This window comes from Paramormyrops kingsleyae, chromosome 1 (assembly GCF_048594095.1).
Source record: "Paramormyrops kingsleyae isolate MSU_618 chromosome 1, PKINGS_0.4, whole genome shotgun sequence".
Classification (NCBI taxonomy): domain Eukaryota; kingdom Metazoa; phylum Chordata; class Actinopteri; order Osteoglossiformes; family Mormyridae; genus Paramormyrops; species Paramormyrops kingsleyae.
The window spans coordinates 4,782,751-5,070,289 of NC_132797.1; the positions used below are offsets into that span (position 1 = coordinate 4,782,751).

General features: G+C 46.1%; 8 protein-coding genes and 2 long non-coding RNA genes across 34 annotated transcripts; 5 read left to right on the plus strand and 5 right to left on the minus strand.

The window, feature by feature from the left end:
• Positions 1 to 14,572: 14,572 nt before the first annotated feature.
• On the minus strand, positions 14,573 to 32,414 carry LOC111833306 (transcriptional enhancer factor TEF-3-like). Of its 2 annotated transcripts, XM_072698510.1 has the most exons (12): positions 32,282 to 32,414; positions 23,751 to 23,815; positions 22,927 to 22,989; positions 22,466 to 22,477; positions 21,809 to 21,940; positions 21,614 to 21,654; positions 21,059 to 21,120; positions 20,490 to 20,620; positions 20,227 to 20,400; positions 17,830 to 17,970; positions 17,152 to 17,304; positions 14,573 to 15,320 (listed from the first exon to the last, which is right to left on the minus strand). In XM_072698510.1, exons 1-12 carry the CDS (start codon positions 32,286 to 32,288, stop codon positions 15,207 to 15,209), a joined length of 1,095 nt encoding a protein of 364 aa, XP_072554611.1. In that variant the 5' UTR covers positions 32,289 to 32,414; the 3' UTR covers positions 14,573 to 15,206. The 2 variants fall into 2 exon arrangements, with proteins under 2 accessions (XP_072554611.1, XP_072554654.1); XM_072698553.1 differs by lacking the exon at positions 22,466 to 22,477.
• LOC140578235 (uncharacterized) lies at positions 16,259 to 17,164 on the plus strand. The gene is made up of 3 exons (XR_011982334.1): positions 16,259 to 16,420; positions 16,679 to 16,766; positions 17,087 to 17,164. It is a non-coding gene; the product is annotated as an uncharacterized lncRNA (long non-coding RNA).
• A 4,253-nt stretch (positions 32,415 to 36,667) lies between the features above and the next one.
• Positions 36,668 to 39,564, plus strand: LOC111833287 (uncharacterized). Its single transcript, XR_002835720.2, has 2 exons — positions 36,668 to 36,886; positions 38,786 to 39,564. It is a non-coding gene; the product is annotated as an uncharacterized lncRNA (long non-coding RNA).
• LOC111833286 (DENN domain-containing protein 2A-like) lies at positions 39,068 to 66,189 on the minus strand. Of its 3 annotated transcripts, XM_072698476.1 has the most exons (20): positions 65,785 to 66,189; positions 54,191 to 54,289; positions 50,432 to 51,409; positions 49,244 to 49,371; positions 47,872 to 47,987; positions 47,467 to 47,664; positions 47,107 to 47,200; positions 46,751 to 46,801; positions 46,346 to 46,533; positions 45,390 to 45,499; positions 44,925 to 44,994; positions 44,764 to 44,841; positions 44,428 to 44,568; positions 43,411 to 43,559; positions 42,318 to 42,495; positions 42,036 to 42,077; positions 41,836 to 41,941; positions 41,226 to 41,495; positions 40,157 to 40,243; positions 39,068 to 40,018 (listed from the first exon to the last, which is right to left on the minus strand). In XM_072698476.1, exons 2-20 carry the CDS (start codon positions 54,274 to 54,276, stop codon positions 39,987 to 39,989), a joined length of 3,102 nt encoding a protein of 1,033 aa, XP_072554577.1. In that variant the 5' UTR covers positions 54,277 to 54,289; positions 65,785 to 66,189; the 3' UTR covers positions 39,068 to 39,986. The 3 variants fall into 3 exon arrangements, 2 of the variants coding, with proteins under 2 accessions (XP_072554577.1, XP_072554540.1); XR_002835718.2 differs by having other exon boundaries at positions 40,157 to 41,495; XM_072698439.1 differs by lacking the exon at positions 39,068 to 40,018 and having other exon boundaries at positions 40,155 to 41,495.
• A 2,526-nt stretch (positions 66,190 to 68,715) lies between these two features.
• LOC111833271 (SRSF protein kinase 2-like) lies at positions 68,716 to 112,581 on the minus strand. Of its 7 annotated transcripts, none has more exons than XM_023791375.2 (16): positions 112,472 to 112,581; positions 112,193 to 112,259; positions 82,770 to 82,924; positions 80,862 to 80,970; positions 78,740 to 78,827; positions 78,561 to 78,648; positions 78,316 to 78,422; positions 77,703 to 77,868; positions 77,063 to 77,088; positions 76,276 to 76,570; positions 75,313 to 75,975; positions 75,099 to 75,199; positions 74,707 to 74,814; positions 74,525 to 74,594; positions 73,101 to 73,193; positions 68,716 to 71,963 (listed from the first exon to the last, which is right to left on the minus strand). In XM_023791375.2, exons 1-16 carry the CDS (start codon positions 112,485 to 112,487, stop codon positions 71,779 to 71,781), a joined length of 2,337 nt encoding a protein of 778 aa, XP_023647143.1. In that variant the 5' UTR covers positions 112,488 to 112,581; the 3' UTR covers positions 68,716 to 71,778. The 7 variants fall into 7 exon arrangements, with proteins under 7 accessions (XP_023647143.1, XP_072554928.1, XP_023647147.1 ...); XM_072698827.1 differs by lacking the exon at positions 73,101 to 73,193 and adding an exon at positions 73,586 to 73,678; XM_023791379.2 differs by lacking the exons at positions 73,101 to 73,193; positions 112,193 to 112,259; positions 112,472 to 112,581 and adding exons at positions 73,586 to 73,678; positions 90,218 to 90,849.
• A 1,801-nt stretch (positions 112,582 to 114,382) lies between these two features.
• On the minus strand, positions 114,383 to 144,309 carry cfap54 (cilia and flagella associated 54). 4 transcript variants are annotated; one of them, XM_072698682.1, is made up of 69 exons: positions 144,021 to 144,304; positions 143,815 to 143,920; positions 143,525 to 143,668; positions 142,936 to 143,104; positions 142,502 to 142,560; positions 141,451 to 141,594; positions 140,630 to 140,743; positions 140,433 to 140,534; positions 139,978 to 140,170; positions 139,715 to 139,819; positions 139,455 to 139,567; positions 138,433 to 138,559; positions 138,273 to 138,361; positions 138,040 to 138,162; positions 136,643 to 136,793; positions 136,445 to 136,515; positions 136,157 to 136,285; positions 135,886 to 136,051; positions 135,737 to 135,802; positions 135,534 to 135,655; positions 135,240 to 135,422; positions 135,000 to 135,092; positions 134,735 to 134,920; positions 134,347 to 134,480; positions 134,102 to 134,249; positions 133,794 to 133,949; positions 133,586 to 133,708; positions 133,351 to 133,458; positions 132,935 to 133,070; positions 132,718 to 132,804; positions 132,338 to 132,464; positions 131,870 to 131,954; positions 131,330 to 131,415; positions 131,039 to 131,236; positions 130,094 to 130,251; positions 129,729 to 129,883; positions 128,719 to 128,928; positions 128,351 to 128,544; positions 128,119 to 128,254; positions 127,520 to 127,598; positions 127,249 to 127,404; positions 126,984 to 127,178; positions 126,728 to 126,815; positions 126,475 to 126,645; positions 126,320 to 126,386; positions 125,748 to 125,933; positions 125,536 to 125,622; positions 124,842 to 124,961; positions 124,695 to 124,745; positions 124,466 to 124,616; positions 123,439 to 123,578; positions 123,166 to 123,317; positions 122,975 to 123,077; positions 122,634 to 122,775; positions 122,383 to 122,543; positions 121,952 to 122,098; positions 121,680 to 121,806; positions 121,441 to 121,593; positions 121,256 to 121,364; positions 120,555 to 120,675; positions 118,897 to 118,995; positions 118,698 to 118,815; positions 118,488 to 118,601; positions 118,230 to 118,396; positions 117,356 to 117,496; positions 117,146 to 117,252; positions 115,568 to 115,727; positions 115,281 to 115,364; positions 114,383 to 114,982 (listed from the first exon to the last, which is right to left on the minus strand). In XM_072698682.1, exons 1-69 carry the CDS (start codon positions 144,167 to 144,169, stop codon positions 114,866 to 114,868), a joined length of 8,958 nt encoding a protein of 2,985 aa, XP_072554783.1. In that variant the 5' UTR covers positions 144,170 to 144,304; the 3' UTR covers positions 114,383 to 114,865. The 4 variants fall into 4 exon arrangements, with proteins under 4 accessions (XP_072554783.1, XP_072554756.1, XP_072554805.1 ...); XM_072698655.1 differs by having other exon boundaries at positions 132,935 to 133,081; positions 133,350 to 133,458; XM_072698704.1 differs by lacking the exons at positions 143,525 to 143,668; positions 143,815 to 143,920; positions 144,021 to 144,304 and having other exon boundaries at positions 132,935 to 133,081; positions 133,350 to 133,458; positions 142,869 to 143,097.
• hdac10 (histone deacetylase 10) lies at positions 143,826 to 151,667 on the plus strand. 8 transcript variants are annotated; one of them, XM_023791382.2, is made up of 21 exons: positions 143,826 to 143,961; positions 144,719 to 144,802; positions 144,904 to 145,038; positions 145,119 to 145,215; positions 145,368 to 145,465; positions 145,579 to 145,683; positions 146,143 to 146,211; positions 146,299 to 146,425; positions 146,510 to 146,575; positions 147,099 to 147,158; positions 147,440 to 147,529; positions 147,607 to 147,713; positions 147,935 to 148,002; positions 148,602 to 148,854; positions 148,972 to 149,062; positions 149,594 to 149,679; positions 149,929 to 149,982; positions 150,194 to 150,272; positions 150,358 to 150,546; positions 150,633 to 150,830; positions 150,932 to 151,667. In XM_023791382.2, the coding sequence occupies exons 2-21, from the start codon at positions 144,738 to 144,740 to the stop codon at positions 150,956 to 150,958; spliced, it is 2,064 nt and encodes a 687-aa protein (XP_023647150.1). In that variant the 5' UTR covers positions 143,826 to 143,961; positions 144,719 to 144,737; the 3' UTR covers positions 150,959 to 151,667. The 8 variants fall into 8 exon arrangements, with proteins under 8 accessions (XP_023647150.1, XP_072555139.1, XP_023647149.1 ...); XM_072699038.1 differs by lacking the exon at positions 143,826 to 143,961 and adding an exon at positions 144,411 to 144,619 and having other exon boundaries at positions 144,696 to 144,802; XM_023791381.2 differs by lacking the exon at positions 143,826 to 143,961 and adding an exon at positions 144,411 to 144,619 and having other exon boundaries at positions 144,714 to 144,802.
• A 140-nt stretch (positions 151,668 to 151,807) lies between these two features.
• Positions 151,808 to 163,144, plus strand: parvb (parvin, beta). 3 transcript variants are annotated; one of them, XM_023791388.2, is made up of 13 exons: positions 151,808 to 152,519; positions 157,435 to 157,524; positions 157,940 to 158,010; positions 158,217 to 158,319; positions 158,747 to 158,887; positions 159,921 to 160,036; positions 160,575 to 160,633; positions 160,857 to 160,876; positions 161,035 to 161,096; positions 161,184 to 161,252; positions 161,636 to 161,737; positions 161,829 to 161,901; positions 162,600 to 163,144. In XM_023791388.2, exons 1-13 carry the CDS (start codon positions 152,405 to 152,407, stop codon positions 162,674 to 162,676), a joined length of 1,098 nt encoding a protein of 365 aa, XP_023647156.1. In that variant the 5' UTR covers positions 151,808 to 152,404; the 3' UTR covers positions 162,677 to 163,144. The 3 variants fall into 3 exon arrangements, with proteins under 3 accessions (XP_023647156.1, XP_023647158.1, XP_023647157.1); XM_023791390.2 differs by lacking the exon at positions 151,808 to 152,519 and adding an exon at positions 153,566 to 153,977; XM_023791389.2 differs by lacking the exon at positions 151,808 to 152,519 and adding an exon at positions 156,603 to 156,703.
• A 707-nt stretch (positions 163,145 to 163,851) lies between these two features.
• parvg (parvin, gamma) lies at positions 163,852 to 174,149 on the plus strand. 2 transcript variants are annotated; one of them, XM_023791391.2, is made up of 13 exons: positions 163,852 to 164,040; positions 164,831 to 164,892; positions 165,184 to 165,248; positions 165,702 to 165,804; positions 166,318 to 166,461; positions 166,994 to 167,109; positions 167,438 to 167,493; positions 168,768 to 168,802; positions 168,890 to 168,951; positions 169,226 to 169,294; positions 169,965 to 170,066; positions 170,415 to 170,487; positions 173,119 to 174,149. In XM_023791391.2, exons 2-13 carry the CDS (start codon positions 164,838 to 164,840, stop codon positions 173,190 to 173,192), a joined length of 954 nt encoding a protein of 317 aa, XP_023647159.1. In that variant the 5' UTR covers positions 163,852 to 164,040; positions 164,831 to 164,837; the 3' UTR covers positions 173,193 to 174,149. The 2 variants fall into 2 exon arrangements, with proteins under 2 accessions (XP_023647159.1, XP_072555272.1); XM_072699171.1 differs by lacking the exon at positions 163,852 to 164,040 and having other exon boundaries at positions 164,593 to 164,892.
• Positions 174,150 to 179,549: 5,400 nt separating this feature from the next.
• On the minus strand, positions 179,550 to 213,811 carry LOC111833236 (protein shisa-like-1a). 3 transcript variants are annotated; one of them, XM_023791286.2, is made up of 5 exons: positions 213,514 to 213,811; positions 202,241 to 202,434; positions 194,975 to 195,188; positions 189,436 to 189,729; positions 179,550 to 182,606 (listed from the first exon to the last, which is right to left on the minus strand). In XM_023791286.2, coding segments are annotated over exons 2-5 (576 nt in total). In that variant the 5' UTR covers positions 202,308 to 202,434; positions 213,514 to 213,811; the 3' UTR covers positions 179,550 to 182,605. The 3 variants fall into 3 exon arrangements, with proteins under 3 accessions (XP_023647054.1, XP_023647053.1, XP_072555428.1); XM_023791285.2 differs by lacking the exon at positions 179,550 to 182,606 and having other exon boundaries at positions 189,432 to 189,729; XM_072699327.1 differs by lacking the exons at positions 179,550 to 182,606; positions 213,514 to 213,811 and adding an exon at positions 213,000 to 213,041 and having other exon boundaries at positions 189,432 to 189,729.
• Between the last annotated feature and the right edge of the window lie 73,728 nt (positions 213,812 to 287,539).

Here is a 287,539-nt window from a genome sequence, read left to right on the forward strand (position 1 = left end):
GTAATTGCTGTAGTGTACACAGCCTGAAGAAAGATTAAAGTTTGAAAGATTTGTAAAAGTCAAATGGCAGGAGAATATAAGCAGATTAAAAATATGGACTTAGATGAAGGTTAAGGTGATTAATATTTTAATTTTTAAATAAACAATAAGCAGATTTCAGCTGCATTAACCAAGGTTGGTCTTAGACATATTATGACAGTGGCTGTAGTGCCCCCGTTTGACTGATTGCCACCAAACTTGGAAGGTCTTTTGCAGCTTGGCTGAGGCAGTCTAGTAACACAGCCGTGCATCAAATTTTGTGAGGATTGGATGAAGCATGCCAGAGATATAGCTATTTGAATGAAATAGGCATGGAAACAGTGTGGCCAGCAGGTGGAGTCAGCGCTCCATTTTAGAAATTGTATTCAATACTTTCAGGCCTTCTTATGTGTAAATTAAGTCTGATAATGTTCTATGAGGCAAATTGGTGAAAAATGAAAGTGAATAAAAAATATGGACTCAGGTGAAGGGAAAGGTAACAATTCTTTCAAGGTTTTATGAGAAATAAGGACATTTCAGCTGAATTTGCTAAGGTGGGTCTTAGACATATATGGACAGTGGCTGTAGCGCCCCTGTTTGACCGATTGGCACCAATATTGGAGGGTCTGTCTGAGGTCCCTTACTACATTAGGCCGTCAAATTTGATGAGGATTGGCTGAAGCACGGCTGAGATTCAGATGGTTGATTGAAATGAGCATGGATATGGTGCAGGTTTGTTGTAGCTGGTGGCCATAGCATACAGGTCAAGATATTTTTATGAATTATCCATAAGGGCAATGTCCTGATTGATGTACTACCAGAATGACCTACTTGGGCTGGATATTGTAGAAGTTACAGTAATATGTTATTTATTAAGTTATTAAACATCACAAGGGAATGAAAATGACTATCATTGGGCATTGCATATGTCTTGATTTGGCATGACTCACAGAACTGGCAGTACAAAATATTTTAACCAGTAATATGTCACTAGAACAGAAATGAGATAAATGTAAGTTGAACTGATTTTCAAGGTTTATACAGACATGTTATATTGTTGTAGCGCCCCCGTTTGACCGATCGGCACCAAATTTGGAGGGCCCTTCCGGACTACTATTCTACAGGATATATTAAAGTTTGGTGATGATTGGCTGAGGCAGGCCTGAGATATAGCTGTCTGATTGAATTGGGCATGGCACCTGTATGGTTTGTGTGTGGCTGGTGACTATACCTCATGGAAAGTTTATGATTTTTTTATGAATTATTTATTATGACTGTCTCCTGATTTAAATGATACCAGATTTGTGTAGGTTTGGTGAAAATCCTAGGAGGTTAACGAAATGTCTTGTTTTCAGACCAATATGAATTATGCAAAAACGCAAAGATGCAGAAGCAAGTTCTACATGTTGTTTGATTTGGCATGTCGTACTTAATTGACCGGGCAACAATTAGACTGCCATAACAGGATGGAGATTTAGCGTAGCTCTAATGTGACAGGAGATGTAGGGCAAACCGTAGAGGAGGATACTAAAAAGTCAGACAGAACTACAGGTCAGCAGATGTCAGACAGAACAGAACTTGTTTAGGTCAGATGGTTTGAGTAGAAGGTAGAAATCATGATGTAGATTGTTGAGTGTCGGTCTAACAGGTCAGGAAATGTAGGACAGAATGTAGAACCCTGTGGTGTAGTGCCTGAACCTGACTGAATGCATTGTTTTGGTCAGATGGTCTCAGTAGTAGGTAGAAATCAGGATATAGATTAGTTAGTATCGGTCTAACAGGTCAGCAAATGTAGGACAGAATGTAGAACCCTGTGGTGGAGTGCCTTAGCCTGACTGAATGCATGGTTTGGGTCAGATGGCCTGACTAGTTGGTAGATTTAGGGACCTTCATACCTGGTCTGGTAAGTCTAGATATTACAGAGTTTTCTTTTTTATACTGCCTGTGTAAACATAGGCTGTGTTGCATATTCTTAACAAAGTGCTGAGTTGCGTATTGTGACATGTAACAGCAGTAATATCATGCTGTATCATATTCTAGGTTATACATTTAGACAGGAGAAAGGCTAAAAGTATTGAAGGCATTATTGAAATGGAGCGCTGACTCCACCTGCTGGCCAATTTATTATAAAATTGTAATTGCTGCAGTGTACACAGCCTGAAGAAAGATTGAAGTTTGAAAGATTTGTAAAAGTCAAATGGCAGGAAAATATAAGCAGATTAAAAATATGGACTTAGATGAAGGGAAAGGTGATTAATTTTTTAATTTTTAAATAAACGATAAGCAGATTTCAGCTGCATTAACCAAGGTTGGTCTTAGACATATTAGGACAGTGGCTGTAGTGCCCCCGTTTGACCGATTGCCACCAAACTTGGAAGGTCTTTCTGAAGTCTAGTAACACAGATGTGCGTCAAATTTTGTGAGGATTGGATGAAGCATGCCAGAGATATAGCTATTTTAATGAAATGGGCATGGAAACAGTGTGGCCAGCAGGTGGAGTCAGCGCTCCATTTTAGAAATTGTATTCAATACTTTCAGGCCTTCTTATGTGTAAATTAAGTCTGATAATGTTCTATGAGGCAAATCGGTGAAAAATGAAAGTGAATAAGAAATATGGACTCAGGTGAAGGGAAAGGTAACAATTCTTTCAAGGTTTTATGAGAAATAAGGACATTTCAGCTGAATTTGCTAAGGTGGGTCTTAGAAATATATGGACAGTGGCTGTAGCGCCCCCATTTGACCGATTGGAACCAAAATTGGAGGGTCTGTCTGAGGTCCCTTACTACATTAGGCCGTCAAATTTGATGAGGATTGGCTGAAGCACAGCTGAGCTTTAGATGGTTGATTGAAATGAGCATGGATATGGTGCAGGTTTGTTGTAGCTGGTGGCCATAGCGTACAGGTTAAGATATTTTTATGAATTATCCATAATGGCAATGTCCTGATTGATGTACTACCAGAATGACCTACTTGGGCTGAACATTGTAGAAGTTACAGTAATATGTTATTTATTAAGTTTTTAAACATCACAAGGGAATGAAAATGACTATCATTGGGCATTGCATATGTCTTGATTTGGCATGACTCACAGAACTGGCAGTACAAAATATTTTAACCAGTAACATGTCACTAGAACAGAAATGAGATAAATGTAAGTTGAACTGATTTTCAAGGTTTATACAGACATGTTATGTTGTTGTAGCGCCCCCGTTTGACCGATCGGCACCAAATTTGGAGGGCCCTTCCGGACTACTATTCTACAGGATATATTAAAGTTTGGTGATGATTGGCTGAGGCAGGCCTGAGATATAGCTGTCTGATTGAATTGGGCATGGCACCTGTATGGTTTGTGTGTGGCTGGTGACTATACCTCATGGAAAGTTTATGATTTTTTTTATGAATTATTTATTATGACTGTCTCCTGATTTAAATGATACCAGATTTGTGTAGGTTTGGTGAAAATCCTAGGAGGTTAACGAAATGTCTTGTTTTCAGACCAATATGAATTATGCAAAAACGCAAAGATGCAGAAGCAAGTTCTACATGTTGTTTGATTTGGCATGTCGTACTGAATTGACCTGGCAAGAAATGTCGATTGTAGGCTTCACCGTTCTCGAGAAATAGGCAGAAATGCAAAAGTTGTCACTGTTGCGCCCCCATCTGGCCGAGTGAGGTGTCCTTTACAGTTTAGGCAGAGGGTCAGAGCACAAATGTATCACCCAAATTTGATTTAGATTGGTCATTGAGAAGCCTGTGAAATGCCTGCTTGATTTTGATTGGCTGATGGCGGCCACTCTTTAAGGAATAATTACTGCCATTGTAGGTGACTGACCACAGGCTGCTTCCTAGTACATATCTACCAAATTTCAGTTAGATTGGCAAAGGCAGTCAGGAGATATTGCCAGTTTTTAGTTGTAGCGCCCCCTATTGACGAAATGCGGCCCGCCTCGGACCGTGTCCCCAGAATGGTGTAGGGAGGTAGCATTTCAAATTTGGTCAAGGTAGGCCAAGGCACGGCCAAGTTATAGCCGTCAGACCAAAACGGGCCAAATTTGGACATTGTTTGGGCGTGGCTAATGGCCGTAGGATATAAAAATGTCTGAATTTTGTGGATAATTCTTGATCAGCAGAGAATTCTGATTCGTCTGACACCTCATTTGTCTGATTTGGTAGGACAAGCCAGGACTTTAAGGAAAAAGTAGGATTGGCAAATTATGCAAATTAGCAAAAAATCTAAGTAGGCGGAGCTTCATAGTCCAAATGGCAAGTTGGTAGGGCTTTGCTGTCTGTATATGTAGAACAAAGAATTTCGATTGTAGGTCTAACAGGACAGGAGATATCGACCGAAACGTGTTGGGGGGCGCTAAGGCGCCCCCATCTGGCTGGCAGGACTGGGTAGGACAACCTGAGTAGTGGGTAGGAATTGACATCATCTGACCAAGTTTGGTTGGTCTAGCTCTTACAGTTTAGGCTGTACATTCAGTTTTAGGGCAGAAAAATAATAATAATAATAATAACAAGCAGTGACAATCGGGTCCAAAGCAAATGGGCAGAAGCAATGAATAGTAATGAAGTGAATGGCATAAAATTAGAAGTTCACTAATTATTGTAAATGAAGTACAGACTGTAATTGATTAGCAATGCATTTAAATTGGCAGAAAATAGGAAATGCTTCTATGAGATGATACCTAACATTTAAACATTACCATGGAAATGTTTATCAAGGTACGATGAAGGGAAAATGGTAGATGAGAAACCGAAGGGAAATGTGGTGACTAGCTGTTTGAGAAATATTGCAATTGCTGCAGTGTACACAGGATGAAGTAATATTGAAGTTTGATAGATTTCTAAAAGTGAAATGGCAGTAATATATAAGCAGATAAATAATATGGACTTAGATGAAGGGAAAGGTGATTCATATTTAAATGTTTAAATAAACAATAAGGAGATGTCAGCTGCATTAACCAAGGTTGTTAGACATATTACGACAGTGGCTAAATTGTAAATGAAGTATAGACTGTAACTGATGGCCAATGCATAGAAATCGTCAGAAATAAGGAACATGGTAGATGAGAAAGAACGGACATGTGGTGACCAGCTTTTGGGAAAAATTGAAATTGCTGTAGTGTACATCACTGAAGTTTGATAGATTTCTAAAAGTCAAATGGCAGGAAAATGAAAGTAATTTTATAATATTGACTGAGATGAAGGGAAAGTTGATTAATATTTAAATATTTGATGACAGATAAATAATTTTCAGCTGCATTAACTAAGGTTGATCTTAGACATATTATGACAGTAGCTAAATTGTAAATGAAGTACAGACTGTAACTGATGGCCAATTAATTTAAATAGTCAGAGAATAGGAAATGATACTATGAGATGATGATACGTAACATTTTAACATTACCGTAGAAATGTTCATCAAGGTACGATAAAGGGAAAATGGTAGATGAGAAACAGAAGGGAAATGTGGTGACTAGCTGTTCAAAGAAATGGCAATTGCTGCAGTGTACATCACTGAAGTTTGATAGATTTCTAAAAGGTAAATGCCAGGAATATATAAGCAAATTAAAAACATAGACTTAGATGAAGGGAAAGTTGATTAATATTTTAATGTTTAAATAAACAATAAGGAGATGTCAGCTGCATTAACACAGTTTTAGACATATTTCGACAGTGGCAGTAGCGCCCCCGTTTAACCGAATGTCAGCAAAGTTTGATGGTCTATTCGTAGTCCAGTGCTATAGAAGTCAGTCAAATTTTATGAGAATTAGATGAAGTATGAATGAGATTTAGCAGACTAAACAAATTCGGAATGGAAATAGTGTTGCTAGCAGGTGCAGTTAGCACATTTGATAAATGGTAGCATGCAGTCCCTGGTGTGGCAGCTTGACTACTGCCATTAGCAGAAGCAGCCTTAGTACAACAATATATGATATAATAAAGAACCTTTTGGTGAAGTGCCTCAGCCCAAAAGAATGTGTGGTTTGTGTCAGATGATCTAAGTAGACAGTAAAAATAGGCACCTGCATACCTAATATTTTAAGTCTAGATCATACAAGTTAAGCTTACTTTATAGTACCTCAGTGAACAAATGCTGTCTTGTATATTTAAAAAACAACAGTGGCTTACTACATTTGTAAAGTATTCTTCTAGACATGAGAAGCCCTGAAATAATTTAATGGCATTAATGAAATAGAGGACGAACTCCACCTGCTGGCGAATCTATAAAAAAAAATCTAAAAATGTGCAATATAAATAGAGCACCATCTCCACCTACTGGCCAATTTAATACAAAAAAGCGAAAAGTCTGCAATATATAATGCCTGGCTTATAAATAAAATCTGATAATTTTCTATAAGTCAAATAGCAGAAAAATGAAAGGAGCTTAAAAATATGGACTGAGGTGAAGGGAAAGTTAATTACTTGAAACTATTATGAAGGATATTTCAGCTGAATTACCCAAGGTAGGTATTAGACATACTAGGACAGTGGCTGTACTGCTCCAGATTGACTGATCGCCACCAAACTTGGAAGATCTGTCTGTAGTCCAGACTTACAGAAGTGAATCAAATTTTGGAAGGATCGGATGAAGCATGCCTGAGATTTAGCTGTTTGAATGAAATGGGAATGGAAATGTTGTGGCCAGCAGGTGGAGTCAGCGCTCCATTTTAGAAAAGATATTAAATGCTTTCTGACCTTCTCATTTGTAAATGAAGTCTGATAATGTTGTATAAGGCAAATTGGTGAAAAATTAAAGGAAATTAAAAATATGGACTCAGCTGAAGGGAAAGGTAACAACTATTTGAAGATTTCATGAGGAATAAGGACATTTCAGCTGAATCTGCTAAGGTGGGTCTTACACATATATGGACAGTGGCTGTCACGCCCCCATTTGACCGATCGGCACCAAATTTGCAGGGTCTGTCTGAGGTGCAGTGCTACATTAGTGGGTCAAATTTGGTGATGATCAGATGAAGTATGCCTCTGATTTAGCTGTTTCATTGAAATGATCATGGAAATGCTGTAGGTTCAGTGTGGCTGGTGGCTATACTGTACAGGCAAGTGAAGTTATCTTTATAAATTATACATATGGGCAGTGTCCTGATTTTTCTACTACCAGATTGACCTACTTAGGCTGGACATTGCAGTAGTTACAGTAATATGTTATTAATTAAGTTTTTAAATATGACAAGGGAATGCAAATGACTATCATGGGACATTGCATATTTCTTGATTTGACATGACTCACAGAACTTGCAGGGCAAAAGATTTTAACCAGTAATATGTCACTGGATCAAAAATGAGATAAATGTAAGTTGAGCTGATTTTGCAGTTTATACAGTGATGTTATATTGCTGTAGCGCCCCCGTTTGACTGATCGGCACCAAATTTGGAGGGCCCTTCTCCAGTAATATCCTACATTATATATTTAAGTTTGATGATGATTGGTTGAGGCAGGCCTGAGATATAGCTGTCTGATTGAAATGGGTGTGGCACCACTATGGTTTGGGTGTGGCTGGTGGCCATACCTCATGGAAAGTTTATGATTTTTTTAATAATTTCATATAGGGACTGTCTCCTGATTTAAATGATACCAGATTTGTGTAGGTTTGGTGAAAATCCTAGGAGGATAAGAAAAAGTACTGTTTTAAGACTTTTACAAAATAGGCAAAAATGGCAAGAGATATGATGAAGTTCTTTATAACATTAAATTTGTCATGAGCTAGTGGATAGCTTAAGCAACAATTGTCAATTTTATAATTAACAGTCCAGGAGAAATAGGCAGAAATGTGCTGTAGCGCCCCCATATGGCAGACTGACATGTCCTTTACAGGGTGGGCTCAGGGTCAGAATACAAATGTATAAGCCAAATTTGGTTTGGATTGCTCATTGTTTAGCTGGTCAAATGGCTGCTTGATTTTGATTGGCTAATGGTGGCCAGGATTTTACAACTAATGACTGCCATTTTACTTCTCTGACCTCAGGCTTGTACATAGTACATATCTGCCAAATTTCAATTAGATTGGTTAAGGCAGTCAGGAGATATTGGCAGTTATTAGTTGTAGCGCCCCCTATTGACGAAATGTGGGCCGCATTGTATGTTGACCTCATAATAGAGCAGGGAGGTTGGATTGTAAGTTTGGTTCAGGTAGGCTAAGGTATGGAGAAGTTATAGCATTCAGACTGAAATAGGCCAAATTTAGGTGGGATTTGGGCATGGCTAGTGGCCATAAAATAGACAAATGTCAGACTTTCTTGAATCTATTTTGATCAGCTAAGTGGACTGATCGGTTTGACACCTCATTTGTCTGATTTGGTCCAATATTGTAGGACTTGAAGGCAGAAGTCAGTTTCACAAATTATGCAAATTAGCAAAAAATCTAAGTAGGCGGAGCTTCATAGTCCAAATAGCCAGTTGGTAGAGCAAAGCTGTCTGTATCAGCAGAAAAAATAATTTCAATTATAGGACTAATAGGACAGGAGCTATGGACTGAAACGCGTTGGGGGGCGCTAGAGCGCCCCCATCTGGCTGACAGGCCTGGGTCAGAGAATCTGAGTAGCGGGTAGGAATTGACATCATATTACCAAGTTTGGTTGGTCTAGCACTTACGGTTTAGGCTGTGCATTCAGTTTTAGGGCGCGAAAAATAATAATAATAATAATAATAAAAGAGAAAAATCCTAAGAAAAACAATAATGGTCCATAAGGACTTCGTCCTTTGGACCCTTAATAATAATAATCCTAAGAAAAACAATAATGGTCCATAAGGACTTCGTCCTTTGGACCCTTAATAAAAGAGAAAAATCCTAAGAAAAACAATAATGGTCCATAAGGACTTCGTCCTTTGGACCCTTAATAATGGGTGTTTTTCCATGGAGAGAAATAACTCCCAGTCAGCAATAAGTGTTTTATAAACCACTCCTTTTCTCCAGGCTTTTGTTCAACAACCTGGTCTTCAGGCAGAAAAAGCAAAAACAGTCAGGTTTGGCTCCTAACTGGAAGCTGAATAAAACCTGCTGCTTCCAACAGTTACATTTGTGGAAAACCATTAAACAAAGTCTTTCATCTGGCATTCAACCTAAATAAAGCCCTAGAAGAGGAAGGCTGTACTGGAATATACAGGATTAACGAATTTCCATGGCGTGGTAGCATGGAGAAATGATTTATTCATACACGCACTCGGCGCTAACCACGTAACAACCTGCCGATGTTTCTTGCCTGCCGCATGCACCATAATCAGGCTACGATGTTTATAGTAATGTATTAGTTATTTGCACTGTGGGATACTCCAAAAACAACATACAGTGCTGCAGCTGCCACGGCCATGTCATCCTCTCGAGCAAATCATAATAAAGTCCTTTTCTTGTTTGGCAAGATGTCCAGCAGAAACTGCCAAGGTGAACTACAGTCGCCCTCATGTGGATTCCTGCAGTATTGCAGTGATGATCATCGCAGACAATGTTCCTTATTTTTAAAGCCTTGTCACAACATAAAGGATCATGCTGTTAACTAAATCCAGAAACTGCTTTTAATGGGAAGGTGGGGTGCCCTTTTGAAATGATTGTGGTGGGAACTGCACCATGCCATCCTACTATCCCCTACCCAAAACAAAGGTGCCCATGGGCAAATCCGTGTATTCGACGGTGGACAATGTGCGTTGTGAGAGTGATTTATTTCATAGATCAAAAAGACTAAGGATTAATCTGCATTGAGCGTAGTCAGCTATGTATTCTCACCTGATTGGCTGATGCCAAATTACTAGCCTTTGTGTTTCTGTATACGTCTGAGGATCCCCTATACCCCCAGTACTCTGCCTCATGCACTGCACCTCTTAACCCTGATTTTCATTCATTACTGAAAACCGGTATCCAAAAAAAATAAAAGATGACAAACACCCTCAAACGTTTCTGGCGTGCCAGAGCTGAAAGGCAGATTGAATTGGTGGCCCTTTGAGTCATTTCTCAAAAAATAAAAAGAAGCAAAGGAGCGAATTCACAGCATTGAGCAACCAAGTGAAATATGTTCTGCCAGCTACAAGTCAGGTCCAACAGGAGACATGATTTCCAGACTTTTGGACTCGGAGCAGGATGGATGGGCAGGCGGATTTTTCCACTACAAGGATTAAGCTCAGCCAGCAAAACACAGAGGCCCCGGCGATGGAAACGTTGCATGCACGTTTCCATAGGGAGAGTCAAAGACCGCGCCGCACGAAAGCCCCGCCACGTCAGCCACAGATGCTTCGACTTGTTGCCGCACCCACACCGAGGGACCTGCAGGAGGGTCCGGTTCCTATCATCTGCTGCTTGGCCTATTCCCGTAAAGACACTGGTCACTGTGCCAAGACTGAGCATTTTTTTCCATCCCTGTGAAGCATCGACACCCGGGAGGCAGAAACTTCACACTCAGGCTAATCTTGCCAACTGCACGCACACGAAACTGTGTACACAGCAAAACTTGATTTCCTAAAAAACGAAAAATGACAATTTTAAAACTGATGAGATTATGTTCAAGCTGCACTGCATCAAACAGACCATGTGTAAGAAATAACCAGATTTGGTACCTCACCCCCAGGTAACTGCAAGGCATGCTGGGATACACTGAAGGGGGACTGACTGGTGAGGATGCAGGGCAGCAAAGTTTAAAAAAAATCACGAACGAGGAGGTGCACAGAGGGCTGTGACGCCTTTATATGGCGTCATCAGAAGGTATGAAAACGGCTCGTGACACATACAGTACGTGTTGCCATGAACCACATCTGGATGGGGGAGTGACCATAGAAACCATCACTGAAACGGACGTATATTAACGTGCCTATAATTATGGATTTTATTTACAAAGTTTAATCCATTTGCATAGAATTAATTTGCATTAGAGTTAGTCTGCAATAAACACGGGTAAAAACCTTAGCTCTTTAAATAAATACCTCACAATTTCTTATATTCTGTATACATTTCTTCTACAGTATGCGAGTATAGTACTTTTCATGGTCTGTTTCCCCATTATCGTCCTACAAAGTGTTGAAATTAATGGTCAAACGCACAGATTTTATTACTTATACACTAATAAAAACCGATTAGATTTACGGGCATACACTTTACATTCATTAAAAAACATAAGGTTACAAAAGATGTAAGAAACACTGTAGATTTTAGAGAAGCTGGTCTCAGCGTTGCCCTCTCATCCTAACCCTGTTTACTAGCCAAACAGAGGAGTATTTGGGTGATAACGTCAAAGTAACGTTACATGACACAAACAAATAAAAATACCAATAAATCCTAAATGAAATACGTCATTTGAGTCATTAATTTCATGGTTATAATGCGACGACAGCGCTCATGCAAAATACAGGTTCACAAAACACAATACCAATAAAGCCAATAACTTGAATAAATAAATAAATACACCTTTTTAGTATTTCGTTGGATTATAATGCTACTACACCGCTCACGGAAAACACAGATCTAGAGTTCATTCATCCAATAATTTTTAATAACCATACCTGATTTTTAAATCCATATCGCTGCTTTACTCAGTGTCTCGGACCTGGTCTGATTCCCTCAGTAGCTTGTAAATGAAAGCGACGGTATAATCCCTTCAGTTTCCTCCATTTTCCTCACACACTCATCGCATATTAACTTTGCCACCCAAACCAGCGAACTGCCCACAGCGACCGCGGTAGCGGAAGCCTGAATGTCGAACGCGAGGCTTAAGTTAACCAAAAACTCGAAACCGACGAGACACCGATTTGAAGACATGACAGGTTAAAAGGTCAAAGATCATGACCCCTACCCCTAAATATAACACACGCGTGTGTGTTAGTTTTAAAGATGCTCAAAATAACACCACGTGATCTTCAAAATACTTGCCTTGTGACTATAATATATACAGATTACTTACTATTGCCCCCGTGGACATGTTTGAGGAAAATTATATAATCATTTCAGTTTTAAAAGCGTGTGTGTGTGTGTGTGTGTGTGTGTGTGTGTGTGTGTGTGTGTGTGTATATATATATATATATATATATATATATATATATATATATATATATATATATATATATATATATGTGTATATGTGTATATATATATATATATATGTATATATATATATATATATATAAATGTAGCTAAGCATATGGTTAAAACACTTTGCATGCTGTCTACCTTACAAACTGTGTGTGTCTCAGCCTGTGATGAAACGAGCAAGTGTTGTGGCGCGAGCCATAGCGACGGCCTAAGGAAGAAACATGCCGGGGATGCGAAGAATGCTCTTATTAATATTTAAGAGGACAGTTAGCCGATTACCCCTCTATTTCCCCGCCGCCTCACTGACTGGCTAAGCCCTTCACACCTTTCATACCTCGCTCACGGCCGGGCACTTATCAGCTGGGCGGTCACCGCATGGGATGATGGGAAGGGGAGCAAATCCCCTGGCGCCATGAGAGTTGTCAGGGCCGCGGTTTTCCCGCCAAATGTGGTCTGTTTTGATAGTACAATTGCCAGTAAATATTAGGAGGTCACGGGTTGCGGATTTTTGGGCTGCTTTCATAAAGTACCGCGGCAGCGGACTGTAAGGAGAAAAAGATATTGATTATTATGAATGGTGGCTCCTCATGCTGAGTAATACTGAACCACTAGCCACCGAATCTCAGAGACAGACGCACTTGGGATGCGGGGCTGCCGATTATCACGCATCTGGCGTGACACTCACGCTTGTGTAGAATTTCTGACTAAAGTTGGCAACTGTAGGGAAAACCAGACCTTCACAAACACAGGATCAAATGTTAAGCGCTTGGTCAAAGTTACCCTGCAAGTAATAACTGATATCGAACGAAGTTGGCAACCCTGGGAAAGGAGATTCCGTTCGTCATTGTATTTAGCTGTGGTTTTAAAATGTCGATTTTTAAAATGTGTTCGGCATGCAAAATACTGATTCATTTCTTTGAGATGCAGTATACTGGGATTTCAGATATTGGGCTAGTTTCTGCTTCTGATGGGCGGATTTTAAGCAGAGCTTGGGCTGGAGAATTTTGCTGGACCTGGCAATACTGTACGAGCCCGTAATGTTCAAGAAACCTAAATTAATGGAGACTTAAATTCGGCGCCTGTTAAATGGACTGGTGTTAAGTCTGTTTTCCGCTCGAAGGTGCTTCTTCCTTCAAAGAAGTCGGACTTTACACGTGTCCACGCGCTTTCAACAGTGCTTTCAAGGCGGTTCAACAGAAATAAAATAACCTTCTTACGTCGGTAGACTCCTTTTCCTGTACGGAAAGGGACATTACAAAAGCTGAATTGGTCAGCATTAGGTGTTTAGTCTACGAAACACTGTAATGAAAATGTCCGGAAGGGGGACTGATGACTGCTGGCAGAACAACAAACTACAAGCGGTATTCATCTGTAAAAACGCGCTACCCCATCCAGCAGCAGGAGGATGGTGAGCAGATAACCTACATTTATTCCTGCTATTATACCCTTAAGTGCGTTTCGGATTTACGCACGTAGAAGACTGTAGATTGGACCCCAGCCGCCATGCCCGTAACCCATATCAGAGCTCAGAAAATCTTGCTTCTGTAACATAATTGCAAATAAGCGTGTCCCATATATTAATCTGATTGACTGGAGTTTTTCAGTTCCGCATTCATGTAATAGCATAGTTTTAACAAAGTATAAATAACAGTTTAGTGTAGTGGTTAAGGTTGAAATGTGTTCGAAGAAAATACAAACTGAATTGTTCTAGTAAAATATTCAGTATATAAATGTGAAAAACTGTGAAATTTATAGATAGAGCTAAACACAAACTAGGATGCTGCACTGTCTGGGAATCATCTGCAAATATACTGCTCTACACTTCGTCCTTGCTTGCAAGTTCCACAAGATGGCGCTGAAAACCCACTTTAGTCCGTATAGGCCTCTTATGAAGACAACTTCACAGTTATATAATCACTAATCAGATAACGCTCCCGCACATATGCTACACTGGTATATCTGTTTATTGTTTTCACACATAGGGGCTTGGGTAATTTTAAACAAAGTGGGTATTTCCTGACTTGGTTTTCCTCTGGTTGTCGACGAAAGACCTACCTGTCGTCCAGACTGTCTTATCAAAGTCCCAAGGTGGCACCACAGGGCTCAGACACCAGCACAGAGAGCTGGCCACACTTCGTCCTCCAAAGGCCATGCCAAACCACTTCACCCTGTGGGGGATGTGACCCCACCCCCCACACCAGAACGGAAATTCAAAGACAAACTGTAACCTGAATCAGAATCTGGCTAAAAGGCATACGGCCAGGATGCACCTACTGACCAGAGATGCTAAAAAATGTCGAAGGCAACATCCTTCCACAACATGCCGGCAAACTGCATGTAGCTTGCTAAACACGTAAAGTCATTATTTCTTTATACAAGAGTCAAAAGGCTAGTAAATGTTTATGCATCGATTATAGGTATGATTCAGTCACTTTGTTATCCAGTCAGTACGTCCATTTCCCGCATTTTTCCCAAAATGAGAAATGGACTGAAATTTATTGACAACACTCATCCATGGCAGCTGAATTAAAATGATTTAATTTACGTTTATTTTTCATTCAATGGTACTAACGTTATATATTATTTTACATCTTTAAAACAACCAAAATAAGGTTATACATTTTCTTCATCATCCAAAGATTCCTTTTTGGCAGACGTAAAAGACGGGCATGTTCTGGGATGCCAGGTTGGGAGCGGACGTAGTAGCGAAATCGGTGGGGAGGCCTCCTATCATAATATCCGCTGTAGTGCTGTAGTTGCAAATGATCACCACTAGGTGGGACCTTTTCATCAGCTCCCTTCAATGTATTGCTGCAATGCAACTGGGTAAAAAGACACTAGCTAAAACAAACAAGCACTAAGCAAATTAGATGAAAGATAACAGTCCATGCAATGTCTTGCAGTTGTCTTCTGCGGTAAAAAAAAAAAATATGAAGACCTGTTCCTCTTTTTCATCCAGGCATAATTCTCACTTTTCTTGACAAAATGTTCCCAATTTTCTGGCTTCCTTTGACTTTCCGGTAAAATCGCACCCAATGCCATGTGTCTGAGCCCTGTAAGAGAGTGAGGTTTTGCGTGCACTGATAGGGGCTAGGTTTGCTTGCTGTCCAGGGAGGGGAGGGGGGGGGGGTGGGGGGTCACTCTTCCCACAATGCCTCAGTCTTTCACGAGTCTGTAGATGTGGTGCTGAGCGCCGTGCTCGCTAGCCGAAACCTCAAAGACGTAGGCGACGCACAGCAGGGTCTCGAGGGTGTCCCGGTCCGTCACCACCTGCCGGGAGAGACAGTGTCTGGTGAGCAGCTCTGCTTGGGTGATCGACGGCAGCGTTAACGAAAACAACGAAAACCACTCGCGCATCAGATCGCCCCACAGCTACCCACCAGCCCCGAGCACAGAAAAACAGGAACGCCACCTGCGTGTCACACTTCCTCCCTGGAGAGGAAAGGGCAGAGAGCACAGAGAGAAAACACCGCACTCATACTGACTTGGCCGCACCCCTGACCATAAAACCATCAATTTATTCCGCCCAACTTCCCCCGCTGACGGCATCCTGTAACATTCACACGCACAGATGATAACACAACATTAAAATTAATTTTACATACGTGTAATTAAGTATTTGCGAAAATGATAACTTAACAGGAACTGAGGATAAGGATCTCAAAGTCAAGTAGGTCTTTATTGTCATATTATCTACAGTATATACAACCCACAGCATACAGTGGCACAGAATAACGAAACTGTGGTGCAGTATATATTCATGAAGTGCAGAGAACGTAAACAACACAAGTGTAACACATAAGGGAGGAAAAGGAGAATAATAGCTAATAAATAAAATAGAGAATATATATATACACTGGCACACAGGGGAGCTAGGGGTACTCACACAGTATAACAGATATAGTCGCTACTGAAGAAATAACAAATACAACAGGCGTAACAATACGACAGATGCGACACAGATGTAGGACAGGGTGCAGTGTTGGGCAAAGTCCACCAGGTTTATAACGGGCCTGGTAAAAAGTTCAGAATTCTAACAGCAGCACTTACAGCAGTTACTGAAAACAAGATGAGCTTATAAATGGTCATTATGGTACTTACTTGTGCATGCTGTATGTACATATATCAATGAAGCACATGATATTTTCTCTGTTTCTGTAAGCGAGGGGAGTCATGACACAGCCATCCCTGTCTCCTCCATCGCAGAATGAAGCCCTTGTATCAGGCCTTACAGGCCCAGCCTGACAGAAGACGCCAGGCAGAGATGCTGTCTGTCATGCGGAGTTAATGGATACCGATTAAGAACACGGGGGGGGTCATCTGCTCCCATCGCCATTGTCTGTCATGAGGCCTAAGCTCACCACAACTAGGTTGGTGATTAGGAAGGAAACAGAGGGCAGAGATGCTAGACACTCAGCTAATAACAGTCTATTCAGTGATGATTATGTTTGCGACATTCCGGCTTAGCCTCTTAGCCTGTAGCTCATGAGGTTATGATAAGGAGTCACTGTGCCGCTAATTGATAACCGCCATTAAAGGGACATTTTTAACAAATGTCAATCGGCCTCTCGTGGCTTGGGGTCAGCTGACGGCACCGTGTTCAGCGGCTTATAATCCATTGTTCGCAGTGTGCTGGGAATTCGCCCCACTGGGCCTCGGACGAGTACCTTGGGAGACTAATTCCGGAATTCCTCGTATGGGATGACAAAGAAGCAGGTATTTACCAATCAGAACAAGTGGTTTCTCATCAGCAGAATTCCCAGTTCTCCATCTTACCCAGTTAGTTTGGAAATTAGATTAAATAAGGTGGTACTGGGGGGTGGTGGGTCAGCGGGTTAGGATACTGTTAGTCTGATATCAGGAGATTATGGGTTTGAATCCCATAATCAAAGGAGTGATTTAGTATTGGGGCCTTAGCCACCAATTGCTCCAGGGACTGACTGACCCTGCTTTCTCAAAAAAATGCATGTTACTTTGGGTAACAGTACAAATATAAATAAAATGCCCCTATCCCATATCTGTGTATGCACACACAGATCCAAGATGAGAGCTCACCAGAGACCGGCATAGCAGACCCTGGCCAGGCTTGGGACACCCTCACCTGCAGAATGGTGAAGTTCTCCAGCACACTGTTCATCATGTACTTCTCCGGCAGGTGCTTCAGCTTGTGGATGAAGTTGATCATGTACTCGCACAGCGGTGAGCGGTGGATGCGGAAGATGTAGCGGCCATTCTCAAAGCGGGCGTACTCCGTCTGCGTGATGGGGGACACGGCTGTGACTGCCACGGAGGTTCCGAATGAAGCAAAACCAGCATTTATTCTACAAATGAGGAGGCATCATTCATCACACTGGATCATGTTAAGCTTTCAAGCTGAGAATGTCATGAGGAAGTCGAGGGTGAAAGCCAGAGTGCGGGGAAAGAGACCTCAAAGACAAACCTCATGAATTTAAAGTAAATGATTCATACTCAAAAAAACACATCAGCTCAGAGCGAGACTGACAGGCTAACGGTGACAATTCTGCACGAATGGGAGGCATGAAGATGGATTATTGTGTGAACCAACCAGTTTAGTGGCGTTAAGCATCGTGTTGCAGATCGTGGAGAGCTGTCACCGGCTAGTAGTGGCCGGGATTATTCAGGAATGTGATCCGAATCCTGAGTATGACCTGTGTCCTCATCTACTGCATGGAAAAGTCCATCAAGCCTCCCAAACATGAAGCACGCTGGGATCTTGCGTCCCAGGCGTCTCCCTGGCCGTCCACCCGTTTCCCCTCACCTCCACCTTCTCCACCACCTGCTTGCCGAAGGAGCACACTTTGGTGGATGAGGTGATGATCATGTTCTCAGAGCTCTCGTACTGGCTGGAGACACCATAGAAGGAGCTGCTGTCATCCTGAAGGTTGGTGCTTAGGTCTGCCTGCAGGGACACACAGATTTTGGTTATTTTTGTTACATGGTGATGTGCTTGATGTGACCTACCCAGAAGATCCAAACTGAGAGGATGAAGTGATGTTTTTCAACACAGTGACCCAGTCCTGCGTAATTATAACAGAAGATGGATGAATGGATGGATGGATTCGTTCACAGCCTCCAGGGAGGAGATCAGAAGGTTCTTTTACGTTGCTCTTGCCCAATGACAGACTACTGCTTGCAAGTTGCGATGCAAGTTTTACACAATTTCCACATAAAGCATTTCGGTTAATTGCATGCATCCCATTCATCATTTATTTTATCAAAACGCTGCATAATAAGTATAATATTATGCATGCTTTTAAATGAATTTATATGGTAAAATAGTCAAATATTAAGTTATACTTGAATTACAACAAAACAAGCACAAAGTATGTAATATTATGAAAACAATATTTTTCTTTGGTAACATTCGTGGTTAGGATCCTTTGTCCAGTTTCCTACTGGGACATGGGTCATGTCCAAGGCTAGCTGAGGTATCCAGAATGACCAGTAGGATTTTGGTTAAGCTGAGATTGTGCCAGTGATAGCAGTTCTGGTGCTCGGGTTCCTGTTTCTGACACGGCGCCCCCTACCTGAGAAGCCAAGGACCTTGCAGAATGCCTGACCAGTGCTGACCTAAGCCATCAAAGCTGCCCTTGTCTGATTGGACCCCTCCCCACCACCCAGCAGGCAGGTGCAGGTGGTGTGTTGGCCATGCGATGGCACTAAAATGCCCCACCCCCCCCACAACGATCCCTGCTCCTTAATGTCCCATTAATGCAGCCAGTCGGCTTCACTTATTTCCCAGTCATCCTAACCCCCTCCCCGCCTAATACCCCCATCCGTCTTCATCTCCTCATCCCCTTAACCTTCCCCGACCCCGCCCCCCCCGGCCTTTAATGGCCTGCAAGGGAATTCATCCAATTACAATCAAGATCCTGCAATTTCCAAATCGAATCACAGAGCCAGGGCGGCTGTGTAACAATTTACAGCGCGCCGCTCAAATTAGATTCTCCCGGCAGTTCCGAGGCGCGAGACAATCTGTTAGGACAGGGCCTGCGGGCAGGGCCGCTATCGGAGGCGGCGAGGCCTACCAGGAAATTCAATCCAGAACGCCATCGCTTTGGAGCTCCGCCAAGCAGTCTGACACCGTTGTCATGCCAACCTGGGCCTCAGGATCCCCGAAGGGCAGACCTGCCTCACACACGCATTCTACACTGTAGCTTTTAGCCGCGCCAGTGCATTGGAGCAAAATCCACAGCACAGGCCAATGGAGAACACCTTCCAAAGAGTGCTTCCCGCCCTGCTGTGGTACCTCTTCGGTTTATTTTAAATTCTGATATTGTGTGTCACAAGATTTTCTACACCTTGGCCTTATAAGAAATGATTTCAGCACAGTGGAAAGGCTAATGCCTGAGCTTAGCTATGTGTGGTCATCTTATTCATTTAGGTGCCATTAGCCTCAGTGACATCCTGACACTTACTGAAGCAATTCAGCTGAATTATCTGCCTCATTTGAAGCAGGGACCCTTCTGGCCAGCAATCCGGCTCGCTAAGGCGCACCGAGTCGGGGCCACACCGGCTCAACTTAGCCTGACACACGTTCCGTCTCCTCTTTTCAGACTGAGGTGACCTATCCTGTGGACACATGTCACCGGCCACCACAACACCACCACTGCAGACGAAAGATTTGCGACGCGGACGAGGGTTTGCCTTAGACTGACGTGGGCACGCGCATTAAATGCAGAAATATCAGCAGGTGCCAGCAGGGGCTCCAGCCTGCAATGCTGGACTCAACACCATGTGGCCCCGAGCGTCCCCCCCCAAGACAAGTGGTGGGAGTGAGATCTATAAATAAGTGTGCATGTGGGATGGGTTCAGCCTGAGAGCGGGGGGGACAGGTGCCTGGGTTCGGATTTCCCCCCCGAAAGAGCAGCCCTGCCACTCTCCAGTCCAAGGACTAAACCAGTTCGCAGTGCCCCCTGCATAACTGAGGCCTCCCCCAGTACCCATTGCACCCCCCACACCAGCAAATATCCCAAGAATGACCAGCACCCTTCCCCTAGCACAACAGGGCTGGTAGCATCCACGGGATCCTTTGACAAGGGCCCAACAGAGAGATCACTCTACTGAACCGGAGATGTGAATCAGCAACCTTCTGATCACAACCATAGCATCCTAACTTATAGAACCACACACCACCCCCACCCCACTCACTCACCCAGAACTTGACCAGGAAGAAGGCCTCCGCAGGACCCTTCTCAAACAGCTCCTTGAGTCCACCCTTCTTCTCGGGGAACTTGTCGTAGATCTGTCTGATATCCACCGCCTCCAGGTATGGGTCGCTGAAAGTGGGGTTCGACTGGCCGATGTGCACAAACAGGTGCTTATTGTACTGGGTGGAGAGAGGGGGCACTGTAGTTACTGGGGGTACTATTCCAGTCCTGCTAGGACATTGTGTGGATGGACTGCGGGGAACCTTACGGTCTCAGGGTCCTGCTGATGCTCCAAGAAGGCGGAGAACTCCAGCATACGGAGCTTGGAGCTTGCGATGCTGCGGCCCTGCCAGGGTGGGGCGCTGGCTGACGTGGAGAGGCCGGCTGTGCTCTCGTAACCTTGTGCAGTACAAAGGGGTCAGGGAGACACAGTTTGGTGAGGGGAAGTCATTTAGCGAAGGCGTGGTTTGGGATCTGCTTTCCAAGGACTCTTCTGGACTGCTACAGAAGGACAGCTGAGGACAAGGCTGCATCTGCAGATAAGGGGGTGGTCTGTTTTTGGTTTGGCCCAGGCTGAATTCATTTCACTCTGTGGCCTAATAAACCACCAACGAATGGAGGAATTGCTTATGTACACATGGCGTGCGTTGAAGTTTGACAAAGCTGAAGGAAAACCGAATCAGATGGGATCTAATGGCACGTAACTCCCTGATCGTTCCTGGTCCTGTGTTTTGGCACTTTAAGTGCCTTCAACACCACCGAGGAAAGTGCCAGAATGAAAGCCGGGAGCACCTCTGAGTCCGAGCGGGATAAGAGGCTAGACGAGGCTAGACGCACCTGTTATGGGGGCCGGGCCGGGGGCCGGGATGGCGTAGCTCTGTTGGGAAAAGGGCTTGACGCTGGTAAGGCAAGGAAGACGCGGGTTGGCGTTAGTAGACTTCGGACATGGCTCTACCTCAGGATTGCCAAGATAAGTCAACAAAGGACATTCACCATTTACATTGCAGAGAAACCTTGCTTGTCTGAAGTAGTCCTCAAACTCATTATGCTGTTCTAGGACATATGTATCTTTCTGTATTCTTTATATGCTTTCTGTCTTTTAGTGAATTCTGTATTCATCCTCTTTTAATGCAAGGTTGTACAGTCACTTATGAGCTAACACAATGGATCTGTGTCTTTCATGGCCGCCAGCTTGTCCAACACTGTTACTTAGTACATTTTGTGCTGGATTTTGGGCTCAGCCTTTTTGGCTTTCTTATCCAGCTACTCCTTAGAAAGGAGACCCCCAACACTCATTTAGCCAGTGAAACAATTTGAGAGAAACAGGCTAGAACTCCGGCTCGATTCCATCATATCAGCGACAGCCGGATACAGACGCACTGCACGACTTACTCTTCAGGACCGGGCTGCCCTGGAAGAGGTCCGTGCCAGAACTGCAGGACGGGAAGACACATCATTGGTCATTAGCATGAAAGCATTCCCGCACATCCCTCTGCAGAGAATACCCACATCCGCTAGAAGAGAACTTAAGTAACTACACGAGTCACACCGCGAAACATGGGGGTGTATGTGCCCGCGGCTCCTCACCCCAGCCGTGGGGTAGGCGGGCCTTGACAGCCCCTGCAGTGCCATCTTGTTCTGGAAGGCAGTGGCAGAGATGATCTGGGCAGAGGACATGGTGGCCATGCTCTGGAGGGCCTTGTCCTTGGCCACCTGGTCCTATAGGATGAGAATGAGCAGGTACTTAGGGCTCGTGGGGGTGTCCCACTGCTCCGAGCCGAGTCCCGACACTGGGCAAGACATTAGAGCCCAAGCAGAGGGGCAGGCCTGGGGTAATACAGAGGGACGATGTCAGGACATAGGAAGGTTTCTGGGTTGAGCGTAAGAGGTTTCGTGGGGCTGTGTCTTTGCAAAGAGTGGCAGTGTGGGGGAGGGCGACTATAAATCTGCCCACTTTGCCTCCTGCTTGTGTTCATTATCGTTACTCCTTATAGTATTCCGATTGGTTATTCCAAGAGCGTCTCAGTGGCCGGACCCTTTGGAAAATGGTGTAGAAACATTATTTGAGTAACAACCCCTGCAAAGACCCGGGAATGGCAGCCGGCCCACATGGAACCTCACGGGCAGCAGAGAGATGAGGCAAAGGGGGCGCTGTTGTCATCATGCTACGAAACTACATTACAGACTCAACAACTACTGCTCACGCCTGGGAAATAGCATGTGTCCTCTAATCAGGATACTTACCAAATGCAAAGCCTGGAAGGAACAACACAACAGTTAATATGATTCTGATTTCACATACATGATGCGCAATACAATACAAAAATTGTTTACCTGTCATTGAATGAAATAATGATGAGAGAACAATTGGTGGGTGGGGTTATCATGCCTGACCAATCACAGACTGATTATGTCATTGATTGCAATCCCATTGTACTGAACCAGCAATCGACACTGCAATCCCACTTATTGTGGGGTTTCTAAGATCCAGACTCCTAGTCCTGGGCTCCTCCCAGTCCTTGCCTGTGCCTTCATAGGACCTGCTTATGACCGTGTAGTTCCATCGAGATTTGCCAGAACCTCAGGGACCTCAGTTCACGCGACGTGGGCCCGTGACTGGGGGAGGGTCAGTTCTGGGTGAAGGCTGTAATTAGGGTTATTCCTCAGTGTCTTGGTGACCCAGTGAGGATGGGAGAGCGTCGTACCTTTAGCTTCACCTGGATCTCCCTGGCCTTGCGCCGTGCGAGAACCTGGATGTGACTGGAGACCTGGAGGAGGTCAGACATGTGAGACACGACAACGCTGATATATAATCTACAAAAAAGACTCACTTCCCCTCTCTGCACTGGAGTCTAAATACTGAAACCAGCATCTACATATTGGACATTCCTGTTTATTCAATTACATATTTTTTAAGCTGTATTTTAACCTGCACTTTTCTTGTTTTGTCTTATGTCCACGTCTCAGTATGTCATGTTTACATGTCTCATAGATATATATCATATTTATTACTGCTGCACCATGAACAACGAGATTAAACTTCACCTCGATGTATGACCCATGCATCATATAGATGACAATAAAGCCACTTTAACTTTTGACTTTGATTACTCTTACAGATAAATGTTTTTAATTATCTTGAAGAATACAAATTCACCTCATTGTTCCCTTCACTATCCGACAGTTTTCAGGGATTGACTGCTGGCCTAGAGATATTTTAAGACAAACGATTCGATGGCATGAAGTCACAGTGCGCTGTATTAAATTCCATGGTCATATTAAATTCCACATGGCAGTGAGTTTTTATCCATTCAATACGTCCATCTCATTCTAACAAGCCAGACTGCATGAGGTGAAAGACAGCCACCCTGACATCCTATCCTATAGCATGTGCACTTTGGGGTTTAGACTTTAAATCATCCAGTAACTGCGGACATCAACATGGGGGGACATAAAACGGAGAAACCGACGTCACGCGCCTGACTATAGGGGGTTCTGATTGGCCGACTCGAAACCTCTGCTGCCTCACCTGCTTCCTGGTGCGGGTCTTCCCCGTTCGTAGTTTGATGTATCGGGCAATGAGCTCGTTCCTTCCTGAAATGGGAGAATGGAAACTGGTTTCCCTTGCAGCTCAGTAGAAAGCCTTGTGCTGGACAGCCTTAACATCTGATCATCAAATTCCTACTTCAGTCATTTACCTCATACTATTAGTCAAAGTGACTTATAGTACAGAAAAGGGTTATAATTTATGTGCACTTAATGGGATTCGAACCCACAACCTTTGTGTTGGCACTTCAACACTCTACATCCCTATTATTCAAATCACAGTCCTTGAGGTCTGAGCACTGCTGGTTTTCCAGTCTTCCTTTACCTGTGAGCCAGGTGTGAAGCCTCTGACCAATCAGAATCAGTAATTATTAAACTAAGTACCTGGGAGAACTGAAAACACGGCCTGGATTTGGAATCAAGGTCCAGATTTGAAGAGCCCTGCTCTACATGGTGAGTGATAGTCACTCGTGGCATTAAATACTTAAGCCTGTTTTGTTTGTGAAGTTTTGTCATCCACCTCGCTTATCCAGTAAATACTTGTCGTGAGCCTATCCTAGAATACACAGGGCACAAAGCAGGGGACACCCTGCACCATCACAGGGCACAAAGCAGGGGACACCCTGCGCCATCACAGGGCACAAAGCAGGGGACACCCGGCGCCATCACAGGACACGAAGCAGGGGACACCCTGCGCCATCACAGGGCACGAAGCAGGGGACACCCTGCGCCATCACAGGGCACGAAGCAGGGGACACCCTGCGCCATCACCGGGCACGAAGCAGGGGACACCCTGCGCCATCACAGGGCACGAAGCAGGGGACACCCTGCACCATCACAGGGCACAAAGCAGGGGACACCCTGCACCATCACAGGGCACAAAGCAGGGGACACCCTGCGCCATCACAGGGCACAAAGCAGGGGACACCCGGCGCCATCACAGGACACGAAGCAGGGGACACCCTGCGCCATCACAGGGCACGAAGCAGGGGACACCCTGCGCCATCACAGGGCACGAAGCAGGGGACACCCTGCGCCATCACCGGGCACGAAGCAGGGGACACCCTGCGCCATCACAGGGCACGAAGCAGGGGACACCCTGCACCATCACCAGGCACGCACTACCACAATCAACAACAAACGTGTCACCCCTGCTTCGTCAGCACTTTTCAGGATGCTTTTCTGAAGACCTGTTTCATTTTAATAAAGACCATACAGGCACATGAGAGGTGACAGGGGGATTGTGCGGGATCTGGTTCTTAGAGCTGTGAGGAATTACAATGTTTACCAAGGCTAAACTGCCAGCAAGCAAGCTGTGCATGCCTGCACTGGGGAACAGGCGGCCGCAGGGGTGTTTTTGTGTGCATGTGTGTGTGACAGACAGGCAGGTCACATTGACAGAGCGGGTGAACAGGGTTGCGGCAGTGAGCGTCCGGTGAGGAGCCCCTGGCTGGACAGACCCCGGCAGCAGCTGCACTGAGTGTCAATGTTTATAGAATATGCCTTTACGCCGGCAGTAAATCTCCGACTCGTTCCTCTGTCAAGGCTCAACTTACAGGGCAGGAGCCGCCGTGTGATGGTCATGTGGTCGCCCTCCCCCGCTAGCCCTCCCTCGCCAGCTGCACCTCCATGCTGTTCACATCTAACCCCCCCCCCCCCCTCCGCCCCCGCAAATCACCTGCCCTCAAGTTAAAGGGACGGCAGATTTAACCAAGAAAGGGGGTTGGTTTGGCGGTAGGGGGAGACGGCGCAGAGAATCTCCTAGTGGCGAGGTTTGGTAGTGCATACACAAGGTCAAGGAGACAAATCCCCCACCACCCCCAGCCCCGGTGGAACAAACGGCGTAAGAGTCGGAGAACGCGGCCTCGCCCTGGCAGCCAATCAGGGGCGGCGGGCCACGCAAAGGCGAAAGCGATCCGGTTCAGTCTCGGGTGGGTTTTCGAGACCACGCCTCCAGCCTTATGCTTGACGGTGTTTGTTTAAACGCCGATGTTCAAGAAACAAACAAAAAAAATGACGATGACGAGCAGATACTTTTATCCAAAGCGATTCAGACTGTCCCTGGAGCCGTTGGGAGTTAAGGGCATCGCTCAGGGGCCGAACAGTCTCAGTCTACCGACCCGGGGATTTACACCAGCAGCCTTCCAGTCACAAGCACTGCACCTTATCCCACTGAGCCGCACGCTTCTCCCCAAACTACTAAGTTGGAGAACTAGACAGAAAACTGTTCCTATCCTGCCCAAGCTTACACTGCCCAAGCTCACACTGCCCAAGCTCACACTGCACCCAGCTGTAATGACCAGCCCACATAATCCCGCACACACTCTCATCTTCTCAGTGGTTAATATCCCACGGCGAGGTCTTATTATCTTCCTGACCCCTGACACTATGCGACCTGTTCCACCTGTGAAGCTCAGGATTGAATGGCTCTCGATCACCTCTCTTATCTTTCACCCCCCATTGCCCCACACGCGGCCAGATCTATCACTGTCTTTCATATATGAAATGTCATCTGTGTAGGCCAAGCTGTCAGCGGTCTCTCGTTCCCACAAACAAGCTGCCTGTGGAGGTTGCTGTTGGCAAATGAGGCAGGGCTACGCAAGTGTCACCCACAAACCGCCCCATGTCTGAATACTCTGTGTGGAATATCATGCATAATGAGACTGAGTGGAAGGCAAATAAAAAGCTTGAGCAGCTAAAGGAAGAACTGAATAAAAAATAAACACCACTAAAGCAAACAAACATGCTGCTAGAGCAAATGAAAAAGAAATGCCACTACAGAAAACAAAAGGATACAGGAAAAGAAACACAGAGCTTCAGCGAACAAAACACTGCTGCAGAAAAACACGCCACAACAAACAAACAAAATACTCATACACTGATACAGCAGAGCACACTGCTACCACAAACAAAACACGGTTACAGTAAATGAAACACACTGCTACAGCAAAACACTACTACGCCAAACAAAATTTTCCTACAGTAAACAAAAAACTGCTACAACAAACGAAACACTGCTACAGTAAACAACACCACTACAGCAAACAAAAACACTGCCAGCAAACAAAACACCGTCACAGCAAAATAAATGCCACTACAACACACAAAACACTACTACAGCTGCATGACAGAAAAGTCAGTGGTGCACATGAACACTTAGCAGACTCCTTCATGTCCTGCTAAGAGGCGGCACTTTGCATGTGTTGCATGTGCCATCTCATCATTCTTAATAGCAGTGCTCAGTACAAATGAAAATGCTCCTAGATATGCAGGGGGGGAGGAAATGAGGTCATCATGTCCACAGGAAGACATCCTGGCATGACTCTGGACAGCTTCCTCCAGCTCAGGATCCTGGGAAAGCGTCCACTGATGGCCATCTGGAAGCCTCGTCCCCCTAAAACCACCCCTTTCCCCCCAAAAAGCCTTAGTATCCCCTTGCCAGGGTCATAAAAAGGTCTGAAGCCGTGCAGCTCAGGTGGCGTGATGCTGCGATACGAGCCTCCCAGGCCCGGCCTGCAGTAAATCAGCTCCTCCCAGCATGCTCTGCTCTCTCCCCCAGGCCCTTAGAGGCCGTCCTCCCTGTACATTCCTTGCATATCTGTGCGATGACTGCTCCGGCTGTGCACCAGCAATGGTGGGGGTTTGGGGGGGGCCTCCTACAGCTGGGTAAAGCCCAATGCAATGCACTGCCAGTGCAGTTCACGGCGGCAGTCAGGAACAGCGGCCCAAAGGTAAGGGTGACATGGCGTCACCTCAGAGGCGCCACCATGTCATCAAATGGACAGTTTTTGGTGTAACACCTTGGCTCAGTCCAGTTTTTAACCCCAGAAAGTACAACGGGGAGCCCCAACACAACTGAACGTGGCCCCAGCGCCATCCTCACCACTCCCCCCCTACACACACTCCTCTACGCTCCACTCTGCCGGGGAGACAACAAAGGTCACTTTTACAGCAAAGGAATCTGTTGCCCTAGTGAGATTTCCACTCAGATCCCAGGCCAACAAGCCAGGCAGCCAGCGTGCTCTCTATTGCCCTCCGGAGGGACACTGCACTCTCTAACTTACATTCTAGAACAATCCAATGTTTGGTCAGAATGTTTGGTGTCCTAATGCAGAATAATGGTGAGCAGGTCACAAAAGACCCTTAATCAGAGTTTGTGTAAATCTCAGTGACTGAGGGATGATGACAATTATAAAAAATCTGCATGAAAGAAGGGGAGAAGTGACCGAGCACCTAGGGTGCGGGGGGGGTGTTGAGGGGCTTGGGGGGGGGGGGGGTGTGAGGTCATCGGCTGAAAAGCTCTCACGCTTCCTCGAAGTCTCCGAGCCGAGGGAGTGAAGGTCAGCGTTAAGGGTTGGGTTCCAGAGCAAGGCTGGGGTTACAGCCCCTCACATGTGAGCGCAGACATCACAGCTGGGGAGGAATTCACATGAACTCCTCCAGCAGTCAGCCACTCATGACTTTATCCAGCGTGGGTGTCTCTCATTAAGGAGAAGGCCACTGGTCAGGAGTGAAAAACAATCAGGCGCACGGCGTGCCAGAAGATGAAATCATTCAACTCCGAGCTGAGGATTTGGTGGCTTTCCAGCAAAAGCAGTCAATGTTCCGTCATTAACTATCATGCTAAATATCAATTATTTTTCACTGGTTCTGTGTCTCAGATGTTTCTCAATTGAAGAGGGAAACAAAATTATGCTGCAGGTGTTTGAAGTCAAAATGAATTTCAAAATCACAAATTCCTAACAATATCAACACAGCTCATTGAGTTTTATCACTACAGACTCTAGTCTTTCCTTTTTTCTGGTTTTTAGCAAGATTTAATTTTATGTTTCACGCAGAATTTGTTTGAAAAAGGTCTTTAATACTCCACTGAGAATGTGACCATGGTCGGTCCTTTTGTTCCGGAGACACGCATAAGAACATTCGGAGTAATGTCTGCTCTTTGAAGCAACCTCACCATCCTTGAAACAGACCAAGAAGAATGAGACCTTTGGTAAAATGACTGATATTTAGGGAGGTTTGTGTGATCCAGGCCCCAGCCTTACAATACTACGAAATCACGAGCCGTCGATGATTCAATATTCCCTTGCCATTATGAATATTAATATGCAAAATATAAATTATGATTAAGAATATAAATAAGCAAAATATCTATACATTCCAGCTACACTATATTCTGTTGTTCTTTTACAAATTAAATTATGAAACGGATCAAACACACGACTGTGTTTCATGTTTTTTCTGGACAGCTGACAGCCCCTACAGTGATTACCCAGAAGTCCGTGGGGGCCTCTCTCTGTCCCTATAAATCCCTATGAGGAGCTGGGCTGGGTGAGTAAACCACGGGGGGAGCTGAAACAAGACAGACCCACTGACAGATTGACAGACGGTGGCGTTGAGTGGAGGGGGGGCGCCCCACCCCCCGGCTACAGTTTTGGCTTTAACACCACTGGGTGTCAGGATGGGTAAACGGGGGGAGTTCTGATAAATCACAGAAATAGCAGGGAACAGACTGGGGGGGTATAACCATACACAACATGGACAGGTGCAGAGGCCAGCCGCCCCCCCCACCCGAGCACAGTGCAAGACACCCCCAGTACCTTGGTGTTTATTTGTTACCCGGCTCCCAAGCACTCAAAGGGTAAACGTCTATTCTCGTATCGAGTTACGGCCTTGAACTCGGGTGCAAGCGCATGCTGTTCCTGACGAGTCGTGACAGTCACTGTTGTCACTCCCCCCCCCCCCCCCCATTTCACCCCCACCAGGGAGGGGCAGATCAGCAGCCCACTGTCCCACACCTGCTCTTCTTCCTCCCCCCCCCCCCCACTCTGATACTATGGACTTTAGCAACCTGTTGGTGCCCCCCCCCCCCCACCCCCGACTATAAACTGAACCCCACCCTAATAATCAGCGCACGCCTAAATTAACTAACAGTACTGACTGTGTGTTAGGAAGGGGATTAGATTGGATTAGACCAGATTACATTAGGTTAGGTTAGATTAGGTTAGACTCATTTGCCACATTCTGTACAGTCATACAATTTAACAAACAGTGAAATTAAAATTTTGCCCACTCCTAGACTGCACAAAAAAAGAAAAGATGACGTACAGGGATCTAGGCATGGAAAGATATGACGATATTCAAACAGAACTACTAACATACAACAATACTCAAAACTGGAACTGCAATATAACAGTATTCAAATCGAAATACAAAGATATCACAATATTCAGATAGTATTACTATAACTGGACAAATTTAGAATGTCTATAGAATTATAAACATATATAATTAGCATACTGTGCAGAAGTGCACAAAATTGTAAAAATGAGATTGACTGCTGTGCTCTCTGTGTCACGCTGCCAGGACATTGTGTAACGGAGTAATTAAGAACTAGAATTTATAAATGTGAGGGTATGAGTGTTGGGAGGGGGGTTCGGGTGTGTGAGTTAGGGATTACAGTGTGTAGAGAGGAGGATGAGAGTGTAGGTTAGGCATTACAGTGTGTAGAGAAAGGGATGGGGTTAGGGTTAGGGATTACAGTGTGCAGAGAGGAGGGTGAGTGTGTGGATTAAGGATTACAGTGTGTAGAGAGGAGGATGAGAGTGTGTGGGTTAGGAATTACAGTGTGCAGAGAGGAGGGTGAGTGTGTGGATTAAGGATTACAGTGTGCAGACAGGAGGATGAGAGTGTGTGGGTTAGGAATTACAGTGTGTAGAGAGGAGGATGATGATGTGTGGGTTAGGGATTACAGTGTGTAGAGAGGGGGGTGAGAGTGTGTAGGTTAGGCATTACAGTGTGTAGAGAAAGGGATGGGGTGTGTGGATTAGGGATTACAGTGTGTAGAGAGGGGGGTGAGAGTGTGTGGGTTAGGCATTACAGTGTGTAGAGAGGAGGGTGAGTGTGTGGATTAGGGATTACAGTGTGTAGAGAGGAGGATGAGAGTGTGTGGGTTAGGGATTGCAGTGTGTAGGGAGAGGGTGAGGGTGTGTGGGTTAGGGATTACAGTGTGTTGGGAGAGGGTGAGGGTGTGTGGGTTAGGGATTACAGTGTGTTGGGAGAGGGTGAGGGTGTGTGGGTTAGGGATTGCAGTGTGTTGGGAGAGGGTGAGGGTGTGTGGGTTAGGGATTACAGTGTGTTGGGAGAGGGTGTGTGGGTTAGGGATTGCAGTGTGTTGGGAGAGGGTGAGGGTGTGTGGGTTAGGGATTGCAGTGTGTTGGGAGAGGGTGAGGGTGTGTGGGTTAGGGATTGCAGTGTGTTGGGAGAGGGTGAGGGTGTGTGGGTTAGGGATTACAGTGTGTTGGGAGAGGGTGAGGGTGTGTGGGTTAGGGATTACAGTGTGTTGGGAGAGGGTGAGGGTGTGTGCGTTAGGGATTACAGTGTGTTGGGAGAGGGTGAGGGTGTGTGGGTTAGGGATTACAGTGTGTTGGGAGAGGGTGAGGGTGTGTGGGTTAGGGATTACAGTGTGTTGGGAGAGGGTGAGGGTGTGTGGGTTAGGGATTGCAGTGTGTTGGGAGAGGGTGAGGGTGTGTGGGTTAGGGATTGCAGTGTGTTGGGAGAGGGTGAGGGTGTGTGGGTTAGGGATTACAGTGTGTTGGGAGAGAGTGAGGGTGTGTGGGTTAGGGATTACAGTGTGTTGGGAGAGAGTGAGGGTGTGTGGGTTAGGGATTGCAGTGTGTTGGGAGAGGGTGAGGGTATGTGGGTTAGGGATTACAGTGTGTTGGGAGGGTGAGGGTGTGTGGGTTAGGGATTACAGTGTGTTGGGAGAGGGTGAGGGTGTGTGGGTTAGGGATTACAGTGTGTTAGGAGAGGGTGAGGGTGTGTGGGTTAGGGATTGCAGTGTGTTGGGAGAGGGTGAGGGTGTGTGGGTTAGGGATTACAGTGTGTTGGGAGAGGGTGTGTGGGTTAGGGATTGCAGTGTGTTGGGAGAGGGTGAGGGTGTGTGGGTTAGGGATTGCAGTGTGTTGGGAGAGGGTGAGGGTGTGTGGGTTAGGGATTACAGTGTGTTGGGAGAGGGTGTGTGGGTTAGGGATTGCAGTGTGTTGGGAGAGGGTGAGGGTGTGTGGGTTAGGGATTGCAGTGTGTTGGGAGAGGGTGAGGGTGTGTGGGTTAGGGATTACAATGTGTTGGGAGAGGGTGTGTGGGTTAGGGATTGCAGTGTGTTGGGAGAGGGTGAGGGTGTGTGGGTTAGGGATTGCAGTGTGTTGGGAGAGGGTGAGGGTGTGTGGGTTAGGGATTACAGTGTGTTGGGAGAGGGTGTGTGGGTTAGGGATTGCAGTGTGTTGGGAGAGGGTGAGGGTGTGTGGGTTAGGGATTGCAGTGTGTTGGGAGAGGGTGAGGGTGTGTGGGTTAGGGATTACAGTGTGTTGGGAGAGGGTGTGTGGGTTAGGGATTGCAGTGTGTTGGGAGGGTGAGGGTGTGTGGGTTAGGGATTACAGTGTGTTGGGAGAGGGTGAGGGTGTGTGGGTTAGGGATTACAGTGTGTTGGGAGGGTGAGGGTGTGTGGCAGCGTACCGTACATCTTGCCCTCATCGGAGAGAATGATCTTGCGCCTCCCGCAGGGCGGATAGATGGCCAGCGCCTCCTGGAAGCTCTGCTCGATGTCAGGGCTCCACACGCCCTCTGCATCGTTCTCCAGCGGCTTCTCCAGCGGCTCGCCCAGCTCCTCGTTGGCGCCCCCGGGGGAGGGCGCTGGCACCCACTCTGCAGACGTGGTGGAGGCCGGGGCACGGGGGGGGACGTGAAGGGCTCCGTTGGGGGAGGGGGGGCCTCCGGCGAGGGAGGAACAACAATGCAGGTCACCCCTGGGGAAAAAAGACACTGATGGAATTCAGCCCCGGGGGGGTGGTATTCCAGGGGTTCACATCTGCATTTGCAGCTGTTTTACTGGATCGGGGGAGGCGGAGATGAAGCTGATCCGACGCGATCAGTGCAGTTTGTCGGATGTTATATCAGCAAGAGAAAATGGGAAGCACCATGGCACGCTGCTGGTTACCGAGGAAAGGAATCGATAAACTAATTCAAAGTGACATCACATCCTGTGTCGGACTCCTCTGAGTGAATGAAGTGGGTTTCTAGTCACAGCTGCATGGTGCCTAAGAGCTGTGGTGGGGTTGTTTTGGGGGGGGGGGGGGGTTCTGTGATGACTCATAGTGTGTCACGTCTGTGAGAGCGCAAGGAACAATCTCCGATCGCTCAACCCCCCCTTCCTCTGACGCAGCACAGGGCTTCCCATAAAACCCGCCCCCAACCCACACACACACACGGATACTGAACAATAGCTCCATTCAAGGCCTGGGGAAGGCCATCAAAGTGCACCCCCTCCCCCCCAGGTGAGGCCACCTGCCAGCCTCGTCACGGCGCCATCTTAAGACAGGCTGAGCTTCATCAGAGAATCATATTTCCCAAAAATACACGAGGAATAAATCTCATGAAGAGGAACACGGCTGATTGGGACAGAGATTAAACTCAGTCAGTTCAGGAAGCACACAGCCCTCATATGAAAGCAGGTCTTTTCCATCCAAGCTCAAGTTCAAACCAGCAACCTTCTGATGATGGACACAGAGGTCTAAGCCACTGAGCCACAAACCACCCCTGCAGCAGCTATCTCGGGTTCCTGCCACTAACTCTGAAGGTGGACACTGCCTGGCTCTCACATCGGCCCTCTTCGTGAGACCAGGACCTCACCCCCAGCTCCTACACGCCATATTTAATGTGGATCATACGAAGGCCGTCACACGGCATTTCCGCAGGTAGGCCTTCTTGATGCAGGGGCTAAGCTCATATAGCAAGACGCAGCGGCGGATAGGACCGGCTAGTCCTGCAGCGAGATCTCCAGCAGAAAGGGGAGCAAACTGCTAAATTTAACTAACGCCGATGTTCCGGTCTGGACGGTAAGGATCACGCTGAAAACAATTTAATAAACCAAGAAGGATCTCGGTCACTAAAAAAGAATTTAGTAATTTAATATTCAGATTAATTATTCATATGCTAATTTATTATTTTTATTACGTTTTCAGGATATTCTGTTGATGAACTGGCTACTTTTTAAATATGTGTGCACTACGCTGCTTTCTTTGCACTTTGTGTACAATGTGAATTCTTTGCACTTTCAATATGTATGTTCATCTGAACACTATCGTCCTTGCTGCTATATACACCAGAAATTCTCACTGGGTTCAATGAAGTCCATTTGAACCCGTCTTAACCTTAAATGAAGGATAATTAATAATTAATTGAGTTTTGAATGATTCTATGGTTGTTGTTGAAATAATACGTTATGATAGATTAATAAAATGCAATTAAAATTTAAAATAATTTATTGTCAATTAGTTATTACTATAAATTATTATTTATAATATTGGCATGTGTCTGTTACTAATCTATCAAAATAAACCTTATGATTCTCCTACCTGGAGGATGCTGTGAGAGGGAACGACACTCACACATATGCAGACACACAAACACACACAATGACGACCTTAACCCCCACCCAGCCCTAACCTTAACCCCCACCCAGCCCTAACTTTAACCCCCACCCAGCCCTAAACTTAATCACAAGCAACGAAACAAAATACCAGACTTTTGGCATTTTTAGTTTTTTGATTGTAATCACAGATTTTTATAAAATTGAATTTCCCCTTGTGGGAGCTGGAAAGGTCCCCACAACACAGACACAGACACACAGAGACAGACACACAGACAGACACAGACAGACACACAGACACACACAGAGACAGAGACACAGACAGACACACAGAGACAGACACACAGAAACACACACAGAGACAGACACACAGACACACACACAGACAGACACACAGACAGACACAGACAGACAGACACACAGACACACACAGACAGACAGACAGACAGACACACAGACACACACAGACACACACAGAGACAGAGACACAGACAGACACACAGACAGACACACACACCTTTAGTGAATGGAGCAGTTTGCTGGGAGGCCACCAGCCTCATCACTATGATGTCATTTGGGACGTGATCCCTGAAGAATTACACCCCTAGCTCCTATAGCTGGTGTCCGATGGGCTTCACTGATTTAAGCTCTTAATTCCAGGGCTCCCCTCCCAAACCCTCTTGGCATGGCCAGGTCTCCCTGCCCACCCCCCAGACTTGCCCACAGAGTTAGATAATCCACCCAGCTGCTGCTATGGTTGGGGCCCCCAAGAGACACCCAGCTGGCCCTTTTTGGAAAATAGCAACTGCATCGCCCTGCCCTTTTCCCAGAAGCCCCGGGGGCCCAGGCTCGGGGGACAGGGGCCCCAGTGGTGGCGCGTGAGCAGAGCCGTGGTGGGGGCTGCCGTGGTGGGGGCTGCCCTGGCTTACTGATCCCCGAGGCACAATCTCCGCTAATCGGCCGTGGAATTCAAAGCTCGGAAAATTTTAAGACCAACGGTCCGCAAGTCGGGGCCTCTGTGGGAAAATCTTCAGGCTTAAAAATCCCATATCCGGAATTCTGCCCGAAATGCAGGAGCATGCAGATCCGGATACGGTAAATATGGACCACGGGTCCCTCTCTGTTTCGCTCCGTGACCCCCTCCCCCCCTCCACGAGTGGGATGCCGAGGCATGCAGTGTGTACAGTGGGTTTCCTCTGCCCCCACAGCAGCCTGACATGGTGCCCTCCCTGCCCACTGGGCACCCCACCCCATCAGTGGGTACCATATGCGCCTATGGACCCATCGGGACAATCTCTGAAGCTGACACAATGATACGCGACACTATCAGAAAAAACAGTCCAGCCCAAATACAACTTTTGTTCCCCAAGATACAAACAGCATTCATGTACTTCCAATGGTACTTACCTACATGTGACTAAGGGTACAACTGGCGGATCCTTGAGGGTACAGCCCCAGTATCAAGCAATTGTACCTTCAAAGGGTACAATAATATTTTCTGACAGTGCAACCCGGCCTGTTCGCTCGCCTCGCCACGCGTGCACACACACAGGAATGTTCTAGAAACAAAGAGAGGAACAATAAAAGCAGTAGCAGCCATTGGCGAGGAGTCCAGGGGGTGACATTGGGAGAAGGACACTCACACGGCCTCCTTTGTCACTGACAGAAACTATCTGAGAAGCGGCGGAACGTAGGGATGAGCGAAGCAGATTCCCGTCCGTGGACTGGGGGCCGAACCCAGGTCTGTTCAGGCTTTGAGCACAAACCACAGTGCTAAGGAGCCTCTGGTACATAGACGGACAAAGGACAGGCCTCCGATTTCCAAAAAGAAAATCAGTATTTGAGCATGTGGCTGTGGACACACTAAGAATTTATAACCAGAGCCCCATCGCTCTTTGTATATATTTGTGTGTGTATATGCGTGTTTGTGTGTATGTGTATGTTTGTGTGTGTATGTGTGTGTGTTTTGCACTCATGCCACCTTTTTTGTAATTGTGTTTGTTTAGAGAGGGAGGTAAGTAATTCTTTTGTTTTTTTTTTTGCTTTCTTTCCTCATGTGGCTGCGGGTCTTCTCCGTGTTGCTGTGGTGCAGGTCTTTCCCCAGTCTCTCCCAAATGCACACTTCGCTCTTCCCTTTGTACACCCCGGGCTCTCCTTTCCTTGGAACGAAGCGCGCCCCCGTCCCGCGCACGCGCAGCTCACCGCACCATTCTGTACGACCGAACCCTAGACGCGCTCGTAACACCGTATTCACAATGTATTCTCAGAACTGTCTTCATTGAGACATACTGTTACAGGATATAATTTGGAGTAAAAGATGGAGGTAAAAAATAAGATGAGAAAATACTGTTTTGTTGCCTGCAGTCCAAGCTCAGCGGGCTCGTAATATCCCTACCCATTCCACCTGCTCCACCTCAGACACAAAACCACCACCCACCCCCGCCCCCGCCCTATCCAGAGCGGCTCAGGGAGCCCCACCGCCGGCCCTGACCAGCAAGCAGCCCGGTCAGTGCAGGCAAAGGGCTTAAACCCGCAGTTACCCTTTAAAGCTCAGGCTCATTGAGAAAAGGCAGCCGCGGGCGCTCCGCTCCCCGTCGGGGCGTGATGTCAGCGGGAGGCGCTCAGAAGCGGAGCCCGATTGACCCGCATGGACGGTGCCTGACATCCGAATCACCCGCCATGTGAAACCAAGGGTAACTTTTCACTACAGTTAAACGGGACCAGAGGAGGCCACTGATTTATTAAGTCTTAAGCCTCAGAACCCGGTGACTTTAAGGGAAGAATTATTTCTTTATGCCGACCTCTTGGGAAATTCGACTTATGCTTCAGAGGAATGACAAATCATTGTAAATTATTTATTTTCATATTTAATCACGTTTGGCATAAAACAGTATAATTACTCATGGGCAAGCACAGCAGTAGTAGTATAATAATAACAATAATCATTATTATTATTATTTCTATTATTAATATAATAATTATTATTACTATTATCCCGCGACTCAACTCGGCATGAGTTAATGTTAGATGGATAATCATTACACTAAACACACGTTAAATAATCATGAAATAATAATAATAATTATAGTATAAAAAAAAACTTCTATTAATATGGAGAGGGTCATGAATTATTATATTAGCCTACTTTGAAACATGCGTAAATAATGTATTGCTAATAATCAAACACATATTCTCTGTTACGCAAACCGCGCTTATAGGCCCACGTAAGAGCACGTTTGGATGATATAGGCTAATAAACTATTTACGATATTCATTATTGCGTGGTTGTTTTCCCAAATAAAAAAAGCCAGAAGCACGATTAGACCTGGCTCACTGCACCCACCTGTGGCGCTCGAATATGACAGAAAAGGGAACATGCAGCTACTTTATAAGATGTTAAATTCTTTGGCGCCGCAGTAAGAAATCCTGCTTTTATACAGGTACAGTGCGGCAGCCTGGCGCGCGCAGCGCCCGCGGGACTCGGGGCTCCGCTCGCGCCTCCCGAAAAGTTCCGGCACAGCGTGGGAAGTACAGTACGGCGCACAGATCACAGGAATTCACATTAAAATGCCAAAATTGCTTAATATCTTCCGTTTTTTTACGGCGATCTCTGAATCCCGACAAGAAAATCAATCTATGCTGAAGCAACAGGATGCACCGTCCTTACATGCTCAAAAAGTTAGAGCTGGACGGAGTATGTCTCAGGAACTGCATTACAAACAATACAGAGATTAAATAATATGGATAAATAAAATCGAAGGACCAACAAAAAAATATGCATTGGCAACACTTACCTGTGCAAAGTTAAATACCACAGCAAACAATATATGAGCTGACAGGAAATGTGGATTTTTGAAACGTCGGATTTTATGAAGAATAGCGCAGTATTTGTTGCCGGTCAGTAAAGTCGCTTGGAGCGTCAGGAAGCTGGAATTTCAGGAATTAGCTGTGGTATGACATGAAGGCTGGGAGGGAGAAAGAGACGAGAGGAAAGAGGGAGCACGTAATGAAGGAGGGGGGTGCGAGGGGAGGGCCGCGGCTCGGGAAAGGAAAAGAAACGCCGCCTCAGTTGGGGAAAAAAGGAAATCAGACGGAGAAAAACATGGGCCGGGGATTGTCATTGCTGGTTATGGGGGTGTGTGCTGGGGGGGTGGGAGAGAGCGACGCCGGAGGGGAGAAGGACACCGTTGCGAAACATTTCCGTGGTAGTAAAGCGACTTAAAATCGGTGATTAAAATAATCCCCCTTGACAGAGTTTTGCACTGATCTGTCTATTAAAAATGATACCAATCGCATACATCCAGGATTAACATTTCGGTAAAATAAAAGTATATTAAACCGAAAGAATACTTATAAAAGCACCAAATCCCGTTTGCTTAGTATCGTTTCCCCGGGGTGAAATCAAAACTTAGATCTGATAGTTTATGGACGTATTTATCGCAATCACGCATTAGTTTTTGACTATTTTAAACAGAATAAAACCACTAACCTCCAACATTACTGGAATAAAAATAAACTAAAAATGATTTTTAAAAAACAGAACACGTAAATGTCATAAACTATATACTAAAATACATATCCTGTTTCCTCAGACTGACGACAGAAGTAAAAGCGGAGAACAATGAAATGAGGAGACTCATCCTGCCCATTGAAGCTGGAGAGGAGCAGGATGCGCTGACCCGTGTCGCCCTCTAGTGGCCACCATTTTAAACATTTAAAATTTACTATTGATATTACAGTGGCGCCATGTGATCTTTCCGTTTCTCTGAACATACAGCAATTGTTACACGAGGGCGTCCAATGACCGGCCTAGAAGCCGAGGCAGATGTCGCACAATGTCGACAGTTGCATATACAATAATTACAGCAGACTCATTTCTTTCTGTAAATCATTTTATTAATGCGATTTCATTGCTTCCCAAAAGGAGTGTATGACAGACTTAGTGGTCTTCGGAAACATTAATAACGAGCAATAACCGCTTCTTGAAAATGGAATCACACTCCATCAAAGTATCTTTGGATCAATAACGTAAAGTTTATCAAAGAAGGCATGAATAAGGTCCGTCCAAAAATAACTGGACTATTTTCCTGTCTTTGAAGAGACTCGGCCATCGTTTTTTTCTGCATGATACGTTGATCGTGACAGAGATTTGCAGAACAGGCCCATAAATAAGTAATAAGGTAAACCGTTTTTTTTTCTTCAATTCTGTTTTGGCAAAGATAGTTATTCTAAAAAGATATAAATTAAACCATAGCCTCCCGTTTTCGTAGAAGTTGTACTGTTTTAAGACGTAAAACCTTTTCTTATTAAAATAGGTATTTTAAAAATGCTGAATATAAAATCGTCCTTGACAAAAACCCGATTTGAACAAGTTTTTGCTCGCGGAGATAGTGCCGAGTTGACATAGGGAGAACAGCTACACTTCTGCGTCCATTTCCGACGGAATGCTGACAGCGGGGTGATTCGTCCACAGGGCGTGATTCTGTCCCGGCTGCAGCGAGTCTCTCAGTCTATTTTCTTTCCTTAATGTGGTCGGAAGAATCTGCAATTTTTGCACAATATGGTAGTTCAGCCGAGTCATAACAATCCACCGTCGTTTGTGTTCCGGTTGTTCCAAATGCAGCTTGCATGCGTCTGCGCAGACATGCTCGCCGTCCCCACTGACTGCGCAGCCCAGCTGAATATGTTCATCATTTCCTTGCTGGTCAGTGAGTTTCACGGATCTGACGTCCACGAGCGAGTAGTGTTGAATTTTCTCTTAGCTTATTGGCTCTTTGGCTCCGATTCCAGCCATCATTTTTTGGACAGGAATTTCATTTTATTACCTGAAAATACAAAAGAAGTGTGTGAGAAAAGCCGGTGCTGTTGAAGCTTAACAGTGAAATACTGCTTTAGTGCCTCTCAGATCATAAAGACTTGTGAGGCTGGACCAGCTCACTTAATATGGAGATGGTGAATCTCACCTAGACCTTTGAAGAACTTGTTGACCCCACGATGTTCACTTCCAGGCAGAGAATCCAGGTAATCCTGGGCTCGGACTTCAAACAGACCTGGAGCAGGAGAAACACAGCTGTCAGTACTGCAAAAGTTGTTTGTTTCAGTCCTAAGACAGGAAGAGACAGTGACTTAAGACAGTCTAAGAACTTGTTATTAAAAGTTGTTTCTAAGTGTATAGCAAAGGAGTAGTTTGGGTATGGATGACAGCGACTGTGAGAGTACTGTGAGAGTACTGCATGTGTCTAGGGGTTGATTTGGTCGCTACCAGTGTTGAGACCAAAGTTGTGGCCTTGGCGTCAACAACAGCTCAGAAGTTCCAGCTGTGAAGTTCCAAGTGAGCAACATGCTGCACACACATTTAATGGGGCAGCGGGACACCACAGACCCCCTCAGAACAGCTTCACTAAATCATGGCACAGATTCTACAAGTTTCTGAAACTACTGGGTAGACGTAGCACCATTCTTCCATGGGAAATCCCATAATTTGCTGGTCCGTTAATGATGGCAGAACACGCTGTCCCAGTCAGAACTCCAGAATGTGTTCCCTGTAGACTGCGGCATTGAGTTTGTCTTTATTCGTTTTTCCGTCCATCCATCTCCTAACCACTTCTCCTGGTCAGCGTCATGGAAGTCTATCTTAGGCATAGGGAGCAAGGCTGGTGTCCGTCCTGGACAGGGATGCCAGTCCATCCCAGCGCACATACACATATACAGTCACATCTTAGGGGCAAGTTGGGAGAGCAAACTGCACACACAGAGGGCAGGGGGCTGCAAACCCCCCAGCCCCTGAAGGCGTTAGAAGTCAGTGCTACATACTGAGCCTTGGTGCCACACTCGCCGGAAACGCCTACCAACTATTCTCCAGTAATCAATTACAAATGGCCCTCAGTCTTAGGAGAACTTTACTCTTTACTTAACTGAGGAGCTGGACGTTAGTAGAGGCATCTGCTAGAAAGAAACACCCAAACACACCCAAGATCTCAGCTGGCAGTACAAACACACATAACATCACAGTTGGGCGGCGGAATATGGGACCTTTCAGGCCTTGTCGCCTCAGTTCTCTCTCCTGGATGAAGCCTGTAAACATCTGGGTCTCCATGAAGACCTCGAGGAAGTGGCGCAGACTCTTGGAGCCGATGGCCTTGCGGAAGGCCTCACGCTGGAACGAGCAGGGCGTGGGGGATGAGGAAGCTGAGGACTCGTCGTCCCGCTCCACGGCGCTCATGAAGAGCGGGTAGTGGCCCACCATCTCCACAAAGAAGCGCACAAAGGCTTCGGAGACCACGGTGCTCAGGGAGCAGGAGTCTGGGGGAGGAGCGACACAGGATGGTCAGTTACCGTCGGCAACCCAAGGAAATGGACACATATCATAATTTACTGATCTAAAAAGCAGATCATGTTTTCATTTTTATTAGAACAAAGTTTAAAGCTTGATTTCGTAGTTAGTGGGTTCAGTAGCAGGTCTCCAAATAGGAAATGAACCTTGAATACTTTGAATATAGTTCGAGTACTGTTAGAGTATAGTTCGAGTACTGTTAGAGTATAGTTCGAGTACTGTTTTAACCCTCGTGACCATCCACTGGAAACTCATGCTGTTCTGGGTGGTATTTCTGAAGAGTCACCAAAGTGCATCAGGGTGTCTCACCGCTGGGGTGCTCAGCTTTCTCGCAGGCTAATTCTTTCCTCCTGTCCAAGACGTGCTCCAGAGCAGCCTGCAGTTTGTGGGGCAGGATGGAGTCCTCGTCATCCAGCTGTGGAGGACAGCTAGCGCTTAACTGGGCGTCACACGAGAGCCTCTGCTGCACATACACGCATCACCATGGAAACAGATTCAGCTGGCATTACCTGTTTAAGGAAGCGACTGTTGCCGAGGTCAACCACCAGGACCTGAAGGGAGAACAAAGGAAGAGTGATGTCATTTCCTGCCAGAGAGTCAAGTCAGCGTTTTCCTGACTGGGCATAGGACAGTCTGCCGTGACCATTGTTCTGTGGGGGAAAAGGGTCGGTTTGTAAGGGTGACCAAGCAGCAAACGAACAACAAGCACATGCGTAGAAACCCAAAGACACCCAGACAGGAGCCCATGATACACACAGACATTAAGAGTCATAGCACTGCGGGAGACTCGCCTCTTCAATGGGCAGCTCTTTGAGCCGCGGCAGAGAGCTGGACAGCAGTCCCACGATAAACGGGGTGGGGGTGCAGACAATGTCCATCATGGAGGGGGGCAACACTGGGATATAGGTGTGCTGCCAGGCGAAGGGGTAGAGCAGAGCCACCATAGCGTGGCAACACTTAGACAAGGTGCTGAGGGAGAAGGAGACGCCCATTAATGCTTTGCTGGGCGCAGCGAGAAAAATGCATCACGTATTACCACCAGGTGGCGCTGTCGTGTCAGTAATCCACACACCTGGCAGAGTACACTGTAACTCAGGTTTCCTTAAATGAGGAATGAAAAGCATATACACTGTTTTAATTTTTGATATTTAAATAAAACTTCAAAAAAGATACAGGTTCTAATTAGTGGCCTCAAAATATACAGATAATGTTTGTCTTTTGTAAACTTAATGGTAGGTCTAAAGGCCTGCAACCGGGTGTGTTACAATGACAAAATGACAAAACACAAGTCATCTACATTTTTTTTCATACAACATGTATGAAAATATATTGAAAGAGGGTGATTGCAACTTTTTAAAATTGCAGTCCGATGCCATTGTTTGGGTAAATTTCTTGCAGTACCAATCACTGCCAGAGGGAGGCCACAGTGAGTCACTGTGGCAGCATACCAAACAGATTTCAGCATCTCAGCACAACAGAAATCCCGCCGTTGGCTTCTCCCAGGTTTTTTCCAAAAAGGAGATTGTTCCTATGGTGACTATATAACACAACAGCATTCTTTCCATCACATTCCCCTCCGCTTGCAGAGAAAGGAACACTTTGTTATATTAATCTATTTATCACGTCTCAACATTGTCGCATATTCCTATTATACCTGTTCCTATTTCTCACAGCCTTGCATGGCGTATAAACAATACTTCCAGAATATTCTGCACCCTCTTATTGTTACTGTCAAGGAGCCAGGTTGTTAGGAGGTCATTTTAAAGTTACCAAACCTTTCAAAAAAGCCACAAAGTTGGAGGTTTCCTGTAACAGCCAACAATAATAGGTGGTAACACAAGAGTGACACTGACACACCCTCAGCTGCGCGGGGGGGGGGCCCACCTCAGTTTCTCGGCGGTGAAGATGACCCTGCGCTCCAGCAGCAGGGAGGCGAAGACCCTCAGGAGGAGACGCACGCTTAGTGAGGAGAACAGGCACTCAAAGTCCACATGCTCCAGCCGGGAATCTGAGGGCCGGCACAACTCGATCACCTGACACGGGGGGAGAGACAGGATTGGTCGAGCTGAGAACCAGCACAACTCGATCACCTGACACGGGGGGAGAGACAGGATTGGTCGAGCTGAGAACCAGCACAACTCGATCACCTGACACGGGGGGAGAGACAGGATTGGTCGAGCTGAGAACCAGCACAACTCGATCACCTGACACGGGGGGAGAGACAGGATTGGTCGAGCTGAGAACCAGCACAACTCGATCACCTGACACGGGGGGAGCGACAGGATTGGTCGAGCTGAGAACCAGCACAACTCGATCACCTGACACGGGGGGAGAGACAGGATTGGTCGAGCTGAGAACCAGCACAGCTCGATCACCTGACACGGGGGGAGAGACAGGATTGGTCGAGCTGAGAACCAGCACAGCTCGATCACCTGACACGGGGGGAGTGACAGGATTGGTCGAGCTGAGAGTCAGCACAGCTCGATCACCTGACACGGGGGGAGAGACAGGATTGGTTGAGCTGAGGGCCGGGCTGCCCGCCAGATGGAGGGGGGCAGGCTGAGGGCCAAGTTGTAAGCTAAGCAGTGGAGCAAGCCAGGGGCCAGGTTGGGGGGGGACAGACTGACAACTCAGACCTGGTGCCTAATCACTGGACTTGCGCTCTCCTCACGTCTGGTACAAGCATGCAAACCTCAGCTGGGGACACCCTCCAGAATGCTTGGAACACATGAGAGACCAAAGAAGAACTCTTTCATGATTATATTTTTTGTTAGGAAGTGACAGACATGACAAGAAAAGCAACAGATTTTTAAATGTTATTCTTTTGAGGCTGCATGTATCCCTCGTAAAATGAGCAGTGCAGCAAAGTAGGTCAGTCCGGTCTGAGGACACATGGCTGACCTCGGTCCCAGAGCCCGGCAGAAAGTTCTTGACGGTGATGGTGCGGCCTGGGGCGGGAAACGGTGCCTCCAAGACGCCTCTCATGAAGGGCTGCACCAGGGCAGGGGAGAGAGACCGCCTCTTCTCCACCTCATCCAGGATCTGTGGGGTGGTCTTGTGATTAATGTCTATGTCTAGGTCTGTGTGCCCAGGCATTGTGGGGTCTGTATACCCAGGCAGTGTGGGGGTCTGTATACCCAGGCAGTGGGGAGGGGGGGTCTGTATGCCCAGGGAGTGTGAGGGTCTGTATACCCAGGCAGTATGGGAGGTCTGTTTACCCAGGCCGTACAGCCATACCTTGGAGAAGAGGTCGAAGCAGCCCAGCCGGCTCACAATGCAGTAGACCTCAGGCAGCCGTCGCCCCTTCCCACTAGGCTGTAAGCACACAACAGGCCATGGAGAGCATCAGCAAACAACGGGCTCCCATGGCAAACGAACGGCGACGTCCAGCTGTTTACCAGCAAACGGCGGCAGTATCCGAATCTCCGGCTGCCGTCCTCCCCGGTCAGCACAAAGGAGAATGTCTCACTGAAACACAGGGAGGGGGGACAGTCACTAACCGGTCAGCTGATCGGAGGAGTAAGAGTGCATCACAAATGTGAACGTCATGGCAACAGGAACATCGCTCTGAGGTGCACGCTCGTGCTCCGCATGGAAAATGTGCCACCCAAGGTGACGCAATAAACGCTGCATGTGCCTCCTGCATTAACGGGGTGCAGGATGCAGCCCCAGGAGCCTCACCTACCACTTTATGGGATCGTCAAACTCCATGCTAACTGCTAATAACCAAACTACACAGAACTCCAACACTGCGACACTGACGCAGCTTTATTTCTGTAACTGATTCTTTGGACCTGTTTTTTTGGGGGGGGGGGGGTGTTATGTGTTCTGTGAGGGGGGCGGGGGGCAGGGGGCGGGCGAACCTGGCAAAGTTGTCGACAGGCATCCAGTCCTTGGCATCGGGGAAGCAGAACTGGGGAATGACCTTCAGCTGGTCCTCCGCCTCCCGCATGAACTTGAAGCTGCGCTCCAGCTGTCGGGCAAGAGGCGTGGCGTTTAGCCGAGAGCTCAGACGTGTAGACACACACACACACGCATGCACACACACACGCATGCACACACACACACACAGTAGTATAATCATATTTTTTTGGGGACCGGTCATTAATTTGTATGGGAAAAATGCTAGTACTAACTATGACAACCTTAACCCCTACCCAGCCTTAACCATAACCATAAAGATAACCAGGAAACTGGTCCCCATAAGGTAAGGTATACCTGGACCACACGCATGCACATGCACATGCACACACAAGCACATGCAAACATATGCATGCATTTGCACATGCACGCACACACATACACACGCACGCACACAAATACATGCACAGCACATGCACACACAAGCATGCTTGAAAAATCTGAGAATTTGAGAAAACAGATACACATCCAAAACAAATATATAGATCAATTAGACAAAATGTAAACGTTTTATGTAAAAAAAAAAAAAAAAAAAAAGTCAGAAATCTTTGTGTGCAGTTTTGCGGTGGCTTTCAAATGAGCTCCAGGCTTATGAGCAAACTGAGGTGTCTTTCTATCATGAAAGGGTCATTCAGTGAAACAGGAACAACGTCATGATTGGTTTACTCTGTACCTAGTTACAAACGCACTCACCAATAAACATAGATATGCATAAATTTACAGACACATAAACACACACACATGTAACCATACATGTATAGACACAAGAAGGTTGACATACAAATAAAAAGATATAGAAAAGTGACTTTAAAAATCACACAGAGGGCATTCCCGCCCCCTGCCAAAGCCCCGCCCCCCTGCCAAAGCCCCGCCCCCTGCCAAAGCCACACCCCCTCACCTTGAGGGGGAACTGCTGAGTGACCTCCGGCAGGTACGGCACCCCCGCCTTGGCCTTGTGCAGCGCTACCACCAGGAAGTACTCAAAGAGCTTGCGCTCGGTCAGGTCCATCAGGTCGCGCTCCAGCGTACGGTACCGGCACGTCTGCTTGATCATGGACTGGACCGACACCAGCCGCTGGCTGTGAGCTGCACCGGGGCGACACGGCATGGCTGACCTCCGCTGAAATCTGACTTGTTCAGCATTAGGTTTCGGGTCCTAAGCTTGCATTTCATTGTGTTACGTTATTCACTATAGTCTGTAACACCTCAGTTTTCTAGCAGTTCCAAAAATTTATTACGACACGTAAAAATGGGCCGGAACCCAAACCCGAGGAGAAAGCGACCGTGAAACAGCAAACCTCACCTTTCAGCTTCTCCTCGGTGTCGCTCTCAGACTCGCTGTTTTCGTCCGTCACTGTAAAAGAAAAAGCACAGAAAAAGCTAACTGAGATGCCGCGTGTGCGCCGGAGCGCGACCTCACACCGAGCCGGTGATGTCATCGTGGCGGGCTGCACGCGCTCTGGCACCAGGCGGCCCACATGTGTCTTTGATAAAGCGGCATCACATTCCCGCTCTGCAAGGGAAAGGGGGGCAGCCGCATAAATGTTAGCTAACGGGCTCAAGCGCTAATGTTGGCTAGCTGGAATCGGCCCCCGGGGCCGTGGGCCCCTTACTGGGGCCCCAGGGTGTTTATAGACAGAGCATCTCCCACGCACAGACCTCTCCCCGAGCTGGACTCCGCAGACTGGGACACCCGCTTCATACGTCTCTTTCCCCTCCGCGCCTCGAAGATGCCGTTAATCTTCATCACCAGCTGGGGGGGGCGGGCCAGAAAAAAAACAAAAAACAAAGAAAGCTAAGGGGACAGCGCCGGCCAATTGGGGGCTTCCGTGTGCGTCCGAGGAGCCCGACAGGAAGAATTCACGAATGATAAAAGTCATGCACTATTTGTCTTCCAGGATACATTCCCAGATGACGGGATTTTTAAAAAGACGCGGCGGCGGTATTCCCGGGATGTAAGTCACCGGCTGCGCATCTCTGAGTTATCCGCCCCATCTGCGTTCCCGGTTGGCTCTTTACCTTGGGGATTTTCCTGCGCCGACGGTTATAGGGGTCCCCCGAGAGTGAGGGGGTGTCGTCGGGGCTGCTGGGCGTGGATGGGGGGCTAATCCTGGGGGGCGAGGCGATACCCCCTTCCCGGTGTCCTTTGCGCAGGTCCAGCAGCTTAAAGCTCCGTCGCTCAGAATTCTGACGGAAGAAACTGGGCTTGGACGACAACTGACCCAGACACACAGACAGGGGGCGTCAGCGAGCGCGGGGTCATTACCGGCATATCCTGACACGCCACAGTCTTTCATTTAATCCCTAAACTGTTCATTATCCTTTGATGAAAAGACAAACTCTGCGTTTAACGTTCCCGCAACGTGACGGCAAATGATGGTTTATTATCCCACATAAACGGTACCGTCCGCGTCTGGCGCGTACCTTGGTTGGGGTGTCGGGGATGGGAGACGAGGGCGACAGAGCAAGGGGGGACTTGTTTCCAAGGCAACGACTTTCCAGGTCTATGTCTTCGTATGGGTTCTCCTTGGATGGAGGGTCTGGAAGAATGGAGAAGGTAGGATACTGAGGGTGGGGGGGGGCATGATTTCCAGCCCGACGCCGCATTGTGGCCCAAACAGTCGGTCTGTCCGCTTTTTTTTTCTCTCCAGATGTGTACAGGTTCTGCCAGAACCGTGAGCGTCATTTATGGCTCTCGCTATCATGGCGTGTCCCAGATCTGGAGGGGGTGGACGTCAAATTTATGGAGCTCTGAAGCAATGGCAGCATGGGCAGGGGAAAACAGCGGGGGGGGGGGGGGTGGGATGGGGGGGTGCCCCACGAGGATGGTCATGGAGCTCGGCGTGAGTCAGATGCTGGCGGCACGAGGCGGGACGTCAGCAGCAGAGCAGGATCTGACCTGTCATGCAGTTTGGCCTCCTCAGTAACTGGGGAGGTGTGAGGCTCAGTGGGTTATGAGGGGTGTGCCCATAATTGGAAGGTCATTGGTTCAAATCCCGCGGGCGGTAGAGTGATTTTACTGTGGGGCCCGTGAGCAAGAGGGGGGGTTGCCTCAGGAACCGTCTGATCCTGCTTACTCAAAATCTGTGTCGCAAAAGCATCTGCTAAATAAATACAATTATGGACTGGAGCTTATTATGGGCTGTCAGTGGGGTTTAACCCTGGGTGCCCAAACAGCACTATTTTCCTGAAGCGTTTCTACGGTGGACTGTGATGTTATGCTTTCCTCTGAGAGACAATGTCTATAACCTGTAATTACACCATCTTGTGCTTATAATTGCACAGGCAGCCATCATCTCCACCCTTGGATCTCTGTTTACCGGCTTTTCCTCTGAAAGCTGCAATTTCTGCTCATCCTAGAACCAGAGGAGTGAAGACTGGGAGCCTCGTAAACCATGTTCTATACCTCAGCCACCTGCCCGAAAAAAACGCCGCGCAAACATTACAACTGCCGCTGTCAAGTGACAAGTGCGGATCACGCTTAGCGGTGAGCGGAAAGCACGCCACCTGGTGGAGCGTCCAGCTTCCAGCACACAGCTCCGGTCAGCAAGGCCTGCTGGGCCCATTTACCGTGACCAACGAGATGAGAGAGCAGGAAAACGATGATGAAACCCAAACACGTGCGGAGAACTTCAAAACATGGAAAATTCATGCAAAAAAACACCTCTCATGACTGCAGAGGAACTTAAACAACTGGCTATTCTCTTTATAGTTGGATGAGAGTGGACTGTGCTTTGTTTTTCTGTTTAGAGAAAAGCAAGACGTTCCCGTGCCCCGCAGACTCGCGGCGGCTTACCGAGGATGTCCTCGTAGATGTTCTCCTCAGATAAAGTGCGTGAAAGGGACAGCCTGGCCTGCGCGTACCAGTCCACCTGGCTTCCGTCTGTAGACGACTGCAGCAGATCCTCGAACTCATAGGACTTCCTGAGGAGTGTAAGCAGACAGAACGTGTGGAGCGGTTCCGGGGAGACGTTCCAGAAACGCGCCACATAGCAGCAGCGTGGGCGGAGCTTCAAAGGATGCAAAATGACCATCAGTCTGCACAGCTGATTGGTTTTATTGCATCTGCTGTCATGGGGGGGGGGGGGGGCAAACGGGGAAGATGTTCCCGGCCTGTGCCAGGATATGAGACTATGAGTAGCTGTTATGGGGGCACGCGTGAAGTCATTTTACCCCGGGACCAGAAATTATGCGCAGTGTGCACCCAAGTAATCCGAATTGAGAGTCTACTTCAGACGGACTTGAACCTATTCCCTACTGTTGCACCTCTGGGTTTTTAACCACTTTACTACCAGCTACCAGCTGAAAATCAAGTCAGAGCCCAGAAAAGGTACTTAAATAATGCATCACTAGACAAACTGAATGCTAACGAAAATGTATAATGCCTCAAAAGTCCAAATTAGCTGGAGACAGCACAGCCCCTGCGTGAAGCCAACCGCAGTAGGACAGACCAGTACCTAATGAGGAAACACATATTTACTTCATTAAAGTGGCAATAATGGGACTGGAGATTACTGCCCTCTCTGTATTTCTTCTGCAGTCTGTCTCTTTTGGGATGGCATCACATCAGCTGGCTGAAGCCGTCATGACCTGCTTCTCAGCGTTCAGCCCATTAACAGTGCCAGATAAGGGATGGTATGCGTTTGGCTCCTGGGCAGCTTAACCGTGGCGATCAGGTAGCTGCTGGGCCGCGCTCACAGTCCCGCGGAAGATCCCGGCGCAAAAACATTTTTTTCATCCTGAAAACATTAAAGCCCAAGGAGGTTTGGAGCTTCGAGGACACTGCCAAGAAGCAGATGCAACTGCAAATGCGAAGAACAGAAAACTAGATCACTCGTTAAAAAAAAGGCAAGAAATACTATTAATTCCAAACAAAGGATTAAGAAAAGCACTGTTTCTGTAAGCCAAGTCAAAATCGAAATCGACTGACTGATATATTTCTTTTCACTTAAGAAAGTTTCACTCTGGTATTTATTCACTGTACCTGTTGCTGCTGTTTCTGGTTCTGTCTGCCCAGGGCCTCCTATTGACCCCAGGTGGGGGGCAGGTGGGCAGAGGGGGGGGGGGAATGGAGGGCAAAGGTGGCAGATTTCTGCGTCCCTTCCCCGACACCAGGGGCGAGCCGGGGGTGCCAGGCCGGGTGTGGTGCTGGAATGTGCGCTGAGGCTTGGGGAGGGGGTTAACGGAAGGCTCCCCGGGTTCGGTGTACACGTTCTCCAGGTGCCGCTCCCTACGGGCCTCGCCGGGCCGCACGATGTCCAGCGTCCCGAAGATGGGCTCCGCCGCCTTCCTGTCGGCCTCCTCCTGCTCCTCCTTGGCGGGGGGGCTGAAATAGTTCCCAGGGAACACCAGGGCGGGTTTGCTAGGCCCTTCCTTCATGGCCTGCTCCAGCTTTTTGATGTGAGTCAAAACCAGTCGCTTGTCCCGGTCAGCTTCGCTCGATTTGCCCCGGCTGCCCTTCTCCAAAATGCCCTCCCTGTCCTTCACGGGCCCTTCAGGAGATTTAGGCCGCAAATCCCCCACCTTTCCTGCATTCTCCTTCCCAGAGTCCTGCCTCTCCCAGCTGACAAACTTCTTACTGTCCCCCCTGTGAAGTTCAGCAGGTTTGGTGTCCCTCCTTGTGATATCCGGCTCCTTCCCTGGAGGTATAAGCAGGCAAGGAGATGAGGGGGGGGGCGTGGTGTCCTTCTTGCCCTCCCACTGGGAGATTTTATCCCGAATGCTGGGACTGCTTTTCAGAGCCACTGGTGCCTTTGAGAGCTTGATGCCACCGGTCAGGCCGTTCTCGTTGGCCCGGGGGTCCGAGGCCCTCTTGTGGGCAAGCATGGCAGCGCACCTCAGGTTGTCACTTGGGTCGTCCAAGGGGCCAAAGTGGGGCTTGGCTTCTCCGTCGCCGCACAGGTTCGGCCACTGAGAGGCAGTATAGTGACCCTCCCTGAGCTTCCAACCACAGCAGTGGAGTCTAACATGCGAAACACAGGAAACACAGATGGTCAAAGGATAACAAGCTAACCCTAAGCGGGGAAGAAAGTGGCAACTGTAAGCTAGCCATGCGGAGTACACACTGTAAACACCAGGTTTAATGTGTTTCCCTGCCTTCGCTGGCTGTCTGTGTGGCGCTTGTGTGCTCTGTCCATGTTTGAGTGGCCGCTTTCCTCCCGTAGGCCAAAAATACGTTTTAGGTGAACCGGTGACTCTAATTTGTCCATAATTTGTGCACGTGTCCACCCTGCGATAGACTGGAATCTTCTACAGGATGGTCCCCTGCCCTGTGCCCTGTATTCTTTTGGTTGGGCTCTCGACTGACTGCAACCCAGGACTGGATAAGCAGTTATGAACATACGGATGAATTTCAATAATGATCAACATCCCATAAAATGACAGTGGAATGAAAAAACATATGAGGTAATCTGAGTACAGTTGGGGCGGGGTGGGGTGGGGGGTTGACTTGGGAATCTATAACTGAGAGGGAAGCTAATAACTATTTTGCAGTGTATGGGCCTGATAATCAGAGGTGAGTGTTTTTCCATCTCCTGGACCAACCGGTGTGTTGCCACATGCAGAGTTATTGGGCTCTGGCCCCCTGGGCCGGTTTGAGGTCTCAGACTGGGCCCAAACCCTGCTACCCTCTGCAATATCACATGTCAACAGGACATATAAGCGAAAACCTATAAACGAAAGGAATCACATGGTCACGGCGGTGTTCATCTTTTTATACGACTTAAACACGGCAGTAAATAGATATCCATCTGGATCGGGGCCAGTCGTCGGATAGCTTTGTTCCAGCAAACAAAAAGGGGTAAAGTCAAGGTCCTGAGCCCTGCCAGAACCGCTCCTTAAGTCGTCCGACCCGCGCGAAGCCAAGCAGCACGAGAAAAGCCGCCCAGTCTGCCCCTGTAGCTTGGGGCTCCCGTCCAAGGTGTCACTCTATCCAGTGTAAATAACAAAAGGGGCTGTTTTTGGTGGCACACGTGGATATCTGAGCAGGAGACGGAGGAGGAACCGGTTCAGTCAGGGTCAATAGTGGGAAGGAGAATGGTGCAGAGGAAGGGTACAGTGAAGGAGGGGGGGTGGATGGGTGGATGTTTGATAGGGACAAAGAAACCACATGTCATGGGAAGACCCCTATCTCCACGGCGACTGGGGCAGAGAGAATCGACCAAGGACAGCTGAACCAACACTTGGGCCCAGAAGACCAGAGATAAAGGGTCTGCATGGAGAGGCTGAAGGTTAAACGTCCACGGAGATGCTCCCCCCTGCAGCTTTCTCTCTCTCTCTCTCTCCCTCTTATCATGTAACTTTCTGCTCCAACCCCCCCCCCCCCCCCCCCCATTAAAAAAATCTAGCAAATTGCACTCACAGCAACATAAAGTTATGCAATTAATCTAATTATAGAGAGGCTGGACAGAATTTTAATTAGCCGACTCCCAAGGATTTTATAGCTTTTCCGTAAAAAAAAAAAAAAAAAACTATTAAATCAACGATCCTTCTGAGGCGGCTGTTTGGAGCTGCACATTCTTCCAAGCTGGGGCCCTGACCCGTAAAAAGATCACGGCGAGTGTGTAAGTCGAGCCCCAGGCTAATGAACGGAAAGGTTTGGGGGAACGAACAGTGACTGCAAATACAATGATGGCTCCAAGCAGAACAATTAGCAGAGAGGCAAAACAAAAGTGAAGCTTTTGCCCTGAAGCAAAATAGCAGGGATCTCTGAGTGACCAGATTGCTGGACTGGTGAAAGAATTGTATAAGGTGTGAATTTGGGGGGGTGGGGGCACATATTGAGAAGCGGGCGTCAAACCTCGGCTACAGAACTTCCCTCCAACAATAGCACAGAGAAACTCGAAAATGATAGCAGAGACCCTTCTTACTGTAGGGTGGGGGAGCTTTTGATGCATGACGAGCAGCGTTTACGGCTAAGCTGACATTCCTGTCGTGCGGTTGGCTGCGGTGGGGGCTGCCCGGCGGGGGCTGCCCGGCGTCAGCGGCCACTTCAAAGGAGTCAGCCGAGAGTTATGCAGATAATGAGCGCAGCGGGCACAGCTAATAGCGAGCTGTCAAAGAGCAGCAGCTTGATGTCGCAGATGTGATCACTCAGAGATGTGATCACAGAGATGTGATCACTCAGAGATGTGATCACAGAGATGTGATCACAGAGATGTGATCACTCAGATGTGATCACTCAGATGTGATCACACAGAGATGTGGCTCAGCATCAGAAGTGGCCTTGGCAGCTCTGCGTTATGATATTACACGTCAGTCAGTTTTGTTTAAATATGAGGTTTTCTGGCAGGGCTGCTTGGACAATAATTAATGTGATGCTGGGCTTTTTCATTTCGGAATGATCCCTTAAAAGCAGGCTGCAGAACGCTGGTGGACGTGTAAGAAACAGGCACTGCTGAGGGCTGCGAGGTACCTGCTGTCTTAAACCTCATGCTGCCCTTTCACCTGGTGGACTGTGAGATGAAAAAGAAAGGGGACCATTTCTAATGGATCATGATGTGTCATTTTAAACAAACAAACTAGCAAACAAACAAACAAATAAAAAAATAATAAACAGTGCCCCCCCCCCCACACACACACACACACACACACACACACACAAATACCTTGATCGTCAACTTTTATCATCAGTCTAGGTCATGATTTACTGGCCAGGGATTGGTTGGTCCTCGAGGCCCAGTTGAGAAGCACTACTTTAAAGATTTATTTTGAGGAAAGAGGCCCCGCCCCCTAGAACACTTACCCGTTGACCGATTGGTAGATACAGTTGTCAGCGTTTGTGCAGAACAGAAGTGCCCGCCCACCAGTCATGGTGTCAGCAGCCGGCATCCTCAAAAAACGCCTGCGGAGAGAGACAGCCAGCCAAGGAAGACAGTGAGGTGGGGGGGGGGAGACGGCGGGTCAGCATGCAGGCACAGACAGGCACGTACACAGCAGCAGCACAGGCTGACTGACAGCCCCGTTTACAGTAGAGGTCACATGTCATGGGAAAGAGCTATGCATGTTTAAGCTCGAGACACAGACATGCTGTCGTCTGATTGGCCACTGTTCACATGACTCTAATCAGCGAATAACCATTAATCAGCTTTGTCGTAATGAGTCGTGGAATTTCATGGTCACGGTGACGACAAAAGTGGAGGGACACATTTTACAAAGAAATTTCTTAATTTAAACGCGACTGAAGAACGAATCAAAAGCCATCCCATCTGAACAGGGGGGCATTCGGCTCAGCTCCAGCCCTCACGAGTTAAACTGCCGCGTCAGTCGTTTTTAAAATATTTGAAAAATTCTGTATCTGGTTTGAAATCACATCCGCCAGAAAGCAGGAGACTGTGAAATACGGGCAGCTCATTTTGCGGAAAAATGTCTGTTACTTATTTGTACTGTGCACAGATTCCAGAGAGAAGTCAGTTTACTGCCACGGATCTTTCCGGATACAAGTCACCCGGGTTCCCTAGCGCAAGGAAGCCAAACACTTTGCATCAAGTGTGAGACAGACAGTAATGACCGTCCCAGGCCAAGGGTGAGGGACAGGGGGCAGGATGGGCCTCCTGTCACTGAGTCTGCAAGGAATGGAAGAATAAGAACAGGGGTGCAGACGGATGGGGGGGCACAGGACTAATGACCAGAGGTAAAAGCTGATTGGCCCCCGGAGTTGCCCCTCCTCTGTCGCTCACTGATTCTAAACATTTCATTGGCTCTTAAGGTTGGCCACATTGTATGAATTATGGCTCCTGTTATGCCCCCCACCTTAAAAAAATGTCCTAGAATCGCCCATGAATAAGAGACACATTTTAAATGGTCATGGAAAACCACAAACCTGCAGACTCTCCTACTGCAGAACGGCGTGTGTTAAAGCACTGCAGAACGGCGTGTGTTAAAGCACTGCAGAACGGCGTGTCTTAAAGCACTGCAGAACGGCGTATGTTAAAGCACTGCAGATCTAGGCGTTGTGGTGAAGCCACATGCCCTGTGGTGGCTCTGCATTAGGTCCACTAAAAGTTTCAAAACAAGATCTGACAAACCTCGAGGCTGAGTGGGAGACCGTCCCTCACACATGAGCTTTGTTCCTGGGACAGTGCGAATCGGCCTGGGGGGACATTAATGCTGAGTACGCATTGTCCCAGATCTGTCTCCACCCCCCCCCCACACACCTCAGGCTCTCCCCCAGTGGGTCACACCCAGGGTGACCCTTTCCCCCTGCCGTCCAGGCCTGTTCCTGACTGGCCAAGGCCCCCCCCCCCCCCCCCGGCAAGGTGCTGGCGTGCATTACATCAGCACAGCATTGGGCCTGTAGGTTGAAATGACTTTCAGCTGGAATGGGTCATATGACGGAGGAAAAAAAGAAAAAAAAAAAACTCTCGTTCTACTTCATCTGCTTTTCTTTTCCTTAAGAAACCAGCGAAAAAGAGACTTAGGAAGCGGAGTACTGCTGAAAAAGTCGAACTAACATGAGCGCTAGATGCAGAGCTACTCAGAGACACTTATACGTCTCTTTTTTAGGTCAGGACTGTGCTTTTGGGGGTGGATCTGATTGCAGGAGGAAAAGAGTGAGCACAGAGTTTCATAGCAAAAGCGTGGCAGCAATGATGGCCGGGGCTCCTCGCGGGGGCTGTGTGCGGCAAACAGCTGCAACGTGACCGTCTCACTATGGGGGGGGACGGTCAATGGACCTGTGGTCAATAACCCGGTTGAAGACATGCAGCTGGACCGACTCATGCTTGCGGGCCATCGCCCCGCCCCCAAAAACGCACCCATCATTCAGCCAGCCCTCCTTTCAGCCAGTTTGGGCTCATCTAAGGGACGGAGTCAAGGATCAGCCCAGCGTGAGGCCACAGAGTCCATAAATGCCCCGGCTGGCCATCGCTGTGCCGTAAAAGTGACAAGGGCTGCCATTTTTACTGCCACCATTACCATGGTAACATTGTTGGCAAATATGCTTTATTGCGCAGTTTTTGTCCCAGTCTGCTATTGTTAAATCCAAAAACCAAAAGGAGGGCAGATAAACCGACAATGATTTAGCACACAGGGGCCATCTGCTCCAGCCACTAAAAGATAATGGGACACCCTGCCCCGCATGTCCCGCCCCCTTCTCACCAAGCCCTACTCTGATTGGCCCTACAGCACAGAGACCTGTGCTGAGCGAAGCTCCGAAGCCCCAGAGCTATGCAGACAGAGGGGACAACGACCAGGAATCCCAGCCCCCGATTCGCCCTCAGAGGGACTGTCACACTTTCATTAATATCCATGTCTGTGATTGGTGGTCGACACATTTTTCTTATTCAGGAGGTTTATCCAAAGTGATTTTTGTTTATCCAAAGTGATTTTTGTTTATCCAAAGTGCATTTTTGAAAAAGCGGCGTCAGTCAGTCCCTGGAGCAACTGGGAGTTAAGGGCCTCACTCAGGGGCCCAGCACTGACCTTCATAAATCCATAAGCTCATCACCTCTATCTGCTACCTGCATGATGCACCAGGAGTGTTACCACCCCACTGTGGTGTCACCAACCCCCATCCGAGAGTATTGTGTAATAGTTATCTTAGGAAGAGGGCCAGGCCTAGTTTAGGAAGTGAAAAGTGCCATCCCGTGTTCTCAAACGAAAAACCATGCAGGCCAGGTGCAAGCACCACAAAGGACTCGACGCAGTGACTGGACGCCGTAGATCACGCTGAGAGGAGCTCGCGCTGCTGGGGGTCAGGGCCAGACAATGGCAGCCCAGTGCAGATGACCCGGAATGTGAGGAGGTCTTCCTCTTCAAAGGCCGGCAAGGCCCGTGTGGTTTTTCAACCGGGCTCTGTTGTCAAGCAGTGGCCGTGTTGGAGGCTGCACCAATCGGCACCCGAGCTGAGGGGCCCGTCCGCACGCCGTGGGCCGTTCCTGCAGTGAGGGCCCCCGCTTTCAGAGCCGTCCTCCTTGCTCACAGCTGCTTCGCATAAAGATTCCATTCCTCCGTCGGCTCATCCCGAGAGAAAGGGGGTGGAGAGGTGACAGCACAGGCATCCTGGACACGGCCAGTGATCTCCTGCACTGTGGCCAGTGGTCTCCTGCACTGTGGCCAGTGGTCTCCTGCACTGTGGCCAGTGATCTCCTGTACTGTGGCCAGTGGTTTCCTGCACTGTGGCCAGACGCCTCCACCACGCGACACATCCTGAAGCTGCGAGAGGCCGGTTCCTGAAGGCGGGGGCCCATCTTTTGCAAGCCCTCTCTCCAGTGTCTCTTCTCCTTGGCTGCAAATCAGCCCCCTCCCCTGCCATGACAATGCAACAATTGAAGATCAGCACTGCAGCTGAAGCCGTGCCGGTGAGGGATATTAGCACATCACATGGCATCAGCGCGTGGCCCCTCGTCCCATCCTGCATGCACGCGCAGTCGCATCGCTCAACCTCTTTCGGTACGCCCGGGAACCTGGACGAACTTCTGGAAACTGCCAAGAGGAAGGTTGACTACTACCCCCCCCCCCCAGCAGCCAATGTGGCCCCAGAGCCCTTGCAACTTGTCCGGGGGCCTCCAAATTCCCAGGCAGATTTCATAGCTGAGTCTGGAGAGGAGCTAGAGGGTCACTGAATGTGGAGAGAGCCCCCCCCCACCCCCCACCCAAAGATCTCTCCCTGCTTCCTCATTCGAGAGAAAACACCGCTATCAGTCAGGGTGCCATGGGAAGCCTGTACACACACACACACACACTCACAAACACACACACACACATACACATACACAAACACAGACACACACAAACACACACACACACAACCACACACACAAACGCACGCACACACACACAAACAAACACACACACTCACAAACACACACAAACACACACACACACACACAAACATATACACAAACACACACACAAACGCACACACACACAAACACACACAAACACACACACACACACACACACACACAAACACACACACAAACACACAGCATGGACCCAGAATATGCCTCTACCACAGTGTTTCTCAATCCGATCCTCAGGGGCCCGCAGACCGTCCGCGTTTTTATTCCCTCCTAGCTCCCTGCCAGACAGTCTGCGTCTTTGCAATAACGTAGACTGTCTGCGGGTCCCTGAGGACCAGGTTGGGAAAGACCGCTCTACCGTTGCAGTCAGGATCTGGGGTGGGTCAGACGGAAACAAAACTGGGTTATCGGTCAAACGGAAATTACAATGACAGGAAGCTAGATGTACGACCACAATACAATCACATTGTTTTTTTTTTCACTTATCAATCGCAGTTAAATATAGCAGGTATTGTGATGACATTTTTCATGCAAGTGCTGGTTATTTTTGGTTTGGTATTTTTGCGAGGCTCCCTGGGTGTAATTATCTACCTGACAGTGGGCTGTAACAACGCAAGAATTATCACCTTGGGGAGGAATGAGCAGCAGTACATTGTAATTTGGTAGCACTGTGACATTAAGCAAAGCCAGCAGTGGCAATGAATGTGACCAGCGCGACTAACCACCAAAGAACGAGCCGTCGTCATTCTTCACAGAAAACACCGGGAAAAAAATGACCAATTAACAGCCGCTCCTTGCCTCTGGCAAAAGGGGAGGCCGACAAGAACGAAGAGGTGGCAGGGTGTGGGCACAGAGGGCACCTCCTGTGCCAACTGCCCCCCCCCCCCCCCCCCCACACACACACACAGCAGAGGACAGATGGGAAGGCCACAGACATCCATCTTAATTACAGAGAAGACAACTTTCAGTAGAACGGAAGCCAAAGTAGACTACCCATTGTGGTGAGAAGAGAAGCTCAACCCTTCGTGGGTCACAACAAATGGTGCGACCCCATTGTTTTCGAATACATCACAAATAAGAGCTCGGCATCCGGTTGGGGACAGATGTGAAGGATGGACAATCCCCTTCGAAACCAAAAAACACTCAAAACATCTGGCAGATGGCCGAACTTCCTCTGCAAATGTCAGAATCGACGTGGTGCAGAAATGTGTCACGTTTTAGGAAAGATTAAGGAATTTTACACTGTTCGTTTCATATTACTGAGTATGTTTTATAGAGAATGGAGATTAAAGAGGCCCCTTCAAATGGCCACAGAGCCATCTGCAACTCACAAAGCGAATGGAGATAAACGAATAAAGCTGCTTGGCTGTGTTTTGGTGTGATAGCCCCCAAAAAAACGTCCGATTCAAAGTGAAGGTAGAGGATTGATCAAGCTTATTCCCAGAACGCCAACGGAGGTACCTCATAATGAAGACCTCGTGATTCTCTGTTCCACACAACATGCAACACAGATCCTTCCCACCGAAGATTAGGAAAATGTGTGGAACCTCCTTCCCAGAGACAGCCAGAAGAAATGTGGAGAACTCACAAGTCCCGCCCTGGAATGGAAAGCTTTTCTCCATGTCAGAGAATGTGGGATAAGAAGGATGTGGTCCAAGGAAAGGGGCCGGCAAAACAAGCCCGTCTTCCCATCTGGAGCAAGGAATCATATTTCAACTAAGTGTGGGGGCGGGGTAGCATACTTACCCCATCCACCCTGCCCCCCACCCCAGTGCATCCAGAGATTCCCTAGCATGTCCCATCCCCCCGGCCAGAGAGCTCCAAACTCTGCTTTCTGTCCCTCAGTCTTCCTGGAAGAACAATCTGCAACCAATTAATCTATTGGCTGGAGCGACTGGAGCTCAAGTCAGCTGATCCAGAACATGCTGATGGTGGCAGCCAATGGCACGCTCAACTTTGGGGGTGATCTGAAGTCGAACTAAAAACCCTGATTCAATGCTTTGGAAGCTTGACCAGGTCAGAATGTCATTTCTGAAGCATGAGTCACCCAAACATCTGTGGCCATCCTCAGAGCTCAGAAACATCCTCACGGCTTCCTGTACGGTCAGGGAAACCGGAAAATGTGCTGCGCAAGGTCTTTTAGCCAGGAACCTGGACCCTAAGTGTCTGCAATATACTTAGGGAATCTCAGAGCGGATGTAGTAAAGAGCTTCGCTAAAGACCAAAACAATAAATATGTCGTCAGTTAAATATTTACACTGTAACAGGCGTAACTGAAAAGGGAATCGCTGGGAAGGGCAGCATGGCCAAAGAGCCTACGATACAGGGATGGTGGGTTTCCTGCGGGACGTTTCACAGGAGATGGAAGGTTTTCGCAGCTGAGGCCTTCACTTAGAGGAGCTATGACCTGGGGTGACCACACTCCAGCATCTCGCTGCAGGGTTGCCTTCTCCACATGGTCATCCAGACCTGTTCCAAGTTCCAGGGTAAGGGGTTCACCTGTCCTTCAGTCCCGCCTTGACAACTCCACCCTGGTGTGCCCTTAATACTTCATGTTAAAGCTGTTACATGCTAGATAATTGATACTGTGAATCAATCCATTTGTTAGCAGGAACCATCTAAGTAAAAATGATCCTGGGTCCATTCCCAGGATGTCCAGAGCACACAGTGGGATTCTACAATCCATCATACACAACCCAACCTCACGATCCAAAAAAATCACATAAAAGCCTTGATGAAAGAAGTTGATCTGCTGGCCCCATTTGATCACATGACCACACACATCCAGAAATGAATGTGATCACAGGCTCTCTGTGCACTGATATGAAGGCTACACATCATTACTGTGCCTGAGGCAGACTGTCACTCCGTTGACTCAACTCAGTAAATGGTGGCAGGTCAGGGAGAGTCAAACGCTGACGGAGAAATGCTCTGAAGACTTGTGCGTTGATCCTAATGTTGCGTGGTTATCTGGCTAGGGCTGGATCCCAGGCCCTTACACCAGGAGAAGGTGTCGCGCCATCAGAACCCCAAGAGAAACAGGAGAGGTGCCACGTCCACATTGCACATCCCTGGCAGGATCTCAGGTGAGACCGGTGCATGCAGATGATCGTGCATTCCTATTGAGCAGACCAGCAGAATTTAACCACTTACGGTCAAACGACTAAGCTTTCATAATGGACAGCTAATCATCGCTAAGAAAGAGAGAGGACATCTCCAGCAACTAATCCGAGAACCTTTGTAATTCGATATTCAGAAGATCTCCTTTCTGACAAAGATGTCAAGGAGGAGATGGCTGCTTTTACCGTGTCTGCCACACGTGGAAGATACTGCAGGAGCGGAATCCGACAGAGAAAAGCTGCATCACAAATCGTCAGGCCAAGATGCAGTGAGGGGGAAGGCGACTGAACCACACATCCACTGATGCTCACAGACACAACAATCCACAGTCGGTCTGTCACTGTTACTCTCGCCATTGTAAGTCATCCCTCATTATTATGTTACACACAATTTCGGTTTATCTATGGTTATTTGAAACTCGGTCCGAATCTGGACAAACACTCTGTATCTATGACAGATCTTTTCAAAGATAATATGCTTTAACTGGGACTATTTAACTGCCCATCCTGTGGTACATAAACAACCGAGGAAAGGTCTATTATTTCTGAGTTCCTAAAATTGTTCCTGTGGGCAAGAGAAGCCTGAACTCTCCTTGTTTTAATGACTGTTTTCCTGGGATTTCGTCACAGAATTCCCACCACTGTTCTTCCGTGGCCTTTTCCCAAAGGATTGTTATAATTCCCCAGTATTCCCCTGGGAGTTGCACACTCCGGGAGCTTGGGAAAACCATCTTCCGGACACGATAATCAACAATGCTACTGATGTTTTTTTATTTTTTTTGTCCCCTGCTATAAAAACATCCATAAAGCGTTGCATCCAGAACACTCATAACAGATAATTGCAGTTGTTTCTTGAGCCATGTGTTTTTTTTATTGGACTAAACACTATTACTGTGCAATTAAGAGTCTAAAGTTTTTTGAATTGTAACCCTAAAGTCTCAATCGTAAATCTAGACCATTTAAGTTGTTCTGGATGAGGATACAGGGTAAACGACCAAGAAATGGTCGGCGAAGAGAGGAGGCCAGGGTCTGGATAGCCCAACAACTCCAAGTATTTTATTTCACACCTGTATCCAAACAGCTTCTTGGGTGTTACGATCATCTTCTGGACCACACCATGATTCTAACTATCGACACGGTGATTAATCTTTAAAGGAGTGAAATTCAGAAACATTTTTGAGCCTGGTATTTTCGCAGCTGTGATAATTGAGACTGGGGGGAATAACCGCGAAGAAGGACAGGGGCACAGGGCAGAGTGGGAGGACAGGGAGGACAAGGAAGGAGGAGAGACAGTGAGGAAAACAGGGAAAGAGGAGAGGCGGACATCTTGATAATGAAGGCTTGCGGCCTGATCTCCTTGTGCATAATTCCGCAGAAGTCGCAGAATTCCCACCGGCCAGCAGGAGCTCCCCCAGCCATGAGGCAGGACAGCATTCCACCCCCTCACCATGGGAACCTCTGGGCCTTCCTCTCTGGGTGCCTAAGTTACCAGGCAACTCTGGGAATACCCCCCCCCCACCGACAACTCTAAAGTACTGGATAACTATGTGCATTTGGGGCACAAGAGCTTATAAAGGCTGTGACCTCTGCCACAATCTCCATCCTGAGCTGGTCATTGCCATGTACATCACAGCATTATGGAAGATCGGGATTATAGCCAGATTGACGCACAAACCATAGTCCAAGCAGAAAGTCAAAGACACAAGCCACTCAGTGCATCCTCTTCTTGATGGCTTTGGGAGTGTGCGAACAAATCACCAGTAAATAACACGTACAAAAGTCAAAGAGGTAACTCAGACCTCGAGTCTGATCACAGGAGAAAACAGTCCAAAATCTCAACAACTGCTGACAAAAATACTGTATGGTAGCTAAATCACCTTTGGAGACCATTCAGTGGAAGCACAGAGCTCTTGGGCGGTTCTCTACCCTCTGACTGCTTATATCTAAAGTAGACCAGACTGTCGTTCTAAAATGGCCTGTTTCCCTGTCTAAGGATCACGCCAGCTTTACAGGCTGTCCTTCCAGGGACAGGCTCTAAATCACAGATTAGTGGATAATAAACTGGAGTTTCCAGCCTTGGTCTCGGAGTCAGCATTGGCTGAGGGTTATGGGAATGTAAATGTCATATAGTGTCAAATGACCACGCAAGCTGCTAAAAAATCTGTGGAGATCACATGACAAGCAACTAACCAGTTAAGAGTCACCCATGTCAGAAACAGGATGACATGATGAATCATAAACATTAAGGCAAAAAAGCCTGTGCAGCAGTAATCCCCAGTCTAGTCCTTGGGGACCCACAGTCCACATTTTTGCTCCGTCTGAGCTCCCTGTCAGACAGTCCACATTTTTGCTCCGTCTGAGCTCCCTGCCAGACAGTCCACATTTTTGCTCCGTCTGAACTCCGTCAGACAGTCCACATTTTTGCTCCGTCTGAGCTCCCTGCCAGACAGTCCACATTTTTGCTCCGTCTGAACTCCGTCAGACAGTCCACATTTTTGCTCCGTCTGAGCTCCGTCAGACAGTCCACATTTTTGCTCCCTCTCAGCTCCCTGCCAGACAGTCCACATTTTTGCTCCCTCCCAGCTCCCACCATAGACTGTCTGTGACTGGACTGGGAAACACTGCTGTACAGCAATGTATAGGCCTCAATGTAGGAAATTAAATCACTGCAATCTCTCAATCAGAAAGAGCAGACAATCATTGTGTATGTTGAAATATATGATCAGTTAGGTGCAACTAACATAAGCAGTAATGGAAAAAATAACTTCGGCAAACTCTTTGCTTTACATAGTAATTTAAGCTTTAAGACTAAGCATAAAATGGAATTTCAGATCCATAACCTTAATAGAATGGCCTTTTGTCTGGCATGGACTGAAATCTCGCTGCGTGGTTTTCTCTTCCTGTAGCTCTACATTTAACGTACATGCCACATTTTTCACATTAAAACACAATAATCAAATCAAACCGCACTGCAGGCTCTATCGGATAAACTGAGTTAAATGTGGAAAAACTAGTGTTTCCTCTGAAGGCTGCCCTGTTCAGAAATAATCCTTCCAGAGGGTATTTGTAAACACCGCTCCTATCTACTGTCAAACAGACCAGCCTTTGTCTGCTATTCCCTGTCCAATTATTTAGCATCTCAAATCTTCCTTTCAGTGTCTGGCTTGTGCATTATGAAGCACTTCCATGTGCGACAGAGCAAAGTGACCAGCAAAGCGGAATGGATCCTCTCCCTACAGTTGCTGCCAAAGTCTGGCATTGGGAGCCATAACGGCACGAACCCTATGTCCCGAACAGGCCATGCCACGGCCACAAGGTTACTGGAACGTTCTCCTGGTCGGTGTGGCCGCTGTACCAGCACCACAGATTCAGTCTGTGGAGAATTAAGAGCAGGCGTGAAGACACTGAGGTTTTGATTGGGAAGTGACACTGGGGGCTTTATTCCCTACGCTCTTAAAGGGCTGGGGCCTGTTTAGCTCATTCACCCTCCTCTGCTAAACTATGCAGCTCCGAGTTCAGAGCAAGAGCGAGGACCCCTCTGGGAGGCAGGGAGGAACCGCCATTGTACTGATATGGGAAATAGATCCTGTTGCATATCCACTTAGTTGGCTCTCTGACTACAAAGAAAGCCTGTGATGTTAAGTTTGGCTTCGTCACCTACACAGGAATCTGACAAACAACCCCCACCTCCCACCTGTACATTTCTCAGGACCTACGTTGGTGTCCATCTGATCCCTTCAGCACCCCCCCCCCCCCCCAAGCCAACAGCAGTCACATATACATTCTTTGGCTTGTTTTGATTTTTAAATGAACCCTGAGACAAAGGACTAGATGGGGCAAGGGGACAATGGAAAGTCAGGAAGAGCTGCAAACTGAGGCTGGGAAACGCGAGAGGCGATAAAGGCAGGGCGTTCAAATTAGCGTGTGAATAAAGTCACATGTCTCACAGGATGAACACACACACATACACACACACAGACCCCAGATTCTTCACATAAATGCATACACAAAAAACATACTCAAGCACATGCTCTGATACACATATAAACACACATGCATGCACACGTTGCATAGGATGCCCAAAAAGATAAATGTTCATGCGCACGCACACACACACACACACACACACACACACATACACACACACAAACAAACTTCTAAGAACTTGAACTTCTATAAACACATTCAGACAAACAAATACACACATACACACATCTGGGATTTCTCACCCATACAAATACACACACACATTTTGTTGAACACTGTCACACACACTTTCATCGACGACATGTGATAATATGCAGTGATGCAGTGGCCGCGACTTGCTGCCTCGCAGTGACGGACGGCCCCAAACTCCCGCTCAGGCTCACACTGACGGCCGCTTCATATAAAGTCCATATCACCGTCACGACTAAGGGCTAAGGAAGTCATCACTGCCGTCCCTCAGCACACGCAGACGCCTGGCTCGTCCGTACCTCGCTCAGCCGGAGGGACCTTGCAGGAATGCCGCTGCAGTGGGCTCTCATTTTCTGAAACCTGATACTGCGTCCGGCAGCAGCATCCACTGGCACGATCTCCCCCCGGAGCCAGCTGCCGTCTCTCCTCTTTTTCGCTCTGCCTGGCTTTTTCACTCTTCTAGCTCTGCTCCGGTCAGAAACTCAGTGTGGCCCCCCGGTTTCTCCTCCCACACGGCCAGACCACTCGCTGGGGTTTTTTTCCAGCAAAGTTAATTTGGAAACGCAGGAAAAGCTGGACCTTCTGCGGAGGGGAACCCGTGTCTCCTAGTGCTGGTGCTAAAGTGTCTGCACCTTCTCCCTCGCTTACATACCCTTCTCCTCCTCCTGCACTCTGCCGCTCTCTCTCTCTCTCTCTCTCCTTCACTCTGTGATTATGTGGCTCTCTCTCTTTCCCTCTGGACTTTTCCCACCCCTCCCTCCCATGACCCCCCCACACTCCCTCTCTCCTTCTCTCTCTGACTCCCCCCATCTCCTTCCCTTTCACCCTACCCGTCATCAACACTGCGCCCCCACCCCCTCCGCAAGCTCATCTGCAGCTGGATGAGTGACTGGAGTCCGGGTTGCCATGGGAACAGAGTGTCCTGCTCAAAAGGGTGAGGAGCAGGAAGGGGGCGAGAGCACAGCAGCTCCATCCTCGAGGGAGATAAATTACATGCCACTCTGCCCCCCCCCCCACTCCCTGCCTTCCCAGAGATATCTGAAAGATGGTCATCCCAGGAAACTTCTACATTTCTGCAGTTATGTTTTTCCCCAACCTTTTGAGACAATCCCCCATGGCATTGTGGGCCGCGAGCTGCGTGTACAACCCCTGATAAGGTTAGCCACACGTCACAGCTAATTGCTGGCTATGAGCTGCAGGCTGGGACTCTACACCCCTGGACACTGCTGCTGTTTTACCTGTGGTGGGAAGGTACCATTATGTACATTTTGTTATAGGCCAGAGGGATATTAGTGGATATTAGTGGCCAGTGGGTTAAGGCTGATTGGCATCGGGGAATGAAACTCAACCAGGCTCAAGACTGAAATATGAGGTGCTTATTGCGTAAATTAGTGAAAAAGACGTGAGTAAATCTCATCTACATCTTCAATAGCTACTCATCCAGCACAGGGTCATGGTGACATTGCTCAGCAATGGGTATATGGCAGTCTGAGTACAGAATGCTTCAACTTTACCACACCACATGCTGCCAAGCTCAGGGAATACATCCCATAATTAGCAAACAGCATACCCATCACAACCAAAACCTAGAAGCCATCAGTATCTGCATGAGCGATCAGCCTGAAAGGTGATTAGCAGCCCAGCATCAGTGATGCATTTACTGCCCTCCCACCTTTGAACTGCTTGCAAGACACAAAGGCTGCACCTTGGGGGGGGGCTTGCTGGCTGCCATCTGCTTGGTTCTTTGCCCCATCTGCATCGGTGTCCGCAGCACAGCAGACTCTGCTCAGCCAAACACAGTGTGGGATCGAAGTCAGAAACATCCAGGGCTGCGCCACAGACTCTGTCACATCACTCAAAATAACGTCGATATTGAGATTATACAGTTCATAGGAACTAAATAGTGTTGAAATACACCTAGTTTTAAATAACTCACGTTACCTCTTATTTTTATGGCTAGTAAAACCCAACCCAAACCCATTAATGCGGTACAATAAACAGCTTTTGCCCAGGAGTCCATTGTTAGATTTCTGTTCTTAAGTGTCACAGATAACAGCACATATGCTAATTAGTTAAGGACAAACTAAATATACAATTTATGACGGTCATTCGAAAGAACAGTTGATTAAAGGGAAAATGCATTACTTTTTTAATCGATGATACAATACAATGTTTTAAATATTTCTGGGGGGGAAAAAAACGTTAAAACGTGATTTTAAATGAATACGTACTTTAAGTATTACGAGTCGCCTCTTTTTTTTACGGTGTTTGTTTATACTGGCGATCGGAATCGTTCGGCCCACCAAAGCCGCAGACATCAGGATTAGGCACAAGCTCTGCAAAAATACCGAAAATACGAAAGTGCGCTGCGGCACCGCGATGAACGTTGAAGCCCCAGCACTGCGTACCGCCGCTCGTTCATATAACCAGGAAATCATCACACGCTCAAAAGCACTTCATTATTGACTCATAAACTTTGCTATATTTTTGTCGCCCTCTGGTGGACATAAAGCGGACCAGGCGTTTTCGTAAGATGTTACCTATTTTACAATGTTATAAATTTTATAAAGAGTCACAGTACTGCACAGGATTTTCAGACTTTCACCCATCACCTATTGAAGCACCTTTTTAAATTAAGGGTTAATTATACGCATCTTAATGAAGATATTTTGGTTGTATAAATTAACATAATATGTTAAAGGATCACACTATTTATAGGAGCAATTGTCAAAGGTCAAACTACAGGCAATTTAAGGAAAACATTTTCTCTTTGCACGACTGCATATTACTGGGACATGAATAATTATAACAATGTATCACTTCAGAAAAGTCATGCCAGTTTGTGAAATCACAATTAATGATGGCAGCTGGGGGACACCCTGGATGGGATGCCAGACCATCGCACACTGTCATGTGCTACCTGCACTTTGGCTTATATGCATGTCTTTGGACTGCGAGAGGAAAGCAATGCAGCGTATTGCGACCATGCGAACTATACACACACAATCCACTGCTAAGAAGAATCTGGAAGAAAATAAGAAAAAAAAATAGCATGTTAAGGCTGAAAAACACTAGATATTTTATACATCTGAAAGGAAACTGACATCAGGCTTTATAAACCAACAATGCATGTAACCCATGGAGTTTTTACCTAAACGGACAATATCTGTGCCAAAAAACAGAAGGGGGATATTAAAAAATATCTTCCCTCTTTTTGTAGAATACAAGGATATAGATCCATAGTCTTTATTATACCACTACTTTTATATTTACATTATGTACAAGAGGGAAGCAATACAGTGGATGAGACACAACAGCACGAACAGCCGGCGGAAATGGATCAAAGGCTGCCCCTGGGGATTCAGTTTAATTTACAACTTTATTAAATCTGTCAACGAAAAACACAGAAGAAACCAATTCTGTCAGAAGAACAGTCGGCATGGCTGAGAGGGAAATCAAGAGCATTTGGTGCAAAATTCATTTCATCGTGATTACCATTATTGCAAAAATGTTTGAGTATTATCGTAAACTCCAAAAGAGCAGCACTGTTCATGAGAGAAGAGGGAGAGGTGATGCCCAAGTAAAAAAAGAAACTAATAATAATAATAATTAAAGAAATAAAAACATCTCTAACAGACAAGCACAATCACCTCAGCACGGACATAATTCGGTCACTGTCACAATATCAGAGAAATTCTCTTCTTTTTAAATTAAAGTTTCTTTTAAAAATATTTTACTATCTACTTATATTGATTTATTGCGAAAATAGGCAACTGCACTAATCATGATGCGTGACAGATGGAATGGAGTGGAAGAGTTCTTGGCACCGAAGGCTGCAGTCTGAGAGACCGCAGTTCCCTTGCTGGCCACAGGGAGGCACGCTTGGTGGTTCCACTCGCTCTCTATACCACTGCAGCCCCAGTCCACCCCAGAAAAGCATGGGGGGGGAGGGGTTGATCTGGGTGTCCGTGGAAATCCTTTGATGACTAAACTGGGCCTCCTCCAAAACGATGCGAGCATCACGTCTTCATTCTGATCAGCATACCAGTATCTCAGTATTATGTACAAAGTTAATCCCTGAACAAGACAAGTGCAACCTCCTTTTGGAAAATACATGTGGAAAAGTCAATCAGGAATCCAAGATTTGGAGAAGAGTCAACCGGGCAGGATGGGAGAAAGGTGTGTTGGGGCAGCCTATCTGGATCAGAAAACAGGTCACTGAAAAGGTTATCATGCCATTCCATCAGGAAAAAAGTACAATAATGTCACAGGATCTGGAATTCAAAATGTAAATGGAAGGGCGAGGGGCCTTGGAATGGTGGGGGTGGCCTGGTGGTCGGGGGGCGGAGCTTGTGAGGTCTGGGGGCAGGCTAGATGTCCTTACTCTTTGATTCCACAGACACTGTGGCTACTTCCTGTTAAAAATATATATGTATATATATAACAAACAGACCAAAACAACTGGTGCAACACACTGAATTGTTCACTCGAGCATCCTTTCTCAACTTTCATATCAGTCTTTTTCACAGAAAAGCCACAAATATGACTAAATTGAACTTTTTGCACATCTTTGCCTAAGCAGTGTCCTTTTAGGGCGCCCCCTAGTGGGCGGGGGTTGTTTTCCTCTGTGGCAGCCTGAAACGGGATGCACAGTTCTCAAGAAATGTAAGGACTCTGGAGTGTAAACAGTTAGACAGTACTGCGGCCATCCTGATGGAAGGACCACAGCCTTCTGGCGCGGGAGACGGGGGCGTGGGCGTGGGCGGGGCTGGAGACATCCTGACAGAGCGCTCGTGTTCCACAGGAAATGAGGAAGGGGGGCTGTGCTGACCCTCAGGGGCAAATCTCATTTTCCAACCATGGCAGTGCTGCTTACGGTTAAAACAGGAAAGAGTAAACAGTCTGGTCGTTTTCCTGCTAGGATGTTACCATTTCTGAAAGAGGTATGGGCCATCTTCTATACTTATATCTGGCAGCAATGGTCTGAAATGGAGAGGCAGCCATTCTGTAGGACAGGAACGTTATATTTGGTTGGCCAGTGTCTCTTACAGACCTCTGTGATAGCGGAGGCTGTGACTGAAATCCGTCAGGCGCTGTCCTCCATGCCTGAAGCTTCGCCACACACCCCGTCATGCCTGTTTCTGCTCCACCCTCCATGTGAGTGAAGACGTACCAAGAGCACCCAATGCAGCCTTAGTCGCTCCCCCTGCATCGTTGTTTCCTGTCTAACTCTGGGACTCTTATGCACTAGCTGTCTGTGGCATAAACGACCAGCTAACCGAGAGAGAGAGAGAGAGAAGAGTAGGAAGGCTGAGGGGTAGGTGCCATACTAATCTGCCTTGTGGTAGGAAGAGAAGGGCAAATGCTGAGCTGTGTCATGCTGATACGACAGACAGATAGACAGACAGACAGGTAAAATGGCCGTCTGTTACTCATAGACAGACAGGTCAAGAGGGCATCTGTTACTCATTGGTATGATAAACAGGTCAAGAAGCTGTTTGTTATTCACAGATATGATAAACAGACAGGTCAAGAGGCTGTTACTCATAGATATGACAGACAGGTCAAGGAGCTGCCTATAATACAGATAAGACAGACAGGTTGAGTCTACTATGACAGACAGACCTGCAGGCAGAAAGACTGTCTGTTACTCATAGATAGACAGACAGGATGAGAGGCCATTTGTTACTCGGATAAGACAGACAGGTCGATTGCCTGTCTAACACAGATGACAGACTGATAGGTTGTGAAGCTGTCTCTTACTCAGATATGACAGACAGGTCAAAAGGCTGTCTAACACCGATATACAAACAGACTGACAGAGAAGTCAAGAGGCTGTCTGTTATTCATAAATATGAAAGGTCAAAGGGGCTGTTTGTAACACAGACATGATAGACAGACAGACAGACAGGTCGAGAAGCTTCTGTTACTCCTAGATATGACAGGTTGAGGGGTTGTCTGTAACACAGATAGACAGACAGGAAGGTTGAGGGGCTGTCTGTAACATTCATATGACAGACAGGTTGAGAAACTGTCTATCACACATAGAAATGACAGGTCGACGGGAGACACTGATAACTTATTTGCTGGAGTTTGCAGAAACACCAGGCAAAGCTGCAGTTGTCTGTTGTGCGTGTCTGTCAGCATGTGTGTCGCTTTATTCTAATGGTGGCAGATCAGGAACTGATCAGATCCAGAAACAAACCACCCCCCTATTAGCTCTTCCACCCCTTTCCTTCTTTCTAGTCTATGTGAAGTGTAGCCGTTCCAGAAGCTGCCACAGGGGGGCGCTGCTATGAAGTCAGCCAGGGGTGCCTGAGGCATTCCCCGGCAGAGGCCCTCTTCTCTGGCACCATCTCCAGCATGGGCAACAGGAAATGAGTGAAGTGACCCGCATCCTCTGGAGTCCAGCCGTACTTCTCCACTAGCACGTCAAACAGTGACCAGGGCTTTAGCTTGGTGATGTGCCGTAGCTCTCCTAAAGGGGGCAGCAGAGTATAAGAGACAAACGCAATGCCGGAGACTGACAGAGCAGTGCAGAGAGACACGGTACACACAGGCACAGAGAATGTAACATTTTAAAATAACAATAGAAAATCTGACATTGAGATGGCAACCAGCTGGAAATGAACATACAGGGAAGCTAACAGATATCCAACACGAGAAGCACTTGTGTTAGAAAACTGCCTCAAAGGGAGGGGGGAGGGGATGGTATCACCCTGTGAAAAACAAACAGTGAAAACTGACCCTGAACACACGGCCAAAAGAAACATATCCTAGTAGTACAACTCAAGCAGTAATCACTTTTGGAATCTTTAGATTCTTTCGAAAAGGACAATAGAGGTGCCTATTAATGTGTGCGAACAGGCCCTAAAATCTCACAGCACTGTGGCCAGCAGATCAGAAATGCTGGAAGAAACTCAGTACTGAACTGAAGAAGAGGTCGAGGAGGAAAAAAAACAGCTGCATTTTATTAGGGTGTTTTACCCCCTAATAATAATACAACTGGAACAGATGTTTGACAGTTACACTTAAACTGTACCATTTATTATAAGAGGATAGGCTTGGGCGGTACCCGTCTTTTCATACTGTTTGACCTCCTAGACATTTCACCCCGGTAAACGGTATACAGTAGTATTTGGGGGAAAAAAAACATAAATCACACAGCCTACTGTAAACTGGAATCAGAGACAGTCTAAACAGGCTCGATCAAGTTGAGTAACAGGAAGACAAGGAGACAACTTGTTTAAGAGATAAAAAGCTCATGCTTCATTATTGACAGCACAGTGACTGCGGCCACATGCACAACAGGTTCCACTTATGATGTGCGCTCTAACAGTTTACTGTGCATTCAGGGCATAATTTCTTCTTGTGGCATTAACCTATGCATGAGAGTTATTCGTTTTTTTTTTTTTTAACTAAAGTGAGGTTAAAAACAATACCTTTGGGATTTCTAAATACCGGGGAATGCCGTCATACCGCCCAAGCCTATAGCAGGACATGACTAAGTTATTTATCACATGGTACATTTGACCAAACGCAAGGTATAAAGCAGAATAAGTTTATTCCAAGTGAGCTGTTACTCCTCCTCTCCTGCAGGGGCAGTGCTCTTTACCTTTCTTGGTGAAGAACTCACGACTGTACCTCCCGCCGACGGCCACTTTGCGTGGCACCTTCCCCAGCAGCTCCATGATCAGAGCAATGTGGTCTGGACACCACACGGCCCAGCAGGAACACGGCACAGCACAAGACGATGGACAGAACAGGTATGCTGACGTCAGTTAGGACATGCACGCGAGCTGCGGGACTGACGGACACGCCGCTGCTGAGGCGGGCTGCTCACTCAGAGAAACACACAGAAATGGCACAATAGTGTACTGAGCATTTAACATAATGGTTGAAGGCCCCTGTTTTTTTTTTTTTTTCTTTAAAGCCCCCAACCTACGATCTTGCTCAAACAGTCCAGTACATGTTGAAATAAAAGTTTTATCGCACTGCAAATTCCAAAAAAAGTATAAAGATCTTTGTGGTCCAGGTATCTGTGTGAGCGCCCCCTGCAGGCCACGTGCCCCTCAGTCCTGCCAGCTTTCCCACATCTACCTCTGCGGTTGAAGAATTCCCGGGAGTACTTTCCGGAGAGTGCAAAGTGTCGTGGGATACAACCCAGCAGTTCAATGATGTGGGCTATGTGGTCTGGGGGGTGGGGGGAGAAAAGGAGGCAGGAGAACGGGGGACAGGAAGGAGAGAGGAAGGGAAGACGGAGGAGTGTTAATGACCACAGGCCAGCAGAGAGCCCAAGCAGAGAGACGGCAAGAGAGGAGGCCTCTAAGTGCAGGTGTTACTCAGCCCTACTCTGTGCAAACAGCTGCGTTAGGGTTAAGCTGCCAGTCCACACAACCATTAACTGCGTGACTGTGAAGGGTCGCTTAAAGTCAGAAACAGAAGATGACGCGTTCTGTGCCTCAGAGTATTACAGCTACAGAGTTATCTCTGGGCCGCCAGACGGGAGAAGACACGCAAAGCAGACCTTATTAGAGATCGGCAGACAAAGGAGGCAGAGAAGGGGGAGACTGCAGGGGGCACCGCGTGAAGCAGGGCCCACTGACACAACAGAACACGGGGGCGGGGGGGGGGGGGTAGATCAGGGAACGAGTGGGGAGACAGGCTATTTATGCAGCCCTATAGGCTGCAGTGACTAGCTTTATAGACAGATGGTAAAAATGATTGTTATTTCACAGTACGACTGGATCTTGAGCACAGAAGCTGATTCTGTTAAGAATCATTATCCACGTGCAAGGTGCTGTACATATAACCTACACACTATCACATTCATATCCTGCACAAATTCATATCCTTCCTCAGTCAGTGTTTCCTTTTCCTGAATGCATAATGTCAGCTCATATGTATCTATATAAATTGTACTTTTATAACAGCATTAACAGCAGTGAGAGCCATTCGATCTATAGCCTTAATTGGGCTCACAGGTTAGTGCAAGTATGTGTGTGCATGTGTACTTACACAAAAGATAAGATGACTCACCTTCATCCCTGGAATAATCCTCTCCAGAGTGAGGCTCAAACAAGTAGTCTCCAGTTGCTAATTCAAATGCCTGGATGAAATTTTTTAAAATGATATTACAAAAAGAGCCAACCAATAAGGTTAAACGATGCAACGTGACGGTATCTGTCACTGAGAGCGTGGGGGAGGGGCCACCGGCTCACCATGCAGGCTGTGCTCCAGATGTCAGCGGGGGTGCTGTAGCCGGCACCGATCAGGACCTCGATGGAGCGGTACTGCCGTGTCTGGATGTCCTCGGTGAAGTGCTTGTGCTGAGGAAAACAAAAAAGCCTGCAGTTCAGCAAAACCAATCCATCCATCCATCCATCCAAGGAAGTGCTATATCAGACAGGTCTCTGGAATCACTCACATTGATCCCAAACCATTAGGGCAGAACTACCAAATCACCTAAACAGCAGGACTAGATCATAGGAGGAAACTGCGGGAAAGACGCAGGGGGAACGAGCAGAGTCTTTACAGACAGGCTGAGCGACGAGTCCTCCTCTCCTCCCCGGGAAAGCCCCCCCCCCCGCCCGGATCCCAGCTTCTCACTCACCACCCAGCAGGCGTTCCCCAGGTCCGCTATCTTGACCCTCAGGTTGTCTGCATTGCAGGGATCCAGGGGGTTTATTAGCAGGTCTGCGGCCCGAGCCTTCACTAGTGAATATCACGAAACAAAGACGGTGGTCATTTTTATGACGGTGATAGGCTGATTCCTTCCCTTCACTACAGATGTTACTGTGTGAGTCAGAGACACACGGCCCACTCACCTTTAGGTGCGTCCCCCGTACTGGAAAAGGAGACGGTGCGACTGCGATCGGCCGGAGGGCTGTGCAGCGCTGGTCCAGCTGTGCAGGGCTCAGGGTCCAGGGGCAGCTCGGGGTAACAGGGTGCTGTGGCTCTGTGGCGGCCCCCGTTGGCCATTACCGGGGCTTCGCCGTTGAAGAGCTCGCAGGAAGAGCTGACAGAGGCGTCACGGTCTGTGATGCTAAGCTCAGAGTCCACCAGGGGGCAGAGCAGAGTCCTGCCCCCGCGGTCCACCTGCTCCTCCACCAGCAGCATGTGACCATTGGTTTTGGGAGCATCCTTCTGTGTCTCACCGGCATCCTCATCCTCTTCCTCCTCATCATCCTCTTCCTCCTCGTCCTCCTCCTCTTCCCTGGCTCCATCCTCTTCCTTTTCTTCTGCCAGTACTTTCTTTGGGTCAGCTTCTTCCACCTTTGGATTGATGGCTGCAATTTTCTCTTCCCCACCCTTCTCCTTCTCCACCTCCTGCACCTCCTCCTCCTCCTCCTCTTCTTCCTCCTCTTCCTCCTCTTTTTGTCTGCAGCCATCCTCTTTCCCTGTGGCTATAGGGCTGTCTCTCTTTGTCTCCCCTTCCTCAGGCCTCGGCACGTCGGCTGGACCATCTGGTTTCTGCACTTCTGAAGAGCCTGGACACACAGACAAGTGGTATGTCTCACTTTCCAGGTTCACACAGTGGAGTACAAGAGACGAGGCAGGAACTCATTCGTTTCATGGTAATTTATTGACGCAACCGATCCCTTCAAATTTGGCTGTTAAATTTGGAAAATGGGTGAAAGATATACCTGGTCAATGTTACCTTTAAAAGAATCAGCATTATTCAGAAATACAGAAATATTTCGCGAGTTTGTATCCCCAAACATCTGAGGCAGGAATTAGACCTGGAACTGCATGCTGGGACTCGTTTCTGTCCAAATGGGACGACTCACAGTTGTGATTGGTGAGTCTTGCTGCCCTTCCTCTTTCCCTGTTTCCCTCTCCTTCCTCCTGCTCTACATCATCGTCCTCATCCTCGTCCTCGTCACTCTCTGCAGCGGCGACCCCTGGCTGTGGCGGCAGGTGGGGGGGCTCTGCGTTGTCCTCCCCCTGGCTTTCGCTGGCCCGCTGCCTCTCCGCCTCGCGCTCCAGAGCCTCGATCTCCAGCAGGCGCCGCTCCAGCAGCTCGGCCTGCCGCTTCTGCTTCTTCTTCAGCTTCTTCTTCTTGTTCTTGGAGATCTTGCCCACCTGGAAGAGAGCAGCGTGTCTCTCACACAACATGGCCTTCTTGACGGTGCCTAATTAAGTGGGGAGCGTAGCCTGTCCTTATCTGGCCTTCCCACGACTGTATGGGACCGACATGTTCCGAATATGTATGATGCTAAGACGGTCCTAACAAACGATGTCTGTGTGCATGCAGGTGTGTGTTTGTAATTATTACATTGTGGGGACCAGACTTCCCCACAATGTGATAAAAACTTGTAACATTGTGGGGACATTTTTCAGGTTCCTACAATATAATCTTAAATTTTTATAAAAATCAGTGACTGCAATCAAAAAACTAAAAATGCCAGAAGTCTTGTATTTCGTTTGGTTACTTATGGTTAAGGTTCGGGCTGGATATGGGGATCATTGCTGGGATTAGGGTTACGCCCATAGAAATGAAAGTACGGTCCTCACAAGAATATGAATACAAACGTGTGTGTGTGTGTGTGCAAAGACCCTGCAGTACATACTCACCGGCTTGACCTGGGGGGCCGTGCTTACTGTAGGAGGGGGGAGGGGCAGTTGGAGAAACAATAAATACAGTCAGCATTTCTGATCGTAACCCAGTTGTTATGACATTTAAAAATGAATACAACCACTTTCAATTGAAATACATATCAATTTACATTTTTCAGTAATTTCCTGTCCTTCTGCTACCATACTCAGTGGAGATTATGCAATGATGCATAATCATACAACCCATTGCTACATAAATGTATATATTGCTTATAAACTGCATTCTGTATCCATATCGAATGCCACATTGCATGCTATTTAACAAATGCTGAGATTCACATACAAGCCGTTATCACAGGTTCCTTGTTAAAAGTATAAAACCCATTTCACCCATTTTGAAAAATCCTACTTTTAGGAACAAAATTACAGCACAGTATGACAGTTTAAGATCAAGATCAGGGTGAAATTCCCGAAGGACTCTAACATTCCTGTGGCTATAAATGATCTTACATTAGATAAAATACTTCCATCAGAACTGCATAGACGCAGTTGTGAGGATATATTGCGTAAACTAACACACTCAGCTTAACTGTGGAGCCTCAGGGTGTTGGAGGGGTACAGGTGGAGGATGGGTGGGTGAGGGGGAGAGAACGCATACCTGCAGAGCCAGACGGGGGAGGGGCCCCCGACCTTTGCCACTCTGTGGCCTCCACGGCCATCCTGCGCACGAACGCATCATCCACGCACATGAGGATGTTTTCAGGCTTGATGTCCGTGTGGATGATCTTACACTTGCTGTGGAGGTAGTCCAGCCCCTGCAGCACCTGGGGGGGCGGGGGGGGGGGGGGGGGGTGCACCGTCCCACGGGAACAAACAGGACGCTCTCAGTTCAGAAGATCCTTGCACATGGCCTCCTCATTAGGCAAGAACTTAGGACTTTTGTAGATGGGTGCTCAGGGTGATTCACTTTAGCACATGTGATTAGCGACGGTAGCCTCTGAAACTTGTTCAAAATGGTGCCTGCAGAAGGCACAAGACGTCGCTTCTGAAAGCTACTGTCAGCAGAAGGATCAGTAAAGCCTAAGAATGTTCTGGAGGATGTTTATGATGCCCACGGGGCACTGCGGCATAACTGGCCTGGTGAAGTACAGTCAGCTTCCATCTGCATTGGATTTCTTGCCCCCCCCCCCGCCGCATTTTTAATGCAGATATCTTACTTCTCCCCCTATCCGGCCTGCCGCGGTGCCACAGGGTGTCAGGGCATACAGTACCTGTCGGATGATGCTCTTCACACAAGGCAGGGGGAGACCCTGGTAGTTGGACTTGATGATCCACTTTAACAAGTGGTGCCCCAGAACTTCAAAAACCATGCACACATCTGCAGGCGTCAAGGGTCAAGGGTCAGCGACAGTGTTACTCTCCACTGCTGTCATATTATAACCTATAACCACTTGCAGAGTCAGGCTGCCCCAAATCCCTGCATCCCATCTTCCATTCTCTCTCCTAAGAAGGATACGAATCCCGTTGACTCCAGAGATCTTGAAGTCATCAATCAGTTGGACCACCATATCCTTGTTGGGGTCGCCGGGGTCACTCTCCCGTACCTAGTGATATAATGACAGAGAAAAGGCCTCCTCAGATGAGGAAGACGGAGCCAGAGCAGTGAGGGAGATGCAGGGCACAGGAAACACTCACACATCGCAGTAGCTTGATCTCGTCCAGGGCCGTCTCAGTGTAGTGCTGAGCGCTCTTCACCACCTTCATGGCCACGAAGCGCTTCCCCCTGAGGGAGTGAGAACGGGCTATATGAAGCACACTGTACCACACACACTGTACCACACACACACTGTACCACACACACACACTGTACCACACACACACACTGTACCACACAAACACACTGTACCACAAACACACTGTACCACACACACACAGTACCACAAACACACAGTACCACAAACACACTGTACCACACACACACTGTACCACACACACACTGTACCACACACACACTGTACCACACACACACTGTACCACACACACACACACACACACTGTACCACACACACACACTGTACCACACACATGCACGCACCAAGGTTAATAATTACATCTTTGTGGGGACTCTCCATTTTATTTCTATGGGGAAAACATGATGACCTTAACCACTACCCAGCCCTAACCATAACCATAAGTAACCAAACAAAAGACTTTCGGCATTTTTAGTTTTTTGATTGCATTCACAGATCTTTGTAGGGACCTGAAAAATGGTCTGTGTCACGTACAAAGAAACACAATTGAGTGTCTATACTCGGTTACTTTTTAGGTATACCTGTTGAACTGCTGATTGAAGCAAATATATAATCAGCCAATCAGATGTCAGCAGCAAAATGTATAAAATCATGCAGATACAGGTCAGGAGCTTCAGTTAATGTTCACATCAAACACCAGAATAGGGAGGAAAGGTGATTTAAGTGACTTTGAATATGGCATAAGAAACTGCTGATCTACTGGAATTTCATGCAGAACCATCTCTAGGGTTTACAGAGAATGGGCCGAAAAAGAAAAACATCCAGTGAGCAGCGGCTCTCTGGGTGAAAATGGCTTGTTGTTGGCAGAGGTCAGAGAAGAATGGGCAGACTGGTTCAAGCAGACAGAAAGGCAACAGGAACGCAAATAACCCCTCATTACAAGCAAGGTATGCAGAAGAGCATCACTGGACGCACAACATGGCGAACCTGGAAGCAGATTGGCTACAGCAGCAGAAGACGACACCGGGTGCCACTCCTGTCAGCTACAAACAGGAAACTGAGGCTACAGTGGGCACGGGTTCATCAAAACTGGACAATGGAAGACTGGAAACACATTGGCTGGTCAGATAAGTCTAGATTACTGCTGTGACATTCAGATGGTAGGGTCAGAATTTGGCGTAAACGACATGAATGCATGGATCCATCCTGCCTTGTATTGACAATTCAGGTTTATGGTGGTAGTGTAATGGTGCAAAGGGCTTTCTGAACATATTATCATGGCACAGTTTGGGCTCCTTAGTGCCAGGTTTACATTCCACAGCGCTTAAATGCCACATCCTATCGCTGCTGAGCATCTCCATCCCTTTATGACCACATTGTATCCAACTTCTAATGGCTACTTCCAGCAGGATATCAGGCCATGTCACAAAGCTCATATCATCTCAGACTGGTTCCTTGAATGTGACAATGGGTTCATTGTACTCAAATGGCCTCCACAGGCACCAGATCTCAATCCAACAGAGCACCTACGGGATTTTTGCATCATGAACGTGCAGCCAACAAATCTGCAGTGATTGCGTGATGCAATCATGTCAACATGGACCAAAGTCTCTGGGGAATGTTTTAAACACCTTGATCAATCTATGCCATGAAGAACTAAGGCAATTCTGAAGGCAAAAGGTGGTCCAACTCGGTATTAGCAAGGTGTACCTAATGAAGTAGCCAGTGAGTGTATATCACTCTCTCTCTCTCTCTCTCTCTCACACACACACACACACACACACACACACACACACAATTTAAGAGCTGCAGCTGAAGATGCATGCAGAGGAAGGTAGACAGACTGTGTGCGCATGCGTGCGGGGGTGTGTCTGCCTGAATGACATCGTGTCTGTCTAATAGCCTCTGCCACAGAGGAGATGCTATCTCAGTGTGTTTAAAGCACATTTACATGGCGGACGCCTCATTTGCTTCTCAGATTTGCCGTGTGGGTTGCGCCGCCGCCACACTGGGTGCTCCTCGTCCCCTGCGGGGATGTGGCTGCTCTGATGAGCCATCGTACTCACTGGATGTCCCAGCACAGCCACACCGTGGAGAAGTGGCCCCAGCCAAGCTTGCGGATCACATGGTAGCGTCCATTGAACAGGTCCCCGATCTTTACTGGGTGGTACCCTCCTGCCGAGGGGACAAGGGGGATAGAAGAGAGGCTGATGGGTAATAAGGTTAGCAGCTGACGTGTGAGACAGCTACCGGCACCATGAATGTTTCTGGGGCCCCTTTCAAAAAGTCACTCCCCAGATGTTTCAGAAAATAACTACAGTGATACCTCAGAACTCGAACTTAATCTGTTCAGAACTCCAGATCAAATCTTAAAAAGTTCGAGTTCTGATTGAATTTTCCCCATAAAAAACAATGGAAAACCAATTAATTGGTTCCCAGCCCCAAAAAATGACACCTAAACATGATTTCTTTTTAGCATTTAAAACACAAAGTGAACTGGATAAAACAAGAGTATATACTGTACTAAACACATCTAAGCACATTTATCAAAACAGTAATTTGTAAAGTAAGATTATAAAAGTATCCAAACAATGTGTAAAGTTAACAATGTGTCCTGCCCCGATCATCCGCTCCTTCCTTGTGCCACGCCCCCTCGTTAACCTCGTGTGGAATCTCTGTGTGATCAGCTGTTTCTGGCTGTTGTCATTAGTCCTCTGTATTTCGTCCATGTTTCAGTTTGTTTCCCCAGTCCGGTCATTGTATTGTCCGTCTGCGTTTTGCATGCCTTACCAGTAATTAAACCCCATATTCCCCGATACCCTGATGTCTGCGACTTTGTCTCCGTTCCGTCCCCGCTCGGCACGACAATATCATTATAATTAAATGTATTAATGGTTTATTATTAATATTAAAATAATGAATAAGAAATCTTTATTTCAAAATGTATTTTATTATATAATAATTACTGTTACTGTCTATCATTGTCTAAATGTATTTTTACTGTCTAAAAATACCCCACATATGTATTCAGCTAGTGTAAACATGCACGGTGCTATCACAGCGAATGTGAGGCTGAGACTGAAGCTTTACCCTTTGTTTCCGCTGAGAGACGTGCCGCGTGACTCATTTCCCCGCGCGTACAAGTTATCTTAGGTCGGCGTTCACGGTTTGACTTCTGAGATTCAGATCGAGCTCTAGGTAATTTTTTTTTTGAACTGGTTGGTTCGACTTTTAAGAAATTCGAGTTCTAATGAGTTTGAGAACTGAGGTACCACTGTAAATATCTACTGAGTAGAATCAGAAGCTTGTAGCTAGCTGGTTATCAGAACATGCTGCTTTGGCATTTCCTAAATAACAGACATGTTTATTTAATAATGAGTGTAATGACCGTTTGTGGCCAGTGGGGGAAGCCACGTAAATGTGTAGTTTGAGAGGTGGTAAACATTGCTACTGCCTGCAATATACACACAGACACCTGCAGCTAGATAATGTATAAATATGTAATAGTTATATAGCACCAAACAATCTAGCTTTCACTTAGCAAAGGCTCACTCTGACGGAATGAACCCCCCCCCCCAACCCACCAAAGGAAGCAGCTTCTTCACCCATCTGTCCTGACATCAGCTGGACCTTCAGCATTTATACCTGCACTACACACAATTTTACTTTATAAACTGGGACTTTGCTATTTTGGATTTCCTTTGCTAACCACAGCAGGATGGGCTCCCCCTTTAAGTCTGGTTCCTCCCAAGGTTTCTTCCTTCTAGGGAGTTTTTCCTTGCCACTGTCACCTCTGGCTTACTCTCTGGAGGCTTTGGGCGAGGACAGTGTAAAGCGCTTTGATACAATGTAATATTGTGAAAATGCACTATAGAAGTAAACTTGAATTGAACTGAATAAATCGAGCTGGTGCCTCTGCACCTCCCCACCACATGCATGGCGTGCTGTGGTGGCTGGGGTTCCCCCCCCCTCACCTTTACAGTAGTCCGCAGGGTCCTCCTGCTCCTCATCATCGGAGCCCAGGATTTCTTCCTCTGGCTCTGGTGGGGCAGCCGGCTCTGGGGGCGGGGGTGGTGGCGGAGGCGGAGGGGGAAGAGGCGCCGAGGGGGCTTTCTGCTGGTTCTCAGGCCTGTGTGTGGGGGGGGGGGGCGCACATTAGCTTACTGCGGCATTACCTCAGACCCAGCCTGGGAGCGTGGAGAAGCCGTGGAACATGGGGACTTCCAGCACCTACCGGGGTGCAGTGTTTCCCTCAGGACACTGGGACGCGACCAGAAAAGGTCACCCATATAGAGCAGGGCGAGACTGCCATTCCAGCAGAAAAGAACATACGTACGTACGTTGTTTGACAATAAAGCTCAATCGATCGGATTACAGTTGGAAATCGCAGAAATATTCGGTGTGCAGAGAGTTGTGGCGTCGCTGTCACATCTCGTTCTCCGCTTTGAGCGCAGGAAGCCTGGGAAACAGTTTCTATGGCAACAGGCACACAGGATTCAGTGCGTGCCTACCTTCATGAGTGAGTGCGTTGCACTGCGCGTGTGAAGAGCGTATGCACTGCAAAGGAGAATATGCGTGTTGTGTCCACTAGCACATGTGTGTGCCAGCTCTCCCCTGCATCCTCTAACGTGTCCACTTTAAAGATGGTGGATGTAGAAGGGAATTACTGGCATATTCCTCATTCCCATCATTCTTTACTGCACTGGATCTCTGCATAACTGCACTCAGGGCTGCGTGCTCACAGACAGCCAGCAGCAAATGTACCTTCATGTCAGGCCTTGTTAAAGCTGCACCCAACATTCTGTGATGCAAATGCTCAGCCAAGCTGGCATGGCCAAAAACACAGTCATTTTAATAAATAAATAAAAACCTGTAATTTTGACGTTGTGGGGACCATTGTTTTGGTCCCCACAAGGGGAAATTTTATAATATATATATGTGTGCGTGTGTGTGTGTGTGTGTGTGTGCTGGAGCTCTGGCTATGAATAAGCAGACCTCCATGTCTCCACAGTATGTGTGTGCTGAGACTATGTGCTGTTCTCTGAGCTTAGCACTGGTGTGTGTGCACGTGTGTATACACTGTCACTGTGAACCCACCTGTCTGTGGAACGCTGGGCATGTCCAGACCTCTAGGGTTCACACAGTACAGGCTTTTTTATGGGTGGATAGGTACACTTACACTCTAATGGCAGGCTCCTGTCTGGACTTGCTGCTGTATACACAAACACCCAAGCACAACAAACAGCTTGTTCAGCATTCCGAGAGCACAGTTTAATTTATAACAGGTAAAACTGTAAATGGTCCTCGGTCAGCTGAAAACCAGGATGACTAACCTGTTAAGCACTGCATCAATTAGCCTTATCTCTGCAATACTAATCAGCTGCATTTCACCGTCAATTATCGCCCAATTAAAATGTAAGGATTGGGACACCATGATGATTTATCAAGAGGGAAAGATTAAATGATGCTGCCGACAGGGGGATGGAGACAGTGCCGACTCACCTCTGCTCAATGCAGGCTGCGCTATTTAAAAAAATAAAAATAAAATAAAATATATAGTGTTTTAAATTGTACAAATTACCCAGAATGCCCCCTAGGAAGCCCTACTGAGATAACAGCAAAGAGCCTACGCAGCAGCCAAGCGTATCAGAGCCGCTCAGAGCGGAGGATTAACACTCCTCCACATAGAGGGCAGGCTAATATCAGGCCTTAATCGTTTATTTGCTTCTTTCTGCTCTAATCACCTGTACTGACCATACAGTGATCACTGTTCAGTGGACGTCCTTTCATTTCAACGGTCCTTCATTATTATTGCAACCGTGTCCCCCCCCCCCCCTGCTCGGCTCATCATTTACCGTCATGGTAAACGCGACCTGGCTTTCAGTGCGAGTTCAGAGGCTCTACGACGGTGCCCATAAACAACGGCCCTGTGTGCTGGAAGACGGCGAAGGGGTGCGGCATTCCACACCCGGGCTCCACATTGCCTCCCACCTCCCGCTCGCCCTCCGCACATCTCTGCGGTATGTCCTACGCGGCGCCATCTTGTGATTCGTCGACGAGCGGGCCACCCGGCATGCCTGCGCTAACCTGCACGGGCAAATTCACAGGAGCTGGTATCCACACAGACTTGGGTGTGACCTTCACTAACTGTCGACCGGCTGAAACAAGCTCACCACAGGCTGACCCGACACGCTACAGGCTAACTTTCAATTAGCACGAACTGCTACAATAGTTCATTAGCCTAGCAAAGCAGAGAATTTAATGATTGTTTTCCATTTGTTCTGAAATCTGTTCGCAGAAATGCTATGCTCTCCTAAGAGAATGTTACCGCAATCTTCTGCATGTCTCTGTGCGTCAACTGTATATTTATTTTTATATAAAGAATAAGAATAAGAATAAAACATGGATGACACCGTAGAGTGTGTGCGCCGCTGTGTGGAAGGTGGTGTACACAGGCCGCCCCCCCCCCGAGCCTCACACCTGATATCTTGGCTGAGCCCATTTAGTGGCACTGAAGAGACAGCCCATGACACGAGGGCGCGGCGTGATGGGGACATCACACAGGAGAAGCACGGCCTGTGAATCTTGCAGAGACAAAGCCATGTTTGTAAGCCTGTTTCTTTCACCATGAATGCCACCATACTGACTCGGCTGCCATATCAGCTTTTCCAAGTACTGGTCCAATGCTGTGCGACATATTTTAAGGGTGATTTTCATGCCTGGTGGCGTAGCACTGCATGGTCCAGAACAGGCAGTCTTGTAAAGACATGTTCACTAACCTCATGCAAAAAAAAAAAAAAAGACATCCGGACTTTCCAATTCAATATCAAGCTGCGTCCATGGGTGAGAACTGCGACTTTAGATAAAAGCATCAGATGTGAGCTATGAAGCTGGATTAAAGCAAGGCCATTAGTCACAGGAGTATGCAGCAGTAACAAGTCAGCGGGCTCCGAGAGCCTCCCTGCCTCCCAGCTCTGCTCCCTCTCCACAGCCTGGTAGGCTGCTGGCTCACACAATCCACCCCCCCCCCCTGCCAGAGTCTGCATGGAGAAGTGAGATCTCACTGCTATTCCAGTCCTGCTTACGTCACTGTGCAAAGCCCGCACGCTGGCAGCCCTGCCTCATGTTACCACACATGCACACTGATTATGACACACGGATTATCGTCGCGGTCACTTCCCATTGATTCTGCAGTGAACGATTCCACCTAATTCAGCCCCAACAAAACTCATACACAGTGTCCAGACCTGTCAATTTCTCTGAAACAGGTGAGTTTCCAAACACTAGATGCTGCCATAGCGGAGGGGGGGGGGGCTCCTCTTCCACCCCCATCAGTTTTGATACATGTAAATCATAATAAGAAACTATAGCTATATCTCTCCTCAGGTCCTGAATAAAAACAGTTTACGTTTGTCATATATTAGGTATCCTCTATCACCTGCATTTGCCAAACCCCTCATACCCACATATCCCACATACCCTGGAAGCTCTTTACCCAGAAACCCCCCTACCTGCTGCACTGCTCCCTCAGGGCTCTGTGCCTCCAAAGTCGGAGTGCTCTAAGTGCGAGCCCCAGCGCTACCTCAGAGCGAGACACACTGCGATCCATGTGGACAGGAGCAGACGGCCGATGCCTCTAGAATCTAACCTCACTAATAGGGTGGGGCAGGTCTCAAAAATGGTCACATGGCTCCCTCACACCCAGGTGTGAAACCCAGCTGATGACACACAACCAAATGCAGTCATGCAGATGAGACTGTATGGCACACACATATGCAGACACACGTGGAAAAAACACGGACACAAACATTACAAACGAGCACAGTGACAGCACAAAAAAGCAGAGAGAGATAAACAAACTGAGATGAAGTCTCGGATGATTTTCAGACACGTCGCTGCACTTGTTTGATTCGAAACTGGGACGACGTGAAGGCCGGTGTGTTTTCCTTCAGCTCAGAGGCTGCTGGAGGGATTGCACCAGACTCTGCAGATGAGTTTGCTGATCCCACCAAAAGGAAAAAAAAAAACTAAGGTTGGAAATAGATTTGAGCAGATCAAGGGACTGTTGAGTTACTGTGCTAGGCCAGGAATCTTCACTTGAGATTGGCAATTTGAGTTGATGCTAGAGCAACAAACATCATTATCATTCCTGGGCCAAAAAAACAAAAAAAACAAAATGCGATTTTAGAACAGATTATAGCTCTAACGAGCAGCTGGGACCCAATGCTTACTGTCTTCCCAAAATTAGAATGAAGAACTGAGTTGGCCCTCAATCTTTCCGCTTCTCAGTGAAACTCCACTGGGACGACTTCCTCCCAAGACTACCATCAACCCATAACCCATCCGCCCTTCCGACTTACTGCCTATTCCGGGCTATTCTAGACTTCATCATCCCCGCGAACTGCCCCGAGAAGCAGGCTGAGGAACGGGAGTGGCAGTAACGGCCGATGAGCGGTAAGCTAGATGGTGTGCAAGATGGAGGCCTGACCCAGATGGGGGGGGGGGGCACCAGAGACAAGTGTGTCACATCTACATCAGCCCTGCCCTCCATTCTTCTGGCTCATAAATCACTGTAGACCACCAGACGTACATGTGGAAAAACAGCTTCCTGGCGACTGTGGGTCCAGGGGCGTTGGGTGGAGGGATGGGAACGATTCCTTGGGCCTCTTAAGCCCATGCTGGTCTTGCTGCCTGAGTAGGAAGGTTTCCTCAATTGCAGAAAGTTGCGCCAACAGAAACAGGCAATTAAACTCGGAGCAGGATGAAATGCAAACAGGGAATGGAGAGAAAGTTCTTGGTTGTTATGTGGGAAAAAGGAAGTCCCAGAGGAGAGCATGTTTAAACATCAGCGACCACATGCAGTAAACGGCCTCTTCTACTTTACTCCTTCTTTGGGAGCCATTTCGACGTAAGGGCAACAGCCATTCTTTGGAATGAAGGCTGACAGCTGATTGGCTGTCACTTATGAGAGAATGTTTCAGTAACAGGCTGCTGCTGTTACTGAAAGTCATCCACCTTGTAAGCCTCACCATCTCATTTCCTACATGCAGTATCAGGTAGAGGAACAGGGTCACATGACTACCGGTGATACCAGTGCGTGGATTCCATTACAGGCCATAGGGTCAGCTTCCCAGAGTCTGATCGTCTTCAGCAACGTACCAAATCACCAAAGTTTCCATCTTACGGCAGGGTTACAACATGCAAATTATAGAGCCACGTGGTGAAACTTGATGTGAGATGTTACTAGACACAAGGATTCATGCTCATTCATCCTCTCATTTGTACTGCCGGGTTCCGAAAGCAGCATAACTGTGAATGGCGAATGGAGGGATAGAGACTCTAACCAACATACATTTAAGTCACAGTCTGCCCATTGATGGAATGGAGTAGGTCAAAGCTTGGATGGCTGTTACAGTCTGGCACATGGGGGATGTTAGCAGGCACTCCGCCGCTGACCCCAGGACATGCTCTTGGTTAGCAGATAGAGGCAGTCTGGAACCAGCCAGTTTGCCTGCAAACCTGACCTAGACTCCCAGGCATGAGTGTTTTTGATGAGCTTTACTTCCAGGCCTCATTAACTAGCAATTCATCATGTCTTATCCCAGAGACAGTGTGAATAACCAAGGCAGCCGTCTGGAAGATGGAAGGTGACATCCCTCCGATCACAATTAGACACGCCTGGCTCTGTTGGAAGCCCTGTTCTGATTGCTCATCGTTTAGGGGTGGGAACTGAACTAGACAACGGGGGCTGGGCAGGGGGGGGGGGGGGGTTTGGAAAGACAGTTTGGTACATCAGCTGATGAATCCCCCCTCCCCAAATTACAACCTCCCCCTCTCAGATGCCCGTTCGAGTGGCAGCTCTGGTAATCGCAGTAAAAACACAGTGAGTCATTCTGGCTCACCTGCAGGCTTTGGCATTTCACCAGCCAGACCGACACACATGCATACATGTGTGTATATCCCTTTGCGTGCATGCAGTCTCACACTCTCACTCACACACTCAGACATGTTGGTCTTCCTATCTTAATGGGGACACTTTGGGGACAATTTGGTCCTCAAATGTGATCTATGCAAACATTTTTTGACATTTGACATGACATTTTTAGTTTTTTGATTGCATTCAGATTTTTACAAATAACCAAAAAATGTCCCCTCAATGTGGTAAACACAAAACGACACATGCATGCGCACACACACGCCACAGACCTGTACTCAAACCATTGTGGGGACCATCCACACATGTCCAGGGACAAAACCCTAATCCCAGCAATGACAAATCTTAACCCCTATCCAACCCTAAGTCTAACCATAAGTAACCAAACAAAATACAAGACTTTTGGCATTTTCAGTTTTTTGATTGCAGTGACAGAATTATTATTATTTTTTTTAACTGAATTTCCTCTTGTGGGGAACCGAAAAAATGGGCCCCACAATGGGAAAATAGCAGGTGTTTATCAAACTCTGGGGACATTTGGTCCCCATAATGTAATAAAAACTGACCCCCCCCCTCCCCCCCGAGACACACACACAGAAAATAAGCAATCAGAAACATGCATGCCTGAATATGTAGATACAAAAAGACATAACAGAAAAAGTCGCTAATACAGCAGAAACAGTCTAAACTGCAGACTATGGTTAATGTCAGCTTCTGCTGTCAGCCCACTCTGAACCTCCTGCGCAGGTGTCCTGGGAGACAGACACACACACACACACATGGAGCTCCAGAGTGCAGCCCTTCATTTAAATAACCTTCATGTAAATAAACCTCTGTCCCTGTGCCCTGCCTGCCCATCCCTATATATCCCTCAGTGCCAGGATAAATCCCCTGGTTCTGCCTATTCATACTTGGCAAACGGTCAGGTGCTTGGCATGTGTAGCCTCTCCCAGCACTGCATGTGCCATAGTGACATGCATCACTATGATTACCTCGATCGAACGGGCAGTGTTACTTCAGAATATCGGGGGGGTGGGCGGGCACAGCCCAGGATTTGCAGCGTCCAATTCAGACTGGGGCTGCATGCAAGTCGCTGGCTCAGTGCCCATTAACCTGTCTGCAATACTGGGACCAGCAGGGCAGCACATTTCCATGTTATACTGCTGCTCATTGGTTTAGCGTATTTATTATGGATGCTGATTGGTCCACAGCTCGCCTCTACAGGATTATCTGAGAGCCTGGATGCTGGTCGTCCTGTGAAGGGGCACACGCACGTAGGCCATGTTTTGGCATCATGCGAAACTACAGTATGTCAGACACACCTTGTGTGACGTACTCAACATGGTAATGCTCGAAACAAACAGAAGATTAGATCATGCCAAGGGTAGAAATAAGCAAAGAGTGGTGTTTCGGAGGGGGGGGGGGGCGGGACACAAGAATGACAAACGCAGGCAAGCAGACGGATGCAAAGGAGACAGGCACAGTTACCTTTCGGAGGATGAGGATTTCTCAGAGTTCAGGGACATCAGAAGTCAGGGGACCTCTCGCCCGCCGCCGAACGACAGAGCGACAACCAATGGACGGAAAAATGAGGACCCCCCCCCCACTTTCTCTCTGGCGTCACCCCCCTTCGACGAGTCCACACCGTGTGTGTGTCAGAGGGGGCCGCTGCCCACACCCCCTGCTTCAGCCCTTGGCTTGCTGAAGAGGATGGACGACAGCGCTCGGAGAATAAAAAAGCAACAACAATAAACAATGGAGCTGCGTGCGAGTCAAAGCGACGCGACAGCACCCTCCGAAGGCCTTCTTCCTTCCTCACTTCCTTTTCACCCTCTCTGTATTTTCACTCTGCTGTTCGCTTTCTTTCTCTCTCTCTCTCTACTGCTGCTGCTGGTTTCTGAGCGGCGGCAGAATGCACAGACAATTGCTGGCGCTCCGTCCTGAATATTCTCCCTCCCTCTCTCTCACTCGCTCGCTCCGTCTCTCACTGTTGCTCACTCTCTCCCTCTCCCTTTCTCCCTCCCTGTCTCAGCACGGTAGCTGCAGCTCTGCACAACAACAGAGCTGCAAGCACGTAGGACAGAACCACTGCCTGTTCGCAGTGCGGGGAAAAACAGGGGCTGGCTGCAGCGAAGAGGAGGAGAAGGAGGAGGAGCCGAGCACTGAGAAACTGAAAGCACCTCCGTCTAAAGGGCCAGTACCCTGCAAGCTCCTCCCTCTCTCCTTACCACATCCTGTCGCTCAGGGTAACACCAAATGGCCCCCTATTTCCTTGTCTGCCCACCCCCCCGCAACCTCCTACTTCCTCGGCCCCTGCCTCTACCCGTCTCTTTCCCATCTGAGGATATTTTTTCTTGGATTTTCCTCTTAATTTGTCAGTCCATCTTCCAGCAGACAGGCAGTTTCACAGACTAGGTGTTAGATAGGTGTGGTTATAAGGCTCAGTGAAATCCCTCCCGCAGCCATAATACTGGGAGGGTGCTCTTCCCTTTACTTCAGCTATGATGTGGGTGGGGGCTCTCTGCCCCTACTGCTGCTATGATAGAGGGGGGGGGGGGGCTCTCTCCCCTTATTCTGACCATGATACGTGGGGTGAGGGGGGGTCTCTCCCCCTACTATGGTCATGATACTGGGGGGATCTCTCCCCTTATTGTAGCCATGGTACAGGGGGGAGGGGTCTCTCCCCTTACTGCCCCTAGGACACTGGGGGGGCTGTCTCTCCACACTGCTGCTATGATAGAGGGGGGGGGGGGGGGCTCTCTCCCCTTATTGTGGCCATGATACGGGGTGGGGGGGCTCTCACTTTACGGTGGCCACGATACTAGGGGGGGCACACTCCCCTTACTGCCACCATGATACTGGGGGGCTCTCTCCCTCTACTGCTGCTCTGATACTGGGGGGCTCTCTCTCCTTACTGGCACCATGATACTGGGGGGTGGGGCTGGCTCTCTCCCCCTTCTGCTGCTCTGATACTGCGGGGGCTCTCTCCCCTTACCGCTGCTATGATATTGGGTGGTGGGGGCTCTATCCCCTTACTGTGGGCATTATATGGGGGGGTGGGTCTCTCCCCTTATTGTTGCCATGATACTGGGGGGGTTCTCTCGCTTTACGGTGGCCATGATACTGGGGGCTGTCCACTAGGGCTGCACGATTTGGGGGAAATATCGAATCGCGATTTTTCTGACAGAAATTGCGATTACGATTTGATTTGCGATTTAATTTTTTTATGTCAAGCTTCAGTTCAATATTCAGTGTGTAGTAATTTTAAAACATATGACGCAGCATGAGATACCATCAGTATTAACTGGTCTATATTCTAATGCAAGGATGAGAATTTAAAGATGTGATGTATCAAGTTAAATAAAGTAATAATGAAAACAATTGCAGGTAACGCTTATTTCCCTCCTAATAAAACTAGAACCGCATTTTCCCACACCAATGAACAAGTAAGAACTACTTCGGTGTATGCAGCCCTTTTGTTTGTGCTATTGTGTTGTTAGCTGCTGTTATTAACACTAATAACACTCAAAAACCCGTAATGTTCATAACAAAGTGGCTGTTGTTTCCTGAAACCGTAAAGCTGGAAATTTTTAAACATAGTATGCATTTTATAAAATGTTGAATAAATAGAAGTCGTTTATTGGTGATTTCATGTTGGTCGAAGTTTCCGCTTTTTAACAACTGTATACGGTTATTTTCTATACAAATCAATTCAGGTGAAACAAAAAATGTACGTGTTCATGGTTGCAAACTCCTTCAGACTCTCAAGCAAGAAATCTTATGGCAAATCTATATTCCATTCTGAACTTAAAATTAGCTGCATGAAATACGTTACGGCAGTTTGCAAACCCTACAGACTATTTACAAGGTAATAAAACTTACATACATATAAATGTGTGTAGAACAGAGAACAGAAAATCTCACCCCATGCAGCTGACCAAAGTTGCCAACCCTGCATTTTATTTTAAATGAGAAGTAAAATGCAGTTTTCGACTGAAGCAGCTTAATTATCATTGCTTTGCTTTGTTACTCGGACAAATACAAAACGAATGATTAAACATTATATGCCTCTCTTTTTGTATGTTTTCTAAATAAGACCGCATGCCCATACCCAACTGTAATAGCGATTAAAGCGATCTATTCTTTTAGTATTTATGTTAAAGCAAGACTTTTATTTTATTACTGTTGTGTTGGAAACACTTAAATTTAATAAGCACAAAAACATATGATATAAACACGACTGTATTGTGGGTTTTATGGCTTTTTTGGAGGTCACCGACTCCGCTGCTGTGAGAATCGGTCTTTGTCAGTCACGTGTCTGCACTGTCTGACACGCCCCCATTCGCCATTTTGAAGGTATTCGCGGACGCAAACACTAGGAAGAATGGAGAAGAAAAAGCAGAACGAGAAAATTCCTTACAGAGAAAAACTTACGAAGGACACCAGGGATCAGTATTTGGCTAAATTGTCAACAATCAGCAATATAGATCCGTATGATCTCACATAAAAAAATGGAATTCCGACGCGACATTGTTGCCTCTAACTTCATCTCTGGATATAACAAACTACCTTGTTTATGGTATCAGCGCTTACACATATGAACAGTTCAAGAACTATAAATCTCTTGAAGCCCACGGACATTTCATCAATGGCTGGGTGTAGGATCTGTTCACATTTCGAACGCAGGACTGCGACAACACAATCGTCACTGCAAAGGTACGCTAACTTGTAATCAAGTTGCAAACAAATCTGTACAGCCTCGAACAAATTAGACTAAGAGGGGACATGGTCCAGGCATATTAGATTCTAACAGGTCTGGATGCAGCCAAATGGCTACTTCAATAAATTTCTTATGTTCAAGTTAAGTTATTAGGAATTATATGATGAAGTTAACTGTAATCATGTAGACAGCCTTACAAATGCATAATAAATAATAATACATGGAATAATTTAACATCTCCTCTACCTGCCGTCCATATCCTTTTTTCCAAGTGGGAATCCGAAAAAATCTTATGTTGTGGTCCACCTTTCTGCCTTGTGATTTAATATGACAGCCTTTCACACAGCACGAGTATCCCATCTTTCGAAGGATAAAGGCGCATGCAAACGCTTGCTCTTGAGTTATATACCTGCAAAATGGCGATTCGACCCAGAATACACTGCGACTTTAGCGAGTGTGACATCAACTGTCAAAGACCGATTACTGACTGTCTCGTTGTTTTGATGGGTTAGTGGTATACTAATGCTATTGCCTATTAACAAAAACCAAAGGTATGATACGCTGAAGAATATTGCAGCTGGTGTTTAAAAGGAGCTCGCCGATTCTATTGATGATAGGACCTTCCTGAAACAATCTCGGACCATGAAATAGGAAGACAATTCACTTATAGCTCAGTAGCGTAATCAGTGTTTTTCCGCACCGTGAATGTAACATTTTCCTTGGGTTTCACGTGTTTGCTGTTTGTGGGCCTATACGCCTTCTTGGGCCACTTCTGATTGGTGAGCATGACTGGCACGCGAGAAGCACGGCGCTTGTGATTGGTGAGAATGACTGTCACACAGGGAGCACGGCATGAATTTGTAAAATTATTCTCACAGCAGTTTTAAACCGTGGGTCCGACGTGCTGTATAATGTATATCCTAAATCGCGACTTGCTAATCGTGTTGTTTCAAATCGCGATTTCGATTTGAAATCGATAAATCATGCAGCCCTACTGTCCACCCCTTACTGCCGCCGTGATACTGGGGGGGGCTCTCTCCCTTTACGGTGGCCATGATACTGGGTGCTTAGACAAACGTACTGTATGTCTAACTGGAAGACCTAACAGGAAGCTCACACACAGTTTACAGTCAAAGCATGACTGGATTCCATTTTCCCACATGGAAGTGGGTTGCCTGTCTCAGAGCTGCAGAACTGCTCTTTACGCAGTGTGTGTTCTCGACGGCTCATGGTGGGAACAGGTAGGCAGTGTGCTGGTGAAAACACAGCCCGGAAAGGGCCCTGCGGAGCCACTTCGGCTCCACATCCAACATCCGTCACCAGGGAAGAGTCCCTCTAATTAAAAGTGTCAACACAGCAACTAAATGCTGACACAGTGTTTCCTGCTGAATGTGAGTATGAATGCATGTGCGTGTCCAGAGCAGCACAAGGCACGTGTGTGGGATTTTGGATGCACTAAGCTGACAGGGTTCTAGGAAACCAGAACATACTGGGGGAACAAAAGTCAGTAATTTCACAGTCACACAATTCTGCATCGGCTCGCTTTATAGTGCTTGACACATCAGATTACTTCCTCTAACCCACAACACGTCATGGTTACACAACAACAGAACAGCAACATTTGATACAAAAATGAATAACGAAGACTTCAAGTCCAGGAACCCTCCTTTACAGTGGAGCAGGTGGTATAGTCCAAATGACACAGGCACATGACAAATTGTGGTCTCTCCAGCCAGCATCCCTGCCTCTGAGCCCACAAAGCTCCCCAGACTCCCCTCCCCTGCCACTCAGTACTGCCCCATGTGTCTGCTCTCTCTGCCCACCCAGCTCTGACACTCTGCATAACTCTCTGTGATGGGAACTTGGTACCAGCAACTGCCAGCTACACAATGGTGTTAGAGCAAGAAAGGTTTACTATAAACCATGCCGTATACAGACCACTGGGGGGCAGCATTACAGAACACAGACACATGAGTGGGGCCTCATTAGTGGATACAGAGAGCGTAGTTACACCAACTCCATATCCCACCTTCAATCTTTCATTTCATTCAGACCATCACTATCCCCTATGTCATATCTTTTCATTCATTTCATTTCATTCATCACCTGGTCTCAGGGTGAAGGCGGTGGGGCGAGGCCCAGGTACATGATACCCCATTAATGCTCAGCGAAGCATCTGTGGTGATGAATAAGCAATGATGCTCTGTGTGAGTGTGGCTGCCTTTTGTGAAGAGGGAACAAGAAAAAAACAAGCAGAGCCGCACTTTGGCCATAGGAAGGGAACAAAGCAAAGAGGACCAACAAACAGCGGATCACAGTGCTGACCTACAGATGGCCTGGATACGCATGCTGTCAGTGAGACTCCACAAGAGAGAGATACAGAGAGCATTTCATGGACCACAAGAGATTAACAGGAAGAAAGGCAATGTAACATTAATCAAACATCATCTCCACTTGAGACGTGACAGGTTCCCAGGTGAGAAGGCTGCACTTAGTAAATAATGAAGGAGACTCACCCTGGAGCTAAACGCATTCTTCTGTTTCCTCCATTAGCTTGAGACTGTGTACCACACTGGGTTTGGGGGGGAATGTATGACTCTGTCATAATTTCAGGGCTCCTTTCCTGTCCAGCACTCAGACCCTATCACTCTGCATAATGACCACAGATGTGTGAGTTTCGGTCCCACATGAAAGCTGGCAGAAGCCACAGCAGAGGAGCACGGCCTGTCCATTCCAGGACCAGTTAACTTCTTTCAGCACCTGTGTTTGAGTCCTAGTCTATGTGTCTAGAACATGTGGAAGTAAACAAGCTCCTAAACAGTACTCTGCATCTGTGGATACAGGCTCCCCAACCCCTTTATCAGCCATTCTGAATGGCTACTCACTCTGCACACATAGAACAGCAGAATAACCAGATAGGGTACGTTAGGATTTCATGGGCTTCACTTGAGTGAGCTGCAGATTTTGAGCTAGGGATGTCCGATCATCGCATCGTGAAGGAGCAGGGAGGGTCTGCAGCGTCTCACTCCATGACTCAGTGGATTTATTATAGTAATCACTGGAAAAACAAAAGCCACATCTGGCTTATGCAGGTGGGAGTGATTTACTGATCGGGCCACTTTGCTGAAAAGCCCAAATGATGTTCTACTAAAGCAGTGAGTCCATGAAACACACTGGCTTTAATTCTTTTATTCTGAATTTGCAGGATTTAAAATAATTACACAGTTCATTATACATGCATTACTACTACTAGTAAGATGTTTGCCCTTCTGGATGCTTGCGTCCAGTCGGACTTCGTCTGCGAGCGATGTGGGTTAGTTGACTCACTCATGGTCCAGGTTCGTGACCTAGAGGAGCGACTGGCTCTCATCCAGCATAGCAATGAGTTAAAGGAGAGAGTTAATACGCCTTCTAGGGAGACTATGTGTACGTCACAAGCGGGGAGGGGGGAGAATGATGAACAGGTAGGTCGAGAGAGCTGGGTGAACGTAGGTCGTAGACGTAGAAAAGGGCGTACACAGTTCACAGAGGCGGCATCACCTGAAGTAACGGTTTCTAACCGCTTTCAGGTGCTTCCAGCTTTAGAGCCGGAAGAGACTGGGGAGGCAGGTGGGCCCTTGGGCACCAAGGAGCCACCTAACCCCAGTAGGAGGGAGGTTGTGGTAGTAGGGGATTCAATTATAAGAGGTGTAGATAGTTATGTGTGCACCCGTGATAGAGGGTCCCGTACGGTGTCTTGCCTGCCTGGTGCCCAGGTAGGGGACCTTCCAGATCGAGTGGACAGGCTTTTGGCCCCAGCCGGGGTGGATCCAGTGGTCGTGGTGCATGTTGGCACCAATGACATAGGAAAGGGCAGAAGGGCTGTTCTGCAAGATAAATTTATAGAAGTCGCGGATAAGCTTAGAAGCAGAACATCCACGGTGGTATTCTCTGGAATACTTCCCGTGCCACGTGCAAGTCAGGCAAAATTAGCTGAGATAAGGGGATTAAATGCGTGGCTAAAATGGTGGTGTAGGAAAGAGGGGTTCAGGTTTATGGGGCACTGGAAGACCTTCTGGAACAGGTGGGACCTGTTCAAGCCGGACGGGTTGCATCTGAACCATAGGGGAACCAGTGTATTGGGGAGGCGTATGTGCAGAATAGTTGAGGAATGTTTAAACTAGGGACTGGGGGGGCAGGGAGGTCAGTTATGAATTTATGTGGGGAGAGACGGAAAGCCCAAATAAATATTAAAAGTAGACAATGTAAAAGGCCTACCATTAGTGGTCTGTATTTGAATGCTAGGAGTATTAGAAACAAAATTAATGACTTAGAGGCTTTAATTTCTTCAGACAATTACGACATTATAGGAATAACTGAAACATGGATGAGTGACAATGATGGTGATGAATATAATATGGATGGTTATACGTTGTTCCGTAGAGATCGGATAGGCAAGAAGGGAGGTGGTGTTGCAGTATACGTAAAAGAAAACTTGCAGGCAAGGGAACTCACTGATAAAAATAAAAATTCAGAAGCTGTATGGATCAAACTTGATGCTAAAGATTCAAATGGCCTAATTGTCGGGGTTTGTTATAGGGCACCTAATGTAGCTGTAGAGGAAAGCAGAATATTATATGATGATATCAGGATTATGAGTAATAAAAATGATGTGGTGGTTATGGGTGATTTTAATTTACCTGGGATACAGTGGGACACAGTCTCTGGCTCTTCTGTAAATGAACTTGAGATGGTGGAATTAGTACAGGATTGTTTTTTTACTCAGTTTGTTAATACTCCTACCAGGGGAGAAGCCCTTCTTGATCTCGTTTTTTGTAATAACCAGGATAGGATTGGAAAATTAGAGGTTTTAGACCCATTGTACGGTAGTGATCATAACATGGTTAAATTCGAGGTTAATTTTAGTGTCCGAAGAGCAAAGTCTAAATTAAAAGTATACAATGTTAGGAAGGCTAACTTTAATGGTATGAGACGGAAATTAGAAACTGTAAACTGGACAGAGTTAAATAGCAAAACAGTTGAAGAGGCATGGGAATTTTTCAAAAGCACATTGTTGCAAGTGCAAGAGGACTTCATACCTGTTTCCAGCAAAACTAAATCTAGGAAACGACAACCAAGGTGGTTTACTAAGGAAATTAAGAATAAAGTCAGGAGGAAAAGGGCTCTGTTCCACAACTGGAAAATAACTAATGATTTCAAAATCAAGCAGGAGTATCTAAGTCTACAGGCAGAGTTAAAAAATGACATTAGGCTATCAAAGAGGGATGTAGAAAGAAAAATTGCATTGGAGGCTAAGCATGACAGTAAAGGTTTCTTCCAATATTTTAACTCTAAGAGAGCACTAAAAGCTGAAATCACTAATTTGCAGGATAGTAAGGGCCTTATAATTGATAACGAAATTGATATGGTAAACGAGTTTAATGATTATTTTTCAAGGGTGTTCACAATAGAGAACACAAGTAATTTACCACCAATTAATACGAATACAGCATCGTCTATGACCAATATATGTATAACTGAGGTTGATGTGATACTAAGCCTAGCTAAACTCAAAATAAATAAATCGCAGGGGCCTGATGGCATCTTACCTTTAGTCTTGAAAGAGATGAGGGATATTATTAGCCAACCTTTGACTTTAATATTCCAGAAATCGTTATCTGCGGGTGTGGTACCATCAGATTGGAAGCATGCTAATATAACACCCATATTCAAAAAAGGGGATAGAAGTAATCCAGCAAACTATAGGCCAATCAGTTTAACTAGCATTACTGGAAAAATAATGGAAGCTATAATTCAAGTGAAAATGGTAGATTACCTAGATGCAAATAACATTATAAAGGATAGCCAACATGGATTTAGGAGAGGTAGATCCTGCTTAACGAATCTGCTTGAGTTCTTTGAGGAAGCTACAAGTGAAATTGATCACAAAAAGGCCTATGATGTGATTTACTTAGATTTCCAGAAAGCCTTTGATGTTGTCCCCCACAAACGGCTCTTGTTAAAGCTTAAAGCTGCAGGAATTTTAGGAACTGTGGCAGCTTGGATCAAAAACTGGCTAACTGATAGGAAGCAGCGAGTAGTTATTAGAGGCACTATGTCACAGTGGGCCTCCGTTTATAGTGGGGTACCGCAGGGTTCAATTTTAGGACCACTATTGTTCCTAATTTACATTAATGATATTGACACGAATACATACAGTAAACTGGTTAAATTTGCAGACGACACTAAGGTGGGCGGGGTAGCAGATACTAATCAAGCAGCAGAGAGGCTTCAACGGGATCTGGATTTAATTAGCGAATGGGCTGATACTTGGCAGATGAAATTTAACACAGATAAATGTAAGGTAATCCATGCAGGGAGCAGAAATATACAGTACAGATATTTTATGGGTTCCACTGAAATAAAGGTAGCTGATTACGAGAAAGATCTCGGTATGTATGTTGATGCTTCCATGTCCCACTCTCGCCAATGTGGGGAAGCAATAAAAAAGGCGAACAGAATGTTGGGTTATATCTCTAGATGTGTGGAGTTTAAGTCAAGGGAGGTGATGTTACACTTATATAATTCCTTGGTAAGACCCCACCTAGAATACTGTGTGCAGGTTTGGTCACCATACCTCAAGAAGGACATTGCTGCCTTAGAAAAGGTGCAACGAAGAGCTACGAGAATGATTCCTGGTCTTAGAGGAATGTCTTACGAGGAGAGGTTAGCGGAACTGAATCTGTTCAGCCTTGAGCAAAGGAGACTAAGGGGGGATATGATTCAGGTCTATAAGATTCTAACGGGTCTGGATGCTGTTCAGCCAAATGACTATTTCAATATTAGTCTAAATACTAGAACTCGTGGCCATAAGTGGAAATTAGCGGGAGAACATTTTAAAACAAATTTGAGGAAGCACTTCTTTACACAGCGTGTAGTCAGAGTATGGAATAGTCTTCCTGCTATTGTAGTGGAAGCTAAAACCATGGGTTCCTTTAAATCAGAGCTAGATAAGATTTTAACAACTCTGAGATATTAGCTAAGTTCTCCCCAAACGAGCTTGATGGGCCGAATGGCCTCCTCTCGTTTGTAAATTTCTTATGTTCTTATGTTCTTACTACTGATGAAAACAACAACAACAATTTATACATCACATTCCCTCTAGGAATATGAATTGGCAACCTTTAGGTTACAAATTATTGTTCTTAATCTTAAAATCTTCATTCCAATTAAAAATAACTAGTATTCATACAAATTATACACTTAAAGACAATTATTACGTACACCTTGCTTGTACTGGGTAGGATCCATTTTTGGCTCAAGAACCACTTCAGGGGTAGACAAGTTATGCTTTCAGAGAAGCCTTTCTGCACACCACTGTTGTACTGAGCTGATAAACTTAGCAGGAAGAGCAAAGCTAACGAGTCCAGCCATACTTCTCTGCCCACTCTCATTAAAAAGATGGTTTAGACAAAGAACTGTACCTGAGTGGATATTTTCCATGCCCTGAGGGACATTTATCTCACCATTCTCTGTAAACTTTAGACAATGTAGTGTCTGAATATCCCAGGAAATTTCTTAGATGCTGAAAGAACCATGTCTGGCACCACAATCACACCACATTAGAATTGCTTAGATCAGGCATTTTAGCCATTCTGATGGTTAGCCGCACACTGACTGTTGATCCTGTCTGTATACTGTAGGTATTGAGTTACAGCTAAATGATCTGCTGTTGGGGAGAAACAGACTGTGTGTGTTAACAGGCAGGTGTGTCTAATAAACTGGCAGATGAGGGCAAATTAGAGTTTCAGCATGTGAGACACCATTTGAAGGTGTTTTAGGGACAGGACAGAAACTGTAAAAAGCGTGTATTTTACAGCAAATTTTGCGCTCGTTGAACAGTGAAATAGTATAGGCTCAGATTAGACAGAGGCCTCTCAGTCATACTGTACATCTGTATCTGGCTCTCGAGGCCCCCAGCACAGAGGCCTTTGGATTAGATTGGATTAGGTGTTTCCAACCTTTTGTTGTCCATGAGCCTCTACATTAGACAACAGTATGTTTTATTTGAGAATCACTTCTGTAAGTCTGCTAGGGTTATCCAATTAAGAAGACACCTGAAAGGTATATCAAGATTGATCCTGCCCTTTGATTGCCATGTCACCTGCTGACAATTCTGGTCTGGTTCTCAACCTTTCTGCACCTTGACCCAATTTTTACCATCATGACCCTATATCAATAACTCAGTCATTACCCTATATCAAGTATAGGTTTATATTAACATTATGATCAAGCGCGCAATGAACTCAATTTACACCAATCGATATCTACTGCACAAATCTGATTGGATGTGCCAGTGAATTTTAAATTAAGTATCTGTAGTTTGGCCTCTTGGATTGGTTGAGTGTTCAGTAGTTTTGCGCTAAGCAGTTGCAGACCCAAGACCCATTTATATAGGTTCATTTTAGGACTGGGTCTGGGAAATCTGATCGTGGATCAGCGTAGGAGCTTGCTGGTTTTAAAATGCTTACATTTTCAACTCTACCTCATTATTATTATCAGTTTGCTGTGACCCAAACTGAAATTCGCTGACCTAGAGCAAATATTATGCACACTGTTACGCTGTATTCTTTGTCCAGCCTTTCCACACACAAGCCTGTCAGTTCTCCATTGAAGGCCATAACAATAGGGTGCACACTGGAAAACCTACCTCCTTATTGGTCAATTACCCTGAGTCAAGAGCCTGAACATTCCACCATCTCTGATGCTTATACTTTTTCTGTAACTGCTGGATCACCCTAAAGTGGATTTTTGTTTTATTTCTAATTACGCATCCCTCGATCCTGCGGATATTTCAGACGACAAAACCTTTTTCTCCTTTGACGCCCACAAGAACCTTCACACAAAAACCTAAGGCTCACAGCATGTTAGACAAGAAGTTGCAAGGCCTCAGAAACAGAAACAAACACATAATTTGATCAGCAACTAGAGAATTTCCCAGCCCATCGCTGCAGCTGCCTCAACAGCACAAGTTGTCTTGAGGAACAAGAGTTTCACTTAGATGAAAGACAAAGCACACTCCCCATTACAAGACCAGCGGGTTGTTTTGGTTCTCTATACTCAAAAAAACAGATATGGTGCCTGAGTTATTCCCTGCCTTGTGCCCGTAGCTTCCAGCCCCCAGGACCACAATTTGGAAAGTTATAGTTACGATGTGAACGAACCTTGCTGATTTATTCCTTGAGGCGTTACTCCACTGTGCATTCCTGTAAAATGTCCCTAGACAGAATCAGTCTCTCACTTATGGAGCATAACCTGGACATTTTCCTGCTGGAGACCAGCGAGACAGACGAGCGTCGGCTCACCTAGCCCACGTATCTTGGGAAAAGTATCGCTTCCAGAGTTGGGAAGCTGCCCGTGGTGACGAATGGACCAGTGCGGAAAAAAGGCACATGCGAAGTGACACCCATGTACCCCAGCTAGACGCTGGATAGTGAGCGATGGAAGCGGAGTGGACTGATGAACGGAGTAGGATGCCAAAAGTGCACCAGCTTGTGCAGCAACCACTGGCTGAGATGAAATGATCAGTCACATCATTGCAAAACCAGCCTGTAATGAGAGAATAGCCTAAAGTCACCCCCCCCCCCTCAAAATTCCCCAGTAAGCGACTCTGTACCTGGCTGTGCGCTGAGACAGATGTAGAAACACAGAAGCTGTATGACACATCCAGCTGGATACCATAGATGTCCGTGTGTATGCGTGGCCGTGTGTGTGCGTGGCTGTGTGTATGCGTGGCCGTGTGTGTGTGCGTGTGTGCGTTAGGTGAGGGGGGTCAGTCCAGCATCTGGATTCCCCACTGGACTCTCTTTGGCAGCAAAAAAAAGAAAAAAGTTGTTCCACAGATGAGCTCAGCTCCGAAAAAACAAACAGACTGACCGAGGCAGAGCGAGTGATGCGGGGTGAGAGAGAGCGGCACAGTGGAGCACTTCAGCAAAGCGACGACACCCTGTAACAGCGGGGAATGAGAACGAGGGAGGGAGGGCGAGAACATGGCAGTGCTGATGATGCAGCAGGGAGTCAGGAAAGCAGGCAGAGGTGGGGCTGGAGGCAGATGAAAAGGGAGAGCCTACAGGAAAGCTAAGAACCAGCAGAGTAAGAAAATGAATAAGAAAAATTAATGATTAAAGAAAAGGCCATCTATGTCTCTTTCTCACAATTAAGGGCATGGTGTTACCACGTCATATATTACATTACCACAGTGAATGGATCGAGTTGCCAAAAGGGAAAGAGCGTATTCCAAGCACACATTTGCGAGTGTGCTCACACGCATGCACAAAGATGCACGCAGACACACGCAGACACACGCAGACGATGGCCCATTACTTTGCCTCATCACTTCCACAGCACACATAGCACACTTCAGTGACACTGCGCCCTCTTTTGTCTGCCTAGGGAACTGCACACGAAACGCAGCATTTACAATACACCTTTTCAAAACAAGAAGTACCCTCTGCTTGGCAAACCAAATCCATTTTTAAACTCAGAAAATAACAGCCATATTCCCTACAAATGTGGGCACCTTCAACATTAAGGAACTAGCTTACACTAGTATCACCTGCAAGTGTGTGACTCATGCCAGCCAACTCATGCTTAGGACGAAGTGTCTAAACCAGGCTCCCAGTGGTGTGGCCCCTCAGGCCTGCAAAAAGCACACCTCTCTCTGGTGCCGTCCTGATGAAACCTAACCCTAAACCTAACCCTAGCCCTAACCCTAAACCTAACCCCCATAACGGTCGATGCTTTACATTAAGCCACTATAACAACATGTAAGAATGTGACATACTTCTGTCTATGTGTCTGCTGCCACCAGGTGGCAAGAATAAATATGTAAAAACAGTTTCTCCCAGGTCAGTCTGAAGCTGTGTGGTACTGGGCCTCACCCGGTCCAAATCTAAATACCCGTATACAATTAACGGGAATGACATAAGTATCAGAAAGTCATAAACCTCCAGACAGAAATGATTTTACACAGAAAATAAAATGGTGTGTACAGCACAAAACAAGGGCTGCGAGTGAGAGTCAGAGCAGCGCACCTACAGAGTGGTATAGCATAGGTACAGTGTTCATCTTGAGAGCAGCAGCAGCATGTTGGCAGCAGGATTAGGATCAGTACACATGAATCATCCCTCCACTTCACAGACAGCCAGCAGGATTAACTCACTTTATAGAGGAGCAAGACAACCGCCATGCACAAGAACACAAGCAGGGACGGAGGCCCTGCAGATCATTCCAGCTTCATTCATTCCACAGCATTTTCCCTCTGAAAAGTGAAGCTGCAGATATGAATCAACTCAGTGTTAGCCTGTTGCAGGAAGTGATGTAATGGAAAAGGAAACTCCTTAACTGTCGCTCAAAGAGGCAGGTGTGCGGCTTGCCCGATACTATGGGAACATTCCAGTGTGTTTAAGGCTTTGCATCATAAATCACAAAGCTCTGAATGAATAATGTGCGCGCACTCGGCCGAACACAAACACAAAGATGCAGATATACCTATACACATGTAAACACAGACACACCCACACACAGCAACAACGTTAATACATAAATCTATCCCTGCACTCATCCCTTCCAGCCACCATGTCCACACCCACACAGAATTATGAGATTGATAGGACAGGAAACTAACCAAAAATCTGATCCCATTAGTGTGAGTGTGTGTGCGCGCGTGTCAGTGTCACAGTTGTTCAGCTGCTTGCCATAAGCCACAGGGGGTACAGAAATACACACAAAGACGTGCAGGCGGAGGTCGGTGTGAAGGCGTTACGGCACACTAACCCAACCCTGACTGGGTCAAACCAGGCCACATGCATCTAATCAGCACTGAAAAGGCATGAGTGTTCAACTGACACTCTACACAAAGCTTCTTGTTCCACTAAGCAGAAACCCAGATGGTGTTTACTAGCCTTCACTATTTTCAGGTTTTTTTTATTGTTACATTTTTTATATTAAAAAAATTAAATTAAATTAAAAAGCATGAGTGGAACATAGAAAGACCACAGATGGGGTTTTGTGTGGTTAGATAGGGTTAGAAAAATGAAAGAGCTGTAGGTAGCTGAAAGAGAGGCAGACTGATCTACTTCTCATATGCTTTTCATATCTTTTTTTGTATACAGTATTCTGCCATAACAAATAATGCAGGTTGACTAGCAAATGGGAGGAGAAGAAAGAGATGGCATTTATTTTTACTTGCTCATACCCCAATTGTGTCGTCGTGTTTGGCTACAAAAACTGTACAGAGATGAGCACCAACAAATATATTCTTATTCGAGAGAGATACTACACTTCAAGAAAGGTTGGGTAAATTTATGAGGCAGAAGTAGTATAAAATAATGAGTAATTTTTCCTGAAAATGTTGGTTTTGCTGGTCATATGCAGGGCTTTACAAAAAAAAGCAGAGATAAAAACCTGTCCAGACATGCCAACTCACACAACCGAAAGCTGATGTGTGAAAGTCAGCTCCATTAAACAACACTTCAATAAACTGCAGGAACATTGCCCCTTCCTTAATTTCAAACACAATAAAGCCATTTGAATCTGGGCCTTACATCTAGATGCATTTATTTTAGACTAACTGTGAGTTTCCCCTTGGCATTCGCACCTTGTGCTACTTGATAGGAACACCGGAAAATATATCCAGTGCCTGATATTGGCTGCATTTTGAGTTCACTTTTTTGAATATCACACCAATGCACATCCAGTTAAAGTCCATGCCAGGGAGACAAGGGGCAATGTAGTGGTGTCTTTCTACTTTTAAATAAAGCTCAGTACTTTCTCAGTCTGGCCATCATGTCATACGAGGCAGCGTGGGGATTCTGGGAGGGCAAATATTAATGAAGACTGGATTATTTACAGCTATGGGACACTGACCAGAAGACTGAGCTGTGCTTCTCAGATCTGGGAGGACATGGAAAGACAAATATATGCGTTAGACAAAAGTCAGATAGACAAAGAAAGCAAGAAAGAACAAGAGAGACCGTGATAAAGGTATGGCCGGAACACAGACTTCAAATAAGTTATTGTTTAATTATTGTCATGACGTTTTTTAACCGATATAAAGAAAACACTATAACTGTATCAGTGCCCTGTTTTGGCATCACAGAGACTTAGGGAAGTACTTCTCACTCTCAGAATAGAGAGCTCAGTTCTACTTTGTTGATTTAGCTGCAGTCTGAACCTTCTTAAAAGAATGACTGACGTAATTAAGAGAGTTTCATTTCGGTTTTTTTTTTTAACTGCTTCAAGGCAGCAGATATCTCACACAAAAAGCACCATTTACTATTGCAAATAAGGACTGCTATATAAGTGAAACAGTGGATAAAATTGCATAGCTTGTTAAGATAGAGCTATCTGGAGCTTGTTAATTTAGCAGACACTTTTCACCAAAGTGACGTACATTTGAGAAAGCAGGGTCATCCAGTCCCTGGAGCAATTAGGGTTAATGGCCCTGCTCAAGGGCCCAACTGTGACATCACAATGGCGACCACTGGGGATGAACTGGCGACCTTCCTGTCACGGGCACAGTGTTCTAACCTACCGAGACACACACTGTATTTACTGTATTTAGAAATTTACAGGCATATCACACATTTGCATTGGATGGTGTCTATGTGTGCTGTTCTGATACAGATTCATTAAGTCCACAATGCTCATTTTAGCAGTACAAAACTTAACTAACTCCTTCAGCATCTGTAACGGATAATAGATGACAAAGGGTCCAGAAAATTACTGCGGTAGGAAAGCTAAACTCAACACTCATGAAACTATTTTAACTAGTTTTATCTACCAGCGACTGTCAATTAGTTATCTACATATGTTACCATAAATTAAGTCTCACACCCTCAACCAACTCCCTTTATACTGAAAGCAGAATACAGACATTACAGAATACAAGATATAATTTAAGTTTTCCATCACCCTATGAAATGGGTGTATAATACAGAATAACATCAAAACACTTTAATAAACAGCTAAAGACAAAATCTTTATTAATGAAAAATGCCCTTAGACATTAAAGCTATATATACACACACACACACACACACAATACGTATTCAATGCATTGCATTATAATATATTTAACTGTGATTTAAAAGTAATTTCTTGAATGACTTGGGCAAGAAATCATGCTGTTGTTAACAGGAGACACTAACTACTAATGTATTTCAGCAACATTTATTGGTACCACATTACAATAAGGTTCCCTTTGCCACTTACAAATGGTAGTAACTCATTAATAAGAAAACTGGTATAACTGGTTTATAATTGCCCAGTAAGGATTTACAAAGTGTTACAACCTAATTAATAACCTGCTTATAACCCATTCATAATCTCTTTATAAGGGTAGCCTTATTGTAAAGTGACACCCATTTAGTCTTTTCAATTGCTTTTATAGGTAAGGAAAAACAAAATATAATGCTTAATCATGATCTATATAAAACTTTTAACCTCTCCACCCCTTGGAACATAGCATATGACATCAACATGGGCTAACAAAAACCCTTTTGCGTACATTGGCTGAGGTTTACCACATGCCATCAGGAGTGAGTCTCCATCACTGTCAGTCTGTGTAAACAAACCCATGTCACTGTCCCTACTGAAAAAGAATGGAGCAATTTGTCCACATATCATCCCTGGCCTATCTAAATGCAGGGCCTGCAGTCACCCTACTGGGACTGTCCCCATCCTGCCATCTTTTTTTGTCTCTCCCCAAGCAACAGTGTTAACAGACAGAAGCAGCATTCCTGGAAATATATTATGTGGAAAAACTGAAGGAATGTTTACACAAAAGCTGACTTACAATGCATGTTACCACAACAAGGCAACACCCTAGAATAAGAAGCAACTCTAATGCCAGAACGGAGCTAAACAGCCTCCCTCTAAATTAAATAATTAAAAAATCAATACGGGCCACGAGAAGAGGGCTTCAAATTACAGAGGGGCTAACAGTCCTGCCAGAGACAGAGTGCAGTGATACAGATAGAACATGCCGATGAGAGGCGGCTGAAGAGAAATCCCAGGGGGTTAGTAAATGCTCCTCCCCTCCACCCCCATCCTACTGTCTGAGCTGAGCACTGGCAGCATGCAGGGTGGGGATGTGCACAGGAGAACCATCAGAACCAAACATACACAAACATGCATGCCCCCCCCACACAGAGGCAAACGGGAAAGTCTACCTGTCGGTTGGGTTCATCTGACGAATCGCAAGTGAAAGGGTGCAGAGGTCAAAATAAACACAGACGAATGAAAATACAGGTTTTGTATCGAGTCACAGGGCAGTTAAGGTGCAACTTAAATACACAAAGAGACAGCCGAGCGGGACTGTGCCAAATATATGGATGTTTCTTCATAAGATAGGTGAGGATCCTTAAATAAGTAAGATGGTTAAAATCATCACACGCCCACGCGAAGCTGGAGCCACCTGAAGGAGAGGACGCACTGCACAGGATACCCCTTGTCAGGGCAGTTTCATCATCAAACAAACCAGACCAAATAGACTTTTAAAATATTACTGGAGGGCATCAATAGAGCTCTACTGTCTAATGTGTCACCCCTTGGCCACCCCAAACAATGGTTGATTCTAATCAGCAGTTTCTATGGCACAAAGGCCAAACAACAGTGAGTAGCCTTAATTCAGGTAAGCCAACAGCATCACTATCATCAATATGATGCAATGAAGGACATGGGTATCACACAAACATACGCTATAGACACAAGCATCACAAATGTGGAATTAAACTCAAGCAGTCACGACAGTTCCACTCCAAGAACGCCACTGTTTCACATGCTTCAGGTTTCAGCTTGATCAAATGATGGTTCTTCTAAAGCAGCTGCAAATGAACACATATGATATAACCAACACATACAAACAAGGGTCTACAGAGGACAACACTCCTTTGGTCTGTGTCATACCCCAACACAACCCAGGCCAGTCTCTGCAAATGGAGCCCCCCCCCCCCTCCCTGTCCCCACCCACTGATGGGGAATGCTGAAAGAGCTCCATTGTTCCCCACCTCATTTGATCTCTTGTCTTTTGAAGTGTGCTGTCCCATACAATGTGACTCCCTTCGATTCTAGGACACATCACTGACGTACGAGTTCACAAACCTTGGCCATAAGATCATCCCAGATGGACTTTTTTCGGTTCATGTTATGCCAGAATTTATTACATTCCCCTTTATAAGTATGCAATATGCCCCACCTTTCTTCTGTGTACTGGGAAAATAAACTAAGATTTCCTATAGTTCACATGGCTGTATTTCACTAAGTGGAGAATAAAAATGTGAAGCTGTTTAGCCATAAATACTCTCACAACGTAGTTTCAAAATATGTTTTCAAAGTATTTGCAAAACGTGGTCCTGTCACACAAATACAGATCTACCGCTGGCATTGCCCAGCTTCAGGGCTGTCTCCTAGCCACCTGCATATAGCCCATCACTACTCAGAGCCGTCTCCCAGCCACCTGCATATAGCCCATCACTACTCAGGGCCGTCTCCCAGCCACCTGCATATAGCCCATCACTACTCAGGGCCGTCTCCCAGCCACCTGCATATAGCCCATCACTACTCAGGGCCGTCTCCTAGCCACCTGCATATAGCCCATCACTACTCGGGGCCGTCTCCCAGCCACCTGCATATAGCCCATCACTACTCAGGGCCGTCTCCTAGCCACCTGCATATAGCCCATCACTACTCAGGGCCGTCTCCCAGCCACCTGCATATAGCCCATCACTACTGTGCTTGCTGCATTTCATTCATGTCCCAAGGAGAGTCTCCTCAGAGACCCATCCAGCCTGTGTGTCTCTATATAAATTAGGAGCCTGAGTCTGGGTCAATCCAATACAGAGGCAATCCATCATTCGGAGAGCAAGTGAGCGAGGGAAGACTTTATGACATATGATATTTAATTAAATTAAAAGGACATGGATTGACACTGTTCTATGACCAGAAGAGGTGAGGACAGAAGCCAACAGGTCTATGCAATTTAATTAGGGCACCAACTACACCCTTCCATTGCATATATGTGCACAAAAAAGAAAGTCAGACCTATTAATGTACCCTGGTTAAAACAAGTCGTTTTCTGCTGAAAAAATAACCATGAGTTATTGATGAGTGATAGGTAAAGCATCAACTTCCATTGTCACACTACTGATGTCTGTCTAAACAATTTGTTTTCTGGGACATATGCCAGAAGATCTCTTTTTTTCCAGTATATGACATTGGGCAACACTTATTCCAGTGAAGTACAAGTGCTGGAACAGAATACCATGACAGCCAATTCTTAGGCAACAAAGATCATTTCACTATATTCCATGACCAACATGCTACTATAAGCCTCACTGAAGGAAGTGCCTTTGTGTCATTAAAATTACTCTTACTGGCTTTTATATGACATCAGGCCAAAATTATCCTGTGATGGAATACGATCTGTTCTCCACAGAACATCAATTGTCTGAACATCAGCTACAGGAAGACGGTGTGACGTGTAGCCAAAGCACTCAATTGTTACACCCCTTAACTGAAATACTGAGCAATGCAACCCGGTAGAGCTGTTTACGCCCCAAACACACATGCATCTGCTGCAGTTCACCAATTCAGTTTGAACAGGCAACTTTTCAAAGCCCACCCACCCATCTCTTGGTCTAGCAATACAGTCATCATGCTAGCAGACTTGTCACATAAGCCTGCTATGATAGGGAAAACCCCTCCCCTAACAGACACTGTATAGGCCCAGCCCCAGACAGCAGTACTCTTCTTTAGACTTTAAGAGAGACAGACACTGCCTCTGACGATCACCCAGTCCTTAATTTGTATTGGCACGCAAAACTCTAAAAGAAAATAAAAAAGAACGCTAATCCCAATATGACGACCTTAACCCCTACCCAGCCCTAACCTTAACCATAACCATAAGTAATCAAACAAAAAACATATCTTTTGGCATTTTTAGTTATTTGACTGAATTCTCAGATCTTTGTGGGGACCTGAAAAATAATAGGTTTTTATCACATTGTGGGGGCCATTTGGTCCCTACAATATAATATAAACATAATCCACACACACACACATACTTGTATTCATGTCTTTGTCAGGACCTACCCAGCCCTAACTTAAGTAACCAAAACCATAAGTAACCAAGCTGAATACTAGTCTTTTGACATTTTAGTTTTTTATTACAATCACAGATTTTTATAAAATTGAATTTCCCCCTATAGAGGCCAAAAAATGGTCCCCACAACGTTATGACAGGTTTTTATCACATTGTGGGGACATTTGGTTATCAAAACGTAATGTACAAACACACAAATACCGACAGGCACAAACATTAATACACACAGAAATATACGAACAAATCATAGAGAATGAGACATCCACAGACGTACACATGCAAACACAATCAGATAGACACACACGCGTTACATCAGCACAACAGGCAGCACGTCCGGGTTGCGGGACGTTGCCAATAGCAACTTCCAACTCGGCACATTTCGGCCATCCTGAAGACCAGGGTGTGATGGTCAAACAGAACCTTAGAGCAGCCAACCAGAGCTCACTTTTATTCATACATATCCACTTAAATTTACATTTATCTCCAGAGCGGCTCTGACAGGACAGTGACCATGTCCTCAGCGAAATCTTTTTTTCAGGAATAAGCACGGAAACAAAACACCGTGACAGCCGCAGTCCGTCCGGACCCCCGCCCCGCTTACCTTCGCTGTTGGGCTGCCTTGTCTTTTTTCCCCTTCGGCCTCCTCTTTCGTGCCTGAATGGCCATCACTGATAAGATTATGATACACGGAGCAAGTCCGACAGCAGAACGAGGGCCAGATAGAGAGAGAATGCATCAGTTAGCCTGTTAGCCTCCGATCGGAGCACTGCTTTCCCGAAGATAAAATGCAACAACACGAGCTTCACATGCCCATGGCAGTCCCCTAAAGTAAAGAGTTTCTGGGCAGGCGGCAACACGCGTGACAATAGGAGTTTGTTACCTTTGCGGGAGCTCATATCGTCGTCCTCCTTCCCCAAGCGGCGCCCGGTCTTCTCTCTCCAGCCTCACTCGGGAGCGCGTGCGTGCGCGAGCAGCCGCACACTTGCATGGACTCCTGGGCACGCGCAGCTGTCAGTGAGGCGCGGAGCGCGAGCCTTCAGCCCTCGTTAATTGGCGGGAATATCCGGCTCGGACCCGCGCGCACTGAAAGCAACTGCACTTCATTTCATTTTAGTGTCACAGAAACAATGCTTAAGAAGTTATGTTCACTACATCGCTGGCTACCTTTTTAATAACAAATAATTTGGAATATTACTAGTTTTAGCTAAGTTGAGCGAAGAATTGGATATAACCAACAAATGTCAAATGATGACTGAACCATGTAACAAATTGAAAAACGACCCTTCTGCTGTTACACTATCTGCAGGTTTGTCAACTTCGGTCAGCTGGCTGACGCGAAATTTTCAGCTCGAGACAAGTCTGCACACATGCACGCGCATTTACATTTTATCACCTTGTTAATTACCCCAACGCTTTTGATGTAGCTAATTTTAGGTTAATAATGCCGTAAGATTTCTTGTGTCAGAGTCAGAAAGCGTGAGTGTCACGCCATATGCGTGACAGTTGGCAGCCCTGTATCTACTTAGATAAGCAGACACAACATTTTCTGACAACTTTAAGCAGTAGTTTGGTGGAGTATAATAATAAAACAGAGACACATAAGATAATTATTTGCATTAAACTGTAATCATACTTTTTTTCTCCAGAGCAATTCACAGGTTCATTCGATTGTAAAGCAGGATTTTTGCACCGCACTCTCCTAGAGCGAAATCCTGTAACCTCCAGGTCACTTAAACCACCATGCATCCGGATCTCTCAAACAAGACGGTCACATGCAAATAGTAAATCTATTAAACACAATAAATTTAACCACAGGTTCCTCCGTCAATGTCTAAACTATTATGGCGTAGGTTCTCTTGAGAATGACTGCTGTGTTAGTAATCTTGTGCGCTTCCCCAAAGCACACAACTCCTTGATACGTTTTTAATGTGCCATTTTGGTGCTTATTGAGGTCGTTTGTTCGCACCATCTGCAGTTTGTCCACTGAAGTCACCACTTGGTGGCGCCATTTCTTTGTTGTTTATTCACGCTCTGATTGATAATGATCAAATCCGTTACGACAATATTGCTTTTTCATGATGGAAATACAATGAAACACAATAATCAGATGGCTTACATAAAGCACGAGATTCACGTGAAAAGATGACCATTCAGTAGCAAAGCCTGTGATAAAACTTGAAATATGTCCAGTGTGAAATATATGTGAACAGAATAATACAGACAAATAAAGATCACTGGGATATTTTCTTATCTACCACTGATCCAAATATCTGTGGTTTTTCAAAGACGGATGCAGAAGACCATAGATATGCAAGTCAAGTCGTTTTTGTTCAAAATCAATAATTCATCTGACTCATTTATAAATGTAATCCTATAGCTGTCTTAATGTGAGCAAAAATTGATCTTTGTTGTTGTGCAGGGCAGAAATCCAATACATAGTGTTGTCAGTACAGATCTAAATTACAAAAATGCACTCCTGTGTAATGTTTGTAATGTAATCCTGGTGCCCAGACAATGTTCTTGATAAGCAGTATATCTGTGAATATAGGCAAACTTTCTAACTTTTTTAAGACAATGGGGATTGGTGAACAGTGTTCAGTGCTTTGATCAGATGCACCAGTTCCAATGTTCTGATCGATGCCTAGCAGCAATGTGTGAGGTTATTATCAGTGAGTGTGGGATCACATCAGTTTATGGTTATGTGCTTATATAGCCAAAGCAAGTCTGAAAGGAAAGGTAGGAAGGACAGAACCCTCATCAATGGCTTTCCTAATCACAATGCTTCATTAGATGCTAATCAAACTGGTTTTATTAGAGATGAAATTTCAGCATCCCCCCAGACACACCATCTGTGGTTCAGTCTTGTCTAAGTAACAGATCGGGGGGGGCGGCTGCTGGAGCCAGCTTGCTAGGGAATTCCCAGGAACCGCAAGCCGGGATGTGGCATTATGCCTACAGTCTGGCACAGCGGGGGGTTGTTCTGCTCGTCACTCAGCATTTTTCTGGCCACTTACGGGACGGCACATTATCACTAACCAATAACCTTCCTCTTACTCAGAGGTGGAAATTTCAGATCCAGAAAGTAAAAATCTAGGCCAACATTTTGTTTTAACCATTCAGTTGTGTACTCTGTGGCTGGTCTGCATTTTTATTTTCTGGACCTGAAATTTCCACCTCTGCTCTTACTGTCATGTCAGCACTAATAATTCAGGCAATGGACTACAGCTCACTCTTGCATCCCTACAGTACTAAACAAGACATTACATTAAACAGCTCAGAGCAGAAGGGAGGCCAGCCATGATGCCACCTCTGATGACACCACAGCACCCCCTCTGGGGTTGAAGCAGCGTTCCAGGTCTCCAAGGCTCTGCCGACTGGGTTCGAATGGGACCTGGGACAAGGCGGTAGGATGATCAGGGATAAATCCGGGGAATAGAAACAGTTCAAGCAATGTTCAAGCAGATGTACAGCCATCCGTCCTTCCCCTGGTTTTGATATACATGAGGGAGCATTCATTTAAAACATTTAAATTTATGCTTTGAGTACTAATGCCTGTCAAACCAGTCACAGGCTCGAAGTGTTTTTAAATATATGCATATTATTTTAAAATGAGCATATAACTGTGCTTTTCCCAGTGCATTTGCGGCTTCGAGTTGAGCAGTGGATTATGGGAAACGCATGGCACCCACCACTGTGATGACAGCCGGATCTGAGCTGGGCTTCAGCAGGGATTGGATCTGAAGAAGGCAGCCTGTGATCTCCTCTTGCAGCTCCTAACCACAGAGATCACACTCTGCCTGACATCCTGCACTTCATAAATCAGATGCACTGATACTGACATTGTAAAGCCGCGGTATTGGAGCCTCACTGCAGCTCTTATTAATATGACTTAGAAGGTTGTTCTGGTGCTCTCATGAGTTATTTCTATATTTTATGCAGTGGCAGCAGCAGGGAATCCTACATTATGACTGCTTACCAACATGTGGGAATCCGGGGCTGCCCTCTTGTCCTGGGTCCTGGCCTTATGCTCCCTCTCTAGCTTTGGGGTAGGGGTTACCAGGCTGCTGAGGGGTGCGGAGGGGGACATGTTCACCGTGGCACAGAGGGAGCGAAGCCGGGTGTGTATGGCCTCCAGCCTGGTAAAGGGGAAGCAGTGTGGAGGGCTTTAGGGTGAGAGGCAGGGGACAGTCAGAAGGACACGAGGGACACATCCAAAACAAGCGAAAGGCGGAGTAAGGAGCGCAGGGTTAGCCTCAAGAGTGCAGGAGAGAGCACACAACAGCAGACAGGCACACTGCCACAAGAGGCGGGCACGAACAGAGAGACATGGACAGAGAGATAGACACAGATGGAGAGAGAGGCACGGATGAAGAGACAAATAAAGAGACAGACACAGGTGAAGAGGCACGGATGAAGAGTCAGACATGATCGGAGAGGCACGGAAGGAGAGAGAGGCATGGACAGAGAGGCACGGAAGGAGAGAGAGGCATGGACAGAGAGGCACGGAAGGAGAGAGAGGCATGGAAGGAGAGAGAGGCATGGAAGGAGAGAGAGGCATGGACGGAGAGGCACGGAAGGAGAGAGAGGTATGGACAGAGAGGCACGGAAGGAGAGAGAGGCATGGACGGAGAGGCATGGAAGGAGAGAGAGGTATGGACAGAGAGGCACGGAAGGAGAGAGAGGCATGGAAGGAGAGAGAGGTATGGACAGAGAGGCACGGAAGGAGAGAGAGGTATGGACAGAAAGGCACGGAAGGAGAGAGAGGCATGGACGGAGAGGCACGGAAGGAGAGAGAGGTATGGACAGAGAGGCACGGAAGGAGAGAGAGGCATGGACGGAGAGGCACGGAAGGAGAGAGAGGTATGGACAGAGAGGCACGGAAGGAGAGAGAGGCATGGACGGAGAGGCACGGAAGGAGAGAGAGGTATGGACAGAGAGGCACGGAAGGAGAGAGAGGCATGGAAGGAGAGAGAGGCACGGAAGGAGAGAGAGGCACGGAAGGAGAGAGAGGCACAGAAGGAGAGAGAGGCATGGACGGAGAGGCACGGAAGGAGAGAGAGGTATGGACAGAGAGGCATGGAAGGAGAGAGAGGCACGGAAGGAGAGAGAGGCATGGACGGAGAGGCACGGAAGGAGAGAGAGGCATGGAAGGAGAGGCACGGAAGGAGAGAGAGGCATGGAAGGAGAGGCACGGAAGGAGAGAGAGGCATGGAAGGAGAGGCACGGAAGCAGAGAGAGGCATGGAAGGAGAGAGAGGCATGGAAGGAGAGAGAGGTATGGACGGAGAGGCACGGAAGGAGAGAGAGGCATGGAAGGAGAGGCACGGAAGGAGAGAGAGGCATGGAAGGAGAGAGAGGCATGGAAGGAGAGAGAGGTATGGACGGAGAGGCATGGAAGGAGAGAGAGGCATGGAAGGAGAGAGAGGTATGGACGGAGAGGCACGGAAGGAGAGAGAGGCATGGCCGGAGAGGCATAGAAGGAGAGAGGGAGAGAGACACAGACAAAGAGACACAGATGGAGAGGCATGGCATTCTGGGTGACTTGTGGCCCTCACCCATCTTGGCAGACACGTAACTGGCCACATCGCAGCCCTGACACAACACTGGCTGCTGGAGCTGGGGCAGAGATTGGGGCCATGCTGAAGGCAAAGATGAGCAGAGTCTGGAGAAAGAGCGCAGGACTCAGGGATACGAATGTCTGTGAGAGCCCAGTACAATGTTTACACAAAAAAACAGGGTTTTCTCATTCCCTGCATGGAAATTACCAAGTTCTGGTTCTGCAGAGACCAATCTAGTGCTGGTTGGACCCACTGCATACAGAGCTGCTTGTCCTCAGCACCAGCCCAGCAGGGTAGCTGCACGGGCCCCAGGGCAACGTCCTCTAGGGGAGCCAACTGTGGCTTAGCCTGAGACGTGGACAGGACCAGGGCCGGAAACAGGAAACAGGGAGAGGGCCGGGAATAGGGACAGGGATGGGGACAGAGACGGGGACAGGACCAGGGCCAGAAACAGGAAACAGGGAGAGGGCCGGGAATAGGGACAGGGATGGGGACAGGGACGGAGACAGGACCAGGGCCGGAAACAGGAAACAGGGAGAGGGCCGGGAATAGGGACAGGGATGGGGACAGGGACGGAGACAGGACCAGGGCCGGAAACAGGAAACAGGGAGAGGGCCGGGAATAGGGACAGGGATGGGGACAGGGACGGAGACAGGACCAGGGCCGGAAACAGGAAACAGGGAGAGGGCCGGGAATAGGGACAGGGATGGGGACAGAGACGGGGACAGGACCAGGGCCGGAAACGGGAAACAGGGATAGGGCCGGGAATAGGGACAGGGATGGGGACAGAGACCGAGATAGGACCAGGGCCAGGAATAGGGACAGGGATGGGGACAGAGACAGGGACAAGACCAGGGCCGGAAACGGGAAACAGACGGGGATAGGGAGAGGGCCAAGCACATGACCAGGTATAGACATAGGGATAGGGACGGTAACAGGGCCAGGGTCGAAGATAGGGACAGGGAGGACAGGGACAGGAAGGTGAGGATGACGGGGTTCAGAAGTGCTGGATTAAATGACTCAGCAGTCAAAGGACACGACACAGAGATCCTGCTGGGGGCCCCTGGGAGAATATACTCACATGGGCAGCACTGGACATTAGAAGGGCTGTGGGGGCTTCGGGGGCACAACACTGCCCCCTGTAGGACAGTAAGAATATACTTAAGAAACTGTGCAGCTGGGCCAGTTTCAGGGCCAGACTGGTGTCCATGGCTATTGAACATAGGTCCTCCAAATACTCCGACGTCACTGTGAAACACAATTATGTAACAGATACTCCCTCAAGTTCACCATGCGCAGCTCCCAAGGAACAGGCCAATGTGTGAGAGCACATCTGTACCTGGGTGGGCAGCGGTGTGGTGTAGGTTGGCAAGGCGGGCGTGGTAGTGAGCCAAGTGCACCCAGGTCAGCGGCAAGGGGCCAGGACTGGTTCCAGCTGGTTCACCAAACCCCCCTTAACATTTAAAATAAAACACCACCATCTACTTCTGGTTCCAGAAAGAAAAAGGTGGCTCACACAGCCTCGCCACAAGGGGGCATGAGAGGTTACCACAGGGGCAGAGCAGGTCGTCAGACACAAAGGCAGGTAGCAGCTTCAGTGCGGTGGCCTGCAGGTGGCCACTGGTGACCCCGTGGAGCTGGACTGGGCAGGCGAGGGATTTGCTGACCTGGGAGAGACAGCGAGAAGCCTGTGAGGCGACATGGCGGCGGGATTTAGGCTGTGGTCTCTGACATGCATGCCGGCTGACCTGGCAGGCTGCTCTCACACAGGTCCAGCAGCAAAGGCCCTGGAGATCCTCTGGTGTCTGGGCTGTGGGCAGGGGAGGCGGACCAGTGCTTTGGGGAGCCTGGAGAGGAAGAGGCACACGGACACACACACGGACACACAGGGCACACAGACAGACAGACACACGCACAGGGGCACGCGCACATGCACGCACACATACACACGGTGGGTGTCAACACTCTCCAACTAGACAGGAAGCCAGTCAGGAAAAACACGATCAGGCTTCAACTTGTAAACTCGTGACATCATCAGGGGACGAATGATCAACTCACATTTGAAGAGCAAATTTCCAAAACAGCATATTTTGGTTGTATTAGAGATGAGGCCGTCAATGACCTAAAGTTTGGCTTCCTCATCATATCTTATGGCATTGGGAGATAATACTCACTCAGTCCTCATGTACTCCAACAAAGAACTTTCATTAAATTTCTGCATCAAAGTCCACAGAGATGTTCTGGAAAAGGTATCCTGTGGACTGAGTGACTTTCAGCAAGGCAGTAAGCATCTAACTGCAGCACTGTCCTCCTGACAAACCTCAGGTGGTGACTGCACCTCCTTATAGAGCTTACTCCCTGCCTCCTGCCTGCCTTGCTGGATGGAGCTGCCCTAAGGGCCGCCGCATGCTGCATGCCTTGTGCATGCATGCATTTACGTATGTTGTCACTGCAATAGTGGTGCTGATGCTCATACATGCTCGTGTAGATTATGTCAATCTGGGGGATTAAAACCGGGGCCAGTGCAAGAAAACCATAGTGGTTAAAAAGTTTTAAAAAATCTATTTCTCACAAACACGTCTATGAGTCATTTAAACAGCAAATATAAAAATGTTTATGATTGACTAGGAAAGTGCATGCAGAGCTCATACAAAAGTAGGGTGGTAAATTTTAAACTAATTAATCTTGAAAAGGAACGATAATTAAACTTGCAAAGCTTGCAAGATATTTTTCCCTATAACAGAATATAAATGTTCTAGTGCAGGGGTCTCCAACTCCGGTCCTGGAGAGCTACTATCCAGTAGGTTTTCTGTCCCACTTGTCTTCTGATGAGCCACACCTGCTCCTGGTATTTACCTGAGAACAGGTGTGGCTCATCAGAAGCCAGGAAGGATAGAAAACCTACTGCATAGTAGCCCTCCAGGACCGGAGTTGGAGAACCCTGCTCTCAGTGAATTTTATCACCAAGGTTTCTAAATATTGGAACTACACTGGAAAATAACGAAAATACTTTATACCGCTATATAATGTTACAGTATGAAGCTATGCAAAAGCTTGATCTCAGCTCAGCTGTGATGTGAGAATTTCATGTTATGTTCATGTTAATATCGCATATCACCCAGCCCTACTTAGTATTTTTCACGTTACCTGTCTCTAGTCCATGAAGAGGGCATTCAGGTAAGAATTTAATTTGTCTTTGTACACTGTACTTTGTACATATAATTATGGTTTCGTAGCTCAGGCTGAATTTGGAAGCAGAAGAAACAAAGTCCCATTACATTTTGAAGACGTTGCACACAGAAGTACACAATTTTCAGAATATTTTTTCTCTTGTCTCTGAAAATATTTAATGTTATGAGTGTCGAGTATCAACAGGTCCATTCAACACAGGGACCCGCAGAGGTACCTCCTGCTGCTTCTCTCTGGCTGTAGGCGCAGTATCTGAGTCCGGTTCTTCCTGCGGAGGCGTGACCTGCCACTGCCACAGGTACAGCAAGGCCATCTCCAGGTAACACCGGCGCGTTAACCTGGGACACACAGGGCATAACTCTAATCCTGACAATGACGACCTTAACCCCTATCCAGCCCTGACCTTAACTGTAAGTAACCAAACAAAATACAGGACTTTCGGCATTTTTAGTCCCCACATCAAGATAACAGGTTATCACGTTATGTGGAAGTAATACATACATAATCCCCAGCCCACACGCGCACACACACACACACACACACACAGATACAGAACCTGTTTGGTGGCAGTGTGAGGGGTCCCCAATGATAAAACTTGCCGAGCATTTTGGGGGGAGGGGGTGACAAAAAAGTTAATGGAGAAGAGGGGGGCACGGGGGTTGGGAGAGCAATTACACGGTCTGAATTAAATTGTGTTTTGATCCAGATGCGGACCGGCGTCGGTCCTCCAGTTGAGTAGCCCTGATATAGTCAGTAGATTTACTTTACGTCAGTGACCATCACACAGAATACTTTAGTGGGGAGGCGGCGAGGGCAGGTTTATGTCATTTTTCTCCTACAGGAGGGCTGGGACCCACGTGCATCCCATGACGAGTCGAGTCCTGCTCCCCAGCACTTTACAGAGACACACTCGCTCACCGTAGGCTGTGGCCGCGAGCCTGTGTAATGGCGATGGCCTCTAGGAAGGTGTCCACTGCGCCCTGGGGCTGACGCTGGCCGAGCACAGCCAGCCGGGACTCTGCCAGCCCTGTAAACACACACACCCTCAGCGCCGCGTAGACAGCATAAGCCCGTCCTGTAAATCAGTCATCCCCAGGACCCACCCCTGCTGTAAAGGCTGTTGGCTTCCAGCTCTCTGTCCCTGCTTGCAGACACTCGGGAAAGAACCACTGCAGAGTCTAAAAGGTTCTGGGCTGACTCCCACTGGCTATGGTCGGCACTGGCTGAGTTTGCTACCTCCAGCAGCAGGCTTTGTCCTGGGGACCAGAGGAAACAGTTAAAGAGGCATCTCACTGACCCCCCTGCCTGCTGATACAGAGGTTGTTGTATGTAGTCATCTTACCCAGGCGCATGGTAGCCTTAGCCAGCAGGGGGAGCTGTGGCAGATAGATGTTTCTCATTCCCAGCTTGCTGGGCAGGAGAACTTGGCCCCCCTCTCTAAGAGAAATGGACTCTCCCAGGGCAGAGAGCTGAAGAAGGTGAGGGAAACAGGACAGATATACAGTATACTGCTGGGGGTGTCTTAATAGGAGGGGGAAATGGGACAGGAGGCAGGGGTGATAAAACAGAAGGAAGGGAAGGCAGGAGAGGATGGACGACAGGAGGGGTAAGGACCTGCTTCTGGAGCAGCTTCTGGACGAGCAGGTAGAGGGTACGGCTCCCCACGCCCCTAAGGTCACCGAGCTGCAGGGAGGCGCCGGCCAGCGTGAGCGAGGAGCGGAGAGACAGGCTGCTGCGTCCCGACAGGAGGCGGACTGCTTCCTAGGAGACACACACGCATGCATGCTTGTGGCCATGTGTGTGCGTGTGCCACAGATCATCATTAAATCTGTACTTCTCAGAGGGTCAACACTGCAATCTTTAACTCATAAAATTTAATTCAAAGCCAAGGAAAGGGTTGACCATATACTCCTTCATAAAAAGAATTTATTATGGGTGTAAATATTAAAGTTAGTTTTCCTGTGCAAATATGATCAGCAGGTGGCGCTGTTCATACAGGTCTGACTATGGCTGGGTATAACAGTTTCAGCGGCCATTCTGCTTACCTGCAGCAGCGACAGGCTGTCCTCCTTGGCTCTCCCTCTGTGCGTGTCCAACAGTGCCCCCTGGAGGAGAAGGACAGCTCTGCTGTCAGGGTCTCCCCAGGCCTTGGCTTCCTGAATCCCCTCTTCCAGGAGACGGGCTGCTTCCGCACTGCTGTCCACACCTGCGCACAGGGAGCATCACTGAGCACAGCTCTCGTGGCCCTTCCTCTGAACAGGCCGCACCGTTCCCCTCATCTGGTGTGGGCCGGCACCTGGGTGAATAGCAGCTCCGGGGATATGTGCAGCCAGGGCCCGGACAGCGGCCAGCCGACAGTGCTGCCACAGCACCCCCATTCTCTCACGGGCTTCCACAGCCTCGGGAACATCGTAAGGATCTGGCAGCCAGCGACTGTCCTGGGGACGAACACACGGCAGCCATCTTGCAATTGCATGCAGGATATACAGAGGAAGACATTTCCCTGCGTTAGATGTGCATCCCCATTCTCACACCTTATGGACATGCACACACAAATGTAGTGAACTCACAGACCCTGACACACCCGCTCTCATAACACTGAAGACCTCTGGGGTGACTCTGGGATGTGGAAAGTACCTGCTGGACAGAAGAGCGTGGTCTGTGAGTGGTCGCAGGGCTCTTTTCCTCCAGCAGGGGGGAGTCCTGGAGCAGGCGAAGTGCTGACACAGCCCAGTCTGCACTGCAGGAGGCACAGAGCTAAGTAAGCTGACAGGCTTGCTTCACAGCGCCACCTTGTGGCCGCTGGGAAGAGCGGTTTGATTCCACACCTGAGCGAAGCTCTGCCTTGCTGAAGGGAGAGGGCAGACAGCAGCAGCCTTGTCTCTATGGCCATCTCCAGCTCCTGCACATCTACCATTAGCATATCCTCGTTGGCTGGTAGGGAGGTCAGGATGCCTTTAGCCTCTCTCAGAAGCAAGGCCTGCAAAGTCACAGGACAAAGCCATGGATCTGGACATTCCTGTGTGATGCTCACCTCTGACATCCCTTTCATTGCATGAGCCAGGCCCCACGTGATACGATCATGATCAGGGATTTGTTACCTTGACGATTCCAGGGGTCAGTTTCTCGCCCTCTTGGTCCAGCTGGAGGCCATGAGGCTCCTTGGCAGAGGTGTCCTCCTGGCCACTGTTGTCCTGGTCACTGACCGGTGAAGTCCTGAGCCCACAGGTGCTGACGTCTCCTTCATAACAATAACAAACCCATTAATATCCGTAACCAACTGTCCACAACCTCTATGACTCACCTCCTCGTAACCTCTGCAGAAGCAACACAAACTACCCCATATATACTTCAGTAACTAACCCTGATCATCCACTAATTTTTTATCATTCTTCTCATGACTGGTTTAGGGAAATTTGGAAATGGCAATCAATTAAGAGGATTTTTGAATGTAATTTGGCTTTAAGTAGCAAAAAGGCTCAAATTATATCGCCATATGATCAAGGTTCAAGGATGTACTTTGAGGGAGCATGTAAAGCAAGCTACAGAGGTTCTCCAAACTAAATGAGTGCCTGCTGGGTTAGCATGTTAGCGTACCTTCTTCCAGGACCAGGTAAAGGAAGGCCAGCTCCTGCTGGGTTAGCATGTCAGCATACCTTCTCCCAGGACCAGGTAAAGGAAGGCCAGCTCCTGCTGGGTTAGCATGTTAGCATACCTCCTCCCAGGACCAGGTAAAGGAAGGCCAGCTCCTGCTGTGTTAGCCTGTTAGCGTACCTTCTTCCAGGACCAGGTGAAGGAAGGCCAGCTCTTGCTGGGTTAGCATGTTAGCGTACCTTCTTCCAGGACCAGGTGAAGGAAGGCCAGCTCCTGCTGGGTTAGCATGTTAGCATACCTTCTTCCAGGACCAGGTAAAGGAAAGCCAGCTCCTGCTGGGTTAGCATGTTAGCATACCTTCTTCCAGGACCAGGTAAAGGAAGGCCAGCTCCTGCTGGGTTAGCATGTTAGCATACCTTCTCCCAGGACCAGGTAAAGTAAGGCCAGCTCCTGCTGGGTTAGCATGTTAGCATACCTTCTCCCAGGACCAGGTAAAGGAAGGCCAGCTCCTGCTGGGTTAGCATGTTAGCATACCTTCTCCCAGGACCTCAGGCAGGCTGTGAATGGAGCTGCAGAGGGCAAGGATAAGCTGGGCCTTGGCCAGGCAGAGTCTCCTGGTCAGCTTGGGGCCAAACAGCAGGGAAATGTCTGAGCTCATGCCTCTGTTCACCAGCTCCTCCACAGCCTGGAGAGGATGACACCACGTGTAAACAAGCACAGACACACACGCAGTGAGGACACCTTGGAAATGCCACACACCCACCTGCAGGTTACATGGCTCCAGGAGGGGCTTGCTGTCATCAAAATTCATAACCTTAGAAAAAGAAAAAGTGTGTGTACCACTGTCTGCCAGTAGGGGACACTAGTGCATGCTGCAGTGGAACGGTAGATGGTGGAGCCCATGAGTTACCTCCTGTTTCTCCACTGCAATGAAACTGCCGTGAGGCTGTGGGATGTTCTCTCCCCGAACCAGGCCGACCAGCTCCTTCACGGCAGCACTGAACATGCTCAGCTCAGTCAGCACCTGGACCTGAGAGCCAAAACTCTACTGCTACAGGCTTTGCTCCACAAGCGATATCCAACCAAAGCAAACTCACTGCACCCTGCACTTCCATGATGCTCAGCAGCTACAGCTCGCGAGGGACCACGGATGATAAACGACAGGCGACAGACCCAGTTCCTGGTGGTTTGATAGCGATTCCAATCAATCAGCTCAGGGTTACCTGACTAATTCACAATGAAATTATTTATAAGTATTGATGCATTTCTCACAGTCGTGAAATATGGTTTTTCCTAAATATACGGAAAGATAGCTTGAAGATAAAAAAAAATATAATAATAATTTAAGTGATAAACGTAAAAACCTGTATGAACGCTGCTTTTTATGCAGTTATCTAATGCTTTTATCCAAAGCAACAGTACAAGGAAAGCTAACAATTTACATATGCTGCCTGGGATCTGAACCCACAACCTTTGCATTGCTAGCACAATACTGTTATATTGTTATATCTGTTGAGCTACAGGAGCTCAGCTTGCCTAGGGCTGTGTTTGCCTCCAGTGATGAGAAGCCAAGCCCTGCCTCCCTGTTTGCCAGTAGGACTCACCTTCAGTACTCGACCACTAACTGTGCGGCGCGAGTCCCGACACACCGATCCAACCAAGTGCAGGAAGAGACACAGTATGGGCAGAGCCTGCAACGGCACAACAGGCCATGACAAGGTCCGAATCAATACCCTTACAGTGCTGTGAATGATGCTGTCCCACCTCACAAAAGCCAAAGCGCTGAGTGACACCGATGACTGTAAGGGGTAACTACCGCAAGGAAGTGCCCACAGCCGTATAACCAGTGGCTGAGGAAGGCCAAGCTGGCCACAGCCGTGCTCAGGTGGGCCCGGCCTGGCTCGGAGAACAGCTCCAGGCCTGGTATCAGCTCCTGGCCCGGTACGTAGGTAGAGTACTGCCAGTCATGCTGGGGGTGAGGCAGTGAGGCTCCTAGCAGCCTCTAGGGGGAGACACACAAACGTAGATACAGATCACAAACCCTGTCAAATAATATTATCCCTGATTTCCACCATCCTACGCTGGCTATAACAGGTTAGCTATATAAGGGTTATTTAATGGTCAGGTTAGGGTTAATACATCGCTTACTCATATAACCTGTAACTCTGCTCCATAAGGCCAACGCATGACCTAAATATCTAGGTGTTTCAGCAGCTCTGAGGCAAATTTGATGACTAATGTTTTTTAGATATATTTATTCAACTATTTTTTATTTTTCTATACCCTTCTTGTGATATTTTCTATTTATTGCGATATCGTATTTGTAAATTATTATGGCATTGTTCGGTCTGAAAAAATGGCAATAATAATCTGATCTGAAGTGTGTACCTTGAAGAGCAGGACGGAGAGCAGACAGCAGTGTGTGCGCTGACTGAGGTCAGAGGTCATGAGATACCTGTGTGAGAATATGCGTTAAGGAAAGCGTAGAAAAGCAGAATGAGTGTGTGTATGAGTGCATGGGATTGGGTGGATAATGGACTCACTGAGAGATCTTAGCAGACAGTATCGCTCCCTGCAGGCAGCCCCAAACCCCAGCCTGACGCAGGACATCCTGGGGACTGACGCCGCTCCAGGAGACCCCGTCCCAAGAGCCCAGGACCCCTGAGGACTGCAGGGCCCCGTCCAAAGCTTTGCTCCAGCAAGCCAGCGCGGCACTTTGGGATAAATAATCACCCTCATGGTAAAATAAACAGAGGCCTAAAGCAGAGTATGTTCTATATCCATTTAATGTGCTACCGTTTGTTTCCTCTGAAGAACTGCAGATCGCCCAGGTCATGCAGGGCCAGGACGCTGAGGGAGTTCAGCCGATTGGCCTGGAGGTATTCTGTAGCCAAAAACAGGGGAATCTCAACAGCAGGGACTCTAACTTCCTCCAGCAGGCATAGTAGGAAAAATGTAGCTAAGACTGGTCTAAGCCTTCTGCAGATCAAGGATGTGGAAAGAGAAGCGCAGGGAGGTGCATTCTGGGACAGTGGAGGAATCTGCTTCTTACTGATGGAGCTGTTGTAGGAAGAGATGATGGTGTGGAGCTCAGCGGGGCCGAGGGGGCAGCTGCAGACAGAAGCCAGGGTACTGAAGTCCTCACTGGAGACGTCAGGAGGGCCCGCGGTCGCGGTGGCATCGGCAGCCGCTCTGAACTCCACCCTGCCTTGCGACTGACCTTTCCCGCAGAATGGAGCGTCCATGTCTGGGTCGGAAGACGGCATGCGTCAAACCAGGACCGTAGATGCGTGGCGTAAACGCCGGCCGGGACTCACCGGGCTGTGTGCCGGCCAGCGCCAGCAGCAGCAGTTCTCGACTGTGCCGGAAGCTTCTCAGCGCGTAGCTGGTGAGCCCCACCATCTCCCGGAAACAGCACAGGGAGTTTTCCACGTCCAGGGGCACGGAGACCAGCATGAGGGCCCGATGCAGCTCTACGGCACAGGCATCATTAGCGTGTAAGACTGGAGTTTACAGGCGGGCTACAGGCGGGACGCACGTTTGACAGCCAGGGTTCAGTCGGAGCAGCACCACGAGTCTCACCCGTACCTGAGGTGCTGGGCGTCGCCTTTGCCACGGCGGTCCCTCCCGATAGTAGCTGCTTCCATGTATAATTCCTGCAGGTGACCTGGAACATGGGTTCCACATGGAACTTTATTGCCAGTATGTACAAACATACCAGAATTATTTGTGGTCCAGTGCCAAAGATGATGAACAGGACACACAGGAGAAAGACCTCACAGAACAATATGTGTAAAGCTAAGAATACAACAGAAATTGCAAAACAACAGAAGACAAATTTACAAAAGACACGGTACAAGACGTCTTAAGGTAATAAATTAACATCAAATAACTGCAAAAGTAGCTGCAAGTGGAAAGGAAAACATTATTCGAGCATCAATGTGCACGTTTCATCGATGCAGCACAGAATGATAACTGCACTAGGGCAAAAACTGATAAACAGTCATACACAGTTGTAGTCCAAATTAAACCGATACTGCAAGTAGACCGTTGAAGGAAAATGTCCCGCTAGGGAGGGAAGAGAATTCGCCTGTAAGAGTGCTGTCCTCAGAACGGTCCCCTCTGGTTCCTGTGCATCGCTAGTCTCTGTCACACCATGAGGTCCTGTTCCTTCCTTGTAGACTGACCTTCTCGCCTGTGATCCTTTCTGTTCTTGTGAAGTGTGGCTGGGGAGCTGATGGCCCCCCGAACTGCTCCACCCTCTCCAACAGCTGCCACTGGGCGTGGACCAGCAGGGGCGTAACTATGTGGGTGTAACGCTCCCTATGGAAGACGCATGATCATCCATACACAGTGAGAGTCATGCTAAGCGATCGGCTGTGAGACACACACACACACAGACCCCTGGTCCATACCCACCGTGTCACACTGCTGAACAGGAGAGCCAGGTGGGCCAGGGTCTCCCACTTCCCCCGAAAGAAAAGGAGCTGCAGGGTGTGCAGAGTGAGCGTCTTCATCCAGTGGAAGTCCACCAGTGTGCCATCATCCACTGGGGAGGAAAAATGCAGGCTGGTCTCCATCTCATCCTCCTCCTCCTCAAAGGCCTTCCACAGCTGAAGATAGTAATGGGTACTTAGTGCCGTGATGGACGCCACAGAGCAGAGATCATGTACAAGGCAGCAGGATGGTGCCGATTAAGGACAGACTTTCTGGTTTAAGTCCTGGGATGAATCTCTGCTGTTGTACCTTTGTGCAAGGCACTCAGTTTACAATGGATTCAGGTGTACCTGCAGCTTGACCATCATGTCCAGGAGCAAATCGGTAGCCAGAACTAGTAAAGGGCTGAGAACACTGTACAGCTGGTCCAAGGACAGGGGGGCTGGCTGGTCCTGGGAGGGCCCCCGCTCCACCAACTGGGTGACGATGACAGCCTGGTCCCACAGCACCTGACAGGTCCACTGCAATGATGTCCAGAGCCCCCCGCGGTGGGCCAGCACCTGCAAATGCACACGCACACGGAGACGTAGACGGGATTTAACCAAAGGGAAAGTCCCTTCGTATTTGGATAGCAGAGACAGTGCGTGTACAGAGTGATAATGCGGCCAAAAACTTAGCAACACCTGAAAAAGAACAGAGGGGCACGTCCATTATTGACAGAAAATCATATCGTTCAGGTGCTCATGTTAAAGGGGCTGTATTGTGCTTTCCCAGTATCTCCCTTTCCAGTGGTGTAGGGTACAGCTTTATGTGCATGTAAACGGTCTGCAAAGTCTTAAGGCCCAAAGAGCATGTCAAAGGGAATAACTCTCACTACAAACACCTCTCTTTGCTAATCTGCCTCGTCGGAATTCCATCCATCCACTTCCATGACATGGTGAGATCATCTCGTAACACAATCCTTATTGGCCTCCTATCTACAAGGATTTGTCTGCACACTACAAGATGAGAACAGGCAAGCTGACTAGCTGACCAATCAGAGCACGCTGGGGTGTGACTTATAGCTCTAACAGCATTTTAGACAGAGTGAATAGAGATGTACAGTATGAGAAAAATTACATTGAAGCATATACATCTATTCTTGTAGACCCTAAAAATAATGTACAGTAAAAATGAGCATGATAAGGCCCCTTTAAATTTTATTTTCCCTCCAAAACATGTACTGGCATCAGACTTTTTCCAATCTGTTTTCCGTCTATTTTTAAGTTAAAGACATGAATTGGTTTGATGTAGAGATTGTGGAGCCTGACTCTACGCTCAATGCCATTCACAAAGGTGTGTGCGTGATTCTGACAGCTACCATGGCCCTCCTGAAGTGCATGGCAGCTTTCATCAGGGACTCTGGGGGCTCGGAGAGCCCGGACCGCTCGCCACCATCGTAAGTCATCTGGGAGGGCAGCGGGGGTGTGCCCACACCTGCGTGGTTTGGTTCTTCCTCTGATCCTCCCCTGGCACCTGAGTCAGGTTGGCAGGCAGATTAACAAGGTAATTACCTAATGTGTACACCGTCATTTTATCTGGAAAATATTCCACTTTTTGTAGTCAAAGCAAAGATCCAGATTCCTTCCCAGACATACCTAACAGTTCACAGGAATATGGGTTTTGTGACACAAACGAGGCGATCGCACGCATGGTGTGGGACACTAAGATGACAGAGGGCCGTACCGGCATTCGGCCTGGGCTTTCGGCGGGAAGCTTGTGGGACGGCCCTGAGGGGCAGTGGGGGGAATCTGAGAGGTTGGTGGCTTGGTGGTCTGTTCCTCCACTTCAGCAGGGTGCCCACATGTGCCAGAGAGAAGCTGATGGAGTCCAAGTGGCTGTACCTGTGTATGAGATTACAGGCCCCAGTCAGGGGCCCAGACATCCCACCCTGGGCACACTGATTTCAGGGGGGGGGGGGGGGGTGTGGGACAGCCAGGGGCTAGGTATTATCTTTGTTTGAGAATATACTCACCTAACCCCCAAATACTATATAAATGCTGCTTTTCAAAATGCTGTCAAAAACCCGTATAGCACGGTATAATGTCCTGTCGACTCGGGGGGGTGATAATGCCAATAAAATTTGCTGACTGGGGCTAGAGGGTGGGGCAGAGTTGTGGGGGTGGTGTTTGAACCTCCAGCCACAAATGCTTTCTCAAAAGTACTGAATTGTTTAGGTTTTAAAAATTAACTTCAACTTTGAATCACCTTCTGTTACTGTCTGACTGTACCAGTAAATCAATGGTGCAAAAGTCTCATATTAATGGGGAAATATCGCCCTCTATAGGTCCTAACATTTTCATGGGGTGTGTGTATCACCTCAGTTAGCAAGTTTGCTAGCTAGCTAACTACCTTATGGAAAATAAGAAACATGGACATAAAAAGTTTTTCAAGAGCAGTCAAACTCAGCCGCCATCCACAGAAGGGGGATCAGCAGCATCAGCCAGGACAGATGCTGCTTTGTGAACTGGCACCAGTAATGCTTAGGCTGGTAGCTGGACAGATCGCTGGGACATTGTTCATCATCCGCGGGTGTTGGGGAGCTGCTGTCGACTGGTGGAACATGACCAGAGCCGGTAGTGGCACCAGACTCTGAGCTGCGGGCTGGCTGCGCAGGCCATGCCTGAATACCTGTGCCAGGGACGGGGCCCGCACCCCCGCTCCAAGCTTCGCCGCAGCAGGGTGATGTGTGCCAGTGCCAGGCTCAGGTTGAGCTGGCAGCGCCAAGGCCCCCGCTCCAAGCACAGCTGGCGCAGGTGCCTCCGCCGGCGGTTTTGCTGCAGGAGGACGGCCGCGTGCTTCAGCTGAGCCTTCACTTCCTGGGACTCCCTGAGGCAGAGTCACGGCAGGGAGTCACAGCCTCCGCATGTATGAAGAGAATGGGTCGGCACGGTACAGGGGCCACACAAGGCTGGGCCTCACCTGCCCGTGATCTGGGTCCAAGGTATGGACACCTGCTTCTTCTCCGTCCTCTTACGGTCAGTCCTCAAAACGGCAGTCTTTGGTTTCTTAACATAACAATCAGCAAACAACTCTTAAATCAATGAAAATCCTACAATAAAACAAAAGTCATCTATCCCTTTATATGGGACTGATAGTATATTTTCAACTAATAATAATAATAATAATAATAATTGATACTTTATTGACCCTGTGGGGAAATTCTCTTTACACCTCTCCCCACTTGCTCTCTGTAGGTGAGAACAAGCTGGCTGTGAAGGATAGCCTTGTTGGGGCGCCCAGGGAGCTGGGGGTTAAGGGCCCTGGTCAAGGACCTGCAGCCGTGCCAAGGATGGGCTTGAACTAGCGACCTTCTGATCACAGGCACAGAGGCTTAGCCCCAAAGTTGAACACTACATTTTTGTGAGGTTTTCAATCTGATCTGAAATCAATTTCATGTAACATTTTGAATTTTAGTAAACGTAATCAGCCACGGAGTACACAGCCAATCCTGGCCGTCACCTTGCTGTACGGGATCAGGGAGGATGTGTATTTATTCATCTCTGCTTTGCTGATCTTCTTCTTCCCGGTGAGAACCTCATCCTGCCTGCGGACACGTGAGAAAGAGCAGACCACGTCCCGGGAGAATGAGACAATACTGGCATGGTGGAGACGGACTTCCTGGCACCTGCGCGCGCGCGCACACACACACACACACACACACACACAAACCTGTAATCATATCTTTGTCAGGACCTTCCATTCATTCCATTCAAAACCTTAATCCCAGCAATGAGAACCTTACCCCCTACCCAGCCCTACCCTTAACCATAAATAACCAAAGAAATACTTTTTTGACTGCAGTCACAATTTTTTATAAAACTGAATTTCCCCTTGTGTGGAACGAAAAATTGGTCCCCACAAGGTCAAAGTAAGAGTCCCCACAATGTAACGTATACCTGGACGACTGCGACACACACGCACACACACCTGCTAAGCCACAACAAAAGCTCCTTCCCCCACTGCAGCACAAGCTCCAGCTGATCCTCCCGCACCCCCCTCTGCAGCAGGTGCACTGCGAGCTCCAGGAAGTCAGGCTTCTGCTGAAACTTCATCACTGTGCATGGCACACAATGCACATGTTACTAAAGACAGACACATGCATGTGCGCGTGCATGGAGAGGCCTTTACACCATATACCTATGGTATACAGTGATGTGTATGGTATACAGTGATGTGTATGGTATACAGTGATGTGTATGGTATATAATGATGTATATGGTATATAATAATGTGCATGGTGTACTGAGTCCCTAAAGGCTCACTGGATCACAGGCAGCATTGTGAGTGTTTGGCTGAGTGCCCTATACCCTCTCTGCAGGCAGATTCTAGGGAGCTGCTGTTGATCACTGAATACACCTGGGCTGGTTCCTCCAGTCCAGTCAGGTTTTGGTTCTCTGGAGGCACATATCACACAGAGGTCAGGGTTTCACTTCGTCAACACATCTGCTGACTTATTACCCAGCTGAAGTCAGACTTCAACCATTCACAGTCAGCAGGGTGCACCCATGAGAAGAAAGCGCTCACCGCTACTGGAGGAAGGGAGGTCACATGGCCCGGAGTCGGCCACCCCCCCGCTCGTCGCTGTGCAGGCTTCCAGAGCCCGGAGCTGCTTGCTGGGCTCCTCGTCAGTCGGGCCGCTGCCTGCATCCCTCTGGGGGGTCTCCGAGGGACCCGACAGTACAAACAGCACATTTAAAGGGCTCCGCAGCACCAACGCACATACTGTACCAAATTAACCAGATTATATCTAACAGCCGATTTAGAGCTGGTTAATTGTTACTGCACTGGATAGTGACTTCATGCTGACTTGCGTGTTAATGTAGTACGTTTTATATGTTTTTTTAATTCCATTCTTAGAAGACTCCATAATTTATTAACTTAAAAACACAGTTAAAAATATATTCAGTTTTTTTTTTGTAGCAAAACACTGAGCGACATACTAGCTCAGGTCCACCAGAAACCCCTGCATGTGCAGCCTCTTGCAGAAGTGTCCTGCCCAGCTCGACCACAGCCGAGGCCGTGCGGTACTGCTGCGAGAGACGCAGCACCTGTGCACACAAACACGCACATGGTCACGTGGCCATGAACAGTTACGCGAGTGTGCCGATGCACTCAAGCATAAAACTTGGGATTAAACCAGAGTGCGGTTAGATACTTATGGACGTGCATGGCCACCTTGGTCACGTAGTAGGTCATGCAGGCCACCATGTGCAAGAGTGAATCCGCGGTGGCGGCAGAGTGCCTTTGCTGAAGCTCTCCTGGGATCTCCTGCAGCACCACTAAGCACTTTATCAGCACCTGTTAGAGGCAAGATGATGAATCTTCAAACCAGCAGAAGCTTTCCACAGACACACCTCTGTCATTTCACGCCAGTGTAACTTACCTGTACAGCAGCCTGAGACTGGATTCTGTGGTATATGAATGGGGTTAGTAGCCCGTAGCATCCCACCACTGCCTGAAGGGCGGCTCCACTGTCTTCCAGCCAAAGGGCCAGGTCTATTGCCACCAGAAAACGTTCACACTCAGCTAGCCTCGCCTCCTGATTGGTTAAAAACAGTTCCCATCAGTCTCTGCTGTTGTTTGTTTTAATGATAATATTCCTTTCTGTGGCAGCTATTTTATCACAAGAGTGCAGAGAGCCTCTTACTGTGGTGATAAGCAGACCACAAAGCTGCTTGACCGGTTTCCTACCTGTCCCCAAATCAAGGGTCCACCATCACTCAGCATGTCACAGTACAGCGCCCTCTCCTGGACATGGATATCTGTCTGCATGAAGATGGAGGTGAGGAAGAGGCGGAGGAGAACAGGGGAGGCATTCTCCAGTGCGCCCAAACACAGCCTGAGAAGGAGAGAGACAGGGAAAACAGGCCTATAGGTGTGAATCAAAAAGTAAAAGGCAGCATGTATCGAGGCAACAAGACTGTTGTCTTTCTTACCGTGTCTGGGCAAGCCGGTCTGCGGAGCTGCCAGACTCCGGTTCGGGTGGAGGAAGAGGAGTGTGGGTAAAGTGCTCCCACAACGCTCTAGATGCCCGCTTAGCAAGGGCATTGATCCCAGTCTGGTAAGCTACCTGGTAATACCATATGAGCGCTTATCACCCAGAAACATAATTGCAATTGTTATCCAAAGTGATGTACAATTGAAATCAGGGTGTCAGCCAGTCCCTGGAGCTATTGGGGTTTAAGGGCCTTGCTCAAGGGCGCAACAGTGACATCACTCTGCTGACTCTGGGATTTGAACTGGCGACCTTCTGATCACCCCGCAGACAAACACAAAACAAGATGTGTCATGAGCTCAGAGAGGGAGAGCAAGCAGCGTGTGTACCTGTGCCAGGTGTGCCCATGTGCTCAGTGTGGGCAGGGGCAGAGAGGCCAGGAGTGGGTGGGTGGTCTCCCCGATGGCGCCCCCTACCAGTTGGCCCTGGGCATCACATGCAGCCACAGCAAAGACATACCTGCGATTGGGCTGCAGCCCCTGCACTTGCAGCAGGCACTCTCTCAGAGCGGGCACCTGCCAGGAGGAACGAGAGTGGGCACAGTACAGAGGCTGGGGGCACACGACAGGCGCAGAGTGGAAGAAGAGTTCTGACCTCTTCTCCGGTGCCTGGAAGCTGGGAGTCACCGAGACGCACTTTCAGATTGATGCCCGTGGCCTCCCGTCCGTAGAGGCGATACCAGCACACCTCGGGCAGAGATCAGGCAAAGGAAAATTCCGGAATGATGTATGGCAAAATATCTTGAACACAAATATGCCTGAGTGTTTGTTGCTGTGTGAGAGCGACTGTGTAACAGTGATTGGCTGGCAGTACGTTTGTGCTGTAAGTGAGTACCTGTGTGCCAAGGGCATAGGGAGCAGGAGTGAATATCATGGACTGCTGCGTTCGAAAGAGCAGGATCGGGGGAGGAGGGGCCTTAACCTTCCCGCCGGCCGCCTTGCTTGGCTCTGGCGCGGCCTGCATCCTGATCAGCCTGTTTTCCTCCACCTCCGCTTTCTCAATGAGGGTCATGGCTTCCTGCAGCACGTGAAATAAGGTGAATAGGACCGTGACACTGGAAGGAAAGTAGAAGCTTGGTCACTGCAGGAGAGGCAGCTTGGGCATTATGGGATTGGACCCCATGCTGACCTGCAGCAGCTCCTTGGGATTGGATCTGCCTGTGTCGTTCCTGTGAGACAGCAAGGCCTTCTGCATGAAGAAGATGGCCTTGGAGATCCTGTTCCTCCCAATTCTCTCCAAGCGCTCACACTCTAAAACAATGTACACGCATGATAAATACAGAACAGAGTCTTTGAAGTATAGGTGCTGAAACCCTTAGGCGGTGACACTACCTGATTCCCCAGGACTGGCCAAGTTCTCAGAGGATGACGTCTTGCCGTTAGTAGGCTGCATCTCATCTACGTTGGGCAAAGAGATAAAGTAGCAAGGTGATGCCCAGCCCTGTCCTTGTGCACACTGGGACTCTGGAGGATTCACTGACTTGGATAAGTGTTGAGGAGCTTGAGAGCTAATCTGTGCTGGACAGCCAGCAGCTCCAAGTGGAGGTCCATGTGGATGGAGGTTATGTTGGAGCAGTCAGAGGAGCTCCTCTTCCCACTGCTCCCCGGCTCCTCCCCTCCAGCTGACGGGAGGGTATGGCAGGCACACTGCAAATGGATAAATGGTTCTACAGTCCTGATAAGAAGCATTAGCGTTGCCTGGTGTTTTCAGACCACTTAGGAGAAACCCTGGAATGTGCAGAGTGACAGAACCTGCAGCTGGCGCACGTCGGACACGGCTGTCCCGTCACGTGGAAGAAATCGGGCCCGAGCCCAGGACACGCTCTCCACGGCACGCTCGACAACTTCCAATGCTGTCCTCAGCTGCTCTGCCGCGTCATTCTGCAGGGACACGATGCACATGCCATCAGTCGACACACAAACCAAATCTCATGTTGAATGAATCCCTGACAGCTATGCACAGCAACATGGTAACAGAAGCATGTCATGAACGCCGCACGGGTCATGCACAGCTCGGGTGTAACCACTTCTCTGAAGTACCTTGGGGACAGGAACCATATCATTTTGCAAGTCCACGGACCTCGTCTCCCGGCTGCTGTCCTTTGGTACGGCTGAAGGACAGGGACATGCGATGAGACGACATGGTCAGTGGAGAGGATCGGACGTGACATAAGACAAGGCCGCCCGTACTCTAGGCTGCGTTTCACCATAATGCCCCTAGGGGGCTCTGCACCATACCCAGCTTCCTTCCAGGCTGATGTACAGAGCTTAACCTGGACTCCAGCGCCGCTGTGAACCTCAGTGCCATCTCACCCACAGCCACCGGGTCCGAGCGGGCCAGCTGGCAGGAGTGGGACACCTCGCAGAGAATGTACAGAACCCGAACCCACTTCAAAACACACACAGAAGCAACACAGCTATAAGCATAAAGCACCGTGCAAGCATTTAGTACATGACCTACAGAATGTACACCTTACTATATCATACACACCAACAACAGCGGCATGTCCGGACTCTACAGCGCGTCCCTGCGTCAGCAAGGGAGGAGCTTGCGTTACACTTCGATAATTAACCAATCACATTCTTCATTGTATGACATCATCACATTGGTCCTTTTTTCCTCATTTTCAAATTCAAGGCTTCCAGCCATCGAGGGCAGTGGCCAGTGTGTGGCTCAGCGGGAGGAAAAAATGGACCAATGTGGTTACTGTATGTCATACAATGAAGAATGTGATTGGTTAATTAACGAAGTGTAACGCAAGCTCCTCCCTTGCTGTCCCAGGGACGCGCTGAACTTGGGAGAATCAGGATGTCCGACAACAGAGAAGGCAAAGCTATAGAGTATACATTAGTGCAATATAAGACATCAGTTGATAGAAACTCCCTGTCCGCCGGCCCTCCATTAAAGGAAGGGAACTAAAGGGAAATGGGATGGTTTTGGCACACCAACCCCGTTAAAAAGGATGTTGGGGAAAAAATAGTCCAATTAGCAGGAATAGGTGCAGAAGGTTGTAAGGTTTATTAACAAAAATAATAATGAAACAATAGCCCAAAAAAACAGTCTCCCGGGAAAACCATCTACACTAAAGAAAACCAAACACAGGTTTAAAATCACAGCCTCACAGCAAGCTGCCCCCCCCTCTTTCCTTTCTCTCTCCTGGCCTTCACCTTTACCACCTCACCTAACTGGAACCTACCACCTGTTCAGGTAAGCATGGGGTGAGCTGTGCAAAGATAAAACACAAAATTAACTCATACCAAACCAAACAAGCCATGGCAGCTATGTTTGACCTCCCACCATGCCTCTGCATTTGGCTGCAGTCTCATAAGGGCTACATAATTACTAACTGGTAATCTTTGATATTCTTCCCCCCCCTAGTATAACTCAAGTAAGCAGCACCCAAACCTGTCCTCACTCTCCCTAATGAGCAGCTGACTTCCCTGCCTTCCCAGCAGCAGCACAACCAACCACCACATACACAGCAAACTCCCCTAGATAAAGAAAATACAAAACAATTATATTTCATAAACAAACCATATAAATAAGGGAATTGAATCCAGTGAAAAGGAAAAAAAAGTACCCTTTTCACACTCCCACTTGGCCACTCACAGGCACATGATCGTGTCCTACACACCTTGCCCTGGTTCTGCAGCCGGCTAAGACAGTGTCCACTCTGGCCTCTGCGTAACCAGGCCTTGCATTTGGCCCACAGCAGCTGCAGGACGTCCACCGCCAGGTCTCTGTCGGGCTGGATGTCCTGAATATAAACACAGTCCAAGGAACACATGTGCATACCGTGTGCTGGAGCTGAGAGGAACCCTCTGATGGCTGAGGAGGAGGCAGAGAACCTCCGGGCGGGATGCCAACCTGAGCCGAAGCACAGACACAGCTGTGGAGGGTTTCCACCACAGCCAGGAGGTCTTCAGACACTACGGCTCCCAGGGACCAGTCCTGGCCTGCAGGGAGGTGAGTGTCGTACTCAAAGCACTTCACTGGCTGACTGATAAGCTCTGACCGGGGAACTGACCAGGCCCCCTATCCACATGGCCATCTCTGCCCAGGTTTCTGCTCTTCTGTGTGCTAATGAGAGGATCCACAGCCACCAGCAGCACCAGCTCCAGCTCCGCCCTCCTGAAGCAAGGCTTCTGCAAACCCTGCCACAGAGAAGAGTCCACAAGATGAGGCATCAGAAATGGGGGGGGACAGGGGGAATGCATCCCCCACAATATTGGCAGATCCCCCCCCCCCACCCCTTCTGCTATTTAACACATTTCTACCCTGAAACAGATTAAACAGTTAAGGCGAATGAAAGGGCCAGTTCACTGTGTATCACTACACTGCAGATAGGGCCGAAGTGCTCACACTCCTATCATCTGTGTAGTGGTACGATTGGTGTCTGGAGTTCAGCAGAAGAAAATAGTTCCTACGTGAAACTGCGCACTACAAAGTCTGTGAATTATCTTGAGTGACCAGGTCAGGGTTTCTGGTTACAGACGTTGCTGTTTTTCAGTTTTTTTCGGGCGCTTTAATCGCCACAAAATGAATGCCGTTCAGTCCCATTATATTCAAGACCGACATTTCTACGGCTGATATCTCCAGAACTAGGCAACTCCCAGCAGAACAACCTAGATGAATACAGTAGATACCATTAAAGCCCCTCTAAAACATATAATAAACACATTTTTCAGTTTTGGGGTCAACAATTTTGTTTTTCTAGTGAAGTTGTGTTTAATTGTGAAACAGCACCCTAAACAGTGCTAGTCATATTTTAAAAGATTAAATATTTATTAGGCCTATTTTAAAATCTTTCGTACATCGCATCCTTTTGATGGTGTGTCTATCGCATGTCCCCCCAATGTCAAACTCCTTCTAACGCCACTGTCCACAAGCAGCAATGGAATGCAGGACATTAGCCATTATCTAAGATAGAGCCACCATTGACAGCTTGAAGATAGTGCTTCTCAACAAGAGGCTCAACACAACACTGCAGTGCTAGGAAGTTCAGCGTGATTTTCGAAGGCGTGTGAAAGTGACTGACACCTGACCTACCTGCAGCACTGGGATGAGCAGGGCTGCCAGAGAGCGGAATGCTGCCCACTGCTCGTACCGAAACAGCAGCTTCACAAACTCGACCGCAGCGTCCACTGAAACCCAGTTCTTGCCTGAACAACAGAAACACCATCACTGCGCTGGGCAATGCAGACAGCTGCTTCAGAACCCGGTCCCTGACGACTCCCTGATTACTTGCCTCAGATGCAATAAACCCAAGAACTGGTCCACAAGTGGACCTTTTGGGTTTGGAAACTCACCTGCCTTTGCCATCTCAAAGAGACTGGAAGAGAGGTGGATGCCACACAGAGCAGCAGGTATACTGGTGCTGTCATTAGAGACTCGCTCATTTGAGCCCCCAATGCCTGCAAGCACACATAACGGGTGACCTCATGACTGTCAGGTGCCAACTGAGCACCTGACAGAGCACAAAGAAGCAGAGCCAAGCAGAGCCAAGCTTGAGCGCGATTGGCTGAAAAGTGTCGAGCATGCGTCTGCATGTGAGCCCAAGCTGGACATGTACCGCCGAGGATGCTGGCCCCCGCAGACAGCAGTTCCAGAACCACCTCCTGATCGTCGGGATCCTGGGGGGGGCCCGTCTGCAGAGGCCGACGGGAGGTGTCCCGTAGGGCCTCGATCACAGCCAGGAGCTGAGCAGCGTGGCAGTCAAACAGGTCCATCAGCAAGCGCTCGGTGGACGTGCGGGGCCAGGATGTCTTTGGGGAGGGGGGCGGGGTGGGGAGGGTGGACATCAGCAAGAGACAACAGCTCAGGATACATTTAAGTTATTTGATTATACAATTATAATGTTTGTTACAGTTGTGTTATCCTGTTCATTGAAAGCATTATTAAAGCAATGCTTTAAGTCAGTGTCTCCCAACCCAGTTCTCAGGGACCCGTGGACAGTCCATGTTTTTGCTCCCTGCGGGTCCCCGCTTTAGGAAACACTGCTTTATGACGTGGCTGACTGATGCTTACAATCTGGATGTCCTTCAGCACGTTCCTCTGCTTGGGCCTGAAGACGCCCTTAGGGTTATTCTGAGGCTTGAACACCATCCTTTTAAACAGCATGACTGCCAGCTACACACCAAACACAAGAACAAGCATCCGCGACCGTCAGTAAGAGGAGGGCTTCAGCGTTCCATTTCCCTCCTCTCCAGAAACCCCGTTCCCACCTTGATGGTCGCTTCTTGGATGACATGACAGCTTTCACCGGATGCCGATGCATGGAGCATCTCCTCCATCTTGGCCACTTCGCTGACCTTGTCCAGAGCTCGGCGTGCAAAGTCCTGCCAAGCAAAGCGGCACCAAGGAGCAGAGTGGACATACTGGTCTCAGCTTCATTAAAGAATAACCTCACAAAACCAATAAAAAGCTCCTCACTTTGTAATGGTTCAACTTGAGATATTTTGACTTTACGATGTGATAACTTCTCATATAGTGTTTATCAATATATCATACTGTGCTTTTTTCTGTGTTTAGCCAAATATTTATATATTCAGTCACAGTAGTTATTTACTTAATTTATCATATCATATTTATATTCGACTTACAATATTTTCAACTTACAATAGATTCACCGTAACGTAACTCTATTGTACGTCGAGGAACATCTGCAATTTTTTTCAATTAACAATTGCTATACTGATACTTTTATCCAAAGCCAAAGACCTTCATGGATACTTTCCAGGAGAAATTAATAATAACCTTGACCCAAGTGCTATGATATCACAGCACCCCCCCTGAGACTTGAGCTAGCGACCTTCAGATTTCGGTGTCCATGGTCTTTCCCACAACATTTACAATTTATTTATTTATCAGATGATTTTATGCAAAGCAACATACAACTGACAACATATTTGGGAAAACGGGACTTGAATCAGCATCCGTCTGATTACTAGAACAGGATCCTAATCCATTAAGCCACATACTGCCCACATGCGACCTGCAGACCTGTGCCTGCAGGCAGCCCCCAGTGTCCCACCCCCAGCCTGACCTCTGCCAGTGAGCCGGCCTGGAGATCACAGTAGCACTGGCACACTGCACAGTACAGTGTTGCTCTCCAAGGCAGGAAGCGGGCTTTCAAGAGGGGAATGGAATTCTCTAGGCAGATGCAGGCCCAGAGAAGGAATTCCAGAGCCTGGAAGGGGAGCAGAGGGCATGTTAGCCATACGGGAGTCCCACAGCGGGCCACTACACACAGCAGGCCACTACACCACAGTGGGCCACTACACCACAGCGGGCCACTACACACAGTGGGCCACTACACCACAGCGGGCCACTACACCACAGCGGGCCACTACACACAGTGGGCCACTACACCACAGCGGGCCACTACACACAGCAGGCCACTACACCACAGTGGGCCACTACACACAGTGGGCCACTACACCAAGCTATAGCCTCATGCAATAAAGTCTCTAAATTTAGGTGAGAACTATGTGCCCTCTCTGTGACAGCTGGGGGCCATCTATCTCAGGAAGAGAAGCCAGGTACCTGTCATCGTTTCTATTATTTTTTTGCACCTGTTCCTCATGCCAGGGGTCCCTATATATCACAGTTTGTGGATTCTGCTGTTATGACAGTAACTGCGGATCAGAGGCCCCTTTCACGCTAAAGCAACTCCAAGGCGAGGTGTCTGTGTGCAGTGTTAGTCTGCCTTTTTCCCTCCTTCCGTGTGCAGTGTTAGTCTGCCTTTTTCCCTTCTTCCGTGTGCAGTGTCAGTCTGCCTTTTTCCCTTCTTCCGTGTGCAGTGTCAGTCTGCCTTTTTCCCTTCTTCCGTGTGCAGTGTCAGTCTGCCTTTTTCCCTTCTTCCGTGTGCAGTGTCAGTCTGCCTTTTTCCCTTCTTCCGTGTGCAGTGTTAGTCTGCCTTTTTCCCTTCTTCCGTGTGCAGTGTCAGTCTGCCTTTTTCCCTTCTTCCGTGTGCAGTGTTAGTCTGCCTTTTTCCCTTCTTCCGTGTGCAGTGTCAGTCTGCCTTTTTCCCTCCTTCCGTGTGCAGTGTTAGTCTGCCTTTTTCCCTTGTTATTATTTTAGTGACAGGTTTTTACCTGTTCTGTGTGACTCATGGACATCAGGTTCCTGCAGATGTTGTAAATATGCAATGATCCTACAAACAGAGAATATGCAAACATAACACACAGTCCAGAGGTCTCAAAGTACCTGCCTGCAAGACAATTATATTCAGCGACACGTTTTTAATTCATTATTCAGTGTGATCCGCGGATTAATCGTTTTCCACAGAAAACAAAAATGACGTAGCGTCTTCTCACTACTTAGTGCTGGCGCCGCAAATTAAATTTGAAAATAATAAGAAGTATTTGGAGATGTATTCTTCTCATATTCTCTGCTATATTTACAAATGATCCGCATGCTGCTCCCAAATACTCAGATTACTGCTTCAGGGACTCAACACACCTTCTTGTGTCAGTATGCTCTCGGCTATACAAGCTGTGCTGTAAGAGGTCTCGGTGCGTGGGTGTACCGTTGTAGAGCAGCCAGCAAAGGCTGTCATGAGGCAGCACAGCCTCCATGAACGTCTGCAGGAAAGTCAGGATGTGCCGCAGCTTCAGAGGCTCGCCCGGGCCACACCATCCCTCCTGCTCCCTCTCCAGTTGGAAGGCACACGAGCAATGACCCTGCAGGGCACGGAACTGGCAGCGCCAAGCGGACACATGCAGATATGACTGATGCACAAGCCAGCCCCAGCTGAAAACTCCAGAGAGCCCCCACCCCCTGTTAGTTAATTATGCCTTCCACCTTAAAAAAATCATAGAATCACCCGACTGGCACATGCAGGCATAATATTGATATTTTTTCTATCTTTGGTTGGACTTAGTTAAGCAGTTACTATTATGTAATTATTTTTATTGCCACACAGGCAAGAAAAGGCAGAAACAACTGAAAAAAACACATATGCATTCAGACACACCTTAATTGCCATAGAACTGACAAACATACACACATACTAATAGGAAACTACCAACATTATAGCAAGTGGCTGCGATAGAGGGTTGAATGCATTAGACAAGTATGACGTAGGTATCAGTGTACAGCAAGGTGCTGTTCTTTACCACGAGCCCTGCCTTCTCGGTCTCAAAGCCTTCTGGGAAGAAAGTGCTCACGAACTGGTCCACATCTCTGATGTCCTCCATGCTAAAAGCGCAGCACTCGTGTAGGAAACGGCCATAGCCCTGCCAAAGCGCCAGTCTGTACAGCTGAGGAAAAGGGTTACACGACACCTGCTAGAAGGTGCATCTGCAAAGGGGGAACTGTGGGTGACTGATGGCCGGGATCGTGTGGAACAGAAGAGAAACCCTCTGAATTTTATTTATTAACAAAAAAACTAACAGTTAATACCCACCTTAATTTCAGAGAGAAAATCAGCAATTTGCAACAACTGCTTTTCGTAGTAATATGCAGGAAGACGGACTTTATACTTGTTCCATATTTCAAAAAGCTTTTTTGACCTACAAACGCATAAAAGGTCAAAATGAACACGACCATTCATGTAAGTTAATCTACTTCCTTATAAATGGGCATATGTGGTGGTCGCTGATGTTTACCTACCCTTTTGCATAAGAGCGGTAGTCGACTCTGGGTGAATTGGTGATCCGCCTCATGTACAACATAAACTCCTTTATCTCGACGTTAAAGGACGAAATGACAGGGTTCTTTTTGTCAAGTTTGCCAAAAAATGTTGCAGGCAAGGGATCCATTTCCCCGAACAATTTAATGGTTACGTTTTATAAATTAGTTACTTTCTCAACCGACAAAGTCAGTACACAAACATCACCCTAGCCGCAAGCAAAGCGGGGTGGTTGTCACGGCAACACTAAAGCCAACACCCACCCCCAGCCAAACAAACTAAAGCCACGTGTTTGGAAGGTAGTAAAAATCGCAGCTTATTGGTTTAAAGAGATCCGGAAGTAACCTTTAGCCAATGAGATGCAGAGGCCATATCACATGACCAACCAAAATGTCCGCGCCGAATGAAAGAGTTTACCATTTCCTCGTTTGTTGATATGTGAGTGATACAAATCGCGTGAGACGCGAAGTCTGAGTATTTTGTGGATAATTCTGATTAAACGTCTGATCATTGTCTGATGAGCTTTAGTGACGTGGGACTGCAGTTTTATCATTTCTAAGCGAATAAAACTTTATAGAAAGTAAGTAACTTTTATATTATTCAGTAAAGAAACAAATGAAGTGAATAACAATTCTGGAATTATTTTGTCCCTATTGGTTCGTGCTTTTTTATTGGCCAGGTTGCTGAAATTGTAGGAGATGGCTTCTGGAACTGCACTTATTTATGATGAAGAAATGACTCGCTACAAACTTCTTTGGGTGGAGTGAGTCACTGTTTATTACGTTTTGCGCTGTGAGTGAAATTTTGATGGAGGGCTTCATCACGTCTAACCGGTCTTCCCCTGATATGCTGTGTATTCCTCAGTCCGATATGTAAGATTGAGGTTCCGGAGCGACTGGTGGTGAGCTATGCAGCGCTGCAGAAAGCGGGTTTAACTCAGCGCTGCGTCGCGCTGCCCGTCCGCGAAGCCACGGATGAAGATATTCTTCTGGCACACAGGTAAAGCATCTACCGATGACTGCACGATCACAAACCTGCGTGCATGCTGTGCTGCTTAAGGCTTACCGTTTACCTCACAGCACTGAATACCTGGAGGCTGTGAAGAAAACTCCTTACATGACCTTGGAGGAGCTGATGACTTTCGCTGTGCCATATGGAGATGTTTACTTCCATCCAGTAAGTACTGTGGAAGACAAGTTCTAACTTGATTCTGAGGAGAAATGTATGATCTTTGCAAAGCCGTATTTTATAACATGTCGCCTCCAATATTCAGATGTTAACTCAATGGCTATGGCCTTGGATCTCTCACTAGTGCTATTTGATTACAGAACATCTACCACTGTGCTAAGCTGGCTATTGGTGCCACCCTAAATCTGGTGGATGCCGTAATGACCGGGAAGGTGAGGAATGGCATAGCTTTAGTCAGGTGAGTCTGTTTTTCTTTTCTTCATATGAGAAGCTTCAGTAAAACTGCCACGTGAGTGGATGTGATATTGTATTAATGGGTTATCCCTTTTCCCTCTCTCCATTCCCCCAAAGACCTCCAGGGCATCACAGTCAGCGTAGTACTGCAAATGGCTTCTGCATATTCAACAACGTGGCCATCGGCACCCTCTATGCCAAGAAGAAATACAATGTCCGCAGGTTGTGGCCACTAACGACCGAGTTAAGGTGTAAATCAGGGGTGGTGAACCTGATCCATGTAGACCAGTGGCCTGTACTACGAAGCAGGGTTACTGAGCTTATCGGTGTAACTTGTCAGATTTAAGGTACCACAGTTTAAATGTACTTCATATTCGTTCACTTACATTTTGCCCAGACTACCTTAAATCAGACAAGTTACCCCGATAAGCCAGTAACCCCGCTTTGTAGTACAGGCCACTAGTGTGGGGTTTTTGGGACGACCTCACAGTCAGCCAATGACTGGAGTTGCGAACCACTGCTTTATTAACGGCCGATTGAGAGGCCAACCCTGAAACCTGCACCCGCAGGGGTCCTCCATGGATGAGGTTCACCTCCCCTGATGTAAATTGGTGTCGTAACGGTATTCGTTTCATGTTTGGTTGAATCTAATATGAAAATCGGTATCTGTGTCTCCCCCAGGGTGCTCATAGTGGACTGGGATATACATCATGGACAAGGTCTACAGTACTGCTTTGAGGAAGACCCGGAGTGAGTCTTTGTTTTTCCCCCTTGTAATGGGTCCTAGTATGGCCTGTGACCTACACGTCCCTTTGGTGATCTCTCGTCACCTTGCAGTGTGCTCTACTTCTCCTGGCACCGCTACGAGCATCAGAAGTTCTGGCCGAACTTACGAGAGTCTGACTATGACAGTGTGGGCAAGGGCAGAGGGGCCGGCTTCAACATTAACCTGCCGTGGAATAAGGTCTGGCCAACTGAAGTTAATAGATGTCACTGTCTGCTGGTCACATGACCACCTGCTGACCGCTTCTGTCCTCCCTCGTCCCAGGTTGGAATGGACAGCAATGATTACCTCTCTGTGTTCTTTCATGTTCTTCTCCCTGTGGCCTATGAGGTGGGTAAGACTGATCAGTCTGCTTCTCCTGACCGAGTTATTGCCATATTTTTGGTTCTCCGGTACTTACTACTCATCTTTCCAACACTACACCAACTAACCAATTAAATAACAACTGAGACAAGTCAGTACTAGCAGGATAAGGATTTGAGCATGTTTTTATTTGTCACATGCAAGGTATAACCAGGGCAATTAAAAGTGGTAAATTACACCGTAATAAAGAAATGATAAAATCAATAAAGAACAAAACAGGAATAAAATACCAATATAAAACGTGTAACGTGGCTCAAATAAAGTAGTGTATAAGTAAGGATCAATACATATTATGACTGCGGTAGGGGTATTTATTAATCTGATGGCTTAATGGTTGAAGGTCTGAATCTCTCAGCTCAGACACGCTTTCCAGACCACAGTCTGGTGAAAAGGTAGTTGTGGGGGTGGGTTGGTGGGATTGTACACGAAGCCGTGACAAATTACGGCATTTTTATATATGATATGGTGCTGATATTCTCTTCTTTTTCAGTTTAACCCAGAATTGGTCATGCTGTCTGCGGGGTTTGATTCTGCCATTGGGGACCCAGAGGTAATTCTGGAAGGGTGTAAGGCAGTGTTTCTCAATCCGGTCCTCGGGTCCTGCAGAGAGTCCAGGGTTTGCTCCCTCCCAGCTCCTGGTACTGACTGTCAGTGTCGCCTCAGTGCTATATATGTGGGAGGGAGGGAAAACGTGGACCGTCTGTAGGTACCCGAGGACCGGGTTGGGAAAAACACTGTCGTAAGGAACATAGTGAGTAAGTCACAAATAGGAGGATGTGTACCAGTGAAGTGCAGTGATATTAAACCCTTCTTAACGTGTGTCCTCCCAAGGGTGAAATGTGCGCCACGCCTGAGATCTTTGGCCACCTCACTCACCTGCTGATGTCACTGGCTGGGGGACGGCTCTGTGCCGTCTTGGAGGTGAGACCCTCCCCATTCCAGCAATATCACGCCCCATGTCTTCTTAACCTTACTTATGATTTTGGCTATTGTCTTAGGGTGGCTACAACCTGACGTCTCTTCCCCAGTCGGTGTGTCAGACTGTACAAACTCTACTGGGAGACCCCGTCTCTCGCATTTCGGGGCTGAGCAGCCCCTCTAAGAGGTGTGTTGGCCTGTCTACCACTGGGGCATCTCACTCGCTTGAGGCACTACTTTCTGGGGTGCATTTTGTCACAGAGGAAGGTTTTTAAACATCCAATCAAATGCTGGAAACCAGAAGGGCTGAAAAACAAAGCTATGTTATTCATAATTATAGGTTATGGCAATTAATTATTCAAGAATGCATTACTCTGCTAAAATAACACTTAAAACCTGCTCCCACAGTGCTCTGGAATCTATTCAGTCTGTCCGAAGTGTACATCAGCAGTACTGGGCCTGTTTCAAACATGTGGGTAAGTCCTTCCCGAACCATATTCCCAGCTACAGCACGGTAATATCTTCATTGTTCTTTGAAGCTTCTTGCATTGATTATTGACTTGGACTGTCTGGGAAGGTGCACATCTTCGTATATTGTTGATATGCCCAACATCAATTCTAGTGCCTGCCTTCTTAGCTCAAGTAACCAGCTTAATCTGCTGACTTTTGTTGTTGCTTCTCCTAGACTGTGGAATAACCTGCCTGCTCATGTTAGGTTATCCCCACCCCCATCATTATGATACTTTAAATCTCGTTTTATTTGTTGGCTTTTGGTCCTTTGGGCTCTGCTTAATTTGTGATTTTCTGTTCATTTAATTTTTCTTTATAATCTGTGTGACATCTGTATACCAGCAGATAACTGAATCCATACCTCTAAGCAGAGTTAGGTAATTCAGGTCCAGAGAGTACAAATCCAGACCATGATTTTGTTTCAACCAACCAGCTGCGTACTCTGTGACTGTGGCTCTTTATGCTCAGCTGGTTAGTTGAAACAAAATCATGGTCTGGATTTGTACTCTCTGGACCTGAATTACCTAACTCTGTGTCCAAGCTTCCACGTTCTTCTGCTTATCAGTGTTGATCTCCATAGCTGCTAAGCCAGGTTATGAGCCTCACACCAAGCACTCTAAGCTAGAAGCTGGACAGGATGGCCTGCAGCCAGGGGAGGAGACCAAGGAGATTTCATGGCCAGAGCCTCTGCTCCGGCTTCCCCCCCCAACTCGGACTGCAGTTGCGCTGCCTGCTGGCCTGGAGGACTCTGTTCCTGAGAGCTGCAAGCGTGTGACTGAGACCTTGCTGACACCAGAAGAGGCTGCTGAAAAACTCGGGTCTGATTTATCTACAGGAATTTCTCTCTCTCTCAGCACATTAATTACCCGTGATAAGAGTCATTCAGCATTCAGTATATGCCAGGGCAGCCACCTTGAACTTCACTTTCTCACTAGGAATTTGAACATCCAAGACCTGAAGAACAAGGATCTTCTACAGTCTCTGGGAAACGTGCAGTCTCTTGTGGATAAAATTGAGAAAAAACAGGTGAAGCAAGACTGTAAATATGAAAATAGTGCATACAGTATATGGCCAAAAGTATGTGAACACCAGCTTGTCCAACATTCCATTTTCACACAAGTTTAAAAAAAGTTTTTAAAAAAAATTAAGGTTTAGTTAAGAATATTGAGAGTAAGCCTGAATTTCACACATCCGTTGGAAGACTATTCTACAGCTAGGTATTAATATGAAGTTGGTAGTCCTATTGCTGTTATAATAGCCTGTACTGTTCTGCTAAGGTTTTTCATTACCTCTGGGAACAGGAGATCACATGACTGTTCGTAATCATACCCAACAATGGGCGATACTTTGGTGTCCACATTCTTTTGGCCAGTGTATGTCTGCATGAATGGTTGTAGAAGATTGATACAGCATTTTATCTCTGGTCTTACATGATAATGTGCTATTCTAGTCTCGGTTGTCCTGCTGTGTGCTGGCTAATGTCTTGACCAGTAACGGACTTCTTGTTGTGTGCCTGTCTAACCTGTATACTTGGCTGGCTTTTCCACATGCTCGCAGGTGCGTAATGGCCTGCTTTTGGTGCCCGACCTCCGCAAGACCCTGGCCTTTGCCGTCCAGCATGCCCTAATCTCTCTCACGGACAGGTACTCGAAGCAGCTGCAGCTTTTAAGAGTTACGGGATTCGACCAGAAAAGTAATGCAGCTTCGAAGGGGACTTCAAGCCTGCAGGGTTTTGCTGTAGTTTTACTGCAAAAAAAGCAGTGCTCTTCGTGACTGTCAGAAGGCAAAGGGCCTTTTGTAGATAAGATAATGGGAGATTGTAGGAATGCTTTAGATTCTGCTGACCTGAGATGGCACACAAGTCACACGGTACCCTCTTGTTGCTGTTGCAGAGTGCTGTTGGTTTTCCTGGGGAACGAGGCACCAGTGGAGGTCCGGGTGGATGGGTGAGGCTGCCCTGTATGCTCACATGCGTCTGGTTCAAAGGCTTGATGCAATCCTCCACTCAGCCTCAGTTTGTGGCTCTCATCCTCCAGCAGTGAAGGGCCGACACACTCAATTAGCTTTTCCGGTATCTTGAATGAATGATGCATGTTTTTAATGATGATGGAAGTGAGGAGACTGATTTTCATGAAGCGTTTCCTCTTTACACCCCAGTAAACTCATGTTGGTACAGTTCTGCAGTACAGAGCCTCATGAGCCCAAGTCCAAACATCATATTCCTGTGATGATGAAGGTAGGCCAGTCAGGATATATGCTGTTGGAAACAGATGAGAGCAGGTAAGCAGATTCTCACAGGAAGTCCCTGTGTCCTTCTGCAGGGCTTCGGTGACGTTCCAGGGTTCCTTCATGCAGTGCTGACCCTCCTGCTACCTCTGGCTTATGGGTATGACCCTGGTCTGATACTGGTGGCCATGGGCAAAGGCAGCGGAATGGGGGTGGCAGCCTGGACCCAGCTGACCAGCCTGCTGCAGGGACTTGCCGAAGGACAAATGCTGGTGCTCATGCAGGTGCGTGAGTCTCAAATGGTAGAGGAGGTATGTTCTCCAGCTCAGTTACCGTGGGGAGGTTGTTGAGTGATGCCGTTTTTATTCAGCAGGGGGATGAGGAGGAGACCATAAGGACTACAGCTGCCTCTTTGCTCGGGGAGCCGGCCCAGTCCCTGGGGACCCTGGGGGACCCTCTCCCAGAAAGCATGGATGCAGTTGAGAAACTGAGACTGAAGCTGGAGACACAGTGGGGCCTGTTACAGACGAGAGGTCAAAACCTCCCGAGGGAACCTGAGTGCCTTGAAGTAATGACATAATGACTGGTGTTTGTCTTATTAATCAAGATGACCTAATGACCTCGGGAGTCAGACATAATGACATAATAATAGAGGTTTCTCTCTTTAAGCAGCGGAAGGAGGAAGTGGACCCCTGAAGAACTGAAAACGGTCCTCTTCATCTATAGAGCACAGCCCCGTGTTCACCATGGAAAAAGAGGATGCAAGTCAATGGATGACTGTATTTACAGAGTAAAGCCCAATCTTTATGTCCCACAAGAGGCTTACTAAAATTTATTGAGGAATCCGAAGCAGGTGTAGTGGACGTTAGCGGACATGTTTTACCATGTGTGCAGCATGTGGCAAGAACCGATTGTGTTGCCATTAAATACGGTTAATTAGACGTGTGTGATACTGTATCTTATGTTATGCAGTGTCTTTGGCCTCCCCCATAATAATCAAAGTATAATCAATAATCAAGTCAACATTGACATATGGGACAAAACCGGACGCAAAAGTTCACCACTTTAGTCAAGTCTGCACGCACGTATTTACATGTATGTAAGCTTTATTTCTTTGGGAATAGTCTGTAGGGTTTGCAAACTGCCACAAGCCTCTTGATTTAGCTAGTTTTAGTTTTATATTGAAATAAAATAGATTTGCAGTAAGAGTTTTTGCATGAGTGAGAGTCTGAGAGAGTGAGTGTCACCAGATGTCTGAGAGTTGGCAACCCTGTGATGGGTTTCTTTATTTAACCAAAGGAATTTATGTGCCTTATTAATACAGATTCATGCTCACTGGTTGCCACGATTCCTCTTAACTTTGTGCCAAAGGTTATTTGATAATAAAATCACTGCTCAGTTTCTATCTCTTATTGCTTCATGTGTTACCACTACTGGAATATTTACTGTTTCAAAACGTGGGGTTGAAGGGAGCTTTGGCGGTTAAGGATTTGACCTTAACGTATCACTGGGGAAATCCAGTGAAAACTGAGAAGCGCAATAAAATCCTTCTTAACGCAAACCAATAAGATCAATAAAGCCGACCACAGGGGAGAATGCAGATGTAATTTGGTAAAATGCCGTCAGAGGCACTGTGAATACATACCAGCGATTAAAAGGCTTTCATGTGATGAGGTGAAAACAAATAATGCTCAACATGTGATTGTCCTCGGGTTTCAAGTCATGACAATGATTTGATTTCGTATGACTTAGTTTTGGTGTGATTAGGGCTGACCTTTATGCTGACCCACGTGGTTCACGGTTGCTTTTACATCCGACCGAGAAGTAGGCGTATTCAGGATCCTTTTAGGGTGCGGTGATTTACCCCCGACAGACATCCAGCCATTGACGGGCGCGGCGGGGGCAGAGAGGAAGCACTCTCCGCCTATTCAGCCGGTGACCGGTGCTGGATAACCGAAGTGATTTCACACTCAAGCGCGTTTCGTGCGCGACGGTTTGCGTCCTGAACTCTTTCCCCCACCGGAAACATCCTACTCCTACCGGCTGCCAAAAAGGGTCTCCCTTGAGCTGCATGGGGAGAGACAGGATTGGGGATCTCGGTGGACTCAAACAGCTGTGAAGACCAGCAGCATCCCAGCGAAGATGGCTACACCCCCGATCAGATCATCAACGCTGCAGCACGGCAAGATGAAGAAGGACGAGTCCTTTCTCGGCAAACTGGGTGGCACGCTGGTCCGCAAGAAAAAAGTTAAAGAAGGTAACTGATCGTTTTCTGGCCAAAATTAAAATCAGAACATGACTACGAACTATTAGCTACTGTCCATGGTGCTGCAGTACCGATTTATATAATTAATTTCCATTGTAATTTCCCATTGTAATTGTATTTTATGTGGGATGACAAAGCGCATGTGTACAGTGCGACTGCAATTAATGTCTATAATTAAACTCTTAAAGGATCCTAAAATGTATATTAGCGCACTTTGTTCCTGCTTCGCTGGGTTAGTTCTTTCGGTTATGATTACATCACCGCATGCAGGATCCCGATTTGCAGCTTCTCTCCTGCGTCTATTGTTCAAGGGAAGGTTTTGAATTGCACTAATTATATCGCAGTAATAGCTCAAATTTGAAGGAAATGCTGTAAATGGGAAGCCAGGGCAGGGGGATAGAACTGTCGGAGGGGGAACATAATTTAAGGTCAGAGTAGCTTTACTTTTGGTGCCTTAAACGATGAGGGAGGTCACTCTTATTAGGAATGCAAAGTTATCTAGATACATTTTAAGAGGATCATGTTACCCAGTGGCTGTTTTTTTCTAAAAGGTTTAAGGACATCCTTCAATTGTTTTTTTTAAGATAACTACAATACATTTTCAGACATTCAAATGACTTTTTTGTGTCTATTTAAAAGCCACCCGTAACTCAGCGGTCCCTGTATGAACAGCTGCGGGATTTGGCACCTGTGTGTGTTTGTGTGCCGATGTCTAAATGAGGAGCACAGAGGAATTCCACTGCGGACGAGGCTGTAGCCGCCGTTTGTGTTTGCCTTGATTATCACTTACACTTGCGTGACATAATTACACATAATCTATAAGGTTATACTCAAGGTGTATTTAGTATAATTGTCCCGCTGCAAACGTGTCACAAAATGCGGCGCTCTTAAACTTATATAGTTTTCGTACACTTCTTTAATTCCAATAGCACTCTCCATCTGTTACATTTGAACCATTTGCACAGCTGAATGTGTGTTGTTTGTCATTTCAAGATGGACACAGCAACTGTAGTAATGAGGTCATTAAACGCAGGTGATTCATATGTGGTCATACAGAATCAGCTTTGCATTTATAGTTGTCCCTCATCGCTTGTGACTCATATGCTATTTGGAGAAAATTTCGTTGAGATGTTGTATGACACATTGCAGTTGCTCAACCCTGCCGAGGACATCTGGAGGTGTAGAGTCTGTGGTTATTCCTTATTGTATGGGAAGATTAATATTAGGTGTCACCTATAGTCCAGATAAGATAAGGGAACAGGCATTGCATCCCCACCCTGTATTAGGGAAGTGACACTTTTAAAGTATGAGAAAGGCTGTTGCATTAATATGCAAGTCATTTTACTGAAACGCCTTGAGACAAAGATCACAGATCCCTTCAGTTTAAGGGAAGGCTTGAAAGACACTCTATCACTGATCATATTCGCTTCATCGGGGACCTTCTGACAAGTAAGTTCAGGGTGTTTTCTAACTATGACAGGCTTGAATGTAGGTATTGACTAACAACCTTTTGGGGAAAAAAAATACTGTTAAAAGTTCAAGGCTGCCACACAAAGTTATCAGACCAATGCACAGATGAGTGGAGCTTGTCTGTTTTATATGCTAGTAGGTCAGTTTGTATGATGCTGTTCTGATATTCTGAAGCTCCCATTGGCTGTCTGGCACTGTCTTTTGGAGAAGTGTCTACCTGCATGAATGGAATGGTGTCCTGCACTTTGTTTTTGCAAGCTATGATCCTGAAGAATCTACTCCATCCTTCATAAGTGAAATGTTTTTTTCCCTTATTAAGTATATCCCACATACCGTTTTCTCTTTCTTTATTTAAATTTCAATAAAACTAAGTAGCTATAACATATTTGAAAGTGTTACTAGTATCTGGTTTGATGTCTAAATCAACTCAATTTTATTAAGCTGAGAAACCTCTTGGGCAGTGTCGTCTGCTTCTGATCACTAATAGTGAGTCTTTCTCTTCCCTACTCAGTATAAGTGACGTCCGGTCTTTAATATGCGCTCTTTCTGTACGCTACACTTCACTCTACAGAAATAAGAAGCCAGCCAGGAACCAGCCAAATTACGATATCCAAACATTCGAAAATGCACAGAAGTTTTCAGCATAGACGTTACATTCACGATAATCCCTTTGATTTCTTATCAGATGTGTCTCTTTCACTGAGCAGGCTCACTTTTCATTGTGGTTAATGCTTATATGAGCTGAAAAATGAGGCATTATAATTACAAGGAGAACCATATTTTCAATTATAAGGAGTCCAGTTCGTCTACTCTGTGCACTGGCCTTTACAAATATGTTTGCACCCTCATAAGGGTACCTACGTTACGCGGGTAGGAGAGTGAGTGAATGCACCCCTTTATCGTCATTGCACAAGGTACAATGAAATTGGGAGACTATCCTTGTCAGCACAAGAAACAGAAAAAGTCAGGAAGGTTACAAATATAGAAAAATATAGATGAAGGAATATAAAATAAACAGAATACACACCGGAATGGGCTCCGGGCCCCCCAACCCCAAACTAGACAGGTGGCTACAGAAAATGGATGGATGGATGAATAAACAGAAAACAACATAAAAAAGTAAATAGAATATAAAATGTGATATAAAAGAGGTGTACAGAATAAAAACATAAAAATTAGAAAACAACAAAAAGTATTTAAATAGTGTCATGTTAGAGGTATGCCTCTCCTTGTGATTCAGTTTCACAATAAATACGAAAATACTGCACATTTCAGCAATGTAATTAAGAAATATTGCACATGCTAAAAGGTAGCTAAGGTCTTTGTATTAACTGAAAAGGCCCAAGATAACTGTCGATGTCCCCAAGTGGTCCAGGGTCGTCTCAGTGTCAGTCCTGTGATTCTGTGACACATGCGTATCAGCAGGTCGCAGCCCACCTGTGCAGTCGTCACTGACGGCAGGTCGCAGCCCACCTGTGCAGTCGTCACTGACGGCAGGTCGCAGCCCACCTGTGCAGTCGTCACTGACGGCAGGTCACAGCCCACCTGTGCAGTCGTCACTGACGGCAGGTCGCAGCCCACCTGTGCAGTCGTCACTGACAGCACATGCATTCTCCGGATGCCGGTCTCTGTGGAGTTGAGCCATCATGATGGGGAGGTAGCGTTCGTGTCTGCATGATGCAATACAGGCTGTTTGGCCAGCTATCTGTGTGTGTGTGTGTGTGTGTGTCTGTGGATTATGCTTATATTACATTGTGGGGACCAAATGTACCCCACAATGTGATAAAAACCTGTTATGTTTACATTGTTGGGACTAATATTCAGGTCCTCACAAAGATCTGTCATTGCAATCAAAAAACTAAAAATGCCAAAAAGATATGATTACACAACTTGTGTGTGTGCGTGTGTGTGCGTGTGTGTGTGTGCGTGTGCGGGCTTATGTCAGCCATTATCTTACGTTTGCCTGCCTAAGCGGCCGGGAGCCAGGATACAGCATCATGTCGCCACTCCTCATCCACCACTGGTGCATAAAAAAATACAAACAACTTGGCAGGAAACCGATCTTGCGGCTCTGGGAAGATTTGCAATTCAATTAATATAATTAGGAAGCAAGAGGAAGTAGCTGTGAATGCAAGAAAAACGCATCTCAGCTGGGCGGCTGGCAGAAGCCGGAACGGGCACAGAATGGGGCAGTCAAACCCTGTGGCAGAACCGTATCTGTAGGGACTGATCTCTCTCCTGAAGAGTAACACTCTGTGGGCTTTAAAGAATAACAGAAAATGCCCCAAACCACCAGGTCATATGTTCAGGTTTAAACAGGCAGCTCGTGTGACGTATGGAGACACCAAGCTGACTGCACGCTTAAATGCCTGTTAGGTACATCTGCCTGCTGTCCACAGTCCCACCCTCCTATTGGTCACTTCTCAGCTCATTAACATCTTTGTTGGGGTGCAGCTGGATCAAAGCGGTGTCCCGCCCTCCCTGCCCCCTTTATAATTGGATTGGGAAGGGGGGCGGCGCAGGAATATGTGACGTCCAACCAACGGTTGCCCGGCATCCCGTGCCGCTGCCACCCCTCCCCCTCGATCTAGATAGATGCAGGGCTGTCTGACTCCCAGCCCCAGTCTGCTCAGAGCTGGCTGTCACCGTGCCGAGTCCCGAGGACATGGCCGGCTTACTCTGTGGGACCAAGCGCAGGAAACAAGGTAGTTTTTTTATGGGGGGATGCGATGTGAGATGTACCTGGCTGTGAGACTGCCCTGGCTTTGGGTATTTTGGGTATATTATACAGATCATTGTTGTGTTTTTTTTCTTGTTGCTATTACACCTATGTTTGTATGGTCCGTTTTTGGCTTTGGGGGGGGGGCGGGGTGGAAGGAAGTAGCACTATTTGTGATGAGATGCTGTTTCACAGGAAGAGCTGATCTCCAGGCTGATTAATACATTGCTCAACGGCTCTGCGCTCTTTTGTCTTTTTATGTTGTATGTTTGTATTTTTTTTTTCTCTCTATGTATCTGTCCTCTGCAGACATGAATAGCTCCATTTGGGGTAAGATGTGTAACATCCTTGTGGTATTCGGGGTCTACTGATGACTTCATGTCAGTGCTGTGTGGAATCTATAGGGTGTAACTGTGACTTTCATCTGTAAGTTACCATCATGACCGACAGGAAGTTTGGAGGGTCCACCCAGTTCTAAGTGCTATGGTGGTCTTGCTGGATTTGTATTTGGATATGGTGGTATTTGATTGGGCGAATGGCCCGTGAATGTTCTGCGGGTTGGGGAAGGTTCTGCCAATGCTTAAGTCTTGTTCCCATGAGGATTGTAGTGCTACGTGCCTTAAAGGACTGTGTTCCAGGCTAGCTTGGTCCTAGCTAGTAGCCCGTTCCCCGTGGACATGTGCTGACTTCCCTTCTCTCTCTGTGGTCCCCGTGCAGTGAATAGCCTCCACGAGGAAGGAAAACATGCCATCAACACCCCCATGCTCCCCTCCGGCACAGACCTCCACCCTGAGGACACGCTGCTGGGTAACTTTACTCATCCCTGGAGAATCGCTGTGGTGGCCCATCCTGTTCAGCCCAGTGGTCCAGTATGCTTGGCCTTTAGCTGACACAGTTCTTGCATTTTATTGAAAAACCAATCAGTTTTAAGTGATAAATGGAGCATAATGAGAAGTGAAAGATGGCAGCATACCTCCCAGCTTTTCCTAATTAGCACTGAATCATCTTTAAACTGAACCCTTACTAATAAAAGAATGGAGAACTGTGGAACCCATGTGATCATGTGATTGCTTGACCCGTGTGTTGGAGTGTGTGCTCTCCCCCCTGGTCGGACTGTGTCTGCTCTCCCCCCTGGTCGGACTGTGTCTGCTCTCCCCCCTGGTCGGACTGTGTCTGCTCCTCCTGTGTCCTCCCCTCCCTCATGCAAGGAGTCTCTTCACAGAGGAGAACGCCGAGAGAACCATGCTGGATCCCACTTCTAGGGAGGACCCAAAGTTCAAAGATCTACAGAGGGTATGTTTCACTCTCCTTCCCCCTCCCAGAATTCCCATGATGCTTGTGTAAGGGTTGAGGAATACTAGTTGACCCACGAGAGGAAGGATAAAACTCAACAAGAGGAAGTACAGGCGTACCGACTTGAAGCGTTATCTGTAAATGTCTAGGGATGGAGGACATTTGGGATAAAAGCTTCGGCCAAACGTAGATGTTCCTCTTCCCAGGTTCTGATCGACTGGATTAATAATGAGCTGGAGGAGGAAAGGATTATTGTGAAGGACCTTGAAGAAGACCTCTATGATGGACAGGTGCTCCAGAAGTTGTTTGGTAAGAGTGTATCTGCTGTGGGATGTTCAACAGAAATAGTTAAAAAAAAAAAAAAAAAAAAACTGAATCACTAATGCAATGATTAACGCACTGTCAGCTATATTTTGCCAAAGCCCAAAGGTGCATGAAGTTGTCTTGCTCACAATTTCTGATCAAATAAGGTTAATTATTCTGAAGTACAGTTACGAACTCTTGTGAACTGAACTGCCTTTGTGCAGTAATACGTATTAGAAACGTAATCCTCAAGGATTTAAATTCACTTTCATTATGCGCTTGATTTCTGCTAAAATCCAAGGGTAAATTTGTAGTGTCACTTCCAAGTCTGATATGGTCCTTAAGTCTGAAAGCGCTTTTGCCTCTCTAGGGTCTGTTAGCTTTAAGCTACATGCTAATTCTCGGTCTGCACTTCCCCCTTCCCCCCCCCTAGAGAAGCTTTCTGGGCAGAAGCTGAACGTGGCTGAGGTGACGCAGTCGGAGATTGGGCAGAAACAGAAGCTTCAGACCGTTCTGGAGGCCATGAATGAACTTCTTCAGCATCACGGCAGTCCTCGCGAGTGGCACGTGGACTGTGAGTCCCTGGCGGTTCGCGCCCATGTGTGATTCAGCTGTCTGACCCTGTTCCTTTTGTAGTTCCTTCTTTTGATAGTTAGAGATTCACAGTCTCCCTCCACAGACAGAGATTACTCATAAGAACATAAGAACTATACAAACGAGTGGAGGCCATTCGGCCCATCGAGCTCGCTTCGGGAGAACTTAACTAATAGCTCAGAGTTGTTAAAATCTTATCTAGCTCTGATTTAAAGGAACCCAAGGATTCAGCTTGCACTACGTTATCAGGAAGACTATTCCATACTCTGACTACACGCTGTGTAAAGAAGTGCTTCCTTAAATCCAGTTTGAAATGTTCTCCCACTAATTTCCACCTATGGCCACGAGTTCTTGTATTAGAACTAATGCTGAAGTAACTATTCGGTTGAACAGCATCCAAACCTGTTAAAATCTTATAGACCTGGATCATGTCCCCCCTCAGTCTCCTTTGCTCCTTCATACTTTCCTTACACATCTGTACGTTGCACTTACTCCATCACCCTTTGACCTGCTTGCCGTTCTGACATCTGATGCTCTCTATAAATATATATTTTTAATGTTGTTTTTTTTTTTTTTTTTTGAATGTCCAGTTTGATCCGGAGTTGAGATTTCCCTGCTGTGATTGGTTGAAGGAGAGCTGTGTTTATTCTGAAAAGGACTTTAGAACAGGATCAATAATTACCCATTTAACGTTGCTAATTTTAGCTTGACATGACTTTTACCAGAAAGCCTCCATGTCAATAATTCTTCAAGATGCATTTTTTCTTTTGCCTTAGGCTAAATTTATCTGGAATTGCATCCTTCTAAGCCAGTGTTCCCCGATCCGGTCCTCAGGGACCCGCAGGCAGTCCACGTTTTTGCTCCCTCCCAGCTCCCGGTAATGTAGACTCTCTGGCAGGCTGCTGGGATGGATCAAAATCGTGGGCCGTCAGTGGGTCCCCAAGGACCGGGTTGGGGAAACGCTGCCCTTAGCATCTGGTTTATCATCCCCTGCTTCTCTCCTTCACCTACAGCCATACACTCGAAGAATCTGGTCGCTATCACCTCCCTGCTGGTGAGCCTGGCTGTTCACTTCCGGGCTGCGATCAGGCTACCTGAACACGTGTCGGTGCAGGTGGTGGTTGTTAAGGTGAGGGGAGGAGCTCGTGGAAATCAGTCCAGGTGGGGGCCTAAGTGGTCCCCCAAAGAGTAGAGGGCTGAGCAGCAACACTGTTTGGAACAACCATGGGGCAGTCGAGGATACTTGCTTTAGAAAGCCTTCAAATCAGGGGTCTCAAACTCAAATAAGCTGGTGGCCAGTAGCTAGGAGGTTGTCAGTTCAAGCAGGCCACTTCAGTGTCTTCTAGAAATGATATTAGGATAATCCTCTTGCTTGTCGGCAAATTTTATCACCACATTCGGCTGGCCAGACTTAATAATGATTAAAAAACACGATGCTGGCCAGATAGACCAGCACTTTGAGACCCCTGCTTTCAGTGAATGGGATCCTTATGTCTAGTTTTTCATAATCCAGCTCTTGCACTGCTGTTTTTGTCCACTGTTTCACTGAAATACAAGAGAAGTGTTATTCTTGTATTGTGCTACAGTATATTGTGTAACACTCATATTTGCTTTCATATTGTAAATGGACGGATTGTTCATGAAGTGAATGTTTTTGTTTTCAAAAGAAGAGGGAAGGCATCCTGCAGACCAGTCACGTGAGAAAGGAGCTGACGACGACCACAGAGTAAGTGGCGGTTTTCCGCCGATTGCTGTGATTTTGAGTATAATTACTGCTTCATTTAATGAGATGTGAGTTTTCAGCGCCATCTAGTGTGAAGTTTGTAGAAGGCTCTCCGCGACTCAACAGTGCGCAAATGCTCTACTGTTTACCATAAGTCTACTTGAATTAAATCGAAATATAATTTAACTATGACCTATAAATTCAGGTAATTGTATTTTTTTTGTAGGTTGATGATGGGAAGATTTGGTGAGTAAAGGTTTCTGAAATACTTAAAATTTAAGGAGTACTAGATTTTAAACAGCATGTACTGGATGTACTGGGTTTGCTGTAGGTGATTATTTTCAGGTTTAAATCATGCATCAGTCATATTCCTTATAGTATTAATTGTGATTTTAAATTTCCAGAGAGAGACGCTTTTGATACTCTTCTAGATCACGCGCCAGATAAACTCAACATTGTGAAGAAGGTAAAAAGAACCATATCAGGCTTCTGTATTTTTTCCCTGTTGCATGTGCTAAGTAAACATTTGAATGTGTTCTTTACCCCTATTAAGTCGCTCATCACATTTGTGAACAAGCACCTAAACAAACTCAACCTGGAGGTAACAGAACTTGAGTCACAGGTGAGATCCTTCGAAACAGACTTCTGACCTTACAAAGCACAAAAGCAATGTCTTCCCGCCCAATTAGGCTGCACACGGCGCAGACAGAATGTCTTCCCGCCCAATTAGGCTGCACACGGCGCAGATGGAATGTCTTCCTGTCCAGTCAGATGGGATTTCCCTCTGTCCAATCAGATTGCACACAGCACACCCAGAATGTACCTTGCACCCCGAAGGCATAGCACAGTTTTCTGCATAAATATTGGCATGATGTAGCATGGAGAGAAGACTAGAGGGCCCAGTACTGATTCAGATGGAACTCCACACATGACTGCAGTATATTTCAGTCAGGAAACTATCAGCAGGCCCAATATATCTGCATCCCTCTTGCTATGTCTCCCCAGTTTGCAGACGGCGTCTATCTGGTGCTGTTAATGGGGCTACTGGAAGGCTACTTTGTTCCCCTGTACAACTTCTACCTCACGCCCGAGAACTTTGAGCAGAAGGTAGATCCTTGGGATCCTGGTTAATTTCATGTTTGGGCCGCTCTTGCTGGGGCCCCGATCTCACACTGGCGCGCATCACTGTCCCCACTAGGTCCACAACGTGTCATTTGCCTTTGAGCTCATGCAAGACGGAGGACTGAAAAAACCTAAGGCTCGGCCGGAAGGTACCGGAACGTACTAGAAAATGTGGAAGAGCATATGGCAGACAATTGTCCAAATGCCAGTTCCAAAGGGAATTTGTTTATATTAGTGATCCTTAACCATACCTTGGTTAAAAATGCATCTAATAAATGTAATTTGCCTGTAATTTAACTTATACAGGTATAAGTGTTTGAGTGTGATTGGGGATCCACACTTGATATTTGATACTTTGAGGCTTAGAAGGTTTATACTCTTAAGTAAGAAAGAGCAAAGGAATCCCACAAGCTAATTGTATCATCTCTGAATTCAATGATCGAGTCATTTCTCTCTATGTACCCAGATATTTCTATGCTAAACCTCCAAAGGTTGTTTTTTCCGATACTGGAATTTGTACGCACACTAAAGCCAGCAGCCCTGATCGTCAGCTGTGTAATCAAAGCCTCCCAAAGCCTTGCACAAGAAATGTAAATGGGGGAATTTAAACAGACAATAGATGAGTCCGTCTTACCAGGTTTAAACCTGGGAGGGGCTTTGAGGTGTAGGTTTGATAGAAACACTGTTTGATATATTATTACTGGGGACAGTGTATAATTTGTACAGATTGTCAGATATTATTACCTTTTATCTTGGTGAATAAGTGAAATTTAAGTATGCATTGCAACTGTTTGTGAGGGAAATATAATTCGTAAACCACTAAGTGTGTGTTTGTCTGTGTGCCTAGATGTGGTCAACCTGAACCTGAAATCCACCCTGAGGGTCCTATACAACCTGTTCACCAGCTACAAGAACATGGACTAGAGGCTGGGGGGGGGGGGTTGTGTCACTCTCACCCCTGGATCACGTAGGCTTGGCCTTGCTGGCTGCTCCACCCGTTTGCTCTGCCACAGGTCATATGCTTCCCCGTCTTTCACGGTGCTCATCTGTTGCCGGTGACGGCACAGCTGCATCACCGGGAGCATAGATCTGTCGCTGAGGACCTGGTGTAGAATAGCAAAGCCAGGCAATACCATCCTGGTACATAAACTGTGTAATATCCTTAATCTCTCAATGTGCCAGCGTCTCGACGAGGATTTTAGGTCTTATCACTGAAATGAACAGGCTGTTATCCATGTATGCAGGATTCGACGAATTCGCTTTTCTATGCAAAAATTTAGCCATTTATTTGTGACTGGATTTTTTAAGTGTAATTTAGCCTGATCCTACTTTTATGGTTTGTATAAATAATCACACTTGCCTTAAATAAAGTATGTTTGTTTTTAACCTGGAGCTTCTGGAAAAGCAAGAGATTTTGTTTTTTAAATAGGACACTGCAAAGGTCACATCGCAGTAACTGGGTTGTTTCAAAAACGAGAGTTTATGCAAAGAGCTGTTCGTGTGAGGAAATGGTTACGCATGCTTGTGACAGATTAAGCTGAAAGTTATGGGCATATATGGTTAGATCGCTATCGGGTCGGCCTCCATCAGCCGTAACGTCCGTTCAATGAAATAAAACCTTTAAACGACAATCTGGATTTGTGTTACATGAAAGCTTTCCATTTCATACTGCATGCTGATGCATTTTTAAATTCTTTTTTTTAATTCTTTCTTTCATTCTTCATAGAGATTTTATTGGACATTGCTGCTAACATCAGACATAGTTAGAGTCGATCAAAAACCACATGCATCCTCACCGTGACTGTAGATCATGTCCCAACTCGTTACAATTGCAGAAATTCAGTTTTCTATGCTAATCTATGCTTAGCAGTAGGTTCAAATTAATAGACTTTAGCTATCTGCCATGATCACATAATCTATATAACGATGGCTGTTTCATTTTTTTGGTGGCAGATCTAGCTTGTAAGTGAAATCTTCTGAAGTGGGTTTCTCAGTCAAAATTCACAGCTCTGAACCACAGGGGTGTCTTCTGGCTGTGCCTTACATATGGTGAATGTGCAGCATGTAAAGAGGATGTGGTCTCCCCTCTGCTTCTGCTTCCTGTGTTTCCTAAATAACCCTCTTTGACATTTCTTGGCTCTTGCTTGTGAGCCACGGCTCTGCATCGCGCCAATCAGCAACCTGAATTGTCCTACTTTTGGGCTTTGTCTGTGTGTCGGACGACATTTTTGAGGGAGTCGGCCAGTCAGTTTGGTTTCCTGTGTCCTTGCGCACCTGTTTCACTAAAGGTAAGGCTGTTTTATTCTCGTCAGATGTTGAGATTACCGAATACACATGAACACATGACAGGAAGTCGCTCCGATATGTTCTTCATGCCCCAGATAGCGATCAATGTTTTAAATCGGAGTTACTGAGTTTTGAAGGTCTTTCTGAAAGACCCCCAGCTCCATTACAGGGACAAATTGTTTCCAAAAGGCACTGAAGGCCGCTGGAGGAAATGGTCATTTGTGAAATGCCCACATGGGGGCAGTGTTCGTGCTACAGAGGCCGTGACCGTACTGTGTTTCCTCCTGTAATCTTGATCTAACTGGTGCTTTAAGCTGCTTAATATTTCAAACATCAAATCATGGGAAACGTGTTCAGGATAAGCTCAGCTGAAAAGTTCTCATTAAAGATTCCCTTGTTAAACAAGTAATTAAAGAAATATTGGGCACGTATATTAAACCCTAAGATTATAGCCTCAGCTAAAATGAAGCCTTCCTGGCCCCCAGCTAGAACCCATCCCATTACCAGCACCGACGTTCCTTCCTCCCCAGTTACAAGCGCCAGATCCCATCATGCCTTGGTTCACCTGAGTGTCTCCGGCTGCAGAAATCGGGGAAACTTTAAAGCCCTTGACTTGAAAATGAACTTGATACACATGCTTAAAATATTAAATGGAACGGAATATATTTTTGCTGCATCGGAGTACCAGGGCTTTGGAACGTTAGGAAGAACAAACAGCCGTGCGATTAAAAAACAAAAAAATGTTAAGATGTTCAAAGATCGTTCAAGAAAAGTTGACTTGTCGCCTGCCAGAGGTGGAATGGAGGAGATAAGGAAGAATCAGCTGGAAGAGGAAGGCCTCGGCGTGGCCCCAGGTGAGACGTCTGAATGACTGGAACCTTTTTGAAAAGCTGCCTTCATGGTCAGTTCCTTTGTGCCATCCTTTGAGCACTAAACAACCCCATTAAAACACCCAGTTAGCCTCTTTTGTGTCTATTTGTGTAAGGATTAGAGAAATAAAAGCTGGCCATCCATCTGCAGTCCAACACAGCCTCCTAAACTCTCTCCTTCCGCTGAAGTCCGGCTCACAGCGCCGAGATGTTTAGACTTCACTCTAAGGATATATTGGTGAAAGCTAATTCTTGTTTAAATGTGTGAATTTATAGGTGAAAAAATAATCAAACTTCAGCCGTCGTCTCTACAGAACCCTGAACTTCAGAGGCTAAAGCAGGTATGTGACCACAGTGTCTGCCTCGACCGGTTAACGGCGCAGGCTGCAGTTATCAGGAACGTCTGGGTCAGCTTATTCAGGATAGTCAGAGCTGAATGTATTTTCCACTGTAGCAACCCCCCCCCCCCGCCCCCGGGGCGAGTAACGATGCCAGACAAAGGCAGACGTGTGAAAAAAAGAGCCGGCCACCTTCTGAATATTTAATGATGGCTGTTTCTGGTGTGAAGGAAAGGTTATCGATCTCTGCGGGGGAAGAGTGTTAAAATTTCATGCAGGGTTTTATTGGAAGGTATCGATCAAAGGGATGTGCTCCTCAGCCCAAAGGTTTACTTTGGAGGGCCGGGCAATTTTGGCAATTTCGAGTGCTTTTGATGGGCCTCAGTGACAACAGCTGAGCTCTGGTGTCTGGGAGTAGCTCAGGCGTCACTCTCTTACTGTGGCCCTTCCGGGCAGATGCTGATCAACTGGATTAACATCACTCTGAAGAAGGAGCACATCATCGTTCAGAGCCTGGAGGAGGACCTGTTTGATGGGCTGGTGCTCCACCATCTCCTGGGTGAGGGACCTCAGCCACCATCTAACTATGGAGGACATTTGGACTCTAATGAAATGTTCATTTTATTTATATTATTAATGATTATTTAAACCTGACTGCTCACCAGATTCAAAAGGCTGAGTGATGGTTGTGAATAACCATCTCGCATTATATATGCCATTTATTAATTATGTTCAGGAGAAACATTTTTTGCAAATGAATAATTATGCAGTAGGCAGAGGCGGTGTGTTCTGTCTGTGGCCCCACTCAGAACTAAATAAATAGCTAGCCAGTAGTCGGAAGCTTGTAGCTAGCTATCCGGTTAGCATAACATGTGGCTTCGGCATGTCCTAAATAAGGAATGTGTTTAATTTTGAGTGTAGTGATTGTTTGTGGCCCCCCCCACTGGCAGTCAGATTGACCTCTTTGGGATTTACAAAGATGACATTTAGTAGACTACAGAGAAAACTACAATACGGAGTAAATTACTACCCAATAGCACTGTTTGGATGTGTTTGTCTGTTCCTTCTCTAGAAAGATTATCAGATGTGAAGCTGACCGTGGAAGAGATCGCAGTGACAAGGGCTGCCCAGATCTTGAAACTGAAGGTTGTCCTGGAAGCTGTGAACCAGAAGCTGGGGATCCAGGATGAGGCCTCCTGCAAGTGGAGCGTCAAACGTGAGCGTGAACGGCCATAATACAGTACACCCCATCAGGGTCTGCTGAGGTGTCAGCAGAATCCGAAAGTAACTTGCGCAGATTCTACTGAAGCCCTCGTTTTATCTGTAGAGAAAGCTCAGGCTTAGGAGAGATTAGTAGAAGCTTGAGTAAGTCACGGCAAAATAATTTCCAAATTTGTATACCCTGATGATCCCTGCTGTCCCTGTAAGAGGCTTTGACCAGCAGATCAGTGTTGTCGTAGAAGTTGAGGGTTTGGGTTCCTAACATGCTGGTACCCTAGTGAGGTGCGGTTGGGGCCACATCTGGATTTGTTATGGACTTCACTACCGCCCTCTGCTGGTGATTTTCATAGGTAAGGTGTTATAGCATTTCAATGAGGTAAGATGGCTTATAGTAGGGTAGTCTGTAGTTCTCTACTTCCGTGGCTGTCAACAAAGAGTTGCTACAGACAATGACCTCATTGGGGCTGCTTCCTTCCTGGTGACTCTGTGTGAGAGAGGATGAAGACCACTTTCCATGTCCATGTCAGTCATCCAGGCCAAAGACCTACTCGCCACACTGCACCTGCTCGTCGCCATGGTGAAGCACTTCCAGCCCGAGCTGGAGCTGCCATCGGACCTAACAGTGGAGGTCGTGATGTTGGAGGTAGGCCCAAAATCTCACCACAAACGCAACCCCTAAAACGGCTTCTCCAATTAGACCCCCTCTTCGGTCATTCAAACCTCCCACCCAATCATGACAGCGTCCTACCTGGACTTATTACTATTTTTCTGGATACTTTGCCCCTTTCACATTAATTTAAGGTGAAAATGTGTTATAAATGTAATTGTTTTGACCATCGACATAGCTATTAGAGCACTATCGTTGATGTTCTTTTGTCGAGTAGGACTAAATGCAGCAAGACCCACATAATTTGTCATACACATGGTGAAAATCATGCTGATTTGGATTCTGCTTTTATCCTAATAAACAGGTCACCAAAATGGGAATCATAACTGAGAAAGGGGTGGAGTGCATCACAGAGTCAAGGTGGAGTAAAAGACCAGCTCAAATGTCAATTGAGAGTCCAGGTTTATGTTATGCTTGTGTTTCTGCAGGTCCCTGTAAACCTAACGTCGAGACTACATTACCAAACAACAACAATTAGCTACAATAATAAGCGTAATGCAGACAATCACACACGAGTGGTGATGATAAATGCAGTGTGCCGGCACTAGTTGTTTATTCTGCAGTGGGTTACGTCTTAATTAAAAATTAATTAGCAGGCAGCTGTTATGGTTTGTGGGTAGAGACTGGACCTTGTGGGCAGAGTGCTGGTATGATGTGATCGTGCAGGGTGACTTGCTTGAGGATGTTGGCTGCCTTTCTGCATGGTGGAAATGTACTGAAGTGAAGGCAGATGTGTCCCACTGATGATGTGGGCGGTTCCCACTGCCATCTGCAGTGTTCTGAGGGCCCGAGCAGAGCATCCGCTATGTTACACTGTAGTGCATCCAGTGAGGATAGAATCCTGCATCTGGAGAAGCTGGTAACAACTGCTGGTGACATCTGTGCCTTCCTCTGGTGTCTGAGGAAGACTCCGGCGTGCCACTGTGATCGACGCAGATGTGTGTTATGTCCATATAAGGCTGTCAGTGAGGGTGACGCCCGGAAGGACAACGCCGATGGCCCTCTCCACTGGGGGATCTTCAGCAAAGTCAATGAAGACAATGGCCCTCCTCACTGGGGGATCTTCAGCAAAGTCAATGAAGACAATGGCCCTCTCCACTGGGGGATCTTCAGCAAAGTCAATGAAGACAATGGCCCTCTTCACTGGGGGATCTTCAGCAAAGTCAATGAAGACAATGGCCCTCCTCACTGGGGGATCTTCAGCAAAGTCAATGAAGACAATGACCCTCTTCACTGGGGGATCTTCAGCAAAGTCAATGAAGACAATGGCCCTCTCCACTGGGGGATCTTCAGCAAAGTCAATGAAGACAATGGCCCTCTCCACTGGGGGATCTTCAGCAAAGTCAATGAAGACAATGGCCCTCTCCACTGGGGGATCTTCAGCAAAGTCAATGAAGACATTGGCCCTCTTCACTGGGAGATCTTCAGCAAAGTCAATGAAGACATTGGAGCCGCGTCCTGCCTCACAGTCGTGTTGCACAGGGGGGCAGCGCACTGCCCTGCGGGGGGCCGGGGTTGTGCTCAGGGTGGGGGGGTCCTGTTTCTCACTCTCTAGCAGGATATCCAGTAGCCTTGAGGAGATCACAGTGTTAAATGCCGAATATTGTCTATAATAATTCCTGTATTCTTTTCAGTGCTTCCAAAGCGGACCCGGAAAATAATTTAAAAGGTAAGTTGCGCTGGCTCATGGAGAAGTGCCTGGTTTTAACAGCACGTCATGACAATGGAGTCCCCCCCCCACCATTATGTCATGCAGAGGAAGACCCCATTGATGAGCTTCTGAAAATGGAACCACAGAAAGTGGAGACAGTGAAAAAGGTACTGGAGATGTGGGCCCTTCATCCCCCAGCCATTGGGTTGCACAGGCCACACGGTTCACTTGGAATCAGTGAAGGTCAACCCACTAGGTGACATAGGCGGCCGCCTAGGGCACCATCTTCTGAGGGGGCACTGACTTAGCACGCCCATCCCACTTCATCTCAGACGGGGGGCACAAGCAGTGTGGCTCGCCTAGGGCATCACAGGGGCTTAGACCGGCACTGTTCATAATGACCCACAGCCATCCTGTCCCACCCCCCTTCACAAAATGCAGGCGATTCTCCACTTTGTCAACAAGAACGTGGAACCACTAGGTCTTCAGGTGACAGAGATAGACAAGCAGGTATGTGACCACGCTGATACACACACACACACATACGCACACACACACACACACACACACACACACACACACACACACACGCGCGCGCGCGCATATTTTTATTGAGACCACTCATTCATTTCTGTGGGAAAAATGCTAACGTTAACTATAACAACCTTAACCCCGACCCATCCCTAAACATAACCATAATTAACCAAGCAAAATACAAGAGTTTTTGCATTTTTAGTTTTTTCATTGCAGTCAGCAATTTTTTTATTAAGTTGAGGTTTCCAGGAAACTGGTCCCCATAAGGGAAAAAAAAAACGCGTGGGGACATTGTGTCCCCATAAGGTAAAGTATATCCCCCCGCACACACACACACACACACACACACACACACACACACACACAGAAATGGCAGACAAGATCAGCAGCACACAGTCATCTGAAGAACAAAGTCATATTTAGACTCATATAATGGTCTGGTGTGATTATTCCAAATGGCAGATGATTTCAGTTGTCAAAACCATTCAGTTCTGTGTGATTTTGAATGGCACTGGTATTATTGTTCTACTGGTCATGTACTGGTGCTGTAATGGAGATACACAGATCATCTGGGTTCTTTGCTCCTTTGAATGACACCAAGAGTGCATTCAGTAAAATATGAAGCATCTCCCCCCCCCCCCCTCAGTTTGCAGATGGGGTGATCCTTCTCCTGCTGATTGGACAGGTGGAGGGCTATTTCATACCACTCTACAGCTTCAGCCTCAGTCCCACCTCCAGTTTTGAAATGGTATGACCCAGACTTTTCCGATTGGCCGAAAGCCCCGAGGTCTACCTATTAGTATGGGTTACTGATTATAGAAGTTGCAGATTGTAACTGTGCACATATGCGCTTCTCTATTCAAGCGAGGTAGCATTAGCATGAAGATGTAATTCGGCCTTGTCTAAAAATACTATATGCTTGACTGATCTGTTGTATTGCATTAATGCAGATTGCAAACAATCATTTATTCATGCAAACCCAAATTATTATGGGCCCTGGACAGTAATGAAGGAGGAAACTATTAATGCAAATAGGTAAATAATGATGACTGATGTAAGATTATCTGCTGCCTTTGTTATAATTCACCCCCCCCAGCTGCAGAATGTGACCCTCGCTCTGGACCTGCTGAACAGCCAGACGATGCAGGTGCCAAACGTGGATCCCAGTGGTGAGTCCAAAGCCAGTGTGCCGCTGCGGTCTGGCCACACAGGCGATGATGCAGGCGGGCAGACAGCTGCAGTGCAGAAACTGCGACGTGAAACTCAGTCCAAAGCCAGTGTGCCGCTGCGGTCTGGCCACACAGGCGATGATGCAGGCGGGCAGACAGCTGCAGTGCAGAAACTGCGACGTGAAACTCAGAAAAAAATGTCCAAAGATCCAAAGGGTCCACAAAGAAGCTGAGTCCTGGAATCGGGGATTTTATTTGTACATCTGCATGAAATACAGATATCTGCCTTTTGGAAAAGGTTTCCAGCATATTTGTTCACTCTCAGGCCAGATATTGTCCTCGTGTCAGAAACAACTAGACAAATAGTCCTGCTGAACTGACTGTGCCCTGGGAAGACCGAATGGAGGAGGCCTGTGAGAGGAAGACGGCCGAGTATGGGGAGCTGGCGGGCGAATGCCGAAGCAGGGGGTGACGGACCTGGTGTTACCCCATGGAGGTCGGGTGTAGAGGATTCGTCGGCCAGTCACTCATAAGGACCCTTATGATGCTCGGGGTGAAGGGACTGCTGATGAGGAAAGCCGTCAAGAACATCACAGACACTGTCGAAAGGGCGTCAAGAACATCACAGACTCTGTCGAAAGGGCGTCAAGAACATCACAGACTCTGTCGAAAGGGCGTCAAGAACATCACAGACACTGTCGAAAGGGCGTCAAGAACATCACAGACTCTGTCGAAAGGGCGTCAAGAACATCACAGACGCTGTCGAAAAGGCTTCAAGAACATCACAGACGCTGTCGAAAGGGCGTCAAGAACATCACAGACGCTGTCGAAAAGGCTTCAAGAACATCACAGACGCTGTCGAAAGGGCGTCAAGAACATCACAGACGCTGTCGAAAAGGCTTCAAGATGGCTGTGGATCAAGCAGGGTGATCCATGGACTATACATGTTGCTCAGACACAAGCCAGGGCCTGATCAACCATGGCCGGGTCGCCTGGGCGAGGGTGTATGACGTTGTGAGACCCGAAACACCCAATAACCCCAGGATACGTCACTGATGATGTGTCTGAGCTGCACCACAGGTGTATGTATGGATCGTTAACACGGAAATACTATCCATCCATCTACCATGAAATACAGTACCAGCCAAAGGTCTGGACACGCCAAGCCGCCTACAAAGGAGAGTGATATGGACCACCTGACCTAAACACAGTAGAGATGGTTTGGGAGGAGTTTGACCTGAGAGTGAAGGAAAAGTGGTCAATGAGAGCTCAGCATATACGTGGGACCTCTGGAACTGGACTAGAGGAGACCGTAGCGTCAGTCAGTCCCTGGAGTAGATGGGGTTAGGGTCTTATTCAATGGTGGGATCACTCTACCGACCGAGGACCCGACCCACAGAGCCACCCTACCAAGAAATAAATTGAATATTTTTTTGGTCAGTGCATAATCCATATATGTTATTTTATAGTTTTGATATTGTTATAAATATCCTAAAATGGAGAGAATAGTATAAATAAACCTTTCTGTGGGTAGGTGTGTCCGGACTTTTGACTGGTACTGTACATTTTACAGAAAATATCATTACCATTGATTTTACACAGGTTTGAAAATACCCTTTTATTGTAATATTACAAATGACCAAATGTCCCCTCAATGTGATAAATACCTTCTCTTTTGACATTTTGAAGACCATATTTCCGGTCCCCAAAAGAGGAAACTCAATTCAATAAAAATCTGTGTGTGTGTGTGTGATTGACTGAGGCTGGATTTGGATCCAAATTGCTTTTGGAATATATATAACAGAGAGCTGTCAAGAAACAGGATTGGCTCAGATGAATCACCTTCCTAGGGGTCAGAATCGCTGCGCTCGTCTCCTCTGAAGCATTTTATGAATTTACTTCTTTCTGCTGCCAAAGGGCAAAATGGAGATTCAGAATGCGGTTGATTTCCATTTGTGTTTAGGTCGCACTTCTGTCAAAAGGGCCTGGGGTTTGCAGCCCCAGAAGTGAATTTGGGAGTTAAATCACGGGGAGGAAATGTGTGACTGTTTTTATGTACGTGCCTGCTATTAATCATGTCTCTATGGTAACAAGATTTTTTTTAATGGTCTGACAGTAAATGGTGTGTTGTTGCGTCTACAGTTGTTTAATTATTCAGCAAAAAGCCAGATAATTTGCTTGCAAATGCTTAAGCTAATAACTGCTAATGTTTTGACCAGAGCATATTTTTTTCTTACATAACCTTGGAGCAACATACAAATTGAATTAGTTCAGAGCCTTGTTTTAATTACTAAATAATCACCCTGAAAGAATTAGGAATCCCACAGCTTAAATCTAGGGATGAAACGTCCTCATTAATCACAGTAACAAATGATAGGGCAAATGTGAATTAGAGGATTTGTTTGATTAACATAACTGGAGAGGTTATGTAATGTTAAGTGTTTTTCTTATCATTCTTAGTTCTTAGGGAACAAAGGTGATGTTGGGTAACTTGTGTCCTCGCTGTGCCTGAAAAGTGAAGCATGACCAACACTGTGTTCAGCTTGTCTGAGGATCTTAGGTTCCTCACTGCTGGTCAAAAACCAGTGGCTGTGACCTCCTGTAACAGGACACCTTTCTGTTCCCTCGCAGACATCACGTCCCAGGATGTAGCCGCCACCTTGAAGATCCTTTATGCCCTTTTTAAGAAGCACAAGAAGAAATGAATGCCGTTGGGACACTCAGAAGTGATAGAGAAGTGGGTTATGTTATGGTCTTCTGGAGTTTGTCTAACGATTACGTAACGCAGTTCCCGAGGACTCAGACAGCTTACAGAGAAATCCCTCACCCAAGTCGGAACCTGACCTAATCTGCTTGCAGATTTTTTGCCGTGTTTCTTTACTTTCAGCTTCTGTTTGTAAACAGGGACTCCAGCACTGTGCCTTACCTGGGCTGGGCTCCAGGGTTGTTCTAAAGCAGCGTTACTCACCATAGGTATTGGACTGGAATTTTCCCGGGTTCGCGTCCGTGTGGCTGCCCATTACGGACCAAACTGCATTTCCCTGCCGCAGTCCTGCAACCCAGCAGAGCGTTCTCACAGCCAGTGGTTGAGAGACCTGTTGTAAAGTGCATCCATTAGGCAGATTTGCATTTCTTCCCACCTACAGCCTGAAAATACTACAGTACTATCACAACACTTGAAAACAGATTAAGAATCAGATGGCCTAGATGATAAAACAAATGAAAACTAAGCACGAGAGATGCCAACCATTTATTTCATGAAAGATATCAATAATATTTTTCCCCGTAACTCTGCCAATGCCCACTTAGCTTACCTAATGCGGTACCTTTCCTCTTTGCTTGCTGGTGCAATGACAGTCTTCAGACACAGGTGGGAGCTCTTGAGATTCAGCTCTCACTAAACTTCGCCATTAGCTGCTTCAGATGGATGTATATTAGACAACATCGCTTGACAGACCGGAGACCAGCGAGCGAGCATGACAACAACAAGAGGCCTTCGGCTGCGAATATTCAGTATGACTGTAAGTCTGTGGTCTGTCGCAGTCTAAGATTTCATTATAAAATGTCTCCCTCCTACAGAGCGTAGCTGATATACAAACATTTGTTCTCTGTTCTTTATGTAAGAGCACACTCAATTAATAAAACAACGGGTAAACCTCAAAGTTTGAATAAGATTTTTTTTTTTTTAACGAACCTCTTGGTCCTTCGCATGGAATGAATGACTCGCTTGCAGAACTGCAATTCCCATCTCAACACCTCAGGCCACTGGAGCTGAACATCTTGGCACGTTTAATGGCTGGCAGCGGGTGGCTTAAGTTGGTAGCACTTTGCCATGCCACCTGTACACGTTGGCAAAGGGACACACACGGCAAAGTACAGTCCTGTCGGCACCCTGGAGACTCCCATTATGAAGGGAGACATTCTGTGTCATTATTTCCCATGAGTCTCTGCTCCGGGGAACCTGTGCAAACATGACTGTCGGGTATCTTTCAAACCGATCTGGTGGCCCTTCAAATGTTCCACGCAGTTATCTGATTTCAAATACACACATATCTCTCTTTTAATGACACGCAAAGCTATTGTGTTAATAATATTCCCAAGCTCTATTATTACCTTTCATTACTCCATAATGAGAAAGCAAAAGTCATCTTCTTTTCTAAAGGCAACATTATAGTTTGGATTCTCATAGGCTTAAATTTAGATTTTAGTTTTGACTAACACATCATTTTAAAAAAAATCATTGTCATTGACTTGAATAACCTGACCTCAGACAAACCTTGTGCAATTTAACCTCAGAGAGAGGTGCAATGGGACCAGCAGACCCTCTCTGCTCCCTTCAGAGGATTTAAAGAGTTTGATCGTCCTCAGATTGTGGTCCCTTCTGAGGATTTAAAGGATTTGATCGTCCTCAGATCATGGTCCCTTCCGGGGATTTAAAGGGTTTGATTGTCCTCAGATCAGTACCCCTTCAAGTGCGAGCCCTCAAGGATATTTCAATAACCACGCCGCTGGCTTTCGCCTGTCCGCTCAGGAGAGGAATTTCACATTTAAAGGCGAAAGGTCTGCGACCGCAGAGATGAAAATTAGATATTAATTGACCTTTAAATAAGTGCGACCGGTCCTAATTTTAAACGTGCCTTCATCTAGCCAGAGGTGAATATGAAGCGATACCTCGCTGGCGAGGAAAGGGCACGTCGAGAGAACCTCTCATCCGCAGTCTAATCAGACATCTTAATTATTCCAGGCAACTTTCTACTTTTAGTAATAAAGTGTCTGCCCGTCAAAATGCAGAGCTTTACCAATGTAAGCGTGTCACGTTTATGGTAATGGAAGCACAAAAACACAATATTTCCCTGGTTACAAGGTGAAATGGATAACCACTCTGAAAAATATCTTTTTGTGTCATATCATTATACTTTTCAGATTTTAAAGTGTACACCCTGTTATAAAAGGTGCCGTGTGGCGTGACAGTTAAGTCCGCGGCCCCTGCCCCCATCGTCTTGCTGTTTTATCCCCTAATGCTACCAGACGCGCAGTTTTAAGCTTCGCTGAAAAGCAGTAAGGTAAGAACAGGATGAAAATAGTGGCTTGCAAATGTATGCAAATCACAGGATTTTGAAGGCCTCATTTTTAACATAATTTTTTAAAAAAGATTTATATTATTGTAGATTATTAATAATAAAGTGCATGTTTGTGTAAGTATACTGTTTATTAATAAAGAAAATATAGAGTACAGTAGGGATATTTATTTCAACGACTTAAAAGCACCATTAGCCATAAGGAAGTTTAACACCACAGCACAGCAAGGGGAATAGGTCAGACAGAACTTAAAATGAACAAAAATAGAACTTTATTAATAAATAAGGAACAGTGGTGCTGACAAATGGACACGCGGCATGTGGCTCATGCACACGGCACCAGGTCCTGTGCCCGTCAGGCCTTCCGTCTTTGGCAGGTTGGTCTCTGAGTACTTAATGCTGGCAGGACTGAAGGACATGGGTGAGACGGTGGGCTTGAACTGAAATGCCGTCTGAAAGGGGGAATCAGCACAGGACGCAACTGTGAATCGAGGCAGGGTTAGGCCAGCAGCATGCAGAATCCAGTACAGCGAGCTAGACAAGAAAACGGAGGACTGAAGACAGGCATAACAGGTCCACATCTGTAAACTAAGCAGGAATATGAAAGACCAGGAGCGGATCAAAAACATGAATTCCAAGACTGAGTACCCGAGACTGAGTACCCGCGACTGAGTACCCGATACTGAGTACCCGAGACTGAGTACCCGATACTGAGTACCCGAGACTGAGTACCCGAGACTGAACAAGAAGTTAGTGAGTGAACTTAAAGCAAGTTCATGAATCTGTAGATTAACTGCAGGTGTGAAAGATTACCGAGTGAAACCATCTGGAGGCAGAGCCACGCACGATAGCGGATGGTCACCACGCCTCATGTTCGATAATCCGTTAAGTGGGACTTGGACCGGATGCGACAGACACAGCAAAAAGCTTCGAAAATCGTTTTGAAAGAGGTGGCCTGAGATTCTGAAGGGAACGCAGTGCTGTAAACATTGTTCCTTTGTTCCCAAAAAATATCCATTCATATGCACATCAACTTGTCAGTGGAGACCGTTAGCCATACCCTTGAATAATGACCCGGCAATGAACAGTGATGTTTCCAGTGGGAGAGATTCATGCACCCTTCCCCGTGACACGGCTCAACTCGCTGGTGAAATAGTAATGCACCGAGTCGTCTATTTTGGGTCACTCTACCCTAGAGCCCCAGCAAAACATATCTGGCTCTGAATTATGAGCTGCTCTCATGTCTAGAGCTGGCAAAGACGTTGAACTGCCAGTGGGGCTGTGGAATTTTAAATTAACTAAATGCTACTGTACCGGAGACGGGGGCCTAAGCCTGTAATGCCGGTAATGGGCTCGGTAATGGGACAGAATGAAGGGTTTCTTGGTTACAGTTTCCGTGGTTTCCGGGATACATCAGGCCCTGAACCACGGATTCCCTGATACCAGATGACAACGATCCGATTACCTGCCAGGGTAATATTGCCCTCCATCTCCCTCCCGCTAATTCTTTGTTATTCTGGTCTCAGGGCACTGTAGGAGACAGACATTTTTTTCGTACAAAGTGGTCGGGGGCCAGAACTCAAACAAAAAAGGGCATATGTGACTGGATGATCTTGTACCTATTTGTGGCGTATCACATGATCCACACAGGAATGGGCCTTGGCACTCTGACACGAGCCCCCCGACAATGATACAGCGTAGCAGCCATCCAAAACACAAACGATTCGTCTGACTGGGCTGAACCGGAAATTTATGGAATATTTCACACCTTGCTATGACTTGGTACCCATGACCCATCTGTTACGGCGGGACACGGAGCAGGCGGGGAAAAGATGACGATCCATGGAGCAGGTTTTATTAAAGAAAAGCAGGATACAATGGGGGAAGCCATAAATGAAGAGACCACGAGGGGGCAATAATGACGGGAGGGTTCAAGCTGTACACTCAACCTGTTGAGCTACGTGGCAGCCCAGGGAGCAGAGAAACATACTAGGGCTGAAAGCTAAAAGAGGGAGGCGGGAAGCAGGATGACTAGCGACACCTGCTGGTCAAAATGGAACACATACAACAGGGTCGGACTGACACCGTCCAGATAGAGGCTTATGTCCAAGAGCCGCCTTCGGTGTGTGTCCATGAGAAAAAAACCTCATTATACACGTGGTGATCTTTAAACCACACACAACTGACACTCTTTCTTACTGAGAAGGACCTGAGCATTCTGAGAAATTCTGGCTCAGTCACATTCATTAAATGGCTTACCATAACCTAGTTACTCTATATTGTTTTGTCATCTTGAGCAGGAACAGTGGGTTCCATGTTTTTAATGAATGATAATGGCTTCTTTGAAGTTTCATAACAGGCCTTTCATGGTTAATAAGAGACACAGAAATGAGTGTGAGCTTCACATGAATGCAGTTACATGAATATGAATATGGGAGATTATGCATTTTCCTCTCATAAAATATGTAAAATACTAGGGTAGCCTTAACGCTTGGTGCATCCTGACATGTTATTAAATGAAGAAGCTTATCTTAAAAAAGCTGCAATGAAATGACACAGACAGAATCTGATATCTGCTAAACCTTATGGGAAATCTGAAGGACCCATTTCAGCTAAACACTATAATGATGCTTGTGTGCAATTAACGTTTTGGTAATTTTCCTTTTTTTGTGAATGGCTGTCAGAGCTAAACCGGAATTTTACCAGAATGGTGCTAGTGAACAATGTGATTCCAGTGTGGTCTTTTATCTATTCTAGATTTTTAAAACTTTTTTTGTAATTTAATAATTTCGCCTTATGTTTATTCATTTAGCGGCCGGTTTTGTTCAAAGGGACCTACGAGTTATTATTAACCGCAGAAAACGCTAAGAATAGGAAAGTGACGTAATAAACATTGGAAAAGACGCAATGAGCACATTTGGCTGAGTGTAGCCACGATGCAGTGCATTAAGTGTTAACCATCCTAACGATTTGGTAACTATGATGTTTCCCAACTTACCTTGTTTCCTTGTTTTGTATCTGTAGTAGTCATTGTAGTGAGCCCGACAATACAATGACAGAACTCAAATCACAACTAGAACAAATGCATTTCACAACATGGAAGTATAGAGTGTAACTGTGTATTGTGACAAATAAAACAGGAAGCTTGATATCCCTGAACAGAGGAAAGGGTCACTCACAGGCATTTAAACACACTGGAAAAGATAGATCTTTATTTCTCCCTGGTGTAACAATACAAAGTTGACAAGTGCAATTACAGCTTGACTTAAACCATACATTCTACCTAGTAGTAAGTCATAAACAGCTGCAGGTGCGTACTGACATCACACCCGGCATGAATAACCTGCCACTACAAAGCCACTGGGTACAGGTGGGGAATCACTGTAAGGCAACTGTTACCATGGCAACCTCACCAGCCAAAGAGAAGCGGTGAGCGATCTCACCCTCGGCGTGAGGTAAAGAGGATAATATTCCCTACTGTCGAGTGCCAAAGCCTCTAAACAATAAGCAAAGCTGATCCGGCCCATTCTGGTGTTTGTGGTTCTTCTGCTGTACCCTGGTGCAGTCATTTACCCAGTTTATGTGTACTTTGCTGAGAAAATTCCCCCCCCCCCACCCATGTAAATGCCACTGTCTCTGTGCTCCCCCTGGCTTGTGGCACCAACTTAGCAACCGGTGGCACCACCCTCCCCCGGCAACCTTTACTCCCCCCCACTAGGAAACATACAAAGTGTAACTGGGTGCTGATTGCTGGGTTGCAGGTAGGAGGGCGCGTCCATGTGGGATTCGACCCGCACTCCCGCTGGGGGTCGGCGATGGACACCCCTGTCGTCCCTGCAGCGCGGTGAGGACCTCAGTGTCTGGATTTAAGGACTACAGCTCCATTATAGACCTCAAAGCTGACATGATCACTTAAGGAAAAGCTGAGTCTGGTGGCCTCTATGCTGGGGGGGTGGGGAGGGGCTGGGGGGGGGGGGGGGGGAGTCCAGCTACTTGCTGCCCATTAGCACCAAAAGCACTGATCCACATTGACACCACACCCAATATCTGACGGATTTTAACTGCAGCTTTGAATCTCGATTCAGTCCGTTTTTAGTCGGGGCAGTTGGACGTTTCTACTCTAGTTGGATTGTCTAGGCCTTGTGGTTTCTGAGGGGGTGGGCCATAAGCCATAGACCCCCGCACACCCGCCGTCATACACACCAGCCTATTATTTGAACACAGACCACACAGAGATTGAAGACGATCAGCCGCTCTCGCCACTGGGAATAAAGAACGCCATATAAGTAATTAAACTTTCATTAACGAGAACTTCGGATGGACTGTAGCTGATAAAACGAAGCCTACGTTGTCTCTGTCAGATGAACGAGCCTGCTGTGGCCGACTGCTGGCCTTTACCCAGAATGCTAGTATCATTACCTCTACCTCCAGGGCAGAATTTCAGGAACCTGGAGGCGCAGCACAAACATTAACAACATAAGAATGTTTTAAAGGATCTCATTAAGTTCGAGAAGCCATTTATTTATTAAGTTTTAATGTGAGATTTTCCCCCTCCCTCTCCCACTCAGATTCCAGACTGAGAGCATAATGCTGAAGCCACTGATAAAATAACTAAGAGGTTTCAGGTCACACGGAGGGTGATGCTGTTGTACCCTTGAGTGCTACTTAGCCCGGACTGCATTAGTGAAATATACAGCTGTACAAATTCGTGAAAGATACCTTCTGGGTGGTGTTAGGCAAATACATAAACGAGATTTTTATTGGACCAGTGAGGTGGTATTTGTCAGTATATTTCGTTCAAGTAGTGCCCCCCCCCCCCCACCAGGCTGATGCTGGGCTGTGTGTTGGGCCTTATTACGCCAGGTCAGTGAGGTCTGATCGGGTTGCATCGCTCCTATTCTTCATCAAACCGTTCTCCGTTCTCTACCTGCCCCCTGCAGGTACACAAGTAACTGCAGAAGCTTTCAGGCCTTGAGATGTTCCACAGATCAGAGCGGGAGGGTTCTCTCCTTCTGGCTTGGGTGCTTCTATGCTCGCCATGCAGTTAGCTGGTCAGCTCTGTGCAGAAGCTGGGCTTCTCAGAGTCATAATCTCTCTCCTACGCTGTTTCGGTGACATTTCAGTGGTGTTTAAGAACATGCTACTCAGGCGTTCATCTATAAATCCCTGACACCCATAATACTAAGTTTCGTAGAAGTGTGACTGGTGGGGTAGAGGAATGTGTCCTCTTGTTGTCATTATTAATCAACTCTGCTGCTCTTCACCCTTCAGTTGTGCTGGAAAGGATCAAAGTCTTCAAAGACTATTACATACTGCCCCACCTCCACCTTGCTGTTTTAATGAGAGATTGACCTTTAAACAGAGGTCACCAGGGGCAATTCTAGGATTTGGGGCCATAATTCGTACAGAGGGACCAACCTTATCATTAGCCAATGACAGGGATGGAGGGACTCCAAGGACCAATCAGCTGGATCTAGTGCCCCTGTGGCTCCGGCCCTGGTGTTCACCACACAGCCATAGAACAGACAGCAATGGGGACCAGGCCCAACCACACTCATGCTCCCTCTAAGAGCATCTACAGTGTGGACATCAGTGCACCTTGGATAAGAGCTGCCTTTCACACCTACAGTACAGTGATCACTGCTTCCTAATTTATAACATCCGTCTGCAGCATATAGTATTTTCATTCTCTGCTACATGTATTTCTTCCTTTTAAACACAGGTACCCAAGAAGGCTTCTGTGGGAAGTCCTTTTCTATAAAGTGGCAAGTGACATGATCATGAGAAAAAGCCACTTACAGCGGCCCGAAAGCCCCCTGTCATGTTCAGTAGAGTACCTGTGCTTGACTGAGTTTCGTTGAAGAAGTGTGCGCCGAGATCGAATGACTGCAATTTCCCTTTGAACCACAGTTACTCAACACGATGGCGTATAATCCTTCTAAATCAAGTAGGTACTAGAATACAGACACATTACACTACTCACAGGAGCGTAGCACTTTGTATCACTTTCTGCTTAAAGTCAATAAGAGCTCTACAACACGGCAACAGCGATACGACATTCACTATTACCTATTCCAAGGTCACGGCTAACGCTACGCTATCTCATCCTTCACCGCGTCTCCTCCAGAATTTTAGTAGTCAGACACATTTTATTACAACATCGGGGTCCAATCTACTTTTGTTTTTCCAACATGTTTTTCCCTTTTAATTATTTCGTGATTTGGGCAATTCTGGCATCGCAAATCCAATTACTGTTAACAGGAATTAACCACTCCAGTGTTTCAAGTAAGTGAACTGATGACCAAGCATAGCCCTGTAAATCTGGCTACCATAGCAACGAGAGACAGAGTCGTTTCAAATATGTCTGCCCTGTATTGCATTAAAGGGAGGCAAAATAATTCATATTTCATGTATTGATGGGTGTATTAAATCTTTTTTTTTGTTTTATTTTGGAAGCAGAAATAACCTTTATGATTTTACCGATGTTCCAGATTCACATTTCTCTCCTTCCCTGACAGCCTCACGTCGATTAAACCCCCCCCCTAAAAAAATCCTACCACAAATTCTAATAACTATCCATACCTGGAACAGAGTAGGACAATGACAACCCATATGGTGCTGAGACACAATCTTTTTTCCCTTCTTGTTGGTTATAAAACCCCATTTCGCAGAGTGCTGTAGAACGCTGCTCCCGACCGTGCCAGCAAATCTTGGAGTCACGCCTGCCGGCAGAAGAGAGGTGGCGCTGTTCCCGTTAAAAAAAACAAAAAAAAACAAACAAAAAAAAAAAATAGCCCCACAGGCCAAGTACTCGGGGTCCCATCCAAAATCACAAACCTTGGGTGAGCCTCTTCCCAGCTCCTTTTACCCAGGTGAGATACTTTTATCAGGCACCCAGAGGGACAGCTAAAAGGAAGAGATACGGGGTCCATCCACCAGGGTGTCCCAGCTGCTGAAGATGGAGGCCAGTTCCTTGGTGGTGTCGCTGCGGATTGTCCTCTCCCTGGTTTCACAGCTGTACAATGTCATCTTAGCATCTTTCTGATGGAAAGAAGAGAAGGGGGGGGGGGGGGGGGGGAATCACTTTTACGGATAGATATGTTTGAGAATCCAACCCCCCCACCCCCTGCACCCCAATCCACTCCTGGTGACTCGGTATGGCTGATATGCTTGTGCTGATCTGTTCTGACAGTTCTGCTGTGGCACTTGCTTCATAAAGCAGGACCTCAGGCCTGCTTGGCATCACTCGTAGAGAAGGTGTGTGAGTCTTAGTGACAGACTCCCAAGGTCCCTGGTCACAGCTCAGTAAAGGTCGCATTAATGTACGCTGCGTTCCATTTCAACTCATAACTCATTCCGAGTTCCTATTTGGAAATTTCAACTGGAACGCTCCCTGAAGTCGGAATTTCAACTCGCAAACTTGGAGGAATCAACGCAACGCCGAGCTTAGCATCCAAGATGGCTGCGACCTTTATCAGCAGATGTTAAAGCTGTAGTTTTATGCTGTTTATTAGCACTTTTTTATTTGTGGCTCATTATCATATCGTGTTGCTACGGTGTTTTTATGCACAAAATACAGCATAATGTGTTGTTATCCACTGATATTGCTAACAATTAACCAGACTAGAACCAGGGCCCGTTTCATTAAGCAGAATTTCTTGCTAAAGTGGACAGCTTGTCGGATTTAAAGTAATCTTAGCTAAATGGAAGTGAACAAAGATACAGGCCGTTTCAACTGGGCTAAATTAAATCCGGGTAAGCGAGAAATCTTGATTTTTGAAACCGAACGGCTCTCCGACTTTCTGTACTGGAACTCGTATGTGACATCATTCCCAGTTCCGAGTTCCGACCTCCGAGGTAAATGGAACGCAGCATCAGTCCCCATATAATCCCAGGGATCCTGGTCCAAGAGATCCATTCAATCCTATAGGGGCTCTAGAACAGTGGATCTGAACCAGGGTGCCTGTGGTCCACTAAGGGGCCTCAGTGTGGAACGGGGGGGGGGGGGGCACGCTATTTATTTGAACAGTGTTGAAAAAAAATTACATTGCTGAAGATAAGCTTGGGTGGTAGCCTATATCAAATTTTTATCGATAACCAGGTTAGGGGGGCAAACATGTTTTCATGGACACAGGGGGTCCTTGGATAAAAATAGCTTGAGAACCACTACTGTTGAGTAGAGTCCATGGTGAAGGGAGGGAGCTAAAGACTGACATCCTGCAAAAAGCCATAATAGGGAAATTATTTATAACTAGGGAATACAGAAGACTAACATGTACTGAAGGAAACTGAGTAACAGGAGTGGTAATTAAGTAATTAAGGCTTCTTTAAGTAATTAACATTATGTAACCACCTCTCAAGTTGAAGGACCATCTCTGAAGCGGTGACAAATTTCAGACATTTTTTTTTAACAAAGCTGAGTGCGGATTTAAATCGATAGCATGTGATAGAAAATGCATGGTCTGAGGACAGCCGAAAGCACGAAAGGGTTTTAGGCTTAACTTGTTTATTCTGTGAGGTTTCATTACCAGAAAGATGTCCTCTTTAATGAGTTTGAATTTCTGCCGGAGCTTTCAGGATCGTTACCGTCTCACTACGAGCCCTGGGACCCCTACGAAATTGCTTTTATTTTCTTCATTTATTAATATGCCTGAAGTATGGTGAGTCATTTATTAATTTAAGGGAAAGTGACTTCAACATATTAATAAAATAGAACTGAGTATTTTTGTCTGGATTAAAGGAATTTGACTGAGGAACCAGAAATGGAACAAATTCACATTTTTTTAGCAGATGCTTTCATGCAGAATGACATCCAGCTGAGAAAGCAGGGTCAGACCGTTCCTGGAGCACTTCAGGGTTAAGGGCCTTGCTTAAGGCCCCGACCCTGGGCCTTGAACCGGCGAAATGCTGATTAGGCATCGGCCGCAATGGGGGTTAGTCAGTAATAAAGATTTCAATAGGCCCCGATAATCGTACGCTGAAGTAGTCTGATCACCAGCCAGCCAGGAATTCAATCGATCGGCGAATCGGAGCAGGACGATGTCTGTGATGCGGGGAAGCAGCCGAAGCAGCTGCATTAGCGCGCGGGCAGCTAACCGCTTTCCCCGGGGAAGGCAGATGCAGTGGTGCTCACTCTCTCTCACCCCCAGCAACCAGCACTCTAAAGTCCCCTTTCAGAAAAGGACGTACCAGGTGCTTCTGGTGCAGATTAATGATCAACTGAGAAACAACTCTGAGGTCCTAGGAGACTGAGATTGGCCATCTTTGCTCTTTGGCTTCCTTCCAAAGGCTCAGGTGTTTACAACCTAGGGACAAGGGTCCATCACCGTGCAAACCCAGTTACCAGAAGCTCATGGGACCTGCAGTGGTGCGGTTTCTCCAGCAGAGCTAAACGGGCTGGAACTGGTCCCAGCCCTCTCGGCGTCACCGGTCAGACGCCGGTGGTGACGGACCTGTGGCTGGCCCGGGCCTCTTATGAGACCATATTGAGTGTCACGGCGGAGGTGAGTCACAGGATGCCTCTTGAAGGCGGGTCGCGTCGTCCTGGCACCCGGAGCAGCAGAGTCAGGCCACAGATGCCCTTTCATTAGGATCTGCTGCAAAGCCAAGCCAGGCAACCTGCTGCTTCTACGACCCAATGCGCACACGGCGTACCGCTACGCCCCCGGCCCGCCTGCACCGCTAAATGCCACACAATCTCACCGCTGGACTGCACACACCATCAGACAGATTCCACAACATGCCTCCAACCTGTTTCATCTTTCCAAGTCCTGCCAATAATCCCTTCGGTATGATCAAACAACAAGTGCTATGTCCGTATCGCACCAGGGAATTTTTGCACTTGATCTGCATATTCGCGGCTCCTGCTTGGACACTGCAGTGGGAACATATTTCCAAACCCCATGATAGAGGTCAGTGTCACAGAGGACACAGGTGAGAGATCACAGGTGGCAGCTGCATTCTCAGCACGCTAGCGCCCTCCATATGCCATCTGCTGCCATGCCACCCATATCTGCTGCACTCTGCTGTAATCCTTACGTCACATAAGCGTTTTATACCTCCCAGTTCCGGCCAAGACATCAAAATGACATGTTTCCAAAGCTCCATTCCTTGCTGTTACGGCGAGTTACAGCAGAAATGCATGTAAATAAACGACAATAACCAACTACTGTGGGGGAATTCAGAATCCCAGCTCTAACAGGGGATTGTATCACAATGTGTGACGGATAATTCTGCAAAGAGCAACTATTTCAGATGACTCTGAAAAAAGCAGTCCTTTTGGGTTAGGACTGAAATACCAGGGAAGTACCTCTTTAACAGATCTGCATTCCACCTTTAAAAATGTTCTCATCTTGCAGCTACTGGACAGCAGGTGGCGCAGCAGTTAACGACTTGGGTTTATACAAAGAAAGCAGCTGGGCCCAGAACACATTGGGTTATTTTTTTATTCTGCAAAATCTCTGGGGAACAAACAACAGCTTCTAGTAGCAAAACTACTAAACTGTGAACCTTAAGCTGTCACTCGCGCTCCGAGATTCATCTCCTGTTGAAGGTGGCAGGCTTTCACATGTAAACATCAATCGCAATTTCTGTTTAAGAATAGCTCTAGGCTTTTCAATCACCGAGCCCTGAGGAGAAAGAGTTGGGTATAGATTTACAAAGGCAGGGGATTGATGAGTCAATGGGCAACTGGTAAATGTACCAAAAGGAGACCATTGGATCAGGCTAACAGGAGACTACGAAGGTTCAGTCTGCCTCACAAGTCCGTTTCGCAGGTGTCTGCTCTAATTTGACAGTCAAGAACATGGAGACAAAGGACCAGGAGTGTTCCTGTGTCAGCCACATGCCGAGGTAGTGGTGGCTTGGCAGATATTACTCTGCTGAAACTGCGGTATTTGTGACAGCGAGAGGCATCTGAAGGAGAGACACTGCATGCTGACATCCCTGGGAGGTCTTGTTTCAACAGCTACTGTGTCACACATAGAGTGTGAGCACATGTGATGTCATTTCCTTCAATAGAATTTTCTTCGGGATTAAGCAAGTATGTATCGTCTGTCTGTGTCTGTCTGTCTGTCTGTCTGTCTATCATGTCTCTTCATTCAACCTTAGTGAACACCCAATTGCATGTGGTCACCGGCATCAATTCGCAACCAGGACTCTGCCTGTTCTTCACATGAACGCGTCACATGTGTGCAGTCATTAACATGTTGAGATTGCAGCTCCTTGCATGCCAGGGTGGGGGGCCAGCCTGCGACTTCTGGAAAGCAAAGAGGGATCGGAAGAGTGAACAGCTGGATTAGAGAGGAGACCCCAGAGGACGTTTGGGGAGCGTTTCTCCGTTAAAGCGCAAATGGCCAGAACTGGCTTTGCTGCGTCGGGGCCGTGACTGATTTCAGAGGCTGCGGCTGGGTGGGGGTGCTGCTCAGTCGGAAAGGGGGGGCATCTGAAGGAACGTGCATGAGAGATACACTCCCCCCCCCACTCATGCCGGCGTGAAGCAGAAAGGAGGGCAGATTGCAAGGTACTTAGACAAAATCACACGTGAACAATGTGTCGATAAAAGTCGATTTAGGCATCCAAGCAGAATATATTTTTGAGAAGGAGCCTGGGTTTTGGATGGGAAAAGAGGGTGTTGGTGGCTTATATGCAGAGTGAAAGGCATAAACTGCTTTGATTCTCCACTGCAAACGGAAAGACTGATACAGGAAGATCACTGTACTTCACCATTCTGTTTGGTTAAAAGGGTCATTTGTTCTGTGCGTCGAGGATTTCACATTTCCAAAGTACAAAACCTGCACACTTGTGACTCTCCTAAAGTAGGGCAACAAGTCTTTGCTGGAGCGAGACGGTAGTCCGAGTCTACGAGGGGGTTAAAGGCAGTAAAGCGGGTACGGGGTCCCTGACCACCAGCCCCGCTCCTGCTCACATGGAGCATCCGTCCCGAACGATTTCTACATCGGTCTCCCCCCAGACCCCCGTTCTGTCTGTATGAAAAATAAGCGGGGAAGAATCGGACCGTGCAATCTGACGGATCTCCAAGTCCCGACTTCTATCAAAAGCAATTGAAAGAGAAATTAAAGGTTATTATAAACAGATGGACCTTCCCCTGCCCCCATAATCCTGCTGGGAATTTATGATGGGATTCTAAGTAAGAGAAGCAGGAAAGGCAGCGTTAGCAACGCAAACCTCAGGCATGCAGAGTGTGGTCAGCCAGGGAGCGTGATGCCACTCAGGGCCACGGCTACGGCAAACACCATCATAAAACCAGTACGGCACATATTTATATATACACGATCTTTAGGCAGGTGATGACAAATGTTTATGCCAATAATTTGTAGAAAAAAAACAAAAAAATAAATGGTTAACAAAAATCAAAGGAGGAATGATCCAGAAATAAAAATTCTAAGAAGCTGTTTTTTCTTCTGTAAATTTGTTGGCATCGATTACTTCAAAGGGAAGGGACAGTATTAGCACATTACCCAGTAAATACCCCATGCTGGCTTCCAGCGAGGCATATCTGAACCGAGACGACCGCCACGAGTCAGCTTCAGGAGACGCTGATGGGGACCGCGGATAACGCACTGCCCGCTGCAGTGCACATCCTCTTGTAATGGCTGCTCTGTGTTCCCCTGGGTGGCACTTAGGGCACAGGGCAGAGCGGAATAGCGGAGGCACCGAGCAAGACATCCGCAATGGGGAGTCTGAGACGCGCCAGTAGTCCTGGCAGGAGTGAAATCGCGTGCCAGCGTGATCCTGTCACTAGGGATCTGTTCACCCACAGCAGATGACACGCTATGTCTTTCCCCGGGAAGAACCTGGCAGAGCCTCGAATGTCTCCCTTAATGCACGTTTCATATAAGCAGGAGAAACAGATGCAGCTCCATTTGGGTACTTCAAACTAAGACACGGCAGTATACAGTAGGACTACAATGCACTGTGGGGCTACAGTATAGCTCTTGGGAGCTTTACTTACACAAAAATGTTCTAAGGGCGGAAAGAGTAAGTAAAACTCCCACGAGATATAGTATACAGCAGGGCTGCAGTGCATAGCGGGGCTATAGTACATAGTGGGGCTACAGTATACAGCAGAGCTACAGTACAGAGTGGGGCTACAGTACATAACAGTGCTATAATATACAGCAGGGCTACAGTACATAGTGAAGCTACAATATACAGCAGGCCTATAGTACACAGCGAGGCTACAGTACACAGTGGGGCTACAATATACAGCAGGGCTATAGTACACAGCAGGGCTACAGTACATAGTGAGGCTACAATATACAGCAGGGCTATAGTACACAGCAGGGCTACAGTACACAGTTTGGCTACAATATACAGCAGGGCTATAGTACACAGCAGGGCTACAGTACACAGTTTGGCTACAATATACAGCAGGGCTATAGTACACAGCAGGGCTACAGTACACAGCGGGGCTATGGGTGGGCAAGGGGCTGGGCAGTGCCCACCTAAGCAGATTGTCTGCACTCTCAGCAGAGATGGACCCAATTTAACCAATCCTTAGTGATGTAGTAGAACCATCCTGGGACCCCCTATAGGAGCTCAGGCACCTCCCATAAGAGCTCAAGGACCCCCCCCCCCCCATAAGGGAACCCCCATATCATCAATACTCCTTCCCCCTCAGCCCAACATACCCCAAATTCCTACCCCAGGATGGCATACTAGTAATGCCACTGGTATACAGTAATATTCCATTAAGGCTTTACCTCTGTTGAGTCTTTCTGCGTGTTTTAAAGTGCCCTCACTGGATGGATGATTTCTGCAAGGCTATGCTAAGGTCAAGGCTAATCCTCTTTGAGCGGATGATAGCAGAGACCAGGCACCTTTTAGAGGAACCAGGCCACGGACTTACCAGGCTGTGGATGTGTGGTAGGACATGGCGGATGGACTCTGGGCCTCCCCTCTCAGGCTGTGTCTGGGATGATGAGCCAGAGTAATGGGATGTGACAAGGCCCCGTCGTCCGCCTGCGCCGCGCTGGCCCACTGGCTCCTGGCCCGCTTCAGCCACCGTCCCCCCAAGCCCCACTTCTCCAGGTAGACTCGGCACAGCTCATAGTTCATGGCCGAGTAGTAGAGGAAGTCCAGGGCCAGCAAGACCATGACGAAGAAGCCATAGATCCACACGCCAACAAGAGCCGTGTAGTTGCTGTCGGCAGAGGCAGAGGGTGATCAATGTGCTAGAATAATAGTCTTATATGTCATGGAAGCCAATCAGTCCGTCCCTCTAAAATGACTTATTTCGTCGTTTCCATTCTGGAAACACTGATAGTCATCAATCAAGCTCTACTGAGGCTTGTGGTTGAATGTATTACAGGTTCACCCTGAAATCACATGCTAGGGAATTTTATTAAGAGGTGACAGTAACTGTCATTTAAAGATATCAAAGATTCGGCCCAAGCAGCCATGCCCCCCCCCCACCCCTTCAGCCCCCCATCAGATTCTCGGAGCAGTGAATCACTTCGAAGAGGTCAATCTGGTTGAGTGAGTTACACTCTAGCTGTGGGCTCCCTGAAGATCGTAAGAATTTATGGAGGCACTCAAAGACATTCGATGAGGAGAGCGACTTTCACAGTGATAACAAGTGCCGAATACAGAGGGCGATGTTAACACTTTGATGTTAATCGTACAGCCATCTTCATACATATAAGTTGGAGCCAGACAGCCTGAACCGCGAAGCAGTTACAAGTACATATAACAAATGGAAATGGAAAAATGTAACAGTAGCATGACAGAGTGATTCTGTCGTTCGTTTGCTTAATCCCCCATCCCCTTCACAGAGCTGCCACAAAACCATGTGACTCAACACAACAACTGCCTTCCGTTTCCTTCTGAGCTGGTCTTATCGAGGGGCAGAATGGCTGTCATCACAGGCTTAATTGTATTAAACGAGTGGTCCCAATCGGGGCTGGCCCAAGGCATAAGCAAACTAAGCAGGGGCCCCTCTATCTTATCAACCAGTCAGAAATGGAAGGAAGATGATGAATGAGAACTACACTGGAGATCAAAATTAGAGAACAGCCTACAATTTCCTAAATGTCACAGTCACTATGTTCTCCTATTTGGAAGTTATCCAAGCAGGAGTAAAAGAGCAGTATTTTAACCATATGTCATAAGTTACATAAATTCAGAAGCACAGTATAACTTAAATGAGATATTTGAAAAAGAACACTGGTCAAAATTAGAGAACACTTTCAGATACTTCCCAGTAGCTGCTGTTAATCTGGCAGCAGATGCTAATTTCCTTAATTATCTGACAACCCATATTTAACTGGCAGCCTAACTTTCCACTTTGCAAGATGTTGGGCCGTTCTAAAGTGACCGGAACCTTCCGGCAGCAGGTTGTCCACATGAAGGCCAAATACGGAGAATGTCAATGATGAATCGTTTCAACACTGCAGCTGGAATTGCTCGCCAATTAAGTGCTGAATGGGGTAAGGATCTGTCTCATCTTCTCTGCCTATTCTGCAGTGACCAAACCTCTCATAAGAAGGAAGAATCAGAAGGCTAGACTAGCCTTTGCTGAGAAGCGTGTTGTGTGGACAGAGGGGAACTGGTCAAAGTTCATTTTAGCGATGAAAGCAAAGTTTAATTTAGTTGGGTCTGATGGGAAACACTATGTTCGTCGTCAAACTGGAGAAAGACTGAACCCCAACTGTGTTAAGTCAGTGAAAGGTAGAGGAGGACGTGTCATGGTTTGGGGAATGTTCTCTGCAGCAGGACTTGGGACTCTTATACAGCTACATGCCAGAGTGAATGCAAATGTTTATCAGAACCTTCTTTGACATCATGTGGTTCCTTCCTTGCATTCATCACCCAATCAGCCAGCAATTTCCATGCAGGACAACGCCCCCTGTCACACAGCAAAACGGGTAAAGCAGTTTCTTGAAAATGAAAACATTGAAATTATGAAATGGCCAGTCCAGAGTCCTGATCTAAACCCAATAGAAAACCTCTGGAAAATCCTTGGCGACAAAGTTATGAATATGAAACCCAGTACAGCCACTGAGCTGTGGAGGAGACTGCAGGAATAGTGGAGCAACATCTCACCAGAGCTGTGTGAGAGAGGAGTGATGTCCTGTGGCTGAAGATGTGCTGAAGTCATTCAAAGCAACGGCCTGTACACTTCATATTAATATTTGACTGTTGTAACCTTCAGAAAATTTAGTTGTGATCTTTCTTCATGCTACAGTCATTGCTGTTCTCTAATTTTTATGTTTGATTCCATTCAAAATAATATATATATATATATATTTTGTTCAATTTCCTTGGTTATTTTGTAGAACACTGTTCTAGTAGCATGGTATAGCCACAACAGTAATTCCTTCAAATGTGGAGCAATGAAAATGACATTATTTCTGAAAAAAATCAAGTGTTCATAAATCGTTCTCTAATTTTGGTCTCCAGCGTAGGTCAATCAAATTTTGGTTAGTGCTCCGAAAAGGGTTGGATCGGCCCCATCCCTGATGACTAGAGAAAGATATAGTTTGGGGTTAAGCCCCCCCCCCCCCCTCCCCTCCCTGAGGCACACAGAACCTGAAGGTTGAAATGATATTTTAACATCTGGACATCCGGATCTGACATCGGCGATTAATACCAATGTCCTTTAGGAGTCAGAAACGGGCATAAGGGGACGGGATGGATGCTAGTTTGCCGGTGTCTCAGTTATCAGACCCCTGGGTCTTGGTATTACCCAGAATGCCTTTCCACTCAAGCGATTATCTAAAGCTCAAATCATCACCTACATACCGTTTTGACCTGCATGACTAATCTATAGCCCGAGCAAGGGCGATTAGCCTAATCCATATCAATATTAAAGCCGTTATTTTTAGATTCAATGGGAGCAGGCCATAAGTCTGGATGGTGAGGAAACAGCGAGCCAGTGAACGAGACTAACTGAGCTACACAGCAAATGTCGGTTTTAGACAAATCTAGCTGATCTTAAATAAAGTGGAGAACTAAATGTTTGCATGCTCACGGTTTTAATTACAAGCGGTTTTAATTACTCATAATGCTCATTTAAGAGTATTTGCACCGGTTGACTGAGAGATAGCTACATCTGAACTACTGTTATGTTACGTACATTTTTGAGATTTTGTGAATATGAAAAAAGTCATCAAAGGGTATCAAGGAAGAGCAGAGAGTTGTTATGAGAGAGGGTGTAGCCATCTTGGGAGGGAAAGTCATGTGACTTTGTCACTCCACTTGTCCCTGATTAATATCTACTGATAGCATTATTTGCACTTGATTTGTATCTCTTTAGTATTGATTATTTGTATAATGTTCTCGCACTGGTGCTGATGAAAGGATATGCATTCCATTGCACTTCTTGTACATGGCCGATAAAATATCTTGAATCTCGAGATGATATGATAATAAATCTTTGTGTCAGCTTAAGGTGCAATTTGCCTCTCTTGTGGTTTGTGTCTGAGGGCTGCCATAGCAATTAGCATTATTCGCAGGTCAGTGTAGCTCTTCCAGCACATGCTAGGATTTTCGCTCCCAGCAAGTTTGACACTGGCAGTATGACTGACATTTTAAAGCTGGAGCCGTGGTGAAAACTGCGAGCTTAATTCACCAGGCTTAGGCAGAGCACAAGGTGTTCTGCATGGTTCCCCTACAGGATCTAGTCAGGGCAAACAAAGGAACACTCCTCCTCAGAGAGCAGTCGTGGCAGGTCAGGAGAGAGGCATGCTGGGATATCGCCAATTTGGGACACCTGCCTGTTTTTGTCGGCACTGCACTCATGACAGTAAGAGCAACCAATAATGGAGTATTATGACAACCAGTCAAGAAGGTGTAGATGCAGCTTCCCAAACATAAGGCTTCCTGCTAAGCAGAAATGAAATCTCGCAGTGCCCCCCACCTCTGTCTGAATTAATCTGAACTGGGCAGGACGCACTGGCAAGGAAGCCAGTGTTCACAGCCCTGGCACGCCTAACTGTAAGCCTTTGACTGCTCTTTTTCTTTTCTCTCCTCCTGCTGTGGATTTTTTTGTTGAAACCTGTTTGTGGCAGGGAGAGCGACAGGAAAGAGCAAGTTTGTTTCCTGGAAACCCGGCAACTGCTTTCAAAGAATAAATGATTGGGGTTTGTTGCTTCAGACTATTTTATTCCTTCTTCCAGGAAATGATTCCACCCACTGTTGAAATATGGTGTCTGATATTCCTGATAAATACTGCAATCTAAAAGTTCGGGTATTTTGCCTGGCTGTCCTCTTCCCTACAGTCCTTTTGCGCAAAGACTGGAAAACATGATTTCCATACAATGTTGTTTTCCCTTCTGCTATTTATTAATGAGCTAAATCAAAATCTGTCCCTGTAGTTATTGTGAAGTGTGTTTTGTTACTTGCTGAAATAGACCCCATGATTTTTTTATGTGCCTATATGTGACTGAGAGGAAGACCATAGATAAACTGGGACATGACTATGAATATGAAAAGGGTCGTTAGGGGATATGCAGGACGACAGGATGGTTGTTATGAGAGAGGGTGTGGCCATCTCGAGAGGGACAGTCATGTGACTGGAATTGTTTGTACTGAGATTTTTCACCTGTCCCTTGTTATTGTCTACTGGTAAAAATTGATCTGTTCTGTGCTTCTTTGCCAGCCCAGATGCCTCTCTGGACTTCTGCCTGGTTATTCCCCAATGCACATGCTCCAATTCTATTTTCTCTTTCTCCGTGAAACAGCTTGTTTCGATTTTCATGTTGGCCTTCTGTATTGTTTTCACTGCATCGTTGCCTGTCCCCGTAACCCTGAGACGGAAAACCCCGTCCCTGGAAAACTACAGCATGTGGTTCTAGTCGGAGAACCCAACTGGAGAGATTCACACAGTTATTCTAATGTGCTGCTTTGCCTGGGGAACCGTTCCACATTTTCGAGCTCACAGCCAGGTGACATCTTTCTAATCAAGGTCATGTCTTGACAGGCTTTGATTGTGCGCTGAAAGACACTCCATTCAAAAAATAAAGTCTTAACTCTTGCATAATTTGTAAAGAATTCCCCCCTTTCCAAATCAAAATAAGAGCACTACACAGGCAAGAGCCTTCCAGACCTGATCTCATTAAAGATCAATGTCCTCAAAAAGGCCTCATATATCATCACTGTCATTTGGGCCGAACCACAAGTAGCTTATGAGGAAAATGTGACTTGTGTGCATGATGTGCAAAAACCAAGGCAGAATTCATCCCAAAAGCTCTATAGTATATTGAACATACTTCAAAATATAGACATTGCAGCTAGTCTGGCATAGTCAAATATCTATCACAACAAGTAACACTGTCCATTGTCATGCTGACTGGTTTGCCGGTTCATTCTAGAGATGTAGTGAAGGAGTTTGACAGGAATGTCAGCATTAATGGCCGGGACTTAGGGGAGGTCTACTCGGTGCCTACTTGTGCGTGAGGCCATCGGAGGTACTTGTTAAGTTGAGCTGCATGATGTTCTGGAACTCGGTCTCGTTGCAGCAGTACTTAAACGCCGTGTTGTTGTGGTGGCAGCAGAACATGTAGGTCTTGTTGTCGGAAAGGCGCGGGCAGTGGAAGCCGAAGTGGTAGCGCCCCTTGTGGTCGGAGTAGGGCTCACACACCCGGAAGTGTGCCGAGAGAGCTAAGGAGGAAATCAGAAGAAGGGTCAGGAGCAATGATGTCACTTAACGCTGATTTATATTTCTGCCTGGAGCTTACGCCGTGACCTACGCAAGAGGCCAACGCCGTCACGAGCATTTATACTTGTGCGCTGGTGTGTCTGTGTTACTCAGCATTTACACCGCCGAAACGCTAGATGATACATAGTTTTGTTGCATTTGTTGTCTTCCCATCCTACATGATTGTCAAATCACACAACTGAAACAGGAAAAAAACAAACATTTAGCAAGGTACCCATCTACCGAGTCCTGGTTACTGTGCTGCTCCAAACTTCCTGTAGACACATTTGAAAAAATGTCGAGCTTTGTATGCATTCTCCCTTCTAAAGTTGGGGTATAAACTACATTTTTAGTCTTGTAAAGTACCAATAAACCCAATGGAGGTAAGTGACACTGGCGCTGGCATCCGGAGTGTTTTGTAGATCTGACGCCACGATGCTTATGGTCGGTTATTTAATGCCAGATATAAATATCACATCAGTATCAAGCAGTGATATAAGTACACCTGGGATGTACGCCGTCTTCACTCACATAAATAAACCAATGCTACCAAGCCGACCAATCACAAACGAATGCTACCGAGCCGACCAATCACAGCCACTACATGTAGATTTTTAGATATTGGGTGAAGCTCAGTACCAAGAACGCAAAGACTGTACTTGTGGTCTTGGCAAGATCGGTCTTGCTAACTTGCTGTCCAAGAATGAACTTGGGCTGCAATGAAACGCGGGATTGGTCTCGTTTGGTGAGGGTGCAGCCGATGTATCCTTAATGTTTGGGGTGGAGCAAGACCCACACAAGGGGATTTTTACTGTCCTCGTGTACTTCTGTTCTTGAGTATTGGAACTGGTCTTCGGCAATGGAAGATGACATAAAACAGGTACATGAGAATACAAGCACAGTCAAGTACACATATTGAGATTCACCCATTATTTTTTGGGGAGGTGCGTGTCAGGCTACGGTGAAGGCTACGCTGTACTTATGGCATCAATTGGACACAGTAATATTATACAGCCTTTAGTTTTGCTTAAAGGAACAAGGCAAAGCAGTACATTTACTTTTAAGACCTAGGCAATATATGCAGTTTATATGACAGCTCAGAAACTGTAATATATAACCCCTCATATCTATGTTGTAATTAAAATTTTTGTGGCTTTTGTATTTTTACAACATTTTATACTGCCGTTGAGATATTGTTGTGGCAGCTGATAATTGACCTGTGATTATCTGCCTGACAACGAAACGAAGGAAGAGAATTAAAGGCTAAACCGCCAGACTGTGCACTGGTGCTGGGGACGCGATTAGAACTGGTGCATTTGGATCGGCCAGTTTGGTCACCTCTCCTTAAAGTTTTAAGGACAGGTGTCTCTGTCATGGAAATAGAGGGAAAATGAGACGATGCCCTTCTTTCCCTTCATATCTCAAATCCGATAGTTTACTGATATTGATATATATACTGATATATATACAGACAATTACTACATTTGCTGTCTGATCATTTGTACCAGTATGTTTGGATAGACTCAGTCAGACCTCTGTATTCAGTGTCAACCATGGATAGGTGGGGCAGGGCTAATTTAACTGTGTGTAAGAGGAAAACTTCCCTATTTTTCAAAAATTCTCTACTATCATGTTAATGAGTGCGGTCGGTTCTTAGTGTGACCTAGGAAGTAGAACCATTTTATTTGTCTGTCCTGTCTGCAACTACGCACAAGAACACATGACGAACAATGGTTAAATGACATTAGTTGTTACTGACTTTAACTGCTTGCATGCTGGGACAATTCATCTTCTATCGTACTGTTAACTGCCTGTTACAGTTCACTTAAAACAAAGGATTGCAGAGCTATTTGAATGCACAGTTACATATATACAGACAAACGCACAGACTTATGTAAGAGTTTGTTATTATGTTCGCTTTGTCATCTAAGTTCATCTAGATTTATGACAGCGGCTACAAATGCTTTTTCTGAAGCTTTTCCAAGGGTGCAGATTCAATATACTGGACTTATTTACATAATGAGATAAGCAGAAGATTAAATAAACCCCACAAAATCTATTTTGCACCTGCGATACCAAAACATGACTGACTTTAACTGCATGTTCGCTGCAAAAAATCTGAGGGTATGAATCATGTTACACTGTGTAGGAAAGGCCTCATCGTGGCACAAAAGCTAGTTCGCTACATCGTGGGTCTAGTGTTTTCCACCACCGAAATATTACATTGGCGCGGACCTCCTTAGGATATGCCCCTATTGACCACAAACAGTCACTTTTGGGGAATAGGAGAACGGCAGGAAATTCCCTGTAAAGTGCTGGGCCCCCCAAATCTGCCAGGGTATCCGTGCCCCTGCTGTACCCCTGGGTAGGGCCCCTGTAAAGTGCTGGGCCCCCTGAGTCTGCCAGGGTATCCATGCCCCTACTGCACCCCTGGGTAGGGCCCCTGTAAAGTGCTGGGCCCCCTGAATCAACGAACATTGTCCTGTGAATGAAAGTGCTGCTGTTCCCCCCTACTGATATTTCAGTGCCCAGCCAAATGGGTGAAATCTTCATGCTTGGATCTGGATTAATTTCACATCACTTTCACACCTTATAGAGCCAAAGGAAAAAGTCAACAAGTTCATTGGCAGAAGGAATGCTGTGAAATATTACAGATGCATCATTGATGCAGCTTAAATGCTTAAGAGGAGCTCTCTACCTTTATATCCTTCACATATTTGACAGGCATGGATGCTTGACTTGGCATTCAAGCAGGAAGCTCAGCTGTGTAATGACAGACTGGATCCATGGCGCCTCCTTTTAGCATTAGCTAAATGGAGAACCTGCTGTCATTTGCATATAGATGGATGTTGCAGTGAATCCCATAACCAGTTATGGCAAAAGAACATGGGAAGTCCTTCCAGAGTGGCCTGATTCTCACTGGGCCGCGTTAAAGACAATTCTACCCCGGCAGGAACCAACAAGCCTTTGCAAGAGGCAGGTGTTGACTATCTCTGCAAGTTTTTCTTGAGTTTTATCTCCCCAACATCTTCAGGTGTCACCTCCCACACAAAAATGAAAAACCATAATGCCATCGCCAGCTAAAACAACACAATTACCTCCAACTGACTGATCAGTCATACAAGCTGAAACGCACGTTTAAAGGCCGGTGCGCAAATGTGCAATTCCCTTCAAGGACTGCAATGTGTTTCAAGTTCTGTTCTTTTTTAATTTCTGGCTTGAAAGTTGAAACCGGCAATGGGCTACTATATTTCTGCTTATTAGATGATGTCGAAAGGGCTTTTTTGGCAGTACATTTAAATATGTGTTTTTGATGGCAATCAGCAAAGGCACAGAGATCACCTAACAGCCAGAAAATTCCTTCGGAAAGGTCTAAAACAATGAAAATCATTTAGCCGGGCCCTAGCAGGACACTGCCGCTGCAGAATATAATGCAAGACAGACATTTATAAACGTTTTTTTTAATCATAGGCTTATGAAATAGGGTGAGTCATAACACAATTACAAATCTTAATAGCTAGCGGCATCGTTGTTTGAGACCACCGTGAGTTCAACTATTACCAAGCAGAAGTAGAACCTTAGGTTTGGTGCGCTGAGTTTAATAGAATAACTAGTAGAATGTTACAGAAGATGCCACCCAGTGCTGCTTGAAGTCCATGTGGGGCCCTAGGCAAGACCTATCGCTGCCCCCCTGTGTGGGGCAAAGTGAAATGGGCATGTTAAGTCAGTGCCACCTCAGAAAATGGCGCCCAAGGTGAGTGTCTATGTCACCTAATTGGTCACTGATTTGATGTTTGACTGTACCCAATACATACAGTAACTATAAATAAAAGATTTAAAAGCTGTCTACTCTATTTTTCATTATGCATGGTATAATTTTTTTCTGTAATTATTTTGTACATAACAATTCAGCTTATAGAGTCGCTTGTATGTAATCTAGAGGCCGTCCTGATATGACTAAGCCTTGCGATCCAGCTGGATACGACTCAAGGACAGGTCATCCTCTGTTTGTGGAAAGCACTTCATGAAAGAAAAATCTTGACACGCTCAGTGAGAGAAGGACAAGTGAAGGACCTAGGAGGAGTTCTGAGCCACTCGGGGTAATAAGCACCTTGGTTAGGCTCAGAGAAGCTTCTGGCTTTGAGGGCAAGAAGCTCAAAGTGGAACAACCAAGTGTGAGGAACTCCTGTTTTTTTGGGGTACATTTCTGAGGAATTTCTGACAGGGCAAAGTGCTCGTGTTTCCCCAAGACTCCCCTTGACTTTTTTTGGCAGACATGTGATCGAGAAAATATTATTATGAGTGTATTATAACCAGGGGCTTTATATACACAACCTCAGAATCGAATATTATTAGATATTTTTAAAAAGAAAAAATATGGGTGTATTTGACTTATGATTTAAATATACTTTATTAAAATTCTAAGAATAATTCCAAGGTTTGTGCATTTAAACTATTTTAGTTAGGTTAGTTTGAGACACAGGCGATGAACAATCCCTTTGTGAACAAGCCCTCTGTAAATAACCAGTGTCCCTTATTTCTGTGATCAAGTGTGTGTGTGCGCAGTGTGTGTGTGCGCAGTGTGTGTGTCTGTCTTTTTGTCCCCCCCTGTAGTTAACCTGAATACTAACCTCAACATTTTCCAGCCAATTTCCCAGCTAAATGTAAAAAGGGCCGTTTCTCTTTTCTTAATCACATGTCGAACAGACGGCTTTTTGTTCCGTCTCTCCCACCTGCCCCGCTCCTATTTTTTCCCTGTGTTTGTTCTCGCCCCTTGGGAGGGAGACAATAACTATAATAGACTACTTCGGTGCACCTCCCTCTGCTGTGCCTGTTAACTGGAGTGAGCAGAGCAGGTCTGCGACAAACAGCGCTAGCAGGCTGGGAAAGCGGCTTTAATATTTCATTGTTCTTTTGTTTTGTCTTTCAGTCGAGGTCGGATCACTGACACTGCGACGGCCAGTTAACTCTAGCTGCATTCACTGCATCAATCCCACCTGCAGCAAGGCTAGTCGGGGACTCGGCTTCACACACACACACACACCAAAGTCGCCTAATGTTACTAAATTGGTCCCAGCTGAAAGCTGATTGGCCTGTACAGTGCCACTCTCCTGTCACTCACCAATTCGAAACATGTCATTGGCTAATGATATGGTTGGCCTCTCTGTATGAATTATGGCCTCTGTTTTGCCCCCTAACTTAAAATCTAGAATTGCACCAATTGCACCGGCCAATCTTATCTGCAAAAGGCCAGTGTATGCAGATATGTGGGATAACCTTTAGGTCAGCTGTTCAAACCCAGGTGTGAGGAATCTGCTGGCAATCACTCCTCTAATTAGTAATCTAATTAGGGAGTTACAGCAAAAACCCACCCAGAGAAACCCGCATACAACAGCCCTTTCTGGATAAGACTGGCCAACCCTGTACTAAACAATAGTAAGACACTGTCCATGTGGGCCATACATCTCACTCTGCATCAGCTCAGGCCTGTAAATGACATCCACTTTATGCCAGATCGGGTCTGATTAGATAGAAAACCTTCGGTGTCAGTTCAAGGTGATTCTCCCATGAGAGCAGGACCACTAGGCAAAACCTACAAGACGTCATATCTGGGACCCATTTTCCAAAGAGAGTGCATCACACAAGCGTGTGGAATAGTAAAGAAAAGGTTAGAGAGGCCTCTGGGTCACATACAGTCATTTGAACAGGTTTAGCTGGTACCAGGTGGTATTAAAAGGCATGGGATCGCTAGGTAACGGAGTTAAGTCAGTCAATACCATGATCAAGGAGTTGGTTTCATTTGCTGGAGGATCCTGAAGCAAGATTCAATGAATTAAAGAGCATCAAGTTTAGCATATGCCCAAATATCTTTTTGGCTAAGGCGCCAAGGTAAATGTACCTAAAAATGACAACAGGTATAAAGCAAATCTTGCCAAGGCTCCCAGCTTCCAAGCAAGCATTTAAAACAGCCAAATAGTATTCATTATAGTCCTCTGCAGTGCATTTTAAAGGAAAGGAACAATTAGCAATAAATTGCGAGCCAGGTGACTTTCAGACCAACAGCCAATCAGGGAGCCCCAATTCCCACCGTCTCTCCTGAGCTCATTAAACCTGCATTAATGAGTAGCAGCAGAGACTCACAAACATGCTGACAGGTTACTGTCCACTTAATTGTGTTTAAAAAGCTTTATTTTTATTGCAAATGTGGCATTTAATGTATTTTTCATTACATGCTAGAAACTCATATCAACTGTAAACATTAGTATAGATTTTTTCAGTTGACCGATTCCCATTTTGTTAATATATTACTGTGTTTTGTGTCACCCCAGAGCCTCGTTAAGCCGTAACGAGCAGACCAATGCAGCATTTCTACCCCAAAAGGGCAGGTTTATGTGTGTATGCCCTGTTCAGAAAAAATAAAAATGTAAATGAGAAGTCAGGCCTTGTGTTACATGGCTCTGTTCACTGTCAAAGAGGCATGCTGATTGAAAGAGCATTCTTGCATGTATTAAAGGCACAAGAATCAACACAAAAGAGGAGCACAGTGACACAAGCTAAGCCCAATGCCGACTGTGACTTCATTTTGGTGTGTTTGCTTTGGCCTGTTGCAGTAGCTCATAGTGAAGCTTTGGAACTTGCTTTGATGTATTTAGACAAAATATACAAACATAAATGGGCAGGCAGGTATTTGAGATGCAGTCGAATCCTTTCTAGTTGTTTTCGTTCTTACTTTTGTATCTCAGTGATGACAGATCATATAAAGTTGGGTCTAATGTGAGGGGCCACGTAATCGCCCTTCTGTTGGGACTTTTGGGTGATGGGAGGTCCTCTTGTTGCCTTGGCAACATGGTCCACCTGGACCAGCTACTGGACCAGTCTGGTTTTGGGCACTTCCACTTTGAGAAGCTGTATATAAATGCATTTATTAACCTCGCCCTAGATGTAATGACAAGCAGTGATGTCGCCCCCCCCCCACCCCGGAGCTGGCCCCCCCCACAGCAGGAGAGGGTCTCACCTGCAGTGGACAGTAAGAGGAAGATGACGGCCAGGACGTTGAAGGGACGCCGGTCGGTGACGCTCATCTTCCCGTCAGCATGCGGGGGGTGGCCGGGTGGGACTGGGCGGCTGTGGGAAGCTCTAGCTAGACCTGGTGGGGGCTTGGAGCGTCCGCTGGCCCCCCCTCATGGTTACAGCTGTCCGGCGCTCTACCTGGAAGAGCCACATGGACAGCCAAGGGGTCAGAGCACTGGCCACACTGTGCGGAGTGACCACCTTTCACAATGTGACTACTGGCCGTGTGCCCACTGTGATCTTATCACCTGCAATTTCCCATTTTAACTGTAGTGAATTTGCAAGTGTTGCTGTAGATTCGGTGTTTGTTAACTGGTAGGTCAAATTATGGCTCCGCCCCCACCCCCCGTTGACAACGTTTACCAGACCACGGCCCCCCCCCATCGGGTAACAACTTGTATCGTTGCCAAAGGATAAAGTGGATCCTGAGACTCAAACTGTCCGGATCCACTGCTGTAGCTGTTGTAAATAAATAGTAAGATACACACTTAATAAATACAAAAATATTGTCCTTTCATTATACATTCAGATTTATCGTAAATGACGAAAGCAACGAAATCCATCTCAGTTAAAGTTATGGGTCCTGTGTTATATCACTTTGTAGAATGTGGTCCGTTAAACGTGGAGCTTCGCAGCAAAGGTTCTGACGGGCTTGGGGTCCCTATGGCGGCTGTCTCTGCGGCCAGCCGAATGAAACCAGGACGTGCTTTATGTTTAAAAGGCTTGACTGGCGGTTTTTTACTCCATTCGACGGCAGAAGATGTGTGGTTCGAGTCATTATTCTGTTAGATCACCCGTGATGTTCCTGGTGACATTTTTTGAGAGGGGGAAAAATTACTTCACTTTCTGGGCTCTGTTTCATTGGCAGTTTAACAAAAAGATTCGATCTCTTTCTCATGGCCTCAGATTAATCATCCTCACGCTGAATTATGTGTTTGACAAACTAGTGGAAGCTGGGTAGCCATACCAAGGAGCTACAGCACAGAAAGTGTGCCCCCTTTTTAGAAAATAAAAAATACACAGAATTCAGAACTTCTTCATCAGTACGTGATGGGACATTGACTCAATAACAGGAAGACTTTCATTCCAATCCTTTACAATGTTGGTACTGTTAATGCAAACTTTATGAAACGGGGCTATGTTTGCCATTTGTACAGGTACAGGGGAATGTGTTTTTTCAGATATTGTGCTCTTTTTTAAAGACATGCACACTAGCATTTATGTTTTATTTATTTAGCGGTTGCATTTATTGCAAGCAATGTACAACTGAACAGTCAGGGTCAGACAGTCCCTGGAGTAACTGCAGCTTTAGGGCCTTGATCAGGCCCTAAAGGAGGAATCATTCTGCTGATCTTGGGATTTGAACCAGCAACCTACCGATCACAGGTACGACATCCTTCCTATCCGAGTCACACACTGCCCAAAATTGCCTCCTTCATGGTGGACTCAAACCTAAGGATGTCAACTCAGTTTCCACTAAAGTTCTCCGTTCTACCAAGTGAGCTATCATAGGGGCTACCAAAAATGATACACAGGTGAGGGCAGAGCTTGGGGGTCAGAGCACAGCATCAGTCATCCATCAACCATTCCTAGAACATTTTTGGGGAATTAAGGACATTGTTCAAGAATCTAAGAGAGACATGCCGAGTTTGCGATTCGAACTGGCGTCCTTACCGATCAGAAGCACAGAGAGCTAGCTGAGCTACACACCAACCCCCCCAGAGATGTGAACTGCTGCTCCCCCCACTTTGAGTCTGCCTTTAACCCTATTTTCTGTCATCTGTCTCTTTCAGACTCCCCCCCGGATCACCCATCTCTGATAAACTCCGGAGCTCAGGCTTCCTCTTATGAGCGATGGATTCATCTCATAATGACGTTTCACATTTAGCGACCTGGATAATCAGCTAGAAGACAGATGGGCGGACACATTTAACATGAGCTTACTTTTATGGTTCTACCTGTTTAGAGAGCTTGGTATCTATCAGCACACTGGTCATATCACCACAACACCAAATAATGAGTGTGATCAAATTAAAACCAGGTAAGTCAACGGCACACGCCTCACCAGTGTGTCTCAAGGAGAAAAGGAACTCTAACCATTACCTTCCTGTTTGTTTACTCCCCAAACCCTTCTGATGCGTCACACTCAGCAAAAAACTTGTATTTAGGGGAATTGTTGGTCTACATGTGTGTCAGAACACTTTGTCCTTCCATAAGAACTATTTTGCCTGTATTGTTCCTCCAATAACAAGCAGGGTGATTCCCCTGAGTCTAGTTAGAGGATAAAACTCTTCTGCATCCACACGCATTCATCTGCTGAACTGAAGGCTTTGCTGGACTGCGCTGTTTCTTATTGGCTAACAGCCCGGTTGAAGATTCCGCAGCCTTTTTCTGTGGAGGCCAGCGATCGAAGCTTGGAAGACTGCATTCCAGGCACCATCGCCTCCTTTATCTGCCATTTGCACCTCGTACATTTCATATATATGCAAATGTAATCCCTCGTCCTGCGAGGCGACAGCTTATTCTCCAATGCTAGACTGAGCCCACTCGCATGCATGCAAGAATGACTCTTGATTTGGTGAGCCTGAAATACCTTAATGCATCCTGCCCCGGACAGGGTGATGATGTTTCCCGAGCTTAAGGAGGTCCTGGAGGTTGCGGGGGAGATGAGATGAGACAAGGCATGACTAGTGTCCCACAAACACCAGGCGACAGTTTCAGGGAATGCCAAGGAATGGATCACACAGGAGGCTCATGTGCCTTCAGTAACATCGTCACAAGCACATAAATCACCTCTGTTATTCACAAGGTTATGCATCTTTAGCCCAAGGAAGGTACAAAGTTTCAAATTTGACACATCTAGACGCTTGAACAATTCAGTATTTATTGAAACAGTGAAACAAATCATTGTATAATTCAAGCAGGGCAGATCCTCTGGGACCTGAGACCTTCTGGTCACAGGTCCTGCATCCGTAACCATGGCATCACGCCACTTTGCATAGTCGTAGCAGGCATTTGGAATGAAGGTGTGGAATGTAACATCTGCTTCTTGTAGCTCTCATCCACTTTTCATGAAGCTGCTGAGATGCTGGACTGTAATGTACTGTAATGGATCTCCAGTGGGAGCAGGAGACCTGGATCTGTCGACTGACTCCGGGCCGCGTGGACGCTGGAAAGAGCAGAGAACTGCGAGAGGCTGCCTGCTTATTTATACATTCCCATTTTCTTGATGGGGGGAGGGGGAGAATTTGTGGATGTATTTTTTCCCCTAAATCCCCCTCGCGGTGTAGACATTACCTTCTCTGAACCGAAAGGGCTATGATTGAAGGTGAGATAGTGCCCCCCCCCCATGCCTGTTTACTTTTCACACACAAAGTAACAAACAGCCGTAGACTCTACGTCTGTCAGTCACATCTCTTTTTTTTGCTGGTATTCTTCTTTAGGAAATTCCCCTGCTGTTCGTCAACACAGGATCTGTGGCCATCTGGCAGAAATAATTTGTATTTTTATGTTGCTGTTCTTTTCTGTCATCACCAGGACCATTCATCTAAGAATATTTCACCTGAGGCAAGAGATGTTATTGGCTGCCCTGCACTGTACTCCTGCCCTGAGGTATCATCTTCCCTTGGCCTATGCAGATCACGCCTTCAAGTGTCATGTGAGACCACACCTCTATGAGTCATGTGACACCACGCCTCCATGTGTCATGTGAGACCACGCCTCCATGTGTCATGTGAGGCCACGCCCCATGTGTCATGAGACCACACCTCCATTTGTCATGTGAGACCACGCCTCCATGTGTCATGAGACCACGCCTCCATTTGTCATGTGAGACCATGCCTCCATGTGTCATGAGACCACGCCTCCATTTGTCATGTGAGACCACACCTCCATGTGTCATGAGACCACGCCTCCATTTGTCATGTGAGACCACGCCTCCATGTGTCATGAGACCACGCCTCCATTTGTCACGTGAGACCACGCTTCCATTTGTCATGTGAGACCACGCCTCCATATGTCATGTGAGGCCACGCCCCATGTGTCATGAGACCACGCCTCCATTTGTCACGTGAGACCACGCTTCCATTTGTCATGTGAGACCACGCCTCCATATGTCATGTGAGGCCACGCCCCATGTGTCATGAGACCACGCCTCCATGTGTCATGTGAGGCCACGCCCCATGTGTCATGAGACCACACCTCCATTTGTCATGTGAGGCCACGCCCCCATGTGTCATGTGAGGCCACGCCCCATGTGTCATGAGACCACACCTCCATTTGTCATGTGAGGCCACGCCCCCATGTGTCATGAGACCACGCCTCCATGTGTCATGTGAGGTCACGCCCCATGTGTCATGAGACCACGCCTCCATTTGTCATGTGAGACCACAGCTCCATGTGTCATGTGAGGCCACGCCCCATGTGTCATGAGACCACACCTCCATTTGTCATGTGAGGCCACGCCCCCATGTGTCATGAGACCACGCCTCCATTTGTCATGTGAGACCACACCTCCATGTGTCAAGTGACCAAGACAAAGATATTTTTTTTTTGCTCAAGGACTTTTCTGTGCTCACATACAGTTTTTACCAGCCTGCATAAATATGCTAAGTCCCCTCCTGGAGCTGGCTGTCCATGATTACATTGCTTAATGCATTCCAAAGACAGGAGGATGTCAGAACTTCAAGAAATTACGCCCATACATCCGGGGGGGTGGGGAGGGGGGCAGAACTTCACCCCCTTGCAGCAACTGTGCCAGCACCCCAAACAGTATTAAAGTGCCACTCACAATTATCTCTGATTGACGCCATCATTCAAGATGATAGCAGAGGCTGATGCTAGCACGTCGTTCAGGTTGATTAATTTAAGCAGCCTGTGATGATCCTTTTCAGTAACAGCCGTAATTTGCGGATTGAGACAGGGAGATGCATGGGGGCTAGAAAATAACTGGCAGCAATTAGAAGTGTTGGGGGTGGGGGGGGTGTTTAAGCGATTAAGACACTTTACCTGGCTGCTGCATTAATGTACCTATAAGACAGCTGCAGGCTGCTGGAATCACGGACCCTCCCTCATAATGCCCCGACTCTGTTTCTTAATGCCACTTTCTGTTTGCTCTGTTTCTTTAATGCCTATGTTTTCTCTTGCTGTCACCAGAAACCTCAAGTTTGCATTGGCTAGGCATGGAGAGTGGCAGGCGATCTGCCAATCAGAACGCTTGCCCCACCTCCTTAGCATGGTACAGTGCTCTCTCATCTGTACGACCTCCTGTGGCTCCACAATGCAAACAATGCAATATTGCAACACAGCAAAACAACAGCAAAGACAACTTTTTATTTTCATTCTGCACTTAATCTTTCGTATTCATCTGGGTTCAGTCCTTCACTGTGACCTTCGATTAGAAAGGATGGTACTGTTTGGCCTTTGGAGGGGCCAGCCAGGAAATCAGGCAAGCACAGTTAATTCAGTATAGTGCATTTTCCAAGTAAGCCTTCACAGACAGCAATAATGGGAATTAGCATCTAATGCCAATGTAGAGAAAAATCTAATTACCGACAAATGCAATTGCAAGTAATATTTATAAATGGCTTGATTGTGAATGAGAGCATCTCACAAATGATGGATGTGTCTTCATGAAAACATTTTCCCTGGACTTAAATAAGCTCTGGGCTATGAGGGCAGGTCTAGGTAGACACTTGCATGCTCCAGAGCTCACTAGAGATTAACCATTGACCTGTAGTGGGATCCTGTCCGCTGTGGATTTCCTGGGGGAATTGCTGTAATTCATCAAGGTTTGTAAAAGCAGCTTTTTATGCAGTTTCCACTGAAAATCACTGTAAAATCGCTCAGTGGTGGACATCTCAGGATGCATTTTAGGTGCAGCTGGACGCACTCTTGCCCTGCATTGGGGAGAAAGTGTGCCGGTCCCACCCCTGCCATCCACCCAGAAAGCTCGCTAAATGCTAAGTAGCCCCATTGCAGACTTCATCTCAACAACCACCTGCAGTCCAAGTCTAAGGAAGCTATGCATGATGGGAAATTCTCACTTCCCTCTAGGCTGACCCTCCTCAACCGGACTGCAAAGTTGCATTAACTAAATTTCATGTCAGAATGAACATAAAACAAGCTATAGTATTTGGTGCTAATGAGGAATACTCATGAGGAATACTCATTAATAAGTCAGATGATAATAAAATTAACTGCATTAAAATGTTTAATCCCACTGGTATCGACTCATAAGTCATACAAATAATAACTTTCTGTTCCATAGTAGATCAACTAAAACGAACGTCTTTGCAAAAAAAAAAAAAACTGAAGTCCTTATGTTGTGCAAGGCTGGAGGGAAGTTAGCTGTTACCCTGGAAACCAGCTATCACAAAACAATGGGAGAAAATGACTCTAATATTAGTCCGGCAATTAGCCTCCCTGTTAATAAAAAGCGAATGAAAAGGCGTGCCAAAGAAAGATTTGAGAATCACAGCGGGATCTCCAGACCGATCCGTGTGGCGGAGCGCCAGCTCTCTGTAAGGTCGGCACGTGTGCCGGCGTGTGATGCCGTGTGACGGCGTGTGACGCTGCGTACGGGCTGCTCCAGTCATGCTTTGTTACCAAGTCCACCTTCGTCCCATTAGCCGCTCTCAGTAATGCTGCTTTGTGGCATAATCAAATTAAACGCTGTGCTCATTTTCCACAGTTTGCATAGTTTTCTCTGACTTGAGATACAAAATTCTCACCTTCATCTTTAAATATGAACCCGGTTAGGCATCACTTTGAAACAGCAAGTCTACTAAGTACTGTGTAAAAATTTTAAATAAAGGCAGTAATAGTATCTTGTGTTGACAGGTAGTACTGTGTGTCTCTAATGAAAAACGAAACTGATGTTTTTCTTCCACATTTCAACATTGTGGTAAAAATCTGCATGGTATGGAAGAAGCCCTACTAAGGCAAGCTGTGTAATAAGAGGAAATCATTAAGCGAGCAGAGACTGACAGGGAGAGGGAATATGAGCTGGATTTCATAAGGCTGATATTATGGCTGAAACCTTTCAATAACTTTCGATGAACTGGCCTCCTGTATTATAAGATGATCTTTTTAATATTTCTCATGTGATTGGAGAAAGTCTTGGGGATTTCTTTTTTATTTTTTTTTTTTAAAAACAATGCTTCTTGATTATTATTGGTTAGTGTAATTGTGGTAGACATGCGTGGAACGTGCCACGGCCCTTTTGGGGACGTATTTGCTTAAAACCCGTAAGCAAATGCGCTCCACTGCCACAGTTATGCTGCGAATCAACAACAGGACAAAACGTTTGTGTTTGTGCACATAAACGCTGGAGCTGAGTGGAGGTTCTTCACTTTAGACTGTAAACATGTTTCTCTTTCATCGACAGAGTGAAGTGCAGACGTGTCTGCAGAAACAGTGGTAAACGATTGGGCTTGTGCGGTTAGGACTGTGCTCAGGAAGATTCTGCCACAAAGGGGACCCAGGGCTGAAACGGCCAGTCTCCTTTATCGAGCATTGTCCATTTGTCCACTAGAGGGCAGCGCCTCCTGACTCCGCTGCTCTGCACAGTAGATGTTCCAGCTTTGGCAGGCTTTCAGGCTGTATTTAAGCAGCTAAGGAACAGAGTACTATGAAGCTCCTGTCCTATTCTTAAATTCTAAGGGTTGTTTCTAATCCTACTGATTGAGACTCTTTCTGGCCCTCCTAGTACATCAGTTCCCGCTGTGTGGCCCTTTCTCCCAGGTTCTGTCTGCACCTGTTAAACACTCTACTCTTTGCCAAGTGCCCCGTTCTACTCTTGGTTCCCGCCTCTGAGCCCTCTGGACATTTGCCCTTTTGTCGCTCACAGCGAAAGTCCTGGCATCAGCATGGCGTGCGGAGCTCAAATGGAGCATGCTCTCCGGATAGAACCAGAGCACCCTAGGGGCCGCTGTTGCAGTTCCCGGAGGACAGGCTGTCGCCGGCTCCGCCACTGCGGTGACAGGCTGTACGTTTCCATTCAGCTCACTGAATGAGACCCCCCCTCTGACTGCCGTCACCAGAAACACCATCGACTGCAAACATCTAGTCACATGGGGTGGGGGGTGGCATAGGCAACCAGACAAACAAGGGCCACTGGCTATCTCTCATGAGCAATGCTGACCTATTGGAAAGGCTGCGCATCGTGTGGTTAATTGCCTCATGACTTTTCGGCCTGCTGTCAATTGCGTCAATGGCAACTGTTTTAACGCCTCAGCGATTAGACACAATTGATTAGACATTCTGACTAATCATTAATAGTTCAGAGCAAAGTCTTTAGCCATAGATTCATGCACATTTCCATAAACCACACTCGGGGTCCAAATTGTACCCCATCCTACAAACTTCGTACTTTGTCCCAATTAGAAAGTCCGTCTTTCCATTGGAGCTGGGAATTTGATGATGTTCTCATGACAGACTCTGCTCTGGTTTATCTTCATTCGGTGCATGAACATCAGAATTCAAGGCGGAGGGGCAAATGCAAAATCTCTTTGAATTTCAATAACTTGACATTTATTAATGTGCTGTTTTGTTTTCAGTGTGGATTTCCATTTGAATTCCAAAGGTCTTTGTGTGCAGTAATTACACTTTACCAATAAAAATTCAGGCCAAACATTAGTCAATGGTGCAACACAAATGTATTACCGCTCATTGTCCTTTCAGTCACAGATCAGCTGTTGCGGCGTTAAGCGATGGACCCATTGATTGCCCGCACTCTCTATCCATGGAATGGAACAAAACCTTGGATTCTAGCCCACAGAATGTACCGTCCCACCAAAAACCTATAACAATTCCTGGCTGGCCGCCCTTCTCATTTAATTCCTTCAAGTTTCTGAGATGAATCAGTAAAATGGATATAAACAAATGGAAGTATATAACTCAATTATACAATTACTGGGAATCGCCTCGCCAGCAATGACAAAAGACAAGTAGGCAATTTGTTTCCTTTTAGTTGCTTAGCTGTCATGTCACCCAAAGTGACATGCAGCTTTTTTCGAGCCATACGCTGCTTGTTATTGTGCTGGGGAGACGCAGGCCAGCTATTTGCTCGAAGGTATTCCTTCAGTGCTCTTCCAGGCAGCCTCCACATGACCTCACGCTGCTTAATTTCCACCAGGTCTGTTTATACTCAGGTCATTTTGTCCCGTCTTTGCTATGCATGATATCTCCGGAGCCCCATCCATTATGTCACCTACCCAGGTGTGCTGAGCGGTATGGTACCCCGACGCCGGTGAGGTACCGCGCTCTCATTTATCTGGCTATAGTGCCCAGATCCACCACGTACGCCTAGCCTAAGAGTGATCAGTGCCCGTGCCTAAAATTAGGCTCCTCATTGGCTATATCTGGCAACGCCTGACAATTCTGCAAGAACAGAACATTCACAACCGTCCCCCTCCACCCCCCCATCTCTGGACATTCATTCGTTACTGACAGACCCTGGGGGAGGCCTGTGAATGGTGCACATTCATCTCATGGGGTGGAATTGACCCCCTGGATCCTTTAAAGACCATAGACATTTACAAAGCATATATACCAGCTTAAAATATGTAAGGCACATTAATCAGTCAACACTTCGAGGAAAGCTTTCTTCATCTACCTGCTGATCAGACTGACAGGGTCTATTTATATCCCATTATTGATCCTTAGACAAGTCAGACCTAACACTAGATCTAAAATATCTGTAATAACTGATTTGGAAGGGTAATTTTTAGACTGCCATAGGTCATTAACGAAATCTTGTCAAGCAGGAGAATTTTTAACAGCACAAAGAACTCCCAGAATGCACCTGGGCCTCACATTAGATACTCCCGGCAAAGCACCTTCCAATTTATCTTTCACACCCAGTATTCCTGTGTGCTATCAACTACACCTACCAGCTTGATCTAAAAGACCCCTTTTTCTCTGAAAGGCATTTTGTAATGTAACAAAGACACCAAAGAGTTTTTTTTCTTTTTCTCGGAAGAAAGCAAGGAATGCCTTTTTTTTTACGAACGTGCATTGATGACTAACTTGTGTGCTGACTCAAACCTTTTAACCAGCAAAATCCAAAGCCGCAGTGCACCATGCAATCATTGCCTGATAGTTTTTTATAATGCTGGTGCATTCATAGGTCCCTTTTGCACCTGTATTGAGATCTCTTGTTCACCTTCTGGTATATTCCATATTAGTATGTACCAATACTCTGGTAGAGTGTGTCACAGGAGCGCGAGACTTTATCAGGTAGACGTAGCGACATTGGTGGCTGCCGTCCTCACTTCCGAGATGTGCTGATGTATGGGGTACCAGGAATCCACTTAGTACGCAGTTTCCAATCCCGCCTGCTGCCACCGGGTGACATCTCCGACTTGCTATGCAAAAAATAGTAGGAGTCACCAGAATCGCCATTGACAACCGCCTCAGGTAGGGCTGGTGGTGGTCCATGCGTGACCACTTCCCAGGAAAGACATGACAGCTTACAACCAATTAAGCCGGAAAACAGGCCCCAGCGCAACGATTAGCATTATTCCAGATGTTCTCTGGCCAATTGCTTCCAAGAACCTCCGTCACCCGTGTGTCAAGCTCACATGCACCTTTGAATCAAACTAAAAAAACAAACCATCACAGTCAGGAAGCTTAACTGTGGCTGTCATTTGTGCTGTGTGCGGTCAAGAAACATTTTGTCCAACAGAAATTGACTCCCTCACCGCTCACGCCCCAAGAGTCTCACGAAGACCACCTGGACTTCCCCATTATGCTCTGTAAATACCTCATCCCACGCTAATCTGTGCTCGATGCTCCTGTCTCTGAGCTAACGATAGCAACTGCCAATCCGGCACCACTGCCAGACATGGGGAGGAGGGTAGGCGGGCTTTTCGCAGTCCGTGGTCGCCGCGGTGACGGACAACACAGAGGGCTTCACCTGGCCCTTGTGTACTGGGGGTGGGAGGGGGAGGGGGGCATGCTTTTTCAGAAGTAACAAACTTTTCATCACACTTCTCTAACGACGGCTGAATGCGCACCTGAAGTCGGCTACCCTGCCTGGGCTTTTCCTTTCCTGCTCTCTTAGCTTCCTGACTCCATCACTAACCCTTTCATATGGATTCAAAAATAAGCACATGTGGTGAAAAACACCAGGAAGGCTAAAAGAAAAACTTTTAACTTCCTTTCTAGCACATGCACACGAACGCCGCGGGAGAGAGAGAAGAAAAAGTTCAATACCTTCGTCCGGGGTTGATTAAAAGCAGCCGGCTCCACCGTTCACCTTAGCCAAGGCTTGATGAAGGGAGTCTCTTATTTTTCCTTCCGTCAGACTCTGCCCCGTCGTTCCATAGCCAGCGCACTCCTGTCGCAGCTGAGCCTTGGTGCTGAGGGGATCCCACTCATCCCGGGAGAGCAGATTCGAGTCAGAGTGGGGAGATCGGTGATGGGGAAAGGAGCGGTACTCCTGACTCTCGCACACAGTATCCGACTGATTGGAGCTCAGCTGGAGGGGGGTGGGAGAGAGAGATGAAGCGATAGCGAGTGAGTGAGCAACTGAGAGAGAGAGAGAGAGAGAGAGAGAGAGAGCGAGAGGGAGTGAGAGGGAACAGGAGAGAGAGAGCAAAACCGTGTGTGCCCTGGTGTGAGTGTGTGTGTGTGTATAGCTGTGTGGTCCGTCTGTGACTGTGTGTGCGGTTTTGCATGGTGTGTGTGTGTGTGTGTGTGTGTGTGTGGGGGTGTCTCTGTGTAGGTGGGTGAGTGTCTGTGTAGGTAGGGGTGTGTCTGTGTACGTGGGGGAGTGTCTGTGTGTAGGTGTTGCTGTGTCTGTGTGTAGGTAGAGGTGTGTCTCTGTGTAGATGTTGTGTCTGTGTGTAGGTAGAGGTGTGTCTCTGTGTAGATGTTCTGTCTGTGTGTAGGTAGAGGTGTGTCTCTGTGTAGATGTTGCTGTGTCTGTGTGTAGGTAGAGGTGTCTCTCTGTGTAGGTGTTGCTGTGTCTGTGTGTAGGTAGAGGTGTCTCTCTGTGTAGGTGTTGCTGTGTCTGTGTGTAGGTAGAGGTGTGTCTTTGTGTAGATGTTGTGTCTGTGTGTAGGTAGAGATGTCTTTCTGTGTAGGTGTTGCTGTGTCTGTGTGCAGGTAGTGGTGTGTCTCTGTGTAGATGTTGTGTCTGTGTGTAGGTAGAGATGTCTTTCTGTGTAGGTGTTGCTGTGTCTGTGTGCAGGTAGTGGTGTGTCTCTGTATAGGTGTTGCTGTTTCTGTGTGTAGGTAGAGGTATGTCTGTGTGTAGATGTTGTTGTGTCTGTGTGTAGATGTTGCTGTGTCTCTGTGTAGATGTTGTTGTGTTTGTGTGTAGGCGTTGCTGTGTTTTCTCTGGACTAGATCCAGGGGCAGGAGCCGCAAGGTCGGGAGATGCTGCATTACTGAGAGATGCAGCCAGTTTCGGGGACGTTGGAGGGTCTTTGCGGGACGGCATCATAAAAAACCTTCACCTCACCTGCGCTGCTCAGACTACATCCCCCCTGTGACCACCAGTCCAGCACAGGACACAAACAAACCCCTGCTGCACATCCAACAATAGCCTCGATGGTTCCTTGCTGCGTGACCCCAGAAACGAGCACAGAAAATCCCTATGTAGACAGATCCTGCATCTGCCTATGGATTCCTGAGGGCCAGAGGACACATTTACGGGCTGGGTTGTTGAAGATAGTGGAGATATCAACTCCTCAGTCAGGCCGAAGGAGCAGGCAGGGCATAGTGCAACCTGGGAGCAACAGAAAGCCACCATCCTCATGCAGTTGAGCTTTTTAGAGATGACGTACGCTCCACTGAGACACAAAGGGGCTGCCAGGCTACAATACTCCACGTGTCATTTCATATAGTGAAAGAGGATGTGGGTTGACTTTGTGTAAGTAAAGATGGTTTTAAATTAAAAAGGTACCACTGGAATGCTCTCAAAGGTGATGCTCAAAGAAGGGGGTGGGGGAACTGAAGAGAAACAAGTAGCATATTGGTCTGTCAATTATAGTATCGTAGCAACCCGCACAAGATACATTGGCAGCTTTGTTTGATGTGTAGGCAGTGAGTTCAGCCTGTAGGGAAAGTAGCAGCCCAGAGCCAGGAAGCGAGGAAGGCCTGCAAAATCGCCAACCGCTGGCATCCTAACTCCCAACGGAAGGAGATGAGTCTAACAGGAAGGCGTGAGGGTGAGATAAGAATCAGCCTGCCTAAATTAGTGATGGTATCTGGAAGGAGAAAAGCACAACAAGATGAGCACAACTTGCTATCCTAAACCACTAATGAAGGTTAGGGTGAGACGACCTGCAGATGCCTTCTGAGCTTCTTGTGATGCTGTAGAAGAAACCGGGGCTGGATTAACCTGCTGGGCTTGAGACCCCCTACCACACAACCCTGGTCCTTCTTCTCTTGACCTCCTGAAAAGATGTTGTGGCCCTTGAAGTGGTAGAGCGGTAAGAAACCCATCTTCACATAGAGCCAAATGTGCAATGCACTTCTAAGACATGGACAGCATGTGTTCTGCAATAGAACCACGTTGGTCCACAGTTACAAGTGAATGGTATAAAAAAAGCTCAAAATGAGGTTGTTGCATTTCATTTACATGCGGCATGAGTTAATAGCAGCTAAGACATCTGCAAACTGGCGCCATGGTCCACAGCCTGTAATGCTCTTGTGATCCGTGCCTTTGAGCCAGTCTGCCAGCGCTTGCTCATACATATTAACATTTCAAATGCATGGGGAATCCAAAATTCAAGCTCATATTATTTGTGATGCTGGCTTGGAGGCTTGAGGAGTGGGAAACCTGCAGCGCTTAAGCGTCACATCCCAGCTCAGGCCTTCCGGAAGGCCCTTGCAGGTTCCAGTCCCCAGGTTCTCAATGCATGTGGCCAATAAAACCCGATGGTTCTGTGGTTCTCCTGACCCTCTTTGGAGTACTGCTTGAAGCCCATGTTTCACCCTAGGTAAGCTCCACTGCTGGCACCCCCTTTCTAAGACAAAGTGGAATTAATTTGCTAAGTCTGTGCCCCCCCCCCCCCAAAACATCGTGCCCTAGGTAGCTGCCTATGTTGCTTAATGGGTTGACCGGCACTGCCTATATGGATTGAGGGGTTTCCCCCACACTGGAACCAGCGAGCACTCAATGTTTCTTACCCCAAGCAATGTAGAGGGAAATCCAATTGAGAAGACAGAGTATAACAGGTAGTGCACATAACTGGCATTTATAATATACATTTCCCTTTAACTGTTCCAGGTGGAATAATATTTAATGTATATTACTGGTTGACTCTCTTATTGAGGTTATGTAATTAAAACTTGTAATGCCAGCACTAAATGATTTTGTTGCTTTCGTGCAACCATGCGTTGTAAATTAATAATTCAACTATATTAAATTTGGCTGAATTGAATTTCCCCTCAGGGAAGGCTAGCGAATATTCTCATATTTCCCTCCATGACTGAAGGCCGTGCTTTGGAGTCCTTGAAGGGCAGCCCATGAGCACCGCATTAGCTTACAGTGTCTTATTAAAGACAAGTATGTCCTTGGCAGATCCGTGCTTTACTGCCCATGGAAGCATAAGCCCTGCAGTGTCACTCTGCAGCTGAATTGGGGGCTTTCTTGTCTTGTACAGATGATGTCCTCTGTTAGTCGGTCTAGGCACTAATAAGTGAATCCCTCCATATCCAGCCCTTGACCTTTGACACATCCTTGCAAAATCTCCCCATTGCAACTCTCTAAATTTTTCCCAACAGTGGTCCCTCCTTGTGAGTCACAGCCACCAGAGTCACGCTCCCTTCTGTAACAAGCAGTGATATGAATCTTCTGTTAGCAAAGCATGCGCCTGACTTTAGTCACCCAGGAGAGCTAAGCGGTGGGTGAACTGTTACAATGCATGCTCACTGGGTAGCAGAGAATCAATCTGAAGTTTCAGTGGATATTTTATGAGCAGTTATCCCACGGGCTTCAAGCCGGGCAAGGCCCGAGGAGTCAAGGCCCGAGGAGTCAAGGCCCAAGGAGTTCCCTATTTGTTACGTGCCATTTGGAAAGGCTAATATGAAACTTCAACATTATGGTCCCCAATGAATCCAGAGAAACTGGTTTTCTGTTGGCTGGTCCCCTGTTGAGATTCTGAGATCCACTTTGGCCTTGGGGGGTGGGGTGGGGGGGCATTTACTCAAATACAGCCTAACAGCTGTAAACCCCCATTATGACACATGTATGGTCTCCTAAATGTCAACCGTTACTAGGCCGTAGGTTTCGTTCCAATACTGGTAGAGACCAAACAGCCCAAAACCTCCCTAATACCCAAATCTACACACTTGACCATCTTAACCCCCAGAAATGAATGGACCAATGAAAAACGTCAGCAGAGATTGACAAACCAAACAACCTATTACAAACGCTTGCATTTGATGTATCCCTGGAGATGAATAATGCAATAAGTCATCTTTGGTTCTCAACTTTGCATTTAAATGGTGCAGGATTCTGAAGCTCTGACTGAATGTCACCTAAGACATGGATCTATATTCATTACAACAGACACGTTTCCTCTCCTGGTGCTCAGCACAGCTTCTCAAGGTCCCTCAATAAAAACCTCTATCTGAGTCCTTGGGCAGCAGCAGTAATCTTCTGGGTGACATTTGATCCCACGCCGCCCGTTCGACTGAGACCCCACAGCTGCTGTTTAATGCCATGGTGCTGCTGTTATCAACGCTGGCAATAGACAAGACAATGTCCCGTGAGACACAAAGGTTCAGAAAGCAATATCGTCAACCCCAGAGGTAATTAACAGGAACCAGCAGTCAGACAGAGAATAACGTCCTTGACTGAGCTTCGCTGAATTTCCTTTGCTGTTCTCTGTTAAACTTTGTTTACCCTGATTAACAATGTTTATGGATTTTTAATAATATACATATCCACGCAAATCAGACTTCTGTGTATTTGGCATAATTTATGCACTCCTGGGACTGAGTCAGACGTAGGAATCAGCTATGACTAAAGCAGGGCCGTGCTGGGGAATGCTTTCTAGAAAGGCCATCGACCAGAGGCCACGCTGATGTGAAAGCTGACTTTACTGTGTTTTTGTGTGGTGCGCCAGTGTTACAGAACCTGACATCCACTGTACGAGGCTCTCTCCAACGCCATATACAGCTGCAGCAGATGCGTTTGGAGTGATAGTAACAAATTTGATCGCTCTGCTGCGGTTCGTAGCCTTTTCTGTTCCATCGTCCTGAAGCTACAGACGGCGCATCATGCAGGGATGACCTGCTAGCTCTCTCCCTTCCCCTCCTGTCCCTCCCACTCTCTCTAATCACCATCTTTTATTTTCAGCAGAAGACACTGGCACCAAAAACACAGCTTTTTCACCACCGGTGTGCAACACGTACCATTTTTTTGCTGGGCTGGTCATTTTATTCCAAAGCTTTATGAGAAGTTCTAGTGCCCAGATTGGCCTGGGGGAAGCAAATGTAGGCAAGATAACAGAGGAGAAAGCATTAATACATCTGACACATCAACAGCAATGTCCTAATCAAGTGTTGGTCAACCCAGGTGTCAGAGATCCCCAGACAGTCCACATTTTTGTTGCCTCTCAGCTTCCAGCTAATCAAGAACATCAAATTCCTGGTACTAGCATGTTGGGAACCAGGAAGGAGCAAAAATGAGGAGTGTCTGGGAGTTCTTGAGGAGAAATAATGCCCTAAACAGTTGTACTAGATCAGGAGTAGGCTTGAGATGAACACAACATGACACACTGAGAGCTGTGGCCTTCCATAAACGTATTTCTCAAGGCTCATTTCCATAACAACTGTGATCCTACAAGAGAGGAAACATCACTGTCGCACTGAGGTGGGCAAATGCTTGTTTTGTCTTGTAGAGTTATAAGGTAACACATTATGCAATCTGAGGAACCACACAGTCTGGCTCAATGGAATATTCAGGCAATATAATACTAGAATTCTTTATTCTAACTTCAGATATTATTAGACTTCAGTAATATTTCTGTTTATATGAAGTCAGGAGGATAAAACATATCGCACAAGGACAGGGCAGAGAATAAAAAGTATATTGGGATGGGAATTCCCTTTTGTGGTTCCTTGGACAGGGCTGGACCTATGCTAACACAAATTAGCGGCGATAAAAATCAGAACGCTAAAATGTGGATATGTTAGCAAATATTATTGTCAGAGGGGAGAAAATGGGCTTTGGCACCTGGAGAAATGTGTCCAGAGCAATTCAATTGTCTTATTTGCAAACAAACAATAGACTGAAACGTGAATGAAATCAACACAATCAGCCCTCCACCCTCACGAAAACATTGTTACACCTTCCACTACACCTTGTTTTACTGAACTTTGGCCGTATTTACGCAATCATTTTATTTGTTTTGTCACTATGATCACAGGCTTAGTCCCACATAGCCACACCCCCCCCCCCCCCCCCCCCCCCCCCCCCCCCATGGTTGCACGGCTCACTAGCTTATGAACCAGGTACACTTGGGTACACGGTAGTAGAATTCTCCCTCACGATGACGGGTTGATTTCCTGCAGGGCAGGGAGAGAGACAGACAGATGGACAGCAGCCCCGAGCTTAGGGCTTAGTGTTAGGTGTCCACAGGCCTGCCTGCCCCCACTGCTTTCATGTAACTGTTCTCCAGAACACCTGCAGTTCGGTGCAAGCCCCCTCCAGTCCCATCTGATCTCAGAGAACATGCCGCTGCCCCCCCCCCTGCAATGAGGTTACATTTCCAGCAAGACCGGCATTCGTCTAATTGGACCCCACTCTTCCGAGGCCCTCCCGGCGAGAGGTGCGCGCTCTCCAACCTCCCACACCTTCACGGGCGTGGGATGCTCCCTTACTGGTGCGACACAGGCTGACATCTTGCTACCTGAGCCGTCATTCACGCGCATGTGGTCCTAACCCCTCGCTGGGTTGAGAAACCAAAACAAGAAGCAAACTGGTATGTTTTGGGTATTTTTTTGGATGTTATTTTGCTGCCAGAGCAGCCAGTTACATCAGCTGGGGGCCGGGGGCCAGGTGGTGACTATTTTCACAGTGAGCAGCACCTTTTGAGAAGTGACACAACCATCTACAATAAATGAAAAAAATACAAGGGAATAAAGATTCAGGCAGGAAACGGACAGCCTGAGACTGCTTGGGCCTCAGCTCTCAGATGAAAAGGTCGGGGTTTTACTCATCATATTTCGACGTGAGCTGTACGTATCTTTCACCAGACTGTGTGACAACTTCCCAAAGTTAATAGGAAGCACCCTGTGGATGGGTTTATTCTACGTCTTAAGAAAAACAGGGAAAATGTCTGCGCATACTCGCTCCTTTCCAGTGTAAATACTCACAACCTCCCGCTATGACTTTTCAAACAGAGACGGCAGTACAGCTGCTCTCAGAGTTCCCTTTAAAACTCTGCTATGAATGACAATGCAGAACACACCTGCATCACAAACAAAACAACAAAGCTTGGTGTCTGCCATTCTATAGTGTAGAGACAAACGGACCCTGCAATCATGTGTCATGATTAATTCCTATGTCACCAAGAGTTTAAAATGAGAGGTGTGATCTGAGCAGACACTCAAGCAGGAATGACAAAGTCACTGTTGTGTAAAGGGCGAACATGCCGGCTCAGACAGGACAAGGGACTCGGGACAAGGGTCAAAACAAAGCAGGTAGGCAACAAAAACTAAGGCAGGGAATAACACAGGAAGAAGAATAAAACAGCACAGGAACAGCTGTAGCAGAACAACTACAATGACCAACTGAAGACTGAAGCAGGGGCAGTCGTATACAATACAGACATAATGAGGATAAACAAGAGACAGGTGTGGGCAGTAACATTCACTAGGAACAAGCACAGGTGAGAACAATCAACAGATTCAAACACTGAGAGACACTGGGAACATAATCAAAACAGAATGTAATAAAACTGCACAAGCAGGAATAAGCAAAGGTACAAAACATGGAGCCATGCAAAAATATACGAATATATGAGGAATAAATCAAGAATCAAAAACAGCCGCACGCATAGCCCATTAAGCCACGTGGCGTCCAGGTGAACAGGGACACTAGGAGTTAAGGACACAAGATGGCCAGTGACACCTGCTGGCCAAACAGAGAACTGACAAACCGATGGGGGTTGGACAGAGACAGATCCTGACAGTCAGATACAGAAATATGAACATGACTGTCTAGAATGTGTTTCCTACGTCATTTTTTGTTACCTTGGAATGTCTCAATAATGCATGATAATTCACAGGTTCTCTTCCAATTAAATTTGCATTATTTATCTTTTATTTAAAACTTCCAGTTGTAACTGGAGGATCATGCGAGGTGAGGTCAGGTGAGGATCCCATCCATCCATCCATCTTCTAACTGCTAATCTTGGTCAGAATCCCAGCATAGGCCACAAGTGGCACAGTCTGGATCGGTTTCGAGCTTTAAATTATTAATTTGATTGACTGATTTCTTCCATTGACTTCTGAAACTATTTGGGAACTCTGCCCATTCAATGGGCGAAGAAGGGTGGGAATACGTGGCAGATATAAAACTCAATGCTGTCACACTCATCCGACAGCTGCATTGGGCTTTCTCTTCATTACTGTTAGTCTCAGATACCAAAGCTGTCAAGTGGACAGACAAAGGTCATCCTTCTGAAAACACAACAGCATTTATTTTCTCATATGTAAATTCAGCTGGCGTGTGGAGACCAATGCATGAGCAGCTACTCCAACGTGATGATTCAGAATGAAACAGATCTGCTGCAAAATGCAAAGGTCTGCCTATTTATCATGCTATAATACTCTCTAAAATGCAGTACATAGAATTACCGAGTTGTCATTTATATTCCAAGCCTGCTCCTGATCTCACACTATTCAAATTTCTCAATGCCCTATTTATTTGCGCCAAAAGGTGCTGGGAACATGTACATCCTTCTGCTACATAATTTAAGCAGTTCAGATATGATCCTTTAGCCTCAGTGAACAACACAAATGTTTATGCAACATAAATCACGCCATTACTGTAATTTTCACCGGTACTTTAACAATGCAAGGGGTTGTCATTGGTATAATTATATCCTGAATGGGCATTTTCACAAGCAGTGATGCTCATGCACTCAGAGTTACATTCATAGGCTGTTTCATTACTGCTATTAGTTGTTATAGATTCTGGCTTCATGCTTTGGCTCGTTTTCAGTAGAACACAGTGACCGGTGTTGACACTGGGTGTTGTTTATGTGAGGCTTTGCTCCCACTAGCACCCAAATGGGTCCTCTCCTCGCTCGCATCAGGACGTCCAGGCATTCCCAAAGGAATTCTCACAAAGCCACAGATGTCTCCAGTAGCTGAGATACGGAGGGACCCTGCAGCATGAAGTAATCCCACGGACAATCGGAGACTCTGGGGAACAGAAGGACGTCTGTTTGACCCCGGTGTTTTTCTCTGACAATCAGGTACTCAGGGACAGCCGGCTGATTAAATTACAGACTGCAGCGAAACGGTCTCCTTCTCTGTATCTCCCAGTTCAAGAACGAAGGGCAGCTTTATAATACCGCACTGTCATCTGCGCTAACCTGACCTCAGGTCTCTACAAGGACACAGTCACGAGAGATTGACAGGAGTACATCAGAGGAGTATCTTCAGAGCCAGTGCAATGCAACAAGCCAATTAAAGCCACCTCAGATTTAACTGCAGCAAGTACTTCAATACAGATTATATATGTGTATGACAAATAAAACTTTGATTGATTGATTGACTGAGAAAAAATACAGAAAAAAAAGATTAGAGAAGAGACAGCCAGTGTGAACAATGTGAACAACGACAAAGTGAAATATATAAAGTGAAATATATAAAGTGAAATATACTGTATAAAGTGAAATATATAACAAGAGGAAGGAGCAATAGGTAATACACTGAATTCATAACAATGATGACAGGAAGAATAATGGCAACTAAAAAAAAGAAAACGATTCTGGTGAAATTTGAAGTAAAATGGTGGGAAAGTGGGACACCCGTCCGTCGGCATCTTCAGAGACTGTTTATCATCTTGCTCCTGCCCGCCCCCCCCCCCCCCGCCCCCCACCATTTCCGAGGGAGACTGACACGGTCCCCCACAAACGGCCTGACAGCTCAGCCCAGAAATAGCCACACATCACACAGGATGACAAGGTGCAGAAAGGGGCTGCCCATTAATCAAACAGGAGTCCTGGGGCTGGCAGAACCAAGGCCGGTGGGGGCGGTTGTAGGGGGGGGGAGGTGAGTGAGATGGCTCACCCCAACATCAGCAGCAAGATTCAGTGCATCAGTGCAGTGATTCTCAATTGATTTAGCCTCATGACTCACATTTTTCCTGGGTCATTAAGTCATGCCTCAATTCAAAACAATTTTGAACCAAAAAAAATAGTGCAGTAATAGCAAATTGGACATAGGGCAGTGACAGAGGCACGATGCCCTCATGCGCTGTTAAAAAACAAAAACAGTCTGACAAAACGCATATTCTGCGACCCAATTAAAATGGTCTCACTCACTGAAAACTGATCTCCCAGTTGAGAAACAGTGATTTAGCCTTACAAATTGAACGTAAGGAAAAAAGAAACTTGCTAGGCAAATTAATAAATAACAACTCAACATTTCTCGGTGTAACTTGCCAGTATGGCGTGTTCAGCAGCTATCAAGAAAAAAACACAGTTGCTCTTAACGACAGTGATGTTTTATTCCTAAGGTTCATTTTTATTCTATGAAAAATAGACAATGCAGACATCTAAAAGAAAACCCAGACAGCATTTTACATTCACTGAGTCCCTCATCTTCTCTCAAAGCAGCTTTTATGCAGAATTGATTGTTTTCTTAAAACAGCAAAGTGAATAATTTATCAATTTGTATACCTTCTGTAAGATCCAAAAGGCCAACTAGATAAGACTACAAGACTGTCCACATTTGTGGTCTATCCCAGCTCCCACCACACCTGTTCAGGTATTCGGGTTCCTGATTGCTTGCTTGTTTGGTTCAGCTGTGCTGGGAACTGGGCGGGAGAGCAAAGGTGGACTGGGGGTCCCCAAGGACTGGGATGAAAAACACTGTGGTGAAGCAGAGTAAGTTTGCTCAGGGCTTGGGTGAACACCTATCAGGAGACAGAGGACAGCCGTAGGAGGACCTGCTCTCGAATTAGCATAAGCTCTAGTATTATCTAGTATCAGGCATGAATTAGTGCACAATAAAGACAAAAATGAGTTCTGATTGTGGGGAATTTAAATCAGAAGCAGAAGCTAAACTCGCCGGTGACTCTCCTCGATAACCGCGGTGATTTCCCCGTGAGGGAAAGTGACAGCAAGCTGCCCGCTGGCGATTTTCCTGGGATCTCGGAAATGGTACAGCATTCCCAGTACAGCATTCCCAATGATGGTCACCGGCAGCTCTGCCGTTAATCAGCGGTAATAAGCATTAACCAAGTGAAGAATGAGCTGTTACCATTATGGCCGCCCTGCTCTCTGCTTCTCAGGGGACTCCAAGTCATCAAATTTGAACGGATTTCATGGAGCTAGCGCTGGTTGTGACACCGGGGAGGGGGGGGATGATGGGGAGCCATTTCAACCACCACCACTGTGCAGCCCCTACCTGGATGATGTGATGGCAACCATTCTGCACCAGTACGCTCACCACTCAGCAGCTAAAGCACTACCTGCAGCTCACCCCTGTCATTTTCTCTATAACCTTGAGTATTTCTTATACTTTGAGGAAAATTGTCTTGTTTCTAATCAACACGTTACTGGCTTAAAACTTAGCCTCCTTCGTCCTCGACTGCCGTCTTTTAAAGATCGATGCCTGCAACTTACACAAAGCGGTTCAGATAACAATAATGATTACTGAGGGCGAGTAATTTGAATTTTAGATGCATCCTTGTAAGCAGCACGGGGATGTACACAGGTGCACGTGAAGCCCCCGTCTCAGAAGTGAAGAGCTGGGTTTGTCCTGCCGCCCGCTCCTGGTTATTACAATCATAACCATTCACCTCGAAGCCACGCAGCTGATGACTTCAATTATTAACCACCGAAGAACATATTTATAGGCTTTGTGGCGCTGCCTTCGGTCGCCATGACGCAGGCGGGAAGTTGTGAGGTTGCTATGGAGAAGCCGGCAGATCTCCTGGGCCTTTGGCTGGATATGAGGGGGGGTGTAAGGCCAGGACCGCCAGGGACCTGATGGGGGTGGGGGTGGGGGTGGGGGGGGGGGGGGGAGCACTTAATCTCAAAATGGGTTGGGCCACAACAGACAGTGAATGGAAAACAACTCAATGGTTGCTAGGTAGATATGGAAAGATTCTTTTTGAATGCATGTAAGGGTCATTAATCCTCACCCCCAGCCCTGGGTCAGTCATATGTAAACAGAGCGTGCTATTATTTATCGCAGTCGTGGATATTTATGCATGCTTGGAATGTTATCGTCATTCTGGATGCACGTGGGATTTAATGTTGCGGCGGATCGATTTTTCCACGCGTCGTTGAGTCTTAATTGGCCTTAGTCTGGCAAGGCCGACTTCGATCAGATTACACGCACACCTCGTCCCTGACTTCCGAGCCTGTCACACCTCCCCCCCCCCCAATGGAGCAAGGGGGCGCTGTGTGATTCTCCAGGTGAGACTGAGAGGCACGGTTTTCCGTGGTTTCCATGAATGAGACATAGTTACCATGAATGAGAGGCGGAGCTTAGGACTGTTATTGTCACATGGCACTCGGGATGGGGTCAGGGGTTGTGCCAGCTGAGCACAAAAATCACACCATTTTATTACATCTAATAATTCATTTAAATGTGTGTCGATTCATTTATTTGCAGTTGGCACTTCAATGAGAATTAATTTCTTTTATCATCTTCTGGTGATTATTTTTGGGGGTGGGGGGCAAAGGTAGTCATTTAGGGGGTGTCCGCTCCCGACAATGAACAGGCTGACAAAAGGGAGCCTGTTCATGCACGCTGATGCCCCCTCATACTCCGCCGACAGCGACCAGACAGCGGCGGATGTCACGAGCCGGCTTCTCCTCTGATATTTTAATATTTTAATAAGGGACTGTTTTGAAGCCGGTTGTGTCGTCAGAGGGAGCCGGTTGCCATGGTTAGCCCAATGCGACGTGACTCTCGGAATGTGGATGCTGTTATTTCCAGCTGCTGGAGATTAATTGGACCCCAGCGCTCGCAGCTGGCCCGTCGTCCTCACGTGAATGACTCCCGGTGGGGCGTGTCACGATTCTCCGCATGGGGACGATGTCACGCGGCGCCAGGCTGAGGTCAAAAGGTCGAGCTGGGAGGAATACCCCCCTGCAGGGGGATTCCCATTCTCAGCCTCCTTGGCAGAACCTTCCAAACAGGCAAATAAACTAATGAGGCTTGAAAAAGCTTGGAATCTCTCAGCAATGTTCGGTCATTAGTGGGATCTGTTTAAATTAAATCTGCATTTGAAACATCCATTTATGATTGAAGGATCGTTATGTGGGTATGGCGGGGTCAGGGGAGGAGCCCATCCATCCATCCATCCATCCATCCATCCATCCATCCATCCATCCTGAGCAGGGCTGTGGGTAGCAGGGAGTCGGGATCCAGTCCCACCCTGGATAGGATGCCAAGCTCTCATTCCTCTGGTCCTTTTTACTGATACTGGCTTTTGTATTTTTTTTAGGCCCAGACCACATGACCGCACTTTGATGTCCAATCCCGCGCCCCTCTGTGTCCCACGGCCCACAGCACATTGCATTTTCCTGTACAGTTCCTTTGTCACTCTGTTCTCCTCCCGCTCCGCCATCCTGCTAAGCCTGTCTCTGCTCCCTTACCGCACAGCTTGCCCTTTGCTCCCTCCCATCCCCGAGTCACATGGCCCTGCTGCCCCCCCACCCGGAGCAATCGCTGTGCTGCTGTAAATGAAAGGTGGCATTCGGGGGGGGAGGCGCTCTTTGAATCAGTAGATCTGCCTCGGCTTCGGTTCTGGCCTTGAAACGGGCTTCATTAAACTGGTGATTGCTCTGGCGGGTAGGTGGACAGAGAGCAGCGTTCCTCAGCTGGAGGGTGATGAGGGGGTGGCCGTCATAATCCCATAACCCCAGACAGAGCTCCTCTGGGTGTCTTGAGTGACCTTATGACCCTCTTTGTGATAGGTCTGCCGTGTTCTCACACGGGGGCCGTTTTCCTAGACCAATCAGGGCTGACACACACACATGGGGCTGGGTTTCTGAACCAAACCGTGAAAATTGATTCCTCTCAGAGGTCGTTGGCTGCCTCACTGGCTCCTCCTGGGTCTTGAAAGTGCTTCGCCACCTAGTGGCCAGCCATCATATTGACACGGTGTGGCCACGTAGCTAACCATCACCCCCCCCCGGGAATAAATATGCAGAAGTCCACTGCACGCCCCCCAGGCTATTCTTCCAGGCTACGAGACGGGGGTTACCTGCGAAGTGCTGCCTTTGCGGGTCCTTGTCTGCGCATCGGCACCCGTCCCCCGTGCCTGTGCATTCCTTCTGGGAAATGCCGCATGCTGCGCCGCATGCTGGACCGATGCCGACGTCGCAGGCACGAGCGACGGAGACAGGATCCACAGACGGCTCCCGCTAGCAGGATCCAGCTTTCCCACCCTGGACGCATTCAGCCACAATCTGGGAACCCCATTAACGCATCCACCTACGGGGCTATTTTTAATGATGTCTTATATTTTGTTTGGCTGACAGTTCAGCAAATGGGCCTAAAGTTGGACTTGAATTTTATAATATATAGCAAACTTACTATCATCAAATCAAATCAAATAAAATACAAGGTTATTTATGAAACACACAACGGTACAGCAAACAGATATAGATGTATTCAATGAGATGAGTTTCTGTGAGACCTCCCTGTGCTAAGTGGTATGCAAGTAAGTAAAAACAATAAAATACTAAATAAAATAGTGGATTTCACAGTATATAGTCCTTTATTTATCCCCTGGGGTTATAGTGCCTCTATCATACAGGCAGTGGTTGAGTTGCAAAAATATTTCAAGGAGGATTGTATGGGTCATCGTAAAATTTGCCGAGCGGACTGCTGGCTATAAAATTTTGATTGCACAGTCCAGATAAAACTGTGTTTTGGTCCTGATGAGGTTGGGGGGGGTGTGTCTGACAGTTCAGTAGCCTAGATAGTCAGTACATTTACCTTTACTTCAGTAACAATTACAGAGTACAGTTTAGGAGGATGATGACGAGGGCAGGTATATTTTCCAAGCAGGTGGTTTTTGTCATTCCTTCCCACAGGGGGATGGCATTTACATGCACGGCATGACAGCTCAAACCATGCATATTACCCAGAATACACTGTGTCCTCATACACCTGGGTGTGTCAGTAACACACTTAAGCTTCTGCACACAGATCCTGCTGCCAGGCTTTAATTATCATAGCTCTGAGAAAACAAAATAAATAAGATTAACTGGTCCCATTCAAATACAAGTGAGGATCTTACAAACGAAACAGCAAACATTCATGAATAGATGTTTTAAATAGTGTGCCCCGTGATGGGTTTGTGCCCCGTCCTGAGTTATTCCCGGCCGTGTTTCTATAGGCTCCGGACCTCCGTGACCCTGAAAAGGACAACTGGGTACAGAAAATGGATGGATGGATGAAAATATTTTGTTGTTGAACTTTAAAACTACACACTTGAATACGGCTAAATCTACACCATTTCGCTGCACTTATCTTTATGTTGTAAGGACAACATTTTTCTTTGAACAGCGCAGCTTTTAAAGCTTTTTGACTGTAAAAATGATGTCCCTTTTACATATTTATTATGGAGGATGGGGATGATGTTTATACATGACATAATAGAGGCTGTTTTTCACCTCATGGGACTATGAAAACACCAAGGTCCGCATGTATATTTATGAGAAGATTGATAAGACATTCCAGAACATCTTCAAAGAAGCAGTTGATATATTTTCACAGGCACTCACAGCTTTTTATGTGACTAGCCAGACAGAAAACGTGACCATCAGCCCATTCCTGAAGCGATTCTGGCTAAACTGCACCTCCTACTACTGTGCCGTAAGACCATCCCTCCTTACGCATGAGCAGTAAGCAGCCGCAAATGCTTCCAAATGCGAGTTCAAAGGTGACGGAAATAAGATCCAGCTGTTCTGGCCCTATCTTCCTACTCACAAACATTGTATATTTTTTGTATATTTTTATTTTTGATAACCAGGTTCAATGTGCCATGGACCATTTCCAGACGTCTTATCCCCGTTGCTCTGGCGAGCAGACTTCAGTGCAATTAGGAGAACAGCAGAATGTTTATGAAAGTAAACACCTAAATCATTTTCAAAAAATGTACAGATGGTTTTTGGGAAAGTTATAGCTGAATATAAAGAGTCTAGACACATCTGAGTCTGGACGTAAACTACTGCCTGCCTGAAATCACTGTTTTCCTTCAGTAAAAAGCAAGAAGATAATGAACTAGGAATATATAGCTAGAAATTAAGAAAAACAAGCCAGTAAAAAGTTCAGAGGTCTAGATTTTCCTGGTGAGGTCAGTTGAGAGAACACTACTCCATCCTCCATCAAGGCGATGTGGTGGAAGCAGTTTCCATGGCGACCGTCTGGCTGATTGCGGCCACTACTAGGAAGGTGTGGCTCATTCTCCATGAGGTATAAGCTGAACGGGGCACAGTAAGTGACACTGTGAAAGCGTGTCCTTGGAGAGAAGGTACTTATCTCTCTTCTTGATTGGGAAGAGAAACATGTACTTACCTTTTTACAAAGCCCTGACTCAAAAGGATAGATTTTGCCAGAGTGCCGCCTCTGGAGGACCAGGCAGATGAGAAACATCGAGCCCAAAGGATACAAACCTAAATGGATGAGGTCCACAGATCTACATATCCCCCAACGTATGTGTATGTGTAATCTATGTGTACACAATGACTAACTGTGACTCAGTATTAGGAAAAACAGCAAAAGAAGTAGTGTCACAACGAATTCTAAGTACAGAAACGGAAGATTTGACAAAGCTTTTAAGTTATGAAAAGGTGAATTAAACAAAAATGATAAAATATTTAAAAAAAAGGATAAAAGCGTTCAGTTGGAAAAGAGATGAAAGGATGTGCTTAAGAATGCAGAAGCAATGAATGAAAATGAGTGTCATAAAATTAACATTAACCATAAAATAAACTTACGAGAGAGCTATAGTTTCAAAGGAGACATAGGAGCGAGGGTCTCCTCTCAAAGACACGTCCCCTGAAGCTGCACCTCAGTGTTACCCATGCTAACATACTGTAGCATACGGCTACCACCTCACCCCCCACCCCCACAGCACATATCCTGGCAGGGGCAATTCTAGGACTGTTTCAAAGAGAAGTAGTAGAAGAGGGGGCATAATTCATACGAAAGAACCAACCTTATCATTAGCCAACGATATGTATTGAATCGTTGAGTGACAGAAGATAGGGCACTCCAGAGCCAATCAGCTTTTAGCTGTGGCCAGTACCCCTGTGACTCCACCCCTGTATATTGGGCCATTCATTGCCCCACCCAAACCATTTGCTATCGAGGACTGAGATCTCCCCCCCCCCCCCCCCCCTGTGTATTTTCCTGTGTAGGGGCCTCCGGGGGCTTGACTTTTAGCTAACTAGGCTTTCTGCCCCCACTAGTCACGTCAGCGAGACATGATGCATCCTGGCCATAAAGGGACGCCAGCCCGTCACGCACCGATCGGGTCTCCGCTCTTTGCCCGGAAAACCGTGAAGTGCGGGGACGAGCTAATTTAACACCGGCGCCAGGACACCGTGTGTTTTTTACCCATTCTCAGAAGAAAAAAAAAACCCTATAACCCTTCAGGTCAAAACTAAATCTGCTTTTAATTGCACACAGCAGACTTGCAGTGCGTCATGCCTGAGAATATGCATGCACAGCGCCTTACATAACCTGCTATTACACAGCACCTCGACTCCAGCTTCAGAAACGCCCAGTCGCGCTCTCTGTGCGCGTCGAGCTAGCTGCTAATAGACGTCTGAAGGAGACCAGTCTGTTAGGTGACTAACTAGATCACCAAGGGCTTGATTAATGAGGGTTTGATTACGTGGCAATAGCTTATGCATTTTGTGTGCAGACAAAAAGCAGTCTGAGTTTTTTGTTGAGTGGGACACCAGCTGATATAAAAATTAGGTAGGACAGTGGGAAGTTTGTAATCAGCGAATTAATTTGTATTTCTTTCGCTTGGAAATTACCAGCCTATGAATAAAGGCTTGGCGATTTGTTTTGCATACATATATAATAAGTGTATAACACTTCCCCTCCTCTGTAGTTCATTCTTAAAAGGCAGGGATTCCTGGCTAGAAATGCAATATAAAAGGATTTGCTTGCGTCTAGACTACGCATTGAACTGAGAGCTAACCCATTTAGCTTGAAAGGTCAAAGCTATTTAATTTGATAATTATAAATACAGTGTTGATCAACATCTCGGCGAAGTAACCCTGATGGCTTACACTGTGCCTGCATCACCGGCCCCAGACTGAATCTAGTGATAGGTCACCATCTGCTAAAGGCTAAAGAATGCACATCTGGTTAGTCCCAGCTGCAAAATGGTGGCATTAGATGCAGGTTTGTATGGAAGCTTCCAGAAAAAAAAGGTTTGGAGATTTGGTCTTAGCCTCAGTCTACAGCCTTTTATTTTCTCATCACTTTACCTACAGAGATGATGTTTCTAAACAGAAGGACGGAGAATCATCAGAGTGAAGGAGATCCTCAACATTAAAAACGTCAAAAATTTACTGTAAAATATGATGCAAGGGCCATTCATTTAAAAATAGTTTATAGTGATTATAAAAAGGTAATATACAACCCAGTAAAGGTAGATTATTATATAAAAGAACCTGTTCAAAAGCGTATTTTACAAGCTCATAAACTGAGGTCAGCTTAACAGTCTGTCAAGTACAGCCTGCAATATATTTTGTTTTCTAATTGCATTTTTCATGCTTATATATAGAGTAAATAATAGAGAATGAATGTATTTCAAGACTTCCTTCCTGTGCCTCCCCTTGGTCTCTGATATAAGTTTCCATGACAACAAGAACAGAGACTGGGTTGTCACTGGAAAACTGGAACTCCTAGTAAAAGCAAGGCTTTCCTCTCGCGCATCACCCAGAATCCCCCTTGGCTTTTCAGCACGGCTTCACTGCTTCACGCTTCATTAGGATTTAGGGTCCTTGCCACTCGAGTGACCCCAGCAGTAGGAGAGAATCAGTAAGGACAAAGGAATCTCCTTGGTGTTCCTACAGCTCCAGTTAACACAGACCACAGGGCTGCAATCCCTGTACAGAAACACTTGGAGTGTTTCGAGTCCATTTTCACAAGTCATAACAAACAGTATCTGGCCGTGGAAAGTGTCTGAACAGTGTGATGCAGGGGAAACATGTAGAGATGGACAGATGTTGCATACGAGCAGATGTGCAAAATGTGCCTGCAGTGAGGTCTGGGCGAACCGACGCACTGATGTCAGAATTAGCTTAATCGCAAACGAAGCCAAACAAGAAAAGCATAACATCTGAATCAGACCAGCAGGAAGTCCTATTTGTTTCCTGGTTTCCCTGTTTCTTGCTCTGCACCTGTAAATACACTGGAGAGCGTCAAAATACAAAAGTAAAAACCATAGGGATCCAGCAAGGCTAGTACTTGGACCCTTAAAATACCACGGAGATAACCCTGTTTAAACATTCTGCAGGCTTAGCACTGATTTCCCAAATAATACTATAATCAAGTCAGTCCTAAAGATGTTCTGGTTCACTAATCAAGACAAGGCAAGTGTGCCATGAGAAATTATTAACAGTATCTTTGACTCTTCAGATACCTGGTTACCAAGGTCGATTCCAGGATTTTTTTGAAGGTGGGAGCCATAAGAGGGACTATAATTCATACAGAGGGCCAACTTAATTTTTAGCCAATGATATGGTTTGATTCAGTGAGTGACGGGGAGGAGACACTCTGGGGCCAATCAGCTTTAAGATGGGGCCAGTGCCCTGGTGGCCCCGCCCCCACATATGCCCCTGTTGAAAATTCCTAAACTCCCTTCTCCATCTTCCAAATGTGCACCCACATGGGCATGGTCAGCCATGTGTCTCAGCGTAACCTCCACCTCATCCAGGTAAGAAACATCTTACCACAGATTGCCTCAGCTGCAGACACACCAACGCATCATGGAGATGTTTTTTGGCATTGTGGGCGGTTCTTGTCTGGACTAATGATGTGTGACTCAGGTTCCCATGAGACTGCACTGACACCACGAACCAAGACTCAACGGGAACTTTAGAAAACCACACCAACACTATTGACTCAATTGCTTATTTCCATCAGCCCAAGGATCCTTGATAGGTTACAGTACATGTCCCATGAACATCCTTCTTCTTCACTTATGACTCCAGTGGAGTCTAACAAAAGCATCCCTAATAGGAGTTACAGCTTCTCCAGGCAGGTAGGTAAGGCAATTTCTTTAATTCACTTGCACATCACACCTCAACTTGACAGAATTAGCGTTGAGAAATGAATCGTTGCTGTATGTGCTTTGTTTGTAAGGTGACATGCTGGATTAGCGGTTAGCACTGCAGCTTCACAGCCAAGGTTGTGGGTTTAATTGTCTCCCCTTGGTTTTGTCTCTGCAACATTTCCATGTTCTCTCATACTTCCATCAGGTTTCCGCCTGTCGTAGGCTGAGGGCATTAAGATTAACCTATTAGATAAGATAGGAAAATAAGCTTCTCAGAATTATCTGAAGTTTGTGAGAGAGAGCATCCCCAAACCTTCAGCCTTGTGCTTCCAGGCATAAGTTCCTAGGTTCCTTGTTGATCGTGATCTTCTACTGTGTTGTTTTCCAATCCGTTCCTCGGTGACCTTCAGACAGTCCAAGTTTTTGCTCCCTCAGCTCCCAATAGGTAGGGAGCTAGGAGGGAGCAAAAACATGGACCGTCAGTGGTTCCCCAAAGACCAGGTTGGGAAACACTGCTCTACTGGAGTACTAGCTATTCAAGATGGATGAATGTAACTTTTTGGCTATTTTGATTTAGATTCTAAAAATGAAACTTAGTCGACAGCTCTGAAAGAGTTATTCCTCTTCTGTCCTTGTGGATCCCGGCAACCCCACCGTGCCGTTTTCAAGTCCTCGGATCAGCAGAATGAAAAACTTCTCAAATGATGTGGAGATACAGCAGGACCCATGCAGGGAAAAATCTTTGAGTGTGGAACAGAGAGAAACAGCAGGAGCAGAGAGTCGAGGTGTCATGACATGCTGCCCTGTTTCTAGGCACTAAACACAGCAGACTTCAGGTTCCTGCAGTTTTTCTCTGAATAGCAACCTTCGATTATACACCCTGACAAACTACAAGCAAATCTATTCATTTAATTTGCATTGTCTAACCCTAAAGCCAGTGGTTGGTCAATGCACAGCATAAGCCCACAGAGGAATATTCAGTCACTCCATGTAGAGTCAATATTCAATCAAGACTCCATGTCATGGCTTATTAATAAATTGCAAAACTTTTAATTAACGGTCTCGCTTAATTTCATTGTCAAATTAGAGAGCCCAAGTTCACCACTGCTTTGTCAGCTCCAGTGTTGGGTAGAACTGGTAAAATTTCAGGCCATTTTGGTCCCTAACTGACAAAAACAGGACTGCAGGATCATCTGCTAAAACATGACCTAGAATCTCTAAATATAACATAATATTCATTGATTTCAGTTCACAGAAAATGCAGTTCAGGCAAAGACATCCATAAAACTTTTCTGTCATTCTCATCCTTGCAATAATCCTTCACTGAAACTTTAAACCTTGAATGTGGTTTTATGCATTAAGAGCTGAGTGATTGAAGCAGCACTTACAGTATAATGAGGGCAGCCGCAGAGACCCTCCGGAAACCTCCCTCACCCTCGGGATTTAAACAAAATCTGTCCATATCTAATATGCATCTTCTTTGGGAAAGTGAGAGAAAATTATTGAGGACAGAGTGCCAAGTTTACCTTTGGTATTGATGACTGGTCCAAGCGAGAGAGTTGGTGGAACTACCTTAGAATCCCTGTCTTTTCTGGATGGTCCATTACTCCGAATTACTGTAAACATTAGTAGGATCATTACAAGCCACAGAGGAGCCGGGAAATAGAAATGAATGGGGTGGATCTATTAAGGCTGATGGAGAGGTAGGTAGATACCAAACATTGGCTGGTCAAACATAGTAATATTATAGTTTTGCACAAAGGAGAATCTGTTTTTTTGTGCTAAAGATACAATCACATACATAAATCATTCAGAAATGCTTCCAGGACGTGTGTTTACATTTATTATAACGTGTCACAAGAAGTAAATATTTCCAATTGACGGGTGGCGCGTGTTTGACTGGATTTGGCTCAGGAGCCGCAGGCATGCGTAGGGATGTTTGTAAATGTTTGTACTGAAACGTGCCGGAGCGGAATGCGTGTGAGCCGACAAAGCCATGGGGTGGCTGAGTCTGCGCATCAGTACTCACGGGCTGGCTGAGTCTGCGCAACAGTACTCACGGGGTGGCTGAGTCTGCGCAACAGTACTCACGGGGTGGCTGAGTCTGCGCAACAGTACTCATGCTTTGCCCACCAGTCTGCGCTGAGACTCGATGGCCTGTATCAAAGCTGCTGGAAAGCCAGACCTCCGCGATGCGTCCAGTTAACCGAGGAGCTGAGCCACACATAACCGACATCTGCATTCAGGGCTGGTCAATCCGTCAGATTAGTGTTTCTCAATTGGTCTTGGGCCATGAGACTGTTTTCAGTGGTTCCCGGAGAGTGTGGTTTATAAATCAAATTAACAACACTTCTTTCCCCAGCAACCTTTATCGTAACCCCTGCCCTCCCCCGCTATGTCCCACCCCGCGGGGGGGGGGGGGGGGGATTTTTTACCATTGCCACCCCTTCCTTGTCCACACCTTTTGTTGTGATCTTGGGTCGTGGCTTATTGAATGAGAAATAATGTCTGTAGATAAACCAGTAGCGTTCTGCATTAGATCACATAGGCTTCCACGTAGGGCACCATCTTCTGAGGGGGATCCAACATAGCAAGCCAGTTTTGGGGAGGGGGTGTCACTGGTGGGGCTTGCCGAGGGGGGGGGGGGGGGGGGGGTGCCGGTGGTGAAGCTTGCCCAAAGCTCTGCATGGACTTCGACCAGTACTGTCTGCATCCAGATATTCAAGACCAGTACAATTCAATACCAGGAGGAGCTGGGCTGCAGGTCCCACATGGGGCTGAATTCGCTGAACCCACCAACGTCAGAGACGAGCACCTTCATCACAAGTAGAGGGGGTCAGAATGGTTACGGGTTCAGTTCCAAGTTCGGTGACCAGCATGGTGCACTTGAAAGGAATAGCTAAACTGAACCTCCGAAACGGCTGTTTAAGATGGGCAGTGTTGCGAGCCGTGTAGCATCGCTGTGAATAAAATAATCGTCTAAACACATAAAGCACAACAAATAAAGCGCATTAGGTCATATGAGAATATGAGGCAGGACTTAGCATGCAACCATCTTGGCAAACCAGCCATCACTGTTTTATGGCTGCGTTGGATATTTTTGTGGTAATTTGTTGGTCTTGGATCTGTTCTTTTTTACTAATCAAATCTGGCAGGAAATGTTGGTCCTCTGGGGCTTTCAGTAAAAAGAACTGCAAGGAGTGAAACAAAAAGCAAGAAAAGCCAATAAACCCTTAATAGCTTCTAGCGCTGTGATCTGCAATAGTAGTGAAGTTAATTGTGCCTCATAGTGGACAAGTTTTGCCCATGTTAACGCAGCTTTTTGATGGATATATTACCATGGCTGTTTTGTTAACTTAGATGCAAGAGTTGAGTTGTTCAATCATACTCATCAATCATATATAAATGTAGCCTCAGGTTGCGGAACATAAATAACATTCTTTCCTTTTAATGTTCTATCATATGTGAACATAGGCATTTGGATTATAGACTGCAACAGGCATTTTAAACCTTCTGAATAATAAAATGTGATAATTGTCTGCTATCATTGTCAATTGTCTATCCTGCATTGTGAGGGAGCGTCAGTTACGGCACTACGGCCATGTGGCGTGTTTCCCCGAGGGTGATCCGGCTCTCAGGATCCTCATTGCTGAGGACAAAAAGCGGCTGAACCAGGCCAAGGGGATGCCCAGGTAACACCTGGCTGTGGCAGATGGATGGCATTTCCGGAGGGTGGGACTGGACCATGTATCTGCCTGGAGGATCGCCGGCCAGGATCCCGAGGAGTTTCGCTGAATGGTGGGTGTGACAACGTGCTCCCCAACCTGATCTGACCTGAATTGTCTATTAATAGATATGACATTAATTGTATAGTAAGTTGTTAAAACTGAAACTGAAATTTGGTGTTGCTGGATTGCATTTTATGTGGTGTTGCTGACTCCTTTGACAATATCTATTATGTATTTGACATATTACCTTGTCAAAATAATAGAAATACCTTTGTATGTGGCACACTTATATATGATTTTGTGTATGGCCATTTTAAACTCACTAAAATGAAGCGGGAAATGTCAAACGCATAATCTTTATGCAGACAGAACATAATGAATGTTAAATTTCTCAGCAATGTGAGGTCGGTGAGTAATTTGTTGAAAGACCCAGTCTGAGAGCAGGACAGGAAGGGCATTAAAAGAAGGCTTACATCCCATATTTCTGGATTGAAAAATCAGAGACCTTTATATGGGAGCACCCTGGAGTCCAAATGGCGGAAGGAGCAACCCATTCTGAACGTTTCTGAAAAAGAAATACAGGTATGAAAAACAGGTGGAACAAAGGAAAAGAGGCTAGCCTGACACATAATAATGGATGAACATTGTGGTGGAAATGTCAGAGTTTGGCCCAAACGGCGAGGTATTGTGGCCTTAGATAATGGGAAGAGCTTTGGGTCCCCGTTCTCCTGTTGAAAGGCGTTGCAGCTGGGAGCAGGCCATTTAAATGCCACACGGACCCTGCCAGGGCACACCAACTGCGCATCGATAGTGCTGCGTTAGTGCAGCGTGACTCACTAATAGATGTGCACTTTCTATCAACGGGCTGATGCACGCAGCACACACAGCACCCCTCTCTCAAACCCTGGGCATAAATGCACGACTGCAGTGTGTGTACGCTCAGAGATAACCTGGCTCTGTCACAGAGTACTATTCATTCAGCTCACATCTGCCACCAAGTGTTGACAACCTGTCATAAGAAGCAGCCCATAATTGACTTTTCACCTCTACCTGTGGTGACACATCACGAGAGCAATGCGGCGTAGGTCTGCGTATTATCCCAGCATGTGCGATGGTACATCATTAAGCTGATTACAGGACACTAGGGGGTATGTAATTGTGCTGTGATTGGTCTACATGTGATGGGAAGCAGGCATGAAAACTGCATTTGTTTTAATGTCACAGATGTACCTAATGGTCTATAATCACTTGTGCCTTTATTCCAGGGTGTGACCTTGTTAGCACAGTTCAGACATCGAGCGACGAATTTTTTGGGACGAATGTTAACAGCTGCCTTGACACGATAGCGACGTAGCTTTGTGAAATGCGCCCAACGCCACAGATACTCAAAACTTTATACTGGGCAGGCCAGGCAAATTGGCAGCAGTGTAATGAATGTTTATACTGCAGAAGGCTCTCTCCAAGCACGTCGTAGGCGGTCAGAAATCTCCAAGCAGGGACATTTATAGTGTCTGTAGTGTGTTTTTTGGTAAATGTCAAAGTCCGTACATGCAATCTTTCTGCAGATTGCCTCCCTAGAGCAGGGAGATATTTAGTAACAGGGAAAAGCTTGAAGATGCAGATGGGATGATTAATTGTGTTTGCATTTGGCTGTACGTAGATTAAATGAAGACGTTGCCCTTTGAAGCTAAATTCCTTCTTGTTATATTTTAAGCTGGGCTGCTGACAGGCACACGCTGTACAGTATCAAACACCGGAGGACAGATCTACTAATCAAATCTCTAATCAAAAAGGGCACTTATTTCATGCTGTGGGAGGCCAAGCCTCCACCTTAGGCATCCTAATGAAGAAGTTCTAGAAACTTCCATTCAGTCTTTGTGTCAGTTGTGGGAGAAAGCCTCATTATTTGAAAAAAAAAAAATAGGTTACTTTTATGGAATACATATTAAGTGAAGTAGGTGAATGATTGACTTCCTCCTTTGAATCCTTTCAAGGTTTTTGACTCTCTCATTATGTAAAACATAAAAAATACCATATGTTCGGGAGCTCTGGTACGCATTGTGCATCACACTGTCTTGGTACTCGTGTTTACTGGTAGAATATCAAGCTAATTCAGTGTTCTGCCCCTTCTGCCCAGGTTCTAGGATTTCTGTCCCGATTTTTTAAGGCGAGGATGCATAAGAAGGGCCATAATTCATACAGAGTAGCCTATCGATGTTCTGAAACAGTGAGTGGCAAGAGAGGGGGGACTTTGGCTCCGCCCTCTGTACACGTTCCGGCTCCCCCCAGCCAAGCAGTCGAATGGCACCCCCAGTTCTGAAGGTCAACTTTAAAAGTGAATGGAAAACACTGCTAAAATCCATTAAAAACATATGGTGCTCAGAGCGGTCATTAATTGCCCAAAGCACAGTTTCTGTAACACTTCTGATCTTCAGAAAAGCTTCATCTTCACAGAGCCCTTGAGATAGAAGATGCGCAATTTATGATTTGACCTCATCTTCAGAATCATTCTTGGAACAGCTTTCAGCAATGCATCTAACTTCTAGATCCTTCTAAACACTTGAAAAAAACATTGTCTGCAATATGGTAATTGTCATCCAAGTTTCATTGCAGCCTTAAACTGCTGTTAGGTAAAAGGTAGTTTCAACTCTAAAAATAAATAAATATTGTATTCATTTTATGCGCAAGACAGATTATCTTAGAGCAAAAAGATGCAAACCATGAGAGATATGTTATAGCACTTCCTTTCATACTAAACATGCAGCTTTGCCAGAAGAAACGGGAATTTGTTGACATCAAAGCTACTGCAGAAACAGACGCCCTCGGCAAGACTAACACATCAGCGCTGACATCTGGAAACGCTGAATCACACGTAATCGTTATCTGGTGAATGCTCACTTTTTGGGCCAAATCACTCGCCTGTGAGATTAGCTTAAAGTCACACATTTCATGCCCCAGCTTCCATGTACAACAATGCCGACACAGGCAGGATTCAGGGCTCGATTTGATTGACTTCAAAGGGCTTGTTAAACTGCACATGACTTATCACAGATGTGGAAAGCAACCAGTATTGTTCCACAAAGTGTTTAATATCACCCCAGCCAACCACCCATAGAGGAACCTTCACCCTCCTCGGGTCTGACTTTTGTCATCCTTCAACTCTTTTTTCAATTCAGTTTTGGTGATATCTGTGGGTGGTCCCCATTATGCACAGAATCGTCCGCCAACACTTCCCTGAAAAGCTACAGTGGATACCAGTGTCTTCACAGGACAACATACCTGCAGGTTAAAAGCTAAGAGAAACATGATAAGTGCTTATAGGATGCAGGTTAAAAGCTTACAGATACAGGTCAGGAGCATAGGGGTAGAGGTTAGAACCTCGCGGATGCAGGTTAAAAGCATTAACCTGAATATTAGACCTTACAGATATATATAGATATACTCAGTCTGCACACTTTGTCATTAAGACCTCTCAAGACAAGTCTGCTCTTAACCATGCAACTGATTCTTCAGATCTTCTTATAAGGACTGATATTTTCCATCTGCACAGCACAGATTATGCCATTGTCTGTAACCACTGTATTTTTACTATATTGGAAAGATTGCAATATTTATCCATTTTCATTAACTGTTTATCCGGTCACAGTCAGAGTGATATAAGAGGCTTATTCTCAGAAGGAAAGGGTGTACAACAGGTTAGAGCCTGGATGGAAGGTGAATCTGATATAGAAACACTAAAATTACACACAAATTACATTAAAAACTGCTTTTGTGTAGGGATTTCCAGGGAATGTCGTTCCTGGCAGATACGCTTCACAGTCAGCCCCCCCTTAGCCGTGTCCCGACTGTGAGATGTAGGGATCTGGGGTGGGGTTACGTCTGGCAGGGACAGTGTGTATTTCGGTCTGATAAAATGGCAGAATTACCCACTCGTGACCAGAACATTACGTGCTTTCTGAATGATTTGGACTTCCGCTGGCTCTGTCGCCTTCATCCCGGTCCTGATCTGGTGCAACACCTGATGTGTCCAAGTGCATTTCAGGGACCACCTGATTATTTTCTGTATGGGCATTTTAAACTCACTAAGACTAGGTAAAACGAGTCATCTATATGCAGACAGGACATAATGCATCTTAGATTTCTCAGGAATATGAGGTTGGTGAGTAATTTGTTGAAAGTCCCAGTCTAAGATCTGGACAGCAAGGGTATTAAAAGAAGACTTACATCTCACATTTCGCGATGGAGCAATCATAGACCTTTATACGGGAGCACCCTAGAGTCCGAATGACGGAAGGAACAACCCATTCTGAAAGATTCTGAAAAAATACAGGTATGAAAAACAGGTGGAAAGGAATAGAGACTAGCCTGACATAATTCTGACTTTGGCTGGCTATGCCGCCTTACTTTTGGTAATATGTTCATATGTTCTTATGTTCTTATGTCCTGATTTGGTACAACAACTCATGTGTCCGAGATAATGGGCTAATAAGGGGCTACGGTGTGTACTGGGGACCAAGGCAATTGAAGGGGAAATTTCCAAAATTCACTCATTCCCATTCTTTTGTGTTTGAGATGAGACTGCCACCGATCTAAAGTCAGACTTCCTCATCATATGTTATGGTGTTGGGAACCAAAATCCGCTCATTCCCTGTGAAATCCCCAAAACTCACTAGGTCCAAATTTGGGAAATTTGCTCTTCAATATCTTATTGTGTTCACCATTTTCACTTTTCTCCCCATTTTTCATGTGAAGAAAGAAAAATCATTTGGTGGTGTTCTTGGCCTTTAATAAATCATGGAAGCAGAGGATATCTCCGGCCGTGGTCCATTGGGGTTGTTCTTATGCAGATAAGATGTCCTCTTTAAGCGTACTGCTATCTTTAACACATTACCCAGTGATTTCCAGCATTAAAACAACAAAGGGAACTCCAAGCTCAATGGGATGCCTCACTAAGTAGGAATGCAACTGATCATTATAGGTGGGGTTGAATCGTGTTCTTTCATCAAAACTCCTGAGACGGCAGATCATCAGCCTCAAAGAGCAGCAGTGGGCGGCTTTTGCTCCGTCCCGTGGCCGCAGTGGGCTGCTAACGCTCCGCTCGTTTGCTTCCTGCTCGTGGAGAAGTGAGCTCAGCCTAGAGGCTAAAATACACGCATTTGGCACCATTCGTATTTGTCAGGAGAGACAAACGGGAGTATATAGTACCTCCATCAGTCCAGCTTGCAAAAATGCTTATGCAGTACAGAGTCACTATGAGCCTGGAGCCAATTCTAGGAAGCAGAGGACACAAGGCAGGGAGCGTCCTGGATGGGATTCCGTCACATGGCAGGCCGTCTTTTACTATCAGTCATTTAGAGATTTACCTACAGCTGGGGGGAGGAAACCTCCACAGACCAGAGGAAAACATTTACATTTATTTATCAGAAAAAGAAGTACAAGAGACAAAGCTGGGTCAGATAATTTCTGAGCAGCTGGGGGTTAAGAGGCTCACTCCGGCTCCTAAGGTCTTTAATTACGTGAGTTGTTGTGGAACGCGAGTGTGCATCTGGGGTAGTTTGTTTAATGTGTCCTAATTGATTCCTTAATTATATGCTGTCAAGGTGATTGCCCAAAAGTGGATATAATTTAGATTTAAAAAAACAAAAAACAAAAACAAAACACGAATGAAGACCAAACCACTGATAATATAGTGTACAGTATGTGTTTTGAAGAAAAATTCGAATGTTTAGTGGTTAGCGTTAAGTTTACTTCTAGTTGTATGAGGAATCGCCGCCCTTCTCCGATCCGGAGGGGGTCCACATCCAGGAACATGTGCCAGTTATAGCCAAAGACCTGCATCCATTAAGAACAAAATGCATCAGTGGATAATCTGAAGAGAAATCATTTCAAAAATGGGTATGGGCTACAATCCGTTTTAGTGTACCCCCTGACCTCCGAAACCATTTCAACGCGAGCGATGCATTTTTCATGATCAGCTGAGTCTGTCATGGCGTAACACTGACATGTTGCATGGGATCCGTGCGATGGGACTCCTTTCTGAGACCCAGTATCGCTCTCTGTTTACCCACAATCCTCTCTGGTCTCCGGTGGGGTGGGTAGGGGTGAGGGAGTGGGACAAAGAGCTTGCTGATGGGTGTCACCCATTCCTCGCTCATGTAGGCCTTGGCTGTCTGTCATTTCCAGAGTGACTCTGTCACTCTCCGGCGTGATATAAATGACGGTGTTTGTCTATGCAGGCAAGGACAGAGCATGGCGATGAATAACAATCATGAGACCTCCGGCAAAAACTCCCTGGCCTCTTTTTAGCTGCAGTTTTTTCGTCTCAGTGTGCAGAATGAACGAGCAGTGCACGTGAGTGTATGAATGTCTAGTGAGATTAAAATTGAGCACTATATACAAACGAGGAGAATATGGTATGGAGTGAGTATTACAATCATTTTCTTCACCGATGTGGATGATTCAAGAGCAAAATATGACTTCTGCCCAGTGCTGGTCAACCCATCAGGCGACATAGGCGGCTGCCTAGGGCACCATCACCTTAGGGGGTGTCAACCGATGGGCCACACAGTACACCTACACACTGGAAGGACAATCCTCCGACCTGCGTATCTTTGGACTGTGGGAGGAAGCTGAAAGACTCAGAGGAAAATCCTCCTGGGCACAGATAAACATCTAAACTCCACACGTGGCATCAACAAGTACTGAGAATATTTTTCCTCAGATCATTTAATATTTGGAAAATCTCACTCTGATTTCACCACAGCAGAAAAGAGAGCCACACTAGAGCCTGTTAGTATTTTTACAGCGTTGGGAGGGTATAAAGTCGGCCCTTTTGAATAATTTATCGTCAGGGTTTTTATAAATTCCTTGTTGTCTGAACAAGCGGATGATTCTGTGCATGGGGCTGCTTTGGGACTGCTTTGGGTCTTCTCGAACATCTTGCTGCAAGCTAAGATCTTAATTGTCACGTGAATGTGCATTTTAATTTCCATCCAATATAAAACGTCTCGAAATCACCAAACAGCACAGCCTAACAGTCACAATTTGGCATTTGACTAGATTACCCTGCTGAAAAAAACAGTACAGACCAACATAGCTGGTTACCAGCATAACCAGAATAATGCATACTGGAATGCAAACCAGTAGGTCTATTCTGCTTTTTTCAGCAGGGTCATTTCTTTGTTTTTTTGGAACATTACAGAAGCTCTCCAGCATGACTGTGCTGGACTAGAGCTAAATCAGGTAAAGGCCATGTAGTTTACTACCAATTATGTAAGACTGAGTTCTTTTTTTCTAGCCCTTTCCGTGACCTAATGCTGGTTCTGTTTTCCCTTCATACTGTTAATGCGCTGTTAATCCCATCTCCAGTCCCTCCAAATAAGGTCCCCGTTCCAGCTCTCCGTCCATGTCATGTGATTTTGTTCGTGTTGCCCCCCATGGAAAATCGCGTAGTTACATCAGACAGCAGCAGTGTATATTCTGCCTAAGCGTCCCAGGATGACCTTGTTCTGAATCCGATCTCTAAAAAAAGAACCTGGTCAGTAAAACGCCTTTGTGAGATAGGCAGGGGGAGCGGCTGTTTTTGGGCAATGGAGACAGGCACAGGATCAGCTCCTCCGCTGAGCCGAAATCAGTTACTAATCAAAGCATGACTATTAGTTTAAATACATTAAAGACGCGACAAAGGCTAAAGGGAGCCTACGCCTGGGCTTATTGGAAGATTAGGGTTAGCTGTGTTAATCCCAGGGGCAAACTCTTGTGCATACAGCAGCAAGTAGATTTTCTTTGCATAGTGGAACTGACTGTTTACTGTGAGCATGACAAATGGGCTCCTGACTCTTGAAGTATGCAGAGTGCAGACGAATGTACCTATAGTGCAAGTCAGAGAGTGCAAAGACAGGGACACACAAACACAGTTAAACAAAACACAGTGCAGAAACAGAATATCCTGGAAAACAGAATGTTGGAATACTAAGAAAATACATTTTTAAAATACAGCAACAACAACAAAAACAATAATGATAATAATAATATATCCTTCCATATTCTATATCCGCTAGTCCTGTGAATGGTGCAGGGGGGGTCCAGAGCATATCTTGGAAACTACAGGGCAAGGCAGGGAGTAACCCAGGGTGGGGCGCCAACCCATCAGAGAACAGTAATATTATTTTTTTTAAATAACAAAAATAATACAGAAATAATGATATATACAGTAATAGCAATAATATATTATAAAGGGAGGTGTACACATTCATGGGAGCTGGTGCTCCCTCGCTTCCCTAAATGCCGATGCCGCCCTCCAGGAGGTGCTGTTGTGCGCAAACCACGTCAGGAATGATCTGTGTGTCTGCCTAGTTATGTCTCATGACTCCAAGAAATGATTTCCTTGTCTTAGTCAATCTAGCAAATATTGTATATTCAAATGTAAATGTATTCATCATTTCATTTCAGGAAAAGAAACAGTTAATACTTTTTGGGATTTTGCGTAAAATATCGTGTTTTTGTAGTAGCCACCAGTGTTGGCAGTTCTTCCATCTCTCCATCTCTCCATCTATCCATCTATCCACCCTTCGTCTGTTACCATCTATCCATCACAGGATGCTGGTGAGCCCTGAGTCCAGGTTGGCGTTTCATTAAAGGCAAAATTCCATGCCAGCGTTTGGAAGCAGACTTCCGCCAATATGCAAGGTAAACAAACCCAGCTGGTTGAATTGGACCCTGGGTCTGTTCATCGCCATCCACTCCCTGCATCAGAACTGATCTGCACCCCCCCGCAGTATTCTTCTCTTTATCTCCGCCCAGCCTGCCCTCAATTAAGCGTGAAAGGTAGAATCTCATCACAGCTTAATAAAGCATCACCTCTCCAGTGCAGCTGGGAGAGACCTTGATTGAATTTGACTGCTAACTCTACCGTGTCTCAAACCAGTTATGACTGGCAGTAATTTCCTGTGGAGGATCTGACCTCAGTATAAATCAGTACAAACTGTTTATTAGACCCTATTTGCATTGTGAGATTAATATGAAGACGTCCTAAAATGTGCATTATTGCACTTCTAGGCTTCACTTCGGTATAGACTCTTAAGTTTTGCTGTCTTCATTTCGCAGATTTCACGCTTACTCTACAAGTGTTGAAGAAGCAGAGTGCCAACACAGCACACATGTCGAACTCATTCTGTTCCACGACGGAGAGCTTATTGTCAAAGCGAATGGAAATGAACAATACTAAAGACCACAACATATGAACAAAGACCCAGAGCGGGCAGAAATGTTGCCGTTATCCTGGTTGCTTGGCAACCGTCACGGTTTCCTTCTTTATTCTGGGGAAGACTTCACCAATCAGCAGGTACAATGGGAACTCTGGGGAGAGAGAGCTTTTCCTGTTTGTATTCACACGCCATGTGTTTCGACCATCTGAAGGCATGTTTATTAAAAATAATGATAGAAATAATAATAGAGATGAAGGACTGCTATATAGGATGGCTAAAAATACATAATAATAATAATAATAATATGTAATAAGCCCCCTTTCTGGGTTATTTATGTAGCTGTACAAAACTATACTATAAGCACATGGAAATGATTTGGTTGCCTTAGAAGTGACTCATAAATGCATTAATTGTTAATGGTATGTTTTATTGTTTTGAATGTTGGGGAAAAAGCAGGTGGGTCATATGGCTGTGCCAAGGCTCAGGCGTTAAAAGTGGCCGTATACTTCAAATGAAATTAACGGAATCGATGTTGTTTTAGCAACACGACGCCATATGAGCCATAATCGCTGTTTGGGTGCAGGATCTCCAAGACAAACTTTTTCATTTGTTCTGATCCCACCCACTGTCCACGATTGGCTGACATAAATGTAGCACCGTGGGGTTGGTCAGCAGGACTAATTATGCAGTTACCAGCATGCTTTGCACCGCACAGCATATATTTGTGAGTAGTATAAATTAATATGTGCATTTTTTGTATTTCTGTTAATAGTAAAAGTCAGAACCATGTAACGTTTGCTGTGGAATGCAAATGTTTCGTTAGCGTGTTACTGTGAGTGGTATTTAAATTGTTGGTTTCCCTGTCTGCCCAGCTGCTAGAATTAAACCAATAGTGAGGTCAGGTGAGGTTGAGGAGCATGCACTGGTGCAGCCCCCACCACACGATGAAACACCTCGGGATCCCGGTTTGTGACCCCTCAGGCTGACATGCAATTCAGTCCCACCCTCCAGAAATGGCCATCTATCTGACGCAGCCAGGTGTTACCTGGGCATCCCCTCAGCCTGGTTCAGCCGCTTTTTGTTCTCAGCAATGAGGATCCTGTGAGCCGGATCACCCTCGGGGAAACGCGCCACATGGCCGTAGTGCCGTAACTGACGCTCCCTCACAATGCAGGTAACATGTCTCATTCGGGACTCCTCTAGCAAGCGCTCATTCGACACAAAGTCAAACCAGCGGTACCCAAGGATTCTCTGCAGAGACACAGTACCGATGGAGTCCAGTCTTCGTCTCAGCTCACTGGTCCACATCTCGCAGCCATACAGCAAACCAACAGGGCTGTTAAAGAGAGCAACTTCCATTTTCAAAGAGCTGTCATCTCCTTCATTAAAACAACTCTCACTCACCACAATGTGTTTATTTGTGCTCCGTTTGTGAGTCTGCTGCCTAGAAAACATTCTGCACCCTCTAGGGTTGTGGCGTGACATGAACAAGGTGGTGTTTCAGGTATGTGAGACATCGTTCTCACCGATGTGTTCAGTTTCGTTCAATTTGTCCAGACATCTGCCACCTTAAGGATGCACTACACAGGGTATTGATACTGTTTTCATTCCTATAGAGAAACTGATTAATTTTATTTATTCCTTAATGCTCTCCAAGAGACACAGACAGGTGAGAGCAAGTTACAGGGTCAGGCAGTGTCCAGCGCCCCTAAAGCGATTAGGATTAGAGGCCTTGCTGAAGGGCCCGATGCAGCTTCATTCAGCTAATTACGGGTTTGAACTGGTGACCTTCTGATCACAGGTATAGATGCCTAACCCACAGAGACACACACGCAATCGCATGGCTGATGGAAAGGCCAGAATACAGCACAGTTTGCAGATTTCCCTGCAAACACAAATTAAATTGTTAATTACTAGGTTTAGTAGATGTGTTTTAACAGGGAAATCTGCTAACCGTGTTGCAAGCCGGCGGCGCTCCAGGACCGGAATTAGCCGACCCTGCTTTAAAATGGTAATGCATTTACTTACTTTTTTGAAATACAAGTGCAGTATGAGAGGTCATGACCCTAGAATAATGCTGCGTGCTCATTATGCGCATTAAATAAGCACTTAAAGTGTAGTGGTGTTTTGCTTTACCCATCCATCATCACTCTTGTAATTTGGCCTAATAGCTGTACAGACTAAAGCTACACATTTAGCGGCATCCGACCGGACCATCAATCGGGATCACATATCCTATCAGGACCACACCTGCCTTTGTTGATACACCACAGAAACCACTACAGTACCTGCTGTAAATGGCCTGAGAGTGTAGATGACCTGTTACCATCTGCTTGGTTGGACTCCCTCTTTCAAAATAGCAACACTGACTGACTCATTCTGCCTACAGTAGTAAGTTCCTCCAGGAGATGGGAGATGGGTGCTCAGGCTTCTAATGAAAATCACCTGCTTCTAAGCGTGTTACAAGGCAGGGAGTCCTGTCATACAAGATGAGGAACAGCAATTAGTGAGCATGTTAAACAAATTACAAACAGCAGACATCTAATCACTGCAAGTGCGGCTCACATTTCAAGAAGGGCATTTGACCGCTGGGGAAAACCCTGGACAGAGGGAGGACACTGAAAAATGCTAAATAGACATAATGAATTTCTGATGTAGACGCCCCCACCTGTAAGAACTCGTCACCGAGTTCAATGAACGAAGCATAGCATTTATTAAAACCACTTATATCATAATTGACATATTAGTTTATTCTTTATGCTAAGAAATATACAGATTGATTAATTCAGAAGCGACTTTGGTATGTGTTTCAAGGGTCCAAGAGCAGACCCTATGATCAGCAACCATCCATGTTCTGTCTCCCCAGGTAGAAGTGGATTTTTATAATAGGAGTTCATTTGTGCAATTTACTTATCTCAGTCCTGTATTGCCTGCATGGAAAGGTTTTGGATTTCACTGCAAAATGAGCTTTGTTGCTGTACCAGCTGTATGGGTAACATATTACCATGATCTCTGACAGCTGATCATCTAAAGATTAGGTCTGGAAAATTTCCCACTTCAATACTGAGGAGATGTACGACCAGCAACAGCACAGTCAACTCCTCAATCATCAGTCCTGCTTCAAACCAAAACCATACTGTTCATTTCTAGGAAGAGGGCAGAAGAGGAATTCTGGGATATGTCTGAAATTAAAAAGCAGGGCAAATTTTGTTTTTTGTGGTTTGATATAAGCATTTTGCTTCCATCCTTTGGCCTTTTGTGCTCGACATTCCAGCATATTTAAATAAGGATCACCCCGGCAGGTGTCCGAATCGAGCCTTTGTCCTCCCAGAATGCCCAGTGGTCACTTACAGCCTGCTAAAGAGAGCCAGTGGGGTGCAGGGAGGCCAGAGAGCCTCCACCAATGAAAGGTGACCCCTGTGTTCGGGCACGACGCAGGGCACGTTATGATTGGTGCTCTCCGATCCTCACCCCCACCATTTCCCTGCTGAGTGTTTCCCAAAAACGGCATAGTTATGTTTCACTTCTGTGCCGACACCAACGTATTTTGTGTGTTTGCATTTGTAGTGTAGCTGTTGCCATGGTGACGCCGATCCTGGAAGAATGACAACAATCAATAATTTTGTTTGGTGTCGATTACATTTCAGTTTTTACATCTTTTCTTAGGTGTTTTAAGAACCAGTTAAGTGCCTTGTTTCTTTCCTATGCAAAGGCTTCTTCTGAAGCTGTTCAGTGAATGAGACCCTATGTGTGTGTTTGTTGACCTTTGACCTCCACCTGTATCAGCCTTAGTCATTCTACATGGTACTTCTTGTGGCATTGCATACAATTAACAGCTAAACGTCAGATCCAACTGACAGAAAAGGAAATAATTGATACATTTATGCATTTGCACAGAAAATCCACTCGGCCCCACCAAAGCAGACATGGGACTGAAATGTTCACGGTCATTAAGCTGAGGGACCTTTAATGTTGCATGTGACACAGGGTCTGATAATTGCTGGTTATATCAAGGGCTTCGCTGTCTTTAAAAAGAAAGTGAAAATCCTCAATTACTCATTTGCAGTCAACTGGGGTGAGGGGTTAGTCCACTTTTCAGCTAAGTTTCAAGAAAAAAAAAGAATTTAAAATGATACCTGTTTGATTCTGTCACCTTAAACAGCCACCCATGATCATGTCTGCTGTCATAATTGGGTAGAAAGTGTGACAGCACCTGGAAAAAAATGCACCTTGAGTCACCTCTCATTATCTGACCATCATTCTTCAGAATCTCTTTCACAGGCAAACATTAAAGGGATTCAGTGTGGAAATGAACTGTGGCATCACTACCGCTGATTATGAAACTGATAGATGAGCATAGACTGTCAAACGCCACTGTAGGTAGGTGAGAAGAGAGAAATAAACACTCAAACTCGTCCCACATATGCAAACTACAGTCAAGCTCGCTTCCGCTATTCAGCTTCCATCTGCTGTTACAGACGTTCCAAGAAGCCTGTCAAGCAAAGAGGAGTCCTGGACTCATTCACATCAACGACTCCCTGTGGAGGATTACACAAATGTGGGATTGTTTTGTTTTTTAACTTCATCAGTACTTTATAATTACACCTTAAAAAGCTTAGAATAGTGCTCAAACATAAGTAATTATACTACTTGACTGGTTGTTTGATCACTGTACGATAATAAGCATGTGTAGCATAATAAGTATTATACTACACATGCTGTCGAAAGTTGACATCACCGTGTGAGCCGTAGATTTAACGCTAACGGGATCAGCAGCGTTTGATGGCACATATCTGAGATGATCGTATCTGTCAATCCCAATTTTCCACTTTCTCTAAGTTACTGTTACTCAAAAAAAAACAATTGATCAAAGACTAGTCAACTCGCTGTCATCATTGTATTGACAGCCCCCGTAAATTCCGCAGCACTCAGAGGAGAAGCTGCCCTGGGCAGGTTTGATCTTGACATCTTAACAGGAAACCGTTTGTCCCAGGAGTGGGAGTCTGGGGTCATGTGACCCTTTCTGTACTGATCCTCAATTTTTCCATTACACGTGTTGTCACCTGGTTTTCCTGGTATTAATTATAATCACGCTCTGGTTCCGAGGTGTGGCCCAGAATTCATTCTCTCATCTAAGATTGCTTGCCCTGGGGTCCATCTGCACAGCTTCTTCCCACCAGCCTTGACAGGAAAGCCTCCCATTTCTCATTCCTTTGACTGGAGGATTCCGCCCACCATCAATGACAGCCATCTACGGGGTGTTTGTTATCTGCTTTGAGGCAGCCCCCACTGGGCACGAGTCGACTCATTTGCATGGAAATCACGAACGAAAGGCACCGAACAGAGCCGGGCAGAGGCTAGCGTGAAATGAGCATATAATGTCTGTCGGTCTTGTTCAAACTTGAATTTCAGTTCTCTTTTTTCATTTTTTAATTGGGCTTCCTTTTTCAGCTGCCCCTTTTATCTCTTTCAGATTCTGCTAGCGGGGGAGTTCTGGCAATGGCTAAGAGTGATTTGCCTGGATGGAATTGGGGGGTTTTCTGCAAAACAATCTGTTGCTTCTACACAAACTTCTCCTTATTGTTGCTGAAGGTGTAATACCTTCTTTTAGAAGTATTAATAGAGGCCAGACGTCAGGATAAACAAAAAGAACATACTTTAATATAATAAGCAGATGAGGGGAGGAATGGGAGCAAGTCATTCCTTCGTGAATCCAAGTCAAAACACTGCAGTCCCAGTCAAGCCTCGAGTCAAAACATTGCAGTCATAGTCAAGTCTCGAATCATTTGCCCTCAAGTCCAAGTCGATTCCAAGTCTTTCCATCATTTTTGCTGTCAAGTCACAAGTCATCAAATTTGTGACTCGAGTCCAAGTCGAGTTGTGAGTCATGTAACCTGATTCCCTACCACTGTCAGTTTTTTTAACCTTTAGTGACAAATTTGCTGCAGCAAAAACCAGCCACAGTACATTGTAAGATACGTTCTTTACAGGCAGAGAGAGGTTGAAATGAGTGTGTTCACTCACAGGTGTACTCATACAGTTTTTATGTCCATATATACACATAGTTTGTTGAAAAGATGCATCATTCTATTTCAGGTGACCTTGCATTCAACCAATTGAAAATGTAGATAGTGGAAAATTTATATACACTGAAAGTATAAAATTAACTTTATGGTTTCCAGAGGGATACTATAATCTCAAGTCATCTTGAGTCACAGGGTCCAAGTTGGGTCTAAGTCATGAGTATTTTCCCTCAGGTCCAAGTAGAGTCCAAGTCTTTCCACCAGTTTTGCTGAGTCAAGTCACAAGTCATCAAATTTGTAACTTAAGTCCGTGTCAAGTCACGAGTCAGTGACTCAAGTCCCCACCTCTGGTTGAGAGTAACATCATCATTCTCCAAACACACCAAAGAATTCAACAGTTCACAGTGTGAACACTGGTGAACGCAGGTGTGTTAAACGCTCTGCAGTTTGGAAACCTTCCTCTGTTTATTTCAAAGCAGTATCCACTTTGACTTTTTATACTTCATGTTTCTCAAGCACAGACTGTCGTAGATTGCTAATGCTGTTCCAACCTTCCTACCTTTCTCCCTAAGATGTCAATAGATATCCAAGGTAAGGCAACTGCTTCTGACGACTGCGGACTAGTCAAGAAAAATTAAAAGGGGTCAGCAGGGCAGATTTAAGAAGTTTAGTCATTCCCATTATTTTTTTCATTTGTGATTACAGTGCGCAAATCTCAAAAAAGGCACTGGATTATGACTGGAAATTACCTAGCCCCACCCACAAAGCCACAGTAGTACGTGGCCCTGTGGAATGCTGGTCACGGGCAGGGGGTCGAGAACCCCTGCACTAGAGGAACCAAAGAGCAGGACTATCTCTGTCTTTCAATGGATGTCTCAGCCGGCCAGTGGCGAGATGTGTCTCTTAGGGTGGTCTCAAAGACCTTTCCAGCTCCTTTGATCTCTGAACCTGTTTCAGTAGAACAAGGCACCACACTGTTTCAGATCACAGCCCTCGTTATCTGAACTGAATGATGAAGACAACGCTGTGTGAGATTTTTTCGAGTCTATGTATCAAACAGTACTCAGCCCTATCCTTTAACAGCTCTAGAAGCTATGATATTGATTTCTTGATTTAAAAAAAAAAAATTGTTTTCGCTAAGCTCTGTTTGCCTTTGCTCCGCTTTGATCTCGCTTATTGGTTGGTCGCTCACTGCGTCTGTAGCTCCATGTTTTGAAAAGCTAACATTCAGTCTGTAGAGGGGTAAGTGTTTCTGCCTAATAGTTCGTTTCACATCATGCCAGTGGTGGCTGTCCAGCTTGCACTGTTGCACTGGGCCCCACCCACAGATACGATAAAACTTTTTAACCCAAGGGAAGTTATAAGAGCTCCTAATAACAGCATTTTTTTTAGGTAGAGCAAATAAGACGGGCCATAATTCATACTGAGGAGCCAACCTTATGTTTAGCCAATGATATGTTTTCTAGTGGCGAATAACAGAGAAGGGGACACTCTGGGGGCCAATCGGCTTCCAGCTGGAGGCTAGTCCACCTCTGGCCCCGCCCCTGCATACACTTCTGCCTCAGGGATGGAACAAAGGTTCTCTGCCTCTGCCCTGCCTACATCTGGTCAGCGATGTTCTTAAAACAGACGTAAGGAGTGTGTGCTGATTACAGTGCATTGCTGCACCCCCCCCATGACGAACCACCTCAAGGATGGGAACCCAAGTGCAGCCGTGCAGTGGGTGATATCTGAGCTTTTTCCAGTGGCTGGACTGCCAATCCTGTCACCAACCCTCAAATTTTCCCTGTTAGTTGGAGGATCTCCTTACAGGGCCGGATGTAGATTAACATCTTACCCAGGATGAAGCAACTGCAGGTTAAGGGCCTTGCTCAAGGTCCTAATGGAGTAGGATCACTCCTGTTGAACCAACAACCTTCTGATTGCTGGTACAGAGCCCTAGCCTCAGAGACACCACTCCACCCCCGTCTTTAAACAGCATTGAGGAAATTAATGCAGGGTCCACAGACATGGCAACAGTTTTTTCAAATGCAAATTTCATGTGGAAGATAAATCCTTAAGGAAGAAACAACTTCATCTGAAATGTAAATAAGGAATTCAGCCTGCATTAATTAGTAATCATTTGAAAAATCAACTGCACTCTACATCTTCACCCCATTTAATCTCTGTAGGATTACTACCACTGTTTCCTGCAAGGAATATTCAGCGCTTAATTGACCCCCACAGACAAGCAAAACAAATGGTTATAAAACGTGTTAAAAATAGTGCCTTTGGAAGAATCTTATATACTGTGTATATAAATAGCTACACACACATTCTGTTATATAATGTGACTATTCTGTACATTAGCTGGAAAACATCCACAAAACGTTCAATTTTAATTGATCCAAAGTTCACCGTTCTGCTTCTGGAAATAAGAATCATTGAGGATCATCATGAGATACGTGGGCAGTGGTAGCTTCTAACCACAATCAGTGTCTTTCCATTTATCTGCAAAATCGAATATTCCGATGACCCTATACAGGATGTGAGGCATTGTGCTTAAGCCAAGGTAATATCTAATCCCAAATGCCAATGAACTGAAGTGCTGGTTTTTGGTTGCATTGACAGACTCCAAGACTGCGGGTAGGTATCAATGGACTTCGATTTCTACAGGAATATAAAACTTCCAGTTTAAGATGATCATTTAATCTTGCTTGGAGTGATATTTCAAAGGAAAGGGTCAGTCATCCCAACTACCAGGTCTCTAAAGTCCGTTTAGACTTCATATGTAATCATTTGGACATCCAGGGAGGTTAACCTGTATCCACACTCGGGGTTGAAGGGACAAGGAGATTTATGTTTGGTTGCCAGCACAGTGTTACATTACCAGAGGTCCCTGTGATTGGTTACTTTACATTTACATTTGTCCCAGGAGGAGATTAAGGCAAGCCACACCTGGAAGCCAACATTGATCTGGCTTAGGGGCCCAATATGATATGCTTTCATGGGACCCAAAATCTCAAGTGGCGACCCTGACTTCAGCGCATGAACTGGGTATATCTGATCCATCGACAAAAACCGTCAAAAACCTTCCCTTTAAAAGTGTCCCTTTAAAAGCATCGTTGTCCGTTTTCTCTGTTCACCTTCCATGTTAGCTACAGAAACGCCGCAGCATCTAGAGAGGGGCACCGCTCTCAGAGCGCAGCATGGGCTGTGAACTAGATGGTACAGGCAATCGACCCTCGGAGACCCCCTTATGCCAACCCCCAGAAACCTCTGGAAGCTCATTTACTGGTTGGGGGGAGCAGATTGCACTGGGGGGAGCCTGAAAGAGTGAGCAAGCTTAACTACTGTGATACATTGTGATGTTATGGGCTGCATATAAGGCTCCGGGGGCACCGGGTGACCAGGTTATTTGGTGAAGGAACAAGCCGTGGTGGGTAATTGCCCCTTGCTGGTTGTCTGCCCCCCCCCCTACCCACGGGTGCCCCCAGAGTTTCTGCCGCTGCTCACAGGAGGAACACGACTGACCCTTTGCCCTCCACGGCCTCCTCATGCAGCTTCATTTCCGACGGGGGTGGGGGGGGGGGGGGGGTGTTGTCTGGCTCTTTTATTCTTAGAACTCGAAAAGTGAGACTGTGTCTGACTCCATAGTAAGTTTAGCTACATGGAGATTAATTGGCCACTGAACGGTCCAATCGGGAGCAGCATTACTAAAGCAGCAGCGGGGCTGTTTAATAACACATTGTTTGGGGACTGATTGATTAATTGATTGACAATAAGGTGGTGTGGTGGTGCAGTGGTCAGCACTGTTGCCTTGCACCTCTGGGACCAGGGTTCGAGTCTCTGCCCTGGCTCCGTGTGTGGAGTTTGCATGTTCCCCCCAAGTCATCATGAGGATTCCCCCCACAGTCCAAAAACATGCTGAGTTACCAAATTGCGCATAGGTGTGAGTGTATGGAGTGTGTCCTGCAATGGGTGGGTGCCCCATCCTGGGTTGTTCCCTGCCGCCAAAATAGGCTCCAACCCCCTGCACCACTGAATAGGACGAGCTGTTACAGAAAATGGATGGATAATCATCATTAAGTAAATAAGCAGCAAAATAATGAGTCAAGGTCTGGATTCTGCTTGAATAATGGAACGGAAACTCTCTCAAAATAATAATGACCCCTTGCTCTGTGGCAATTACCAAACAATGTTTCTGTTGAGGACATTTTAGAAAGCAGGTGCATTGGAAGGAGATACGACCAGGTTCCAATTATGCAGGAATCACATAAGGAAAGGAAAGCAATCGGTGGCCTGTTTAGTACGGAATCTGTCTCAGCCCGACTCTGCACCTCTGACTGGTGAGGAGAAGGCGAAGCGGCTCCTCTGGATTAACTGGGAACCAAAACCAAAGTAGAACGAGCGCTTCATTTCTTGCAGCATCGTCAGGGGCCTTGGTGAAACGGACGGGTTTGATGCAAACGCAGCATGAGATCACAATCTTCAGCAAGACTCACCTGAGTTTGAGGAGTTTTTTTCTGCCCCTATACAAATGTTCTCTTGTACAGCTCTGGGTAAATATGCACTTCTGCCATCTAACTGAAAGTGAAAAGGACTGATAACCCTATTCCCCAGCTCAGCTTTCTATCTCCCCTGAAAAGCAAGAAGAATAAAAAGTGATTTCAGCAAATTGACCAAAGCCTGCGCATAACCAGTCTGCCTGATCTATAAATCCCATTCAGAGCGGTTTCCCGTTCCAATTCTGCATCGACAGCCTGTCAGGTTCACCATTATTCATTTTTGGTCTTCCGGTCCCACGAGGACAAGCTCATCTTATCGCTCTCAAGCTATATCAGACTCTGGAACTAGCATTTGCTGCGCCAGCTGTTTCCTTTATAAAGTTCAGCATCAAGGCCTGCTTGCCACAGAGACCAATAAACCTGTGTTATTCTTCAATGTACTGCAAAATACTGCAAAATACCACATCTGCTGTCCAGTAAAATTGTACTTTTTAAGTGGTTATAGCAAACTCACACAGGATGATAGAACTGTATGGATTATGGAGCATAAACAATAGTTTTGCTGTTATCATAGTGTCCATAAAAATGATCTCATGTGCTTAATTTCTGAAGGCAAGATGACTAATTCACATCCAGTCCATCAGAATATTGAATACACGAGTGCGCTAATGTGTTTCTCCAAGCCATCATCTGTCATTTCAGATGTTAAGATGTCCTTCCTTTTCATGGTCACCATATCTTAAAAAGGACATAGCGGCCTTAGAAAAGGTGCAGCGTAGGGCCACAAGAATGATTCCTGGTCTTAGAGGAATGTCATACGAGGAAAGGTTATTTGAGCTAAATCTGTTCAGCCTCAAGCAAAGGAGACTGAGGGGGGACATGATCCAGGTCTATAAGATTCTAACAGGTTTGGATGCTGTTCAACCGAATAGTTACTTCAGCATTAGTTCAAATACAAGAACTCGTGGCCATAGGTGGAAATTAGCGGGAGAACATTTCAAACTGGATTTAAGAAAGCACTTCTTTACACAGCGTGTAGTCAGAGTATGGAATAGTCTTCCTGATAACGTAGTGCAAGCTGAATCCTTGGGTTCCTTTAAATCAGAGCTAGATAAGATTTTAACAACTCTGAGCTATTAGTTAAGTTCTCCCCAAGCGAGCTCGATGGGCCGAATGGCCTCCTCTCGTTTGTATAGTTCTTATGTTCTTATGTTCTTATGGTGAGGGGGGTATCAGTTTGCTGACTTTAAAGGGGTGGGACACTTCACCTGTGGATTGAGAGATACAATACAATAGACAGCTTTGTATAAAAGCATCTGCTAATTAAAAATAAATGTAACATTAAAAATGTAGTGAGAAAGTGGATCAGGCTTTGAAGGATCAAGCACAGGGTTTTAGGGTTTTCTGTGGTTCCATACTTCCATGATGGCTGACCTCAAACCATCAAAATGAGCAGATTCATCTGTGTGGACAGCGACTGCTGCTCCACTGCCAGGCTGGTTCCTCCTTTCATTACTATTCATGTGAGAGCCGGCTTCATCCTTCACATCCACCTAGTCAGGGATATTTTCACAAGCTCACTTGTAATAGTCAGACATTTGCTTCGGAATTGCTGTCTATTTCCAATATGACCAGAAACTCCCTTAATTTAATAATAATAAGCTAAATCCTCCCAGCAATGTCTACAGCCAGCATCTGAGATGTTAATATATTTACCCCCAAGAAAGACCGAACAAAGCCTCTGCTTAAAATAATAAGAAAACCCGGAGCATCTGAACATTCTAGAATATCAAACACAGGTTATTTCCTTTTAAAAATAAAAACCGTGTGAACAAGAGTAGGAGTGTGAATTGAGCAGATTTTTTATTTTTTCTTGGTCCTGTTTTTCTCCCGTGTTCTCAGTGTCTGGTTACTCTCACTCTCTGTCTCTCTTTGTTCCTTCTACCGACTTGCCCTGCCATCAATCCCTTCTGGAGCTCCAGAGGGGCCACAGTGTTGACGGATAACAGCGGTGGGTACATGAATATTCAGTACCGGTCATTATCAAGATAACAGCCGTCCTCTTCCTCAACAGGAACACCTTTGAGTCTTTGAGAGTCCAACTCAATGCTGCTCAATGGCCTTAATTGTAGGAAGCTGAACATTATTTTCATTCCAGATGCACCCCTATGGCCTGATGTGGGCCTCTAACCCTCTGTGACCATGACGTTCAGTGAGCTGTATTCCAATCACACTGGTCTTTTGTTCATATGCAGTAGGAAACTTGTTTACTCAACATTACCATGGTAAATAGCAAATCTATCGCGGCTTAGTAACACCCTGCCTACGTCCTCTCGTGGAGGGTGGCACGTGTGGCATGGCGGGCAGGCGGTCCTGCCTCTCTCTGGTGCTCCTGCACCTGACTTGGTGTGTGTGTGTGTGTGTGTGTGTGTGTCTCTGCCAGGCAAACACTAGAGGGCGCTACCACAGAGGCAGCGTGATGGAGACGTGGTAACAAACAGTCTGAACCTTTCAGTATGTAGCTAAGCAAAAATGATGCCAGATACATAAAACATAGGCATATAAGCTTGAAATCGTGTACAAAGTATTTTTCTGTTTTTGAAAGACTACTTTAAAAAATTGATATTAATTATATATATTTTTCTCATGTCTTGTTAACGAAAACCTCAGCTAGTGTTTTTCAGTACACTTACCAGCAGCAAAAGGTTTTTAATTTATTTTTAAATGTATTTATTTTTAACAGTGGTTCTCAACTGGTTTAACCTCAGAACCCACAAATTTTAAAACTTTTAAACTGAATTTATAAAAAATACTGCAGTAATAGTGAAGAAAACATACTGCAGTAACAGTTGCACAATGCCGTCTTTCACCATTAAAAAAAACAACAAAATAAAGCCTGAAAAAAAATCTAAATAAATTTTCAAATTAACCACATACTCCACAACTCAATGAAAATGGTCTCGCAACCCGATTCAGGGTCACAGCGCGTTTCAGTTGAGACACAATGAATTACAGAGCACACTTCTGTGTCACATTCCATGCCAGCTGTTTCCCATTCTGCCTGGAACAGCCCCCCCCCCCCCCCCACCACTGAAGCTGACCAAGACAAGGCAAGAGGTTTGAAGATGGAGAAATTGCATGACCTTGCATCTCTGAAAGATGTTTACAAAGTTCTGGTGCAGATTTAATTGTCCTGCAAAGAAAACATTGCCTCTTTTTGCCCTCTTAATTTTTTTATGGAGTCTTGAAGGCTGGTGCCCGATTGCTTCCGCCAGTGAGGTGATGGGGAGGGAGATGGGGGAGTAGACGGCCAAATTATTTTCAAATCATACTGGCAAATGAGGTATTCTGGTGCACAGTGTGGAACAGATGGGGACGACATATAACATCCTTTCTGCGCTGTATGGAGGCCTCATCTACGGGTGACTGTCTGATATTCACTGTACCAAAGAGTCAAATATTAAACTTTTATATTGGCTCTCACCTATGCTAGGCTATGTTGTCATGTTGCATGGCCTCTTCCTGTGCATGCATGCAAACAGGCTTCTTTAATCTCAGCCACCCGTCCCTCCGTTTTCTGTAACCAATTCAGGGTCAAGTGTCCTATACAGAGGCTACGGACGCAACCCAGAATGGGGAGCCAACCCATCACAGGGCACACTCATACACCATTCACTCACAGATGCACACCCAGGGGCAATTTGGTAACTCCAATTAACCTCAGCATGTCGGGGGGACAGGAGTACACAGAGGAAATCCCACAATGACACACGGAGAACGTGCAAACTCGCTACACATGGAGCTGTGGCAGAGACTCTAAACCTGGACCCACAGGTGTAAGGCAGTAGTGCTAACCACTGCACCACTGTATGAGGGACCATTCAGTGTAACTATTCTGTTTGCTTTTATCATCGAGGTCAGGCACAAACAGCTCTAGACTGGATTTATAAGGTACTTTATGTGAAAAAGAAATTTCAAACATTCCCTAAACTGTATAAACCGTATAACTGTATAGCACTGTTCCCCAATCCAGCCCTCAGGGACCAGCAGACAGTTAATGTTCCCTCCCAGCTCCTAGTCAAAAATGTGGACTGTCTAGCAGGGAGTGGGAAGGAAGCAACGTGGACTGTCTGCTGGTCCCTGGCGACCAGGTTGGGAAACAGTGCTGTATAGAATCAGTTTCTGTCAAAAACAATGTAGAAGCGCAATAAACATTAAACAGACATTTAGAAACAAACATGTTTGTAAAAGGACACAATAGGTGAGTAGCATCCACACAGCAGCTGCCCTGAACCACCTAGTCAAGACACTGGATTTGCTTCTTCATGAATGAGAAAGTACACATACAAGATGATTAGTCCTCATAATTTGGATATTGCTAAGATTTAGGATCACTAGTAAGGATTCCACCTGAATTGTGATATTCCAGGAAGGTGTTTGTTTTTTTTCTGTGGGGTGTTATGAATGTATATGAATGTGTGGTTTTGATTCATACTTTTGTCCAACGTGATTTACAAATTAATACAACTAAATGTTTTACTGGAGGATAAAGACTATGCACAAACCCATGACCCTAACCAGGACAATCAGCTGGATGGATGGACTTTGTACAAAGGTACTTCAAAGCCCTTCCTGGTACCTGGCCCAACAACCTTCAGGCTACTAGTCTCCATCCTTAACCGCAACACTACCAACCCGCCACATCACCCCTCCCTTAATGTTAATCATAATCCTAACCTGCAGTATACAGGCAAAAGGAACGCTCTTGTACCTTAAAGGATTCAGTTTCAGAAGGACTCTGCTGTGATATGAAAAGTCTGAAGACCATGTAAGAGATAAAATAGGCAGTCTGCAAAGGAAATCTGCAGCCCGGCTGGAGGTGCACTTAGAGTCCATGCGGTAGCGTTATGTAGCGCAAATGGCCAGGAGCTTCACGGGAATTTCTCCACTCTGTCCGCCTCTCACTGCACGTGACAGAGCAGCTCCACTGGGCAGTCAATGTTTTTGTATGTGTGTGTGCGGTCATCTTCCCCCTCGTCATGCCGGGGATGAGTGAATTAGCCAGCCATGAAAACAACACATAACATAAATAATTCACGTCCAAACGGGATGTGTTTTTTAAAGCTGAACACTGTGGGATTCTCGGTCGGGTGGCCTTCTTGCCCTTTCCTCCCCATCCATCCATATTTCTCTCTATGTGTTGTGCCAGTGCTGGGAAATTCGTAAGTATGTAAATACGCCTCTGGCCAATGACAAACCGCAAGTGTTTTCGCTGCAGTAAACACGGCCATCTGGTCGGAGGGAACGGGGCCGTGTTTGTTTTTCACAATCTCTTATCGCGGAGCCACTGGCACATCTGCGGGCCGCCTTTCCGAGGTCCCCACCGGCAAGTCGATAGGTAACACTCATGTGTGACCTCCCTAGGGGTCATGTGACGCAATCTGATAAGCCGGCCTCCTTCAAGTTATTAAGCTGTTGGGGAAAATGAACAGGAAGCAGAGAGGCCATGAATGGGACTGGGTGAGCAATGTAGGTTCTCCGATTGGGATAACAATGATGTAATGATCTCACGGCAGTGATGATGTGACTGGCGATGTCAGATCAAGCTGAGAGAAGTGGGAGGCAATTCAGTGAAAGGGCAGATGAGTGAGCGTGGACGTTCCCACGCAGCCTCACGCCATAACAAGTGCTGCAATCACACAGATTCATCATCGCCGACCCTGAATGTGAATCTCGGCTTCACAGATTGCAAAATCAAGTACAAAAAAATACAGGTAGTTCTCAGCATATGTAAGTAATCCTTTCCGCAAACCCTTACTTAATCCAAATTTTCCAGGAGTCGGATTTACCTTTCCATACCATTCGAGACATCTTATAGCAAAAACACATATTACTAGTAATACATTCTAAAGAACACATATTAAATAAAGATAAAGTGTAAATTTACTTACAAACACATCACCTTTTTGCCTTAGCGCTTCTGTAAACTGTGTATCTTGGATATTTTTTGCATAAATCTAGATTTACTTAAGTTGGTTTTACGTGGGTCGGGGGCTGCCTGTACTTTCAAATAGCTCAGCAGCTGACATGCAACAGTAGCAGTTGTTTAGTTTTTTGGTGGAATCCATGTTCCCACCGTTTCCTGTTTGTGAATGACTGTCTCTTTCGCCATGCTAACAATGAATGCTGGGTACTTAACATGCACACCGATCCAGCATCCAAAGGTACAAAAGCAGTCATTTCACACGTCGGGAAATCTCATTAGACGTGGCGCAGAGAAGCGCTGCTGGGGTTTCCTGCCAAACGGTGACATGGGCACAACGGCAGCGGCGGTAGGCCTGAGCAGTCGGAGATACCCGTAGCTACGCACACGAGAGATTCTGCATGCAGGAGAGAAAGTAAAAGGCAGCTTAAAGTTTCTTAATGCCCGAAATTTTGCCATTTTTGATGGAACTTCAGGCGAGGTGCTTGTTATAAATGCCCTGTCAAAACTACCTGAAGCTGGAAGAAGATGAAGGAAAGTGATGAATGTGCAACCACCAAACCGTAACCACACTGAGATGAAATGGATAGAAGGGCCTCACACCTTTAGCTCCCGTGTTCGAGTCTCTTCCAGGATTCTCTGTGTGTGGAGTTTGCATGTTCTCCCCATATTGTCATGGAATTTTCTCTGGGTAATCCAATTCCCCCCCACAGTCCAAAAACATACTGAGATTAACTGGAGTTACCAAATTGCTCGTGGGTGTGCATGTGTGAGTGAATGGTGTGTGAGTGTGCCCTGTGATCTCCCGTAACCCTGAATAGGAAAAGAGGTTACAGAAAATGGATGGATGGATGGATGGATGTAATGGTATACCAACAGTCAAATGAAATTGCTGCAACTCCAGAATGATCAAGGTGGAAGGATAACGAAATTAATTAATTTAACAAAAGAAGTACTATAAATATATAAAATGTAAAAAAAAAATGCATAAAAAGTATATTAAAATAAAAGTTATAGGAAAACATGTAGTGGCAGGTTGCAGTTTTCACTTATTTTAGCTTTTAATCGGTGGTATTAATGGTCCTATTGACCTGGGGGCAGAAGCGTCTCCTCAGATTCTCAGTCCCGGCCATAAGGCTCCGGAGGCGCCCGTCTGTGTGTGTGTGTGTGTGTGTGTGTGTGTGTGTGTGTGTGTGTGTGCGCAGCCCCCAGGACAGTGTCCGGTCTGGGTGATGAATGTCTTTGATGGTATTTAATGGCCTGAAACTACAAGGTTGAAAGCAGATTATCTTGAAAGCAGCAACTTTCACAAATATACCTTGAGTCGTTAAGTAATAGAGCTGATTTAGATTCAGTCACTGTAAAACAGCCTAAGATTTATCCTGGTCATTTAATTCTTTTATTTTCTTTAATTAATTTTTATTTTGCCCTTGGGGCTTTGACTGGCAGCGACAGATCTGCCAACAGTCCTTCCAGACCATAGGTATCTTATTAACGCTTCATGTACATCACCGGATTATGGCGTGCCGCGCTGCTTTTCGTCAAGGCAAAGACCTTTCACGTGTTGATTAAGTGCCATTCACACGAAAACTCCCTCCCTGGTCCGTAACCATGGAGAGAAGAGGGTGTCTTCTCAATAATCTTTGATGTTTTTTATTTGTGTTATGCTCTGCCAGGAAAGGAGAGCAGATCTTTCCGTCCGCTAACAGCCAAAAAAGTGGCATCATTGGCAGGGACAGAAAAATCATTAGTTCGGAGATCTATATAGCGCCCAGCTCTCTCAGACGTCTCCAGAAAACTACTCACAAATAACCATATTCCAGCCCTGCAGTCCCGTCGCCGTGCCGACCAGCAACCTGGGCCTCACTGGGGTCTCTTAGCAACAGGTTATCTCTGCACCATGCTATTACCAGGTCACCAGAGTGCATCGCACACTTCTGTTCCAGAAAAATGCACTGCCCAGATCCATCCATCCATTTTCCACCACTTATCTAATGTCACGTCATGGGGGCAGCAGTCTAAGCAGGGATTCCCAGACCCCCCTGTCACCAGCCACCTCCTCCAGCTCCTCCAAGGGAATTGTGAGATGTTCCCAGGCCAGTCGAGAGTCCTGGCTCTGCCCCGGGGTCTCCTCCTGATTGGACATCCCTGAAACACCTCCCTAGGGAGCCAGCCAGGAGGCATCCTGGATAGCCAGGGAGGCTGAGGCGTGTGATTCACATCCCCTGGTCCCTTTTCTTAAAAATTGGGACCATCACCCAAGTCTGCCAATCCAAAGGCTTTGTCCTGTTGACATAATGTTGAAGAGGTGTGTCAGCCAAGACAGCGAAGACTTTTACACCGCCCTGCTTTGTCGGCACATAATCTTACCTCGTCTTCGAGTACAGATGCCACTGACTTTGTAAGGTTTCGTACATGCAGTTGTTTTTAGATCTTATTACGGGGGAAGTGTTGCGATGCTGGAGAAGTGTGTGATGTACTCTTCTTACTCTGATTACCTCCTTCTCTTTCACATGTCTTTACCTTTAGTAATACCAGAGTGATAAGAACTCAAGCAGGACTTCCATCCATCCATCCATCCATCCATTTCCTGAAGTCGCGTGTCCTATTCAGGGTTGCGGGGGTCCGGAGCCTAACCCTAAGCCTACAGATGCAAGGCAGGGAACAACTCAGGATGGGGCGCCAGCAAATCGCAGGGCACACACTCACACACCTTTCAGTCACCCGAGCACACCTACGACAATGTGGCAACTCCAGTTAACCTTAGCATGTTTGGGAGTGGGGGGTTGGGGGCGACTGGAGTACTTGGAGGAAACCGCATGACGACACAGGGAGAACATGCAAACTCCACACGCATGGATGCCAGGTGGAGACTCAAACCCCGGTCCCAAAGGCGTCAGGCAACAGTGCTGAGTCCTGCAGCAGCATGCTGCCCTCAAGAAGGACTTCATTGACCTAAACACTCCATTTAAATGCCATGAGTGTTGGCAGAACTTGTGCGTTTTTAATAGGAGAGGAATTCTCCATTCAAACACGTACCTCTCTTATTTTGTTTTGATTAGCAAAAATTGCAGTTTTGAGTTGAAAACTGAGCTCATCAGTCAAACCTGGTAGCCAGCCCAGGCACTCCTTCCAGAAATGAACTACCAATGAAATAGATGTATCATTTGTGGTGGTGAATTCTATGTTTTTCCACTTTTCATGGTGTGATGCAGTCCGTTTCAGAAATGGGAGCTACTAATTTATTACATAATAAACAAGGAATGACCTGCTACGAAAAAAGCTGCTTGTCATCTCATCAGATGCACATGGAATGAAAAGCCATCGTCTGCATGTCGTGACAGTTAATACTTGATTACAACGAAGTAATACTTGGAATTAAGTCAGGCATCAGCATATGATCAATTTTGTTCATTACTCTGGAAAGGATTTTCCCGAATGGTGCATTTTGTGCTCATCGTGGATCAATCCAATTACATTCCTTATTAAAAGTCTCGCTTTTCACCCCCGAGAGTCTCTAACCTGAATTAGGTGAAGGTTTGGGGGTTTGAGTGCTGTGTTAAAAGACCACGTGCAGCTTGGGCTCTGCTTGTATGTTTATCGACTGTTTGTATCCTGATAACGAAGACGAGCAAATAAACAGCCTAGTGGAAGTTGAACAGATTAAATTCCCACCAGTGTCAAGAGACAGCAGTCATGCAGTCTTGCTAAATGACTTATTAAAACCCCTCTGTGTCTCTGTTTATTCATCTGTTTCCGTTTGTCTGTTTAGCGGCGGGATGCAGGATTGCCAGACAGCCTCTCCGGATCCTCTCCGCTCTATTCTTTCCTCACTTTGGTGCTCGACTCCAAGGCCTTGCCCTGACATTCCCCTGTTTTGGCCAAATCCAGACAAGATGAACTGTAAACTGTATACTTTTTAGAAACGACGCTGTTTTCAAACCACTTGTACTTCGTTTTAATGAGCTGAGGGCAGGCCACTTAAAAACATGTGCTCTATTCTAAATGTCAGCTGTTACAGTTTACAGGAGGCCTATTAACAAATCGTGCACTACAGGTCAAATTAAGCATCCACGGTATAACAATTCATCACGTTAATTTAAATTATGAAAATTGTCTTTAAAAGGCACCACTACCTGTCCTGGATAAGCAATTAGGAAAGATGAATGGAGATTTTTAAGAGATTTAGCCTTCAGTGTAGAATTATTACCTTAATGCCTGAAACCTAACTGAACATCCTGCTTTCCTGACTTGTTTGAAACGAACCGACAGCATGGCCCCTGTGAGTAATGGCCGCAATGCTACCTGGATAATCCAGGGGGCGCTCTGAATCTGTTTGCCCAGCTGTGCTCTGCTGCATATTTATGAATCAGAAGCCAAAGAGTTTTAAACTGAACAGGATAATATCTGATGCGTTTTTAATTGGCAGAGCACAAGGCATTCATTTGACACATTAAAGGGAACATTCCACATGCTGTCTTTCCAAGCTTAATTTCCCTGATTATTTAGACAGCCCCATATCAGAAAAGGGTTCTAAAATTTCAAATTAAGGCTAAGTAGAAAATGTTGGGTTTTGAAACGGAACAAAGCTATGAAGATTTCCCGTTTTCTTGTCGCACGACTCACGAGAGAGCGACTGAGCATGGAAGAATGCGTCAGGCTTTAACAGACCGTGCAACACTCTCACATTCATTAGGCAAACAAATCATCTGCACTTAGCATTCCTATGCCAGGAAGTACTCCTCATACACAATTTTAAAAGTGTATCCTGGTTACCAGTGTCGTAATTTACAAGAAAATAATTTGAGGATTTTGTGAAAAACAACTAAAATAATGCCTCCAAAAATAAAAAACAAACACATTATTGGGACAGAAGGTGTTTGGTTTTTGTAACCAGTTCGGTTGCCCAGGTAACACTGCTGGCCTCTAGGGCGGGCTAGCATTCTGCCCATTTTAGCGGAAGTCATTTTCCTATCCGTCTCCAGCACCAACCCACTACCCAGACTTAAGGGTGAGTGACAGATCTGGAGCCAGTTGCAGAGCGGAAGCCCAGGGCGCTGAAGCATGTGGCATGGCGGGGAACCCGCGAGACGTACGATGAAGCACGTGGCATGGCGGGGGACCCGCGACACGTACGCTGAAGCATGTGGCATGGCGGGGAACCCGCGAAACGTACGATGAAGCATGTGGCATGGCGGGGAACCCGCGAAACGTACGCTGAAGCACGCGGCATGGCGGGGGACCCGCGAGACGTACAATGAAGCACGCGGCATGGCGGGGGACCCGCGAGACGTACGATGAAGCATGCGGCATGGCGGGGGACCCGCGAGACGTACGATGAAGCACGCGGCATGGCGGGGGACCCGCGAGACGTACGATGAAGCACGCGGCATGGCGGGGGACCCGCGAAACGTACGCTGAAGCACGCGGCATGGCGGGGGACCCGCGAGACGTACAATGAAGCACGCGGCATGGCGGGGGACCCGCGAGACGTACGATGAAGCATGTGGCATGGCGGGGGACCCGCGAGACGTACGATGAAGCACGCGGCATGGCGGGGGACCCGCGAGACGTACGATGAAGCACGCGGCATGGCGGGGGACCCGCGAGACGTACGATGAAGCACGCGGCATGGCGGGGGACCCGCGAAACGTACGAGATACAGGCATGCTAAATAAATCAAGCAAATAGGCACAGCATCGATTGGGGAGGAGTCTGGTAATAGAAACTCTGGATTCACATTGTACACAGTATTGCAGAGTGTTCAAAAAGGACCCCACTGAGGCCTAATTAGTGCTGGCCCTGGCCTGACAGGCGTCTGGCATGGAGCAGAGGTGAAATGAGCTGCCCCTTGTGGCCGGGAGGAATGGTTGCGATTGTGGGATGGTTTATGGTTAATGGCCTGATTATGCTACAGAGGCATCCATCTTTTTAATCATTTATCTTGGTCAGGATCCAGGTGAGGTGTGGAGCCTTCCTGAGGCAGAAAAGGTCACAAGGCTGGGGTAGATTGCCCATCCAGGGTGAATACATGCATGCTTGCAGTTTGGGCAATTTAGGGATGTCAGTTAGCCTAACAGCTTGACTGTGGACTGTGGGAGGAAACCCTCATGAGACTATGAGAGGAGGGAGCAGGACTCAAACTCCCGTCCCTGGAGGTGCGAGACCACAGCACTACCCACAGAGCCACCGCGCCCCCCATCCGGTACATAATCAGATTGTCAGAAAATATTTACGCAACGAAATGCTTCTCAACAGAATATGCTAATGTGCTGTGTTCATGGTGCAGGGGAGAGCAGGTTATAACAAAGCTATGAGGAGCAGGGAGCACAGCTTGCAGAGTGACACAGAGAAGACGCTCACACCTGTTAGTTATGAAGAAGAACATCTCCAACTGCCATGCCGTTTGCACAAAATCACACAAGACTTAAACCAAGAAAATCAGAACTAAGCAGGAATTGACCTACAATAGCTAAGACCAAATAATTATTTGTGATTAAAAACCTTCAGAACTAAATTAATACAAAACTTAAGTATACATACAAGAAACAGACATAAAAATAAAAAAATTGTCGCCTTGTTGTCGAACAAACTGCTACAGCATACCTAACACCCCCAGCTTGCGTGAAACGCGTCCCCCGACACGATCTCAGCCAATTCCACCTCTATGCTTGTCACCTTCTCTTGCCGAGACTCCCAGAAGAGACAGGGTGCCCTGTCTCTCTCCCTCTCCCACCAGCCCTGCTTCACACGCAATAGCAGCTCGTGCAGACACCTAATTAACTACGAGCTTGGGCTTGCCGTCTCAGTTGGGGCACGTGTGCCTATTGGATATTCCACTCCACAGTCCCAGGGGGAATTCGCATTTTCGGGAGGTTCTGCTTATCATCGAGGCACTTTGCTGACAAAAACATCTCTCTCACACACAGGGAACATTTAGGATCCAGGTGCGCATCTACCTTCGTCCGCCACGTGTTTTGACAGTCAGTCTCCATTTGTAGATCGATGCACCTGCATGCAGCGTCATCGATGTCACCCTTGACATTTAAGGAGTCCCTCTCTTTAGTTGGTAAGAGTCCTTCTATGTGGATCCTTGACGGACCCTTCTGGCAAATAAATTGCTTTTTTTCTTCCGGTGTCTGAATTAAATCCACTTCCTTGGCTTTCTGACTCACTTTGATGCAGTCGCACGGACCAGGCTGATGAGATTCTGTTTTCCGAGCCTCGACTGTCCCCGTTAGTCGGGTGATTACAGGAGAATGTCTCTCAAGTCTGCCACATTTTGGTTTTTTGTGCCGTTTCAGAGAAAGTCTCCCCTAACTGTCAAAGCCCACTTGATAGTTGCAAAAACAAGCCTGTCTTCTCAAGCCTGCTCTGAACATACTATTTCTGCCCATCTAACCCATGCAGCTGCATGGCCAAGTAAACAATCACACCCCTGAGCTCGACATTTTGCGAAGGTCTTCTGACAATAAAATAAAATCAGAGCCACTCCAATTAAAAGGAGTCTCCATAATATACAGAAGCAGAGAACAACAGGATTCATGGTAAAAAAAAATTTTGGAATGAGTTTAAGAGGTAATTACCGGTATTACAGATCTACCTGTACAGATAAGTGATGGCAGAAAAAGCTCTCAAAGGAGTCTTTGTGCGGGGGGGGGGGTCACACCCAATGCCTGTTCTTCTGAGGAAATAAGCCCCCCAGTCTAAGGTCCTTTGTGACTTGCTCCTACAAAGAGCCTCCGGCTCTCGTAAACAGACACGGATTGCAGTTTTTTTTGTCCATGCGAAAACACAGTGAGGACAGAAGTCATTTTAATAATAAAAACAAACACATGATTTTTTTTCTCCTGCCACACAAAGGAACTGTCAGCCAGAGCCCAGGCCTGCTGCCCTTTAGAGCCTCAATCCGAAGAGGCCGACCTCAAAAATGTCACAGTTCTCATCTTGTCAAGAACAGAAAAGCTTTTTTTTAAGCAAAAGCCATGCCCCCCCCCAAAAAAAAAAATCTTTACGGTCAGTGTGAGCATTTCCAGTGCTTCAGACAGAGGTGGTTTCTGAAGCCACGTAGCCTTACTAAGGCTAACACCATGAAGTGGAAATTAATTCAGTTAAGGATCAAACATTTAATATTTACCTCATTCCGGCCAACTGTTGTAGCATGTGAAGATGTGGCGGTAATTACTCTTTAATCAGGTGTCGGTTAATTAAGCCCCCTTACAGGCGCCCTCCAAGATGAATCCAATTTTCTAAATGAGAAATTCTGTATAAATTATTTTGCAGTTATATGTGGGGGAGGGGCTGCACATTCATGTCTCCATAATGATCGCTCATTATTTTTTTCCTGTACTGTAAACAACGTGTAGATGCCATCAAATATTATTCTGTTAACTTGCGGCACCAGTTGCGCCAGCTAGCCCACGCCAGTGCCTGATTTGGACTTGCCCCGCCAGAACTGAGCGACGGCTCTCCCACATGGAGGTCCCATTGTGAGGGAGGCAGACAGAGTGCCCCCTGGTGGTCCCCATGCATACTGCCATATTACACGGGCTTGCCGATGGACCAGCTGCCTGGTATGCCGTGCTGTAGCTGTCGGGGTGTCATGTGACCGCTAGCAGATGTGAGTTAGAATGCAGCGGATTATGTACAGGCTTGCTGATCACATCCGCAGAGGGACTCCCTAATGACATCAGTCACGTTAGGCGTGTTAGAAAAAAATATAACGCTCAGGCTATAAAGAAAGCAAAGAAAAGAGTTATAGTTTATTAGTCTTATTTATTATTGATTTCTTTGAGATCCATGGATGAGGAGGGTATCAGATACGTACAACAGTCCATGCAAAAGGAGGGAATTAAAAATTATATACTGTGTGTGTGTGTGTGTGTGTGTACAATACAGAGTCAGGTAAACTGAATTAACCTAGGCTCCTGTGATTTCCTGGCACTGCCTTACAAGATGGATAAATGAATATGGAGATTGTCTCTTTCTCATCCCTTATATAGAAGATTCAGATTCACATTTAAGTAATTAAAGTGATTCAAGTACAAAACACTGCAAACTGGACCTACCAGCACCAGAGCGCCATCTTGCGATTGAACTGGCTGTGTGTCCAGTACATAACGATGTAACCACACAATCTGTGACTTTGACCCAGAATTCTTTGTAACGCATCCCATAACTACATTAATACCAGTACCATGGGGAACCCCATACCACTCGCTCCTGGCTCCACACACACCAGTACCAGGTATTTGGGGTTCTGGATTGTTTGCTTGAGAGACGCTGTATCTCATGGCCTTTAACTGAGCCGTGACTCTCGTAGTGCCACAAGGAATAAAAGGAGACATGAGGTCATCAAAGTGGCAGTGACCAGTCTGGGCCGCCAGTCAGGACGGACGGCCATTTTTGGTTAAGCGAGGAAGCCATTAAGCAACTTTAAATATCACGACACAGAAATAGGATTCAATTAGCGATTCCCCAGGGAATTATACCCCAACAACGTGCTAATTGGATGACATTTCGCTGAGGTGCCCCGTTGCTAAGTGTGAAAATCCAATGACAGCCTTGACACACGCTTGGTCATGGGAAGATAATGCTTTTCATTCCAGTCCATGACCTCAAAACCTCTGAGCTGAGCTCACTGCAAATTAAAAGATACTGGTGAGAAGCTGGTACAAAACGACCTACCTGCATCACTTGTGAAGTGATTGTCTGATTATGGTTTGGGGGTACGACCTTCTTGGCAGGGGAACTATTGACCTGGAGCAGTGGGCTGATTCAGTCTGCCTTCTTGGTACTATAAAAGTTTGTTTCCTGCCTTTTGTTATTGTTTTCTGTTTTGTTCCCAGCAAAGCTACCCAGATTCAGACGTCATCGTGACTTGGTTTATTTCCCAACACCCACTCACAGATCCTAAGGAGCTATGAAATATAGAAAACTATCCTTAATTTAATAAGCCCAAAAATAAAAGTTTAGCTATCAAGACAATGACACACACAAATGCTAAGTCCCCCCCCACCCCACCACCTGAAAGGAGGGCCGTTCCTTGACCTTTGGCATGTTGGACTGTCTGACAGGGAGCTGGGAGCAAAAATGTGGAACGTTTGTGGGTTGGGAACACTGCTTTAGAGCATAAGAATGGGTCAGAGGATCACATTTCAACACTGGCATATACAGTAGAACACTAAGAAAACCAGTGCCTAAGATACATCCTATATATATGTGTAAATTTGCGATCACGTGTCCCAATAAACCTGTTACTTACAGAAGAAAACAAAAAAATATATATATACAGGCATCATCGTTCATTAAGCTTGGATTATACCCCTGCTGTTTCCTGGCAAAGAGCGACAGATTTAATTAGACTTGCAAGCATGGATTCTCACAGATTAACAAAAATCTCTGTTATTATGCTGCACGGCTGAGGACTCCGAAATGAAAAAATTATTCTACGATTCTAACAATTAAGTTGCGATAATAATAATAATTTTTTTTAAAGAGCGAAACCTGGGATTTTCCATCCCTACGAGCAGATGCATAGTCAGTATTATGAGGACACTTCAGTGCCAATTCCTAGCCGCTGATGGTCATGTCCCTGTGATTAGCACCACTGACTAGTTACCTAGCATGATGGGATCTTTCAAAAAGTTTAATATTGTGAAATCACTACATACTGTTAGTGCCTATGGATAATGAATACTACTAGAACATTCTACTGTGAGTTTATAATTGTTCCAACCAACACTGTCTTATAGGGCTAGAAAAAGATCTCAAACAGTACTGATAATCTCTTATCTCAAGCACGTTCACGAAAATCCTGTCTGCTAAATTACTTATTATTTCAGCTGAAAGTAATATCACATTTCTTTGCGTTGTCAGGATGGCGTTCAAGCAGACTGCAGACATAACAACAGAACAATTAGGTACTGGGTGACAGTGTTCCACAAGGACGACACTGGCGAGACGGTCGCCCGTAATCACTCAGAACCGTGGGGGTGATAAATGCTCGTTCTGTGATCCTCACACGGCGGGGAAAGCAGGTGGAGTGGTTTGCGGTCATGTAAGTCAGTGGGTCGCGTGTTCCCGCTTGCGGAAAAGCCATCCACACTTTGCGAGGTAAAGGCCGGTATCCAAAGAGGGGGCAGAGAGCAAGTTTGCTCGCTTTAGTCGAAGAAGGATGGCTGGCGGCAGTCAGCAGAAACATTAATGTTAAAGATGAAGCGCTTTATTCCCCAGTCAGTTTGCTTGAATAGAATAGATTTCTTGGCACGTCGAAATCATTTAGAAAAGCAGGATAATCATGTAGACTATTTCAAGGAGCATATTAATACTACTTGTACATAGTAGTCTACTCTTGCGAGAAAATTGATTTTTTTGTTCTCTTCCGAGTCTGAGTGTTCATTTTAGGGGGTATGTTAAATGCTTGAATTAAAATTTATTTAATAATATTAATAATAATAAACACATTATTTGGGGGCGGCATGGTGGTGCAGTGGTTAGCACTGTTGCCTCACATCTCCAGGACCAGGGCTCGTGCCCTCGAGGAACGTCGGGACTCACGTAGCCCGTGCGGCTGCTCGTGCCCCCGAGGAACGTCGGGACTCACGTAGCCCGTGCGGCTGCTCGTGCCCTCCAGGAACGTCGGGAGTCACGTAGCCCGTGCGGCTGCTCGTGCCCTCCAGGAACGTCGGGAGTCACGTAACCCGTGCGGCTGCTTGTGCCCTCCAGGAACGTCGGGACTCACGTAGCCCGTGCGGCTGCTCGTGCCCTCGAGGAACGTCGGGACTCACGTAGCCCGTGCGGCTGCTCGTGCCCTCGAGGAACGTCGGGACTCATGTAGCCCGTGCGGCTGCTCGTACCCTCTCCTCTTGGTTTCTTCTGTATCGTTCCCAAGCAGCCCAACATGTCTGCTCTTCCTCGGCCCCATGGATGCACCCTTCTCAGGGCAGAAGCCAAAGACTTAATATTATTAACAACAATATGACACATAACTCGGATTCCCTCAAAATCTCCAAAGTAAATAATTGTTTTACTTAGTTTATCTGGATATGTGTGAACATAATTTGGCTAAAATATTTTCTGTCTGGAATTAATACTCAATGACAATGACGTTTCACTGGCAAAATGCTTCAATTTAAGTAGAGACATTGACAAATTCACTTAAAATATCATTCAACATGATTTACATCACAGCGCCTCTGAATCACACAAATATAACTACATGTATTTGACAGCTGAACTGATATGTTAAATCCACTGGAGCCTGTTACTGTGTCTGAAATCGTATGCTACAATGACCTGCTATTAAATTATTATAGATGTTTGTTTTTCTCGTTCAATTGCATGGCTAATAATCCTACTCTGACAGGCCACTTTGACGGGCCCCAAATTGCTAAGCTTTCATTGTTTGGCGATGCGGTTAAACGTCCTCTCCGTGAAATTACAGGCACCATCGGAGAAGAACAGAGCTTTAGCATAATACGTAAGAACATTAGCAATTAGCTAAATTCTGGCCAAAGGATTTCATTTAGTCTTTCACAGCGAATTAGACGTGCACTGAGGAATGAAAAGGATATATGCCCGTGGGTATGGGATGAGGGAATTACCCGTTTGAGGAATATTTTCATACAAGCAGGAATGCCACTTTTCTAGACTAAAGGATCACAAGAAGCAGAGGTATTTTACGACAGCACTCTGAAAGCTAAAGATGTACACGTATAACTTGTCTTAGCATCAGCAAATATATCACCAATTAACCTCTTTTTGTGCAGTTAAATGGATGAGTAAATACCTACATGTCTTATAAGGACCTAATGGTTATATCCCAGATGCAGAGGGGAAAAATATCTAATGGTATCTGGAGAGGGAAAAGAATGAGCTGTGACCGTTTTAGCTTCTGGGTCTTGTGTGTGACATATTGTGTTACCAAAACCTTGGCTTCCCCTTAATAATGTCGGCAACTCAAAAGTGTAAGCGGCCTAAGGACCACTGTATACAGTGAAAGGCAGGTCTGACACGCAGGGATGAATTTCAGTATTTTTACATGGTGTGTTAATGCTCTGTTGCAGGAGTCCCTGAATATTTTCCTCCGAGGGTTGAATTCCATCAGCAACAAAAAGCTAAGGTGCACTGCAGCCGGGGGGATCCACTGCAAATGGTGGGGGAGGGGTCCACTGCAACCAGGGAGAGAGGGAGTCTACTGCAACCAAGGGGGTCTATTGCAACTGGGTCCCCCCACAATAAAAAGTTGTTGAATGGGCAATAGTTTCAGTTTGCTAGTTGGTGATCACTGCTCTATTGGCTTCTATAAACAAAGAATGTGAATTATACAAAAATACTCACACAAGCAAGCACACACCCAGAATTACTTTCAAACCATAAAGTCTGGTTAACTTGATCTGCTACAGTCATTGTGGACCCACACTAGGTAAACCCAGATACATTAGCAGTGCAATCACGTCTCTCATGACATAAAAATGCTTTCTCTGCTGAGCTTAACAACAGAACATAAGCTATTTATTTTACTGTCCTGTTCTTATAGCCCAATAACACAATAACAGAAATCCATAGTCTGCCATTGCCCTGGAATTAATTACAATTATAATCTAGCAGGTTGGTGTTAATTAAGGCGGTGCTGTAAAAACCATCTGTAACAGCAGTGTGTTTGGCAAGGTAGCTTATGTCAGTCGTAAATTTTACACAAACAGTGGGCAGGTTTTTTCTCCCCATTAAAAGTAATATAATTATGCAAACCATGTGGATCACAAGCATATGGCAAATGTAGAAAACAGGACATTCACTCAGTAGTATGAGTTATCACATGCGCTGGTTTATAAATATTTGTATTAAAAAACCACCGTTTTGGACAGAGAATGTTGTGTGTGTTTGGCTTCACAAGCTGTTGCTGTTTTAGTTTGTGTAGGAAGCCGATGTGTGAGTGGTGGTCATTCCACCGCCACTCTCTCGGTGCCTGATTTCCCAGCACACACAGGAAGGGGCAGGCCCCAGGGCGTACCCAGGGCGTGCTCAGGGCTCTGCGCTACCACCAACCACAGATGGGCATCTGTACCCTAGGCTGCAGTGCTGGACCCAATATCAGAACAGGGACTAGGCAGAAACTGCTGTGTGTATATAACAGCTACAGTAGCAGAAGGACGGGCAGGAATTTTGGTCGAATGCCATCACGAGTAGCACTGTCCGCTAAGTATTTCAGGCTTGACAGGGGACAGAGCATGTTTCTGAATTCTGTGGCCATTTCAGGAAGTTGGTGCTGCCTCCTTTTGGGCGGGAGGACTCATAAGTCTGACCGTTGCTTAATTTTAATGCTGCTATTATCAAGTGCAATAGGTGAAACGTGCAATATCTTGAGACTATGGGATATGACTTCTTTATCCTGCTGGTCTGTTTGTTTGTTTATTTATTGGAAAGTTGTATGTTTAATAGGAGATTTGTTTTTTATTTGCTAGGGATACTTGCGTTTCAAATCACAGCATGTCGTCTGAGCGGTTAGGCAGAATATATCCAACTTACAGTAGCTACCTTTAGGTGCTTTTGCAAAAAGATTATTACTCTTTCTTCTGACAGACACTGATGGGTGAGGGGTTGCCCTCCGGAAGAGCTTTGCTAATGCTACGCCAACAGATGATTCTTTGGAGATCACTTCCCTGAAGCAGAAGTGCAGTGCCGCTCTTCCTCCACATCTGCCTGACCACGTAATGGCACCCAAGGCCACGCTTCTTAAAAGTGCAATTAAAAATCTATTTTTCAGTAAAATAACACCACACCTGCTTACGCGGTAGACCGTGGTGCAGAGGACCTCCACAACAATATATCATTAATGAATAATGAATCTGTTACCCGAAGGAGAACTTCCTGAGAAAGATATGGAGTCTGTAATCCATATTTGAATAGTTGTCTTGAAATATGGGAGAAAATACAGCAGCGATATTCTTCTACATTTTCAGAATTTTCCTGACAAAAGATGCTGCATTTTATGTTTTTATTTTATCAGTTTTGTGGGTGAAATGAGTGCCTATATTTCTCCCCTTAAAGGTGTCCTTCAGAGATTAAGAGTATGCTGAGTTCTCTAAGCTTTTTAATGAGAAATATGAGGCATGTTATGTTCTGTTAAGTAGTGTGGAAAGTGGAATTGAAGTTTTAAGAGTGCAAATGTTTGAGAGTTAAAATATATCTAAGGGATCTTTCTGTACTCTAATTTAAATTATTCATTTTAGTAATCCCTCCAAGTAACCCCTCCAAGGATAAGGTCCCTGGATTTTTGGACGCCAAGAAAATAAATAAGGTTAATTCACCTAATTAACTCTGTAACTAAATGTTACATATTTAAGCTAATCAAACGTTATGATTGTTGTTGACATGGCATGCCCCTGTCCCATTTCCCATAGCAACAATTGCAGGGTGTCGCTTTATTTATTAACAAGCTGCAAATTAGGAATTTCATGCCAAACCATCCCCTAATTTTTCAAAATGGTCTGCTTAAGGTTGTCCAGTCAGAGCTCTGAAATGTTCAAATTCAGGGCCCAGAAACGATAAAACATAAAAAATAACCCAGGCCAAGCCTTCTTAATACGGTATGTGTGTTTGGAAGACGTCCTGTAAGTTCTCGTAGATGTATTATTCATTTATGTGTCATTGATTTCTTTCAATTCACATGCGTAACGTTTGTGGAACGTTTCATTAAAGTGAGTCAGTAGCATCACGTGAGAAACACACAAAGGAGAAAAGTGGCGATAAAAGCTTATTAACCGAATATGAACACAAACAACTCATTGGAGGGTTTAATAGATTTCATTTAATTAATTGATAGATTGTGCCGTCCATTTAGAGTAGACTTCTTGCGCCAGAGGTACCCTTTGAGTCAGACTTCAGGCACCATGAGGTCTCCTGTAAAATCTGTTACAATTTATTGATTTTGCTACATTTTTAGCTAAAGTGATGTACAATTGAAAGCAGGGTCAGACAGAGGTTGTGGGCCTGCCTCTAGGCTCCAGCAGCGACATCACTCCGCTGACTCTGGGATGTGGACCAGGGACTTTCCACCCCTTCCAGGATCGTGGATCCGCAAGGACCGTGTCACCTGCAATCTGCTGATGACGCCCCAGCATGTGCCCGTGGTGGAACGATCGCAATTTATATGCACCCTAATTACAAATTGCACCTTCCAGCGGCGGGCGAACGTGAATCTCGGCACGCATGGGCTAAATGACGGGCGGCCGCCGTATAAATCAGCGGCTTTAATGAAGCCCCTGGTTTGTCTGGTGGATAATTCGCTCAGCCCGCTGCCACCCAAGCGCTGGATAAAGGAGATAAGCCACGAAATGGAACACGCCCAACTTTCCGCACATTTCCTACCGCTTGGCTGGTCCTTGATGTGGGCGGCCTGGACAGTAAGCCTGGGGTGGGCACGGGAGTTAGGGGATGTGACTCCCCAGCAGGAAGGCAGTCTGTGGGCCCATGCGGATAGCAAGGAGAATGCTTTTAGAGAGTTCCTGAAGACTCTGACCCAGTCCCTGGGATCCCACCCCTCTGAACCTATAGCTGGGTCAGGAGATCTGACATGTGACATCCCTATGGTGGGAAACAGCCAATGGCAATCCTACTTTCCTCACAGCTCCTACAATAGTAACTCCAATGTGTAGACGGTGAGTTAACATCAAGTTCTATTAATGGATTCTACTCCAGGCCCAGTGATACATTGTCTGCTCCATTGTGTCAAACGATCTTGTAATCCAATCAAGACCATAGTCTGGATTTTTTAAATACTGAGGTCAAAAGTGTTAAGCCCTTTTGGGATCGAGTTTATTGGAGTTGCAGAAAAAATATTAAGGGCTTGACCTTGGTGTCCTCAGTTTTAGGTACGGGCATGAATCTTGTGATTAGGAGAATTCTGTAAAACGGCCTGCTGTCCTAGATTCGTCACGCCTCATACTCAAACCTACTAAATTCAGCGTCTCCAGAACCAGGCTGAACAAGGCTATACGTTCATGCTACTCACAACATTATGGCAGTAATTCTGCTGCACTTGAAGGGGGAAAAACATCTGTTAAATAAATAAATGGAAATCTGCGTCCGTCAGCTTGACGTGAGATCGAAGCCGAATAGCACGTCAACACCGATGATCAAAAGCTGTCACCACAATGTCTGAGTGACTGACATCAGGGCTGATCTTCACTCCATACAACCAGTTCCATTGACTGACTTTGATTTCTAATTAAGAAGAACATCCACCCATGGACAACAAAGGATCCAGCCACCCACCTGCCTATGTCATTAGCATCCCCTTTCCAGAAGACCTGTGCAAATGACATTTTGGAAATGAATGAAGATGTCAGACTCATCTTCGGAGCTCATTTTCCCCACATGTCTGAAACCTGGATGATGACCGCTTGCCACTTAAAAATTCACGATTGCAGAGAGCACCTGGCAGGCCAGACTGCCTGAATAATATATCTGACTCCTGCTGTACTGTACTTCCATCTAGATATGTTTGGTTTATTGGCAGTAAAAAGAGAGAGGCGCACATCTTCACAAGTGACTCGTGTTGTACGTGAGGCAGAGGCTAATGACTGGAGGAGAACGTACATAGTGGCATATTGGAGATGAGAGGCCGTGGAATTCATCAAAACCAAACACTTTTATTTCAAAGACACATGACAAAAGCCTCAAAGAAAACACAAAAACAACTGAGAAGCTTGTAAAACTTCTCAACATTCTAGAACTTAAAAAACTTGCCAAGGCCAATGTGGGAAAATACAGGGGGGAGATTCAAGCTCCCAGCACCATTAGTGAGCATCACCTCGCCAACCCCCCCACGATCCTCGGAATTCATCCAGCTGACCCCATTTAAACCCTATCAAGGTAAAGGGCCAACTCAGCCACTCAGGGCCAGACTGATGGTGGTAATGGAGGCAAAGGAGGCCTAAGACCAGTGATCAATCACCATGGAAATTCAAGATCTCACCCAAACACAACTTCATTGTTATGCTGGCTTTAAAAAAATGTGTGAATATGTATATGTATCAGGAAATATAAAAAATCGTTGTGGTTTTCTGTCATTTCTTGCGATGTCAGGATTTACGCATATTTGATACCATGTACGCTTCTGATCAATACAAGGACACATTAATTCTGCATGGGTGTCAGAAGCAGAAAAGACAGTGTCTTCCTGTGAAAGACAAGGCAGCCATGAAGTGAATGTGTACTTCAGCAAGACAATCCAGGGAGCATGCCAAGTGTGCAGAAGGAACTGCAGATCTATTTGCTTTTGAAGCCTTAACGACTCGTCTTAAACCATAGGACGTGTGGGCTCTGCACTTATTATTGCCTGTCAAAGCGTTTTTTTTTTTCTGTTTCTTAGAAATTGGGGTGAAATCGTGGTTTAGTGGTCGGCACAATGGTCTCACGCCTCTAGGCTTTGGGATTGAGATCCCACATTGGGTTCTATTTGTGTGGGTCATATATATATATATTGTATTGTGTGGACATTTGCTCCCCATAATGTGATAAAAAAACTGTTATTTTGATGTTATGAGGACCATTTTTTCAATCCCCACAAGGGGAAACTCAATTTTATAAAAATCTGTGAAAGCAATCAAAAAAACGAAAAATGTTTCATGTTTTGTTTGGTTACTTGCGGTTGAAGTTAGAGCGGGGCGGGGTTTAAGGTTGTCATTGTTGGGATTAGAGTTTTTCCCATAGCAATGAATAGACAGTCCCCACAAAGATATGAGTACAGGTCTGTGTATGTGTGTGTAATTTGTGTATTCTTTTTTTCTGTGAGTTTCCACCTACAAACCAGCTCCAAATCGCCCATGCGCTCTGCCTGGTAACCAGCTGGCATCCCATCCAGGGGGTCCCCTCTCTTGTACCCTTCTGCTGCCTGGGAAAAGCTCCAGGCCAATCATGCCAATCCCTGGGCTCCCAAGACAACACTGCTCACAATGTGTGCATGGCAGAGTGAAATCACTGTGCTCCTTGTGGTCTGAAACAGCACGGAACTGTCTGTTCTCAGGCTTTTCGTACTGTAACTCTGAGAAGACACATTTCACTGCCTGTGAAAATAAATAAGGGCAGGCAATAGTCAGCTTTTAAGCGGCTAAAAATCAATCCAAACGAAACAGCTAGACACAGCAGACTGAATAAGCAGCCTGTGCAAATGGATGGATGAATGAATAAATGAGCTCACCAATCATCAAGAGCTCCAAGTATTCACTGAGGCCATTTTGGGCAGTTCAAAAATAGCCTTAAAAAACGATCCCCTTTTTTTGCATATAATAGCAGTGCTTGAAACTTCGAACATGAGCTGTAGATAAAAGTGACTGAATTGCACAGGCAAATGACTAAAGGTGAAGCCATTGTTGTCACCCTTTCCTCTGGAGATGAGTATGCCCTGCCCGGTTTCACAAACTGAAAGGTTTTATATTTAGGTTAAAGAGGACAGCCAACTCCTCTGCAACCCCTTATCAGTCCTTAATTAATCTTCTGTAACAAAGTTCCGGAGCAAAGTAAAGTTCCCCTCAATTACATTCTGGGCCCTGGTCCTGCTTCTAGCTTGGCTAAATCCAGATGTCAGATATGTATCCCTTCAGCAAAAGGACGCCAGCATTATCTGGGCTGCATATCGCCGTTTACCCATCACCCTTCTGATATTAACTACGCGAAATAATTACTCCCGGTTATCGCTGAATGTATTACAATGCTGCATGACGCAGGCGGGAACAAGGTGACGATCCACTTACAGCTCCAAGACAAAAAGGGGGTTTATTAACATAAAACAGAACAGATGGAGAGGAACAAAATAAGAGGATGACAAAAGGTCAGAAAACAAACAAGAGAAACAAGAACCAACTACAATAACCCTGAAGTAACCAAACAAGGTAACACAAGGAGCAGGATTATAAAACAAACAGCTTCTCAAACACACAGCAACATGAATACATAATAAAAAAACAAACCTAATGACTGACTGGAGAACAGTGCAGGGAGGGATTTAAATACACATACAAAACTGGAGCCAACAAGGAACAGGTGTTAGACATAATCAATTAACCAATCAACTGAAGCACAAGGACAACGAGAAACAGGTGTAGACAGTAACACTAAATAAACACAGAACTAAGAGACATGGAAAACACTGAATCTAGGAACACTAATCATACACTAGGAATTACTACACTAGGAAACTTAACTTGAAACAAAAATACACACAGGAAAAACCTAAGAGCAAGGGAACCAAAATAAAACACAACAAACATGGGGGAAACAGAACCCAAATAAGTACTAAAAAGACAAAGCTAGCCAGAGGCCAGCCTCAAACCAGTAGGTACTTGGTTTCTGACCCACACACTCAGCCCACTGAGCTATGCAGCAGACCAGAGAGCAGGGGAGAACACGTTAGGGACTTAAGGGGCAAGCGACAGGGAGGAGAACGGGATGGCCAGCAACATCTGCTGGCCAAACGGGGAGGTGACACGAAGGGCAGGGACAGACGGTTCAGACCCCAACACACTTTTAACTGATATGGTATCACCTTCACTCCACACCCTGAGGACAGCATCTTCAAGAGAATAGCCAATATTTATGTTCTGCTGTGCTACTGCTGTTGTTGTATTTATCTAAGTCTAGTCCTGCAAACTGAGGAGATTTGTCATCTATACTGTTTCCACCTGTCTATTTCCTCTGCTGCCTGGTTTATATTTAAACTGCTAGGCTTCACATACCACCAGTGTACATTTTATCCAATCAAACAGAGGGAAACCTGGTCACATGTTGTTTTATGAACCTATTGCATAGTCACTCAATTTAAAAAAGGAGTAATCATTTAATACCAAAAGTCTTACTTATAGCACACAATTATTTAACAGTTGAAAACTGATCTAAAACTTATGAGAATATTATAATATTATACAATACGATGAATAAACACCTTCAGAAGAAATATGAGAAACCATATACACAACTTGCAATTGAATCATGTCATCTAAATGTAGAGCTTATTGCACAAATATGTTTAGAGTGATAAAAATGTACTAGGATGCTGTGAAACTTCCAGTTAGGTTATATCACTCAAAACAAAACATCATGATTAACTGTGTCCATAACTTAGGAAGTAAAATAATTAAATCACATTCTTGTGGGAATGGGATGGATCATGGGAATCGGGGCTGTTGTCCCCTTAGATGATAAGATGGTGTCGTGTCATGGACCAGGACAGCAGGAGCAGGGAGACGGAGAGTCGCGGAACGAGGAATTAGACACAATAAGATGGCATGTTGGCAACTGTTGCTGTTCAGCAAAATTCCAAAAAAATCAAACAGCCAGCTCAATAGCCACCCAAAGACAACATTAAATTAACACTTGTCTAGAGGGATGGATGGGCGGATGTTCACCTTACCGTCTGAGAGAAGCTTGAATTTGCCATTGTCCCTGAGCCAGGCCTATCTCATTATACTTCTTATTCCTGATATATGAGGCAGAGACAAGAGGTATTTTTAATTCTTGGACTGACTCACGCCTGAATTACATTACAGTCAAACAGAATCACCCTGTGTGCCCTTTGTAATAAACAATGCTGTGACAATGTTACAGTGTACTGCAGTCTGGTTCTTCTAAAATAGTTGTGCTATACTAGTGTTAATTAACATGCCTTTGCTAAACTGCAGTGGTGTTAAGATATTTACACAGATAAATCTCTGTAGTCAGATTTTCACAGTTGCGCTATGTATTCTGGTAACTAAACACTGAATTTGTATTTCTGACCACTGGATTCTCACTATCTACACACTGCATGCCGGACTGTTATGGAACAATGGATTCTCATTTGCGCACACTAGATTGTCTTTAATACATGCCAGGATTGTGTCACTGCACAATAGATTCTCATTACTGCACACTGGATTGTCATTAGCACATGCCAGGATTGTGTCACTGCACAATAGATTCTCATTAGTGCACACTGGATTGTCATTACTACATCAGTACACACTGGACTGCCATTACTGCATTAGTGTGCACTGGATTGCCATCACTGTATTACTGCACACTTGATTATCATTACTGCAGTAGCATACACTGGATTGTCACCACTGCAGTACTGCACACTGGATTGCCATTACTGCATGCTGGACTTGTTTTCTGCACGAAGGGATCTCATTAGTGCACACCAGATTCTCATTAGTGCACACTGGATTTGAATTCCCATTCAAAGGGCTCTCATTAGTGCACACCAGATTCTCATTAGTGCACACTGGATTTGAATTCCCATTCAAAGGGCTCTCATTAGTGCACACCAGATTCTTATTAAATTGTAGATTTCATGATATCATCCTTCTGAGATGTGAGAATAATTCATGGAAACATAGATGACAAAAAAGATACTAATGACTGAAAGCTCATTTTAAATATTATAATCACAATTATCATCCCCCTGTGTGCAATCTGAAATGGGTCTTATATGCATTTAATTGAAGATTCTACCATTGTAAACAAAGTTTTGTGTACAACTGTTAATGTTTTTGAGGACAGCACTTCAGGGATGTTTATTACATTTACTGATTTACTTTATTGCAAATTAATTTTTGCAATACAGTTTTGTTACTTGAGTGCTTCCATTTCCGTGACAACAGTGATCTCTTAATAAGTTCCCTTGTTTCCCTTAATTAAAAAGTTGATTGTTTCATTCCGCAGGTTTATCATTTTTCTCCTCCTCTCTTTCTAAAATTAATTAGTACAATAAATATTTGCTATTCAAAGGCTGCCCGGCCGCACACAGCACACACATTACAGACACACTACAACAGGCACCCGGTCTTTTTCCCCAACTCTTCATCTTTCCTTCGAGGGTGAGGAGGACTTGTAGTGATTGATGAAACATTTCTGAGAACACAGGTTGATATTAATTATAAAGCAGCTCCTTCTGGCTGCAGCTTGCCATTACATCTGCTGTTTATCTGATTTTTGCCTCAGTGTTTGGTTGTGGAACTGGAAGCCTTTTAAACACCTTTAATTAATACTAAATGACTTTCCTGTGATTTTTCTCTCTGTTTCATATGCAAGCAATGATCTATGAAACAGGAGGTGAAACCAAGTGTCTCATCCTATGGTCGTTATTTTCATTTCTTCATGTTTGAAAACTGAGCCTGTATCAGAGGTCTAATGTTTTTTTTATCCTGCATATGAATATCTGCGCTTGAATTTTCCAATCTATCTATCTATCCATCCATCCATCCAAATTTTTATATTAATAACAGAATGCAAGTTTACCACCTAGTCTAATTTCAAATATCTGAGACTAATTAATGGATTCATTTCTTGCTCCTTGTTATGAATAAACATTATTGGGTCTAATATCAACTATTTTCTTTTTGTATTGGAAATTTATCCCAGGATAAAATATCCAATATTAAGAGAGCAGAAAATCAGAGAGACCGGGGGGATTTCAATTGTTCGTTTTTGCACTATGCTACTCAGCGTTAGATGGCAAGAATGCTTGCCTCTGAAAGTCAGTTTCAGACTAAATTAACTGAAGAACTTCTCAAAAACATCAGGATAAGAACGGTCATCGTTTGAAGCAGTGAGCAATGATGATTCTGCCACATGAAAACAGGAAACGCAGGCAGGGAATCATGCTCCGCTTTAAAGTCGAGAATAGTCAGGCTGGGGAAATCTTCAAAGAATAAAGAGGGGAAACGGAGTTGCCATAGTGATTGTCTACTGTCACACGGTTACTAAGGAGCAAAGCATGCTCTAACTAATGCTGAAAATCTTTTAATTTAAAGGCAGGGGAATATTAAGGTTTTATTCCCTTTGTCTGCATAATTTGATCACAAAAACAACAAATTATGGAACGCTTATGCTTCTTATTAATGCAGGTTAACACCTTGCTAAAAAAATATATAGCAATATTATCTTTGCTTGAGTCAAAGTGTGTCAGTGGAAAACCTGTTCTGTTTATTTCAGCATTTTAAGGTAATTGGCTTAAATTGATCAAATCTGTTGAGCCAAGCTGTTACTGTAAAATGATCCCAAGTAATTTATACTTCCAGTTGCAGAGATTTAACAACTGGGCTTAACATTATGTCTAAATGTGTCATTCAACCCCTGTGACTAACCAGATGAAGACCAATAAGGCATTTTGCAACAGACACATATAGAGAATTGCACTTACAGATTTGGCAAACTGAGTGTAACATTGTATCGTGTTTTTAATCTTGGTCAAAATTAAACGATCAGTGTCTTTGTTATATCAGTGTGTGAGAATGTACAATACAGTGTTTAGTATGCAGTGTGCAGACCAGAATGAAGATTTACAAATATAATTTAATCCTTTTT

What these genes read in the sequence shown, in the direction of transcription:
- LOC111833236 (XM_023791285.2), bottom strand. Translation starts at nt 202,307, where the DNA reads ATGAGCGTCACCGACCGGCGTCCCTTCAACGTCCTGGCCGTCATCTTC. An exon ending in CCTCTTACTGTCCACTGCAG is followed by an intron (nt 195,189 to 202,240) that starts GTGAGACCCTCT and finishes TTTCCTCCTTAG; the next exon opens with CTCTCTCGGCACACTTCCGG. An exon ending in TCCGATGGCCTCACGCACAA is followed by an intron (nt 189,730 to 194,974) that starts GTAGGCACCGAG and finishes CTCTGCCGACAG; the next exon opens with CAACTACACGGCTCTTGTTG.
- parvb (XM_023791388.2), top strand. Translation starts at nt 152,405, where the DNA reads ATGGCTACACCCCCGATCAGATCATCAACGCTGCAGCACGGCAAGATG. An exon ending in CAAGAAAAAAGTTAAAGAAG is followed by an intron (nt 152,520 to 157,434) that starts GTAACTGATCGT and finishes GTCCCCGTGCAG; the next exon opens with TGAATAGCCTCCACGAGGAA. An exon ending in TAACAGAACTTGAGTCACAG is followed by an intron (nt 161,253 to 161,635) that starts GTGAGATCCTTC and finishes ATGTCTCCCCAG; the next exon opens with TTTGCAGACGGCGTCTATCT.
- LOC111833271 (XM_023791374.2), bottom strand. Translation starts at nt 86,404, where the DNA reads ATGGATCGCAGTGTGTCTCGCTCTGAGGTAGCGCTGGGGCTCGCACTT. An exon ending in AGATCAAGCTACTGCGATGT is followed by an intron (nt 78,649 to 78,739) that starts GTGAGTGTTTCC and finishes TTATATCACTAG; the next exon opens with GTACGGGAGAGTGACCCCGG. An exon ending in TCCCCCGTCTGGCTCTGCAG is followed by an intron (nt 77,089 to 77,702) that starts GTATGCGTTCTC and finishes CCCCTCCTACAG; the next exon opens with TAAGCACGGCCCCCCAGGTC.
- cfap54 (XM_072698655.1), bottom strand. Translation starts at nt 144,169, where the DNA reads ATGGATCCCTTGCCTGCAACATTTTTTGGCAAACTTGACAAAAAGAAC. An exon ending in GCTCCTCAACACTTATCCAA is followed by an intron (nt 135,803 to 135,885) that starts GTCAGTGAATCC and finishes TGCCCAACGTAG; the next exon opens with ATGAGATGCAGCCTACTAAC. An exon ending in GCTGTGGGCACTTCCTTGCG is followed by an intron (nt 125,623 to 125,747) that starts GTAGTTACCCCT and finishes GTGCCGTTGCAG; the next exon opens with GCTCTGCCCATACTGTGTCT.
- parvg (XM_072699171.1), top strand. Translation starts at nt 164,658, where the DNA reads ATGAACTTGATACACATGCTTAAAATATTAAATGGAACGGAATATATT. An exon ending in CCCGGAAAATAATTTAAAAG is followed by an intron (nt 168,803 to 168,889) that starts GTAAGTTGCGCT and finishes TATGTCATGCAG; the next exon opens with AGGAAGACCCCATTGATGAG. An exon ending in GCCAAACGTGGATCCCAGTG is followed by an intron (nt 170,488 to 173,118) that starts GTGAGTCCAAAG and finishes GTTCCCTCGCAG; the next exon opens with ACATCACGTCCCAGGATGTA.
- LOC111833306 (XM_072698510.1), bottom strand. An exon ending in ATCAGCAGGACCCTGAGACC is followed by an intron (nt 20,401 to 20,489) that starts GTAAGGTTCCCC and finishes CTCTCCACCCAG; the next exon opens with TACAATAAGCACCTGTTTGT. An exon ending in AGAACTTCACCATTCTGCAG is followed by an intron (nt 15,321 to 17,151) that starts GTGAGGGTGTCC and finishes CTCTCCCGGCAG; the next exon opens with GTGGTGACGGACCGGGACAC.
- LOC111833286 (XM_072698439.1), bottom strand. Translation starts at nt 54,276, where the DNA reads ATGCCGGCTGCTGACACCATGACTGGTGGGCGGGCACTTCTGTTCTGC. An exon ending in TCCCCGACACCCCAACCAAG is followed by an intron (nt 47,665 to 47,871) that starts GTACGCGCCAGA and finishes TGTCTGGGTCAG; the next exon opens with TTGTCGTCCAAGCCCAGTTT. An exon ending in GAAAGCTGAGCACCCCAGCG is followed by an intron (nt 41,496 to 41,835) that starts GTGAGACACCCT and finishes CTCCTCCCCCAG; the next exon opens with ACTCCTGCTCCCTGAGCACC.
- hdac10 (XM_023791382.2), top strand. Translation starts at nt 144,738, where the DNA reads ATGGCTTCTGGAACTGCACTTATTTATGATGAAGAAATGACTCGCTAC. An exon ending in CTGCCATTGGGGACCCAGAG is followed by an intron (nt 147,159 to 147,439) that starts GTAATTCTGGAA and finishes TGTCCTCCCAAG; the next exon opens with GGTGAAATGTGCGCCACGCC. An exon ending in ATAAAATTGAGAAAAAACAG is followed by an intron (nt 149,063 to 149,593) that starts GTGAAGCAAGAC and finishes ACATGCTCGCAG; the next exon opens with GTGCGTAATGGCCTGCTTTT.